Source organism: Mobula birostris, chromosome 10 (assembly GCF_030028105.1).
Source record: "Mobula birostris isolate sMobBir1 chromosome 10, sMobBir1.hap1, whole genome shotgun sequence".
Classification (NCBI taxonomy): Eukaryota; Metazoa; Chordata; class Chondrichthyes; order Myliobatiformes; family Myliobatidae; genus Mobula; species Mobula birostris.
The window spans coordinates 14,640,288-14,909,848 of record NC_092379.1 but is presented as its reverse complement, the minus strand read 5'-3'; the positions used below and the strand labels follow the sequence as shown (position 1 = coordinate 14,909,848).

General features: G+C 48.1%; 1 protein-coding gene and 1 long non-coding RNA gene across 2 annotated transcripts; one reads left to right on the top strand and one right to left on the bottom strand.

The window, feature by feature from the left end:
* Positions 1-43,991: 43,991 nt before the first annotated feature.
* On the bottom strand, positions 43,992-180,049 carry LOC140204411 (sprouty-related, EVH1 domain-containing protein 2-like). Its single transcript, XM_072271132.1, has 12 exons — positions 180,008-180,049; positions 178,757-179,040; positions 169,441-169,518; positions 165,624-165,662; positions 143,036-143,209; positions 127,238-127,406; positions 121,790-121,863; positions 83,774-83,945; positions 72,250-72,418; positions 60,703-60,764; positions 54,339-54,500; positions 43,992-44,651 (listed from the first exon to the last, which is right to left on the bottom strand). The coding sequence occupies exons 1-12, from the start codon at positions 180,047-180,049 to the stop codon at positions 43,992-43,994; spliced, it is 2,085 nt and encodes a 694-aa protein (XP_072127233.1).
* LOC140204444 (uncharacterized) lies at positions 46,024-51,881 on the top strand. Its single transcript, XR_011887615.1, has 3 exons — positions 46,024-46,099; positions 47,118-47,306; positions 51,546-51,881. It is a non-coding gene; the product is annotated as an uncharacterized lncRNA (long non-coding RNA).
* Positions 180,050-269,561: the final 89,512 nt, after the last annotated feature.

Below are 269,561 nucleotides of genomic sequence, written 5' to 3'. Positions count from 1 at the left end.
CAGGACCGGGGGCACCTTCAGTGGAAAGGGAACGGGGCATAGACAGTTGCCACCCCCACAATCAACGCTGGCCTCTCTCATAACCCCCACCAGAGTGCCGACCTGAACCTTTCCATTACATGGGGTTTATAACCAAAGCGGGCTGCCCTGAACCTTGTTTCTTAAAGTCATCGCTGGTCCCTGATAGCATCCTGCACCTGGAGATGTCAGGAGGGACATTTTTTCCTCCCTACCCACATCTGGGGCACCATCAGCAGAACATAGAAATTTACAGCACATTACAGGCCTTTCGGCCCACAATGTTGTGTCAACCATGTAACCTACTCTAGAGACTGCCTAGAATTTCCCTAGCGCAGAGCCCTCTACATTTCTAAGCTCCACGTACCTGTCTAAAAAGCTCTTAAAAGACGCTATTGTATCCGCTTCCACCACCGCAGAGTCCAAGGCTTTCTCGCTTGGTTGCAGGCTGTGATTCTGCCCCAGCTTTGACCGGCTCCTACCACTGGAAGCATGGCCGTAAGAGAGGCCGAGGAATCTTCCCTGCCTTGGACTCTGCAATTTGGCCAATAGCTCTGTACGAGGCCCAGAGGGAGATGCCCATGTCTGGTGGGCCTCCATCCCCAAATCCCTGAAAGGTGGTGGAAAGTAACCGACCGAAATACAACAAGGCATCAAGAGAATGAACACAGCGCAGAATAGCGGCATTACTTACGCCAAACCTACGGGCAACTTGGAATAATCAGAATCGGGTTTAATACCATCAGCATATGTCGTGAAATTTGTTAAATTAGCAGCAGCAGTATGATGCAATACATGATAAAATAGAAAAAAAATAAATGTAAATGTACATTAAATAGTTAAATTAAGGATAGTAGTGCAAAAACAAGTAATAAAAAAATGAGGTAGTGTTCATGGGTTCAATGTCCATTGAGTAATCGGATGGCAGAGGGGAAGAAGCTGTTCCTGAATCATTGAGTGTGTGCCTTCAGGCTCCTGTACCTCCACTGATGGTAACAATGAGAAGAGGGCATGTCCTGGGTGGTGGGGATCCTTAATGATGGACACCATCTTTCTAAGGCAAGGCTCCTTGAAGATGTCTTGGATACTAGAGGAGATGACTAACATTGCAACTTTCCATAGCTTATTTCAATCCTATACAGTTGCCCCATTCCCATATTAGATGGCGATGCAGCCTGTTAGAATGTCCTCCACAGTACATCTTTAGAAGTTTTCGAGTGTTTTAGGTGGCAAACCCAATCTCCTTAAACTCCTGAGGAAATGTAGCTGAAGTTGACCCCAAGTTCTCTGACATCAGTAGCAAACTGTAGTAACAACTTGCAATTTAAGAGAGAGAAGCTTAAGTCACATGTATCAGGATCGCAATGGGATAAAGGGAATTACAGAGGCACGAGAGAGGAGCTTGCCCAGGTGGATTGGAGGAGGATACTGGCAGAGATGATGGCAGAGCAGAGGTGGCTGAAGTTTCTGGGCATAGTTCACACAAGATCCCACAGAAGAAGCAGTTCTGAAATGGCAGGGGTAGGCAACTGTGGCTGACAGGGCAAGTTGAGGACTGCATATAAGCCAAGGAAAGGGCAATATAAGGTAGCAAAAGTGAGTGGGAAGATAGATGATTGGGAAGCTTTTAAAATCCAAAAAAAGACAACTAAAAAAGTTATAAGGGAAAACTAGCCAATAATATAAAGCAGGATACTAATTTTTTTTCAGTTAAAGAGTAAAAGGGAGGTGACAATTGATATTGGACCACTGGAAAATGATGCTGGTGACGTAGTTATGGGGAACAAAGAAACTTAAATACTTTGCATCAGTGTTCACTCTGGCAGACACTAGCAGTGTGCCAGAGGTCTGTGAGTGTCAGGGAGCAGGAGTGAGTGCCATTGTCATTACAAAGGAAAAAGTGCAAGGCAAACTCAAAGGTCTTAAGGTGGATAAGTCACCTGGACCAGATGGACTACATCCCAGAGTCCTGAGAGAGGTTACTGAAGACATAATAGGTCTTTCAAGAATCACTTGATTCTGGCATGGTCCCAGAAGACTGAAAGATTGCAAATGTCACTCCACTCTTTAAGAAGGGAGGAAGGCAAAAGAAAGGAAATTGTAGGCCTGTTAGCCTGATCTCAGAGGCTGGGAAAGTGTTGGAGTCTATTATTAAGGATGAGGTTTCAGAGTACTTGGAGACTAACGATAAAATAAGTCAAAGTCAGCATGGTTTCTGTCAAGGGAAATCTTGTCTGACAAATCTGCGAGAGTTCTTCGAAAAAGTAACAAGCAGACTGGACAAAGGAGAGGCAGTGGATGTCATTTGCTTGAACTTTCAGAAGGTATTTGATAAAGTGCCACGCATGAGGCTGCTTAACAAGATAAAATTCCATGGCATTACAGGAAAGATACTGGCGTGGATAGAGGAATGGCTGACAGGCAGGGGACAGTGAGTGGGAATAAGGGAGGCCTTTCCTGGTTGGCTACCAGTGACTAGTGATGTTCCTCAGGGGTCAGTATAGGGACCACTACTTTTCACATTGTTTGTCAATGATTTAGCTAGTGGAATTAAAGGCTTTATGACAAAGTTTGCGGATGATACAAAGATAGGTGGAGGGGTAGGTAGTGCTGAGGAAGCAATGTGATTGTAGCAGGACTTGGACAAATTGGAAGAATGGGCAAAAAAGTGGCAGATGGAATACAATGTTGGGAAATGTACGATAATGCATTTTGATAAAAGGAACAATAGTGCAGACTATTACCTAAAAGAGGAGAAAGTTCAAACATCAGAGGTGCAAAGGGATTTAGGAGTCCTTGTGCAAGACTCCCAGAAGTTTACTTAACAGTTTGTGTCTGTGGTAAAGAAGTCAAATGCAATGTTGGCATTTTCCCAAGGGGAATAGAATGTTAAAAACAAGGAGATAATCCTGAAGCTTTTAAAGACACTAGTCAGACCGCTGTTGTATTGTCAACAGTTTTGGGCCCCACATCTCAGAAAGGATGTGTTGTCATTGGAGAGAGTCCAGAGGAGGTTCACGAAGATGATTCTGGGAATGAAGGGGTATGAGGAGCGTTTGGCAGCTTTGGGCCCGTACGCACTGGAAGTTAGAAGAATGCGTGGGGATCTCATTGAAACCTACTGAATGTAGAAAGGACTAGATAGGGTGGATATGGAGAGGATGTTCCCTCTGGTGGGGTGGATATCCAGAACTAGAGGGCACAGCCTCAAAATTGAGGGGCGACCTTTTAGAACAGAGGTAAGGAGGAATCTTTTAGCCGAGGAGTGTTGAATCTGTGGAATGCTGTGTCACAAACTGTGGCGGAGGCCATGACCGTGGGTATATTCAAAGTGGAAGTTGATAAGATTCCTGACGGGTCGGGGCATCAAAGGATATGGTGATAAGGCAGGTGTATCGTGTTGAATGGGATCCAGGAACAACCATGATGGAATGGCAGAGCAGATTTGATGGGCTGAATGGCCATGGTCTTGTGGTCTTACCATCAGGAAGGAGGTACAGGAGCCTGAAGGCACACACTCTATTCAAGAATAGCTTCTTCCCCTCTGCCATCAGATTTCTGAATGAACATTGAACTCATGAACACCACCTCACTACATTTTTTATTTCTGTTTTTGCACTACTTAATTGAACTATTTAATACTTACTGTAATTCAGGTTTTTTTCTTTATTATCATGTATTGCATTGTACTGCTGCTGCAAAGTTTAATCTCATGACATATGCCGGTGAATGCTAACCATGTTAGCATTTGTTTCAAGAGGACGAGAAATCTGATTCTGTTTTAAAATTTAAATCAGATAATGTTTGAACACTCAGCAGGCAGCATCTGTGGTGAGAGAAGCAATTGTCAAAACTCTTGTCAAAACCGGGAAAGCAGAAACAGGAGAAAAAGGAAGGGGAAGTGAAGACAGTACACCTATTAAATGCTCCCGATGGTGTGCGCCACAAATAGGCTCTGATAACCAAGGCCAGCTCCTGGCCTTCACGTGTGGCTTAGCTACTAAGCCCGGCGGAACCATTTCCACTGACAGGAGAAGGGGCAAAGGCGGGTTACTGGTGCCTTCAAACCAGTCGCTTCGGGTAATAGACAATAGGTGCAGGAGTAGGCCATTCAGCCCTTCGAGCCAGCACCGCCATTCACTGTGATCATGGCTGATCATCCACTATCAGTATCCAGTTCCTGCCTTATCCCCATAACCTTTGATTCCGTTATCTTTAAGAGCTCTATCCATCTCTTTTTTGAAAGTATCCAGAGACTTGGCCTCCACAGCCTTCTGGGGCAGAGCATTCCATATATCCACCACTCTCTGGGTGAAAAAGTTTTTCCTCAGCTCCATTCTAAATGGCCTACCCCTTATTCTTAAACTGTGGCCTCTGGTTCTGGACTCACCCATCAGCGAGAACATGCTTCCTGCCTCCAGCGTGTCCAATCCCTTAATAATCTTATATGTTTCAATAAGATCCCCTCTCGGCCTTCTAAATTCCAGTGTATACAAGCCCAGTCGCTCCAATCTTTCGACATATGACAGTCCCGCCATCCCGGGAATTAACCTTGTGAACCTACACTGCACTCCCTCATTAGCAAGAATGTCCTTCCTCAAATTTGGAGACCAAAACTGCACACAGTACTCCAGGTGTGGTCTCACCAGGGCCCTGTACAGCTGCAGAAGGACCTCTTTGCTCTTATACTCAATTCCCCTTGTTATGAAGGCCAGCATACCATTAGCTTTCTTCACTGCCTGCTGTACCTGCATGCTTGCTTTCAGTGACTGATGTACAAGAACACCTAGATCTCGTTCTGCTTCCCCTTTTCCTAACTTGACTCCATTTAGATAATAACCTGCCTTCCTGTTCTTACCACCAAAGTGGATAACCCCACATTTATCCACATTAAACTGCATCTGCCATGCATCTGCCCACTCACCCAACCTGTCCAAGTTACCCTGCATTCTCATAACATCCTCCTCACATCTCACACTGCCACCCAGCTTTGTGTCATCGGCAAGTTTACTAATGTTACTTTTAATTCCCTCATCTAAATCATTAATATATATGGTAAACAGCTGCAGTCCCAGCACTGAACCCTGCAGGTAGATGGGTGTCGTCAGCCGTGGTTGGCAGCTCGTCTAGGGGAAGGAAAGCTCTGATCTCAAACCTCCGCTGCCTTGCAGCTCTACCCACTCACGAGACCCTGAGGCAGTCCTACGTTGAGTTCAATGCTGACTGTGAACTCCTGCGACGCTGCTGGTCCCAAACTGTATCGGTCTCCACTGTTCCTTTGGGTTCATCGGATGTGTGGAGAGGGGGAGCTTGCTACATGGGCAACACCTTGCTCTCCATTTCATACTGTCCAGGCTTGCGTATCTAGGCAGCCTGGACACAATATCCAAGGTCAACCCTGACCAACGGAAGCCCTCAAATAAATGCACTTTGACTTTAACTTTGAAGATAGAGTTGACGTGGATAGGCTTTTTCCATTGAGAGTGGGGGAGATTCAAACACGAGGACATGAGTTGAGAGTTAAAGGGCAAAAGTTTAGGGGTACCATGAGGGGGAACTTCTTTACTCAGAGAGTGGTAGCTGTGTGGAACGAGCTTCCAGCAGAAGTGGTTGAGGCAGGTTCGATGTTGTCATTTAAAGTTAAATTGGACAGCTGTATGGACAGGAAAGGAATGGAGGGTTATGTGCTGAGTGCAGGTCGGTGAGACTAGGTGAGAGTAAGCGTTCAGCACGGATTAGAAGGGCTGAGATGGCCTGTTTCCATGCTGTAATTGTTATATGGTTATAAGATGGTGAGGGGAGAGAGAGGAGGGATCTTTAACCTGCACCATTGGCTTTGTTCCTCTCTTCACAGCTGCTGCCTGACCTGCCGAGTGTTTCCAGCATTTCACGTTTTTGTTTCGGATTTCCGGCACCTTGCAGATTTTGCTTTGATTTGGTTCCCATTTGGAGACTGGAAGTCTGGGCAGTCTGTGGGCGGAAGCTCTGTCCAGCCGTTGGGAGTGCAAAGCCCCATGATCCAGGGGAACTTACACAAAAGCTGACACACCGAGCCGCGGGCTTCGGTGAGGACGCATTGGTGCCACAGGTGATGGCGCGCACGAGTACGGGATCGTTTGTGAGCTTCACCCCCTCCACACCCACTTCCCCCCCCCCAACCCTCCATCCACTCACCAGCCATTGACGGAGCCTTGTTCTTCCCGATGTCGGCAATAACACTTCCTGGTACAGGTCATGTCCACCTGGAACGGCGTCCAGCGGCCAGCCGGCCTCTGCGGCGCATCTGATTCCGCCTCGGCCTGGACCTGGACCTGGGCCGGTTCCTGCTGCTGGGCCGGAGGGACCTTCTTCCCGCTGGCCTGGGTCGGCGGCTGGGCCTTGGCTGTGGCCTTTTGTGCAGGCTGCTGCTGCTTCGGAGGCCTGGTGGCCGCTGGCTTGAAAGAGGCCTGGGTCGGAGCTGGGGCCAGGGGAGCGGGGTTCACATTGGTCTCCGGCCGGGGCTGGGCCTGGCCAGGGGTCAGAGCAGGGTCGAGCTGCCCCTGCTGCAGCTGCTGGATGCTGCAGGTAATCGGTGGGTGTGGTGGCGTTGGTGCGGAGGCCTTGGGGAACTGCCGGGCTACCGTGCCAGGCTTGGTCTGCCCTTGGCTCTGGCTTTGAACTGCAGGCCGGATTGGCAGGGGTCCTGGTGCCACACTGTCAGGCCCAGGTTGGGGGTACGGAGTGGATGCCAAGGCCCCACGCTCAAGGCGGTGCTGGGCCTGGGCTGGGGCCTCACAGGACGAGCTCAGCTGCGGCTTGGGCCTAAGCCCAGTTGTAGCTTTGGGTATGGGCAGTGGCAGGGGCAGCCACGCGGAGCCAGGAGGAGGACCCTGTGATGTGGAGGAGAGGCTGCAGGAGGCCCGAGGACTCTGGACCTGAAAGACGGGTTGGATTGAGGGGACTTGCTTGCCCTCAGCCTTGGCCACTAGCTCCTGGGGTCGGAGCTGGGCCTCGAACTGGACAGAGGGCAGTGACGACAGCAGAGGGGGCGGCGGTGTGGGCTTCAGCTCGGCCTGAGGCTTGGGGATGGAAAGGGGCTCCTGCACAGCCTCAGCCTTGATCGTGGCAGGCTGGCACTGGCTCGGACCCTCCTGGCCCAAGGTTGGCTTCTGCAGCTTGGCACTCTTCTGCCGCTGGGCCTGGCTCTTCAGGCTGGCAATAAACTGTTCATAGAAGGGCAGCTTCTTCTTGGAGGCTACGTCCTGGGCCTGCGGCACCTCTCCAGCCTCCCTGGGCATCTCGGCCTCGCCCGCTGGGCATCTGGCCACTGGCAGCCCCCACTTTAAAGCCTGACTGTAGGAGAGGCCGGCCGGAAATGGCGACTGATTGGCCCAGGGTGGAGCGAGGCCAAGCACTGGGTCTACGTGGGCCACTCGCTTGCTGAGGAACGAGTGGGGTTTGAGGCGGCCCATCCGGGGAGTGGCCTCGTGCCCCGGGCCCTGGACTCGCTTAGTACAGCTTAGTGTTTCTGTCCTGACCGGGGGCTGAGCCTCGGGCCCTGTGGGTGTGGGGTCGGGCTTCCTGTCCTGTCCAGTTGGCGGACCATCCTCCTTGTGCCTCCTGCTGCTCTGAGCTCCCCCTGCGGGCACAGGACCAGCAGAGTTCGGGATGACACCCACCATGATCAGCTTGCAGGGTGACTCCTTCCCAGCGGCAGAGGCCTGGATGCTCTGGGGCTTGGGTGCCCCTGCCTCAACCTGGGAGGCCTGAGACACTGGGGCCCTTTTGCCTGCTTGGCCCTGGCCAGCTGGGGGGTGGATTTGAGATGGGACGCCAGTGGGTTCTCCCCGGCCCCTTCGCTCCAGGCCTCGGCAAGCCTTAAGACCCGAACTGTCAGAGGGCTCCTGAACCCCAATCTCTGGGCCCCCACCGAGGTAGTCAGTCGGCGATGCCACTTCCGGCTGGAGGGATCCAGGAGGTGCCCTGCCCTGGTCTGCTGTGCCCATCGGATGCAGCTTCTCACTCGCCAGCTTGCCCTCCACCGTTGTCACTGGCTCCTGGCCCGAGGCCCACTTCCGGGCCTTGACGATCTTCCTCTTCTTGCTCTGGCACAGCTTGGCCTTGGTGTCGGCAAAGGAGCCACTGCCCGGCACCTGGAGGTCACCCAAGCCCACCTGGGGATTGGCATCGCCCTCCTCAGCCTGGGGGCCCGGATCGCGCTCCAGGCTGCCGGCCAGGGGCGGCATTGCCTTTGGCTGCTCATTCTTGCTGAAGTTTGTGCCCTGGCCGGCTTTCTCATTCTCCCTGTCCTTCAACGGCACCTCGGCGGCCTGCGGTGGGACTTCTTGTTCCCGCGGGGGGATGGGAGTCTCTGAGTGTGTGTTACCCATTCTCGGCGCTAGTCGGGGCCCACTTGGTCATCTGGAAACAGAAGCATTTCACTGGGTTACAGAGGATTGTCACTGAGGCCTAGGAGGCCTAGGGAGGGCTTGGATAGGTTGGGAATGTTTTCCCTAAAGCGTAGGAGGCTGAGGCCTGGCATTAAAGAGATTCATAAAACCACGAGGGGGCATAGATAAACGAAATGGTCACATAGGATTTTTTTTTAAATTTAGGCCATTTGGCCCTTCGAGCCAGCACCACCATTCACTGTGATCATGGATGATCATCCACAATCAGTACCCCGTTCCCGCCTTCTCCCCATATCCCTTGACTCCACTGTCTTTAAGAGCTCTATCTAACTCTTTCTTGAAAGCATCCAGAGAATTGGCCTCCACTGCCTTCTGAGGCAGAGCATTCCACAGATCCACAACTCTCTGGGTGAAAAAGTTTTACCTCAACTCCGTTTTAAATGGTCTACCCCTTATTCTTAAACTGTGGCCTCTGGTTCTGGACTCCCCCAACATCGGGAACATGTTTCCTGCCTCTAGCGTGTCCAATCCCTTAATAATCTTATATATTTCAATCAGATCCCCTCTCATCCTTCTAAATTCCAGTGTATACAAGCCCAGTCGCTCCAATCTTTCGACATATGACAGTCCCGCCATCCCAGGAATTAACCTCGTGAACCTACGCTGCACTCCCTCAATAGCAAGGATGTCCTTCTTCAAATTTGGAGACCAAAACTGCACACAATTCAAATTTAGAGACCAAAACTGCAACTGATGTTTCCCAAGGTGGGGGTGGAGAGCGCAGAATCGAAGACCAGAGGACACAGCCTCAGAATAGAGGGACGTCCAATTAGAATGGAGATGAGGAGATATTTATTTAGCCTGAGAGTGGTATATCTGTGGATATCTTTGCCACAGGTGGCTGTGGAGGCCAAGTCTTTGGGTATATTGAAGGCAGAGGTTGATAGATTCTTGAATGGTCAGGAGATGAAGGGATACGGGGAGAAGGCAGGAGATTGAGGCTGAGAGGGAAAAAGGATCAGCCATGATGGAACAGTGGAGCAGATTCGATGGCCAAAATGGCCTAATTCTGCTCCTGTATCTTACAGGTCTATTTTATCCGCCCTCCCCCCAGGGTAGGCGAGTATAAAATGAGAGGGTGGGTGGGGGGGAGATTTAAGAGAAGCCCGAGGAGCAACGTTTTCATGCAGACAATGGTGTGTGTATGGAGTTTGTGTGTTCTGCCTGTGACTGCACAAGAGTTCCTCCAGGTACTGCGGTTTCCTCCTACATTCCGAAGACCTAAATAAAATTCTCAATGAATTTCTGTGACGTAGCCTTCGTCACGATGCAGGAAGCGGGGTTAATCGGCCCGGCCAAGGCAACATTCCAGGGCAGAGTAATCTTCCGCTAGCACGCACAAAACACCAGAGGAACTCAGCAGGCCAGGCAGCATCTGTGGAAAAGAGTCAACAGTCGACGTTTCGGGCCGAGGCCCTTTGTCAGGACTGGCGAGGAAGAGGAAAGGTCAGAGTAAGAAGGTGGGGGTGGGGAGGGAAGAAGTACAAGGTGGAAGGTGATAGGTGAAACTGGGAGAGGGGAGGGGTGAAGTAAAGAGCTGGGAAGTCGATTGGTGACAAAGATAAAGGGCTGGAGAAGGGGGGATCGAATAGGAGAGGACAGAAAGCCATGGAAGAAAGGGAAGCGGAAGGTGACGGGCAAGGTCGTAAGTGAAGGTGTGAGAGGGAAACAGGAATGGGGAACAGCGAAGGGGGAACAATTACTGGCAATTACCCCCTGCCCTTCCCTCACACACCTATGTCAGGATGCTGTTCATGACCTGGATCTGGGCCGTACCCTCCAAATATCCGGACCTGCCTCTCAGTTTTTTTGCACTACCTTATTTTCCCTTTTCTATTTTCTATTTACGATTTATAGTTTAAATTTTTAATATTTACTATCGATTTGTACTCCAGGGAGCACGAAGCGCAGAATCAAATATCGCTGTGATGATTGTACGTTCTAGTATCAATTGTTTGGCGACAATAAAATATAAAGTATAGGTCAGCATTTAATACCATCATTCCCACAATCCTGATTGAGAAGTTGCAGAACCTGGGCCTCTGTACCTCCCTCTGCAATTGGATCCTCCACTTCCTAACCGGAAGACCACAGTCTGTGCGGATTGGTGATAACATCTCCTCCTTGCCGACGATCAACACTGGCGCACCTCAGGGGTGTGTGCTTAGCCCACTGCTCTACTCTCTATATACACATGACTGTGTGGCTAGGTATAGCTCAAATACCATCTATAAATTTGCTGATGATACAACCATTGTTGGTAGAATCTCAGGTGGTGATGGGAGGGCGTATAGGAGTGAGATATGCCAACTAGTGGAGTGGTGCCACAGCAACAACCTGGCACTCAATGTCAGTAAGACGAAAGAGCTGATTGTGGACTTCAGGAAGGGTAAGATGAAGGAGCACATACCAATCCTCATAGAGGGATCAGAAATGGAGAGAGTGAGCAGTTTCAAGTTCCTGGGTGTCAAGATCTCGGAGGATCTAACCTGGTCCCGACATATCAATGTAGTTATAAAGAAGGCAAGACAGTGACTATACCTTATTAGGAGTTTGAAGAGATTTAGCATGTCAACAAATACACCCAAAAGCTTCTATAGTTGTACCGTGCAGAGCATTCTGACAGGCTGCATCACTGTCTGGTATGGAGGGGCTACTGCACAGGACTGAAAGAAGCTGCAGAAGGTTGTAAATCTAGTCAGCTCCATCTTGGGCACTAGCCTACAAAGTACCCAGGACATCTTCAAGGAGCAGTGTCTCAGAAAGGCAGCATCCATTATTAAGGACATCCAGCACCCGGGGCATGCCCTTTTCTCACTGTTACCATCAGGAAGGAGGTACAGGAGCCTGAAGGCACACACTCAGTGATTCAAGAACAGCTTCTTCCCCTCTGCCATCTGATTCCTAAATGGACATTGAATCTTTGGACACTACCTCTTTTTTTAAATATACAGTATTTATGCATTTGCACATTTAAAAAAATCTATTCAATGTACATATACTGTAATTGATTCATTTGTTTATTTATTATTATTATTTATTATTTTTCTCTCTCTCTGCTAGATTATGTATTGCATTGAACTGCTGCTGCTAAGTTAACAAATTTCACCTCACATGCCGGTGATAATAAACCTGATTCTGATTCCTTCACGCTGCCTGGCCTGCTGAGTTCCTGCACCATTCTGTGAGTGAGCGCGTTGCTTTGGGTTTGCAGCATCTGCAGATCTCCTCATGTTTGTGACCTCTCAGTATTGCTGGAGAGAGACCAACTTTGTTCGGGACCCGGGGTGGGGGGAACTCCTGAGGCCACTTTGACACGACTGCCCGTACAGCCTGGAGCCTGCGTGTCCCTGGTGAACATACTCGTCGGCACATGATCCCCAAATCCAGTAACAGCAGCATCGGCAGTGTGGTCTGCTACCCGGGACCCGAGCTCTGGAAACCCTCAAAACACCTCCCTGTCTTTCTTCCAAAGTTCAAAGAAAATTTATTATCATCATATTTTTTAAGGCATCCGTTAGTCTTGCGAGACCATGGATCTGCGCCTGGAAAGTCTTCACTCTCCAGGTCGCAGGCCTGGGCAAGGTTGTATGGAAGACCAGCAGTTGCCCATGCTGTAAGTCTCCACTCTCCACGACACCGATGTTGTCCAAGGGAAGGGCATTAGGACCCATACAGCTTAGCACCAGTGTCGTTGCAGAGCGATGTGTGATTAAGTGCCTTGCTCAAGGACCCACACGCTGCCTCGGCTGGGGCTCGAACTCACGACCTTCAGGTCACTAGTCCAATGCCTTAACCACTTGGCCACGTGCCCACTATCACCATATACTACTTTGAGATTCAGGTTTTTGCAGCCATTCACAGTAGAATAAAAAAATAAGATAGATTAAGCCCATAAGTTATGGGAGTAGAATTAGGCCATTTGGCCCATCAACTCTGCTCCACCATTTCATCATGGCTGATCCATTTTCCCTCTCAGCCCCAATCTACCAACTTCTTGTTAGGTTCAAATATAGCGTCACAGAATCACTACACACAAAGACTGACAAACAACCAATGTGCGAAAGACAGTGTGTGAATACCAAAAAAAAATAGTACACATATGTCACCATATACAACCCCCTACTTCTGTAAAACCCACCTTTTCAACCAATCCTTTGAGCAGATCCAATTCTCTGTCTACGCCCTGTGGACTTGCTGAGGCAATGTGGTTTGTTTTACCAAGGTAGGGGGTGGATGAGTTCATTACCCGAGAGCTATTGTTCAGCCTGGTGATGTCATAGCTGGAGTTGTGATGTCATGGGGGCAATGCCACACAGGCTCGCCGTTGAGGGACACCCGCCACAACTTTTTATATGGTCGTGCCTCCAATAACATATCCATAGCAGCTCCCCCCACCTTATCTCCACTCACCATGTGGCTTTCTTCATCCCCCTGTTCCTCTTTGTCTCCTTCCACCAGAGACCCCCGTCCCAAGGAATGCTCTCTGTCCAGGAACCCCACTCTGGGGCCCTCCCACCCCTCTCCCAATCAACAGTCCTTGTCTTTAAGGGGCAGGTTTCACACTCTGAGGGCTTTACTTTCATAGAAATGTTCCCACTGCCAATGGACTCACGTTCAAGGACTCTTCATCTCACGTTCCTGATGTTTACTGCTTATTCATTGATATCATTGTCTCTTCTTTTTGCACCTGCTCTGTTTGCCGTCTTCTGCACTCTGGTTGAAGGCCCTAGTTCGCTGATTCTGCTATAGCTACTAATCTATAGATTTACTGAGTATGCCCACAGGAAAATCAACCTCAGGGTTGTATATGGTGACATATATGTACTTTGATAATAAATTTGCAGCAGGAGAGGAGAAGATGGTGGCGCGACCCAGCGCGCACAGCCGCTCCAAATGATATCGTATCTGTGAAGTAGGATGCTGTGCACAATCCTGATTTGGTGGAGACAGCCGTAAGAGAACGGAGGAACATCTGGAGAAACTTCTGAAATGCCTGCTTCGCTGCCGCTGCTACTGTGCGATCAAGAATCTCCGGAGGGAAGGCCCCAAATCCTCGGCTTTGCCTGTTGCCTGTTGCCGGGGCCGGGGTCAAAGCGCTCGGCAGAGATGGTGCTCGGTGCTAGGTGTCGGAGAGCTGGTCGGAGGCTCGAAGTTTTCGGATGGACTCAAGAGTCAGCTGTGGTCGGGTGCTTCCAGGATGCTGCATCGGCAAGTTTGCGGCGCTGGAGGTTCATGGCAGGGAGAGTTTTCTTCCTTCTACCATCTGCATGAGATGATGGGACTTCTGAGAGACTTTGAGACCTTTTTTTTTACGTGCCCATAGTCTGTTCTTCATCAAATTACTGTATTGCTTTGCACTGTTGTAACTATATGTTAAAATTATGTGGTTTTTGTCAGTTTTTTTAGTCTTGGTTTGTCTTGTGTTTCTATGATATCATTCTGGAGGAATATTGTATCATTTCTTAATACATGCATTTCTAAATGACAATAAAAGAGGACTGCGTGTCCTCATAATCTAAAAAAAATCTAAACTTAAAACTTAGAGATATAGCACAGTAACTGGCCATTCCGTCCGTCCCACAAGCCTGCACTGCCCAATTACACCCATGTAACTAGCTAACCCATAATCCTTTGGGATGTGGGAGGAAACCAGAGCACCCGGAGGAAACCCATGCATTTATTGGGAGATCACACAAACTCTGTACAGACAGTGGCGCTATCGAACCCGGGTCGCTGGCGGTGAAATAGCGTTACACTACCGTGCCGCCCAAAGCATTGTTCTAAAGCATGCCGCGGCCACTGGAGCCCATTTGCAATGTGGATGCTGTTGTACTGTAGGAAGCCTGAGACTGATTTGCGCATCACAAACTCCTTTCAACAGGGAGGTTACAATGTTCAGAAAATTCGGATCTTCTACTTCAGAATCAGAATCAGGTTGATTATCACCGGCGTGTGTCGTGAAATTTGTTAACTTAGCAGCAGCAGGACAATGCAATACTTAATATAGAAGGAAAACAAAACAGTAAATCAATTACAGTATACATATATTGAATAGATTAAAAACCGTGCAAAAATAGGACTAATATATATTTTTAAAAGTGAGGTAGTGTTCACGGGTACAATGTCCGTTTAGGAATCAGATGGCAGAGGGGAAGAAGCTGTTCCTGAATCGCTGAGTGTGTGCCTTCAGGCTTCTGTACCTCCTACCTGATGGTAACAGTGAGAAAAGGGCATGCCCTGGGTGCTGGAGGTCCTTAATAATGGACGCTGCCTTTCTGAGACACCGCTCCTTGAAGATGCCCTGGGTACTTTGTAGGCTGGTACCCAAGATGGAGCCAACAAGATTTACGACCCTCTGCAGCTCCTTTCTGTCCTGTGCAGTAGCCCCTCCATACCAGACAGTGATGCAGCCTGTCAGAATTGAAAAGAGATTAAATTTATCCGGAAAAAAACGGAGAGGAGCCACCCTCTTCATGGACTGAGATGGTGCATTCACAGCAACTTGGAGCGGAGTGCCCTCAAAACCGCAGAGATGCACATCGGCTTCAGGAGAAAAGCGCATCTCCGTCTGCACTGTGAGGCCTGGTGATGAGTAGCAGGCTTTACAGTAGGGGTTCAGTTCCCGCTGGTACTTGTAAGGAATTTTAACATTTTCTCTCCCGTGACCGGGTGGGTTTCCTCCGGGTGCTCCGGTTTCCTCCCACAGTCCAAAGAGGCACTTGTTGGTAGGTTAATTGGTCATTGTAAGTTGTCACATGATCAGGCTAGATCGGGAGGTTGCTGGGCTGTGCAGCTCAAGAGCCAGAAGGACCTATTCTACGCCGTAACTCAATAAAGATTAAGTAATGAATAAATAAGGAGGATGAGAAAATGGCAGCGCGACGCAGCGCGCAGCGGCCACTCCGGTGAATGATATCTGTCATCTGTCAAGTAGGGTGCCGTGCACAATCCTGATTTGATGGAGACAGATGTGAGAGCACGGAGGAACATCTGGTGAAACTTCTGAAATGCCTCCTTCGCTGCCGCTGCTACTGTGTGATCCAGAATCTCCGGAGGGAAGGCCCCGAGTCCTCGGCTTTGCTTGTTGCTCAGTGGCCGGGGCGGGGTCGAAGCGCTCGGCAGAGATGGTGCTTGGTGTCAGAGGGGCTGGTCGGAGGCTCGAAGTTTTCGGACGGACTCAGAGTCGGCTGTGGTCGGGTGCTTCCAATGCATCGGCAGTTGTCGGCGCCTGGAGGTTTATGGCAGAGAGAGTTTCTCCCTTTTGCCGCCTGCTATCGGGAGTCGATCGGAACTTTGAGACTTTTTTTTACCGTGCCTATGGTCTGCTCTTTATCAAATTACGGTATTGCTTTGCACTGCAGTAACTATATGTTATAATTATGTGGTCTTGTCAGTGTTAGTCTTTGGTTTGTCTGGTTTTTTTGTGATATCACTCTGGAGGAACATTGTATCATTTCTTAATGCATGCATTTCTAAATGACAATAAACGAGGACTGAGTGTCCTCGTAATCTAATCTAATAACGTATCTCCTCTGCAACCACTCAGCATCAATAACCCTACATTCAGCAGCATTCCAACATTCAGGTCCCTGGCCATCATGACTTTGCAGGGCCTCATGTGGAAGAACCGTATCTCCTTGGTTAACAAGAAGGCTCGGCAGAGGACGTACTTCCTGCAGCAGGGAGTAAAATTCCATCTTGGCCAGAACATGCTGGTGCAATTCTACACTGCCATTCAAGGAGAGTGTCCTCGCATCGGCCATTCAGCCATCACACATTGGAGCATGTAGTGAAATGTCAGGTCAGCATAAAGTCCTCATACAGGGACCAGGAGAGGAGAGAGTGAGCAATTTCAAGTTCCTGGGTGTCAATTTCTCTCAGGACCTAACCTGGACCCGACATATTGACGCAGCAATAAAGAAGGCAAGACATTTACATTTCATTAGGGGTTTGAGAAGATTTGGTATGTCACCAAATATACTCACTGATTTCTACAGATGATTCGAACCAGCTGCATCACCGTCTGGTATGGGGCTGGGGGGGGGGGGGTTGGCTGTTGTACAGGATTAGAGTAAGCTTCAGAGAGTTTGTAAGCTTAGTCAGCTCCATCGCGGGCACTAGCCTCCATAGTATTTTGACCGTGGAATGATTGTTGGTGCCAGACAGGGTGGCTTGAGTATCTCAAAACCTGCTGATCTCCTGGGATTTTCATGCACAACAGTCTCTAGTTTCGCAGAGAATGATGTGAAAAACAACAAAAAAAAACAATTCAGTGTTCTGTGGGTGAAAACACCTTGTTAATGAGAGAGACGGGAGGAGAATGGCCAGACTGGTTCAAGCTGACCGGAAGGCGTCAGTAACTCAGATAACCACACGTTACAACACTGGTCCTCCAAGAGGGCCACAATCTTTTCGTAGTTCGGAGGCTTGCGTGCCTCAATGACCCGGAGAGCTACGTTGGCGGGAGTCAGGGCTTTATGCGTTGGCTCTTGGGAGGGTCACCCTTGCCAAACAGGTCAAAGGGCAGAGGTCAGATAAAGAGGTTCAGGGGTTCAGCTAACATCCGGTGAAACAGAATTGTTATGGAAACAGCAATGAAGAATCCTTCTACATCTGAGTGTGATGGTATTCCTGAGTCTCCACCCGGGACTTGAATGACTGAACAGTAGTGAAAACTGAGAGGCAGCGACTGTTATGATGAAGGAAGCCCTGAGGTAAAGGACCATTATGACTGCTCTAAACACCAGCGATGTAACGGGCTGTAGTAATTACAACAGGACAGCATCTCTGAACACACCATGTGTGGAAAGGTGGCAGAAGACTGCACACATACGCTCAGTGGCTGTTTTATTAGGTACAGGAGGCAGCTAAAAAGTGGCCACCGAGAGTCTATGGGAAGAAAGCTGATGCTTGATCTTTGATGAGAAGAGACCTGTTTAAGCGGGGGGGCGGGGGCCTGAAGGAGATCAGGCACCAAATAAATAAATTCAGGACTGAGACTGGTGGGTTTTTTTTTGAGCTAAAGCAATCGGAGTGGGCCAGGAAATGGACAGAATTAATCCCAATCCAACTGTCAGAGCGGGGTTGAGGCTCCCTCTGCCTGCTCTACTTGAGGTATTCTGATCATCAATGGGAACCAAGCTGCATCTTCAATCCCACTCTATATCTAGATGAATACAGAATTGCCCTAGATATCAGATGTATTTTATAGACTATTTCCAATTACAATATATAAACATTGCCACTATATCAAATTATCAGAGGGGGATAACTATCGGGGGTGGGTGGATGATAACCATTGGGGGTGGGGGAATAACATAGAAACATAGAAAATAAGTGCAGGAGTAGGCCATTCGGCCCTTCGAGCCTGCACCGCCATTTATTATGATCATGGCTGATCATCCAACTCAGAACCCCGCCCCAGCCTTCCCTCCATACCCCCTGATCCCCGTAGCCACAAGGGCCATATCTAACTCCCTCTTAAATATAGCCAATGAACTGGCCTCAACTGTTTCCTGTGGCAGAGAATTCCACAGATTCACCACCCTCTGTGTGAAGAAGTTTTTCCTAATCTCGGTCCTAAAAGGCTTCCCCTTTATCCTCAAACTGTGACCCCTTGTTCTGGACTTCCCCAACATCGGGAACAATCTTCCTGCATCTAGCCTGTCCAATCCCTTTAGGATTTTATACGTTTCAATCAGATCCCCCCTCAATTTTCTAAATTCCAATGAGTACAAGCCCAGTTCATCCAGTCTTTCTTCATATGAAAGTTCTGCCATCCCAGGAATCAATCTGGTGAACCTTCTTTGTACTCCCTCTATGGCAAGGATGTCTTTCCTCAGATTAGGGGACCAAAACTGCACACAATACTCCAGGTGTGGTCTCACCAAGGCCTTGTACAACTGCAGTAGTACCTCCCTGCTCCTGTACTCAAATCCTCTCGCTATAAATGCCAGCATACCATTCGCCTTTTTCACCGCCTGCTGTACTTGCATGCCCACTTTCAATGACTGGTGTATAATGACACCCAGGTCTCGTTGCACCTCCCCTTTTCCTAATCGGCCAAATCGGCCACCATTCAGATAATAATCTGTTTTCCTATTTTTGCTACCAAAGTGGATAACTTCACATTTATCCACATTAAATTGCATCTGCCATGAATTTGCCCACTCACCCAACCTATCCAAGTCACTCTGCATCCTCTTAGCATCCTCCTCACAGCTAACACTGCCACCCAGCTTCGTGTCATCCGCAAACTTGGAGATGCTGCATTTAATTCCCTCATCCAAGTCATTAATATATATTGTAAACAACTGGGGTCCCAGCACTGAGCCTTGCGGTACCCCACTAGTCACCGCCTGCCATTCTGAAAAGGTCCCGTTTATTCCCACTCTTTGCTTCCTGTCTGCTAACCAATTCTCCACCAACATCAATACCTTACCCCCAATACCATGTGCTTTAAGTTTGCACACTAATCTCCTGTGTGGGACCTTGTCAAAAGCCTTTTGAAAATCCAAATATACCACATCCACTGGTTCTCCCCTATCCACTCTACTAGTTACATCCTCAAAAAATTCAATGAGATTCGTCAGACATGATTTTCCCTTCACAAATCCATGCTGACTTTGTCCGATGATTTCATCGCTTTCCAAATGTGCTGTTATCACATCTTTGATAACTGACTCCAGCAGTTTCCCCACCACCGACGTTAGGCTAACCGGTCTATAATTCCCCAGTTTCTCTCTCCCTCCTTTTTTAAAAAGTGGGGTTACATTAGCCACCCTCCAATCCTCAGGAACTAGTCCAGAATCTAACTAGTTTTGAAAAATTATCACTAATGCATCCACTATTTCTTGGGCTACTTCCTTAAGCACTCTAGGATGCAGACCATCTGGCCCTGGGGGTTTATCTGCCTTCAATCCCTTCAATTTACCTAACACCACTTCCCTACTAACATGTATTTCGCTCAGTTCCTCCATCTCACTGGACCCTCTGTCCCCTACTATTTCTGGAAGATTATTTATGTCCTCCTTAGTGAAGACGGAACCAAAGTAATTATTCAATTGGTCTGCCATGTCCTTGCTCCCCATAATCAATTCACCTGTTTCTGTCTGTAGGGGACCTATAACCAATGGGGGGGGGGGGGATAAACATCGGGGGGGGGGGTTGATGCTTTTCCCTACCACTGTGTAAAAAAAAGCTACCTCCTATATCCCCCCTCCTATATTAAGCTGGAGAGTGTTCTTTGGACGGGGGGTGGGGGTAACATCAGGAAGGATACAGGGAGCAAACGCACATAGAAAACATACAGCTCAATACAGGCCCTTCGGCCCACAAAGCTATGTTGAACATGTCCTTACCTTAGAAATTACCTAGGGTTACCCATAGCTCTTTATTTTTCTAAGCTCCATGTACCTGTCCAGGGGTCTCTTAAAAGACCCTATCGTATCCGCCTCCACCACCGTCGCTGGCAGCCCATTCCACGCACTCACCACTCTCTGCGTTAAAAAACTTACCCCTGACATCTCCTCTGTACCTACTCCCCAACACCTTAAAACTGTGCCCTCTCGTGTTAGCCATTTTAGCCCTGGGAAAAAGCCTCTGACTATCCACACGATCAATGCCTCTCACTATCTTATACACCTCTATCAGGTCACCTCTCATCCTCCGTCGCTCCAAGGAAAACAGGCCGAGTTCACTGCACGTAACTTGGGGTTTTTATTCTCGGGAGCGCCGGAGGCTAAAGGGGAGATTTGATAGAGCTTTACAAGATTATGGGGCGCAGATAGAGTAGACAGGGAGTATCTGCTTCCCAGGGTCGAAACCTCTAATACCCGAGGGCACGCATTGAAGGTGAGACGGGGCAGTTAAGGGGTGAGTGATGGATGCCTGGAATCCGCTGCCTGGTATGGTGATAGAGGCTTTTAAGAGACGTTTGGATAGGCAGGTGGGGTGGGGACATGGAAGATACTGTAAACTGACAGGACTCAGAAGGAGTTAACCTGTAGAGGGTAGGGAAATGAATTGCAGAGGGCCGGTACGGACAAAATGGGCCAATCGGTCGTCACTCCGTACCCTTACCATTTCGTGATTCGTGCAAGGTCCAAAACCCCCTCCAGTCCAGGGACACCCCTTTCTCTCCCCCTCCCCCGACCCCCTCCACGGGACCCCTGTCCCAGGACGCTGTTCTCCCGTTCCCTGGGATCTCCTCACCTGCTCGGGTACGCTCGCCTCGCTTCGCCGCCGCTCGTTCGGCCGCTCCGAGGGGACTTGTTTAACAGCAACTGTGCGTTCTCTCCGCCCGTTCTGGAACGCGGCCCCCGCTCAGAAAACAACATCGCCGGCGCTGAGCCCGGCAGGGCGCTGGAACCAGGCAGGAACCTAGACACACGGACCAACGGCACAGGCTGGAACTCCCAGTACCGGCCCCTCGTTCCCCCACCCCCGAATACCCTATCTTCAGACTGCTGGTGGAGCCCCACCGTTCACCGCGACCACCGCAGATGCTGCCTGGCCCACTAAGTTCTTCCAATTTTTTACCCCCTTGTTTCTGTAAAGTCCCGCAACTTGTAACCGAACCTCGCGCTACCGAAGCCTGACTGTAAACATCCACATTTGTAGAAGCCCCTTGCGGTACGGACATCATTACCCCCCCCCCCCCCATCTCTGCCCTCTCGTAATCACACCACACTCATATGCATTTACATGTTCGGACACCCCCTGTACACCCACACTCCGTGGCGTTGCTGTAAGTAACCTCAATCGTGGCCGGTCCCTCAGCGGACAACTCACCCACCAACCCCGCACATCTTTGTCACGGGGGAGGAGACTGGAACAAGAGTGTGGTGGAGGTGTGGGGGGTCAGGTCACTCGCCTGAGTGCTACCAGTACCATGTAACCCAGTACTACCTGTCGCATGGTCGGGTGGTTGGCGACTAAACTGGCTCCCCCACCAGGCTTGCCTGGTGAGGAGGGTGGCTAGGCACCCTGCAGGATGAAAAACAAGACCTGTCAAAGGGCAGATGAACCCTCTCGTACGGTCAACGGCCATCTAGAAAACACGTGCCGTGAAGTGCGGAAAGGGCATCCCTTGCATCGAAGTTTGGTCTGGCCATTTGCTGCAAAATAACTTCCCCCAGCCGTCTTGGACCCCACCATGCCGCTGGATCCGGGAGGGGATGTCGAGAGGGTGGGTCCGGACCTGTGCAACCCCCTACTCACCTAAAATCCACTCACGCACACGCTGTTCCTTTCTGAGGAGTGGGGTATCCTAAACCCCACTAACTGACTGAAAGGAACCATCATCGTCCAATGGGGAAGGAATCACATGGCCACAAGGAGAAGTTGCAAACTTCTGTAGTTGCACAGGGGAGAGTATCCTGACTGGATGCGTCACAGCCTGGCATGGAAACGCCGATGTCCAGGAACGGTAAAGTCTGTAGAAAGTGGCGGCTACAGCCCAGTCCATCACAGGCAAAGCCTTCTCCACCACTGAGTACAGTTAGGTATGGAACTGCCAGAAGAAAGCAGCATCCTCCACCAAGGACCCTGGCTGTCCAGACCATGCTCTCTTCTCCCTACTACCAATGAGCAGGAGGTACAGGAGCCTTGGGTCCCACTCTGCCAGGTTCAGGAACAGTTATTACCCTTTGAGCATCAGGCTCTTGAACAGGATAACTTAACTCACCCCAACTCTGAACTGATTCCACAACCCACAACCCCATTTTAAAGGACTCTACAACTCATGTTCTCAGTATTACTTTTTCTTCTTTTGCACCCTGCTTGCTTGCTTATGTATAGTTTTTCATAAATTCTTTATTTTCCTATCTATGTCTGCAAGAAAATGAAGCTCAAGGTACAGCCTGCATATGGGAACAAATACATTGCCTAGGAAAGCCCACCACCGCTTCCGGGACATAGGCGGCCCAGAGCAGCTCGCCAGAGTTCTCTACCCTGGGCCAGACTTTCAAGTTGTCCCCCAGGTATAGCCCATCTTCATGGTGTGTCCTTCCTGTCCCAAGGTCTTTGGAGCTTCTGTTGGTGATTTGGCATGTCAACAAATACACTCAAAACTTCTATAGTTGTACTGTGGAGAGCATTCTGACAGGCTGCATCACTGTCTGGTATGGAGGGAGGGGCTACTGCACAGGACTGAAAGAAGCTGCAGAGGGTTGTAAATCTAGTCAGCTCCATCTTGGGTACTAGCCTCCAAAGTACCCAGGACATCTTTAGGGAGCGGTGTCTCAGAAAGGCAGCGTCCATTATTAAAGACCTCCAGCACCCAGGGCATGCCCTTTTCTCACTGTTACCATCAGGTAGGAGGTACAGAAGCCTGAAGGCACACATTCAGCGATTCAGGAACAGCTTCTTCCCCTCTGCCATCCGATTCCTGAATGGACATTGAACCCATGAACACTACCTCACTTTTTTAATATATATTATTTCTGTTTTTCCGCATGATTTTTAATCTATTCAATATAGGTATACAGTAATTTATTTATTTATTTATTTTTTCTCTTCTATATTATGTATTGCATTGAACTGCTGCTGCTAAGTTAACAAATTTCACGACATGTGCCAGTGATAATCAGCCTGATTCTGATTCTGCAGCACTGGGTTTTTACAAGATGGAGTTGCCAGCCCTATGCTCAATCCAGCTGGGCTTGAGACTATCTGTGGTGGAGGTTAACATAGAGTCACAAAGAAGAACAGCACGGAAACAGGCCCTTCGGCCCATCTATTCCATGCCAAACTATTCAGACTGTCTACTCCCAGCAACCTGCACCGAGTCCATTGCCTTCCAAACACCTCCCAACAACATTCCGTAAGACCTTTAGGATATAGGAACGGAATTAGGTCATTTGGCCTCCACAGCTGTCTGTGGTACATAATTCCACACAGTCACTACTCTCTGGCTAAAGAAATTCCTCCTCATCTCTGTTCTAAAAGGATGTCCCTCTATTCTGAGGCTGTGTCCTCTGGTCTTAGGCTTCCCCACCATAGGAATCACCTTCTCCACGTCCACTCTATCATGGCCTTTCATCAGTCGATAGGTGTCGATGAGGTCGCCCCTCATTCTTCAGAACTCTACTGAATACAGGCTCAGAACCATCAAACACTCTTCATATGACAAGTCTTTCAATCCTGGAATCATTTTCATGAGATCTCCCTAGAATTCTCTCCAGTTTCAACACATCCTTTTAAAGATAAGTGGCCCAAAGTGAGGCTTCACCAGTGCTTTATAAAGTCTCAACATTACATCCTTCCTTTTATATTCTCGTCCTCTTGAAATGAATGCTAACATTGCATTTGCCTTCCTCACCTCAGACTCAACCTGCAAATTAACCTTCAGGGAATCCTGCACAAGGACTCCCAAGTCCATTTTGCTTCAGTTTTTGTATTTTCTCTCAATTTAGAAAATAGTCAACCTTTTCACTTCTTCTACCAAAGTGCATGACCGTACACTTCCCAACAATGTATTCCATCTGCCATTTCTTTGCCCATTTCCCTAATCTGTCCAATTCCTTCTGCAGCCTCTCTACTTCATCAAAGCTACCTGCTCCTCAAACTATCTTCATACTGTCTGCAAACTTTGCAACAAAGCCATCAATTCCATCATCCAAATCATTGACATATAACATAGGAAGAATCTATCCCAACATAGACCCCTAGTCACTGGCAGCTAATCAGAAAAGGCTCCTTTTATTCCCACTCTTTGCCTCCTGCCAATCAGCCACTGCTTTATCCATGCTAGAATCTTTCCTGTAATACCATGGGCTCATAGCTTGTTAAGCAGCCTCATGTGTGGCACCTGGTCAAAGGCCTTCTGAAAATCTAAGTACACAACATCAACTGGTTCTCCCTTGTCTATCCTGCTTGTTATTACCTCACAGAATTCCAGCAGATTTGTTGGGCAAGATTTTCCCTTGAGGAAACCGTGCTGACCATGGCCTATTTTATTATGTTCCTCCAAGTACCCTGAAACCTCATCCTTAACAATCGACTCCTAATCTTCCCCACCACAGAGGTCAGACTAACTGGCCTATATTTTCCTTTCTTCTGCCTCGCTCCCTTCTTGAAGAATGGAATGACATTTCCAGTCTTCCAGAACCATTCCAGAATCTAGTGATTCTTGAAAGGTCATCATGATCGCTTCAGCCACCTCTTTCAGAAACGTTGGGAGTACACCAACTGGTCCAAGTGACTTATCTGCCTTCAGCCCTTTCAGTTTCCCAGGAACTTTATCTCTAGTTATGGTAACTTCACACACTTCATGACCCCTGACACCTGTAACATCCACATGGGTTGTTGACGTACCTATACAAACTTCTCTTAAACTCTAAAATTGAGCTTGCATGCACCACTTGCACTGGTAGCCTGATGGCTGACGAGTAAAAACTAAGGCTCCTGTGCCTCCTTCTTGATGGCAGCAGCGAGAAAAGGGTATGGCCTGGGCAGCGGGCATCCTTGATGATGGATGCTGCTTTCCTGTGGCAGCGACTCATGTCGATGTGCTCAATGGTGGGGAGGGCTCTACCCGTGATGGACTGGGCCATATCCACTACTTTTTGTAGGACTTTCCATTCAAGGGCATTGGTGTTTCCATACTAGACTGTGATGCAACTGGTCAATTTACTCTGTACCTCACATCTATAAAGGTTTTAGATGACATGCTGGATCTCTGCAAAATTCTAAGAAAGTTGTGGTGCTGCCATGCTTTCTTGATGATGGCACTTATGTGTGGGACCGATCCTCTGAAATGATAAAGTAAAGGCATCCGTTAGTCTTGCGAGACCATGGATCTGTGCCTGGAAAGTCTTCACTCTCCAGGGTGCAGGCCTGGGCAAGGTTGTATGGAAGACCAGCAGTTGCCCATGCTGCAAGTCTCCCCTCTCCACGACACCATTGTTGTCCAAGGGAAGGGCATTAGGACCCATACAGCTTGGCACCAGTGTCGTCGCAGAGCAATGTGTGATTAAGTGCCTTGCTCAAGGACACAACACGTTGCCTCAGCTGGGGCTCGAACTCATGACTTTCAGGTCACTAGTCCAATGCCTTCACCACTTGGCCACGTGCTCACATGATAACAGGGAATTTAAGGTTTCTGACCCTCACCACCTCTGATGCCCCAATAAAGTATGGCTCGTGGACCTCTGGTTTCCTCTGCCTGAATTCAGTAATCAGCTCCTTGGTCTTGCTGACATGGACTGAGAGGTTGTCGACGTGGTGCTCTGCTGCCCTCGCTGTGCACGTGTACAAAGCTGGGCAGGGAGTTAAAGCTTTCTTCAGGGTTTCTAGCGCAGAAAGTTAAATTTGCATTAAGTTCAGTACGGGTTTGTCACACGTCTGAATATTCTCATACTGATTATTCTCGTGATCAGTGTTAACTAAGTTAAGGCTTAGAGCCCAGGAGAGGCATTTCTCAGCTAGATTTTCAATCATCAGGAAGGAGGTACAGAAGCCTGAAGCCACACACTCAGTGATTCAGGAACAGCTTCTTCCCCTCTGCCTTCCAGTTTCTGATTGGACATTGAACCCATGAACCCTACCTGACTACTTTTTTTATTTCTGTTATTTTGTACTACTTATTTTAACTAATTAATAGACATATATGTGGGCACGTGGCCAAGTGGTTAAGGCATTGGACTAGCGATCTGAATGTCGCTAGTTCGAGCCCCAGCCGAGGCAACGTGTTGTGTCCTTGAGCAAGGCACTTAATCACGCATTGCTCTGCGGTGACACTGGTGCCAAGCTGTATGGGTCCTAGTGCCCTTCCCTTGGACAACATTGGTGTCGTGGAGAGTGGAGACTTGCAGCATGGGCAACTGCTGGTCTTTCATACAACCTTGCCCAGGCCTGAGACCTGGAGAGTGAAGACTTTCCAGGCGCAGGTTCATGGTCTCACAAAACTAACGGATGCCTGTATTATTATTACTTACTGTAATTTAGTTTTTTTCTCTATATTTATTTATCATGTATTTCTTTGAACTGCTGCCATAAAGTTAACAAATTTCACGACATATGCTGATGATATTAAACCTGATTAATTCCCTCTGTTGTGCCGATGCATCCTCATCTTTGAGTCGGCTGACGGCAGTGCTGTTGTTAGCAAACTTAAATATGGCATTGGAGCCACACTTAGACCCACAGTTGTAAGTATAAAGTGGGTAGAGCAGGGGCTAAGCACACAGCCTTGTGGTCCACCTGTGCTGATGGAGATTGTGGAGGAGATGAGTTTGAAGAGAAGATGGTGGCGCGATGCAGCGCGCAGTGGCCACTCCGGAATGAATATCTATTATTTGTTAAGTAGGATGCCATACAGAATCCTAATTTGATGGAGACGGACGTGAGAAGCACAGAGGAACATCTGATGAAACTTCTGAAATGCCCGGTTCACTGCCGTTGCTACTGTGCGATCCAGAATCTCCGGAGGGGAAAGGCCCCGAATCCTTGGCTTTGCCCGTTGCCTGTTGCCAGGGCCGGGGTCGAAGCGCTCGGCAGAGATGGTGCTCAGTGCTTGGTGTCAGAGGGCTGGTCGGAGGCTCAAAGTTTTCAGACGGACTCAGGGTCGGCTGTGGTCGGGTGCTTCCAGGATGCTGCATTGGCAAGTTTGCAGCACTGGAGGTTCACAGCAGGGAGAGTTTTTCTTCTTTCTACCGTCTGCGTGAGATGATAGGACTATCGGGACTTTGAGACTTTTTCTTTACCGTGCCCATGGTCTGCTCTTTATCAAATTACGGTACTGCTTTGCACTGTTGTAACTATATGTTATAATTATGTGGTTTTTGTCAGTTTTAGTCTAGGTCTGTCTTGTGTTTCTGTGATATCATACTGGAGGAACACTATCATTTTTTAATGCATGCCTTTCTAAATGACAATAAACGAGGACTGAGTGTCCTCATAATCTAATCTAATCTAAGATGTTGTTGCCAATCCCAACTGACTGGGATCTGAAGTCAGGGATCTGGTTAATGGGGGGGCGGGGCTGCGGCGGTATTGAGACCTAGGACTTGAAGCTTATTGAGTAGTTTTGAGGGGATGATGGTGTTGAATGCTGAGCTGCAGTCAATGAAGAGCATCCCATTGTGTGCACCTTCGCTGTCCAGATATTCTGGGGCTGAATGAAAAGCCAGTGAGGTGGCGTCTGCTGTGGACCCGTTGTGGCAGCAGGCAAACTGGAGTGGGTCCAGGTCACTTCTCAGATGGGAGTTGATGTGCTTCATCACCAAACTCTCGAAACACTTTGTCGCTGTCAAGTGCTACTGGACGATCATCAATGAGGCAGGCTTCCACGTTCTTCTTGTGCACCGGTGTAATTGAAGGCTGCTTGAAGCAGATGGGTAGCTCAGAGTGCCAAAGTGAGAGGTTAAAGGTCTCAGTGAACACTCCAGCTAGTTGATCAGCACAGGTCTTTAGTACTCAGCCAGGTATCCTCACCGGGACAGATGTTCTGTGGGTTCACCCTCCTGAAGGATGATCTCATGTTGGCGTCGGAGACTGAAATCACAGTTCTCTAATAACATGGCCACTGAGTGAACTTCCTAATTGTTTTTCCAAATGTATTGTCCCTTCTTAACCTTTAGCCCAGACAACCCACTATATTTATGCGGCCATTTCTGCCATAACACTAAGTCAGATCTTCACTCTGCACAGAGATGACTTGACCTGCTGGCCACCTCCAGCACTCTCCCCGTGGTTTCAACCCCTGACCTGCATTTTCACAGTTCTTCACGTCCCAGTTGCCAAAGCCAAGCTCTAGAGAACATAGCTGGATGGAGTGAGGGGGAAATGTTAAAGGAGATTAACGAGGCAAGACTTATTTACACAGAGACATGATTCATTTATTGCAACACACACAGAATGCTGGAGGAACTCAGCAGGTCGGGCAGCACCTGTGGAGCGGAATAACCATATAACAATTACAGCACGGAAACAGGCCATTTTGGCCCTTCTAGTCCGTGCCGAACTCTTACTCTCACCTAGTCCCACTGACTTGCAATCAGCCCATAACCCTCCATTCCTTTCCTGTCCGTATATCTATCCAACTTAACTTTAAACAACAACATCGAACTTTCCTCAACCACTTCTGCTGGAAGCTCGTTCCACACAGCTACCACTCTCTGAGTAAAGAAGTTCCCCCTCATGTTACCCCTAAACTTTTGCCCTTTAACTCTCAACTGATGTCCTCTTGTTTGAATCTCCCCCAGTCTCAATAGAAAAAGCCTATCCACGTCAACTCCGTCCAATTTTATCCCTCACTATCCTTTTGCTATTAATATAATGGCAGAAACCCTTGGGATTTATTTTCACCTTATATGCCAAAGCAACATCATATCTTCTTTTAGCTTTTCTAATTTCTTTCTTGAGATTCTTTTTTACATTTTTTACATTCCTCCAGCACCTCATTTACTACAAGCTGCCTATATTCATTGTAGATATCTCACTTTTTCCGAACAAGTTTCCAATATCCCCTGAAAACCATGGCTCTCTCAAACTTTTAACCTTTTCTTTCATCCTAATGGGAACATAAAGAATAAACAAGTGAAGTTTGTCATCTACTAGATTTCATTAGGAGCTTGAGGAGAATTGGTACCAAAGATACTCGCAAATTTCTACCGGTGCCCCCTGGAGAGCATTCTAGCTGGTCGCATGGAGGGGCCGCTGCACAGGATCAGAAAAAGCTGCAGAAAGTTGTAAACTCAGCCAGCTCCATCACGAGCACTAGCCGCCCCAGCATCCAGGCCGCTTTCAAAAGGCGGTGCCTCAAAAGAAAATGGCGTCCACCTCTAAGGACCCCAATCACGCAGGACATGCCCTCTTCTCATTGCTATCATCAAGGAGCCTAAAGTTACGCACGCAATGATTCAGGAACAGCCTCTTCTCCTCTGCCATCCGGTTTCTGAATGGACATTGAACCTCAGCCTCAGTATTTTTTCTTCTCTTAACTTTATATATTAAAATAAATAAGTTATATTTTATTGTAATTTATAGTTTTTATTATTAGGTAGTGCATTGTGCTGCTGCAAAACAACAAGTCCCTTGACAAATTCCAGTGATGTTAAACCTGATTCTGAATTCTGAAATTCTGAGCAACCAACACAGCCCAAGGGTTTTGTCACACATCCCCACAGTGCTCAGCAGAACAATCAGTGTTCGTCCATCGTCAATGTCGATGAGGACCTCGACACCATTATGGTGGTGTCGAGACTAGCGTGTGACTTGGATTTAAGTGAGGGAGAGTTGCGCAGCGTCAGCCTCACTCTCTCTTCCCAATTCCCATCTGGATCCAGTGGCAAGACAGAGTCTAGACGGCTGGAGATGGGACTAGGCGCAGTGGATGACCAGGACGTCTTCTGTGTCTTGTCCTGCTCTACACGTTTCACGACACTTGCAGAGACCGCCTTCTTGACCGTTGGACCTTCCATTGGTCTCGTCCGCTCAATCCGCCGGAGTCTGTCTTCACATGCTGGGATAGACAACTCCCTATCTCACCGAGGGTTTGAGACCTGTCAGCTACCCTCACCTGGTTTAGCCGGCTTGTCGAAGCCGTTGCCCGGGGTGTGGCCGCTGTCGCATGCAAACAGCTACGGGGGAGCCACAGGTGAGAGCTGAGCGCCAGGTGGGGACCAAAGATGGACTAACCGCCTTGAAAAGGACGCGACATATTCCCCCACCAGAGGTGCTACCTCCTCCCTGACACCCCATACACCCATTGTGCCTGCAGACTGGAGACAGTCTGTTTTCAACTCGATATACGTCCTCCCTCATCCGGGCGGGAAGGCCTCACAGAAATTGTTTACTCTGAAGTTTGCGTGGCACGGCCTCAGAAAGGACTGTAGACTGGGTGGAGTGGAGTGCCAGAAAGTAAAAACTAACCATCATATCCAGGCGCCATTGGCACCTGTTGAGGTCCCTGAGCGACGGTTTTGACCATGCCAATGTGGACCTTGTTGGTCCTCGTCCTCCCGCGGTTTCACGCACCTGCTAACCATGGTGGACCGCATCACCAGGCGGCCGGAGGTCGTCCCTTTAGCATCGTCGATGGCCGCAGACGTGGCTTACGCATTCACCAGCACTGGGGTCGCATGGTTTGGCACCCCATCAGATATTTCCTCTGAGCACGGTCCCCGAATCACGTCAGACCTCTTGGCTGCGATGGCCCAGAGCCTCGGCTTCAGGCTACACAGCAACACGGCGTATCACCCGCAGTCCAGTGGCCTATGCGAGTGGTTTCACCGCTCCTTAAAGGCTGCTGTGATGGACGAGTGTTGGCATGATCGTCTCCCGTGGGCTCTGCTGGGGCTCAGAACAGCTCCAAAGCAGGACCTGCCGTTGACCGTGGCTGGGTTGGTATACGGGAAGCCAGGTGATTTCATTCCTGACGCCTGGTCAGCCTCTTAACAGCGTTCCACCCTCCTCAGTAAATTCAATTCCTTCTCGCCTATCCTTACCTCCCATCATGGCGTACAGCACTCTTGGGCTCCTGTTGACCAACATTCTGCCTCCCTTGATTTTGTCCGCCATGACGCACTCCAACATCCCCTCTTGACGGCTCATTCTGCGTTTTGAAACGGGGAGAACAGAATTTTAATTTTAGATAAGAGGGGGTAAACCTGGATGTATTTCAGCAGATCACCTTGAAGCGGCCCACCAAGATTTGGAAGATTGCGCTCCCATGACCCCCGGCATCACAACATGACCAGGAGCGTGTCAACGCACCTCTGGATAAGCCAGAGGCGCCTGCAGTTCCTCCACCCATGGAACACAGGACCTGAGCCGGGCGGCTTATCCGAGCTCTGCCGGCTCGCAGTGCCGGTTTTAGTGAATTCTGAGGGGCGGGGGTCTGTTGAGTAGGGTAACGCAATGGAGAGAAGTGTACATTATTCACAACCACCGATATTCATTTGGGGTTTCGCTTTAAGAGGCTGGTCTGACGTGATGACATTGTTAAAGGTTTTTAGCGTGCTTTTGGAGTTCAATAAAATGTGTTATGGGTTTCATTAAACACAAAATGCCTCACATCGTTTTATTTGTGAAAATCTACATTAGACGCTAAGATAGGCACGTGAATATGAGGAAGATGGGGGGATATGTATATTGTGCAGATGGGAGGGATAAGTGTTTGTGAGTTTTTGATTTGCTTTTTAGCGGGTTAGACACAACGTAGTGGGCCGAATGGCCTGTTCCTATGCTGTACTTTTCTATGTCTCTATCAGCTTATCATCTAAACTCTTCCACTCTGGTGGAATGTCCTCCCTTGACCCCGTCCTTGAACACTTCCGATCCCTAGCGTCTCCAGCGCTCGCCTTCCTTTGGCAAACTCTCTCTTTCTCTCACGCAATCCCCACTGGAGTTTACAGCCATGCTTTCCTTCATGAACTGCAGCCGTTCAGTGGGGGGGGGGGCGGCCAGAGTCATCCAGGCCCTTCTGCCCCACCCACACTGACTATCCAACGCTTACACTGTGGTGTACGTCCACTCGAACAACGAGGCCAAAAACTGACAAGTGCAAAATGTGTTTTATTTAGAAAAACTTTTTTTAAATACATTTTTTTTCATTTGCCACAAACCCATCATCTTCCTCACTCACGTTTTTAAATAACACTTTTTGATTTTTTTTTAAAAAATGGACTCATAACACAGTGTCAGGGGACGTGCCTCCTGTTCAAACCTGCTCAACGAAGCGGGGGTCGGTAGAGGTGCCCGAAGTCGTCCCCCACCCCCCCTCACTCCACCGAGGTCCTCATCCAGACACAAGACAAGGCTTTACGATACAGAGTGTACAAAGCAGCAGATATGGGACAATAAAATTATATTGCAACCCACAAAAGGTTCATCGTATCTCGTAAAAACACTGGTTGAACACCTTCAATACATGAGACACCCTTCAAATTTTTGAAGGTCCTGGACTGACATGGTGCAGGGTTGAATCAGTACAATTATATGCAAGTTTCAGATATATGCGAATCACGTATACAAAATCCAGATACCTCTTTATCCATACATATAATTATTATCTTATAAAGTGTTTTCTTGCCACACCTCCTGCCCCCATCACAGGGATCCCCACGGGTTAAGTAATAACGTGTTCCCCAGTTCACCTTTCCAGTACCGGGACACGTGTGAGACACATTCTGTACATTGTTACCCACAGTGTCTGGCTGGGCTGCTCTTGGCCTGTGTTGAATCGTCCCCCTTTCCCCCAGTTCAGCGCGCAGGTCACAGGCCCGTACCTCCCTCGAGCAGCAAACGATGGAGCTGCCTCCGATCGCGGCGCGATTAGTGCGTTGCGGTCTGGGTTAAACTTTCACCCCCTTGGAGTTGCAGATTGGTGCACTGCCCTGTCCCTCCCTCCCTGACCCCTCCTGTCAATGATGTATACCAGGCAGAGGGGTCTGGGAATATAACCGTCTCTAACAGTGTAATCTACAGTACTGTGCAAAAGTCTAAGGCCATTGTGTAAAAAAAATCTGGAAAGCCAAGGTGCTTTCAAAAATAATGAAAAATCTTGAAACGTCGGAAAATTGACTATAAAGAGCAGTAAACAGTAAAAAGCTAAATCAAATCGATATTTGGTGCGACCATCCTTTGCCTTTAAAACAGCATCAATTCTCTTCGGTACCCTGTCGTGCAGTTTTATATGAAAATCGGCTGGTAGGTTGTTCCAAACATCTTGGAGAACTTGCCACAGTTCTGCGGACGTTGCCTGTCTCACTTCTGTCTCTCCAGGTAATCCCAGACAGCCTCGATGATGTCGAGATCACCTTCTGAAACCATATACAAAACCTAGCATGCCTCAGACGTTTTCACAGTACTGTATGCGCATTTAAGCGTTCTGCTGCTGATAAAGTCAAAAATCTATAAAGTATACGAGGATTTTTAGTACATTGGAGACTGGCAGAGGTAATTTTTTTGTTAACGAAATGCCTTAAGAGGTTGAAAGTGATAAAAGTGCCATTTTGACTGCCACCCAGTTTCAGATTACAACGCACTGAGGATAACTAATAGTATCAAAAGGATCTTCTGTGACATCACGCAGATGATATCCAATGGCATTTAAATCTATCCCATGACATCACACTAAGGGTAACCAATCACATCAAGGATATCCCTTGGCACCAGGGCAACAGTCTGCAAATATCCAGACGTGGTGGACTCCATGGCATCTTGCTGCAATATGACGTCACACTGCGAGTACGCGCCAATACTCGGTGAACTGATGACATCAGGATGGGGGTGAGCAAGAAGTTGTGAGAAAGGGACGACAGAGACAGAAAGAACAGAAGAGATTCAAGTATGAGGAATGTGTCGAAGGGATAGTGAGCTGTGGACACAGATCCAGGCCCTTCGGCCCATCTGCTCCATTCTGAACAAGATATCCATCTAAGCGAGTCTCATTTGCCTGCTTTTGGCCCACATCCCTCTAAAGCAGGGGTTCCCCAAACTTATTTTATGCCATGGACCAATACCATTAAGCAAGGGATCTGTGGACCCCAGGGTGGGAATGTGTGCGCTAAATCTTTCCTATCCGTGTACCTGCTCAAGTACTTTCTAGCCGTTGTTAATGTATTAACTGTTGGTAGTGTAACGTAGGGGTTGGAGGCTTGCATGCCTCAGCGGTTTTCTCTGGTAACACATCCCACATACTGAGCACCCTTTGGGAGAACAGGTTGCCCCTCGCGTTCCTTTTAAATCTCTCAAACCAGTGCCGTCCAGCTCTTGATTTCACTGACTGCTCACACTGACCCTACCTATGCCCTTTGGAATTTTATACAGCTCTGTGCGGTCATCCCTCCTCCTATGCCCCAACGTAAAAAGTCCCAACTTTCTCAACTTCTCTCTGTAACTCAGTCCCTCGAGTCCCAGCAAGAGTGTGACTCTCTCCTATCTATGCCCCTTGGAGTTTTATACACCCCAGTAGAGTCATCCCTCCTCCTACGCCCCAACGTAAAAAGTCCCAACCTTCTGAACTTCTCTCTGTAACTCAGTCCCTCGAGTCCCAGAACCTCCTTTGCCATTTTTCCATCTTAATGGTATGGCAGAAAAAAACAGCTGGACTTCAGGGGGTGCAGGAGGTGGTAGAAGAGAAGAGTCAGAACAAGGGAGAGACGGATGTAGAGAACTTAAAAGCTTGAGCTAAGGACAAGAAATGAGACAAAGGAATGGCTGTAGGAATCGAATAAACAAGTGGGATAGGAAAATGCAAAGGAGGTATATGGTAGGGTGGAGAGAGGGAGAGAGATATAGACACAGGGAGCAACGTGGGAGTAGAATGGCAGAAGGAATAAAGTGAATGGATAGCACCTTTTTCCCAGGGTAGAAACATCTAATCCTCCAAGAGGACCACAATCTTGTCATGAGGGTTGGAGGCTTCCATGCCTCAATGACCTGGAGACCTATGTTGGCTGGAGTCAGGGCCTTGTGCCTGTTAGAAGGGTCACCCACGCTAAACAGGTCAAAGGGTAGAGGCCAGACCAAGAGTAGTCCACCGGTCCTCCAGGTTCTGACTAGTAAAACAAAACTGTTATGGAAACAGCAATGAAGAATCCTTCTACATCTGAATGTGATGGTATTCCTGAGTCTCCACCCGGGATTTGCATGACTGACAGTAGTGAAAACCGAGGGGAAGATACTGACACGATGAAGGAAGCCCTGAACACCGCCAGAGATTGCTGTCCTAAACGCCAGGGACGTAACGGGCAAAAAGTAAAAAATGTCTAATACAAGAGGATGTGCATTGAAAGTGAGAGGAGATAGGTTCAAAGGGGATGTGAGGGGTAGGTTTATTTCACTCAGAGAGTGGTGGATGCCTGGAATGGTGGTAGAGTCAAAAAAATTATAGATGTTTAGATAGGCACATGAATATGAGGAAGATGGAGGGATATGGGCATAGGCATGATTAGTTTCTGAGTTATTTAAAATTTACTTTTTAGATGGTTTGGCGCAACATCGTGGGCATGTTCCTGTGCTGTTCGATGTTGACAGAGAAGATAAATTAGTACTAAAAAGAGAGAATGAAAGATGAATAAGGGAGACGTGGGTTAGAAAGAGAGAGGCAGATAGAGGTGAGAGGGAAGCAAAGAAAGAAGGGTTCCTAGGACTAGTGTTGAGATAACCATTGGGGAGAGCGAGATCGAGAGAGAGAGTAAGGGAGATGGACACCAAAGGAGGCCGAATGAGGCAGAGGGGATGAAAGGGAGAGCGAGGGAGGGATGTTGAGGTGAGTGGAGTGATAGGTTGAAGGGGGGAAAGGATGGCGTGAAATTTGTGAAGAGTTGTTAGGAGGGAATGAGCAAGAGGAGGGGAGATGGTGGGAGGTGATTATCATGGGTGACAGTGTTGGTGAGGAGGGAGGGGGAGAGTTGGAGGGTGGCTTGCAGAGATCAAGTGAGGGGAGAGATGAGGAAAGAGATTGGTATGGATTGGAGTATAGGTGTTCTGGAGTAAATGGGGGGAGTTGGAAGGAGGGAAAGATGAAAGAGGGGAGCAGAGACTAGGGGAATGAGGAATGAAGATATGATCTCAGGCAGGAGGATGAAGAAGATTTGCAAGGGAAGACAATTAGAGAGAAAATGGGAAAGTACAGTTTGATATGGGTAGGGGGAAGTTATGACAGAAAGAAACAAAAGGAGGGCATTAAGGGGGCAGGAGAACAAATGTGAGAAGAAGGAGGGACAGGGAGAAGGGATGGCACTAAGCAAAGTTAGTATGGACATCAAAGATCAAAGGAAGAAGGGTGGTCGACATTGTACAGGAGAAGCTCATGGGAGGGAGGGAGAGCCGAACAAAACAGTTATGGAAACAGCAATGAAAAATCCTTCAACATCTGTGTGGGACAATATTCCTGAGTCTGCACCGGGGACTTGCATGACTGACGGTAGCGAAGATCAAGCTACTGACGTGATGAAGGAAGGCGCTGAAAACTACCAGAGATGGATGACCGTCGTTGCTGCCCTAATCACCAGCGGCGTAACGGTGAGTGAGGAGGTAAATACCAGGGGACACAGCTGGATGTAAGAGGGTAGTGGTCGATGCCAATGCCATGGGGCTACCATTTGTACATGGTGAGTTCTATGACATCAACTGCTTCCGGTTCCTGTTGAGAACCCCAACTCACAATTAGACTCCATTAGACAAACAAGGACTTCATTCACCAGCTGAGCTACAGGTTTGACTGTTGAATGCAACACAAAGGCCCTAACATCAGAATTTAGCCACTATTCCCTGCTTTTCTTTCAATATCCTTCCCGATCTCTTGCCTCCTCTCGGGATTGGGCTCATGGCCTCTTCTGCAAAGTGCGTAATGGATGTCATAAGTGTTTAGTTGTTACTGTGTTAGTGCACGACAGGATTGCAGGTTAGGGTTTTCTTGCGGCCAGGGTGGTGCTGGTTTGCTGGTTGAGGAATGGATGCTGGTCGGGCCGGTTTCTTGCCCTCACATAAAACTAGCCCTTTCCCACTGCTGGTAGCAAGAAGCTAATTGGCTGACATAGAGCTTTACTGCTGGTCTCTCAGTCGACACCATCAGAAGAGCAAGGGCATGTCAGTTATTTCTATAGAAAGACTAATTGTGATGCACGGTGCAGGGTGTGTGAGGTGGGACAACATCAGCTCACATTCTGGCCGTCATTTCTGACGTGGCCAGAGTCAGAAGGGAGATCAGTTGGGAGTCCTGCCTACCTGTGTCCATGGCAACCAGAATATTGCCAGGGATCTTAGATTAATCGCCAGGACCCTGCCATAATCAATAAGCAGCCGGGAAGGAGAAGGAGGTCAAAAAATTGCACTTTGTAATTCTTGGGAGCTTTCCAAGTGTTATTTGTGGAAAGTTTGAGAACGTAGAAGTTTTTCAGAGAAAACATCCAGCTGGAGAAGAAAATGGAGGAAGTGGTGGAAGCTGAGTTTCTGACAGCACTTCAGAAGTGTTCTAGACAAATACTTCAGATCACCTTCGCACTGAGGCTGCAGACCAAGTGCTGGAAGATTTGATGAATATAGAGAGGTGCCCATTGGTTGGTGTGGACCTGGTGGGTCAAATGGCCTGACCTGATGCTGTATTCCTCTCCCTACGAGCCTGTTGCTTTCCCTATTGGCCGTGTTTGGGTGACGATTGGGAAGTTGGTAGAGATGTGTTGGTCATGGCACTTCTGGTAGGTAAGTTGGTGAGGATGGGCCAGTTAGTGTTAACAGGTCATTTGGCAGTGGGACTGGCTGATGAAGATGGGCCAACAGGAGGGGATGGAGATCAGTGATAGTTTGTCTGGGTGGTGATAATCAATCAGTGATGAAGGGTTGGTGATTGGACACGTTGATATTAATATGACAGTGATGGTCCAACCAATAGATTTTTTTGGTGATGTTGATCTGATGCTGTCGATGTATGTGATGGGAGATGTAAGAGATTGATGGAGATGATGGAACCGGTCAGTGTTGGGACGGTGTTGGTCAGTTGATGACAATGTGCCAGATCAGTAAAGGGGGAGTACTGAGGGGGGAGTCAGGAATGGTGAGTAGGTGATGGTGGGAAGAGTTAGTGTGTTGACATTGGTAGGGTAGGTCAGTGACTGGAGGACAGTGATGATGGAGAATTGGTGAAGAATATTGATGGAGTGATGGTGATGGGGATGGTAACAGTGGAGTGGTGATGGTGATGATGACGATGACAGTGTTGGTTATGGTGACAGTGATGGAGACTGACAGTTTGGTGATGGTGTTGGTGATGTTGATGATGACCGTGATCATGTGATGACAGTGATGGTGATGATGATGGTAATGGTGATGGTGATGATGACGATGGCTGTGATGTTGATGGTGATGGCAACAGTGATGCTGAACTGATGGAGATGGTGATAATGACAGAGATGGGGATGGTGACTAATGATGGCAGTGATGATGATGATGACAATGACGGTGATGGTGATGATGAAGACAGTGATGTTGAAGGTGATGACGACAGTGAGGAAGATGGTGATGGTGACAGTGATGGGGTGATGACGGTGATGGTGATTGTGACGGTGATGTTGACGGTGCTGGTGATGTTAATGGTGATGGTAATGATGACAGTGATGGTGATGATGTTGGTGATGGTGACAGATATGGTGACAAAGATGATGTTGGTGGTAACGGTGACAGATATGGTGATGGTGTTGATAATGGTGATGGTGACAGTGATATTGGTGGTGACAATGACAGTGATGGTATCGATACTGGTGATGGTGACCATGATGACGGATATGGTGACAGTGACAGTGATGGGATGATGATGGTGACTGTGACGGTGATGTTGATGATGATGAAAGTGGTGATGCTGACCATAAGGGTGATGTTGACAGTGATGGTGATGATGTCGGTGACGTTGACAGATATGGTGACAAAGATGCTGATGATGACAGTGACAGATATGGTGACGAAGACGTTGATGGTAACGTTGATTGTGATGAAGATGGTGATGATGACAGTGACAGATATGGTGACGAAGACGTTGATGGTAACGTTGATCGTGATGAAGATGGTGATGATGACAGTGACAGATATGGTGATATTGATAGTGACCATGATGGAGATGGTGACAATGACGGTGATGGTGACGGTGACTGTGACAGTGATGATGACAGTGGCAGTGACGGTGCTGATAACAATGATGTTGATGGTGCCAGTGATGGTCATGATGATGGTGATGGTGACTGTGATGGTGATTGTGACAGTGACGGTGACCATGACAGCGACGTAGATGGTGATGATGACAGTGCAGGTGACGGTGATGTTGAAGGTGATGGTGATAGTAAGGGTAACAGTGACATTGACGATAATGGTAACTGTAATGGTGATGTTGATGTTGACTGTGATGATCATGATGGCGTTGATGGTGAAGGAGATGGTGATGACGGTGATGGAGATGGTGATGAAGATGATGATGATGGTGATGATGACTGATAGTGACAAAGATGGTGATGATGACGGTGACAGTGATGATGTTGATAATGGTGGCGGTGACCGTAATGGTGATGGTGATGTTGATGGTGACAATGATGGTGATGTTGATGATAGTGACGTTGACAAAGATGATGATGACGGTGATGGTGATGATGGTGAAGGTGACTGTGATGCTGAAGGTGATGGTGACAATGATGATGGTGGTGATGGTGACGATGGTGATAGTGACAGTGAGAGTGATGTTGATTGTGACAATGATGATGGTAATGGTGGTGGTGATGGTGATGCTAACAATGACGGTGATGGTGACAGTGATGGTGATGTTGACGAAGATGATGATGATGATGGTGTCAATGACTGTGATGGTGACTGTGACGCTAACTGTGATGGTGACGATAATGATGACGGTGACAGTGAGGTGATGTTGATGGTGACAATGATGATGATAATGGTGATGGTGATGCTGATAATGACGGTGATGGTGACAGCGAGGGTTACTGATGATGGTGACAGTGATGGTGATGTTGACGAAGATGATGATGATGGTGTCAATGACGGTGATGGTGACTGTGATGCTGATGGTGATGGTGACGATAATGATGATGGTGATAGTAATGGTGACCGTGATGATGATGGTGAGAGTGATGTTGATGGTGAGAGTGAGAGTGAGAGTGATGTTGATGGTGACAGTGACGGTCTGCCAGTCAGTAATGGATGTGTGGAGATGTCTGTTCTGGTGTTGATGGAGATCTCTGCTGGACAGTTGTGGCAGGACAGGACAGTGATGTTGATCAGAGATGGGGTGGACCCCTGTGCCAGTGATGAGCAGATTAGTGGTACAAGGGTCACTGCTGATGGGACAGTTTGATAGCGATGGTACCAATGGGCTCTGGTCCTTTATTTTTGTCTGGGTCAATGTCGAGGGTCAGTCAGTGATGGTGGGCCAGGTCCATGAACACGGGCTGTGCGCGCGGAGTGGGTCAAAGGAGAGGGGCTGGAGTGAGCCGGAGGTGTTGGGGGAGTCAGAGTGACGATGTGTCATGGAATGGCCAAATCTCAATAGTGAGTGTGTGTGTGTGTATGCGTGTGCAATGTGTATGTGTGTATGAGAGGGTGTTTTGAATGATGTGTGCGTAGGTGTGTGGACAAGCGTGTCAGTGTCAGTATGGGTGTGTGTGTGTGGGCAAAGGCATGTATGAGGTTTGCGTGGGGTATGGATGATGTGTACATGACAGGGTGTTTGGTGGGTGACGAGTGGGGGATGGATCTTGGGTGGGTGATGAGTTGGATGGGGGATGGGTGGGTGATGGGGTGTTGGGTGGCTGATGGGGTGGTTGGGGGAGGGATAATGGGAGGTGGAGATTGGATATTGGGTGGGTGGGCCATGGGTGTTGTGTGGGGGTTGAGGTGGTTGGGTTATGGGTGACCAGGTGGATGGTGATCAGTGTGTGTGTGTGTGTGTGTGTGTGTGTGTGTGTGTGTGTGTGTGTGTGTGTGTGTGTGTGTGTGTGTGTGTGTGTACGCGCGCGCAGCACAAACCCATCACCTTAGTAGCCAACAGCACCCTGACCTGGTCTCCTAGGAGACAAGCAGAGGCCTCTGGACACGTGTATTAGTCCCACCCCTCAGTGGGCGATTCCCAAACTCTCAGCTGAAGACCAACTCTAAGAATGGCTGTTGGTGCTCTGGCACCTGAAACATCTATCGCTGCCACTAGGAGCAATACAACCCCGTCCCTCCCGTAACCACTACCCAACTAATCCAGCGGGGATACTATCCGTCTGGGGCCCATCACCTCACAGGAGCCTCGGCCATCAGCACTGGGGGTCTTTGGTCTCCATCCATGGAGGGAAGCCATCACAACTAAGCTGGCATCTCGTCTCTGCGGTCTGGCTCTCATTCTGGAAGCTTCTAGGGGATTCTGGGTTAACTTCTATTCACATAAGAGAGAGGGAAAGCACAATTTCAGTTTAGTAGTGTTCCTCGGTGAGAAATTCTGAACTTCTCCCGTGGGGAAGGACAGCCAGCCCCGGAGTACTCAAACCGAGTATTAAAATTGATTTAGTACAGAATATTGCAGTCAAATATTAATATAAAAGCTCTATTAAATATTAGTGAATTCCAAATATTATTCTATTTTGGAAGTGAGAAGTATCTTTGACATACTCTCAGTTACTTGGCCCCACTTTGAAAACAAGCATTAATACTGAAAACTGTTATGCAGACTGCTATTATGAAATATTATTTGTAAGATTAGTAAGATTATCAAAGATTCATACTGAATATTATTAGTGTTACTATCAAATACTGAGTGTTATTAACAACACTGAGCAGTGGAGGGGTGAGGAGGAATTTCTTTAGCCAGAGAGTGGTGAATCTGTGGAATTCGTTGCCACAGGCAGCTGCGGAGGTCAAGTCATCGGGTATATTTAAGGCAGAGGCTGATAGACACTTGATTAGTCAGGGCAGGAAGGGATACAGGGAAAGGGCAGGAGATTGGGGCTGAGAGGGGAAAATGGATCAGCCATGATGAAATGGTGGAGCAGACTCGATGGGCCAAATGGCCTAATTCTGCTCCTAGATCTTATGGTCTTTTAAGAACACAAATGAAATATTAATATAAATATTAACTGAATATTAACTTAGGTGTGAGAATGCTCAGTCTAACTGTTAGAAATCAGGATAAAGGGAAGCAAATTGAAAAAGAGAATTTTGACTATTGTTTGGCCCAAATGTGATGGAGTTAAGTGACAGGCGATTAGTACAAATCCTCACATCTACAGTATGTGTGCAACACTACAGATATTACTTCATTACAGATGCTAAAAAACAACTGTGGGGAGAGTCGGTTGAGAAAAAGCGGTCCATTTCCCCAGGATTGTCCAAGCAATCACAAGTAACTATGGATTGCTGCCCCACACTGCCTGCCCGGTCAGTAGAGCAGAGTTTCCCAGCCTTTCTTATGCCATGGACCGACGCCACTACGCAATGGGTCCATGGACCCAGGTTGGGACCTCCTACTCGAGTGGGGTCCCCAGACCCCTTGGTTAATGTTAGGGGTCCATGCCATATAACAAAAGCTGGGAAGCCCTGTAGTGGAGGTACAGGTGCAGACCAGGATCAATACAAGCAACCACCAGTCACCAACCTCACCGGGAAACCACCAGTTTCGTCTTAACCAACCCGCAAAGACAAATCAAAAAGATCCCGTTCCCAGTCTCACAAACTATCTCCAAATGTCCCACACCTGGATCACGCTGCCTCTGAACAGATTTTTTTGGAACTGACTGCAACTGGGGAAGGCATCACCCAACCCTGAGCGCCCCCCTGGAGGCCATTCAGTCCATCTCAGTTTGCACCCAACTTTCACACAGCAGTCCTAGCGATCCCAAATCCACCCCTCCCTCCCCACCTCTCTTCTCCCCACAGCCCATGGTGGCCAGGCAGTGGAGAGGATCTTTCGAAAATCCAAAATCCATGCATACTACCTCACAAAGAAGGGGTCGAGTTATATCCCAATGTACGTTACCTCACAAGGAATGGGTGAAGGTTGAATCCCGCTAGTTTTTCTCTCTCTTTGCATTACTTATTTAATTTCATATATACATATTTATTATTGTAACTTATATATTTTACTGCTGCCCCAAAACAACAAATCCTGCAGTGATATTAAATTTGATTCTGGGCGTGGGCGAGGAGCAAGAAGGGTACATTCACCACCCCCATCGTCACTTCCAGTGGAAGTTGAACCGTTCGAAAATCCCCCACGCAGGCTACGGTGTAAAGCGGGTGAGACGAGGTGGGGGGGGGCGGGGAAACTACCGAGCAGGTTGCTTGCACGCCGGTCTTCAATCGCAGCTGCGTGCCAGGGCGGGACGAGGGGTCAGACCGTAGGGCCACGCGTGAAGGGGGTGGTGGGAAGTCGGAGAGGTAGGCGTGCGTGTCGGAGGGAGGGAGAGCGAAGATGAAGCACCTTCACGCAAGAGGCGGGCCAGGTGGCGCGTATATACAACGGGAGAGAGCCCGTGTTCCTGGAGCGAAACCCAAACCACTGGACAAGGGAACACCGACGCCCACACTGATCTGCTGTACAAAGGTAGTTCGGAAGATGAACCGCAAGTATATAAACGAGGGAAAGAATTCCGCAGAACTCTTCCCCGAGCTCAGGGGCAACCACGTTACTGTAGCAGTGGAGGAAACCTGGACCTCCCATTAGAACAAATTTCACCAGGTACAAATCGAGGGTAATAGATTCTGATGCTGGCCCATCCGTTGGTCCCTGGGTAGGTAGGGGTCAGTTTGTGAGGGGGAACTGACTTCTAATGACAAGGTACCACCTTATTTAAGTGCATCACACAAGACAGACTGACTTCTAAAGTTAGCCCCCAGTGTCCCATGGACGAGGGGTGCAGTCAAACCAACGCTGCCCTCTCCGGTGCCCGGGTCAGTAAAGACTGGCTAAGGTGAGACAGACGCACAGCCTCAGACTCCGCCACACAGCCGTCCAGACGTCGCCGCGGGATGGCCGCCGCCGTCAAAGCACCCGTTTGCTTTGCCTTGTTGGAGCCGCTCTCCCCGGGCGGCCGCTCAGCGCACGGCCTTGTGTTTGCCCCCGCAGCAGCCCCAGCGCTCGCCGCAGCGGTGGCAGGCCTGCAGCGGGAGGTAGCAGCACATGCAGGGGGCGAGGAGGGAGAGGGCGGCCAGCGCCAGCCAGCGGGCGCAGAAGTGGCGGCTGCTGGTGTCGCAGGAGCAGGGGTCCGAGTAGTCGCCCTCCGAGTCGGCCATGCAGTGGTAGAGCAGGCTCTCGGCGCACCACATGCAGCTCAGCTGGTGCACGCAGCGCTGCCCGGGGTCGGGCGCATCCTGGCAGCGGCCCCGCCCGTTCTCGCGGTCGCGGAACACGCCGCGGCAGTACACGCAGCGTGACGGGGCGGCGTCCTCCTCGGCGGCGGCGGCGACAGCGGCCGCCTTCTTCAGGCAGGGCGAGGAGGCGGCGGCGCCGCGGACCCGGCAGGCGGGCGAGCCCCGCGGTTCCCGCGGCGGGCACTCAGACAGGCCACCGGCGCCCTCCCCCGCCTCGCCCTTGGCGAAGTGCACGCTCAGCTCCGGCTTGTCCTGCTCGCCTGGATGGCCGTGCAGGGCGGCCCTGCGGTAGTCCTCATAGCCCTTGGCCACCCACGGCTCCTTGCAGGGGTTGATGGCCTCCAGCTCCTCCTCCTCGTCTGGCCGGGACGTCCTGCCGGGGACCTGGGGGCACAGAGCACAGCGGCAGCTCCTGACCCACTTCAACTGGCCGAGGGGTGGGGGTGATGGGGTGGGGTGAGGGTGGGGGTGACGGGGTGGGGTGAGGATGACGGGGTGAGGGTGGGGGTGAGGGTGACGGGGTGAAGGTGGGGGTGACCGGGTGGGGGTGAAGGGGTGAGGATGATGTGGGGTGGGGGTGAAGGGGTGGGGTGTGGGTGAAGGGGTGGGGTGATGGGTTGAGGGTGACAGGGTGGGGGTGAAGGGGTGGGGTGGGGTTGACGGGGTGAGGGTGGGGGTGAGGTGGGGTGACGGGGTGGGGGTGACGGGGAGAGGATGATGTGGGGTGAGGGTGGGGGTGACGGGGTGAGGGTGGGGGTGACGGAGTGGGGTGAGGGTGACGGGGTGAGGGTGACGGGGTGGGGTGGGGGTGAAGGGGTGAGGATGATGTGGGGTGGGGGTGGGGGTGAAGGGGTGGGGTGATGGGTTGAGGGTGACAGGGTGGGGGTGATGGGATGGGGTGGGGTGGAGGTGAGGGTGACGGGGTGGGGTGAGGTGAGGGGGCGGGGGTGGTGGGGTAAGTGTCGTCACCCACTGCACCCCCTCCCCACCCAGAAAGCAGTCCAGCTCATCCAGTCTACGCCTGCCCCTCGAAAAGTGATCCCACCCATTCCGTTCAGCAAACGAGGGGGTCTGCAGTTGCTGGATAGATACATGGATGGGAGAGGTCTGGAGGGTTATGGACTGGGTGCAGGTCGATGGGACTAACGGAATAAAGTTTCGGCACAGACTAGAAGGGCCGAATGGCCTGTTTCCTGTGCTGTAGTGTTCTATGGTTCTATGGAAAAACGAGCATCACACGCACTCAAAATGCTGGGGGAGCTCAGCAGGCCAGGCGGCATCTCTGGAAAAAAGTACCGTCGACGTTTCAGGCCGAAAACCTTCAGCAGGACTCATCCAGCATTGATCCCAATCAACTCTCCACTCCAGCCCACCTATCTTCACCCCACAGCACCCTGGGTGCCCCAGCTAGTGGCCAGGTCCAAGAGGGTAGCACGATTGAATGTCGCTGACTGGCTTGCCCCATCATGAGCTAGCACAGTCTCACTCGACAGAGTGGCCCAGTTTTTGAACTTCAACGGCTCTTCCTGTTCTACAGTGCCAGATCACCAGTAGAGAAAGGCGGTTTGGCAAGCCGGCAGACAGGCAGAAGCTAACAGAGCTGCCTCCTGCGGTCAGCTCTCACCAGCAAGCATTGATGCCTGTGGTAATCCACCCCACGCATTTGGGAGAGGGGCCAAACGCAATGTAACCACTCTGATATCTAAAAGACTTTAGATACTAAATGGAGATATATTTTAAAAAACTGAAAGCTTGGATCAAGAATAACGTGTGATAAAAACACTCAGGAGGTCATGCAGTACCTGTGGAGACAAAAACTGTTAAAGTGCCAGGTAGGAAAGAGCGTTAGTTTAAAGCTGCACAGAAATTGTTGGGAGTGGATAGGACAAAGGGAATATCTGTGAGAGGGTGAGGGACGGGTTGCCGTGAGGGTAGGTCGTCTCTTCAAATGGGTTAAGGAGGGCAGCTGAAGGATAAGCACCCCGCACAAAATGCTGGAGGAGCTCAGCAGGTCAGGCAGCATCCATGGAATTGAACAGGCAGTTGATGTTTCGGGCCGAGACCCTTCCTAAGGATTGGCGTTTCTCCGCCTTCTGTGTTACCCGTAGACGGGTTAGAGTGGGACATGCTTAGCAGGGCAGTCTGTGATATTTTCTCCCATGTTTAATGTTTCCTGTGAGAGAATTTAAATACCAGCCCTTGATGGAACCCCCTGAAAGATTCCCCAGAAGGGACGGACCGGGCGTGATCCTTCACAGCTCACACACAACCCACACGGTTCAGGCCTCAGTTTACCCCCTCTCTCCTTGCACACTGCATCTTGAAGGGAGGGCCAAGCTCCCAGGCCCACAATCCCCCTCAGCTCCACCAGGTAGGGGTCTGGCCTTTCTGCCCCTCACTGCCGGATGGCCCTAGCCCAGTGGGGCCATCCCCTCCGTCCACCGTGGAACACATTGCCCTGCCTGTAGGGAAACCGGAGCAGCAGACATCTCGGTGGACCACAGGCTTGGTGGTTTAAGGGAACACAGAGGAAAAATGCCACTATTACACGGTAAATTCTCAGTTTCTCTCACCATATAGGAGGCCATTTGGCCCATTAAGTCAACACCAGCTCTCAAGAGCATTCAAGGCAGAGATAAATAGGTTTTTGATTAGCCAGCACATCAAGAGTGAAAGCGGGGGAGTGGGGATGACTGGAAGAATTGGATCAGCCCATGATTGAATGGCGGAGCAGGCTCGATGGGCTGAATGGCCTACTTCTGCTCCCATGTCTTAAGGTCTCTTAATATCATTCCCCAATTATTTCCCTGTAACCTTATCTCTCACCCCTCCCTCCAATTCACACACCAGGAGCAATTTACAGTGACCAATTAACCCATCAGACCTGCACATTCTTGGGACGTAGTTGGAAACCAGAGCTCACGGAAGAAACCCAGGGAGGACGTGCGGACTCCAAGTTGAGGAGGCACTGGAGAAGCTGCTGAGGAGGTTCTCCAGGGACGGAGCAGAAACGCTGCACCCGCTCTATCTGGGGCACAGGTGAGTGAGGGGCGATGTGATTGAGGTAGGTCAGACTATGAGGCATACAGACAGGCAGGGCAGACTGTACCCCTGACAGAGGCAATAAAAACAGAGGCGACTGATTTGGGGCAAGGTGGAAGACATTTAGAGGGGATCTGTGAGAGTCCCTTTTCAACCAGAGTGTGCTAAGTACCCGAAACACATTGCCAGAGGTACTGAGAGCAGGACCCCCATCACCCAGGCCATGCCTTGTTCACATCGCTACCATCAGGGAGGAGGTACAGAAGCCTGAAGGCACACACTCAGCGATTCAGGAACAGCTTCTTCCCCTCTTCCATCAGATTTCTGGATGGACATTGATCCCATGAACACTACCTCAACACTTTTTAAAAACAAAATTCCTATTTTTTGCATTACCTATTTAATTTAAGTAATCTACACATATAGTAATTCACAGTTTTCTTTCCCATGAACCATCTTGCTCTCTTTTTGCATGACTTTTTATTATATACAGTACTGTAATTTGTAGTATTTCTCATGTTTGCTACGCACTGCCGCCACAAAACAACAAATTTCACAAGATATGTCAGTATCAAAACCTGATACTCATTCTGTTTCTGAGCAGGGAGGGAATGACGAATCTGTGGAATTCGTTGCCACAGGCAGCTGTGGAAGCCAAGTCATTGGGTCTATTTAAGGCAGAAGTTTATAGATTCTTGACTGGTCAGGGCATGAAGGGATATGGGGAGAAGGCAGGAGACTGGGGTTGAGAGGGGAAACGGATCAGCCACGATGAAATGGTGGAACGGACTCGATGGTCCGGTTGGCCTAATTCTGCTCTTATGGTCTTATGGTCTAAGTGGGCACTTGAATTGCCTAGATACAGAAAGCTACTAGTCAAGTGCTGGAAAACTGGACTATTACAGATGGTTCCCCCATGGGTTGGTGTGGTCATGATGGGCCAAATGGCCTGCTTCTGAGACTCAAGACACTGGGGGTCAGATTGTCCCGCGGTCACTGTGGGACAGCAGTACTACCTGCTGAACCATTAACTGCCCAAAATAGTAAGGAGCAGGGAAAATGAATAACAATTTAAAGTAGATACAGAGTTTGCAGATTGCACTAAGAGTGTCTGAGACAGGTTAGGTCCTGAAGGGCAACTGTCCACTGAACTCCTCCAGCCCTGTGTGTGATCCGTGTTCCATCATCTGCAGTCATGTGTCTGCCTTCTGTTGCTATTTAATTCCATGACTCTTAATAATTTTTTTCAAGACCGTCTATGACGCAGTTTTATCATTGCAAACCATGCCAGGTCTGACTCCTGGCCTCGCGTTCAATGTTCAGTCTGGGTTTAGACCCTGCGTGCGTCACTGCCTGGTATGGAAACACCGATGCCTTTGAATGGAAAATCCTACAAAACATAGCGGATTCGGCCCAGCCCATTGCGGGTAAAGCCCTCCCCACCATTGAGCTGTCTACGTGAAACGTTGTCGCAGAAAAGCAGCAGCCATCAACAGGAATCCTCACCACCCAGGCCGTGCTCTTTTCTCACTGCTGCCGTCAGGTAGAAGGTACAAGAGCCTCAGGATTTGCACCACCAGGTTCAAGAACAGTTACTACCCCTCAACCATCAGGCTCTTGAATAGAAGTGAGTAACTATACTCACTTTCTCATCCATTGAGATGTTCCCACAACTAATGATCTCACTTTTAGGACTCTTTATCTTGTTATCTCATGTTCTCGTTACTTATTGCTATTTATTTATATTTGCATTTGCACAGTTTGTTGTCTTCTTCCCTCTGGTTGATCTTTCACTGATCCTGTTATAGTTACTATTCTACAGATTTGCTGACTATGCCCACAAGAAATTGAATCTCAGGGTTGTATGTGGTGACATAGATGTACTCTGATTATAAAATTGACTTGGAACGTTGATGTCTGCAGTACTAACAAATACCAGCAGGTGGCAATGGTGAGCCATTACTGACCCTCCCAACAGCGCCACCGGCAGGCGGACCATCATACTACAACCTGAAGCCATTTGATCCTCTATCACTTCCCCTCTTCCCCTCTTGTTGAGTGCTAGAACAGGCCAAAGGGACTGAATGGCTGGCTTCTATTTTTTACACGACAGATAGTTGGGCGGGGGAAAAGAACTTTGGTAATGAATAAAACTGCAGATACTGGAAATTTGACAACCAGGAAAAAAACACAACAGGTCAGAGGAGGGATGAACAGGTGTATAGGTTGCTGAGTATTTAAAAAAAAACAGACTCACTTTTATTGTAATTCTTTAAAAGTAGTTCCTTAGTGTTTTATGTCTAATAAGAGCACTTGAAGTGTAGCACAACAGAAATTGTGCCAGAGGAACTCGGGAATGAACAGAGACTGTGGGAAGTAAAGGATTGGGTCGAAACCCTGCAGGAGACTTTGAGGAGGTGGTCTCCAGAAATTACCCAGCCTCTGACCTGTGAAATTTAAGGAGGCTTTAGTGGTGATCCCCAGTTGCTGATGGTGTGAAGGGCAGGTATGTAGACTCTCTTGGAGGCCAGTAAATACACAAGGTGTGACAGGCCAGGGCCAGAGAGGAGGCAGGTGGAATATAAGGGTGTCAGACGACAGAAGCTAACTGTGCCAGGGCCGAGAGGGAGTCAAATTCAGTGTGAGTCAGGAAGTTTGTAACATGTCGAGTCAAAATGTGACGTTTTAGCTCACTTTGGTCCACACTGGAATAGTGCAGGACAGGTGAGCCAGATTAGGAATGGGTTGGAGAACTAAAGAGGTTGGAAACTCAGAGTCACGCTTGTGACTGAGGCGACGCGGGAGATCGAATCATCAAGATGGCTGTCGGAGGCCTCTCCACTCTCTCTCTCTTTCAATGGTGAGTGGGAGTTTGCTGATTCTCGAGTCAGGGGAACTTGAATAAGGGACGGTGCAGATTGTAACATTGAAACAGCGTTGTCCCCCCCCCTTGCTGCAGAAGGAGCGATATCTCTCCTTAGAGAGAGAGAGAGCACCTGTTGGGATGGACAGTAGTTTTTGATGGACTCTAGTTCATGGTCTCTAGGAGCTTGCTATTGTTTGCCTGGTGAGCGGTGGTGGTGGTGGGGGAACTGATGCTTTTTGCTGGAACAAGTAGGGTAGGGGGTGGATTGTTGCTTTGCTGCTGCTTGTGTGTGGGAAGAATGAGGTGGGCTGTGGGGTTCTAACGCTTTTCTGTAATTTATTCTTTGGGATTTTTTTCCCTCTGTTTCGAGGATGTCTGTGAAGAGTAAGAATTTCAGGTTGTATACTGTACACGTTCTCTAACATTGAATTGAACCATGGACCATTGAATGGAGGTGTTCTGCGAGGAGCTCCCAGTACAGGAAACAGCCTCTCCTCTATGAACTCTGCCTGTACTTCTCACTGACTCGGTGAAGCAGCTGACATAATCAAAGGCATTCTCTCTTCTCCCATCCTACCTTTGGGCAGAAGATACAGGGCAACACACACAAAATGCTGGAGGAACTCAGCAGGTCAGGCAGCGTCCATGGAAATGAACAAGCAGTTGACATTTTGAGCTGTGACCCTGCTTCAGGACTGGAAAGGAAGGGTGGGTGGGGGGGGGGTGGGGAGAGACGCCAGAATAAAATAGTGGGGGGAGGGGAAGGAGGCTAGCTGGAAGGTGATAGGTGAAGCCAGGTGGGTGGGAAAGGTCAAGGGCTGGAGAGGAAGGAATCTGATAGGAGAGGAGAGTGGACCCTAGGAGAAAGGGAAGGAGGAGAGGCACCAGGTAGAGTTGATAGTCAGGTGAGAAGAGTGGGGTATAGAAGAGGAGACGGGGAAGGGAATTTTTTTTTACTAGAAGGAGAAATCGATATTCATGCCATCAGGTTGGAGGCTACCCAGATGGAATATAAGGTGTTGCTCCTCCACCTCGAGAGTGGCCTCATTGTGCACAAGATGCAAGAAGATATTAAAGCCTGAATGCACATACTACCAGGGTGAAGGACAGCTTCTATTCCACCGTTACCAGACTCTTGTACAATCAGATGGACTCTTGACCTCACAATCTACCTTGATACGGTCTTGCACTTTATTGTTCTGCACTGCACTTTTTCGGTAGAGTTTACACTTTATTTTGCATTGTTATTGTTTTATCTTGGTCTAACCTCAATGCATGGTATAATGATCTGATCTGTGTGCAAGGCAAGCTTTTCACTGTGACAATATTAAACCAGTTCCAATACCCTCATCTGTGTTTCATTTTGCCAGAGTGGAGGAGAGAAGCATTGCGAGCAAGACGCTGAACCATACCATGAGGAGCAGAACTGATGCAACAATATGTGTGTCCCAGTGATTGTGTGAGGTCGTCGTGTTGTCAGGGCATATCCTGGACTTGGGGTATGGAGCAAGATATTAACTTCACCAACCGATCTTTAGAGCTGAGCGTGGACTGTAGGTTAAATTTAAAATGCAACTCTGGACAAGAGGGTCCTAGAGTTGTGATACCACAGTTGATTGAAAACCAGACTGTGCTGATTAACATTAACCTTGGGTGTCTGGACTGTGTGTGTGAAGAAGGGGGTGTGAAGGTTGTACGTAATTCAAAGGAAGCATTGCAAATATAGAATTGTCCTTTGATCTTTAGCATATAAAATATCGTGTCATTTCTTCCTCTGATAGGGTCGCAATGTGATGCCTGCTGCTCATTTTTGTTGAATAAAACAGTTAGTATCCTCTCTGGTGACTTTGTTTCTGTTTCTGTGTGTGTGTGTGTGTGTGTGTGTGTGTGTGTGTGTGTGTGTGTGTATGAGAGAGAGAGAGAGAGAGAGAGAGAGAATGAGAGAGAAAGAGAACAGGCCCTTCAGCCCGACTGGTCTGTGCTGACCCAGACGACCCATCCAAGCCATTCTCATTTGCTAGTGGTTGGCCCATAACCTTTTAAACCAGGGGTTCCCAACCTGGGGTCCATGAACCCCTTGTTTAATGGTGTTGCTCTGTGGCCCAAAAAAAAGGTTGGGAACCCTTGTATTAAACCTTTCCTATCCAGGTACAATAACAACTTCTAAAACAATCATGGTAATGGGACCATGATTGCCTACGTCACACAACATGGCTCACAATGATGATAAGATCTCCTCCCAGTCTCCTACACTCTGAGGAATAAAATCCTAGCCTGTCCAACTCAGTCCCTCAGGTACTGGCTAAATCATTGTCAATCTTCCCTGCACTTTTTCCAGCTTAATGTCACCTTTCCTATGGCAGGGTGCCACCAGGAGGACCACAACCTTGTCGTAGGGTTTGGAGGCTTGCGAGCCTCACTGACCTGGAAAGCTACGTTGGCTGGAGTCAGGACTTGGTGCTTTGGCTCTTGGTAGTGTCGCCAGTGCCAAAAAGGTGCAACAGCCCGGGAGCCACAATCGAGTGGTGGAGTGAAATCGACGGGCTGAATGGCCTAGTCCTGTTCCTATAACTTATTAACTTACGGTCTTCGTATAGCGGGAGTTCAGCGAAATGTCACCACTCTGTTTCCCGGATCGGAGGGCTGACATGGTGAGGTGGGCTTGGTTGAAACCTGGAGTTCAGAAGAATGAGGTGGGGCAGGAAGGATCAGATACAGAAGTTCTGGTGATGGTGGTGTCGTGGACCAGAGATCACTATGGCAAGAAGCAACGGGAGGCCATTTGGCACTGGGATAAGGAGACATTTCCCTGGGATGAGGAGAACCCGGGGCATTCTCTATCACGGGGGGGGGGCATCTGAGGTTGAATCACCACATGTGGTTAAATAGGCCACAGTTATCAGCTGAAGTTTGAATGAAGAAGCTGTCTGATCATTAAAATCCCACAATTCCGGGCGACTTGAGGATTTTGACAGGCCGAGGGACTGTAAGGCCATGGGGGGAGGGGTCTCTGGGGATCTAATGTTTTTTTTCTGTCAATCATTCTTTGGGTTCTTTTTCGTGGATGTCTGTGGAGAGTAAGAATTTCTGGGTGTATACTGTATACATTCTCTGATACCAAACTGAACCATTGTTCTCATTGGATCATCAGAGGCTAAGGGGAGACCTGGCAAAAGTTTAAAAATTATGGGAGGCAGGGATAGAGTAGACAGTCCGAGCCTTTTTCTGGGGGGAATGTCAACCTTTGGAAGACATGCCTCAAAGTGTGGAGGAAATCACCTTACATTCCGACTGGGAAACCTCCAACCTGATGGCATGATTATCTATTTCTCTTTCCGGTAAAAAGAAAATTCCCTCCTCCTCTCCACTTCCTCTATTCCCCACTCTGGCCTCTCGCTTCTTCTCACCTCCAACTCCCTCCTCCTTCCTCATTCTCCCATGGTCCACTCTCCTTTCCTATCAGAATCCTTCTCCTCCAGCCCTTCACCTTTCCCAGACACTGGCTTCACCCATCACCTTCCAGCTTTCCCTCTCCCCCCACCGGGCACCTTCCCCCCCCGCCACCCCGATCCCCACTTCTCAGACCCAAAGAAGGGCCTCGGCCCTGAAACACCGACTGTTTGTTCGTTTCTGCCGACGCTGCCTGGCCTGCTGGGTCCCTCCAGCGTTTCGTGTGGCGTTGCTAGAAGGCGCGAGGCGGGAAGTTGAAGGGAGACGCGCAGGGCGGTTTTGGCAGCTGCCGGGGTGTGGCGGTGGAGGCCGCTCCGACGGAGGCGGGGAAGGTGGAGACAGGGACCGTGTACAGGCGGAAGGGATTAACTTTAATTCAGCATCATGTTACGGCACACACATTATGGGCCTGAGCCTGTTCTCTGCTGTGTGTTAAAAGGTAATTCAAGGAGCTAGCCGTGGATTGATGGACTGAATGGCCTCCTGCTCCTTGTCACTACTACAGAACGCTCTCCCACCGGGTCACCTGGGCCTTACAGCATCATCCTCCCTGAGCCTCAATCCAATGTAGTATGAAGGGGCCTGGAGATTCAGACTCGCCCCACCACGCCTCGGGCCTACTGAGGTGGGAAGGTCACACTGTGCTAGAGAGGTGGTGGGGAAGAGGCGGAGGAAAGGCGGCAGGTACGGGTGGGACGCCGGTGACCGGTTACCTGGCCGTGTGGCGTGTCTGCCTCGGTGTGGCTAAGCCAGAATTCGTCGGAGACGGGAGACCGGATGTAGCAGCTACAGGATGATTCGCTGGTTACTATGGTGATGTGTTTCGGGAGCATCTCCTTCCTGCTGTTGGACGATGACTCGCTGTCCGTGCGCGTCTAAAAGGCAAATGAAGACTGTCGGAGAGGCGGGTACAGGGCCCGGGCCACCGGCTCCAACGCCTGGACGTGGGCCCCATGTTTCCACTGGATCCTCCCTCTCTGCTTTTGGCATCAGCGTCTCCGATCACCCTCCTTCACTCCTGGCACTCCGTCCTCCTTCCACCGGCCTCCCTCATTCCCTAGTGTCCACCCTCTCATTCTCCAAGGGCCCCTCCTCTGCATGCCTCTATTGCCCCCTCTCTTTACCCTCATCCCCTGCCCCCTCCCAAACACCTCATTCCACAGTTTCCTCTCCCTCCCTCTATTTCTGTTTCCCCCTCTCCATCCGCTCTAATCTCTCCGTTCCCATCCCCTTCCTCCCTTCCAGCACCCCTTTCCCCTTCATTGGGACTGTGAGGGATATTAATTCAGTCTCGATTGAATGGCGGGGCAGACTCGATGGGCAGGATGGCCCAAGTCTGCTGCCATGTCTTATGGTCATGATCTTGTACCTTCCCTCCACGACCTCTCAACCCCCTTCCCTCCACGACCTCTCAACTCCCTTCCCTCCACGACCTCTCAACCCCCTTCCCTCCATGACCTCTCAACTCCCTTCCCTCCACAACCTCTCAACTCCCTTCCCTCCACGACCTCTCAACTCCCTTCCCTCCACGACCTCTCAAGCCCCTTCCCTCCACGACCTCTCAACCCCCTTCCCTCCATGACCTCTCAACTCCCTTCCCTCCATGACCTCTCAACTCCCTTCCCTCCACGACCTCTCAACTCCCTTCCCTCCATGACCTCTCAACCCCCTTCCCGCCACAACCTCTCAATTCTCTTCCTTCCACTCCTCCGCTCGCCTGCCCCTCTATATTTTTTCTCATTCCCCACTCCCCCTTTTACTTCCAACTTTCTTACACCCTGCTCTCCCCGTCTTAATTTCTCACACTTACCCTCACCTTTTATCCTCTCTCTCGACATGCCTATCTTTCCATTGTCTCCCTGTCCTTCCCAATCCCTTATGGTCCCTCCCTTCCCTCCCTGTCTTTCCCATTCTCCTCCCTGTCTCTCCCGGTCCACTCCCTGTCTCTTCCTGTCTCTCCCGGTCCACTCCCTGTCTCTCCCGGTCCACTCCCTGTCTCTTCCTGTCTCTCCCAGGCCCCACCCGGTCTATCTCGGTCTCGCCCATTCTCTTCCCTGACCTTCCCAGTCCCCTCCCTGCCCCATTCACCATTCTTTATCTTCCCCAGTTCCCAGTGGCCGACGTTCCACCTCGTAATCGCACACCCACATCCCACCCTCCTGCACTCCCTCCCTTCACGTTAACCCTTCGCACTCGCTCCTCCTCACTCTAAATATTGATACTCCCTCCTCATGCTCGTCCACCCTCCCTTCACTTTCATTCTTCCTCCCCCATTCCCTGTCCCAAACATTCCCACCCATCACTGTGAACTCCAGCTCACAATCACTAACCTCTCCCCTCACACTCCATTCCCCCTCTCCCCTCACACTTCCTCCCCTCCCCTCACACTCCCCTCTCCCCTCACACACCCTCCCCCACCCCTCACACTCCCTCCCCCTCCCCTCACACTCTCTCCCCTCACTTTCATTCTCCCTCCCCATTCCCTGTCCCAAACATTCCCACCACTCACCATGATCTCCAGCTCACACTCCCCCTCCCCCTCTTCCCTCACACTCCCTCCCCTCTCCCCTCACACTCCCTCGCCTTCTCCACTCACACTCCCTCCCCTCCCCCTCCCCCTCACACTCCTCTCCCCCTCTCCCCTGACACTCCCTCCCCCTCCCCCTCACACTCCCCTCTCCCCTCACACTCCCTCCCCCTCTCCCCCACACACCCTCCCCCTCTCCCCTCACACACCCTCCCCCTCCCCTCACACTCTGTCCCTTCACTTTCATTCTCCCTCCCCCATTCCCTGTCCCAAACATTCCCACCACTCACCGTGATCTCCAGCTCACACTCCCTCCCTCTTCCCTCACACTCCCTCTCACACTCCCCCTCCCCTCACACTCCTCTCCCCCTCTCCCCTCACACTCCCTCCCCTCTCTCCTCACACTCCCTCGCCTTCTCCACTCACACTCCTCTCCCCCTCCCCTCACACTCCCTCCCCTCCTCCTCCCCTCACACTCCTCTCCCCCTCCTCCTCCCCTCACACTCCTCTCCCCCTCCTCCTCCCCTCACACTCCTCTCCCCCTCTCCCCTCACACTCCCTCCCCCTCCCCCTCACACTCCCTCCCCCTCCCCTCACACTCTCTCCCCTCACTTTCATTCTCCTTCCCCATTCACTGTCCCAAACATTCCCACCACTCACCGTGATCTCCAGCTCACACTCCCCCTCCCCCTCTTCCCTCACACTCCCTCGCCTTCTCCAGTCACACTCCTCTCCCCCTCTCCCCTCACACTCCCTCCCCCTCCCCCTCACACTCCCTCCCCCTCTCCCCTCACACTCCCTCCCCCTCTCCCCTCACACTCCTCTCCCCCTCACACTCCCCTCTCCCCTCACACTCTCTCCCCCCTCCCTCACACTCCCTCACCTCCACTCACACTCCTCTACCCCCTCCCCTCACACTCCCTCCCCTCTCCCCTCACACTCCCTCCCCCTCCCCCTCACACTCCCTCCCCCTCTCCCCTCACACTCCCTTGCCTTCTCCACTCACACTCCTCTCCCCCTCTCCCCTCACACTCTCTTGCCTTCTCCACTCACACTCCTCTCCCCCTCCCCCTCACACTCCCCTCCACCTCCCCCTCACACTCCCTCCCCCCTCTCCCCTCACACTCCCTCGCCTTCTCCACTCACACTCCCTCCCCCTCCCTCTCCCTCCCCCTCTCCCCTCACACTCCCTCCCCCTCCCCTCACACTCCCTCCCCCTCTCCCCTCACACTCCCTCCCCTCTCCCCTCACACTCCTGTCCCCCTCTCCCCTCACACTCCCTCCCCTCTCCCCTCACAATCCCTCGCCTTCTCCACTCACACTCCTCTCCCCCTCCCCTCACACTCCCTTGCCTTCTCCACTCACACTCCTCTAACCCCTCTCCTCACACTCCCTCGCCTTCTCCACACACTCCCCCTCCCCCTCTTCCCTCACATTCCCTCAACCCTCCCCTCACAAACCCTCCCCTCTCCCCTCACTCCCTCCCCTCTTCCCTCATATTCCATTCCCCCCACCTATCACACCACCTCTCCCCTCACACTCATCCACTCTCCCCTCACACCCCTCTCCCCCACACTCCCTCCCCTCTCCCCGCACACTCCATCCACCTCTCCCCTCACACTCCACCTCTCCCCTCACACTCCATCTCCCTCTCCCCTCACACTACCTCCCCCCTTTCTCCTCACACTCCCTCCCCCTCCCCAACACTCCTTCCCCCTTTCCCCCCCCACACTCCCCCTCCCACTCCCTTCCCTCTCCCCTCACTCCCACCCCCACTCCCCTCACACTCTCTCCCCTCTCCCCTCACACTCCCTCGCCCTTCTCCACTCACACTCCTCTACCCCCTCCCCTCACACTACCTCCCCTCTCCCCTCACACTCCATCCCCCTCTCCCCTCACACTCCCTCCCCTCTCCCCTCACACTCCATCCCCCCTCCCCTCACACTCCCTCCCCCCTTTCTCCTCACACTCCCTACCCCCCTCCCCTCACACTCCCTCCCCCTCCCCAACACTCCTTCCCACTTTCCCCCCCACACTCCCTTCCCTCTCCCCTCACACTCCCTCCCCTCCCCCAACACTCCTTCCCCCTTTCCCCCCACATTCCCCCTCCCCCTCTCCCCTCACTTCCTCCCCTCTTCCCTCATACTCCATTCCCCCCACCCCTCACACTCCCTCTACCTTTCCCCTCACACTCACCCACTCTCCCCTCACACCCCCCTCCTCTCCCCTCACAATCCAGCCACCTCTCCCCTCACACTCCCTCCCCCTCTCTCCTCACACTCTCTCCCCTCTCCCCTCACACTCCCTCCCCCTCCCCCAACACTCCTTCCCCCTTTCCCCCCACATTCCCCCTCCCCCTCTCCCCTCACTCCCTCCCCTCTTCCCTCATACTCCATTCCCCCCACCCCTCACACTCCCTCTACCTTTCCCCTCACACTCACCCACTCTCCCCTCACACCCCCCTCCTCTCCCCTCACAATCCAGCCACCTCTCCCCTCACACTCCCTCCCCCTCTCTCCTCACACTCCCTCCCCTCTCCCCTCACACTCCCTCCCACTCTCCCCTCACACTCCATTCCCTCTCCCCTCACACTCCATTCCCTCTCCCCTCCCCCCACACTCCCCCCCTCTCCCCCCACACTACCCCTACCCCTCTCCCCTCACACTCCCTCCCCTCTCCCTTCACACCCTCCCCCCTCCCATTTGGAGGAACACGATGTTGAAAGAGAATTTGCCTCCTCGCCCAGCGTCGCTGGGGCTACGTGGCAGCCTGGCAACACGGGAGCACGACGGTTGCTGTGACGCAACTACAGCTCGGGAGTTCGGAGTTCAATTCCAGCGAAAGTTTGTACTTTCTCCCTGTGACCGTGTAGGTTTCCTCCAGGTGCTCCAGTTTCCTCCCACAGTCCAAAGACGTACCGGTTGGTAGGTTAATTGGTCATTGTAACTTGTCCCGTGATCAAGCTAGGGTTAAATTGGGGGTTGCTGGGCAGTGGGGCTCAGTGGGTCAGAAGTGCCTATTTTTGCACCGTATCTCAATTAAATAAACTTAACGTACCCAATCACATGCAGCGCAGGTCACGTGACCCATTGCTCCAGACGGCTGAGGTGAGTTGGGGATTAGGAGGTGCATCCTGGGATTGAATTGCCCCTCACTCTGGTGGTCCACGGCTCATTCAGTGAGCAGATACTGACCTGTGACCTCAGTCCACCTCCTGCCACCCACCACGCCCCCCCCCCGAAACTTTGCTTCATAGAAGTGTCTCAGATTTAAAATTAACTATTGATTACCATTCATCAAAGAGCTTCTCTATGTATGGAAATTTTTTTTAAGCCAAATTCTCAGCCATCTTCCCCAACACTTGGAGAACTTTCACCACGTTCCCTCTAATTCCAGTACTTTGTCTTTGAGAGCATTTTGCTCTAAAGCAACTCTTTCCATGTCCATATTTCCACGTGGTCTTAGGATTATAGGCCATTCAGCCCATCTAGATCATGCTGGCCCACAGAGTATTCCCACACCACCCCCCACTAATTTTCCCTGTAACTGCCCTCCCCAAACTCCCATCAACCCACCCCAGAGTCTACCACTTAGCTACACACTGGGGAGCAATTTACAGTATCCAATTAGGCCACCGTCCCGCAAGTCTTTGGGATGTGGGGGGGTGAGTGGGGAACTGGAGCAACTGGTCACAGGGAGTGCATGCAAACTCCACACAGCCAGCACCAGAGATCAGGATTAAACCCGGGTCTCTGGATCAGTGATATCTCTCTATCTTTGGCTACATGGAAGGAATCCTCATTGCTATTTCCATAACAATTTTCTTTTCCCAGTCAGGGTTGTTTTCCCAATCTGGAGGACCAGTGGACCACACTTAGTCTGGCCTCTGCCCTTTGACCTGTTTGTCATGGGTGACCCTGCCAAGAGCCAAAGCACAAGGCCCTGACTCCACCCAACATAGCTCTCCGGGTCATTGAGGCACGCAAGCCTCCAAACCCTACGACAAGGTTGTGGTCGTCTTGGAGCTGTGCCCTGCAGGAAGTAAATCAAACGCACCAGCTCTGAAAGGTCTCTGACCTTGGTTTCTGCCTCCACAGATGCCGCCTGTTCCTAACATTGTTTTTATCCCTTGCTGCAGGAGGTGGACGTGATGCTCCAAGTGTGGCCTACCCAGGGCTTAACAGACTGCAACGTTAACTCGCGGGTCTTGAACTCAATCCCCTGACTAGTGAAGGCCAACACGCCATACACCTTCTTAACCATCCCCTCAACTTAAGGGGTCTACGGAGATTTTGCAGCTGGTCTTACCTGCACTGGGACCACGGGCGGATCCAGGCTCACACCAATGCATTTAATGCTTTAGCTGCACCCTAAGATGCATTGGCGTGTCACTTGCTGGGCTTCAAGCTGTTCAGGGAGACTAGCGCCAGCTTCTTGGGGGAACCCGAGGACGGGCAGAGGCTGGGTGTGCCAGCGGTGCCCACATGCTGAAGGAGCGCAGCAAAACACCAGAGCAGAGGCCACCCCAGCGATCGGCGGCCGTTACTTACGGCAGTCACGTCCTCGGCGGCGTCAGCTCCTCCCTGACTCGGTGAGGAAGAGGTTAGAGACCCTGCGGGGAGGATGGAGAGGTGAGTGAGCGGGGGGGGGGGGGAACGAGGCTGTCACAGCACGTCAGACGCATCGTTACCCCACACTGAGTGCCCGGGGTCCACGCCACAGCTACAGCGAGCTGGGCGCAGGTTACAGATTGGATAATGGGCACCAATGGGAGGTAAAAGTTACAGTCTCGAACCCCAGAGGTGGGGTATACAGAGCTGCTGATCTCCAGGAAGGATTTATAGCTGGAAATAATTCGAAGATTTGGAGGAATTGCCAATTCCCTGCAAATGATTGCCAAATCTGCTGAGAGGACCTTAAGACCATAAGATATAGGACAAGAATTCAGCCAATGGACTCATCGAGTCTACTCCACCATTCTACCATGTCTGATTTATTATCCCTCTCAACCCCATTCTCCTGCCTTCTTCCCATAACCTTTGACTCCCTGATTAACCGAGAGCCTATCAACCTCATCCTTAAATGCACCCAAAGACCTGGCCTGCACAGCTGCTTGTGGCAATGAATTCCATAGACTCACAACCCTCTGGCTAAAGAAATTTTTCCTCATCTCTGTGCTAAATGGGCATCCCTCTACCCTGAGGCTGTGTCCTCTGGTCCTGGCCTCCCCCACTAAAGGAAACATCTTCTCCACACCCACCCCATCTAGGCTGTTCAATATTTAACAGGTTTCACTGAGATCTCCTGCACCACCCTGCTCATTCTTCTAAACTCCAGCGAGTACAGACCCAGAGCCATCAGATGTTCCTCATACGTTAACCGTTTCATTCCTGTGAACCTCCTCTGGACTGTCTCCAATGTCCGCACATCTTTTCTTAGATAAGTGGCCCAAAACTGCTCACAATACTCCAAGTGTGGTCTGACCAATGCCTTATAAGGCCTCAGCGTTATGTCCTTGCTTTTGCATTCCAGTTCTCTTGAAGTGAATGCTAGCTTTCCATCTGCCTTCCTTAACTCATTCTGCATGTTAACCTTTAGTGAATCTTGCACGAGGACTCCCAAGTCACTTTGAACCTCTGATTTTTGAATTTTCTCCCCATTTAGAAAACAGTCTATGCCTGTGTTCCTTCTGCCAAAGTGCTTGACAATGATCTTCCCCACACCATATTCCATCTGCTCCTTCTTCACCCATTCCCCCAATCTGTCTAAATCATTCCATAGACACCTTGCTTTCTCAACACTGTTTGCCCTCCCCACCTATCTTCATATCATTCTCAAACTTGACTACAAGGCCATCAATTCCTTCACCCAAGTTGTTGACACATAATGTGAAAAGAAGGTGGTCCCAGCATTGACCCCTGAGGCACACTTCCACTCACCGGCAGCCAACTGCAAGGGGGCCCCTTTATTCCCACTCTTTGCCTCCTACCAGTCAGCCAATCTTCTGTCCATGATACTTTCCCTGTAATACCATGGGCTCTTATCTTGTTAAGCAGTTTCATGTGTGGTACCCTGTCAAAGGCCTTCTGAAAATCCAAATACCAACACCCACTGACTCATCTTTGTCTATCCTGCATATTATTTCCTCAAAGAATTCAAGTAGCTTTGTCAGGCAAAATTTCCCCTTAAGGAAACCATGCTGACTTTGGCTTACTTTATCATGTGCCTGCAATCACCCTGAAACCCCATCCTTTAAAATGGATTCTAAAATCTTTTCAACCACTGAAGTCAGGCTAACTGGCCTATAATTTCATTTCTTTTGCCTCCCTCACTTCTTAATGAGTAGAGTGACATTTGCAATTTTCCAGTCCTCTGGAACCATTCCAGAATCTAGTGATTCTTGAAAGATTATTACTAATGCCTCCACAATCTCTCCAGCTGCCTCTTTCAGAACCGTAGGGTGTAGTCTAGCTGGTCCAGGTGACCTATCTACATTCAGAGTTTTCAGCTTCCCAAGCACCTTCTCCTCAGTTATGGCAAAGACACCCACTTCTGCCTCCCGACAGTTTCACACCTCTGGCGTACTGCTAGTGTCTTCCACAGTGAAGACCGATGCAAACTACTTATTCAGCTTGTCTGCCATTTGTTTATTTCCTCTTACCACCTTTCCTGCATACACTGTAAATCTAGTCAGCTCCATCTTGGGCACTAGCCTACAAAGTACCCAGGACATCTCAGGGAGCGGTGTCTCAGAAAGGCAGCGTCCATTATTAAGGACCTCCAGCACCCAGGACATGCCCTTTTCTCACTGTTACCATCAGGTAGGAGATACAGAAGCCTGAAGGCACACACTCAGCGATTCAGGAACAGCTTCTTCCCCTCTGCCATCCGATCCTGAATGGACATTGAATCTTTGGACACTACCTCACTCTTTTTTTAATATACAGTATTTCTGTTTTTGCGGTTTTTAAAATCTATTCAATATATGTAATTGATTTACTTGTTTATTTATTATTATTATTATTTATTTTTTTTCTCTGCTAGATTATGTATTGCATTGAACTGCTACTGCTAAGTTAACAAATTTCACGTCACATGCCGGTGATAATAAACCTGATTCTGATTCTTTCCAGCAGTCCAATATTACTAGAGTCTCTCTTCCACCCATTAGAGATATTCATGCAGAGCACTGTGAACGCAGGGCCCTTAGCATGGTCAATGACCCCTCCAATTGCCCAATGATCTCTTTGATCCCCTACCATCAGGCAGAAGGTATCATAGCATTAGGATGAGAAACAGCTTCTTCCCCAAGTCTGTAGGACTACTGAACTCCCTGACACCACCCAGGTCTCGTCATGAACGAAGCGCCAGTAGCGTGATTTAGCGGCCAGTAGTTTGGAAATCGATCGAATAACCTTGCGCTCTGCTGGATCCGGACAGGACCGAGAACATGAGCTACCTCGAGGAAAAGGCCAGAGACGGGGTGTGGGGCCGTGAACGACTCCATTCACATTTTTACCTGGTGCGGCATTCGCTCTTCACAGGACTGAGACTGTGTGACCGTTCTCCTCGAAAGCTGACGGAAGGATGTTATCGATATTCTGAGATTCATGTCACTATTGGATTGTATTTTCTACTGGTCTCCTTCAGTTTCCGGTGTTTTCCTTTCTTGTTGCCGATTGGCAGGTGGGCGATCTGTTACTTTTTATGTGAGGGAGGATTTGGGGTCTGACGTTCTTGTTGGTGGTCTTCTGTGTGGGGGGGTGTTGGGGGTTTTGACGCTATTGTCGCTTTTTTTTCTGCGAGGAGGTGGTCGGGGATTTGATGTTATCGTTGCTGATTTTTTTTGCGAGCAAAGGAGTTGGGGATTTGGTTTTTTTGGAGGTGTGGGCAATCCAATAGTTTTTTGTGTAAGGGAGGGGAGGGGTTTTGGGGGTTTGCGAGATATGTTTCTTTTTCCTTCTTGTGTTGGGGGGGGTAAGTGATGGCTTTTGTTTTCAACAACACCTGTGTTTTTTCTGTACTTCATGACTATCTGGAGAAGATGAATATCAGAGTTGTATTGTACATGCATACTTTGACAATAAAATGAACCTTTGTTTCCTTTTTAACTTGCATTGTATATGCACCTTATCATTTACTTGTGATATTACTTTATGTGTTATATGTCTGAGTTGTATGTATTGTATTGTGCACCTTGGTCTGGAGGAACATTATTTCATTTGGGGGTATACACGTTAACGGCTGAATAATAATAACCTTGAACTGGACCTTGAACTTGAGTTTATATATATGCACCAACTGAAATATTAACTCTGCTTCTCTCTCTACAGATACTGAATGACCTGTTGGGTTTTCCAGATTTCTTTGATTTAGCAATGGACATCTGGGAAGGAGCTACAGGCTGGAAAATGATAAAGAACTTTGAAAGGTTTATAATATGCTTGAAATCCTGAGTTTTTGGCTCCCTGTCTAAGAAAAGATCTGCTGGCATTGGGCAGGGTCCAGAGGAGGTTCACAAGAACAATCCCAGGAATGAAAGGGTTAATGTATGAGTTGCATTTGATGGCACTGGGTCTGTACTCGCAGGAGTTTAAAAGAATGAAAGTTCAAAGTTCAAGTTACTATCAAAGTACATTTATGTAACCATACACAACCCTGAGGTTCATTTTGTTGTGGGCATACTCAATAAATCCAAGAAAAACAATAGAATCAATGAAAGACCACACCCAACAGGACAGGCAAACAATCAGTATGCAAAAGACAACAAACTATGCAAATATAAAGAAAATAAAATAATAATAATAAAATAAGCAATACATCAGAATCAGATATCACCGGCAGGTGTCATGAAATTTGTTAACGCCAAATTTGCTTAATCTCCGGTGATATTAAACCTGATTCTGATACCTATTGAGAGCAGAAGATGAAGAGTCCTTGAAAGTGCGTCCGTAGGTTGTGGGAACAGTTCAGGGACGAGGGACCTCACTGAAACCTATCGAATATTGAAACGCCTAGATGGAGTGGATGTGGGGAATCCGAGGAAAGGCAGTGGATGTTCCCAGGCGTCTAGGACCAGAGGACACAACCTCAGGACCCATTAGAATGGAGATGAGGAGGAATTTCTTGGGCCAGAGGGTGGTAAATCGATGGAATTCATTGCCATAGATGGAGGCCAAGTCATGGGTATGTTTAAAGGGGAAGTTGATAGGATCTTGATTGATAAGAGTGTCAAAGATTATGGGGAGAAGACTAATGGGTTTGGGAGGGATTACAAATCAGCCATGATTGAATAGTGGAGCAGACTCGATTCTACTCCTACATTATCAAAGAACCTCACCAGCCAGGCCGTGCTCTTTTCTCGCTGGTGCCATCAGGTGGAAGGTACAAGAGCCTCAGGTCTCGCACCACCAGGTTCAAGAACAGTTACGACCCCTCAACCATCCGGCTCCTGCATAGAAGTGAATAACTACACTCACTTGCCCATCTACTGAGATGTTCCCAAAACCAATGATCTCACTTTAAGGACTCATTATCTTGTTGTTTCATGTTCTCGCTATTTCTATTTGCATTTGCACAGTTTGTTGTCTTCTGTACTCCGGTTGATCTTTCACTGATCCTGTTACAGTTACTATTCTAGAGATTTGCTGAGTATGTCCACAGGAAAATGAATCTCAGGGTTGTATATGGTGACATGTATGTACTTTGATAAAATTTACTTTGAACTTTACTTTGAATCGTGTGGTCTGCTCCAGTTTATTGTTTCTTATATTTGGCTGACTGCCCTGAATTATGGAGGACTGGTGTTGTGCCTCAGGCCAGTGTTGGGGACCCTACCCCACAGACACAGGGGAAATTTGCTTCATTGCTGAGGCAGTGAGACATCCGCAGGCAGCTGATGGTTCTTCTGCCCCTGCCTTCCCCACTTCTCCCTCTAGCCGTATGTTGTCAGGCTTTCTAATGGCATCTTGGTCACGTGGTAATGAGGGGAACAAGATCAGGTCCATCTCGATCACCCTTCTCTTTCTGATGGGACTGATTGTACTGATGCTGTCACAGTGAGAGTGATGTCAGAACGCAGAATAGTTCAACACAGGAAGAGTCCCTTTGACCCACAATGACTGTGGCAAATTCATTCAATCAGTAACGAAATGTTAACGAAACAAAACCACTCTGCCTACATAGGTCAACATTCCACCAACCTTCACACTCACATGCCTATCTAAGAGCTTCTTCAATGCCTCTAACATTTCTGCCTCCACCGCCACTCCGGCAGTGCAATCCAGACCCCCACTCAGTGTCCGTGTAAAAAAAATACTTAACCATACCTCTCTTTTAAACTTACCTTTCTCAACCTAAAGCGTAATACCCCTCTCTCCCTCGTTAGTGAGAGAGAGAGAGAGAGAGAGAGAGAGAGAGAGAGAGAGATAGCGTGCGCGCGCACGGGCGCCTGTGGGATGAACAGTTTGTTTTTGATGGACTCTAGACCATCAAAGTCTCTCTTTGGGGACTTTGCTGTTGCTGGCATGGTGGGTGGTGGTGGTGGTGGGGGGCTGATGCTTTTGCTGAGGTGGGTAAGATGCTTTGCTGCTGCTTGTGCGTGGGTGGGGGGGAGGGAAGCTTTGAGGTTCTAGCATTTTTCTTTCATTCGTTCTTTGGGTTTTTTCCGTCTGTTTTGTGGATGTCTGTGAAGAGTGAGAATTTCAGGTTGTACATTGTATATATTCTCCGATATTAAATGGAACCATTGGACCATTGAATTACTTGCCCTGTAGTATTCAGCATTTTGATCCAAGATACCAGCTGTTTACTCTGTCTAAGTCTCTCAATCACATCTATTAGATCTCTCTTCAGCCTCCACTACGCTGCAGAAAACATCCCAGGTTTGTCTGACTTCTGCTGATAGCATAGGTCCTCTCATCCAGGCAGCATCCTGGTGAACCTCTTCTGCACCCTCTCCAAAGCCTCCACATCCTTCCTGTAGTGGGGTACACTACACTCCAAGTGTGGTCTATCCAATGTTGAATACAACTGCACATGACTTCCTGACCCCTGCTCCTAATGATGAAGGCGAAGTTTCAAAGTTAACTTATTATCAAAGTAAGTCTACATTATACAACCTTGAGGTTTGTTTGCCTACAGGCAGCCAGGAAACAAGAAACCTGAAAGAACCCAATTTTAAAAAGAGACCAGCACCCAAAGAGGGGGGGGGGTGGAAGAAAGAGGGAGGGAGGGAGAGAGAGTGGGGGGGAGGGGAGAGGGGAGGAGGGGGGAGGGGGAGGGGAGAAGGGAGGAGAGGGGAGGGGAGGGGGAGAGGGGAGGAGGGGAGAGGGGAGGAGTGGAGGAGGGGAGAGGGGAGAGGAAAGAGGAAAGAGGAGAGAGGAGAGAGGAGAGAGGGGAGAGGGGAGAGGGGAGAGGGGAGAGGGGAGAGGGGAGAGGGGAGAGGGGAGAGGGGAGAGGGGAGGGGGGAGAGGGGAGAGGGGAGAGGGGAGAGGGGAGGGGGGAGGGGGGAGGGGGAGAGGGGGAGAGGGGAGGGAGGAGGGAGGAGGGAGGAGGGAGGAGAGGGAGACACAAATCGTGCAAACAGTAAAAGCAAGCAATAGGATTCTGAATGAAATTGAGTCCATAGACATGAAGCCGAGAGCAGCTGGAACAAGCTCGTCACACAGCGGGGCAAATCAGCGCAAAGCTCACAGGCACGAATTCGGCAGCAGCCTCATAGCCTCAGTGCCGCGGAGAGAGGGGTAACTGTCGCAGAGAGCGAGCAGAATCAGTCCAGCCCTCTCCTCCGGTCCCGGCACCCCTGTCTTATCAGTCTATCTGGGCCGGCATTAAACTGTCCAACACTGGGTCGCCCTCCGCGCTCTGGGCCTGGGCCCCGCCGCCCAGCCCCTGGCTGTACGCGACCTTCCCAAATCGGTTTGGTGCGTAGATTGATCCAACCTTGCTCCCGGTGTAGGTGGACGGGATCTGAAACGATTCCGCTCCATTTCCGATAAGAATACTATCCATCCTCTTTACCACCCTGTCAACCTACGTTGGCACTTTAGTGGATCGATGGACTTGGACCCAAAGATCCCAATGGACATCCACACTATTAAGGGTCTTACCATTAGCAGTGTACGTTCCCTTTTTATTTGATCTCCCAACGTGCAATACGACATATTTGGCCAGATTTAACCCCATCTGCCATTCCTCCACCCATATCTCCAACTATTCTATATCTTGCAGTATCCATTGGCAATCTTCTACACCGTCCACAATGTCATCTGTTGTTGTATCATCTGCAAACTTACTTATTCACCCATCTGCATCTTCATCCTTAATACCAGGAGTGGTAATGGGGACAAGCTCCCACTATCCATTAAACACTCCCAATGGCGTGCACTTCACGTAGCCTCAGACAACCAAGTCCAGCTCCTGGCCTTCACATGTGGCGTAGCTATTAAGCCCAGCAGAATCAGTTCTACAGACAGGAAAAGGGGCAAAGTCGGGTTACTGGCACCTTCAAACCAGTCGCTTCGGGCAGATGGGTCTCGTCAACCGTGGTTGGCAGCTCAGCTAAGAGAAGGAAAACTCTGATCTCAAACCTCTGCTGTCCTGTGGCCATACCCACTCATGGGGAAGGATTTGGGAGTGAACCCCGAGGGAAAAATTCGGAGCTGGGGTCCCTAAGGCTGTCCCACATTGAGTTCAATGCTGACTGGCAACTCCTGCGATGCTGTTGGTACCAAACTGTATCGGTTTCTGCCGTTCCTTTGGGTTCATCAGATGCATGGAGAGAGGGAGCTTGCTACATGGGTACAGCTTGCTCTCCATATCGTACTGCCCTGGCTTGTGTATCTAGGTAGCTTGGACAAAACATCCATGGGTGACCCTGACTGACGGAAGCCTCACATTTTCATCCCGATCACCTGCTAGGCATCTCACAAGCAACAGAGGTCTCAGTATGGATCCCTGCAACAGATCACCAGTCACGGACCTCGGGCCAAAATAAGTCCCAGCGACCACTTCCTTCTGTCTTCTGTCAATTCTAGATCCAAATGGGCACGTCACCGTGCATCCCTTGCATCTTAATCTTCTGGACGAGCTTCTTATGAGGGACTCTGTCCAATGTCTTACTAACATCCACAGCTCTACCTTCATCAATCATCGTCATAACCTCCTTGAAAAACTCCATCAAGTCAATGAGACACAACTTGCCCTCCAGAAAGCCATGCTGACTGTCCCCAATTAGGCCATGGTTTTCCAAATGCTCACAAACTCTATCCAGAGGACACGCACTGAAGGCGAGGTGGGGGTAGGTTCAAGGGGGGGGTGTGCGAGGGGTAAGTTTTTTACTCAGGGAATGGTGGATGCTTGGTATGGTGGTGGAGACAAATACATTACAGGCCTTTAAGAGATGTTCAGACGAATGTGATGAAGATGGAGGGACATAGAGATTGTGTGGGTAGGAGGGATTAGTTTTTGATTTACTTTATAGTTGGTTCGGCACAATATGATGGGCTGAAGGGCCTTTTCCTGTGCTGTACTGTCTAATGTTCTAACAATCCTCTCCAATGGCTTCCTTACTACTGACATGAGATTCACTGGCCTTTCGTTTCCATTCAGTATTTCCCTCCTCGAATAACGGAACAGCATTACCTACCTACCATTCCTCTGACATCTGGCCGGTAGCTATAGGGGGACAGAAAAATCAACACAAATAACATGACGATCTTGTCTGAGGCCCCAGCAATCTCACCCTTTGCCATTTTCAATAATCAGTGGTACATCCCATCAGGCTTCAGGGGCTTATTCACGTTAGTGTTGCTTGAGAGACCCGGTGCTACCTCCTTCTTTATGACAAAACATCCTCGCACAGCAGCATGCTCCTCTCTGATCTCACCATCCTCCACTCCTTCTCCTTGGGAAATACTGATGCAAGCTTCTCAGTTGGGACCTTGTCCACATCCTCCATTTCCAAGCACATATTCCTTTTGTTTTATCCTTGAGTGGTGGTACCTGCTCCCTAGTGATCCCCTTGCTCTTGATGTACTTACTGAATGCCCCAGGGTACTCTTTAATCCTACTTGCCAAGGAATTTTCTAAATCCCCTCGAGAGTTCTTTCCTAGCTTCTCTGTCATCCTCAAGGGCTCCATTTGATTTTAGCTTCCTGAACCTTACACATGACCTTCGGCCCATCTAATCCATGCCAAAACCATTTCAACTGCCTACTTCCACCCCGACCTTAGCCCTCTGTACCCCTACTATCCATCTACCTATCCAAACCTCTCTTAAACATTGAAATCGACTTCATGTGCACCACTTGCGCTGGCAGCTCATCCCCTAATGTTGTTTCCCTCATGTTCCCCTTAAACATTTCACCTTTTACCTTTAACCTCTGGTTATATTCCCACCCAACCTCAGTGGAAAAAGCCTGCTTGCATTTACCCTACCTAAACCCCTCATAATTGATGTAGTCATAAAGAAGGCAAGACAGCGGCTATACTTTATTAGGAGTTTGAAGCAATTTGGCATGTCAACAAATACACTCAAAAACTTCTATAGTTGTACGATGGAGAGCATTCTGACAGGCTGCATCACTGTCTAGTATGGAGGGGATACTGCACAGGACCGAAAGAAGCTGCAGAAGGTTGTAAATCTAGTCAGCTCCATCTTGGGCACTGGCCTACAATGTAACCAGGGCATCTTCAGGGAGCAGTGTCTCAGAAAGGCAGCATCCATTATTAAGGACCTCCAGCACCCAGGACATGCCCTTTTCTCACTATTACCATCAGGTAGGAGATACAGAAGCCTGAAGTCACACACTCAGCGATTCAGGAACAGCTTCTACCCCTCTGCCATCCGATTCCTAAATGGGCATTGAAGCTTTGGGCACCACCTCATGTTTTAAAAATATACAGTATTTCTGTTTTTGCACATTTTTTAATAATCTATTCAATATACATAATTGATTTACTTGTTTATTTATTATTATGTTTTATTTTATTTATTTACTTTGTTTTCTCTCTCTCTCTAGACTATGTATTGCATTGAACTGCTGCTGCTAAGTTAACAAATTTCACGTCACATGCCGGTGATAATAAACCTGATTCTGATTTTGTACAGCTCTATCAAATCTCCTCTCAATCTTATGTTCTAAGGAATAAAGTTCTAACCTATTCAATCTTTTCTCATAACTCAGGCCCTCAGTAACTTTTTCCTCTCTTTTGCACTACATATTTAACTTAAATTTCTTCTATACTTTTTAATGAAATTTATAGTTTTTACTATTATATTTTGCAATGCAGTTCTGCCGCAAAAGAAAAAACAATCACCACATGTGCCATATGGTAAAGGTCTCCCAAACATCGAGCACATCTACATGAAACACTGTCGCAGGAAAGCAGCATCTGTCATCAGAGATCTCCACCACCCAGGCCGTGCTCTCTTCTCGCTGCTGCCATCAGGTAGAAGGTACAGGAGCCTCAGGACTCGCACCAGCAGGTTCAAGAACAGTTACTCCTCCTCAACCAACAAGCTCTTGAACAAAAGAGGATAACTACACCCATCTATCGAGATGATCTCCCCCTTCCCCCCTCCCACTTTCAAATCTCTTACTAGCTCTTCTTTCAGTTAGTCCTGACGAAGGGTCTCGGCCTGAAACGTCGACTGTACCTCTTCCTCGAGATGCTGCCTGGCCTGCTGCGTTCACCAGCAACTTTTATGTGTATCTCACTTTAAGGATTCTATCTTGCTCTCGTTATTTATTGTTGTTTATTTATATCTGCCTTTGCACAGTCTGTTGTCCTCTGTTGCTCTCTCAATAATCCTGTTTACAGTTACTATTCTATAGGTTTGCCAAGTATGCCCACAGAAAAAGAACCTCGGGGTTTGTATGTGGTGACATGGTAATAAATTTTACTCTGAAATTTTTACTTTCTTGAACTTTGATTCTGATATTCTTGGATGGACTATTTTTTGTTGTTCATCAGATTAACCTGCAGGGCACCGAATTGCCGGAAGGCAGTGTCTACTCCTAAAGTCGTGGGGACATACAGCAGGAGACAGGCCCCTTGGCCCCCTGCGTACACACCCAGTGCCCAGTACCTACCTTCGGCCAGTTCCTCGATGGCGCTCTGAACGCTCCTCTCAAAGCTGACTGCGTCGGCGGGGCTCTGGAACGTGAGGCCGAATTTGTCCTCGTCCACTTTCCAGTGGTGGAAGATGGGGTTCACCTTGTTGTACACAAGGTCCCTCTTGAGACAGCACTCCAAGATCACCTGCACGGGAAGGAAACAGCGAGGAGAGGGGACCCGTCTCAGTCAGTCCTCTCAAGCTTCAGGAGAGCTGAAGCCGTGCCCGGGAATTGGGCGGGTGGGGGGGTGGTGGAGGGAGAGGAGGGAATTCCAAATCTATCCTCACCAAAATACGCACGCTGTTGGAAAAGCGTTCTGCCGTTGGGTTAATTTCTGGTCAATCTCATTCTCCGCCTCAAGAAATGGAGGAAGATGGAAAAGTGTGCGTGCAGGGAAGAGCTGGAGTTGGGGGGGACGGGACAAGGGTGTTGGAATTGTTTACTCAGGACACTTTTCTGTTCTTCTCCCCATCCTCCACACCTCTCCCATCACCTCCTTCCGGTGCCTGCCCCCACCCTTCCCTTTCTCCCATGGTTCACTCTCCTTTCCAATCAGACTCCTTCTTCTTCAGCCCTTTTCCACCAATCATCTCCCAGCTTCTTCATTGCCCCCCCCCCCCCCCAACTGGTTCCACCTATCATTTGCCAGCTTGTACTCCTCCCCTTCTCCCCGCCTCCTTATTCCGGCTTCTTCCCGCCCTTCCTTTCCAGTCCCGGCGAACTTCGACTGTTCATTCCTTCCCACAGATGCTGCCCAACCTGCCAAGTTCCTCCAGAATTTTTGCGTGCGTTTCTCCGGATTTCCAGCACCTGCAGAGTCTCTTGTGTTTGTGATTTTCATCTCCCCATTACGCTGATCAAACAGCTGATTTGCCTCTTAACCACCACTGCTTTATCATTTCCTGTCAGACTCACCTAATGTACAGACACTCCTGTGCCTAGTGTCACTTTATGGACATACAATCAATATATGTATATAAGCTATCTTATGTAGTTATATTTATTGTGTTCTTTATCTCACTGTGTTTTTTTTGTGCTGCATTTGATCCGGAGTAACAGTTATTTAATTCTCCTTTACACTTGTGTACTGGAAATGACATCAAACAATCTTGTGCCACGGTACGCACCGGACTGCGCCAGCCTCCGGGGCCTGGACGCTCCGAATCTCCGGAGTGCAGGTAGCTGGTGCAATCCCTTTAAAGATTCCGGCCCGCTCCGCTAATTGGCGGCCAGGTTTTGGATTTTTAAAGAGCAGCTGGACCCTGGTTCGGGGGCTCAGTCGTCAGCTCAACTTCGGTTCAGTTTGCGATCGCGTTTTGGATCTCTGTCTCATTTGGGTTCTCGTCTAGACTCATCAGGTTCTCATCTAGAGTCTAGTCAAGAACGCTGTTCTCGTCTCAGTCTCGAAATTGTGTCTCGATCTAGTCTCGGGTAGAAACATAGAACATAGAAACATGGAAAACCTACAGCAGACCACAGGGCCTTCGGCCCACAAAGCTGTGCCAAACATATACTTACTTTAGAAATTACTTCGGGTTACCCATAGCCCTCTATTATTCTAAGCTCCATGTACCTATCCAGGAGTCTCTTAAAAGACCTTATTGTATCTGCCACCACCACTGTCGCCGGCAGCCCATTCCACGCACTCACCACTCTCTGCTGAAAAAAACTTACCTCTGACATCTCCTCTGTACCTACTTCAGATCACCTTCAAAATATGCCCTCTTGTGCTAGCTATTTCAGCCCTGGGAAAAAGCCCCTGACTATCCACACGATCAATGCCTCTCATCATTTTATACACTTCTCTGAAGGTCACCTCTCATCCTCCGTCGTCAACCTATTCTCATAAGGCATGCTCCCCAATCCAGGCAACATCCTTGTAAATCTCCTCTGCACCCTTTCTATAGTTTCCACGTCCTTGGGTCCTCACCATCCTTGCCTAGGCCGCTGGTCACACCTCGAGTCGTGAATTTCAACTGGCACTTGTCCAACGGAGGGCTGTCAAACCCGGCTGTGAAACTCGGGACCCACGGGGACAGCATGGCATGGCGTCGGACGAAGGACGGATGAGGGAGAGACAATGGGGGACAGAGTGGTAACGGGATGGTGGAATAATATGGGTTCAGAGAGAAGGGGGAATGGTGACCTGGTAGGTGACGGGGATGAAGAGGGGCAATAAAGTCACTGCGTCACAGAGGACAGAAACAGGCCGCTCGGCCCAACTCATCCATGCTGACCCAAGGGGCCTTACTGGCTTAGTCCCATCTGCCTGTGTTTGGCCTTTATCCCTCTTAACGTTTCCCCTCCACAAACATGTCCCAATGCCTTTGAAATTTAGTAACTGTTCCCATCTCTCCTACTTTCTCTGTCAGCTTCTTCCATATACCCACACACACTCTAAATGAAATAGTTGCATCTCTTAGATGCTGAGATACATCCTAAGATGCACTGGGACACATCACCAGAGACATAACCTGGGGTCATTGGGTGTTTCGGGTCTTTCAACATCAGGCACTCTCTCCCAGGCGACCCAGCCAGGGTTGATCAGGCCCCGGCTTGTGTCCCAGCTACATTGGTCCACAGGTCACACCTCTTGATCCATAGCCATTTATAGGCTAGCTCAGCAGTCTCTGTGATGGTCCCGGTGGCTCTTTTCTTTGCAGCCCCCATAATGCCAAGGAGGGAGTAGGTTCTGCACGGCCAGTGAAACCTTTTCGCCCGACCTCTATAGGCTCGTATCGTGCCCTCCACCCGTCTCTGGCTCTGCTCTACCAACTCCTGGTATTTGTCCTTCTTACGCTCCAACGTCTCCTCAATCTGTTCTTCCCAAGGCACTGTCAGTTCGACCATGACCACCTGCTTTGAGGTTTCTGACAGAATGGCCATATCAGGCCTCAGTGATGAGGATGCAATGAAGACAGGGAACTTTAGTTACTTGCGAAGATCAATTGCCAGTCAGATGCCATGGCGAGCAAGCCAGCTGGTGGTTCAGGCTGAGGCTGCGGCTGGTCTCTAGCTTTGATAAAGGTTGTGGGCTTTCTGGGTTGGTGGATGTGCCTACTGTTGTTAACGGCCAAGCAGACACTTTCTGCCTCTGCCTTCAGTGCCAGTGGTGGCATCCTTCTCCCAGGGTTTTTGGGCAGCCCCAGGGTCCTTCTGCCAGGGCTAAGAGGTAAGGGCCTCACCTTTGCCCCAGTCAAAAGGGTTCACCCTTCAAATCTGTCCCCTCTCACCTTAAACCTGTGCCCTCTAGATTTAGACGGCTCTACTCTGGGAAAGCAACTTTATTTACGCCCCTCATAAGACAATAAGGCATAGGACCAGAATTAGGCCATTCAGCCCATCGATTCCACTCCGCCATTCCATCATAGCTGAATCGAGATCCCACTCAAGTCCATTCACCTGTCTTTTCGCCAAATCCTTTGATGCCCTGACCGATCAGGAAACAATCAGCTTCTGCCTTAAATATATGCACAGACTCAGGATTTTATAAACATCTAAAAGCCTCCTTCTCACGTGGCTTACCTAGTTTTGCAGGCCCTCCCGTCCCTGCAACACCCACATGAACATCTTCTGTACCTTCTCCGGCACAATGACATCCCCTACTAGAGCGTGGTGATCAGAACTGTACAAACACTCCAAATATGGTCTCACCAATGTCTTATTGGTGTAAAGCAATGTCCCAACTCTCAACCCCAGTTGGATGGTCTTTCATTGATCCTGTTATAGTTACTATTCTATTGATTTGTTGAGTATGCCCACAAGAAAATGTACTGGCTTTGGAGGTGGTGCAGAGGAGGTTCACCAGGTTGATTCCAGAGATGAGGGGGTTAGACTATGAGGAGAGATTGAATCGCCAGAGACTGTACTCGCTGGAATTCAGAAGGATGAGAGGAGACCTTATAGAAACATATAAAATTATGAAAGGGGTAGATAAGATAGAGGTAGGAATGTTGTTTCCACTGATTGGTGAGACTAGAACTAGGGGACATAGCCTCAAGATTCTGGCGAATAGATTTAGGATGGAGATGAGGAGGAGCTGCTTTTCCCAGAGAGTGGTGAATCTGTGGAATTCTCTGCCCAATAGAGCAGTGAAGGCTACCTCAGTAAACATATTGAAGACAAGGTTGGATAGATTTTTGCACAGTAGGGGAATTAAGGGTTTTGGAGAAAAGGCAGGTAGGTGGAGACGAGTCCATGATCTTATTGAACGGCGGTGCAGGCTCGACGGGCCAGATGGCCAACCCCTGCTCCTATTTCTGATGTGCTTATGTTTCTCAGGGTTGTATAAGGTACTTTGAACTATTCATTGTCCCGACTAATAAAGACAAGCTTACCTGTTGGCTTTCTTCACCTGAGTCACCAAAGTGGGATAAAAATAAAGATCTTTGTGAAGAGATATAGAAATTAGCGTTGAAAAATATTGTGAACTCTGTCGTTTTGCTACAATGGCAGGCACATACTGAGGATTGTGTTGTGGGCAAGTGTCGGCGGACTTCTGGCACCAATTCACGAGCCCTAGCCCGTTCGTCTTTGGGAAGTGCGAAGGAACCGGAGCATCTGGGGGAAGCCCACGCGTGTCACGGGGGAGAACGTGCAAACGCCTTATGGGGCAGCGGAGGGAATCGAACCCTGATCGGCGACGGCTGGCACTGTGCCGGATGGAGGGGCGCCGGGGCACGAAGAGCAATCGGGGCGGGGGGGGGGGAGGAGGGGAGGTGATTGGGATGGAGGAGGAGGAAGCGGAAAAGAGGCACAGAGGGCAATGGTGGATGGAGAGGCGGTGGGGGAGAAGGGAATGAGGAAGCGCCAAAAGACCAGTGGGCTCATTCAAATGCCAGACTGGTATTGATTGGTGCCTCTGTAGCTTCAAGCTGGTTGACCACAAGATCATGAGACATAGGAGCAAAATTAGGCAAATTGGCCCATCGAGCCTGCTGTGCCATTCTATCATGGCTGATTTATTATCCCGCTCAACTCCATTCTCCTGCCTTCTCCCTGTAACCTTTGATGCCCTGACTGATCAAGAACCTATCAACCTTTGCTTTGGATGACTTGGCTTGCACAACCATCTGCGGCAACAAATTCCACAGATTCACCAGCCGCTGGCTGTAAAGCCTGTCCTTGTATTCTGAGGCTTTTCCCTCTGGTGATATTGAACCCGATTCTGATTCTGAGCACCAAGGAACCGTGACAATATCAGGACTGGCTTTCCTTTAGCTCATAGAAGTGCCTGGCCTGGTGAGTTGGAGAGTGGGCGGCTGATGATGGGGTGGGCAGGCCGGGGATGTGAATCTATGTACCTCCCTCTCTGTGCTAACAGAGGCCCTGCCACACTGTGTCAATCCCACTAGTGCCCCATGTGGACCTTGTCTGGTAATGCTGACCCTTTGCTAACTAAGGAGACACCCAATGAACTGCACTTTGATGCCACGTGCAGCTCGGCTCTGGTAGAGCAAAGAGTCTGGGAATACAGGTCCATCATTTGTTGAAGGTGGCACCCAGGATTGTAAAGAAAGCTTCTGGCACATAGCCTTTCATAAATATTGAGGACGGAAGATAGGATGTTATGTCGGGAGTTGTGTAAGACGTTGATGAGGCCTAATTTGGAGCATTGTGTGCAGTTTTTGGTCGCCTACCTACAGGAAAGATGTAAACGAGGTTGAACGAGTGCAGAGAGAATTTACAAGATTGTTGCCGGGTCTGGAGGGCCTGAGTCAGAAGGGAAGATTGAACCATTTACGACTGTTTTCTTTAGAACGCAGAAGACTGAGGGGAGATTTGATAGAGGTGTACAGAATTATGAGGAGAAGACAGGGTAAATTCAAGCAGGCTTGTTCCACCGAGGTGGGTGGGACTACAACCGGAGGTCGTGGGTTAAGGGTGAAAGGTGAGAAGTTTAAGGGGAACATGAGGGGAGACTTCTTCACTCAGAGATTCAGGAGCGTGTGGAATGAGATGCCAGTGTAAGTGGTGCATTCGGGCCTGCTTTCAATGTTTAAGAGAAGTTTGGATAGGTTCATGGATAGTAGGGGTGTGGAGGACTACGGTCCTGGTGCAGGCTGATGAGTGTAGGCAGTTTAAATGGCTTTGGCATGGACTAGATGGGCTGAAGGGCCTGTTTCTGTACTGTACTTCTCCGTGGTGCTGTGAGTTATCTCAGAGTCATGGAATCACAGAGTCCAACAGCATGGGAACAGGCCATCAGCCCATCATGTTCATGCTAATCGTCAGTCACTCATTTACACTGATTCTCCCCTTAGTCCATTAACTCCTTCCACTCACTGGGGGCAATTTACGGCTGCCAATTATCCAACATCTTTGGGATGTGTGGCGGCGGGGGGCGGGGGGAGAGAACTGGAATGCCTGGAGGAAAGCCACGTGGAAACGGGGAGAGCATGCAAACGCCACATAGTCAGCACCCAAAAGGTCAAGCTCGAACTTGGGTCACCAGAGCTGTGAGGAAGCAGCTCCCCTCCCTGCGCCACCCTTATTCTCTCACGGGCACCTACCACCCCTAACCACTCGTTCCTTTCACAGCGTGAACCGTTTTCAAAAACGCAGCAGGCTACTCTGACGGCACCTCCCAAACCCACGACTTAACCCCCCCCCACTCCCCCGACCCCGAAAAACACATGGGCAGCAGGTATGGGGGAAGCACCACCACCTACGTGGCCCCCTCCTGGTCACGCATGTTCTTGGAAATGTATCACTGGTCCTTCAATGTCCCTGGGTCGAGATCCCCAACAGCACTCAACGTCAAACTCAGATTTGTTATCATATTACTTTCTGTGTTACCAGATACTACCTTGAGATTAATTTTCGTGCAGGCAAAATCAAGAAATACAACAGAACTCACACACACACACAAAATGCTGGAGGAACTCAGCAATCTGGGCAGTGCCTACGGAAAAAAGTAAACAGTCGATGTGTCGGGCCGACCTGGATCCGCCGATCACCTCCCAGCTAGCCTCTTCCCCCTCTCCCCACCTTCTTATTCCAGCGTCTTCCCCCTCGGTCTTGAAGAAGAGTCTCGGCCCGAAGCGTCGACTGTTTATTCATTTCCGTCGATGCCCCCCGGCCTCCTGAGCTCCTCCAGCATTTTGTGTGTGTTGCTCTGGATTTCCTGCGTTTGCTGACTTCCTCGTGTTTGTGGTTAAGAAATCCAGTAGAACTTATGAAAAACTATAAGTAAATAAAGGCTGATGACCAACGTGCAAAAAAAAAGCGCAAATTAAAAATAATAATACCACGATCATGAGTTGTTTAAGAGTTTACAGCTTACGATGATGTAGTAACGCTAACCTGGGTTCAGTTCTGCTGCTGCCTGTGAGTTAAAGTTAAAGTCTGTCCCGAGCCTGGTGGCCCAATCAGGCTTATGCCGGTTTCTGTGGCGTGAAGCGACTTGGAGTACAAGACTCCCCCCCCCGGATAGGACGCCAGTCTATCGCGAGGTTAACCCCCAGCATTTTGCCGGTACCCATTTTCAGCTGGGTGGACTGGAGCAGTGTGTGGTTAAGTGCCTTGCTCAAGGACACAACACGCTGCCTTGGCCGGGACTCGAACCCACGACCTTCAGAGCGTGAGCCCAACGCTCTAACCACTTGGCCACATGCCACACACTGTCTGTAAGGAGCCTGTACGTTTCCCGTGTGGGTTCTTCCAGGTGCTCTGGTTTCCTCCCACATACCAAACACATATACATTATGGTGGAGAAGTCTTAGGTACACATATATAGCTAGGGTGTCTAAAACTTTGCAACACACACAAAATGCTGGAGGAACGCAGCAGGCCAGACAGCATCTATGGAGAAACGTACACAGTCAACGTTTTGGCTGAGACCCTTCATCAGGACTGGAAAATTTCTTTCTTTTTTTTCAGGGTCTTGGCCCGAAATGTCGACTGTTTACTCTTTTCCATAGATGCTGCCTGACCTGCTGAGTTCCTCCAGCATTTTGTGTGTACTGCTTGGATTTCCAGTATATGCAGTTTTTCCCGTGCTTGTGCGTAAGACTTTTGCACAGTACTGTAGTAATTTTATGTGTTGCACTGTACTGCTACCACACAAAAAAAACAAATTCCATGACGTATGGAGTGATTCTTATACGGGTCTCTATTGTGGACTGAGAGTGGGAAGAGGGCAGGGAGAGGGGAATCGTGGTTGGGAAAAGGGGAAGGGAGAGGGAAGCACCAGAGAGACATTCTGTAATGATCAATAAACCAATTGTTTGGAATCAAATGATCTCGCCTGAGGTCTCAGGGCTGGGTTCGTCTGCACCCCTCCCACCACCGGCCCCCTGGCCCCTGACATTCCTTCTCTGCCACCCGTCCCACACCCCTCCCGCGGCGCTCCATCCTCGCCATTCCCAACCTCCTTTGCTCCCGCCAGATCTACAACCTCGCTCTCTGCTCCACGTTGGCCAATACAGTACTGTGCTAAAGGCTTAGGCACCTCAGCTACATAAATGTGGCTAAGACTTTTGCACAGTCCTGTAGGTTAGTAGGTGAATTGGTCAACATGTGTGCCATTGGGCAGCACAGACTTGTTAGGCTGGAAGGGTGTGTGACTGTATTGTGTCTCAAAGTAAATCAAATCAGAACAATCAGGCACTTGGTGGGGGGGGGGGGGGTCACCTTCTTACTCCAGTCAGTGCTGTCCATTAAATATTGACCTGCAAGTGATGGCCACACCACATGGTTGAGTAAAATAAAGAAACGATTCCTCATCCATATCTGCATCCCCCCCACCCTCTGCTGCACACTGACCCAGTCCAGCTCCATCTCCGCTGAAGGTGGAAGGAGGTAACTGTCCCACGCTCAGAGCCGAAGCTGGCCACCAACCAGCCTCCTGCCCTGGAGGAGCCCGTGGCTGGCTGGACGAGGTGCATGGCTCCCGGTCCAGAGGGTACTGTGTCAAGGGCAAAGGTCAGGAGGGCAGGAGAGCAACCCCTGTCCTATCAGAGGGGCGGAACAGAGGCGCTGACCTTCCATGATTCCGCCACCCTTCCGGAAGGTGGAGGGGCTGGAGCATCACGCTCCCCCCATCTCAACCACCCGCACCCCCGACCGGTCCTCGGAGTCTGGGTGCAAGCGTCTCCCTCTGCACCGGTAGATGCCGACGTGGGGGCTGAGGCGCTGTCCGTCAGCTGCGCCGCGCCTGTCCTAAGCACAGCTGTCACCCCGCTCGCACTCGGGACAGGCCGGTCCCCAGAGCTGGGGACGGACCCCCGGTGCTCGGCGCAGGCACGGAGATCCCGAGCCCTGGGAGCGTCCGGGAATTCCTGAAAAGTCCAGAGCCCCGGTACAAGCCTCCCCAATGTTGGGGATTCCTTCAAAAGGTTGTGCCTGAAGAAGCAGCATCCATCGTTGAGGACTACCACCAACCAGGATGTTATATCGTCTTGTTACTATCATGAAGGCAGAGGTAGAGGAGCTAAAGACCATCATTAGGAACAGCTTCTCCCCTTCCACCATCAAATACCTGAAAGGCCCATGAACTCATGAACACTACCTCACTATTCTTTTTAAACTATTCACTTATTTTGTAATTTTTATAAATTTTAATGTCTCTACACTGCACTGCTGCTGCAAAACCACAAATTTCACGTCATGAAAGTCAGTGATGATATACCCAATTCCGATTCCGATTGCCGAGGACTTCCTGGCAATGCTCCAGGTGCCTGGAACGCCCAGGAATCCTTGGGAGCATCCCAGATCATTTGTACGTACCTCCTTACCCTATCTGTTGTCCTATCTAAACCCCACCCCCCCCACCCCTACTGGTTCCTCCACACCAGAGCTCGGCTGTAAATTTGATCCGGGAGACACTGTGCCATCCCTTCCCTCAATCAACCCAGGAGCTCACCGCTCATCCTTCCTTCCCGCTGCCAACCTCGTTCCCGAGGAGCCAGAGGCTCCTGGGGTCAGCCAGAGTGACGGACTGCCCTCTTCTCCCCCACCCCTCCAGCCCACTTGCTCCCGCTGGTGCGAGAGGAGACAGGGTTACTGGAGGGGACTGCGGAGGGGGGGGGCGGGGTATGCTTACAACATCTTCAGCCGAAAGCCATCTGCTTGCACCGTTAACTATTTTTCTCCCCTTCAGACGCTGCCCAGCCTGTGGAGTGTTTCCGGTAGCGCCTGGACTTTCTCTCAGATTTGCGGCAGCTGCAGTATTGTACGAGGCGCAGCAAGGGGTTTCCTGTTTGGCGGGACCACTGCGCGGCCTTGGTCGTAGTGAGGACTGGGCCTCACACCGCGGGCTCGCCTGCTGCAGCCGTCCAGGAGGGGTGACGCCGGAGATAGTGTGGTGCACGTCCATGCTGGATTGGAGGTCGGCCCTCTCCCGACAGTGCTGCCCTCCAGTGTTCGCTTGGTGGAAGACAAGCTGGATTGCCTGCGCGTGTACGTGCATGCATCTATGGACTGCTGACAGGTTGTTCTTGCTGATAGCACCACTGCACCACCATTTTAGAGGATATGTCACTCAGGGACTTGGGCTATATATATATTTTTTGTGTGGCTGCATGTTTACTGCTATCCTACATGTGCTATACGTGCCTTGTGCTGTGGATGACCATTGGTTTTGTGTTTTGGACCTTGGCCCTGGAGGAACACTGTTTTGTCTGGCTGTATACAGGGATATTCAACTTGAACTTGAGATTCTGCAGATGCTGGCAATCTTGAGCAATCAACACAAAATAATGGAAGAACTCAGCAGGTCAGGCAGCGTCTATGGAGGGGAATAAACAGTCGATGTTTCCAACATTTCCTTCCGTAGATTCTGCCTGACCTGCTGAGTTCCTCCCACATTGTGTGTGTAGTAGTGCACCTCAGGAACTCTGTGGTGGCCACGCCAACGACGGTTAGCAACATCTCCTTCTGCCTAGCGCTCACATTTCTGTGCTCTGAGGGTTGGTCATGTCACGGAGCAGTAGTTTGTAGAGTGCGTGGACATTGTGAGGGTTCTCTGGCATTTCAGTAGTCCCCGGTGGGTTCGTGCACGATTGGAGTGGCAATGCGATGGTGGGGGGCGGGGGGGTGTGTATGGAGCATGGGTCAGTGTCTGGGGTGAATGATGCGCTTGTTGGGTCTCAAAGTGTCACCCACTGACCTCATCTGCCCTGCTAAGGTCCTGAAACAGTGACCTGAATGCAGGGGGCACCCAGAGAGAGCCGGTGAAGTGGCCCTTTCCCCACGGAAGCTGAAATCCGATGTTCCCGCCCCTCGCCATTGCCTCCGGCAACCTCCCAAAACAACTTCCTCCAGCGACTGCTCCCCTTTGAGAGGCAGAGGCGCGGCTTCGGCCAGTTGACCAATCACAACGCGACCTCCGCACGAGGCTGGCGCCGGGACGGTGCCGACAATCGTGGTGGCTTGTGATGTGGGGAGGTCAGTGGTCAGGCGCCTTGGTGTCGGACTGGCCGGAGTCGCCCTCCCCCACCCAGTGCGCAGGGACACTCAAGGGGGCGAGGTCAGGGCTGCCCACCGCGTGACCACTTACCGCCTGGTCACGGAGGCGCTCACCGCGGATCAGGAAGCCGCCCTGGCCGTTGGCGTCCGACCTCACCGCCCGGCCAATGGTGACGTGGCTGAGGCCTGCTCCGCCCAGGGGCACCCATCCTCCGCTGGAGTCGTCACGGGTCATCACTACTGCTCGCACTCGGACCACGTAACTGCAGAGAAACACAGCGTTGTCAGAGAGAGCCCCCTGCCCGGAAAACCCTCCCGCAGGTTCATCAGACCAGACACAGTGGATGGCCACTGCCTCTTCCCACAAGGGGGGAGTCTACAACTAGAGGTGAAAGGGTACTTGAGGGGCAACAGTTTGGGTATGTGGAACGAGCTGCCAGAACAATGGGTAAAGATGGACACATTTACAAGAAAATAAGACCATGAGGCATAGGAGCAGAATTAGGCCATTCGGCCCATTGAATGTTCCCCACCATTCCATCATGGCTGACATATTTTTCCTCTCAAGCCGATTCACCTGCAACCTTTGACACCCTTACTAATCAAGAACCTATCAACCTCAGCTTTAGATACGCCCAATGGCTTGTCCTCCACCACCCTCCGGCTATAGAAATTCCTCCTCAACGCAGTTCTAAAATTGGACAGGTACCACAGATATAGGCTGGAGGGTTGGAGATACGTCTCTACCGAAGGAGGTGTGAGGCACTCCTTCCCTCCGCGAGCCTCCAGGTCACCCTTGGGCGAGGTATAGCACCTGCTGAGCTCCCCGATCAGGGTCATGTGAGGCCACGGGAGCAGGTGGTGGACGGTCGTACGAGCAGACGGCGCAGATCACAAGTCCTGGTTGTGCGACCACTGACGCCAGGCAGACAGTCGCTGAAGGGTATTGATAATGGCTGGGGTCGCCCGCCTTGTAAAAGCACTGCCCGGGAGAAGAAAATGACTTGCTTGTGTAGAAAAGAAAATGTCAAGAACAACCTCGGTCACGAGACCACGATCATCTACTTCATACGACACGGCACATAATGATGATGATGACGATAATGACCACAGATAGAGAAGTTTAGATTGAGACGGATATGGAGCAAACTTGGGCGATTGAGACTAGCTCCAGAAGGCACCATGGACAGTACGGATTAGATGGGCTGAAGGGCTTGTTTCCATGCTGTATAACCCTATAACTATATGACCTCATGTATTCACGTTTCTTTCAAAGAACATCAAAAAATGTTTTTAGAGTCATAGAAAATTACAGCATAGAAACAAGCCCTTTGGCCCATCTAGTCCACGCTGGAGCCATTTAAGCTGCCTAGTCCCACCAACCTGCACCAGGACTATAGCCCTACCATCCACGTACCTGTTCAAACTTCTCTGAAATGTTGAAATCGAGCTGGCAGCTCGTTCCACACTCTCACCACCCTCTGAATGAAGAAGTTTCCCCACGTTTCCCTTAAACTTCCCACCTTTCACCCTTAACCCATGACCTCTGGTTGTATTCCCACCCAAACTCAGTAGGAAAAGCACGCTTGTATTTAACTTATCTATAACCCTCATAATTTTATATACTGCTATCAAATCTCCCCTCAATCTTCTACCTTCTAAAGAATACAGTCCTAACCTACTCAGTCTTTCCGTATAACACAGGTCTTCAAGACCCGGCAGCAATTCTTGATCAGTTTCCAAATGTCGAGTGGAGGCATTTGTCGAGGGAGGGGAGGAGGAGATGGCAGCGTGACGCAGCGTGCGCGGCTGCTCTGAAATGATACCGGTATTTGTTAAGTCGGTACCATGCACAATCCTGATTTGATGGAGACAGATGTGAGAAGCACAGAGGAACATCTGGAGAAACTTCTGAAATGCCCGCTTCGCTGCCGCTGCTACTGTGCGATCGAGAATCTCCAGAGGGGAAGGCCCCAAATCCTCGGCTTTGCCTATTGCCTGTTGAAAGGGCTGGGGTCGAAGCGCTCGGCAGAGATGGTGCTCAGTGTCGGAGGCTCGAAGTTTTCAGACGGACTCAAGAGTCGGCTGTGGTTGGGTGCTTCCAGGGTGCTGCATCGGCAAGTTTGCGGTGCTGAAGGTTCATGGCAGGGAGAATTTTTCTTCCTTCTACCGTCTGCATGAGATGATGAGACTTTTGAGAGACTTTGAGACTTTTTTTTACCGTGCCCATGGTCTGTTCTTTATCAAATTACGGTATTGCTTTGCGCTGTTGTAACTATATGTTATAATTATGTGGTTTTTGTCAGTTTTTTTAGTTTTGGTTTGTCTTGTGTTTCTGTGATATCATACTGGAGGAACATTATATCATTTCTTAATGCATGCATTACTAAATGACAATAAAAGAGGACTGTGTGTCCTCATAATCTAATCTAATCTTAAAAGCAGTTGACGGATACTGCAGCGCGAAATCTAGTGTAACGCCAGCGGTAGGATCAGGGTTTGATTCCCGCTGTTGCCTGCAAGGAATTTACACATCCTCTGTTACCGTGTAGGTTTCCTTTGAGTGCTCTGGTTTCCTCCCACATTCCAATGATGGACAGGTCAGGGTTAGAGAGTCGTGGCCAGCTACGTTGGGGCTGGAAAAGTGGGCTGCTCCCAGCACATCCTCACTAGAGTGACACGATGCAAATGGCGCATTTTACTGTATGCTTCTGTGTGTACATGTGACAAATAAAACTAAACTCTATCTTTAAAAATCTCGAAGGCCTTTGACTATGATAGCCTATCGGAAGGCCGTCAGGATGGCTGTGGTTGGGTGGGAGAGGGGTTGACATTCAATATGCCCAGTGCCACTCACAGCGGGCAATAAAACAAGATGGCCTGGCCTCGTGCAATGGGAGTGAGTGGCGAGGAGGGCAGTGGTTGAACAGGTAAGAAACCGGTGGGTCGCGCAGCATCTGCGGGAAGAAAGGCATCGTCGATGTTTCGAGAGGAAGCCCTACCTTGGACTGTACGGCGCAACTTTTTGCTGTTCCAGCGCATTGGTCCGATTAGGAAATGGGAAGGCTGCGGTGTTAGTGTGAGACGTGTGGGTTGCACACACGGTAAGGGTGGATTTGGTGGCGGGCGGGGAAGATCGGGGATGGAGGCCAGGATGAAGACGAGAGAGGGAAAGAAGAAGCTTCCAACGTTTGGATTGTTGCGGAATTATAGAGTCATAGAGCGCTACAGAACAGAAACAGGCCCTTCAGCCCATCTAGTCGGTGCCGAGCTATTTATCTGCTTAGTCCCATTGACCCGCACCCAGACCATAGTCCTCCATGCTCTTCCCATCCATGTACCTATCCAAACTTATCCTAAATGTTGAAATCGACCCCACATTCATCACTTCTGCTGGCAGCTCGTTCCACTCTCTCACCACCCTCTGAGTGATGAAGTTCCCCCTCATGTTCCCTTTGAACATTTCACCTTTAACCCTAACCCATGACCTCTAGTTCTAGTCCCACCCAACCTCAGTGGAAAAAGAGCCTGCTTGCATGTATGCTGTCTATGCCCATCATAATTCTGTACATTTCTATCAAATCCCCCCTCAATCTTCTACACTCTAAGGACAAAAGTCCTAACCTGTTCAACCTTTCCCTATAACTTGGGTCTTCAAGTCCTAGCAACATCCTTGTGAATTGTCTCTGCACTCTTTTAATCTGCGGGTAGGTGACCAAATTTGCACACAATACTCCAAATTAGGCCTCACCAACGTCTTACACAATTTCGGCATAACATTCCATCTCCTGCACTCGATACATTGAGTTATTAAGGCCAGAGTGCCAGAAGTTTTCTTTACGACCATATCTGCCTGTGATGCCGCTTTCAAGGAATTATGGATCTGTATCCCCAGATCCCTCTGTTCTACAGCGCTCCTCAGTGCCCTACCACTCACCATGTACGACCTACCCTGGCTGGTCCTCCTAAAGTGTAACATCTCATGTTTATCTGCATTAAATTCCATCTTCCATTTTTCAGCTCATTTCACCAGATGGTCCAGGTTCCAATACAAGCTTTGATAGTCTTCCTCCAAATGCCACATTATCATCCAGATCATTGATATGGATGACATACAACCAATCCAGCACTGATCGCTGCGGCACACCAGCAGTCAGAGAGGCAACCATCCATTACCACTCTCTGGCTTCTCCTTCAAAGCCAATGTCTAATCCAATTTACCACCTCATCTTGAATGCCAAGCGACTGAACCTTCTTGACCAATCCCCCTGCGTCCCACCTTGTCAAAGGCCTTGCAGAAGTCCAAATGGTCAACATCCACTGCTTTGCCTTCATTAACTTTCCTCGAAAAACTCTAAGATTGGTTAGACATGACCTACCATGAACAAAGACAGATTGAGTTTCCTTAATCAGTCTCTGTCTATCCAAATACTTACCTATCCAGTCCCTTAGAATACCTTCCATAACTTACCCACTGCTGATGTCAGGCTCACTGGGCCTGTAATTTCCTGGCTTATTATTGGAGCCTTTCTTAAACAGCAGAACATTAGCTATCCTCTAATCCTCCGGCACCTCACCCGTGGCTAAAGACATTTTAATTATCTTTGTTAGGGCCCCTGCATATTCTGCATGTGCCCTCCACAGGATCCAAGGGAACACTTTGTCAGGTCCTGGGGATTTAGCCACCTGAATTTTCCTCAACACAGCGAACACTCCTCTGTCATCTGTATATGGTACATGACTTCATTGCTGTTTTAACTATCTCCTATAGACTCTGTGTCTGCCTCCTAGGTACTGTAAACACGAGTGCAAATTTAAAATCTCCTCCATCTTTTTTGGTTCCAGCATAGACGACCACTCTGATTTTCCAGAGGACCAATTTTGTCCTTTGCTGTTCTTTTGCTCTTAATTTACCTGGAGAAGACCTTGGGATTCTCCTTCACCTTATCTGTTAGAGCAACTTCACATCGTCTTTCAGCGCTCTGGATTTCCTTCTTTGGTGTTTTCTTACCGGGGGGGGGGGGGGCGGCATGGGATAGCCTCAAGACTCGTGGGGAGTAGACTTAGAATGGAGATGAGGAGGAACTGCTTTTCCCAGAGAGTGGTGAATCTGTGGAATTCTCTGCCCAATGAAGCAGTGGAGGCTACCTCAGTAAATATATTTAAGACAAGGTTGGATAGATTGTTGCATGGTAAGGGAATTTAGAGTCATGGGGAAAAGGCAGGTAGGTGGAGGTGAGTCCATGGCCAGATCAGCCATGATCTGATTGAATGGCAGAGCAGGCTCGATGGGCCCAATGGCCTACTTCTACTCCTATTTCTTATGTTCTTTGCATTTCTTGTACTCCTCAAGTATCTCATTTGCTCCTTCCTGCCTATACCGCTGTACACCTCCTTGTTCTTAACCAGAGCCCGATTATCTCTTGGATGTTGTTTGGAAACATCTTTGGTCATCATTCAAAGGCCTCTGACTGTGAGGCAATGATCTGGGAAAGGGCGTTGGGGTCTCACTCCTGAGGTCGTACCAGCTAGGCTGATTCTCTGTAACCGTGATGGATTTGTGGAGAGGGAGATTTTGGGAAGGAGGCAGGATCCAGAAGTAATTATCTCTTGGTCTCATCTCCAGTTTATATGGATTAGTGTCAACATTGAGGAATGGTCCCGGGAATGATAGAATTGACGTCTGAGGAGCATTTGTTGGCTCTGGTCCTGTACTTGCTGGAGTTTTGAAGAGGTGGGGGGTGGGGGAGAAACTTTTCAAAACCTATCAAATATTGAAAGGCCTAGATAGAGTGGCGGTGGAGAGGATGTTTCCTGTAATGGGCGAGTCCAGGTCCAGAGGGACATCAATTTAAAACAGAGATGAGGAGAGGTTTCTTTAGCTAGAAGGTAGTGAATCTGTGGAATTCATTGCTACGGGTGCCTGTGGAGGCCAAACTGAGGTTAATAGGTCCTTGATTAATCAGGGCATCAAAGCTTACAGTGAGAAGGCAAGAGGATGGGGTTGAGACAGATAATGGATCAGCCATGATAGAATGGAGCAGGCCTCAATGGCAAATTCTGCTCCTACATCTTATGGTAAAGGACACTAGAAATGGAGGAGGTCCTTCAACGGAACAGGAGTGCGGTAAGGGTGGGAGATTTGGGGGGGGCACTGAAGAAAACAAATTAAGCGGACAAAGAGGGGCCCTGAAATATCACTGGCACTTAAGATCAAGGAAAATTCAAAGGCACTTCTTAAGATGTGGGGAAGTGTAGGGCCCTATTTGGGACTTAACGGACAATCTGCACGTAGAGGCAGAGAACAAGGTGGAGAACCAAAGCTTTTAGTCAAGGGGAAAGAGACTGAGGTTGGAGATCTCATATGGGATGGTGAAATTCTGGAACATATTAACACTCGAAAGGAGGAAGAGGAATTAAAGTGGAACAAGTCTCCGGCGCCTGATGAGCTGTAGCCCAGGTCGCTCTGGAAGGTAAGGGAGGAGGCCCACGGGCTGCCTGAGGGAGATCTTCGATCAGCGGACACAGGTGAGGTGCCAGATGACTGGAGACATCATTGAAGAGGAGGAGCAGGGAGAAGCCAGGTAAATGGAGGTCAGAGAGTTTAATAAAATATCCTGGAGGATAGATCAGAGATATTCCGCACAGATTTGTTGGTGGGAACTCCTGTCTGATGAAATTAATTGATTTTGTTTTTGAGGAGGATAATATGGTGGATATGATTACACCATGGACCATACGACAAGGTCCCACATAGATTAGAGCCAGTGGGTAAAGGGGGAACACGAGGAAATCTGCAGATGCTGGAAATTCAAGCAACACACATCAAAGTTGCTGGTGAACGCAGCAGGCCAGGCAGCATCTCTAGGAAGAGGTACAGTCGACGTTTCGGGCCGAGACCCTTCGTCAGGACTAAATGAGAGAAGAGCTTCAGTTAGTCCTGACGAAGGGTCTCGGTCCAAAACGTTGACTGTATCTCTTCCTAGAGATGCTGCGTTCACCAGCAACTTTGATGTGTGTTGGTAAAAGAGGATGGTCTTTTGTGACCAGCTGTGTGCCAGAGCGGATGGGGACTGGGAGCCTTGCTGTTCATCGCTCGCAATAACGTTTTACATCTGGATGCATAACAGCTTGGTGGGGCAACTGCTCTGCACGTGAGCACAAGAAGTAGCAGGAAGTCGTGGACACAGCTCAGCACATCACGGAAACCAGCCTCCCCTCTACGGACCCCGTCTACACTTCTCACTGTCTCAGTAAAGGAACCAGCATCATCAAAGACCCCACCCACCCCAGATAATCTCGCCTCTCCCCTCTCCCATCGGGCAGAAGATACAAAAGCCTAAAAGCACCTACCACCAGACTCAAGGACAGCTTCCATCTCGCTGTTATCATACTCTCGATCAGACATCGTGTATGATAAGATGGGCTCTTGACCTCACAATCCACCTCTTCGTGACCTTGCACTTTATTGTCTACCTGCACTGCTCTTTCCCGGAAGCTTTTGTGTTGCTATTGTTTTACCTTGTTCTACCTCAGGGCACAGCATGCAAGACAAACTTTTCACTGCATCTCAGTACATGCGACAAGAATAAACTTAACTTAAACCTCTATCTGAATGTAGGAGGTATAATTAGTAAAGCTGTAGATATGGGATTGGAATAGAAAGGTACTTGATGGTCAGCATGGACTCGATGGGCCGAAGGGCCTATTTAGACCACTAGATCGTTCAGCCCATTGTGTCTGCTCTGCCATTTTGTCATGGCTCTTAGCCCCAATCTCTTGCCTTCTCCCCGTATCCCTTCATACCCTGACTAGTCAATGATCTTTCTACCTCTGCTTTAAATACACCCAATGATGGCCTCCACAGCTGCCCGTGGCAATGAATGCCACAGATTTACCACTCACTGGCTGTAGATATTCCTCCTCATCTCCATTCTATTCTGAGGCTGTGCCCTCTAGTCCTAGACTCCCCCACCAGAGGAAACATCCTCCCCTCACCTACTCAATCGAGGCCTTTCAACATTCCATATGCTTCAATCAGGTCACCCCTCATTCTTCTGAATTCCAGAACCGTCAATCGCTCCCTATATGACAAGCCTTTCAATCCTGGAAACATTTTTGTGAACCTCCTCTGAACTCTCTCAAATGTCAGCACATCTTTTCTTAGATAAGGGGCCCAAAACTGCTCACAGTACTCCAAATGAGGCCTCACCAGAGCCTTATAAAGACTAAACATTATAGCCTTGCTTTTACATTCTAGTTCTCTCGAAATGAATGATAACATTCCATTTGCCTTCCTCACCACCAACAAACTTGACCTTCAAATTAACCCTTTAGGAAATCCTGCACCAGGACTCCGAAGTTCCTTTGCTCCTCGGATTTTGAATGTTCTCTTTATTTTTTTTAACCATTTCCATGCTCCGTGATGGCATGACTCCATTAGAATGAGAGGTGACCTCACTGAAGTCTACAAAGTTCTCAGAGTCCTCGACAAAAACGACACAGCGGGTGATTTTCCCTTAACTGGAGTGTTGAAAACCGGGGACAGTCTCACAATAAGGCGCCGGCCATTCAGAAGATTCTTTTTTCCACCAGTAGGGTATGAATCTTTGGAATTCTCCACCTGAGAGTGCTGTGGAGACTCAGTTACTGAGTGAAATCAAGAACTATCTTGGCCAACAGGGTCACGGTGTGACTCAGAGCCCAACCGACCTATTGCCTTAGCCACAGAATGATACAACATGTTTCAAGAGACTAGTTTGATCCAGAACTGATTGCGTGTCAGGGAAGGAGAATCCTCTCTCCTGCATCAGGCAATGGAATGGATATCTGAGGAAAAACAGGTTTGCTGGCCTCTGGGGGGAATAGGGAAATGGGACTGATAGTGGTCCGTCAAAGTTCCAAGAAAATTTATTATCGAAGTGCGTATATGTCACCACATACAACCCTGAGAATCTTTTTTTTTGTGGACATACACAGTAAATCTAAGAAACATAATAATGTCTGTTATGAAAGACTCCACCAAAAGGATGGACAAGCAACCAAAGGACAAAAGAGCAAACTGTGAAAACACAAAAGAGAATAAAAGAAATAATAATAATAAATAAATAAGCAATAAATATCGAGAACATGAGGTGAAGAGTCCTCGAAACCGTGTCCATAGGTTGTGGGAACAGTTGAGTGATGGGGGGGCGGGGGGGGGGCAGTGAAGTTCACTGAAGTTATCCTCACTGGCTCAGGAGCCTGGTGGTCGAGGGGGGGTAATAACTGTTCCTGAACCTGGTGGTGTGAGTCCGGAGACTCCTGTATCTTCTTCCTGATGGCAGCAGTGAGAAGAGAGCATGACCTGGGTGGTGGGGATCCTTCATGATGGGTGCTGCTTTCCTGCGACAGTGATCCATGTAAATGTGCTCAATGGTGGGGAGGGCCCGTGATGGACTGGGCCATATCCACCACCTTTTGTAGGATTTTCCATTCAAGGGCATTGGTGTTTCCAGACCGGGCTTTTTTTGCACCGCGGACCAGTTTAATATTGACAATATTCTTGTCGACCAGCCGACCGGAGGGCGGCGGGGGGTGGGGGGGGAGTGTTCCAGTAGGGTTAAACTCACCTCAACATCTCTTTTACAGTTAGGGTTGCCAACTTTCTCACTCCAAAATAAGGGACAAAAGTAGCAGTCAAAGCCCGGGACACTTTCCCGGAAAAGACTACCATGATCATGAAGCCTTGCGCATGCGTGATGTGCACATGCGCGTACGTTCCTTCATCTTCTGGACTATACTGTACATACATTATTTCTACTTTATATAGGCTGTGTATTTATCATATCATTAATACATTTACTATATGTTAGTTTTGTTTATTTTAGGTTTTATGTGTTATTTTGGGTCTGGGAACGCTCAAAAATTTTCCCATATAAATTAATGGTAATTGCTTCTTCGCTTCACACCACTTCGGCACGAAAGGTTTCATAGGAACGCTCTACCTTAGCGGGGGAAATACCGGACAAGGGCGGTCCCGTATGGGACAAACCAATTTAGCCCAATATACATAGAAAATATAGAAAATAGGTGCAGGAGTAGGCCATTCGGCCCTTCGAGCCTGCACCGCCATTCAGTATGATCATAGCTGATCATCCAACTGAGAACCCTGTACCAGCCTTCCCTCCATACCCCCGATCCCTTTAGCCACAAGAGCCATATCTAACTCCCGGGATGTCCCGGCAAATACAGGACAGTTGGCAACCCTATGTTCAGGTTCGACAGTGCGTGACGGGGAATGAGGAAAGGTGCAGCTGACTCATATCGTTTCCTCGCGGCCCGGTAGCGCATGCTCTGCGGCCCGGTGGTTGGGGACCGCTGTTTTAGATGCCATGAGGAATCTCTGCAAACTCTCCACCACATGTCTATAGAAGTTTGTCAAAGTTTTAGGCTTCAAGCCAAATCTAAGCAAACTTCTATGAAAATAGAGTTGCTGCGTGCTTTTTCACAACTGTGCTTTAGTGCTGGGCCCAGGATAAATCCTCAGAAATTATAACAGTGAGGAACTTAAAGTTGCCGAAACTCAGTCATCAATTACAGCCCACTTCGCCGGGTGTCAAAGAGATACTCAATCCAATCCTGGGTCCACGCAATGTGAGAATATCTGATCATAGTGCAGGTAGAATAAATAGAAATATGTCCCTCTGATTCACCAAAAACCCCTCATACAATATAACTTAATTTTACTATATATAGATCTCATAAGTCACCTCTCACTCTCTTTTATTCCAAAGAAAGCCACTATTTCCGAAGCTGTAACTCAATCACAGGTCCCAGCACTGGGTCGCTAACCCTGCAGGTGACCCCTGTTCCACGACGTTCACTTCACTCTCCGCGGCACTGTGGCCGAGGCTGTGTCCTGCTCCGGGCTTCGCGACGGTCCGCCCCCGCTGTGTGATGGACTGAGGCCGACGCTGTGTCGTGCTCCGGGCTTCGCGACGGTCCGCCCCCGCTGTGTGATGGACTGTGGCCGAGGCTGTGTCCTGCTCCGGGCTTCGCGACGGTCCGCCCCCGCTGTGTGATGGACTGAGGCCGAGGCTGTGTCCTGCTCCGGGCTTCGCGACCACGAACTAAGCCCGAGGCCGTGGGCCTACCCCGGCTACTCTGCGCTTCGTGTCCACGGACTCACTTACGTTCTGAATGCTGCTTGCTTGCTTTTAGTGTTTGCATGATTTGCATTTCTTTTTCTCTTTGTGCCTTGGCGTTGGTCTTTTTTCCCCAAATTGAGTTCTTTCGGGTTTCTTGCTTTGCGGCTGCCTGTAAGCAGATGAATCTCAAGGTTGTATAATGTATACATACTTTGGTAATAAATATACTGTGAACTTTGCACTGTGTAAAAGTTTTGAAGGTTCCCATCCACATCACCCTCTCACGCAGTGAAATCCACACCCCACTATTTCTGGGTAAAACAGTTTCCCTCTGTTCCCTTATACACTCTACCAATTACTTTTAATCTCTGCTGCTTGCTTTCTGCCCTCTCTGCTATGGGACATAGACCTTTTCTGGTTAAGTGTCTCAGTATTTGATATACCTCCTGTAAGTCTCACATAATAGAAGCAACAGAAGGTTGACATCAGCTTCAGCATCTTCTTTCCAAAGAAAACCACCTGACTGATCCAATCTTTCCTTAAGATACATTTTTCCAGGGAAAATCCTTCTGCACCTTCTCCAGTGCAATCACACCTTCCCTGTACCGTGGAAACCAGAACTGCACCTAGTGCTTGAGCTGTGGTCAGACGAATGCTGGACATGGCTCTTGCTTGTAGATTCCATGTCTTGACTGGTGAAGGCAAGCAACTTGCCTAACTTATCAATCAACTTCTAGATCTCTCCGGCTACACTTAAGGGTCGGCGGATACGCACCCTTTGTTTCTTTAAAAATTAAAAAAAGATCTGTCATATGTACATCGAAACATTGAAACCTATGGTGAAGTGGGTCGTTTGCGTCAAATCCGTGAGGTTTGTGCTGGCGGCAGCCCACAAGTGTCGCCACGCTTCCGTTGTCAGAACAGCATGCCCACGGCTCACTAACTCTAGCCGAACGTCTTTGGACTGTGGGAGGAAACCAGAGCACCCGGAGGAAACCCACGCAGCCAGGAGGAGAACGTACAAACTCATTACGGACAGCGGTAGGAATTGTCGTTTGGTATGGGGGCGAAGAGTCGGGGGGGGGGTGGGCTACTGCAGAGGATCGGAGTAAGCTGCAGAGGGTTGTAAACTCAGTCAGCTCCATCACGGCCACTAGCCTCTGTAGTCTCCAAGACATCTTCAAGGAGCGATGGCTCATAAAGGCAGCATCCATCACCCAGAACAAGCCCTCTCCTCATTGCCAGCATCAGGGAGGAGGTACAGAAGCCTGAAGGCACACACTCAATGATTCAGGAACAGCTTCTTCCCCTCTGCCATCAGATTTCTGAATGGACACTGAACCCATGAACACTACTTTTTATTTCCTATTTTTTTTAACCCTAGTTAATATATATATATTTACTGTAATTCAGTTTTTTCTCTCTGTTATAATGTACTGCATTGTACTGCTGCTGCAAGGTTAACAAATTTCATGACATAAGCCGATGACATTAAACCTGATTCTGATCTGCGATGCGCTAACCACGCCGCGCTATCCGCCTCCCATTCGCCTATACTTTTATTCCCACGCCCCATTGCAGATCTTCACTTTTTGTGGCCTGGAAACGACTTCTCACGCTTCTGTGTGAAACAGTCGGTCGATCTGCAGAGGGTCCTCGCAGCCTGTGGCAACCCTGGCCAGCTCACCCACCATCAACCCTCTGTGGAAAAACCCAACACACGCAAAATCGCTGGAGGAACTTGGCGTCTACAGAGGGAAACAAAAAGGCAAGGACCACAGAGCCGACCTTTCAGGCCAAGACCCTTCATCAGGACTAGAAAGGAAGGGGACGGAAGCCAGTTCCTTCAGCATTTTGTGTGCGTTGTTCAAGACTTCCAGCATCCGCAGAATCTCTTGTGTCAGCAGTTACATACAGTTATGGAGTACTACAGTACAGAAACAAGCCCTTCGGCCCATCTACTCTGTGTCAAACTATTAATCTGCTTAGTCCTGTCGTGGGTGGTGGGGTGGAGATATGAATCTACCAAAGGGGGTGTAAAGCGCTCCTTCCCTCCGCTAGCCTGCAGGTCACCCCTTGGGCAAGGTGGAGCACCTGCTTAGACCCCTGATCAGGGTCATGTGAAGCCATGGGAGCAGGTGGTGGATGGTCGTACGAGCAGCCAGTGCAGATCACAAGTCCTGGTTATGCGACCACTGACACCAGGCAGACAATCTCTGAAGAGGATTGATAATGGCTGGTGGTCACCCGTCTTGTAAAGACACTGCCCAGAAGAAGGCAATGGCAAACTGCTTCTGTAGAAAAATTTTGCCAAGAACAATCATGGTCATGAGACCATGATCACTCGCGTCTTAACACACAGCACATGATGATGATAATGAGTCCCTTCATCCTACACTTGGACCATTGGCTTCCATATCCCTCCCATCCCTATACCTATCCAATTTTCTTAAATGTTGAAATTGAACCCGCATCCACCACTTACGCTGGCCAATTGTTCCCCACTCTCACCACTCCCTGAGTGGAAAAGTTCCTCTTCATGTTCCCATTAAACAGCTCACCTCTCACCCCTAACCCATGACCTCTAGTTCTAGTCTCGCCCAATCTCAGTGGGAAAAAGCCAACCCCAGTTTTTATTCTCCCCACATTCCCGCCAACTTCTGGGGACAATTCTGTTGGCTATCTGACGCGCAGACTGATGCGTGGGAGGAAATCCACACGGTCACAGCGCACTCAAACTCCACGCAGAGAGCACCGGAGGTCAGGATTGAACCCTACGTCTCTGGCACCGTGAGGCAGCAGCACTACCCGCTGAGCTACAGCACCACCCGTTAACACGGTTGCTCTGAAGCGTGGCTTCTCCTGTCAGAACAGTCCCCATTCCCAAAGTACTCCCTTATTAAGTCTCTTCATCCAGGAAGTTAGCCCATTCTAAATTTCTAAAAAGAAAATAAAACCTTCGGATGCTGGAAATCTACAGGAAAAACAGGGAAAGACTGAAATGCTCAACTGGAGTATTGCATACAGTTCTGGTCACTTCACTGTAGGAAGGACGTTGAGGCTTTGGAGAGGGTGCAGAAGAGGTTTACCAGGGTGCTGCCTGGTTTAGAGGGCATGTGCTATCATGAGAGGCTGGACAAACTTGGGCTGATTTCTCTGGATCGTCGGAGGCTGGGAGGAGATCTGGTAGACGTTTACAAGGTTATGACAGACATAGACAGAGTGGACAGAGAGTATCTGTTTACTAGTGTAGAAATGTCTAATACCAGAGGTCATGCATTGAAGCTGAGAGGAGGTAGGTTCAGGGAGGATGTGAGGAATAAGTTTTTTTACTCAGAGAGCGGTAGATGCCTGAAATGTGCTGCCCAGTATGGTGGTAGAGGCAAATACATTAGAGGCTTTAAGAGACATTTGGATAGGCACCTGGATGTGAGGAAGATGGAGGGATATGGACATGGTGTAGGTAGGAGGGATTAGTATATGGTGTTTTTGATTTGTTTTTTAGCTGGTTCAGCACAACATTGTGGGCCAAATGGCCTGTTTCTATGCTGTATTGTTCCATGTTCTAATTTTATGTTAGGTCAGGCAGTAGCTGTGGAGAGAGATTATTTCAGGCCAAAGTTCCTTCATCAGAACCGGGAAAGAGAGGACATAACAAAATGAAGAAAACAAACTGATGGATAATCTTTGACCTGAAGCAATTACTCTTTTACTCTCTCCCACATTTGCTGCTTGACCGTTTGAATATTTCCTGCATTTTCTGTCTCCTTACAACTGGAATTAGCTCATTAATCCAACTGCGGTGAATTGGAGAGGGTTCAAAGGAAGCTGACGAAAATTATTCTGGGAATAAAAGGCTTGTCATATGAGGAACATCTGATGGTTCTGGGCCTGTACTCAATGGAATTCAGAACGAGGGGTGACCTCCATTGAAACCAAACAAGTGGCAAAAGGTCTCGATAGAGTGGATGTGGAGAGGACGTTTACGGTGGTGGGAGAGTCTAAGACCAGAGGGCACAGACTCAGAATAGAGGGACGTCCATTTAGAATAGAGATGAGGAGGAATTTCTTTAGCCAGAGAGTGGTGAATCTGTGGAATTCATTGCCACAGGTGACTGTGGAGGCCAAGTTATTAGGTATATTTAAGGCAGCGGTTGATAGTTTCGTGATTAGTCAGGATGTGAAGGGATATGGGGAGAAGACAGGAGATTGGGACTGAGAGGAAAAATGGATCAGCCATGATGAATTTGCGGAGCAGACTTAATGGGCCAAATGGCCTAATTCTGCTCCTATATCTTATGGTCCTTTGATTAAGGGCTTCACAACTATGTCTCCCAAGTGGCTTTAACTTAGAACACATTCCTCTATGCTTTCCCTGTTTAAGAGAACTTTTGAAACTTTGCACTTCAACTACACCCTTGTCAAATCAACAACTTGCTTATCTTAATAGCTCATGGTCCCCTACAGAAGAAATTGTCAAACAATATTTGCCCCGAGTGTCACAATGCAATGACCCAGACAAAAGAGATTCTGCAGAGTCAGTAATTTGGAGCAACGCACACAAAATGCTAGGGGATCTCGGCAGGTTGGGCAGCATCTACGAAGGGAAATGAACAGTTGACGTTTCAGACTGTGACCCTTGCTGCCTGACCTGCCCGGTTCCTCCAGGACAATGCGGTGACCAACAGATAGGTATAAGAGGCAAGTTTTGTCTGAAAGAAACTAGAAGGCTGTGGGACCGAGTGAGCCTTGGGGAGAGGATTCCAGGTCTTGGCAGATGAGGGAAAGATTGGATATGCTGGGTTTGTGTTTCCGGGGGCAAAGGAGGCTGAGGGAGGGTTTAATAGAATCATGGCCAGTTGGAATTTTCTTCCAATAGCGAGTTTAAAACACAAGGCTATGGGTACAAGGTGAAAGGTTTAGAAAGATCTGTGGGAGAAATCTTTCACCCAGAGGATAGGTGGAATCTGTAGTGCACTGTCTGAGGAGGTGGAGGAGGCAGAACCTCTTACAGGTAAGAAACATAAAGGCAATTAGCGTCATAGAAAAGTAACAGGACCTTCGGCCCATCTAGTTCATGCCAAACCATTTGAACTGCCCACTCCCATCAACCTCAGCCCTCCATCCATATACCTAAATGGATATAAGTATATAGGTATATACTACCATCCATATACCTATCCAAACTTCTCTTAAACATTGAAATCGAGCTTGCATGCACTACTTGTGCAGGCAGCTCATTCCACACTCTCACGACCCTCTGAATGAAGACATTTCCCTAATTACTTTACTTTTCACCCTTAACCCATGACCTCTGGTTGTAGCACCACCCAACCTCAGTGGAAAAAGCCTGCTTGCATCTCCCCTATCTATACCCCTCATAATTTTGTATGCCTTTATCAAATCTCCTCTCAATCTTCTTGAAATTCTGAGATTTATGGATTGGACTGTAGTTCAAACTAGCTGTAGTTCCTATTGGTCTCTTTCAGTGCTACGTTTTTTTTTCGTGTTCGCGCCCATTCTTTCTTGTTGCCGGGGGTTTGGGGTGTGATATTCTTGTTGCTGTTTCTCCTTGTGTGTGATCCGTTAGTTTTTGTGTGAGGGAGGGGTTGGGGATCACGACCTTTTGTTTCTTTTCCTTTTCTTGTGGGGGGGTGGATTGGTGTCTTTCTTTCAATTACTATGGTTTTCAGTATTTTATGACTATCTGGAGAAGACAAATCTCCGAGTTGTATTCTGCATACATAATTTGATCATAAAATGAACCTTTGAACCTTTATGTTCCAAGGAGTAAAATCCTACTTGAATCACCAAAGCATAACAGCCCAAAGTAAATTTCAAAGTACCCCGAGATTCATTTCCTTGTAGGCTTTCACAACAGAACAAATACAATAGAGTCAATGAAAAACTAACACAAGCAAAAACGGACCAACAACTAATGTGCAAAGGAGTTCAAACTGTGCAAATACATAAAACATATAATATTAACAATAAGCTATAAATAATACAGAAAATGAGTCGTAGGGTGCTTGAAAATGAGTCGCTAGCTTATAGAATCAGTTCAGAGCTGTGTTGAGTGAAGTTATCCATACTGGTTAAGGAACCTGATGGTTGAAGTTGTTCCAGGACCTAGTATGGGACCTAACGGTCCTGAGAAGAGATCATGCCCTAAATGGTGGTGGTGATAGGGGTAGGGGGGGTCTTTGATGTTGGACGCTACTTTCCTGTGGCAGTGCTCCTAGTAGATGTGCTGACCTGATCTGGATGAACAATTGGGCTAGTATAGATGGGACGATGGTCAGCGCGGGGTCTGTTTCGCTGCTGACCCATTCTCGGGCTCTAAAACCCCAGCTGTACGCCAAATGGCGGGCAAGAAGCCAGAAATGGGGCCTCGTCCAGATGTTCAGCCCTTTCACTCCCAAGCTGCCAGAAGCCTTTGTTGGCCCAAGCAGTCTTGAAGCCTCGCAAGAAAGAAAAGCAAGTTCTGGACCATGAGAAGGAGCCGAATTTTAGACTGGGCTCTGTTTAATGTTTATCCACCGGAAAACAGAAACCACTGGAAAAGATTGCTGAATGGAGGGGAAGCGTGGCCAATCTGGTTGCTATGTGCAGTGAGATAGTAACCGTGTGCAGAAGGTTTATGTTTGTACCGTTGCTAGACTGAAGTGTCAAGAACAGTTCCCACAGTCACAGAGCGCAGGAGTTCAGTCACTGATTAGCTCAGAGATGCCATGCGGCTGTTCTGATAACAGGATAAAAGACTGTGATTCTCTCTGCAGTCAAAAAGCTTTCTGACCAGGCATCAAACGATCAAAGTAAGTGGGTTCAACGTGCCTCCTGCAGGAGGCAAATACAGAAATTACCGGGGCCCTAGTGGAGATATTTAAGTCAACCTCAGCAACAGGTGAGGTACCAGAGGATTAGAGGATGGCCAATGTTGTTCTGCTGTTTAACCAAGGCTCTAAAACTAAACCAGGAAATTATAGGCCGGTGAGCCTGACATCAGTGGTGCGAAAGTTATTGGAAGGCATTCTAAATATTTGGTTAAACATAGGCTAATTAGGGATAGTCAGCATGGTTTCATGTGTGATACGTCATGTCTACCCAATCTTTTAGATTTTTTTGAGGAAATTTGGCCCATCCAGTCTGCTCCGCCATTTCATCATGGCTGATTTAATTTTCCTCTCAGCCCCAGTCTCCTGCCTTCTCCCCGTATCCCTTCATTCCTGACCCATCAAGAATCTATCAACCTCGGCCTTAAATATGCATAAAGACTCTACCTCAACAGCTGCCTGTGGCAAAGAATTCCACAGATTCCCCACTCACTGGCTAAAGAAATACCTCCTCATTTCCATTCTGAAAGGATGCCCCTCTGTTCTGAGGCTGTGTCCTCTGGTCATAAACACTCCCACCACAGGAAACATCCTCTCCACACCCACTCCATCAAGGCCATTCGATAAGTTTCAATGAAGTCACCCGTCATTCTTCAGAATTCCAGTGAATACAGGCCCAGAGCCATCAAACACTCTTCATATGACAATCAATTCAATCCTGAAATCATTCTTGTGAATCTCCTTTGAACCCTCTCCAGTTTCAGCACACCCTTTCTAAGATAAGGGGCCCAAAACTGCTCACAATACTCCAGTGAGGCCTCTCTTGTACTTCATAAGTTTCAACATTACATCCTTGCTTTTGTATTCTAGTCCTCTTAAAATGAACGCTAACATTGTATTTGCCTTCCTCCCCTTAGACTCAACCTACAAATTAACCGTCAGGGAATCCTGCACAAGGTCTCCCAAGTCCGTTTGCACCTCAGTTTTTTGTATTTTCTCTCTATTTAGAAAATAGTCGACCCTTTCATTTCTTCTGCCAAAATGCATGACCATACGCTTCCCAACACTGTGTTCCATTTGCCATTTCTTTGCCCACTCTCCTAATCTGTCTAAGTCCTTCTGTACCTTCTCTCCTTCCTCAAAACTACCTGCCCTTCCACCGATCTTCATATTGGCTGCAAACTTTCCAACAAAGATATCAATTTTCATCATCCAAATCACTTGACAAATAACTTTAAAGAATTGGTCCCAACACAGACCCCTGTGGAACACCACTAGTCACCGGCAGTCAGCCAGAAAAGGCTCCCTTTATTCTCATTCTTTGCCTCCTGCCAATCAGCCACTGCTTTATCCATGCTAGAATCTTTCCTGTAATACCCCAGGCCTGTAGCTTGTTAAGCAGCCTCATGAGTGGCACTTTGTCAAAGGCCTTCTGAAGATCCAAATACACAAAATCAACCGATTCTCCATTGTCTATCTTGCTTGTTATTTCTTCAAAGAATTCCAACAGATTTGACAGATATGATTTTCACTTGAGGAAACCATGCCGACTACAGCCCATTTTATCATGCGTCCCTAAGTGAAAAGCAGGAAGTTTTTTGATGGGAGTCTACGATTGGAGTACTGCATAGACGCAACAGAAGCATTCCCACACAGTTTCAGTGAAGAACTCTGAAAATTCAGTCTCTAGAAAAGACAGGTACCGCCTAGCAGTCATCGTCGGAATAGTCTGAGTCAGATTAGTAAGGCTTTAGTGAGAACAGGCAGAGGCAAGGTAAGTATGTAAAATTAATTCTTATTTCTTTTTTTCTGAATTAACTCTTGAGACAAGAGGAGGTATGTCTGCAGAGCCAGCGTTCTGTTCTGCGTGTCAGATGCGGGACTTCCAGGAGACTACCGGCCTCCCTGATGGCCACATCTGCACCAGGTGCATCCAGAGGCAGCTCCTTAGAGACCAACTTAGGGAACTGGAGCTGCAGCTCGATGACCTTCGGCCTGCTTGGGAAAGACAGGACCTGCAGGGAGGTAGTCACCCTGTGGTAAGCCATATATATATGTTGTAACTGGGTTAACTGCCTGGACACGCCCCTCTGCTGACTGCCCCAGTGGCTCCTCCCACAGACCCCTGAATAAAGGCGATTTTGCCCTGGTCCTCCCCCTCAGATCAGGGGCAGACACTCAGCATGGAGGTCATGTCTTACTGCGAATAAAAGCCTTTCAGTATTTACCCTACTTCAGTCTTTTGGAATTATTGAAGGTGCTTCACACCCCAAGGTTACGGGAGACAGATAAATGGGTAATTGTCAGGAGAGGGAAAAGAAAATGTCAGATAGCAGACAGTCCCCTCAACAGTAACTACTCCATTTAAGTACTGTTGGGGTGGGGGATGACTTACCTGGGGGAGGCAACAGTGACAGTGCCTCTGGCACTTGTTCTGGCCCAGTGGCTCAGAAGGGCAGGAAGCTGAAGAGGATGGCAGCAGTAATAGGGGACTCTGTAGTTAGGGGGATAGCTAGGCAATTCTGTGGAAGCGAAAAGGAAACATGGATGGTAGTTTTCTTCCCAGATGCCAGGGTCCACGATGTTTCTGAACGCGTCCACAATATCCTGAAAAGGGAGGGCGAGCAGCCGGGAGTCATGGTACATATCGGTACCAATGATATAGGTAGAAAATGGGAGGAGGTGCTGAAAACACAATACAGGGAGTTAGAAAGGAAGCTGGGAAGGAGGATTTCAAGGGTAGTAATCGTGGGATTGCTGCCTGTGCCATGTGAAAGTGAGGATAGGAATAGAATGAGGTTGTGGATAAATGCGTGACCGAAGGATTGGAGCAGTGGGCAGGGATTCAGATTAGTGGATCACTGGGACCTCTTCTGGGGCAGGTGTGACCTGTACAGAAGGGACAGGGTGCACTTGAATCTGCTGGGGGGCCGATATCCTTGCAGGCAGGTTTGCTAGAGCTGTTGGGAGTGGTTTAAACTAATATGACAGGGGCATGGGAACAAGTATGACAGAGCTGAGGATGAGCCAGCAGGTTTACAAGTAGACATTGGGTGTAATATGAACGTAAGGAAGGACAAGCCAATGATTGGGTACCACTGCAGAAAGAGCAAAGAATTAAGTTTTACCACAGAGGCAAAATTCAAAAGGACGAAGAATGCAGGACTGAATGCACTGTATTCAAATGCATGTAGTATTTGGAATAAGATGGACGAACTCGTGGCGCAATTAGAGATTGGTCGGTATGATGTTGTGGGCCTCACAGTCATGGCTGAACGAAGGTCATAGTTGGGAGTTTAACATCAAAGGCCAGGCAGGAAGGCGTAGGTGGTGCTGTGGCTCTGGTGGTAAGAGATGGAGTTACATCTTTAGAAAGAGGTGACATGGGGTCAGAGAATCTTTGTGGGTGGAGATAAGAAACTGCAAGGGTGAAAAAAAGCATTATGGGAATCATATATAGGCCTTCTAATAGTAGCCAAGATGTACAAAGGGAACTGGAAACGGTATGTAATAAGGGTAATGTCACAATTGTAATGGGGGACTTCAATGTGCAAAGTGATCGGGAAAAATCAGGTTGGTGTCGGGCTGCAAGAGATGGAATTTGTTGAATGCCTTCAAAATGGCTTTTTAGAACAACTTGTTCTTGAGCTTACTACGGGAATGGCTATCTTAGACTGGGTGTTGTGTAATAACCCAGATTTTATTAGTCAGCTTAATGTAAAGGAACCCTTAGGAAGCAGTGATCAAAATATGATTGAATTCATACTGCAATTTGAGAGGGAGAAGCATAACTCACACGTATCAGTATTGCAATGGAATAAAGGAAATTAGAGGCACGAGAGAGGAGCTTGCCCAGGTGGATTGGAGGAGGATACTGGCAGAGATGATGGCAGAGCAGAGGTGGCTGAAGTTTCTGGGAATAGTTCACAAGGTGCAGGAAAGATATGTCCCACAGAAGTTCTCAAATGGCAGGGATAGGTAACTGTGGCTGACAAGGGAAGTTAAGGACTGCATAAAAGGCAAGGAAAGGGTATATAAGGTAGCGAAAGTGAGTGGGAAGTTGGATGATTGCAAATTTTTAAAAATCCAACAAAAAGTAATTAAAAAGCTATAAGAAGGGAAAAGATGAAATTTGAGGGCAAACTAGCAAATAATATAAAACAGGAAACTAAATGTTTTTTCAGTTACATAAATAATAAAAGGGAGGTGAGAGTTGATATTGGACTACTGGAAAATGATGCTGGTGAGGTAGTAATGCGGGACAAAGAAATGGCAGATGAACTGAATGGGTACTTTACTTTTGTCTTTACTGTGAAAGACACTAGCTGTATGCCAGAGGTCCGTGAGTGTCAGGGAGCTACTACAAAGGAAAAATGCTCGGCAAACTGAAAGGTCTTAAGGTGGATAAATCACCTGGGCTAGATGGACTACATCCCAGAGTCCTGAGAGAGGTTGCTGTAGAGACAATGGATGCATTGGTCATAATCTTTCAAGAATCACTTGATACATGGTCCCAGAGGACAGGAAAATTGCAAATGTCACTCCACTTTTTAAGAAGGGAGGCAGACAAAAGAGAGGAAACTATAGGCCCGTTAGCCTAACCTCACTGGTTGGGAAAGTGTTGGAGTTCATTATTAAGGACGAGTTTTCGGGGTGCTTGGAGACTAATGATAAGATAAGTCAAAGTCAGCATGGTTTCTGCAAAGGAAAATCTTGCCTGACAAATCTGTTAAGATTTCTTTAGGAAGTAACAAGCAGGGTAGACAAAGGAGAGGTAGTGGATGTCATTTACTTGGATTTTCAGAAGACATTTGATAAGGTGCCACACATGAGGCTGCTAAACAAGATAAAATCCCATGGCATTACAGGAATGGTACTGGCATGGGTAGAGGAATGGCTGACAGGCAGGAGGCAGTGAGTAGGAATAAAGGAGGCCTTTTGTGGTTGGCTGCCAGTGACTAATAGCGTTCCTCAGGGGTCAGTATTGAGACCACTACCCTTCACATTGTTTGTCAGTGATTTAGATAATAGAATTGATGGCTTGTGGCAAAGTTTGTGGATGATATGAAGATAGGTGGAAGGGCAGGTAGTGCTGAGGAAGCAAAGCAATTGCAGCAGAATAGACAAATTGGAAGAAGGGGCAAAAAAGTGGCAGATGGAATATAGTATTGGGAAATGTATAATAATGAATTTTGGTAAAAGGAACAATAGTGCAGAGTATTATCTAAATAGGTAGAAAGTTCAAACATCAGAAGTGCAGGGGGACTTGGAAGTCCTCGTGCAAGACTCCCAGAAGATTAATTTACAGGTCGAGTCTGTGGTAAAGAAGGCAAATGCAATGTTGGCATTTATTTCGAGGGGAATAGAATATAAAAACAAGGAGATAATGCTGAAGCTTTGTAAGACACTGGTCAGGCCGCACTTGAAGTATCGTCAACAGTTTAGGGCCCCTTATCTCAGAAGGGATGTGCTGTCATTGGAGAGAGCCTAGGGGAGGTTCGAAGAGATTAACATATGAGGAGCATTTGGCAGCTTTGGGCCTGTACTCAATGGAATTTAGAAGAAAGTGTGGGGGATCTCATTGAAACCTACTGGATGTTGAAAGGACTAGATAGGGTAGATGTAGAGAGGATGCCTCCTCTGGTGCGGGTATCAAGAACTAGAGGGCACAGCCTCAGAATTGAGGGGTGACCCTTTATAACAGGGGTAAGGAGGAGTTTTTTTTAGCCAAAGAGAGGCGAATCTGTGGAACGCTCTGTCACAGACTGCAGTGGAGGCCAAGTCCATGGGTATATTCAACATCAAGGTTCATAGATTCCTGATTGGTCGGGGCATCAAGGGATATTGTGAGAGGGCAGGTGTATGGGGTTGAATGGGATCTGGGATCAGCCGTGATGAAATGGCAGAGCAGACGATGGGCTGAATGGGCTAATTCTGCTCCTATGACTGATGGTCTGATGGTCTTAAGTACCTTGAGCCCTCATCCTTAATAATCGACTCCCAACATCTTCCCAACCACTGAGGTTACCCTAACTAACCTTATTGTCTTCTTTCTTCTGCCCTCCTCCCTTCTTGAAGAGTGAAGTGACATTTCCAATTTTCTAGCGTTCTGGAATCATTCCAGAATCTAGAGATTCTTGAAAGATCATTAATAATATCACCACAATCTCTTCAGCCATCTCTTTCAGAACTCTGAGGTGTACACCACCTGGTCCAGGTGACTTATCTACCTTCAGACCTTTCAGTTTCCCAAGAAACTTTTCTCTTGTTATGGTAACTTCACACACTTCATGCAGCCTGACACCTGACACTAACCATTCTGCCCGTGTCTTCCACAGTGAATACTGATGCAAAGTAGTTATTCAGTTCATCCTCCATTTCTTTGTCTCCCATTACTTTTGTCCCCCATTATCCACTTTTGTCTCTCCTTTACACATTATGTAGCTGGAGAAATTTTTGGCATCCCGTTTAATATTATTGGCTACCTTACTTTCTTCTTCCATCTTTACCCTTTCAATGACTTTTTTAGTTGCCTTTAATAAGTTTTTAAAAGCTTTCCGATCCTCTAACTTCCACTAATTTTTGCTCTATTATATGCCCTCTATTTGGCTTTAATGTTGGCTTCAATTTCTCTTGCTAGCCATGGTTGTGTTATCTTGCCTTTAGAATCCTTCTTCCTCTTTGGAATGTACATGTCCCAATTGCTTCTGAATTCCTTCCAGAAATTCCAACCATTGCTGTTGCGCCATCATCCCTGCCAGTGTTCTTTTCCACTCAATTCTGGCTAACTCCTCTGTCAAGCCTCTGTAATTCCCTTTACTTCACTGTAATACTGATACATCAGACTTTAGCTTCTCCTTCTCAAATTTCAGGGTGAATTCAATCATATTATGATCGTACTCCTAAGGGTTCTTTTACCTTAAGCTCTCTAATCAATTTGGGTACATTGCACAACATCCAATCCAGAATATCTGATCCCCGAGCTGATATAAAATGAAATAAATAAAAATAATAATAAATAAGCAATAAATATCAAGAACATGAGATGCAAGTGAGTCCATAGGTTGAGGGAAAACTTCAATGATGGGGCAAGCGAAGTTATCCTCTTTGGTTAAAGAGCCTGATGGCTGAGAGGACCTTCAAGAAAAAACCCTCATATCTTTGTCACTGGGCACAAAACAGGATTGTGACAGAGGTTGAGGAGGAACAGGAGATGTAGGGAGAAGAGGTGGGTGAGTGGAGGAGGGCGGGCACTACCTGAACACTGATGGTGATGGATAATGCTAGGAGGCTCTTCTCGGCACCAAGGAATAAAAGCAAATTGCAAAAAGATAGGTCTGGTCTGCATGTTGAGCTTCTAAATTGGAGAAAAGCCAATTATGATGGCATCAAAAATGATATGGCAAGTGTGGATTGGGACAGGTTGTTTTCTGGCAAAAGTGGACTTGGAAAGTGGGAGGCCATCAGAAATAAAAGTTTGAGAGTACAAAGCTTGTAAGCGCCTGTCAGAATAAAAGGTTAAGATAACAAGTGTAGGGAACCTTGGCTTTCAAGAGATTTTGAGGCCCTGGTTAAGAGAAAAAAAGGAGGTGCATAGCAAGTATGGGTAAGTGAGTGTGGAATGAGGTGCCAGCACGTGGTCAATGATGATGATGATGATGATGATGAAGATGAATGAGATGATGATGATGATGATGAAGATGAATGAGATGATGATGATGAAGATGAAGATGAGGATAGAGATGAAGATGAGGATGATGATGAAGAGGAAGATGATGTTGATGAAGATAATGAAGATGATACACTAGGGGCAACTTAGATCGGCCAATTAACCTACCAACCCATTTCCCTGCACTGCCTTCATAATGGTTGATTGCCCTAGCATTGAGAAATGGGCACCAAGGTAACGAGGTCATTCACGTGACGCTATTACAGTTTGGGACATCGGAGTTCGGAGTTCAATTTCAATGTCATCTGTAAGGAGTTCTCCCCATGGACTGTGTGGGTTTCCCCCGGAAACTCCAGTTTCCACCCACAGTCCAAAGACATACTAGGTAGGCTAACTGGTCATTATAAATTGTCCCATCATTACGTCAGGGTTAAATTGGGGTTGCCGGGGTTTGCTAGGGCGTCGCAGCTTGAAGGGTCGGGATGGGCTTACTCCATGCTGCAATAAATAAATAAGCAAACTATGTTTCTCTGTTTGGAAAGGGCAGAGTCTGAGCCCCTTCAGCCCGGTAGCTGGAGAGACCCAAAGGTTCTCCATCTCCTGGAGAGGAAACTTCTCTTACATGGCTGAAACCTCATACTGTAACTCTGATTCTTCGTTCACAACTCCTCAGCTGAGGAAGCATCACCCCTGCTGAGCCCTGTCGGGGTCAAAGGTCAACTTCACTCATCACCCACAGCACATTTACATCCATTTGCTGCGGTGCATTGGCACAACATGGTACAAAAAACATTTTACAACTACAAAAATAAAAAATATATAAAGTTAAAGTACAGATATGGAATATAATGTGCATAAATACATGTTGAGCACTCCTTATCTGAAATGCTGAGGTTTCATATTTTGCTATATTTGCTATAATGAGATATCAGGGATGGGACCCAAGTCTAAACACAAAATCAATTTAAATTACGTATACAGCTTATACATATATGCTGAGGGTAGCTTTATATAATATTTTAATAAGTTTGTGCATGAAACAATAATGTATATATTGAACCATCAGAAAGGTAAGCTGTCACTACCTTGGCTGCCCTGGTGGACAGTCAGTGGCTGTGTGTGTGTGTATATATATATATATAGATATATATAGTGCCTAAGACTTTTGCACAATACTGTAGTGGGAAGGGGGCAGGGAGAGGGGAATCATGGTTGGGAAAAGGGGAAGGGCGAGCAGAGGGCACGGGAAGCACCAGAGAGACATTCTGTAATGATCAATAAACCAATTGTTTGGAATCAAATGACCTTGGCGTCTCAGGTCTGGGTGTGTCTGAACTTGCGTCAACCCTCGCGCCTGGCACTCCTCCTCTGCCACCTGTTCCACAACCCCTCCCGCGGCACTCCACCCTCACCATTCCCAACACCCTTTGCTCCCGCCAGATTTACAAACTTGCTCTCCGCTCCACGTTGACAAATACTGTACTGTGCAAAATTCCTAGGCACCCAAGCCGAATATATGTGCCTAAGGCTTTTGAAGAATTCTGTATGCACCCTACTTAACAGTAAAAATTATTACATAACAGTAATATAATGAAAGTATAATATGTGCATTACTCAGACCTGTCTGTGGTGCACAGGGACCTGCATATCCACCAGGAACCACCCCAGCGCCTTGTGGAATTTTCCATTTGTGGAGTCACAAATTATTTTCTGCTACTTATCTATTTAATACTGTTTTTCTATTACTGTCTTGCTTTTATCTACAGCTTTTTTTAATTGCCTGAGAGGAACCCAAACAGAGTTTCATTGTTCCGATGTATAATGACAATAAAGACCATTCGATTCAATTCAATTCAATTCAATTTACATCAGTGCTCAAAAAAATTTCAGATTTCAGAGGTTTTAGGATTTTAGATTTTTGGATAAGGGGTGTTCAACCCGTATTTACAATGCAAACAGCATTATAAAATGTGGCTTAAAGTGCTTACAGTGCAGTGACTGAGATTATAGATAGATGGGGGTGAGGAGGGCTAACTAGACTGGTTGATCAGATTAACTACTGGGGGGAAAGAAACTTTTAAGAAGTTTTGTTTTAAAAGCCCCAGCAGGGAGTTTTTGGAAAAGGCAGTGTACTGGGTGGGTAGCGTCCACAATGAAGCTTCCTGTCCGCTTCTTTGTCCTGGACACGCACAGCTCTTGCAGTGATGATAGACTGCAACCAATGATTTTTCCTGCTGACCTGACAGTTCACTGCATGAGTTTTGTAAATTTCAATGAGATAATCCCGGGAATGAAAGGGTTAATGTATGAGGCCCGTTTGATGGCTCTAGGCTGCATTCACTGGAGTTGTGAAGAACGGGTGGGGGCATCTCATTGAAAACTATCGAACTTAGAAAGCAACCTATCAAATATTGAACGGTCTAGATGGAGTAGATGTGGAGGTTTCCTATAGTTGGGGAGTCTAGGACCAGAGGGCACAGCCTCAGAATACATGGATGCTTTATACAATAGAGATGAGAAGGAACGTCTTTAGCCAGAGGATGGAGAATCTGTGGAATTCATAGCCATGGACACCAGTGGAGGCCAAGTCATTTCTGTATATTTGAAGAAGTTGACCGGTTCTTGACTAGTTGGGGTGTCAAAGTTTATGGGGAGAAGCCAGGAGAGTGGGGGTTGAGAGGGACCCATGATAGAATGGTGGAGGTGGGCTGAACGGCCTGATTCGGTTCCTATGTCACATGGTCTTATCTCCTCCCATGTCCCTAGTCAGCAGGGAACATTTGCCTGGTCAGCAGAGAACATGTGCCTGGTCACTCAGCCCCACCGTGCCTGTTCCCAGTGAACCCCCACTGCACTCCCTCTGTGACAGGTACAACCTCTGCTGATGTAGGAGATCCAAACTTTGCAGCAACCTCTGGGGGTTTGAGGTTGCCTCACTGTGTAGCAGCAAAAAAGGATACGGTGAGAGGCGCTAATTAAATGCAAGCCTTCCTTTCCTTTCTGCTACCTCCTCTTCACAGCTTGCTCTCACAGAGAATTGTTCCTGAGAAGCTACAGCTAGCAGCATTGTATAACGACAAAAATTGTTGGAGGAACTCAGTAGATCAGGCAGCATCGATGGAAATGAATAAACAGTTGATGCTTCGGGCCGAGACCCTCCTGAAGAAGGGTCTTGGCCCAAAATGTTGACTGTTTATTCATTTCCATCGATGCTGCCTGACCTGCTGAGTTCATAGTCATAGTCATACTTTATTGATCCCAGGGGGAAATTGGTTTTCATTACAGTTGCACCATAATAATAAACAGTAATTGAAGCATAAACAGTTAAATAGTAATATGTAAATTATGCCAGTAAATTATGAAATGTCCAGGACCAGCCTATTGGCTCAGGGTGTCTGACCCTCCAAGGGAGGAGTTGTAAAGTTTGATGGCCACAAGCAGGAACGACTTCCTATGACACTCTGTGCTGCATCTCGGTGGAATGAGTCTCTGGCTGAATGTACTCCTGTGCCCAACCAGTACATTATGTAGTGGATGGGAGACATTGTCCAAGATGGCATGCAACTTGGACAGCATCCTCTTTTCAGACACCACCGTGAGAGAGTCCAGTTCCATCCCCACAACATCACTGGCCTTACGAATGAGTTTGTTGATTCTGTTGGTGTCTGCTACCCTCAGCCTTCTGCCCCAGCACACAACAGCAAACATGATCGCACTGGCCACCACAGACTCGTAGAACATCCTCAGCATCGTCTGGCAGATGTTAAAGGACCTCAGTCTCCTCAGGAAATAGAGACGGCTCTGACCCTTCTTGTAGACAGCCTCAGTGTTCTTTGACCAGTCCAGTTTATTGTTAATTCGTATCCCCAGGTATTTGTAATCCTCCACCATGCCCACACTGACCCCCTGGATGGAAACAGGGGTTGCCAGTACCTTAGTTCTCCTCAGGTCTACCACCAGCTCCTTAGTTCCTCCATCATCTTGTGTGAGTTGCTATGGATTTCTGCTTCTCTCTTCCACCATTCTCCATTCTGGCTCCCCTCTTTCCCCTTTATCTCTCCTACCCACCTGGCCTCACCTATCAACTTCCAGCTATCCTCCTTTCCCCCCGCACCCCCACCTTTTTATTCTGGAGTCTTCCCTCTTTCTTTCTAGTCTTGACGTAGGGCTCCACCTGAGATGTCGACTGTTTATTCAGTTCCACAGTTGCTGCCTGGCCTGCTGAGTTCCTCCAGCATTTTGTGCCTGTTGCTTCGGATTTCCAGCATCTGCAGATTTTCTTGTGTTTGGCATCATATAATTGTGGGTTATTGTTGCCCTGGTGAGGCAAATTCCCCTTTTAGCTGTAGAGCCTGCAGGAGGCTGCAGGGCATCCCTCGCTGACCGCGGCCCGAGACCCGAGACCAGCCTCCTGGCCGGTCTTCTGCATTGCACTGATTGTGCCTCACCCACCCCCCATGGACCTCCGTGGAAAGGCACCGTGGAAACTGACGCCTGCCTTTCCCTCAACTGAACCTCCTTGTCACAAAAGATTCAGCAGATGATGCCAATTCTTGAGCAACACACACAGAATTCTGGAGGAACTCAGCATGCCAGTCAGCAACAATGGAGGGGAATAAGGCGCCGATATTTCAGGCTGAGATAGAAACCAGTGCAATACAGGCCCTTCGGCCCACAATGTTGTGCTGACCCTTTAAGCTACTCCAAAATTGATCTAACCATTCTCTCTCACATAACTCTCCATTTTTCATTTATCCATGTGCCTATTTAAGGGTCTCTAATATATCTGTCTCTAGCACCAACCCTGGCAGCGTGTCCATGCACCTACCAAGTCAGATCATAGGACCATAAGATATTGGAGCAGAATTAGACCATTTGGCCCATTGAGTCTGCTCTGCCATTTCATCATGGCTGATCCAATTTTCCTCTCAGCCCCAATCTCCTGCCGTCTCCCCTATATCCCGTCATGCCCTGACTAATCAAGAATCTATCTACCTATGCTTTAAATATACGGAAAGACTTGGCCTCCACAGCTGCCTGTGGCAAAGAATTCCACAGGTTTACCACTGTCTGGCTAAAGAAATTCCTCCTCATCTCTGTTCTAAAAGCAGACCTCTCTATTCTTAGATTCTCCCACCATAGGAAACATCCTCTCCACATCCACACTATTAAGGCCTTTCATCAGTCGACAGGTTTCAATTAGGGCACCCCTCATTCTTTCTGAATTTTAGTGAATACAGGCCCAGAGCCATAAAATGCTCTTCATATGACAAGCCATTCAATCCTGGAATCATTTTTGTGAATCCCCTTTGAACCGTCTCCAGATTTCAGCACACCCTTTCAGAGATAAGGGTCCCAAAACTGCTCAATACTCCAAGAGAGGCCTCACCCGTGCTTTATAAGGCCTCAGCATAACATCCTTAGCTTCTATATTCCAGTCCTCTTGAAATGAATGCTAACATTGCATTTGCCTTCCTCACCACAGACTCAACCTGCAAATTAACCTTCAGGGAACCCTGCACAAATTCCTGACAAAACCGTGTTCCACTGGGGCCAAGGTGCAAAACACAGTACCAACAGTCACACAGCAGCACACAGCATATATAATTACAGCAGAAAGACATACTGTCATAAAAAATTTAGGTAAAATTAAAAAATTGTCCAAGTCCCTGAGTGTTATAGTGTGTAGACCGATGGTGCATTGCTCTTCTCCTGCTGCCATGTTTCTGTACACACCCTCTACCTCTGATATCCCTCCCATACTTTCCTCCCATCACTTTAGAAGTATGTCTTGTAATATTAGCCATTGCCATTCTGGGATTAAGGCACTAGCTGTTCACTCTACCGCTGCCCCTGATCCACATGAAGGGTTTCACCCTGAAACGTTGACTGTCCATTTCTCTCCACAGGTGCCGTCTGATCTGCTGAGTTCCTCCAGCACTTTGTGTGTGCTTCCATGTCGTCCCGGGGCCTCCTCATCCCTCCTTCCCTCGCCCACCCACCTCTTCGAGCCCTACCTTCTCACTGTATCTCTAGGGGCATGTTGGAGGACTCTGCAGTAGACCCTTGAGGCCATCAGGTGGCAGTGTAGGAGGAGGACAGAGGGTGTAGAGCTGAATCTCAGCCATAGAGCCTGTTAGGCCTACATATCTACGCGGGGACGACCTCCCTCCAGCAACATTTTATTGTGACACACCCCCCCACGCCCGGATGGTCAGGCATCGTGGTCTTAGGGGCTAACAACTCTGATTGGTTGATTCCACTCCTTTGGCTGTTGTGTTTCCCACTGCCTTTTCATTGGTTGGAAGGACTTGGGACAGTGGCTAAACAGGGGACAGCACTCTCGGACTGTGTGACACTCTCCTCTTTGTGCTGTCAACCGCTTTGCCTGGGGGTAGGGGTGGGGTAAAGGCAACATATAAAGGCAGGTGCAGTCCACCGATTCCCGCTGGTGTCAGGAAGGGTTAACATGGGGGCTGCAGAAGGGAAAAGGCAGCGAGAACGTGGACTTCCCCAGACAGCCACCGCCGATCTCTCCACAACTCGCAGGCCCCTTTCCGATCCTCTATGAAGCCCCCATCCTCACCTCACTTAGAAAAGCCACAGCCCACCCTCTCCCAACCAACGGCTGAACACCCATCAGTAAAGCAGGAGCTTGGAACTGGCTTAGATTCTGCACACAAAGTTTCATGCAGAAAGCCTCAAGGCTTCTGGTTGCTTTGAATCCAAGAAGAGAATTTTGGGGTTGTGCTTACCATTGTAATGCAGCAGTGTTCCGAGGTGGAGATGTGTCTCCACCAAAGGAGGTGTAAGGCACTCCTTCCCTCTGCTGGTCTGCAGGTCACCCTTGGACAAAGTCTAGCACCTGCTTATCCCCCTCCCCCTTGCCCCGATCAGGGTCACGTGAATCCATGGGAGCAGGTGGTGGATAGTATAAGTAGCTGGTGCATATCAAAAAAGCCTTGGCTTAAAGCAACCACTGACACCAGGCAGGCAATCCCTGAAGAGTATTGGCAATGGTTGGGTGTCACCTGTCTTGTGAAGACACTGCCCAGAAGAAGGCAATGGCAAACCACTTCTGTAGAAAAATTTGCCAAGAACAATCATGGTGTGGAAAGACCATGATCGCCCATGTCGTAGGACACGGCACATGATGATGATGTCATACAACACGACACATAATGTTAATTGTAATACAGAGAATAATTTGCACAACAGTTGTGTAATAACAGTCGGATATTCATGTCATTTGGGATAAATATTAGATCATGGAACATATACTCAGTGGCCACTTTATCAGGTCCACCTGAACACCTATTCATTAATGTAAATATCTAATTAGCCGATCATGTGGCAGCAATTCAATGCATAAAAGAATGCAGACATGGTCAAGAGGTTCAGTTGCTGTTCAGTCCAAACATCAGAATGGGGAAGAAATGTGACTTTGGCAGTGGAATGATTGTTGGTGGTTTGAGTATCTCAGAAACTGCTGATCTCCTGGGATTTAGATTAGACCATTATAAGATACAGGAGCAGATTTAGGCCATTTGGCCCATCGAGTCTGCTCTGCCATTTCACCAGGGCTGATCCATTTCCTTCTCAGCCCCAATCTCCTGCCTTCTCCCTGCAACCCTTCATGCCCTGACCAATCATGAATCTATCAGCCTCTGCCTTAAATATACCCAATGACTTGGCCTCCACAGCCGCCTGAAGCAATGAATTCCACAGATTCACCACACTCTAGCTCAAGAATTTCCTCCTCATCTCCATCCTAAATGAGTGACCCTCTACTCTGAGACTGTCCCCTCAGGTCATAGATTCCCCCACCACAGGAAACATACTCTCTACATCCAGTCTTTGAATAAAATCATGTGCTCCTCATATGATAAACCATTCAATCCTGGAATCATTTTTGTGAGCCTCCTTTGAGCTCTCTCTGCAATGTCAGCACATCCTTTCATAGATAAGGGGCCCGAAACTGCTCACACTACTCTAAGTGAGGTGTACCAGAGCATTACATCCTTGCCTTTGCATTCCAGTCTTCTAAAAATGAATGCTAACATTGCATTTGCCTTCCTCACCACTGACTCAACCTGCAAGTTAAAATTTAACGAATCCTGCACAAGGGCTACCAAGTCTCTTTGCAGCTTGACTTCTTGAATTTTCTCTCCATAGTCTACCCTTTTATTTCTCCTACCAAAGTGCATGACCGAACACTTCCCGACACTGTATTCCATCTGCCATTTCTTTGCCCTTTCTCTTAACCTCTCTAAGTCCGTCTGTGGCCTTTCTGCTTCCTCAAAACTATCTGCCCTTCCACCTATCTTCATATCATAGAAACATAGATATATACAGCAAATTACAGGCCCTTCGGCCCACAATGTTGTACCATGCATGTAGGTGACTAGAAACTGCCTAGAATTTTTCTACTGCATAACCCTTTACTTTTCTAAGCTCCACGTACCCATCTAACAGCCTCTTTAAAGACCCTATTGTATCCGCCTCCACCACCTCCACTGGCAGTACATTTCATGCACCTACCGCTCTCTGCATGAAAAAATTACCTCTGACATCCCCCTGTACTTACTTCCAAGCACCTTAAAACTATGCCCTCTCATGTTAGCCATTTCAGCCCTGGGAAAAAGCCTCTGGCTATCCACATGATCAATGCCTCTCATCATCTTATACACCTCTTATCAGTTGCCTCTTATCCTCCGTCGCTCCAAGGAGAAAAGACCAGGTTCACGCAAACTATTTTCATAAGGCATTCACAAACTAGGCCACAAAGCCATCAATTCTGTCATCCAAGTCATTAACATATAATATAAAAGGAAACGATCCCAACACAGACCCCTGTGGGACACCACTAGTCACTGGTAGCCAACCAGAAAAGGTTATTTTATTCCCACTCTTTGCCTCCTGCCAATCAGCCACTGCTTTATCCATGCTAGAATCTTCCCTGTAATACCATGAGCCTCATGTGTGGCAACTTGTCAAAGGCCTTTTGAAAATACAAGTACACAATGTCAACTGAGTCTCCTTTGTCTCTCCTGCTTTTTATTTCCTCGAGGAGTTCCAACATACTTGTCTGGCAAGATTTTCCCTCGAGGAACCCATGCTGACTTTGGCCTATTTTATCACGTGCTTCCCAAGTACCCCGGAACCTCCTTCTCAACAATTCACTCCAACATCTTCCCAACCACTGAGGTCAGACTAACTGGCCTACAGTTTCCTTTCTTTTGCCTGTCTCCCTTCTTGAAGGGTGGAGTGACACTTGCAATTTTCCAGTCGTCCAGAAGCATGCCGGAATCTAGTGATTTTTGAATGATCATTACTAATAATTCCTCAATCTCCTCAGCTACCTCTTTCAGAATCCTAGGACGTAAATCATGTGGTCCAGGTTTTCACACACAACTGTCTCTAAAGTTTACAGAGAATTTTGTGAAAAACAGGAAAACATCCAGTGAGCAGCAGTTCTGAGGGCAAAAATGCCTTGTTAATGAGAGAGGTCAGAGGAGAATGGCCAGACTGGTCCAAGCTGACAGGAAGGTGACAGTAACTCCAACAACCACACATTACAACAGCAGTGTACAGAAGAGCATCTCTGAATGCACAACAGGTTGAACTTTGAAGTGGACGGGCTACATCAGCAGAAGACCATGGACATACACTCACATAGAAGGTGCCTAAGAAGGTGGCCGCTCAATACATAGTATACCTCCTAGACCACGGTCTTGTCGTGGTTTGGAGGCCTGCGTCAGGAGGGCTGGAGTCAGGGCTTTGTGCTTTGGCTCTTGGTAGGGTCACCCATGCCAAGCAGGTCAAAGGGTAGAGGCAAGACTAAGAGTGGTCCACCGATCCTCCAGGTTCGGGGGTTCAGCTCAGGGCTAACAACCTTCAATGATTAAAAAAAAAATCATTCTGGATACAGCAATAAAGAATTCTCTACATCTGAGTGCAACTGTATTCCTGACTCTCCACCTGGGACTTGCCTGACTGAGAGGAAGCTACTGGGCACAATGAAGGAAGCCCTGAACACTGCCAAGATCAAGACCAAAAATTGGGTTTTGGAACGTACAACCCTGGACTACACCTGTGGGTCGATGGCCAAGGGCAGACAGAAATGGAGGACCTTCACTGCTGCCCGAAAAGCCAGCGGCGTAACGGGCAGAGACTAACTAACGAAATTCTAGCCTGTCCTCCTTTCCCTCACCCACCTTTTTATTCTGGCTTCCTCCCCCTTCCTTTCCCATCCTTACGAAGGGTCTCGGCCTGAACACATCGACTGTTTATCCATTTCTATAGATGCTGCCTGACCCACTGAGTTGCTCCAGCATTGTGTGTGTGTGTGTGTGTGTGTGTGTGCGCGCGCGCCGGATTTCTGGCATCTGCAGAATCCCTTGTGTTAAAAAAAATCCACTGATTGTCTGGAGGTTCTCTGAAGGTCAGAGCCGAGACCAATCTTTCGACTCATTCCGATCAGGCTGGCCAAGTTGTCTAGTTGACCTAGTCCCATTTGGCCGTGTTTGGCCCACATCCCTCGAACAATTTGCTGAAACAAACCCGTCTAAGTGTATTTTAAACGTAATATTTGCATCTGCCTCTACCACTTCCTCTGGCAGCTTGTCTCTTAAACTCACAGCCCTGAGAAATCTGCTCTCAGGTTCCCTTTAAATAGACACAAAACGCCGGAAGAACTCAGCAGGTCAGGCAGCATCTACAGAAACAGTTGATGGTTTGGGCTGAGCCCCTTCTTCAGGACTGGAGAGGAACAGGGAAGGTGTCGGAATAAAAAGGTGGGAGGAGGGGAAAGAGGACAAGGTACAAGGTGATAGTTGAGGCCAGGTGGGTGGGAAAGGTCAAGGACAAGAGGAGGAGGAATCTGATAGGAGAGGAGAGTGGACGATGGGAGAAAGGGAAGGCGGAAGGGCACTGGGGGAAAGGTGAGGAGAAGAGGCAAGAGGCCAGAGTGTGGAATAGAAGAGGAGGGAAGGGGTAGCGATTACTTTTAACTGGAAGGCTACCTGGTCGGAATATGAGGTGTTGCTCCTCGACGCTGAGAGTGGCTTCAGTGTGCTAGAAAGAGAGGCCATGGACCGACAAATCGGAACGGGGACTGGGATAGCAATTAAAACGGCTGGCCACCGTGAAATTCGAAATTCTACTTTTGGCGGATGGGACGGAGTCTCTTTAAACAGCCCCTGCCCCCCTCACTTTTAACCTACTTTTACACTTCCTACCCCGGGGAAAGGTCCGTGAGCATCCACCTTGGACGCTCTGCGTCCGGGCCATGCTCTCTTTTCCCTGCTGCCGTCACACAGGAGGTGCAGGAGCCTCCGGTCCCACACTGTCGGGTTCAGGAACAGTTATCGCCCCACAACCATCAGCTCCTGAGCCAGCGCGGATAACTTCACCCACCTCAACGCTGAACCGACTCCACAGCCTGCGGACTCACTTTCAAACAGCCCTGAAACTCATGTCCTTGGTATTATTTATTTTACTTTTTTGAAATCCCTTGCACAATTTGTCTTCTTTCGCACGTTGGCTGCTTGTCAAATCTTTGAGCCCTGAAGAAGGTCTTGGCCTGAAATGTCGACTGTTTATTTTTTCCCATAGATGCTGCCTGACCTGTTGAGTTCCTGCAGTGTTTCGTGTCTGTTGCTTTGTTATTTACAGTTTACCATAACTTCTATTGTATTTCTTAATTTTCCTGTAAATGCCTGCGACAAAATAAATCTCAAGGTCGTATATACTGTTAGGGTATATTCTAGAGTTAGAACATAAACACAGAACATAGAAATTTACAGCACATTACAGGCCCTTCAGCCCACAATGTTGTGCTGACCATGTAACCTACTCTAGAGAGTTAGGCTATACAGCAAATTGTAACTTCAGCAACTAATCTTTAACCTGAATGTGGATTGTAGACTAAATTCAAAATGCAGCTTTGGACAAAGTTTCCTGTAGCTGCGGACACCAGTTAACTGAAAACCAGACAACGCTGATTAACGTTCATTTTGGGTGCCTGGAGTGTGGGTGTGAAGAAGGAGGTGTTTGAAAACTATATGTAATTCACAGGAAGCATTGTAGATACATTGTAACTATATTGTCCTGCTGTTACCTTTGATCTTTAGCATATAAAATATCATGTAATATTGGGTCAAGCAGGCTTCTTCCTCTGAGAGGGTGTCGTTTTGTTGAATAAAACATTTCTATATCTGCAAGAAACTTGTTCATGCCCCTCATGATTTTATACACTTCCATAAATACACCCCTCAGCCCCCTCACACTCCAGAGAAAACAGTCCTCGCCAAGGCCTTTGCTGAAGTGTTAAAATGCTAAAACACTTCCATGCAGGACTGCATCCAATTCAGATGGGCGTTCAACTCAGCGCATCCTGGCGGAGGAGCCGGTGAGCGGAGTCTCTCTCACTCACCCATGTTCATTCTCATTTTGTTCCACTCCCACAGCCTCACCCGTCCTGGTCTTCTGAAACCTTCGCTGGCCCGCCGAGATCTCTGCACTGGCCCAGTTCCGGATCCTCGAGGAACTGAATCGAAACACGCTACTCACTATAAGCACAAGAGATTCTGCAGACACTGGAAACCCAGAGCAACACACACAAAATGCCGGAGGAACTCAGCAGGTCAGGCAGCATCCATGGAAATGAATAAACCGTCGACGTTTCAGGCTGAGACCCTTCATCAGGACTGGAAAAGAAGCAGGGAAGATGCCAGAATAAAAAGGTAGGTGGGTGGGGGGGGGGAGGGAGAAAAAATAGAAGGTGATAGGTGAAGCCAGGTGGGTGGGAAAGGCACGGGGCTGGAGAGGAAGGAAGCTGATAGGAGAGGAGAGTGGACCATGGGAGAAAGGGAAGGAGGAGGGGACTCAGGGGGTGGTGATAGGCAGGTGACGAGAAGAGGAAAGAGGTGACAGTGAGGATTAGTAGTAGAGAGAATGGGGAGGGGAAAAGAAAACAAAACGAAAAAAAAATATCGGAAGATGAACTCAATGTTCATGCTGTCAGGTTGGCAGCTACCTAGACGGAATATGGGGTGCTGCTCCTCCAGACCGAGAGTAGTTTCATCGTGGCAAAGGAGGAGGCCACGGACCGACATGGCAGAACGTGAATGGGGATGGGAATTAAAATGGCTGGCCACCGGGGAATCCTGCTTTTGGCAGATGGAGTGGGAGGTGCTCGACAACGCAGTCCCTCAATCTATGTCGGGCCTTAGCAGTGAAGAGGAGGCTGCACCGGGAGCAGCAGGTGCACTGGACAACCCCAGCAGATTCGCAGGCGCAGGTGAAGTCCCCCACTCACTGTTCCAATCCAAGTCCTGCCATCCTCTTCCCACACCTCCTCCCATTTCCCCCTCAAACTTAGTTCCTTACACAGATTTTTCTCAGCTCTTCCAACCTAGCTATGTTATAGCTTATTTTTGCTGCCAGCAAAGAAAGCCATTCAACCCATCGAGCCTATGCCAGCTCTCAGAGCCATCCCGTCACGTCCCGAGTCCCAATGAAGTGGCTCATAGATGCTGCTGGCCCTTTGAGTTCCTCTGGCGTTGTGTGTGTGTGTGTGTGTGTGTGTGTGTGTGTGCCCGTTTCCAGTATCTGCTATCCCTCTTGTGTCTCCATCATTTCCTGAGTCTTGATGAGGGTCTCACCCCGAAACCCCGACTGTTCATTTCTCTCCAGAGATGCTGCTTGAGCTGCTGAATTAGAAACATAGAAAACCTACAGCACAACACAGGCCCTTCGGCCCACAAAGCGGTGCCGAACATGTCCTTGTCTTAGAAATTACCCAGGGTTACCCATAGCCCTCTATTTTTCTGAGATCCATGTACCTATCTAGGAGTCTCTTAAAAGACCCTATCGTATCCACCTCCACCACCATCGCCGGCAGCCCATTCCACACACTCGCCATTCGCTGCATAAAAAACTTACCCCTGACGTCTCCTCTGTACCTACTTCCAAGTACCTTAAAACTGTGCCCTCTCGTACTACCCATTTCAGCCCTGGGAAAAAGCCTCTGACTATCCACACGATCAATGCCTCTCATCATCTTATACACCTTTATCAGGTCTCCTCTCATCCTCCGCCGCTCCAAGGAAAAAAGGCTAAGTTCACTCAACCTGTTTTCATAAGGCATGCTCCCCAATCTGGGTAACGTCCTCGTAAATCTCCTCTGCACCCTTTCTATGGTTTCCACACCCTTCCTGTTGTGAGGTGACCAGAACTGAGCACAGTACTCCAAGCGGGGTCTGACCAAGGTCCTATATAACTGCAACATTACCTCTCGGCTCCTGAACTCAATCCCACGATTGATGAAGGCCAATGCACCGTATGCTTTCTTAACCACAGCAGCTTTGAGTGTCCTATGGACTCGGACCCCAAGATCCCTCTGATCCTCCACACTGCCAAGAGTCTTGCCATTAATACTATATTGTGCCATCATATTTGACCTACCAAAATGAACCACCTCACACTTATCTGGGTTGAACTCCATCTGCCATTTTATGAGGGTTTTCCAGTACTTACACTTGCATTGCCCACATAATTCCTAACAATTTACTCTCCCCATCAACACCCCCCAACCCATTTCCGTCCCCTTCACCACCCCGATGGCCCTCTACCCAACAACAGCAGGAATCAGTCACACGAGAGATCCTGCCATTGCTGGAAATCCAGAACAACACACACACAAAATGCTGGAGGAACTCGGCAGGTCAGGCAGCATCTATGGAGGGGAATGAACGGCCGAGGCCCTTACAGCAGACAGTTACCTACCAGCTGGGAGGATAGCGGAGTGTCAGGGGTATGCCCCACGCGGTCACAAGGAGGACACGTGAACACCTCAAACACAGCAGTGGAAGTCAATATCGAACCTGGGTCGCTGGAACCATGCCGCATCATAAGACCACAAGACATAGGAGCAGAACTAGGCCATCTGGCCCATTGAGTCTGCTCCACCATTCAATCATGGCTGATCCTTTTTTCCTTTCTCTTCCTCAATCCCAGTTCCCGGCCTTCTCCCTGTAATCTTTGATGCCATGTCCAATCAAGAACCTATCAATCTCTGCCTTAAATACACCCAACAACTTGGCCTCCACAGCTGCATGTGGCAACAAATTCCACAAATTCACCACCCTCTGGCTAAAGAAATTTCTCCGCATCTCCATTTTGAAAGGGAGCTCCTCTATCCTGAGGCTGTGCCCTCTTGTCCTAGACTCCCCCAGCACGGGAAACATCCTTTCCACACCTACTCTGTCTAGGCCTTTCAACATTTGAAAGGTTTCAATGAGATCCCCCCTCATCCTTCTGAATTCCAGCGAGTACAGACCCAGAGCCGGGAGACAGACTTAGCACGATGAAGTATGTGGGATTAATTCAGAGTGCGTTCCTCTGCTCCATCCTCCAAAAGTGGCCAAACATCCTAATTCCCATTCCGACACGTCAGAACCAACTTTCGCCTGACGCCACCTCCGACAAGCGCGGGGCGATGGGCGCGGAATGACAGGAGTTTTCCACTAACACCAGAAACCCTGGAAATACGGAGCGGCGCGCACACACACAGAGTGCTGGAGGAACTCAGCAGGTCAGGCAGCACCTGTGGAAAATGAATAGACTGTCGATGTTTCGGGCAGAGACCCTTCATCAAGAATGAAAAGGAAGGGGGAAGATGCCAGAATAAAAAGGTGGAGGGGGGAAGGGAAGGAGAATAACTCGAAGGTGCTGGGTGAAGTCATGTGGGTGGGAAAGATAGAGGGCTGGAGAGGAAGGAATCTGATAGGAGACCACAGAAGAAAGGGAAGGAGGAGGGGGAAATATACAGAAATGGTGGGGAGGTGGCAATGGGTAAAAAGCTGGAGTGGGGAACAGAGGAGGAGGGGAGGGGGAGGGAATTTTTTTTTAAACTGGAAGGAGAAATCGATATTCATGCCATCAGGTTGGAGGCTACCCAGACAGAATATAAGGTGTTGCTCCTCCATCCTGAGGGTGGCCTCGGCTTGGCACAAGAGGAAGCCGTGGACCGACATGTCGGAACGGGAACGGGAATGGGAATGGGAATTAAAATGTTTGGCCACCAGGAAGTTCCGAGCAACAGGCTTCAGATTAATCCTTCGAACCTCACAGTGTTCAGTCTGCAGCCCCACAGGTCACAGCAGTTCAGAACGCCACCCGCTTTCAACATGCTGACCACTTCTGTCTCCACTTTGCCCTCAGACCCTGAGCCTCAGATCTTCACAAGCCGGAGAGAAATCATTTTCCTTAACCCTTCTGTCAACTAACTTAAAGCCACCCACCTCCCACCCCAGTTACTGACAACTGCCCCAGGATTCCCTTTGCCCCCATTCACCCTGCCCTCCCCCGCCCGCCCTCACCACAACACGATTTATTTTTCTAAATCTCACTTTCCGAGCTCTGACAGATCATCTCTGACCCGGAGCATTTTCTCTCCACAGATGCTGCCTGAACTGCTGAGTGCTTCAATCACTAACAGGAGAAAATCTGCAAATGCTGGGAACCTGAACAACGCACACAAAATGCCGATGGAACTCAGCAGGCCAGGCAGCATCTACGGGAAAAAAAGTAGGGTCGACATTTCAGGCCCGGTCCTGGAGAAGGGTCTCGGCCTGAAACGTCAACTATTTTCTCGTTTCCATCGATGCTGCCTGGCCTGCTGAGTTCCTCCAGCATCTTGTGTGTGTGTGTGTGTGTGTTTTGCTGCTGAGTGTTTCCTGCATTTTGTTTCAGATTTCCAGCATCAGGCGTAATGGATTACTCTGTGACAACATATAGGACGGTCTGTAAGAAATAATTTTCCTGGGCTGGTCCTCTCTGCTAAAACTACACCAAATACCTTTTCAATTTAAAAAAAAATGTCTGACACACCTGACCTGGAAGGGTTCAACAAACTGGTGAAGTCATCCCCCTCTCCAAGGTGAAATATAAACACTGGCATTTCACCACAGAACACATTTAATATCACAAATGCCCCCTTTTGGAAAATAAAACAGATCTATGCACCGTATATATACATTTTAAAAACTCAACAGAAACATGAAAATCCTCTGGTTAGTCCTGTATTTAAGGTATTTGAGCAGGAGTTGAAGAAAGCTAACTCAAGAGCGGAACTGTGTGGTGCGTGGACTGTGGCCCGCAGGTCCTGGAGAACCAGAGCTGGATACATACAGTAATGTATAAATTTTTTTGTGAATGGAGGATCACGTGACCCACCCAGGGCTCTTTGTCCTCCGCCTAAAAACAACAGGTGAAGGGGACGAGAATGTAATGTAACAGAACCAAATGTAACAAACTAGAAACAAAGGGAGGGGCTGTTGAAACAATTCGCCCCCAACACTGGCTAGAGCACATTATTTTTTAAAAAAAACAACCCCGATATAAATGGATATTTTTTTTATGAATGGAACCTAAATGCAAATGAGACCGATTCAAAAAGGAATGGCCATTCGCCCCCTCCCCCCTTTAAAAACAACGATTAATTTCATTCACAAAAATAAAAAGTGTCAATTACAGTCGGGCTGAAATTGCAAGGGCTTTTTAAAAAAAAAATGGATGTTTCCAATCAGGGTATTACAGTAGTGTACGTATATATAAATATATTTTTGTTTTTTTTTCAATGGTCGTACAGTGCCGCCCTGGTCGTACTGGATTTTATATTTGTTTAATAATTATTATGGCAGGCCTGCCAATGATGTTGTTAAAGGCACAAGACTCACTCCTCATCCATGCTCGGTGGTTGCAAATTAGTGCATCATCCTTTCCCAGTCCAGCATCGTGTAGTCTCCATCAAACAGCAGCCATTTTCATCCAGGGTGTTATTTTTTTTTCTCTCTCCCCAAAAATAAAATTATATCATAAAGAAATCTCTCCCGCTCCCTCCGCCGCCGGGACCTGACAGATTCTCGCCCCGGGAGCAGAGAGTTCAAAGCCGGCTGCTCTCGCTGCCACAGCCCGCTGGAGCCCTGCGCCCTCCGCTGGGTCCTAGCGCCCGCCCGCTCCATTAGCACGTTGGCGTTCTCCGCGGTCCTAGAGCCCACCCCGCGGCTCTTTCGCGTCGGAGATAAACTAACGTAAAGGAGGGCAGGGGATGGTTAAATGCAGCCGAAACAGCCCGTGGCGGCCGAACGACACGGTCGCATTTACTGAGTAGTCCTTTCCCAGGCTTTTGGGCGGTAAGGAAGAAGGACTGCAGTTTCATGGCACCATTCAGGACCTCCAACAAATGTCAGCGACGTCCAGCAACATCTGCGGGAGGGAGACGACGTTCTCATTTGTAGTTTCCGCTATCACGGAGGTAATTTTGGCACAGCAAGATCACACAGTGGGGTGATGGACTGGTAATCGGCGTCGGTAGTATTGGTTGGTCAGCAAATATCTGGTGAGCGGCGCTGAAGGCAGCTTCCTTCAGATACAATGTCAAACCCAGGCACCAGCGCTCTGAGGTAGATGGCGGTGAGGGTACAGTTGTAGGGACATAGGTTCAGAAACAGACCCAGTTTATTACCACCGACAGACTGTACATCATGGAATTCGTTGTTTTGCTGTAGCAGTACAGAGCAACGGCTCAATAGTTCCTTTTAAATCAGAGGATGTTTACAGTATACACAGTATACAACCTGAAACTCTTACTCTTCACAGACGTCCATGAAACAGAAGAAAAAAAACATCAATGAATGACGGAAAAATGTTAGAACCCCCAAAGCCCCCACCCCCTCCCATGCATAAGCATCAACCCTCCCCTCCCCTTACCCCACTTGTTCCCGCAGAAAGCATCAGCAGCCCACCACCCACCGTGAAAAAGCAAAGTCCCCAAAGAGACCATAATCTAGAGTCCATCAAAAGCTCAACATGCCACAGGCTGGGTCTCTCCCTCTCTCACTAATGCGGGGAGAGAGGTATCCCTCCCGCCAAATGCATTAAAATTACTAAAAGTTACCATAAGATTATATAAAACTAAATAAATCACGAATGAAGAGAGAAAAAAATAGTAAGGTCATCTTTGTGGATTCATGAACCATTCTGAATTCTGAGGGTGGAGGGGAAGAATCTGTTCTGAAAATGTTGAGTGTGTGTCCTCAGCCTCGTGGACCTGATGGTAGTAATGAGAAGAGGGCATTCCTCGGTCGAGGGTCCTTTATGATGAGTGCCTCCTTCTTGAGGTATCTCCATTTGAAGATGTCCCTGATGGTGTGAGGCTAGTTCCCATGATCAATATGGCTGAGTCTACAAGCTCCTGACCCTGTGCATTGGAGCCTCCCGAGATGCAACCAGTCAGAATGTTCCCCGCGGTACATCTGTAGAAATTTGCAGGAGCATTTGGTGACATATACCAAATCTCCTCAAGCTCCTCAAGACAAATAGCCAAGGGTGCGCCTTCTTCATAATTGCCTGGGATAAATCTTCTCGAATGTTGGCACCCAGGAACTTGAAGCTGCTTGCTCTTTCCACTGCTGGTCCCTCGATAAGGACTATGTGTTCTCCCAACTCCTTGAGTCCACAATCAACTCCCTAGTCTTACTGACATTGAGCGCAATGTTGTTGTTGCGAGACCACTCAACCAGCTGATCAATCTCCCTCCTGTACACCTCCTCATCACACCTCCTATAGCTACCAGGGGAAGGGGACCTGTGGGTGGGGAAAGTCATGGAAAGAACAGTCCCAGAAAGGATGAGGGTAGTGGAGAAGATGTGATCAGTGGTGGGATCCCGTTGGAGCTGTCCAGAGTGGTAAACGATGATGTGACGGATGTGGTGGCTGGTGGGGAGAGAGGTGAGGATTAGGGGAACGGTCTGGGAAGGGGAGAGTGACACCAGACATGGGATGTGGAGGGAATGAGGTGGAGGGCTCCATCGATGGATGAAGATAGGGGACATTTCAGAGGTCCTCAAGTGGAAAACCTGAGAATGAATGACCTTCCATTCTGCAGGGACCACTCCCTCCATGGCTCCCTGACTCACTCAACTCAAGTGCCTTCCCCTGCAATCGTAGTAGGTGTAACCTCTGCTCCTACATCCCGTCTGTCACCTCACCTCCATCCAGGGACACAAACAGCCCTTCCAGGTGAGGCAGACATTTGCATGCACCTCCCCCGACCTTTCTACTGCATTCAGTGTTTGTGAAGTGGTCTCCTCTACATCCGTGTCGGTTCAGACTGGGTGACCATTTCACATTCTATCTGCAGTGACCATCCTGACTTCTCAATTACATCATTTCAACTCCCCGTCCCGCTCCCACACCACCACCATCATCAATGTTCACCCTAAGGTGTGTGTGCACGTACATATATTTGCCTACTAGCGCACAAAGGAATTTAAACTGCGCATAAAAGGTTTTCACCCTCTACCTCATCGGCATGTTCAGTATATTTCACAATCGTACACAGTCACATTTCCGTTTCCGGTTTCTGATGCTGACGGTGTTGACAACATGGAGTTTGCAATGATTTGCCTGCAGAATTTAGAATTGGCTTATTCATATGATTTATATTGAAGAAATCATTGATTCACTATGTCGAATTCCAAAGAATCAAAGGGTGTGAAGCGCAGAAGAACTGCGAGTGGCTTAATGAAACAGTGGAAACGGCTACACTGAAAGCCCATGAGGTCAGGAATGTGCGGGTTACAAGAAATATTTATGTACAATACAGAAATTGGTATTACCTGCGTGTATTGTCGCAGAATTTGCAAATGGGAAGAAGTGGGGTGATATTTGGAACTTGGGTTTTTAAAGTGTCATTAGCAAGCAAATCACATATGGACGGTGTGCAAAAGCTCTGGTGAGAAAATCCTTCATTACCCGCTGCAGGCCTGTTAGTATTTTTTGTGAGAGTGCAGGTGAGCGAAAGCGAAAACGATCAAATCCAGAGGAGATCAAAGTTCTTATTGACAGTGTTTTGCTGGCTGTTATAATGAGTACCTCTATATATAAAATTCAGAGTGCATATGTTGTTGTCACTGGGCAAAAAATTGCACAGCACTAGACTTTTGCACACACTGGTTATTACAAATTAGAGGGAACTGTGATCATCATCATCATCATCATAATGTGCCATGTCATATGACATCATCATTATGCATTGTGTCAAATGACATCATTATTATGAGCCGTGTTGTAGGACGAGGGCGATCATGGTCTTGACCATCATTGTTCTTAGCAAATTCTCCCACAGAAGTGGTTTGCCATTGCCTTCTTCTGGGCAGTGTCTTTACAAGATGGGTGACCCCAGCCATTATCGATACTCTTCAGAGATTGTCTGCCTGGCGTCAGTGGTTGCATAACCAGGACTTGTGATCTGCACCAGCTGTTCATACGACCAACCACCACCTTCTCCAATGGCTTCTCGTGACCCTGATCGGGGAAAAAGCAGGTGCTACACCTTGCCCAAGGGTGACCTGCAGGCTAGCAGAGGGAAGGAGCGCCTTAGACCTCCTTTGGTGGGGACATATCTCCACCCTGCCAACCTGACCACACCAACCTCTTCACCCTTGCCCTTCTCCACTGCCAGGGTGAGGTCAAAAGCAAACTAGAAGAACACTTCGTATTCCCATTGGGTAGCCTACAGCCAAATGGCGTGAACATTGAATTTTCCAGTTTTAGGTCACCCATTCCGCCTGTGTTCCTTTCCCACTCCCACCAGTTAACAAAGGCTCATCCCCCTTTTTGTTCACTATTTCAGCGGAGAATGGCCAGACTCATTCAAGCAGTCAAGAAGGTGACAGTGGTTCAAATAACCACACTTCACAACAGTGGTTTGCAGAAGAGCACCTCCGAACACACAACACATCCAACCTTGAAGTGGATGGGCTACAGCAGCAGAGAACCATGAACAGACACCCCGTGCCCACTTTATTAGGTACGGGAGACACCTAATAAAACACGTTGCTCTGCGAGGTGTACCTGCCGCTGCGCCGAACGGGCGACTGGATCAGCTGCAGAGATGACTGGCTTCGCAGCTGTGGACTCACTTTCTTGAACTTCAGTTCTGAATGTTGTTTGCTTACTTTTATTATGGAGGAGAAGATGGCGACGTGACGCAGCGCGCGCGGCCGCTCTGAAATGATATCCTATTTGTAAGTAGGATGCCGTGCACAATCCTGATTTGATGGAAACAGACGTGAGAAGTACGGAGGAACATCTGGAGAAACTTCTGAAATGCCCGCTTCGCTGCCGCTGCTACTGTGCGATCGAGAATCTCTGGAGGGGAAGGCCCCAAATCCTCGGCTTTGCCTATTGCCTGTTGCCGGGGCTGGGGTCGAAGCGCTCGGCAGAGATGGTGTTCGGTGCTCGGTGTCGGAGGGCTGGTCGGAGGCTCGAAGTTTTCGGACGGACTCAGAGTTGGACTGTGGTCAGGTGCTTCCAGGATGCTGCATCGGCAAGTTTGCGGCGCTGGAAGCTCATGGCAGGGAGAGTTTCTCCCCTCTATCGTCTGCATGAGATGATGGGACTTTCAAGAGACTTTGAGACTTTTTTTTTTACCATGCCCATGGTTGGTTCTTTATCAAATTACAGTATCGCTTTGCACTGTTGTAACTATATGTGGTTTTTGTCAGATTTTTTAGTCTTGGTCTGTCTTGTGTTTCTGTGATATCATTCTGGAGGAACATTGTATCATTTCTTAATGCATGCATTACTAAATGACAATAAAAGAGGACTGCGTGTCCTCATAACCTAATTATTATGACATGACTAATTTCCCCTGCACATTGGGTGTTTGACGGTCTTCTTTTTTTAATGGGTTCTATTGGGTTTCTTTGTTTTGCCTGTAGGGAGACAAATCTCAGTGTTGCATATAGTATAATAAATAATAAATGCTCTTTGTGTGTTCTATGCCTTACCAATTGTGCCACCTGCCTTCTTCCCCATTCGATCTACGTGTGCTGCCACATTCACGGACCTTGAAATCCGCTTGAATCCTCAAATCCGCTGTCCGTCCTTGGCGCCCAACCTTTTAAATTGGTAAGTTTGTTTATTATTGTCATGTGTACCGAGGTAGAGTGCAAAGCTTCCTTTGTGTGCCGTCCACACGGATGATTTCATCACACCGGCACTGAGATAGTACAAGGGAACACAGCAACAGACTCAGAATGAAGTGTTAGCTACAGGCAAAATCGGTGCAGGTAGACAATAAAGTGCAAAACCATTATCAGGTAGGAGTTCATCTGTGTAATTCTTACCCATGTCAGATTTCTTAATGTGATACCCTGGTTAATGTTTCGCACAGAGAGTGGTGAGTACGTGGAATTCACTGCCGGCGGCCGTGGTGGATACAATGGGGTCTTTTAGGAGCTTAGAAAGATAGGGGCTATGCACTAGGGAAATTCTCAGTAGTTCCCACATGCCCTCACACTTCCTCCCTCACCACCATTCAGGGCCCCAGACAGTCCTTCCAGGTGAGGCGACACTTCACCTGTGAGTCGGCTGGGGTAATGTACTGCGTCCGGTGCTCCCAATGCGGCCTTCTAATATATTGGCGAGACCCGACGCAGACTGGGAGATTGTTTTGCTGAGCACCTACGCTCTGTCCGCCAGAGAAAGCAGGATCTCCCAGTGGCCACACATTTTAATTCCACGTCCCATTCCCATTCTGACATGTCTATCCACGGCCTCCTCTACTGTAAAGATGAAGCCACACTCAGGTTGGAGGAACAACACCTTATATTCCATCTGGGCAGCCTCCAACCTGATGGCATGAACATTGACTTCTCAAACTTCCGCCAATGTCCCACATCCCCCTCGTACCCCATCCGTTATTTATTTATATACACACATTCTTTCTCTCACTCTCCTTTTTCTCCCTCTGTCCCTCTGACTATACCCCTTGGCCATCCTCTGGGCTTTTCCCCCTCCTCCCCCTTTTCTTTCTCCCTGGGCCTCCTGTCCCATGATCCTCTCATATCCCTTTTGCCAATCATCTGTCCAGCTCTTGGCTCCATCCCTCCCCCTCCTGTCTTCTCCTGTCATTTCGGATCTCCCTCTCCCCCTCCCACTTTCAAATCTCTTACTAGCTCTTCCTTCAGTTAGTCTTGACGAAGGGTCTCGGCCCGAAACGTCAACTGTACCTCTTCCTAGAGATGCTGCCTGGCCTGCTGCGTTCACCAGCAACTTTTATGTGTGTTGCTTGAAATTCCAGCATCTGCAGATTTCCTCGTGTTTGCGTTCTAGAGTAGGTTACATGGTTGTGGGCCGAAGGGCCTGTAGTGTGCTGTAGATTTCTATGTTCTAATGATCGTGCTTTATTTTACTAATACAGTTAATGTGTTGGTTATTTTATTGTTTTGCAGATTTTCTTTTCATTAAGTGTACCTTTAATTACATTATACAATCGAGTACTTCATTTTTTGCTGTTTAAAATAATAATTCAGTTGATTAATAAGTTAAAGTTGTCCTGTTAGCCAATAGGATTTGTCTCATTAACATGTTTTCTCGGGGGAGAGAGAGAGCGCGGGAAAGGAATGAGGGGAAGCCGTTTTCCTTCTTTCTCCTTCTCCGATCCCGCGCTCTCTTGGAAAAAGTCGCTCCGTATACCGCACTGTACGCCGTGAAATTCGTAGTTTTGCGGCAGCAATACAAAACAATAAAAGCTATAAATTACAATGAGAAATAAATATTAAAAAAAAGGAAATTGAATTCAGTAAGTTGTGCAAAAAGAGGAAAAACACTGAGGTAGAGTTCATGGGTTCACTGTTCATTCGTAAATCTGATGCAGGTGTGTTGAGCCATTGAGTAAGCACCTTCAGGCTCCTGTACCTTCTCCCTGATGGTAGCAATGAATAGAGGGCCTGTCCTGGGTGATGGGGTGCTTAATGATAGATGCCACCTTTAAAAGGTGCTCTGGATGCTGGGGAGGGCTAGTGCCCATTGTGACACCAAAGCAAATTATTGGGCGATTGATGCTAATGAGAGAGATAAGAGAGACAATGGAGAAACGTTCAAAATGTTAATGAGAGGGGAGAGAGAGATTAACAGAAAAGAAACACAATTCAGCTATTGACAGACCGGTTACTTTGAACCTGAACTGTTTGAAGTTTGATGGACAAGTGATACCCCAGCAGGGGGATAAAAAGAGCAGGTTCGCTAAGGCACGCGATACACCACGAGATCACGAGATAACGAGACCCTGGAAAGAGCAGTGTGCCCCCACAAGTTGGTGAGTGTTTGGAGGTCCAGTTCGCGGGAATCGACCATAGACTCACAGGGTGTAAAGGTACGATCGGTGGGAACCTGGTGTGTGTGTCCACCCTTGCCTGGGTGCTGGGTTCACTGCGGAAGAACGGTCGTATCCAGAGCGGAGGGGTCACAGTCGGTGACCACAGCGGGATAGAAGACATCAAAGGTCTGCCTGAAACAAACTGCATTTCCCCGCCCCCCCTCCAATGGCACAACAGCGATTACTGCGAACTGTACTAAGCTGAACTGAACTCTGCGACACTTGAGACTGATCATTTTACCCCTAGACTGCGACAGAGCTTGGTCTGATTCCTATTACCCTAGTTCTGTGTACATGTATGTATTATCATTGCTAATCCGTTGCATTTATATCCTTATGATTAGAGTACTGTGTTACTTATTTCTTTAATACAACTTTATTAGTTCCTAGTAATCCAGACTCCAAATAGTGGTCCATTTCTGCTGGTTTGGCAACCCAGTTACAGGGTACGTAACACCATGATGGAGCTGGCTGAGTTTACAACTGTCTGCAGCATTTTTCCAGTCCTGCGCAGTGGCCCCTCCGTATCAGACGGTGATGCAGCCAGTTAGAATGCTCTCCGTTCTACATCTGTAGAAATTTGTGAGTGTCAATTCTCTCCAAACTCCTAATGAAGTACAGCCACTGTCGTGCCTTCTTTGTAATTGTATCGATATGTTGGGCCCAGGTTAGATCCTCAGAGATGTTGACACCCAGGAACTTGGCACTTCTCGCTTCTTCCACGGCTCATCCCTCGATGAGGACTGGTGTGTGTTTCCTCAACTTCCCCTTCCTGAATCCCACCATCAGGTCTGTGGTCTTACTGATATTGAGTGCCAGGTTGTGGCTGGAACACCACTCCACCAACTGATCCGACTTACTCCTGTATCCCACATGCCATAACCTTCTGGACCAGCCTACCAAGTGGGACCTTGTCCGATGCTTTATTAAAGTCTATGTAGACAATGTCTGCTGCCCTGCTTTCCTCAGTCTTGGTTACTTTCTCAACTTCTCCGCGGATTGTCGCCTTGTCGCGGTGGAGAGGCTTGTGTGGCCCTGAGATCCCGAGAGTGATGCCGTCTGGAGCTATGCTCCTGGTAGGGTCACCCATGGCGGTAAGGTCGAGGGTGAGGTCCCTGACAAAGAACAATCCAACCAAGACCTCAACAGTGGAGCAGGCGGACGAAGTTACTTCAAACTCAATGGCTGTGAAGGCGGATGAAGGCTGCAACAAATCCATCAGCTCCAATCGCCGTGGTTTCCATGTCATTGGAATCAGTTGGTTGATTTGTGAAGTATCGTGTGCTTCTTGGAGTGCAACATCAAGTACACGTTAAACAAATACACGCACAGGCGTCTTCACTCTGTGGGCCACTTCTTCAGAACGAAGACCATCATCCTCGACCTCTAGGATAGCTACGACGACGGTGACTTTCTCAAGAAACACCTCAGTCTAATTACTGAGGCAGGGTTTCCCTTGCCGAACACATCTTGACCATTTCTGATCACCTTCTGCCTTTACAAGTATCTACACACTCCATTCCTCAGTATCTTCACTGATAATTGCCCTACCACTGACATCAGGCTCCCTGGCCTGCAGTACCCTGTCTTAGCTCTGCTGCCCTTTCTAAATAAAAGAGCAGCGTTAACATTTCCTAGTCTACTGGCACCAAGGATGTGTACGGTAATGTAAAGAATGACACAGATGACCTATATTGTCCATTATAGAAAGTGTTCTACGTAATTCACAAATACCCTTATTGAGCAAAGTTATCCCCTTTGGTTCAAGATCCTGATGGATGAATGGTAATAACTGTTCCTGAACCTGGTGGTGCGAGTCCTGAGGCTCCTGTACCTTCTTCCTGATGGCAGCAATGAGAAGAGAGCGTGTCCTGGGGGCTGGGGGTCCCTGATGATGGATGCTGCTTTCCAGAGATGACACTCCATGTAGATGTGCTCAGTGGTGGGGAAGACTTTACCTGTGTTGGATGGGACTGTATCCACAACTTTTTTTGGTAGGATTTTCCATTCAAGGGCATTTGGTGTTTCCACTGAAAACATCAATGACGTAAAGTAGAAATAAAAAGAATTGCCATTGCCAAAACCAAATTCCAAAAAATGAAACCCATCTTTACCAACAGACACATTTCTATGACAACAAGGCTTAGGCTACTAAAATGTTACATCTGGTCAATCTTGCTGTATGCTTCCGAAACGTGGACTATAACACCAGAACTCCAAAGAAAAACTGAGAAGTAACAGAAATGTAGCTTCTTAGAAGAATGCTGAAAATGTCATATAGAGATAGGGTAACTAATGAGACAGTACTCCAATGTGCCCACACAAAAAGATCTGTAATGAGAACATTAAATGAGAGGAAACTTGAATTCCTGGGCCATGTCATCAGAAAGGGAGAAATAGAATGCCTCACATTACAAGGTCGTATGCCTGGGAAACGTGGAAGAGGAAGGCAAAGAAGAAAATATATGGACACTGTGAAAGAACTAACAGATCTAAGTGTGCGAGGTATCATTGATGCTGTGTGGGATCGTTCGATGTGGAAAGACATGATCGCCCAAGCACGTAACATGCAAAGCACATGAAGAAGAAGGTGTTTCCATACCAGGCTGCGATGTAGCCAGTCAATACACTCTCCACTACACATCTATAGAAATTTGTCAAAGTTTTAGATGTCTCTGCAAACTCATAATAAAGTAGAGGACCTGTCGTGCTTTCATTATAATTGCACTTGCGTGCTGGGCCTGGGACAGGTCCTCTGGAACAATAACACTGTGGAATTTATAGTTGTCGGTCCTCTCCACATCTGATCTTCTGATGAGGCCTGGCTCATGGACCTCTGGCTTTCTCCTTCTGAATTCAATCATCAGCTCCGTGGTCTTGCTGACTTTGAGTGAGAGGTTGTTGTTGTGGCACCCCCCAGCCAGGTTTTCAATCTCCCCCCGACATGCTGATTCATCACCCCCATGATTCAGCCAACGACAGTGATGTCAGCAGCAAACTTAAATATGGTGTTGGAGCTGTGTTTAGCTACACAATTCTGATAATGGAGTTCAGATTGTCGGCTGGAAGTTCACCCTGGGCCGGCCCACGGAAGTCATTATATGGCGTGTAATCCAGTTGTCATTGGATACTGGTTGTGTTATCAAAGGCTGTGGTGGTTTGAGAAGGCAGCTCACCACCCTCTCCTTAGAGGCAATTCAGGAATAAGACCATAAGACATAGGAGCAGAATTAGGCCATTTGGCCCATCGAGTCTACTCTGCCATTCAATCATGGCTGGTCATTTCCCTCCTCATCCCCACTCTCTGGCCTTCTCCCAGCAACCTTTGATGCCATGTCCAGTCAAGACCCTATCACTCTCCACCTTAAATACACCCAGCGACCTGGCCCCCACAGCTGCCTGTGGTAATAAATCTCACAAATTCACCATCCTCTGGCTTAAGAAATTTCTCCGTGTCTCTGTTTTGAAAGGGCGCCCCTCTATCCTGAGCCTGTGCCCTCTTACCTGAGACTCCCCAACCATGGGAAACATCCTTTTCACATCTACGCTGTCTAGGCCTTTCAACATTCAAAATATTTCAATGAGATTCCCTCGTATCTTTCTAAATTCCAGCGAATACAGACCCAGAGCCATCAAACGTTCCTCGTATGATAACCCTTTCATTCCCGAAATCGTCATTGAGAACCTCCTCTGAACCTTCTCCAATGTCAGCACGTCTTCTTGAAGATGAGGAGCCCAAAACTGTTCACAGTACTCAAGGTGAGGTCTCGCCAGTGCCTTATAAAGCCTCAGGATCACATCCCTGCTCTTGCACTCTAGACCTCTTGAAATGGATTCTGACATTGCTTTTGCCTTTTGACAACTAATGACAAATTTTTAAGGACAATTAAATCTGGGGCAGCCACAGTGACACAGCAGTTTGTCTAACACTATTACAGTGTCATCGGCCTATGTTCACTTCTGCTCTCTGTCCATGAGAAGTTTCTACATTCTTTCCTTGACCACATGAGTCTCCTCTGCTCCACCGGCTTCTTGAACACCCCAAAGATGTACAGGCGGTTTATTGGTCACATGGGTGTACTTGGTCACATGGATATAATCGGTCACATGAGTGTACTTGGTCACTTGGGTGTAATTGGTCACATGGGTGTACTTGGTCACATGGGTGTAATTGGGCAGCACCGGCCTATTGGGTCAGACAAGTCTGTTGCCATGTTGCATCTCAAAATCAAGGGTTCCCAATCTTTTTTATGCCATGGAGCCTTACCATTTACCAAGGGGGTCCGTGAGCCCTAGATTGAGAACCCCTGCTGTCAATAGACAAAATAGTAAATGCCTGCGAGGAGAATATCCAGTGGAGTTGGAGGACAGTGGTTGTGTGTACCAGTGGACATTGAGAGAGTAGAATGGGGATAAGCACACTGTGCCTGTTTTGATGGTCAGCGGGAAAGGCCATCTACCACAGGTGATGTTTCAGATAGATAGATATACTTTATTGATCCCGAGGGAAATTTGGTTTCGTTACAGCCGCACCAACCAAGAATAGAGCGTAAATATAACAATACAAAAACCACAAACAATCAAACAACAAAATGCAAACTATGCCAGATGGAAAATAAGTCCAGGACCAGTCTATTGGCTCAGGGTGTCTGACCCTCCACGGGAGGAGCTGCATGTTCGATGGCCACAGGCAGGAATGACCTCCCGTGCCGCCAAGTGTTGTATCTCGGTGGAATGTGGCCGAAGTCCAACAGTAAAAAGTTCAATAACCAGGAAGGTGACATGCACCATCAGGGGCACACACGTCCGGGCCGTGCTCTCTTCTTGATGCTGGAGATACAGGAGTCCAAAACCCACTCCTCACAGTTCAACAGCAGCTTCTTTCCTGAACCAACTTGAAAAACACCAATACCAATTCAGACTATACGATACAGTGCAGAAGTCTTAGGGACGTAGGTATAGCTCAGGTACCTAAGATTTTTGCACGGTACTATGGGAATTTTATGTATTGCACTGTACAAATTTCATGATGTATGTGAGTGATGATAAACCTGATTCTGATCTGGGTCTCTGTTGTGGACTGAGGGTGGGAAGGGGGCAGGGAGAGGGGAATCATGGCTGGGAAAAGGAGAAGGGAAGCACCAGAGGGACATTCTGTAATGATCAATAAACCAATTGTTTGGAATTAAACGACTTTGCTTGGTGTCTCAGGACTGGGTATTTCTGCACCTGTGCCACTCCCTGCCTCTGCCCCCCGCGGCACTCCACCCTCGCCATTCCCAACATCCTTTGCTCCCGCCAGATTTACAGAGTCGCTCTCTGTTCCACGTTGACAAATACTGGACTGTGCAAAAGTCTTAGGCACCGTAGCCACGATTATATATGTGTGTGTGCCTCACACTTTGGCACAGTCCTTTATTTCCTTCAACTTGCCCTTGTATTGATTTGTCACTTCTGTTTATTTTGTTGTATATGTATAATTTAAGTTAATTTAAATTTATATGACTCATGTCTGTAATGTACAGCACTGCTACCACAGCAGGCTTATTTTCATGACATTTATAGCCTGGGTGTGTCTGCCCTTGACAATAAGCTTGAGCTTCACAGTATTATCCAATGGAGTTTAAGCATACTGATTACATTATCCAATGGGAGTTTGAAGATACTGATAGTGTTAACTAAAGATCAAAGCTCAAAGTAAATTTATTATTGAGGTACATATACGTCACCATGAACAACCCTGAGATTCATTTTCTTGCAGGCATTCACAGTAGAAGAAATACAATAGAAAAATTAAAAGCTACGTACAAAGATTGACAACCAATAGTCTAAAGAAGACATTCGATATGGGCCATATTGTATGACGTCATCATTATGTGCCATGTTGTACGACATCATCGTTATGTGCCATGTCATATGATGTGGACGGTCATGGTCTATCCATGACCATGATTACTGTTGGCAAATTTTTCTACAGAAGTGGTTTGCCATTGCCGTCTTCGGGGCAGTGCCTTTTAGAGGCACCCCAGCCAATATTAATACTCTTCAAAGGTTGTCTGCCTGGCGTCCGTGGTGGCATAACCAGGACTTGTGTTATGACCTGTTCCTGTGGCTTCATGTGACCCTGATCGGGCTAAGCAGGTGCTACACCTTGCCCGAGGGTGACCTGCAGGCTAGCGGAGGGAAGTTGCACCTTACACCTCCTTTGTTAGAGATGTAAATCTACCCCCAATAGTCACCAAAAGAAGAGAAGCTGTGCAAATCCACAAAGAGGATAAATAATACCGAGAACATGAGTTGTAGAGACCTTGAAAGTGAATCCACAGGATGTAGAATCAATAGAGTGTTAGGTAAGTGAAGTTATCCACGCTGATTCAGGTGATTCATAGGATGCTGACAACACTCCATTGTGCATCCAGTGACCTTCACCAAGCACAAATTTCTAAACTTGAATTTGAACTTGTGTTATCCAGTGTTTAAGGATACTGATTGTGTTATCCAGTGGAGTGTAACCATGCTGATCGTGTAATCCAACGGGAGGTTGAAGATACTTATTGTGGATAACAGTACATTGTGTGTTTACTGAGCTTCATCAAGCATGAATTTCTAAGTATGTGGGCCTGACACGATGTGCTCCTTTTTTTATTTGTTTGTTTTATTTATTTGTTTTGTGGGATGTAAGTCTCCAGAAGGTCAACATTTATTATGCATCTGTCAAGCAGAATAACATGGGTCAGCCACTAATACAAATTCTCCTTGTAACTCCCATTACGACGTGTCGGGACAGCAGATCAGAGGCTGTTTGTTGGGGATGTATTGAGCCTCATTGTAATGGTGCCAGATGGGTGAGTGGGAGCGGGAAGGAGTACTCATTTTGTTACTGGGCTACCAGTACCGTCCAGAGTGTCTTGGTGGTTGAAATGGGTCCTGTCATTGACCTCCCTGAACGGGGATAACTTCCTTGCTCTTCCTCAGGCAGGGGGAAGGAGGACAGTGAGAAGGGTTACCGCTCGATAGTTCAAGATAAACTGAAAGCAGACTGCTCATGTTCAACACCGCTCTGTCAGCTTTCGGGGATGTCATTAAGTGTACATTCCAGGGGATGTATAGGGCAGACTATACCAGACCCTTCTGCAACTCAGATTGAAATTCAAATTTACTTTTTTCATACGTACATCAAAATACACAGTGAAAAACACCATTTCCACTAACAGCCAACACATCCAAGGATGTGGCTGGGGGCTGCCTGCATTTCTCGACACATAGCATGCCCACAATGCCCGGTGGACTGACACAAAGATTCAAATTACATCTATTATCAAAGTACGTATGCAGTGAGCAACCCTGAAATCTGTCTTCCCCACAGACAGCCGTGAAAGAAATGCGAACCGCGGAATGAACCAGTTCAAAGAAGAACGCGAAACATCAAGCCCTTTGCCTCCCCGCGTGCAAAAAAATCACGCAAGTGGCAATGACAAAAAAAGAGAGCGAAATACACAGGATACAAAACACAAAAACGAAAGGCTTAATTCAGTGTTCGTTATTTGCGGGCCTCCCGGATTCAAAAATCGCCCAACTGGATTGGAAGATGGAACACATCATAAACCTGAATTAGTGTCCAATTCTATCATCTGCGCAGATTAAACCTGGCCTCGTGGAACACACTCTGAGACGGCAAAGTGCCCGGTCGCCCGACTGGCCTGAATGTAGATTACAGCCCTAGCAGCAGCAAAACTATATCTGAAATAAAAAGAAGGTATGGAAGAGGCGAAAAGAATTGCTTCATAAACCATCTTGAGGATGTCACTTTCAGTAGCGTTGCTCGCTGGCGCCATCTTGGAGGCCAATCAGCGCACAGCAAGTGATTTAACACCAGCAGCAGAGCAAGCCCCAGCCAGATGGGTGTGGATGTAATTCAGGGGAGTTCTTGCCAGTGCCAAGACCAATGACTATGCCTCACCCAACATCAATCCAATTTAAATTGTGTTCACGCGATCTTGCTGTGCAGAGACGCGATAGAGAGAGACAGGAGGCGGGTGCTGCAATTCCGGGTTAGTGCACAGAAAATTCTGGATGCTGGTGAGGGGCGCCGACCAGAAACACCCCCTCTTTAGATGCGGCCCGGCCTGCTGACTCACTCGCGCATTTTGTGCGCAACGTAAAGTCCAACCCCTGTCGCAAGAGGTGGAAACGGGTCAGGGCTTTGGCGAGGGTGTATAGGCCAACCCCCTGTATGGTGGATAACAGAAACATTGACGAACTCCAACCACGCCATTGACTTTGGACGATGGGGACGGGAGAGGTCATCGATGGGTTAAGCTCCCCGGGGAGCTAAGGGCCCAAGAAGAAGAAGAAGACGAAGGCCTCGTTGAGCCAGGCCCCGAGCAGTCAAGATCCGTAGGGTGAGCACCAATCACTGACGATCTTACTTTGGTGGCTGTATGACAGAGCAGCCAATCAGGTCGGGTGAGAAGCCACGGTGCAGTACCGTAGAGGGGGTAAGTTGCCACGGTAACCACCAGGGAGACAACAGCTGCACACCTTGGGCCCGCGTGCTCCCATCTGCGCCAACATCTGCCGCCACATCTGTGAGAGAGCAGCCACAATAGGGTTCTGGTTCGGAGAAGGCGGGAGCTGGCGACTCTCTTGCTGACAGCAATAACTGTAGGAGTGCGCAGAAGGGAGAGGTTCGGAAGACAAAAAGAGGAGACGAGAGGGATCTGGCGGGCAAGGCGGGGTAAAATCTGAAGAGATTCCACAGGTATATTAAGAGCTGTGGAGAGAATAGGTTCATAGATGTTTACATGACCATCCTCAGGGTGAAGGAGCAACACCTTTTATTCCGTTTGGGTTGTGCTGGCCAGAAGAAACTGCAGTCTGATCAAGGACAGAGGAAACAGACAAGCCAGTTGTCCATGTTTCCCCCCATTTTGTGGACTCCGAAGTGATTCTTGCTCTGGGATAATCTAATCAGAGCGACTAAATGTGGACACAGGACGCTTCAGGCAATGATCTGCTAAACCTGAGACCATTCTCAAACAAGTAACCATTTGTTATGTAAAGGGTATTTCCAGTTGGCTCCTTGGCCAGCACATTATTGCTCTCATGCACACTAAATGGATAAGACTGCACAACATGGAAATATATATACACACACACATATATATATGTATGTAATTGTGTGGAGCACACTGGCAAGTTTAGCATTAAAGGCAGATACATTAGGGACATTGAAGGATCTCACAAACAGGCACATGGATGAAAGAAGAACGGAGGGCTTTTTGGGAGGGAAGGGTTAGATTGATCCGGGAGCAGGTTAAAAGGATGCATTACATCAGAATTAGAATCAGATTTATTATCACCAAATGAAGTCAAATGTCCGAAATGCCGGTCCATGGCCTCCTTGTGGAAGGAAGCCACCCTCAGGGTGGAGAAGTAACACCTTATACTCCATCTGGGTAGCGTCCAAACTGATGGCATGAATATCGATTTCTCCCTCCGGTTAAAAAAAACTCCCCCTCCCTTCCCCTCTTCCTCTATTCCCCACTCTGACCTTTTATTTCTTCTCACCTGCCTATCACCTCCCCCTGGGTCCCCTCCTCCTTCTCTTTCTCCCATGGTCCACTCTCCTCTCCTATCAGATTCCTTCTTCTCCAGCCCTTTATCTTTCCAACCCACCTGGCTTCACCTATCACCTTCCAGCTAGTCCTCCTCCCCCTCCCCTTTTTATTTCTGGCATCTTCCCCCTTCCTTCTCAGTCCTGCTAAAGGTTGACGGTACCCTTTTCCATAAATGCTGCCTGGCCTGCCGAGTTCCTCCAGCAGTTTGTGTGTGTTACAACCACCTGCAGTGTTTTCAGATCCTGTGGGTGCAGTAGATCCCCCACCTCCTACCCCCCCTCCATACCAGATGGTGATGTAACCCTCCACACTAAATTTGAAATTTTAAAGAGACTTTGGTGACATACCAAATCTCCTCAAACTCCTGATCTAACACAGCCACTGGATTGCCTTCTTTGTAACTGCGTCAATATGCTGGGCCCGGGATAGATTTTCAGAGACGTTGACACCCAAAACTTCACTTTAAAATTTCGCTTAAAGTTGACACTTTAAAATTCAGAGATTTTGTAGATTTTAAAATAATACAAATTATGTATAAAGTAAAACATGGACAGCTACCACAAGTATCCAAAGGTTGTTTAAAATGAGAGAAAGTCAACATGATTTGAGAGGGATATGTATATTTCAAAAACAAAGGATAAGAACAAAAAATCATTGTATTTCAGTCAGAGGGGGGAATCTATGGAACAGTTGTAGTGAGAATTTAAAAACATGCACCACACTTAACAAGGTTAAACAATTATTTAAAAATAATTTAATAAACAAATATAAAATACATGATTTAAAATGAATGGGAGTAATGTAAATAAATGATACTTGGAATTGGATTTTGTGTTAAAAGATAATTAAATTTTTTGTTTTGATGTGATGATTGACGCCAAATATGTTGTTGTGTAAGAAAGAGGGGTAGGTGTAATAAGCTGTAGCTTCAGCCTACACCCTTTCGGTCTGTTTAAAAGAATTTAAAAAAAAAGTTTTAAAGAGTTTTAAAGAATGTTATTTCTTGTAATTTTATCCTATGAAATCACCGTTGAAAATGACGCTTTTCGTGATGTTTGTACTGACTAAAATAAATTTCATTCATTCATTCAAAAAAATGTTGAAGCTGCTCACCCCCTCAATGAGGACTGGACCGTACATTGGGCCCGAGGGTCCTGACCTGTGCTGTAGTGTTCTGTGGTCTTGCCAAATACACCACTTGATCACATTGGTAAGTTTGCCTCTGCCCCTGACGTTCCTCACGGGACCTGTGTGGTAGAAGTTTCAGACGGACCGCGCCTCCGAGACTTCCTCACACTGACCAGCAGAGGGCGACGATACTCAGCAGCCGGGTCAAAGGCAGCCCATGAAAATGGAGATCTGGCGCCTCCTGCTGTTAGTAACTGGTAAAGCAGCTTTCTCGACAAGTGGTGTGCGTGAAGCATAGGAACAGGCCCTTGGGCCTACAACATTGTGCTGAACCAATTAAATTAGTAATCAATTAACTAACTAAACTAATCTCTTCTGCCTACACCATGTTCAATCTTCTTCGCATTCTATGGCCTATTTAAAAAGTCTCTAATGTTTCTGACTCTGTGTAAGAAACTTGCCCCTCATACCTCTCACCTTAAATCCATTTCCTCTGGTATTAGTGACTCTTTGAAACCTGGGAAACAAAAGATATTGTCTGTCTACTCTATCTGTGCCTCTCATAATCTTATAAACCTCCACCAGATTTTTCTTCAGTCCCTGCTACTCCAGAGAAAACAACACAAATTTGTCCAGCCTCTTGTGATCGCACCTGCCCTCTAAGCCAGGCAGTGTCCTGGAAACCTCTTCTGCACCCTCTCCAAAGCCTCAACGTCCTTCCTATAATGGGGTGACCAGAACTCTGTGCAATACTCCAGAGGTGGCCTAACTAGAGTTTTATAAAGTTTGGAGTGTAGAAGGTTGAGGGGGGACTTGATAGAGGTATTTAAAATTATGAGGGGGATAGATAGAGTTGACATGGATAGGCTTTTTCCATTGAGAGTGGGGGAGATTCAAACAAGAGGACATGAGTTGAGAGTTAAAGGGCAAAAGTTTAGGGGTAACATGAGGGGGAACTTCTTTACTCAGAGAGTGGTAGCTGTGTGGAATGAGCTTCCAGCAGAAGTGGTTGAGGCAGGTTCGATGTTGTCATTTAAAGTTAAATTGGACAGCTATATGGACAGGAAGGAATGGAGGGTTATGGGCTGAGTGCAGGTCGGTGGGACTAGGTGAGAGTAAGCGTCCGGCACGGACTAGAAGGGCCGAGACTGCCTGTTTCCATGCTGTAATTGTTATATGGTTATATGATGATATAAGTTGCAATGTAACTTCCTGACGTTGGAATTTAATGTCTTGACTAATGAAGGCAGGCACACCATATGCTTTCTTAACCACCCTATCAACCTGCGTAGCCATTTTCAGGGAGCTATGAATATTGACCCTAAGATCCCTTGGCTCATCAGGTCTTGCCGTTAACAGCGTACTGCCCCTTTGCAATCGACCCAGCAAGGTGGAGCACCTCAAGTTCATCTGGGCCAAACCCCACCTTCCACTTCTCCGCCCATCTCTGCCATTGATTCATATCCCGCCGGTCATCCACGCCACCGACCTTAGCATCATCTGCAGACTTACTAACCCACCCAGAGACGGGGAGTGGCTGTCTTAGGAGGGTGGGAAGCCAGACGGGTGGACCGTGGGAGAAGGTGGACGAAGAACGAGGTGGACAGGTTAAGCTGACGGGTACAACACCGTCAGTTGGAAATGAAGGCATCGAGGCATCCTTTCTGCACACACCACGCCTTGGCATGGCCCGTGACTGCAAGAAACCACAGATCTGTGGACACAGCTCAGCACATCATGGAAACTAGCCTCTGTCTACACTCCTCACTGCCTCAGTAAAGCAGCCAGCATCATCAAAAATGAACTCAGATATTCTCTCTTCTTTGTCCCATTGGGCTGAAAATATAAAAAGCCTGAAAGCCTGTACCACCGGGCTCAAGGACACCTTCTATACGGCTGTTATAAGTCAACCTTGTACAGTGAGATGGACTCTTGACCTCACAATCTACCTTACTGTTTACCCACACTACACTTCCTCTGTAACTGTTGCACTTTATTCTGCACTCTTTTATAGTTTTACCTTGTTCTGCCTCAGCGCACCGTGTAATGATCTGATCTGTATGAAAGGTATGTAACACAGGCTGCCTCTCAGTAATAAACTGTCAGCCAGAGCGAACGACAATCAGTGAACAGGGATGGAGGTGGCCATTTTGTGAGATGGTCCTTGCAGCCGCCATTTTGTGAACAGTTTGAACCGACATCTTGCTCTGGGATAATTTAAACAGAGCAATGGAATGTGGACGCAGGGAGTTTTTCTACTGATGGCCTGCTAAACCTGAGACCATTTCAGATAAGTAGCTATTTATTATGTATTATATTATTATGCAGGAGGAGCAGTCTGTAATCTTGTTAGGCTCAGTGTCTGGGTTGCATGGCTTGAACCAGGCAGATTTGAGAAGAGCAAAAGCCATGAGCCTGAGGGCAAAGGTCAGAGTGGTGGTAGCCCTGGACCACAGCCAATAAGAAGGTGACCCAGGACAGTCAGGTGACCTTGAGCCAATGAGATTGAGGTGCAGCATTTGAACCGGAGAGGAAAGAGAACGAAGATGAGAGGTTTTGAATGTAGAGGAGTGACGACTCGTGGAGATTAGAGGAATATGAGGAAATCCTGGCCAGTGTTACCTTTTCTGATCTTTGGCTGTTCGTGGAGGGTCAGGGAAATGTGGTAGGTGTGCACACAGGAATTCGATTGTGCAAATTCACATGCTTGTGAGCTGAGCCAATAAAGGTACTTGTCAGTAAATGCAGAGTTCCCTCCGTGACTAACTGATCATTATTACTTAAAGGTAACACTTGTAGCTAAAACCGACACCAATTCCAGAGGCTGGAGAGAGGGGCCCAGGAGGTTTGTTAGCAGAGAAAGGTGGCTGAGAAGCTGAGGATGGACTTGACGCCAGGCCATGAGTGGAGATCCATTAAGGTGGGGCACAAGTGATCAGCTGGGGGCCGGGGCCAACGGGAGGTCAGAGGGGACAGTGACATGGGGTCGCCGAGGTCACAGAGCCGGAGTATCTGCCGGTAACCGGGGACTAATCAAACTGTTAATACTGGAACCTGGAGGAACTCAGTGGGCCAGGCGGCGTATGTGGAGGGAAATGGACAGTAGACGTTGTGGGACGAGACCCTTTGTCCGAGTCTCTAGGCACTGGCTGCCAAGGCAGGAAACAGGAGTGAGTAAGGGTGCTGGCTGTTGCCTGTCAAAAGCCCTCTATCATGGATCTCCTGCCCAGATATTCAGTGACAATGGGGTGAGTACAGAGAGAGGCGTGTACCTGTTGTATTTACCAAGAGATATCACACGTAAAGATCAAAGTTCAATGGAAATCTATTATCAAAATATACACAGTGCTGTGCAAATGTCTCAGTGCACACACACACACACACACTCACTCACACACTCACAGACGCACACACACACTCACACACACTCACACACACACACTCACACTCACACACACACTCACACACACACACTCACACACACACTCACACACACACACACACTCACACTCACACACACACTCACACACACACACACTCACACACACACTCACACTCACACACACTCACACACACACTCACACACACTCACACACACACACACACTCACACGCACACACTCACACACACACACACACTCACACACACTCACACACACACTCACACACACGCACACTCACACTCACACACACACTCACACTCACACACACACTCACACACACACACTCACACACACACACACTCACACTCACACACACACTCACACACACACTCACACACACACACTCACACTCACACACACACACTCACACACACACTCACTCACACACACACTCACAGACACACTCACAGACACACAGACACACTCACACAGACACATACTCCCAGTCACACAGACAGACAGACACACACACACACACACTCACTCACACTCACACACACACACACACTCACTCACACACTCACACACACACTCACACACACACTCACACACACACTCACAGACACACAGACACACTCACACAGACACATACTCCCAGTCACACAGACAGACAGACACACACACACACACACACACACACACTCACAGGCACACTCACACAGACAGACACACACACACACACCCACTCACTCTCAGCCACACAGACAGACAGACACACACACACACACACACACACACGTACGCACTCACACACACACACTCATACACACACACACACACACACTCACTCACACACTCACACTCACACACACTCACACACACACACACACTCACACAGACACACAGACACACACACACACACACACACACACACACACACGCACACTCACACAGACAGACACACACACACACACACACACACACACACACGCACTCACACATACACACACACTCACAGACACAGACACACTCACACAGGCAGACAGACAGACACACACACACACACATACACACACACACATCTAGGGTGCCTAAGACTTTTACTGTAGTAATTTTATGTACTGCACTGTACTGCAGCCACAAAAAAGACACGTGAGTGATGATAAACCTGATTCTGACCTGAGCCTCTATTGTGGACTGGGAGTGGGAAGGGGGCAGGGAGAGGGGAATCATGGTTGGGAAAAGGGGAAGGGAGAGGGGAGGGAGCGGGAAGCACCAGAGAGACATTCTGTAATGATCAATAAACTAATTGTTTGGAATCAAATGACCTTGCCTGGTGTCTCAGGGCTGGGTGTGTCTGCACTCCCTCCTCCACCCTGCCCCTGGCATTCTTTTTCTGCCACCCGTCCCACACCCCTCCCACGACGCTCCACCCTTGGCATTCCCAACATTCTTTGCTCCTCACATGAGGAATTCTGCAGATGCTGGAATTTCAGGCAATACACATCAAAGTTGCTGGTGAGCGCAGCAGGCCAGGCAGCATCTCTAGGAAGAGGTACAGTCCATGTTTCGGGCTGAGACCCTTTGTCAGGACTAACTGAAGGAAGAGTGAGTAAGAGATTTGAAAGTGGGAGGGGGAGGGGGAGATCCGAAATGATAGGAGAAGACAGGAGGAGGAGGGGTGGAGCCAAGAGCTGGACAGGTGATAGGCAAAAGGGGATATGAGAGGATCATGGGACAGGAGGCCTAGGTAGAAAGAAAAGGGGGGGAGAACCCATAGGATGGGCAAGGGGTATAGTCAGAGGGACAGAGGGAGAAAAAGGAGAGAGAGAGAAACAATGTGTGTATATAAATAAATAACGGATGGGGTACGAGGGGGAGGTGGGGCATTAGCAATGTTCATGCCATCGGGTTGGAGGCTACCCAGATGGAATATAAGTCTGCGTCGGGTCTCGCCAGTATATAAAAGGCCACATCGGGAACACCGGACGCAGTATATCACCCCAGCCGACTCACAGGTGAAGTGTTGCCTCACCTGGAAGGACTGTCTGGGACCCTGAACGGTGGTGAGGGAGGAAGTGTAAGGGCATGTGTAGCACTTGTTCCTCTTACAAGGATAAGTGCCAGGAGGGAGATCAGTGGGGAGGGATGGGCGGGACGAATGGACAAGGGAGTCGCGTAGGGAGCGATCCCTGCGGAATGCAGGGGGGGTGGGGAGGGAAAGATGTGCTTAGTGCTGGGATCCCGTTGGAGGTGGCGGAAGTTACGGAGAATAATATGTTGGACCCGGAGGCTGGTGGGGTGGTAGGTGAGGACCAGGGGAACCCTATTCCTAGTGGGGTGGCGGGAGGATGGAGTGAGAGCAGATGTACGTGAAATGGGGGAGATGCGTTTGAGAGCAGAGTTGATAGTGGAGGAAGGGAAGCCCCTTTCTTTAAAAAAGGAGGACATCTCCCTCGTCCTGCAATGAAAAGCCTCATCCTGAGAGCAGATGTGGCAGAAACGGAGGAATTGCGAGAAGGGGATGCCATTTTTGCAAGAGACGGAGTGAGAAGAGGAATAGTCCAGATGGCTGTGATTCTTTGCTCCTGCCATATTTACAAACTCGCTCCCTGCTCCATGTTGACAAACACAGTACTGTGCGACAGTCTCAGACACCCTGGCTATATGCATGTCACCAGATACAATCCTGAGATTTATTATCTTGCAGGCATTCACAGCAGAAGAGAGAAATGCAATAGAATCAGTGAAAAATCTACACACAAAGACAGCCAAGGTGGGAAAGAAGACAATCTGTGCAAATACAAAAAGAAACTAATAATAATAACTAGGTAAGTAACTAAACACTTCACCTGTGAGTCGGCTGGGGTGATATACTGCGTCCGGTGCTCCCGATGCGGCCTTCTATATATTGGCGAGACCCGACGCAGACTGGAAGACCACTTTGCTGAACACCTACGCTCTGTCCGCCAGAGAAAACAGGATCTCCCAGTGGCCACACATTTTAATTCCACATCCCATTCCCATTCTGACATGTCTATCCACGGCCTCCTCTACTGTAAAGATGAAGCCACACTCAGGTTGGAGGAACAACACCTTATATTCCGTCTGGGTAGCCTCCAACCTGATGGCATGAACATTGACTTCTCTAACTTCCACTAATGCCCCACCTCCCCCTCGTACCCCATCCGTTATTTATTTTTATACACACATTCTTTTTCTCTCTCGCCTTTTTCTCCCTCTGTCCCTCTCACTATACCCCTTGCCCATCCTCTGGGATCCCCCCCCCCCCTTTTCCTTCTCCCCGGACCTCCTGTCCCATGATCCTCTCATATCCCTTTTGCCAATCACCTGTCCAGCTCTTGGCTCCATCCCTCCCCCTCCTGTCTTCTCCTATCATTTTGGATCTCCCCCTCCCCCTCCCACTTTCAAATCTCTTACTCACTCTTCCTTCAGGTAGTCCTGACGAAGGGTCTCGGCCTGAAACGTCGACTGTATCTCTTCCTAGAGATGCTGCCTGGCCTGCTGCGTTCACCAGCAACTTTGACGTGTATTGCTTGAATTTCCAGCATCTGCAGAATTCCTCATGTTTGCGTTCAGAATATGGGTTGTAGAGCCCTTGAAGGTGATTCCATAGACTAACTTCTTATATTCTATATTTTAAATAAAGTATAGATTTTAAAGGAATATAAATCAGCAGAGGGAGGAGACACAAAAGACCGCACATGCTGGAATCTGGAGAAAAATGTCTGAACTGCAGGAGGAACTCAGCAGGTCAGGCAGCATCCGTGGTTTGGGATAAACAGTCGACGTTTTGGGTCGAGACCCTTCATCAGGACTGGAAAGGAAGGTGGCAGAAGCCAGACTTGTCTTTGTTTTTAACCTCTTTTAAATGCTCTAAATGCATTTTTGAATTTTAATTTGTTTGACTCAGTTGAGTCTTTTGAATGGCTTGTAGGTAATCTCCAACACATTCAAACAGTTGCAGTCTGGTGTTTAAAAGAAATCACTTAGTATCAGAGCCCCCAGGCTGAGAGATACATTACCTTGTTCTCTGGGGGCAGGTAAAGGGCGCTGGAGTCAGAGGGGGAAGAAAAGGATGAAAAGAAGAAAAAGGCCATTTGGCCCCTTGTCCCTGCACTAACCCCATGCTCAACAATCCCTTAATTTTGTGACCAGGGTTCAATTCCCGTCGCTGCCTGTAAGGAGTTTGTACGTTCTCCCCAGGACCGCATGGGTTTCCTCCGGGTGCTGTGACAGTCCAAAGACATTCGGGTTAGTTGGTTAATTGGTCGTTGTAAATTCTTCTCCGTGGATTGTCACCTTGTCACAGTGGAGAAGCTTGTCTGGTCCTGAGATCCCGAGAGCAATGCCGTCTGGAGCTATGCTCCTGGTAGGGTCACCCATGGCGGTAAGGTCGAGGGTGAGGTCCCTGACGAAGAACAATCCAACCAAAACCTCAACGGTGGAACAGGCGAACAAAGTTACTTCGGACTCAACGGCTGTGAAGGTGGATGAAGGCTGCAACAAATCCATCAGCTCCAATCGTCGTGGTTTCCATGCCACTGGAATCAGTTGGTTGATTTGTGAAGTATCGTGTGCTTCTTGCAGTGCAACATCAAGTACACGTTAAACAAATACACGCACAGGCGTCTTCGCTCTGTGGGCCACTTCTTCAGAACGGAGACCATCATCCTCGACCTTGAGGGATAGCCACGACAACGACGACATTGTTAATTGTCCTGTGGTTAGGCTAGGATTAAATCTGGGGGGGAGGGGGTTGCTGGGTGACGTGGCTCAAAGGGCAGGAGGGGGCTATTCCGCGCTGATTCTCAATAAATAAATATCCCAACATCTCCTGATCCTGTTCCCTCTGAGAATACTGAATGAGGTGAGGCTCGATGTGGTACCAATGGCCGGGAGCCCTGGGCTAGCAACAGGGAATTCTGGGAATGCTCACCAGTCACGTGCTGGAATCGGGGAGTTTCTACAGCAGGAGAGTCCACTTGGCCCTTTGAGTCCATGCCAGTTGACTCGAGCCCAGCCGAATGTCCCTCCCTGCCTGGATCCCCATAACCGTGCAGGCCCGCACCAGATACTGCTGCAGTGTGGGGAGGGTCCCCGCCTCCATGACCCCTCTCGGGTGGGGAGATCCGCGCCCCCGACCACCCTCCGGGGTGGGAGGCTTCCCTTTGGTCCTAAATCTCTGCCCTCTGGATTCGATTCCCCTGCTGAGGGAATTCAATCCTCTTACTAATTCCTTCCTGCCTCGTCTTAATCCAGAAGAGGGGAGGGGAGGCTTTGCTGAGTGAATGCCGAGGCGTGAGGGGTAGTGGGTCAATGAAGAGGCTTGGGAAGCAAGAAGGCTGGGATTTTGGATCGTCCGTGAAGATGTTTTAGTGGCAGAGAACGCCAGGAGACTGGTGGTAAGTCATTGGTCAGACCACACTAGGAGTATCATGATCAGTTCTTGGCCCCTCATCTGAGAAAGAATGTGCTGTCAATGGACAGGATCCAGAAGAGGTTCACGAGAATGATTCTGGGAATGAAAAGGTTAATGTATGAGGAGCATTTGATAGGCCTGAGCTGGCACACGTTGGAGTTTAAAAGAATTGGGGTGGATCTCATTGGAATCTGCCCAACATTGAAAGTCCAAGATAGAATGGATGTGAGAGAGGATGCTTTCTATAATGGGGGAGTCTAAGACCAGAGGACACAGCCTCAGAATAGAAGGGTGTCCCTTTAGAATGGAGATGAGGAGGAATTTCTTCAGCCAGAGAGTGGTGAATCTGTGGAATTCATTGCCACAGATGGCTGTGGAGGCCAAGAAACTGGGTAAATTTAAAATGGATGTTGATAGGTTCTTGATTAGTAAGGGTTAAAAGGTTACAGGGAGAAGGCAGGAGATTGAAGTTGAGAGGGAAAGTAAATACAGGTATGTAATTCGTTGAAAGTGGTATTGCAGGTAGATAAGTTGTAAAGAAAGTTTTTGGCACGTTGGCCTTCATCAATCCATGTATTGAGTATGTTGAAGTTGTATGAGACATTGGTGAGGCCTAATTTGGAGTACTGTGAACAGATTTTGGTCACCTACCTACAGGAAAGATGTAAACAAGGTTGAAAGAGTGCAGAGAAAATTTACAAGATTGTTGCCGGGTCTGGAGGGCCTGAGTTATAAGGAAAGACTGAATAGGTTTGGACTTTATTCCTTAGACTGTAGAAGATTGAGGGGAGATTTGATAGTGGTATACAAAATTATAAGGGTATAGATAGGGTAAATGCAAGCTGGCTTTTTCCATTGAGGGTGGGTGGGGCAACAACCAGAGGTCATAGGTTAAAGGTGAAAGGGGAAAAGTTTAAGAGGACCATGAGGGGAAACTTCTTCACTCAGAGGGTGGCAAGAGTGTGGAACAAGTGGTGCACGGCAGTTCGATTTCAACCATTAAGAGAAGTTTGGATAGGTACGTGGATGGTGGGGGTATGGAGGGCTATGGTCCCGGCGTAAGTTGATGAGAGTAGGCAGTTTAGATGGTTTCAGCACAGACTAGATGGGCTGAAGGGCCTGCTTCTGTGCCCTATTTTGCCATGACAAAACTCTAAATCAGCCATGATTGGATGGCAGGGAAGACTTAATGGACCGAATGGCCGAATTCTGCTCCTTTGCCGTACAGTCTTGTGGTAAAATACCAATGTCAGACAGACCTTGAGAATGACATCATCGCGGTGTACATTGTCCAGTGGAATTTAAAACTGAGAGATCCGAAAATTCAATCAGAATTTACCTATCGTACCTAATTATAATACTTCAAGATATGATGATAAAATATTAAAATATTATATTAATAAGTTATCACTTTAATAACATAATACATGAAGTACTTTATATTTCATATCTAATTATAATATTTGATAAGATGTACCTTAAAATCTAATTATAATATATAATTAAACTAGAGCCATACCTGGAAATAATACATTTACGATCCATATACCTTTAATATCTAAATATATTTATGAGCCATACTTTTAAAACTGAATTATATTAAGGGTTGTTACAACCTTTAATAACTAAAAATATTTATGAGTCATACATTTAGCATCTAATTACAATATACTAATGAGTCATAACTAATACACAATTCTAATATAGTAATGAGGGAGTTGTACCTTTAATATCTAATTATAATATATTAATGAGGAAGCATTAATATTTTAATCAAAGAGAGAGCCGGGCAGAGGGGAGATTGTGAAGGCGATGGAGATATCACCCGTCGAAGAGTTGGCCTTGTGATGTAGGTGTTCCAGGCGACGTGGGTCAGTCAGGTTTACCATCAAGTGTGATAATCTGAGATCTGGGACTTACAAACTTGAAGACAGCTTTAATAAGAAGTTATAAGTCTTTCCTTCAGTCGTGTCCACAGACCGGCAGTCGTTCAGAAACTGAGGGAGTCGTTGGAAGTGGGATTAGTGCGGGGACGTGGTCCTGAGGTGGAAGATCGTATCTGATCTTATTGAATGGCGAACCAAGTTTGAGGGGCCAATTAGCTTACTCCTGCTGCTACTTGGTATGTTGTAAAAAGCCCCGATACACGTGAACGTGGACGCAGACATGCAAAACACATTCACTTTCACACACATACATACAAACACACAACACACACACACACAGACATGCAGACACACATACATACATACTCTCACACACACACACACACACACACACACACACACACACACATACACAGTCTCATGCACACAGACCCACAAATACACATATACACGCACACACACACTCATTCATACAGTTCATATTTCAGACATACACAGTCTCACACACAGACAAACACGGACAGACAGACAGACAGACACACAGAGTTCGGAGCAAAGGCCCCCGATTGCCGGACTACGCAGTCTTTGCACTTCAGGAGCTGGGGTCTGGGTGTGAGGGGTGAACAGGGAGTGGGCGGAAAGGTTGCTCTCCTCCCAGCGCCCCCCCCCTTTGTCCACCGTCTGCCCCACTCCACTCCGGGCCACTGTGTCCATGGGGCTGTCAGAAGCCCAGGAGTGACCTGGTGTTCACAGGAGCGTGAGGAGAGAACCCTCACAGACATTGGGATCTGCACACGCGTGTGGGAGGAGTGGTGTCTTCATCAAAAATATCAAATTCTTTGGTGGTTTTATTAGTGTAGTGATCAGTGGGTGGGGGGGGGGGAGCGGACGGGAGCTGAACGGGGGAGTGGGTAGGTGGCACCTGTCGGAATTAATGTGGGGAGGATGTTTCCTATAGCGGGCGGGTCTGTGATCAGACAGCACAGCCACAAAATACAGAAACCCAGCAGAGGAGGAATTCCTTCAGCTGAATTGTGGTGGATCTGTGGAATCCATTGCCATGGACAGCTGTGGCGGCCGAGTTATTAAAGTGGCGATCGACGGACTCACGATCAGTCGGGTGTCAAAGGTGACGGGGAGAAGGCTGAGTGGGGCTGAGAGGGAGAATAAATCAGCCATGATGCAGGAGCATGGCAGAGCAGACTTGATGGGCTGAATGGACTAATTCTGCTCCCATGTGTTTAAGGTCCAAAGGCTGTCAGTTTCAATCTTTCAACAGGAGTTTTGGGTGCTCTGCCTGTCTCCCACTGCAGCACAGAGGGTCCCGTACAACGGGCATCCTTTTCTTTCAAACAGGTCCTGACGAAGGGTCTCGGCCCGAAACGTCGACTGTACCTCTTCCTAGAGATGCTGCCTGGCCTGCTGTGTTCACCAGCGTTTTTTATGTGTCTGGATCCTCATTTGCGCTATTTATGTTGGAGCAATCCCAATGATCCCATTTCTCGCAACACACATCAAAGTTACTGGTGAACGCAGCAGGCCAGGCAGCATCTCTAGGAAGAGGTACAGTCGACGTTTCGGGCCGAGACCGTTCGTCAGGACTAACTGAAAGAAGAGTTAGTAAGAGATTTGAAAGTGGGAGGGAGAGGGGGAGATCCAAAATGATAGGAGAAGACAGGAGGGGGAGGGATGGAGCCAAGAGCTGGACAGGTGATTGGCAAAGGGGATACGAGAGGATCATGGGACAGGAGGGCCAGGGAGAAGGAAAAGGGGGAGGGGAGGAAACCCAGAGGATGGGCAAGGGGTATAGTGAGAGGGACAGAGGGAGAAAAAGGAGAGAGAGAAAAAGAATATGTGTATATAAATAAATAATGGATCATTGTTGTCTATTCCTCGGACCACCAGCACCCTTCTCTACACGCGCAACCTGATTGCAAGGCTGACTCTCACCGTTCCCAGCAGCGACAAGAGCATGGAGACATTATGGCACAGAAAGACCCACTTGAGACATGTTAGTTCTCCATAAAGCAATCCAATCAGTTCCAGTCCCCTGCTCTGTACTTTCCTTTGCCCAATCCTGACCGAAATGGTGCAGACACAATCTAGACGGACTATTCCACCGAGCTATTATTTTAATGCAGATTTGTCATCTCACTTTTTATATTCGGATCCCGATCTCACCCTGTGGAGGGTCTGGTCTCTGGTGGTTCCCCCTCCCCTGGAGTCAGGCATGGCTGTGGGCTCCCCGTGGGAACTTGCCCCTGGCCCAGCCGGGGTTAACCAGCTGCCTGAGCAGCGGCTGGGAGCGAAGATTGGCACCGGCCCCCAAGGTGTTGGAAACACCCGGCCGGTCAGGCAGTGGCCCCGGTGAGAGAAACAGTCACCATTTCACATTGACCCCTCATCCATTATCGCTGGTCTTTCACATAAGTGTGATTGATTGGCATTTTAAAACGGACCAGTGGGTGGGTTAATTGGTCATTGTGAACTGTCCTGTGATTAGGCTGGGGTTAAATCGGGGGATTGCTGGCTTGAGGGGCTGGAAGGGCCTCTTCCACGTTGCATCCCAACCAATCAATTAAATGAAGAAATTGCTTAAGATTCAAGATTGTTTAATGTCTTTTCCAGTACACAAGTGTAAAGGAGAATGAAATAATCGTTATTCCAGATCCGATACAGCACAGAAAAAAACACGGTAAGATAAAGAACCCAATAATAAAAAAACACAACGCGAAATAATACATAGAATAGTTTGTATCCATAGATTGATTGTATGGCCATTTCACTGGCTCTTCACCCAACCCTGGACTATTTGGACAGCAAAGATGCATACTCCAAGATGCTCTTCATTGACTACAGCTCAGCATTCAAGACCATCACCCCCTCAAAACTGGTCAATAAGCTCCGAGACCTTGGCCTCAGTTCCTCCTTGTGCAACTGGGTCCTCGATTTCCTCACTTGCACGTCGGTTCAGATCAGGCGTATGTCATGCGTGAAATTTGTTAACTTTGCAGCAGCAGCACAATGCAATACATGATCGATACAGAAAAAAAGTAAATAGATTACAGTCAGTATATATAGTATACTAAAAAATTAAATTAAACATAGTGCAATATCAGAAATTTAAAAAAGTAGTGAGGTAGTGTTCATGAGTTCTACGTCCATTCAGAAACTGATGGCAGAGGGGAAGAAGCTGTTCCTGAATCGCTGAGTGTGTGCCTTCAGGCTCCTGTACCTCCTTCCTGATGGTAACAATGAGAAGAGGGCATCTCCTGGATGATTGGGGCCCTTAATGATGGACGCCGCCTTTCTGAGGCACTGCTCCTTGACAATGTCCTGGGTACTACGGAGGTTAGTGCCCAGGATGGCGCTGACTAATTTTACCACCCTCAGCAGCTTTGATCCAGTGCAGTAGCCCCCCCACCCCCCCCACTCCCCCCAATACCAGACGGTGATGCAGCCTGTGGGAATACCTTCCAGGGAACCTCTGTGAAGTTTTCAAATGTCTTCGGTGACAAACCAAAACACTCCTTTGTTCTACTGTGAATGCCCGAAAGAAAATTAATCTCGGGGTAGCACACTGCTTTGGCAGGCGGGCTGAACCAGGTTAGTGTGGCCGGCAGCTTGGCAGCCTGGTAAGACAGGGACATGCCTGCCCTAGCTCGCGGAGCCAACCCCAGTGGACTGGGCGGGTCAGATCTACAGTGAGATCCAACCGCCAGGACGGTGGGTGCTTGCCACGCTCGACGGAGAGCGAAGGATATGGCAAGGCACAGACGACATCACGGTCATCCACTGCCAGCAAGGAAGACCCCAGTTTGTGGCACTCGTTCGTACCACTGGACCTGCATTCTGAGGTCTGGAGAGTGGAACTGCCCCAGTCCTCTTTGAAAGCTCCCCTGCACAGGTCTCTTGTCATTGTTGGACATGATGGACAGCCATGGACTTCGATAATAAATTTACTTTGAGCTTTCAGCTTTGGCGGAGTTCCCTCGTGCCTGCTGTCTTGTTTTTCTATGGGGGTAAAGGACGGGCCTGGAGGGGGTCTGTTGCAGCAGACTGGGTCAGTAACTAGAGAGAATTTTGTAGCTGGTGCACACTACCGCCACAGTGCACGGAGAACTAGACCAGAGAAGGAAGGCATTGGTCGGTCCACTTTCGGGATGTAGTGAGCAGTTTTGGAACTATTGATGTGTGCTGACCCTCGGAGAAGGCCCAGAGGAGGCTCATAAGAATGATCTCGGGAATAAAAGGCTTAATGAAAGGCGGGAGGAGAAGATGGCAGCGCGCCTGCGCGTGCGCAGCTCTCCGGTGAAAAATGATATCGTATCTGTTAAATAGGGGCCGTGGACAATTCTGATTTGATGGAGAATGGACGTGAAATCACAGAGGAACAGCTGGAGAAATTTCTGAGATGCCCGTTCGCTGCTGTCATTACTGTGTGGTTGGGAATCTTCCGGAGGGTAGGCCTCAAAACCCCCGGCCTTTCCTGCTTTTGGCGACCGAGAAGGAGGTCGAACCGTTCGGACAGAGATGGCGCTCAGTACTCAGTGTCGGAGAGCTGATCAGAGCTCGAAGTTTTTGGATGACTCAGAGTTGCATTGTGGTCGGCATGGCAGGGAGAGTTTTTCTTCCTTCTCCTGTCTGCGTGAGATGTGGGACATTTGAGAGATTTTGAACTCTTACTGTGCTCATGGACTTCTTCATCAAGTTATGGTATTGTTGCACTGTTGTAACTATATGTATAATTATGTGGTTTTGTCAGTTTTTTCAGTCTTGGTCTGTCCTGTGTTTTGTGATATCACACCGGAGGAAACAATGTATCGTTTCTTAATGCATGCATTACTAAATGACAATAAAAGAGGACTGTGTGTCTTCATAATCTAATGTACGAGGAGCGTTTGACACCTCTGAGCCTGTGCTCGGTGGAGTTCAGAAAGATGAGGGGGCATCTCATTGGAAAGCACCGAAGGGCCTGGATAGAGTAGAAGTGGAGAGGATGCTTCCAGTAGTAGAAGAGTCTAGCATTTCAGATGCAGCCTCAGAATAAAGGGACCTCACTTTAAAACTGAGCCGAGGAGGAATTTCTTCAGCCAGAGGGTGTTGGACCTGTGGAATTCATGACCACAGACAGCTGCAGAAGCTGGGTCATTGGGTATATTTAAGGTAGAGGTTGATAGGTTCTTGATTGGGAAGGGGGTTAAGGGTTACGAGAAAAAGGTGAAAGAACAGGGTTGATAAAAAAGTCAGCTAATATTGAATAACCGAGCAGACTTGATGGGCTGAATAGCCTCATTCTGCTCCTGTTTGTTACGGTCTTAGAAATACACAAAAAGTGCAAAGTTCTGTCTCAGAGTTCAAAGTTCAATGTAAATATATTATCAAATCAAACTGTCACCCTTATACTACCTTAAGATTCATCTTTTCTGCGGGTATTTACAGAAAATCAAATTTATGAAAACCTATGCTTAAGAAAGACTGTCAAACAACTGGTGTGTGAAGGGAGACAAGTTATGCAAATAATCAAAAAGTAAGTAAATTATACAGGGAGCACGAGTTGTAGATTCACACATGGAAAGTGTGAGGTCCTGTTAAATATAGCCATAGTTCAAACTGCGCCTGATCACCAATACCGTACAAAAGTCTTAGGTACATATATAGCTAGCGAGCCTAAGACTTTTGCACAGTGCTGTAGTAATTTTATGTATTGCACTGTACTGTTGCTGCAAAACAAAACAAATCTCATGACACATGTGAGTGATGATAAACCTGATTCTGATATGGGTCTCTATCGTGGACTGAGAGTGGGAAGGGGGGCAGGGAGAGGGGAATCATGGTTGGGAAAGGGGAAGGGAGAGGGAAGCACCAGAGAGACATTTCCATAATGATCAATAAACCAATTGTCTGGAATCAAATGACCTTGCCTGGCGACTCAGGGCTGGGTGTGTCTGCACCCACACCACCCCTGGCATTCCTTCTCTGCCCCCTGTCCCACACCCCTCCCGCGGCGCTCCACCCTCGCCATTCCCAACATGCTTCGCTCCCGCCAGATTTACAGACTCGCTGTCCGCTCCACGTTGACAAATACAGAACTGTGCAAAAGTCTTAGGCACATGTGTCTATGAACTGTATGGAACTTCATGGCCCAGCATTGACCTCAGCCTACCATGACCACCAAGTCAGGGGTTAACCCAGATTCAGCATGGAGACCACGTACACATCCATTGATCAGTGACGGAGAGTTCAATGTAAGTATCAGTCCAGGGAGAGCGGAGCAACAAGGAAAGACCAAATGGTGCCTGGATTTCCTCTCTTGTATGTCTCCATCAAATTCCACCCCCCCCCCCACAGTCTTCTATGTTCCAAGAAATAAAGTCCTAACCTACTTAATCTTTCCCTATAGCCCAGGTTCTCCAGTCCAGGCAACATCCTTGTAAATTTTCTCTGTACTCTTTCAATCTTATTTACATCCTTCCTGTAGTTAGGTGACCAAAACTGCTCCAAATTAGGTCTCACCAATGTCTTATACAACGTCAACATTTATAGGAAAAATATAAATATAGTAGAATTTTACAAAAGGAAATGAATTTCAAGGTCGTATTTAGTAACATATAGAGTACGTCCTTTGGTGATAAATTTACTTTGAACTTTGAACAGAGGAGGTGCAAGTGTGGAACGAGCTGCCTGTAGAAGTAGTAGTTTTCAGTTTGATTGTAACATTTAAGAGAAGTTTGGATAGGTACATGGATGAGAGGGGCATGGAGGTCTACGGATCTATGGTCTGGGTGCTGAGGGAGAAGACCAGGTTGGCATGGACTCGATGGGCTGAAGGGCCAATTTCTATTACTCTATAGCCCAAAGTAACTTTAGCAAATTTGCAGATGACACAAAGCTGGGTGGCAGTGTGAAATGTGAGGAGGATGTTATGAGAATGCAGGGTGACTTGGACAGGTTGGGTGAGTGGGCAGATGCAGTTTAATGTGGATAAATGTGAGGTTATCCACTTTGGTGGCAAGAACAGGAAGGCAGATTACTATCCGAATGGTGCCAAGTTAGGAGAAGGGGAAGTACAATGAGATCTAGGTGTCCTTGTTCATCAGTCACTGAAAGTAAGCATGCAGGTACAGCAGGCAGTGAAGAAAGCTAATGGCATGTTGGCCTTCATAACAAGGGGAATTGAGTATAGGAGCAAAGAGGTCCTTCTGCAGTTGTACAGGGCCCTGGTGCGACCACACCTGGAATATTGTGTACAGTTTTGGTCTCCAAATTTGAGGAAGGACATTCTAGCTATTGAGAGAGTGCAGCGTAGGTTCACGAGGTTAATTCCCGGGATGGTGGGTCTGTCATGTGTTGAAAGATTGGAGCAACTGGGCTTGTATACACTGGAATTTAGAAGGATGAGAGGGGATCTGATTGAAACATATAAGATTATTAAGGGATTGGACACGCTAGAGGCAGGAAACATGTTCCCAATGTTGGGGAGTCCAGAACCAGAGGCCACAGTTTAAGAATAAGGGGTAGACAATTTAGAACGGAGTTGAGGAAAAACTTTTTCACCCAGAGGGTTGTAGTTCTGTGGAATGCTCTGCCTCAGAAGACAGTGGAGGCCAATTCTCTGGATTCTTTCAAAAAAGAGTTAGATAGAGCTCTTAAAGATAGTGGAGTGAAGGGATATGGGGAGAAGGCAGGAAAAGGGTACTGATTGTGGATGATCAGCCAGGATCACAGTGAATGGTGGTGCTGGCTTGAAGGGCTGAATGGCCTACTCCTGCACCTATTGTCTATTGTCTGTTGTCTAAAGTGTGAGGTCCTGGTTGATATGTACACAGAAACGTGAGTCCTGGCAGATATATGCAGAGAAACTGCGAGGTGCAGGCTGAAACATGCAGGGCTTCCGCTGATCTGAAAACCTACTGCAGTACTGGAGATGGCCAGCAGGTGGTAGTGTGAGGCTGATTGTGAAACTTTTCCTCTTCCCCTTTCAATCCTTCAGGCCAAGTGCACACTTGTTCCCAAACACAAAAATGCCTTACTGAGATTTCAATGGATCTCATGCTGCTGTCTGCTATGTAAGTAAACACAGCAAGACCACAAAACACCTCCACTTAAAAAAAAACACACACAAGAGATTCTGCAGATGAAGGAAATCTTGAGCAACACACACACAGAATACTGACGGAACTCAGCTGGTCAGGCAGCATCTATGGAGGGGAATAACCAGCTAACGTTTTGGGCTGAGATTCTTCAACAGGAAGGAGGAAGAAACCAGAATAAGAACTTGGGGAGGACTGCAGGAGATGGGCGAGACCATGTGAGGGGGACTGGTAGGTGGGGAAGGGGAGATGAAGTACGAGGGGTGATTGATACGTTCCTGGCCTAAGGTAGAAGGAGTCAATTTTTAGAAAACCTAGCACATTTATTTTTCAACATAGTCCCCTCCTACATATACACACTTAGTCCAGCGGTCGGGGAGCATACGGATCTTCGATCTTGAATAAAGATCTTAGATTAGAACGTTTGAAGTTAATAACTCATCGGGGTGATTGATTGGATTAGATTATGAGGACACTCAGTCCTCGTTTATTGTCATTTAGAAATGCATGCATTAAAAAATGATACAATGCTCCTCCAGAGAGACTAAAACTGAAAAAACCACATAATTATAACATATAGTTACAACAGTGCAAAGCAATACTGTAATTTGATAAAGAGCAGACCATGGTTAAGTTCGTGGCCAAAGGTAGAAGGAGATGAGTTATTAACTTCAAACTTTCTGCATAATCACTCAAAGAGTTGACCTGCACGTGCATGTAACGAGAGCTGTCTAACTCATCTCCTTCTACCTTAGGCCACAAACTTATCAATCACCCATCTGTGGACGCTTTCTGGAGGTCCAAGATCCGTACGCTCCACGACTGCTGGACTAAGTGTGTAAATGTAGGAGGGGACTATGTTGAAAAATAAATGTGCTAGGTTTTCTAAAATTGACTCCTTCTACCTTAGGCCACAAACATATCAATCCAACACTCACAACATGCTGGAGGAACTCAGCAGGTCGGGCAGCATCCGTGGAGAAGATTGGTCGACGTTTTGGGCTGGAACGAAACAAAGGGTTCTGGCCTGAAACGTCGGCCGATCTTCACCACGGTTGCTGCCCGACCTGCTGAGTTCCTCCAGTGTGTTGTGAGTGTTGCTTTGACCCCAGCATCTGCAGATCATTTTGTGTTTAAAACATACCAATCACCCCTCGTAAGAAGCTGGGAGGTGATAGGTGGAAGTGGTAAAGGGCTGAAGAAGAAGGAATCTGATAGGACAGCAGAGTGGACCATGGAATACAGGGAAGGAAGAGGGGAACCAGAGGGAGGTGGTGGGCAGGACATGATGGTGGGGGAGGAGAAGGGAAGGGGTGAGAGGATTACCAGAAAGGGGGTTTGAAAAAAGAGAGAAGGAGGGATTGGTGGTGGGGGGTGGGGAAGAAATTGCCGGGAGTTAGAGAAATCGATGTTTATGCTGTCAGGTGTTACGCATCCAGCCTGATTTTGGCCTCCTCGTGGTCTGACATGCCGGAAAGGAAATTAACTAACCCTGTTGGAAAATGGGAAATCACTGGGACTTACAAATGGTCTGCTGGAGGAACTCGGTCGGCTGGGCAGCACCTGCAGGGGGAAAGGAGGAGTCAGCAAGGTTCCGGGTCAAAACTCTGCACCGGTAACGTTCTTGTGCGGCGTTTTCCCTCCCGAAGCGTTGCCCATTCCTCTCAGCTCCACAGATGCCCCTCGACCCGCTGAGTTCCACCAGCAGTCTGCTTGTGGCTCCAGGTTCCAGCATCCGTGGAATCCCGTGCCTCAGTTGCCGGGATTACCCGGGACCTGTGCTGCGGCAGGTGCCCGCACGGACCTGCTGCTGCCTTGGGTTTCTCGGGCATTAGGTGACCGATGAATGCTGAACCAATGGCTCTCACACACCCTGTGCCAGGGAAATCTTACACCCACCGAACGGACAAGTCAGGAAAGGGAGCAACAAATCAGCAGTCAGCACAGTGCTCCCCCCCCCCCCCCAGTGCAGTTCTCGTCCCGCTCCAGGCTCTGGTACAGGTTCACAATGGTTATAGGATATAACATTTGTTTACAAACAAGAGAAGATCTGCAGATGCTGGAAATCCAGAGCAACGCACACAAAATGCCGGGGGAACACAGCAGGCCAGGCGGCATCTGAGGCAAAGAGTACACAGGCGACGTTTCGGGCCAAGACCCTTCTTTGGGACTGGGAAGGAAGATGAGGAGTCAGAGTAAGAAGCTGGGGGGGAGGGGAGGAAGAAGCACAAGGTGATGGGTGAAACCTGGAGGTGGGGTGGGGTGTAAGGGATGAAATAAAGAGCTGAGAAGTTGATTGGTGAAAGAGATACAGGGCAGGAGAAGGGGGAGTCTGATAGGGCAGGACGGGAGGTCGTGGAACAAAGAAAAGGGGCAGGAGCACCTGAGGAGGTGATGGGCAGGTAAGGAGGTAAGGTGAGAGAGGAAATGGTGAAGGGAGGGCACTTTACTGTAAGTGTGTGTTGCTATAAAAATCTATTGATCTATTTATTGGCGGGAGTCTTTGGGGTTCTAACTTTTTACTGTCAACCATTCTTTGGGGCACTCTTCTGTTTTCGTGGATGTCTGCGAAGAACAAGACTTTCAGGATGTATACTGCATACACTCTCCGATATTAAATGGAAATATTGAAACTATCGACTTACTGAGATACAGTACGGGATAGGCCCTTCGTGTCCTTCGAACCACACCGCACAGCAACCCCGAAATGAAAATTAGCCTAATCACAGCACAGTTTACAATGACCAATTCACCTACCCACTGGCACGTCTTTGGACTGTGGGAGGAAACCAGAGCACTGAGAGGAAACCCACACAGTCATGGGGAGAACGTACAAACTTTGCAAGCAGTGTTGGGAATTGAACCAGGTCGCCTGTACTATACAGGAACGCGCTAACCACAAAAGTTGTCATTTGTCATATATAAAATTCGCCACAATCTAGAAAATAGACAAAATAAGATCATAAGACATAGGAGCAGAATTAGGCCATTTGGCCCATCGAGTCTGCTCAATCATTCAATCATGGCTGATCCTCTTTTCCCCTCCTCAGCCCCACTTAATGAATAGTGCCAAAGAACAATGAACCCATGAAACCAACTCAGCATTTTTTCTTCTTTTGTGCTACTTATCTAATTTAATTTTCTTTTCTATCGCATTTAAATGTTTTTTATAATTATGCATGGCAATTTCTGGAATCGGCTCTGTTTTATGTTTTTAATAAGTTTTTAGCAAGACTGAATTTGTAGTTTTTCTAGCATATAATGCATTGTTCACAATATGTGGTGTTAAACACCACCTACTGGCGGCAAAGCAATATAACAGTTACATAACAGTTATCATTCATTTTTCATTGGCTAAGTGTTAAATATGCTCTACCCACATGTCTTCTAATTGTCCCTTTTTTGAGGATGTGACTGAACACGTTGATGAAGGTAGAGCCGTAGATGTAGTGTATATGGATTTCAGCAAGGCATTTGATAAGGTACCCCATGCAAGGCTTATTGAGAAAGTAAGGAGGCATGGGATCCAAGGGGACCTTGCTTTGTGAATCCGGAATTGGCTTGCCCACAGAAGGCAAAGGGTGGTTGTAGACGGGTTGTATCCTGCACGGAGGTCGGTGACCAGTGGTGTACCTCAGGGATCTGTTCTGGGACCCTTACTCTTTGTAATTTTTATAAATGACCTGATGAGGAAGTGAAGGGATGGGTTAGAAAATTTGCTGATGACACAAAGGTTGGGAGTGTTGTGGATAGTGTGGAGGGCTGTCAGAGGTTACAACAGGACATCGATAGGATGCAAAACTGGGCTGAGAAGTGGCAGATGGAGTTTAACCCAGATAAGTGTGAGGTTGTTCATTTTGGTAAGCCAAATGTGATGGCAGAATATAGTATTAATGGTGAGACTCTTGGCAGTGTGGAGGATCAGAGGGATCTTGGAGTCCGAGTCCATAAGACACTCAAAGCTGCTATGCAGGTTGACTCTGTGGTTAAGAAGGCATATAGTGCATTGGCCTTCATCAGCTCTGGGACTGAGTTCAAGAACCGAGAGGATATGTTACAGTTTTATAGGACCCTGGTCAGACCCCACTGGGAGTACTGTGCTCAGTTCTGGTCACCTCACTACAGGAAGGATGTGGAAACCATAGAAAGGGTGCAGAGGAGATTTACAAGGATGTTGCCTGGATTGGGGAGCATGCCTCATGAGAATAGGTTGAGTGAACTTGGCCTTTTCTTCTTGGAGTGTCGGAGGATGAGAGGTGACCTGATAGAGGTGTACAAGACGATGAGAAGCATTGATCGTGTGGATAGTCAGAGGCTTTTTACCAGGGGCTGAAATGGCTAACATGAGAGGGCACAGTTTTAAGATGCTTGGAAGTAGGTACAGGGGAGATGTCAGGGGTAAGTTTTTTACGCAGAGAGTGATGAGTGTGTGGAATGGGCTGCTGGCAATGGTGGTGGAGGCGGATATGATAGGGTCTTTTAAGAGACTCCTGGATAGGTACATGGAGCTTAGAAAATTAGAAGGCTATGGGTAACCCTATGTAATTTCTAAAGTAAGTACATGTTCAGCACAGCATTGTGGGCTGAAGGGCCTGTATTGTGCTGTAGGTTTTCTATGTTTCTATATATATCTCAGGAATTTGCCTTATCTCGGTATAAAAGTGTCTGTCGTTGCAAAAATCGACATCTTAGTTTCTTGTCTTTGTTCTTAGTTCTTTCCTTCATTTCATGTGCTCTGTGTCTGTTTCCTTTGTTTAAATGATGGCAAAGCAACAAGTTTTCAACTCTCTCTAGGGCTCCTGTGGATGGAAAATCACCAGATTCCAAAACAACCATTGCTGTCGCAACACAACAAAGTTCATGACGTAGGCCAGTGATATTACACCTGATTCTGATTTCTGTTGTGCCGAAACGGATTAGCGAGGCAGCGCCCATGGGTCCTAGGCCATTCAGTAACCAGATGGCGGTGGGGGGGGGGGGGGGTGGGAGAGAACCCATTCCTAACTCATTTTTTGTGGGTCTTCAGACTTCCATAGCTCCCATCTGTCCTTCCGATACTAAAATTTCTGGAGGTAACCGACGCAGAGGGGATGTTTCCATTAGCAGGGGAGTCTAGGATTTGAGCGCAAAGCTTTGGAATAAAGGGATGGCTCTTTTAAAACAGAAATGAGGAGAAATTTCGTCAGGCAGAGGGTGGTAATTCTGTGGAATTCGTTGCCACAGATGGCTGTGGAAGCCAAGTCATTGGGGTATATTTAAAGCGGAGGTTGATTCTACATCTACTCATCCACTGGGATGCGTCGTGTTGCGTTGGCTGGGGCTTCCTCCCGGTTTTACTTACCTGCACTGACACAGAAATGTCACGGTGAGTGCTGACAGATGACTGAACCTGGGCGCAGAGGAACGATAGAACTCCCACCTAGACACAGAAACAAGATCTTATTCTTAGGAATTCCGACAGAACATCAGTGGCTTGACCGAGTGACGCCGGAAGATGAATCATTCTCAAAAGGCAAAGACGCCCGTGCTAATGGGAGTTCACCTTAAATAATCACAGTACGTGGAAAACCCGTGACCAGTCAAGACAAACTTGAGGAGATTAAACAGATAGCTCAAGGCCTTAACGACTCGAGATAAAAACAACAGTGAACAAACACAGATGCACAGGCCCACAGGGCTCATGGTCCAGAAGGAGACCATTCAGCCCATTGTTTCCATGCCGGCTCCTAGGGATCAAGCCCATCAGTCTCATTCCCCCCGCACACTCCTTTTAGCCCCTGCACCTCCACAGCTTATTCCCTGTCCCAGTCCTACCGACTCCCTCTTTGACTTTTTTGCCACAAATCTGCATTTGCCTCCCAGCACCCGGGAGGGGAGCACAGCATGCAGGGCAAAACCCACACGGTGTTAGAGAGGGAACGTGCACACTCCACACGGACAGCGCCTGATGTCAGGATGGAACCTGGATCGGTGAAGCTGGGAGGCAGCAGCGAGGCCTGCTGGATCCACAGACTCACTTTCAAGGACTCTTTACGACTCATGTTCTTAATATTATTTTTCATTTGCGCAGTTTGCCCTCTTTTGCGCATTGTTTGTTTGTGATTCTTAGACCATAAGACATCAGAGCAGAATTAAGCCATTTGGCCCATCGAGCATGCTGCTCCCATTCCATCATGGTTGATTTCTTATCCTCCTCAATCCCGTTCTTCTGCCTACCCCCTGTAACCTTTCACATCCTTACGAATCAAGAACCTATCAACCTCTTCGGTCGGATATCATTGCATTTACATTGCTGTTGGCCCGTAGGAGAATTTTGCTGGTTTGGAAATCTGCCACTCCTCCAACTGCTGCTGCTTAGTGAGAAGATGTAATGTTTTTTCTGAAATTAGAAAAGATTAAATTCACTTTGAGGGGGTCTGTGAAGAAGTTCTATTCGAAATGAGGACCTTTCTTGTCATATTTTGGGAGTCTTAAGGGATTACCTACCAGTTGAGGGCATTTGATTGTACTTGGGAAGTTGCCTCCCATTGAACACACTTATAATTTACCTGACAGGGTGGTTGATGAATTGTAAATATGAGTGTATTTTGGATCATCTGACATGTTGTGGATGTGTGTGGGCCTTTGTCTTGAAGTAGTGTGGGGGTATGGTTGTGAAATGTCCGTATTTGTATTTGTGAATTGTTGTGTTGTAAATACATTAGCTGCTATGATATGTTCGGGGCGGGTGGGGGGAGGTTTGTTTGGGGGTACGATATAAAAGCAAAATGGAAGAAAATGTAATCCATTATATATTCTGTATTGTTCCATTCCTTCAATTTAAAAAAATATACCCAATAGCCTGATCTCCTCTGTTATCTGTGGCAATGAATTCCACAGATTCACCAGCATCTGGCTGAGAAATTCTTCCTCATCTCTGTTCTGAGGCTCTGCACTCTGGTCCAAGATCTCCTCACTCTAGGAAACATACTCTCCATGTTGACTCTATCCAGGGCTTTCAATATTCATTAGGCTTCAATGAGATCCCCCCTCCTCATTCTTCTAAACTGAAGTGAGTACAGGGCCAGAGTGATCAAACACTCCTCATACGTTAAACTTTTCATTCTTGTGAACCTCCTCTGCCGCCTTCCAATGCCAGCACATCTTTGCAACACACGAAAAATGCTGGAGGAACTCAGCAGGTCAGGCAGCGTCGAGGGAAATGTATGAACAGTTTCAGGCCGAGACCCTTCTTCCGGACTGAAGGGGAAGGGGAGAGGATACCGGGGAGGGAAGGAGGCTATCTGGAAGGTGATAGGTGAGGCCAAATGGGTGGGAATGGTAAAGGTCTGGAGAAGGAGTTTGATAGGAGAGGAGACCATGGGAGAAAGGGAAGGAGGAGGAGATCCGGGGGGAGGTGATAGGCAGGTGAGAAGAGGAAAGAGGCTAGAGTGGGCAATGGAAGAAGAGGGAAGGGGAAGGGATTTTTTTTAACCGGAAGAAGAAATCAATATTCATGCCATCAGGTTGGAGGCTACCGAAACAGTGTCACTCCTTTACCATGAGGGCGGCCTCACCTGGGCACAAGAGGAGACCATGGACCGGCACGTCGGAACGGGAATGGGAATGGGAATTAGAATGCATGGACTTTAAAAAGAGAGGTTGGACGGGCTGGGACATTTCCCCCAGGAGTGAAGGAGGCTGGGGTTTATAAAATTACAAGGGACACAGGGTGGGTAGTCTAAACTAGAGGGCGTAGGTTAAAGTTGGGAGGTGAAAGGTTTAAAGAGGTCCTAAGTGGAAACGTTTTCACACAGAGGATGGTGGGTTCATGGACGAGCTGCCTGAGGGAGTGATACAGCGCTGTGCAGAAGTCTGTGGCACCTGAGGTCTTTAATATGGTTTCAGATGGCCTCACAGCCCTGATCTCAGCATCACCGAGGCCGTCTGGGATTACCTGGAGAGACAGAAGCAAGCGAGACAGCCAAAGTCTGCAGAGAAACTGTGGCAAGTTCTCCAAGATGCTCGGAACAACCTACCAGCCGATTTTCTTACAAAACTGCACGACTGTGTACCTCAGAGAATTGATGCGGTTTTAAAGGCAAGGGGTGGTCACACCAAATATTGATGTGATTTAGCTTTTTTTTTTACTGTTTACTGCTCTTTATAGTCAATTTCCTGATGTTTAGAAAGTTTTCAATTCATTGCTTTTGAAAGCATCTTCGCTTTACAGGATTTTTTTTTTACGTGAGCTGAAGACTTCTGCACAGTGCTGTAGAGGTGGGTGCAATTGCAATATTCAACAGATACGACAGCTCGAGCCCGGGCCACGCAAGCGCGGATAAATACAGCGTCGTCACAGAGGATGTCTCGCGTGAGAGTTCTCCAAAGGTTTATTAAATCATAGGAGCCATAGCAGATGGTCAGAGGCCTTTCCCCAGGGTGGAAGAGTACAGGGCACAGGGATAAAGTGAGAGGGGAAAGATTTAAATAGGACCTTAAGGGCAAATATTTCCACACAGAGGGTGATGGATATATGGAATGAGCTTCCCAAGGAAGTGATAGACGTAGGGCCATTTACAATGCTTAATAGGCATTTGGACAGGCGTACGGATGGAAAGTGGGTGGCAGGGTGCTCCTTCCCTCCACTAGCCTGCAGGCCACCCTTGGGCAAGTGTATAACCTCCTTAACCCTCAAATCAGGGTCACGTGAACCCGTGGGAGAAGGTGGTGGATGGTTGTACGAGCAGCCGGTGCAGATCACAAGTCCTGATGATGTGACCACTGACGCCAGGCAGACAATCTCTGAAGACTGTTGATAATGGCCGGGGGTCACCCGTCTTGTAAAGACACTGCCCGGAAGAAGTCAATGTCAAACCACTTCTGCAGAAATATTTGGCCGAGAACAATCATGGCCTTTAGACCATGATCACCCACGTCTTCCTCTAACGAACGAATGGTTTGGAAAGAGTGGAGGGTCTTTTTTTCCGGAAAATCCAGACAGATGTGACCAGCTTCGATAGACACCTGTGCAGGCAGGGTCAGGTTTGGCCGAAGAGCCTGGTTCTGCGCTGTAGAACTCTGTGTCTCTAACCGGGAAGCGCCACGCCACAGGATCATTCAGCCGTGGGAACGAGGTGGCTCCTCATGGAATCTCATCCTTGCAGCAGCCCCTCTGAGAGCGAGACACTGCCCCCATCCTGCGGCCTGGAGCGAGGTTCGAACTTAGCACCTCCCGGGCCCTAGGCAGAGCCGCCAGGGCTTCTCAGGAAAGTGTGGAAGGCCCCCTCCATTCTTCATGGCACCATGCATAAAACCCAGCCCTCTGGCCCGGCTCTGTGCACCCTGATGCCAAGACTGTCGCTGGCTGAGAGACAGGCCTGGTGGATCGGCCTCCCGCATACACACAGCAGTAGAGTGCCCTCAAGCCTATAGATGGGCCCAACGTATTGATGCATTTCCAAAGAAGGCACCTTATTGGCTATATTTCATTAGAAGTTTGAGGAGATTTGGAGTGTCACCAAAAACTTGAGCCAGTTTCTACCGATATTCCATGGCGATATTCTGCCCGGTATGGAGGGCTCACAGTGCAGGATATCCTAAAGGTTAACCTCCAGGTTGAGTTGGTTATGAAGAAGGCGAATGCAATGTTGGTATTAATTTCTAGAGGTATAAAATATAAGAGCAGGGATGGGATGTTGAGGCTCTATAAAGCACTCGTGAGACCACACTTGGAGTATTGTGTGCAGTTTTGGGCTCCTTATTTTAGGAAGGATATACTAAAAGGCAACGTAACTTCATTGGACATGTGATTAGGAAAGAGGAGTTAGAATGCACGGTAATTATTGGAAAGATTGAAGGGAAGAAAGCAAGAAGAAGACAAAGACAAATGATGATGGAGACAGCAGCCAGAGAACTGGAAATGAACACCGATGAATTGATTCACTTGACCCGAAACAGGAGTGTGTGGGCCATGGCAGTCAAAGCTCAAACTGGGCACGGCACCTGATGATGATGATGATACTGACATTGGAGAGGGTTCAGAGAAGATCCACGAGAATGATTCCAGGAATGAGAGGATTACCGTATGAGGACCGTCTGGCAGCTCTTGGGCTGTATTCCCTGGAGTTCAGGAGAATGAGGGGGAGATCTCATGGAAACATTCCGAATGTTAAAAGGCCTGAACAGATTAGATATGGCACAGTTATTTCCCATGGTAGGGGATTCTAGGACAAGAGGGCATGACTTCAGGATTGAAGGATGTCCTTTTAGAACTGAGATGCGGAGAAATTACTTTAGTCAGATGGTGGTAAATCTATGGAATTTGTTGTCACGAGCAGCTGTGGAGGCCAAGTCATTGGGTGTATTTAAGGCAGAGATGGACAGGTTCTTGATTAGCCGGGGCATCAAAGGGTATGGGGAGGAAGGCATGGGAGTGGGGATGACTGGAAGAATTGGATCAGCCCATGACTGAATGGCGGACCAGACTCGATGGGCCGAATGGCCTACTTCTGCTCCTGTATCTTATGGTCTTATGGATTGGAAAAAAGTGTAGACTCAGCCAGCGCCATCATGGGTACAAGTCTCCTTCAACAGGCAATTCCTCGAGAAGCTGGCATTAAGGGCCCATCACCCAGGACATGCCCATTTCTCATTGCTACCACTAGGAAGGAGGTACAAGAGCCTGGACACACACTCAACAATTCAGGTTCACCTTCGATGAACCCATGAACACAACCTCCCTACTTTGCTTTCTTTCTGCACCACTTATTGATTTTTTTTTAATACTTAGATTACGAGAACACTCAGTCCTCTTTTATTGTCATTTAGAAATGCATTCATGCATTAAGAAATGATACAATATTCCTCCAGAGTGATATCACAGAAAACAGGACAAACCAAAGACTAACACTGACAAGACCACATAACTATAACATATAGTTACAACAGAGCAAAACAATACCATAATTTGATAACGAGCAGACCATGGGCACGGTAAAAAAAAAAGTCTCAAAGTCCCGATTGGTTCCTGAGTCCCCAATAGCAGGCGGCAAAAGGGAGAAACTCCCTGCCATAAACCTCCAGGCACTGACAACTTGCCGATGCCTTGGAAGCACCCAACCACAACCAACACTGAGTCCGTCTGTCCGAAAACTTCGAGCCTCCGACCAGCCCCTCCGATACAGCCTTCCGAGCGCCATCCTCTGCCGAGTGCCTTCAACCTCGCCCCGGCCGCTGAAACAAGCAAAGCCGAGGACTCGGGGCCTTCCCCTCCGGAGATTCCTGACCACACAGTAGCAGTGGCAGCGAAGCAGACATTTCAGAAGTTTCTCCAGATGTTCCTCCGTGCTCTCATGTGTGTCTCCATCGAATCAGAATTGTGCACGGTCCCCTACTTGACAGGTAACAGATATCATTCACCGGAGTGGCTGCGTGCGCTGCCGTCGCGTCGCCATCTTCTCCTCCTCCATGCGAAATTTCACAAACACAAGGAAGCCTGCTGAAGCTGGAAATCCAGAGCAAAACACACACACACACACACACACAAAATGATGGAGGAACTCAGCAGGCCAGGCAGCATCTATGGAGAAGAGGAAACAGTCGAGATCCTTCATCAGGACTGGTCTCGATGAAGGGCCTCAGCCCGAAGTATTGACTGTTTACTGTTTTCCATTGGTGCTGTCTGGCCTGCCGACTTCCTCCAACATGTTGTATTTTGTGAAATTTGTTGTTTTGCCACAGCAGTGCAGTGCAAGACATGGATTACTGCGACTTACGGTAAGAAATACACTCATAGTAATTTTTTAATGTTTTGGATTGTACTGCTGCAGCAGAACAACAAATTTCACAAAATGTCAGTAGTCCTGATGAAGGGTCTCGGCCCGAAACGTCGACTGTACCTCTTCCTATCGGTGCAGCCTGGCCCGCTGCGTTCACCAGCAATTTTTTTATGTGTGTTGTCTGAAAGGCAATAAGCATTCGAGTCAGAGGGGGTGAGGGCTGGAGGGGAAAAGCCTGAGGGTCATGTGGCCAGCTTCTCTGAGTGACAATGCGCAGGCCACTTCCCCTGACCCGGTTGACAGTGTGCCTTTAAGAAAGCTGAGGCCAATAAAACTCCAATCAATCAACTGTGGGAGGCAACCGCCAGCTCCTCGGTGAGGGTGGGTCAGTTCCTGAGGGAAGGGTGTGGGGGCTGGGGGGGGGGGGTGGAGATCCTTTCTATGGCGGTGTAGAATGTGACAGGTTTATATTAAGCCCTCTCTCCCTTCCCTGAATTGCTGGCAGTGTGGTTAATTAATGCACTTTCCTTGCTTGCTGGCCCTCCCAGCCACAGCCCCCTCCCCGGCCAGCTAGCTCGGTGGCTCTGTCCATTGTTGCCGGCTGACAGGTGTGTAAATGAGTGATTAATGTCTCCTCACCACCCTGCAACCGAACCGCTCGCTCTGAGACCAGCTCAAGGGGCTATTTCTCCCGGCCGTGGCCCTCCCTGTCGAGGAGACCACCACCACCCCCGCCCCACCCTCCGCTCCCCCGACAATAGGGAGAGCTCCAGCCCATCTGTGCACAAGTAACTTTGTGCCTCGGCTGTGTGGTGGTGGCGGGAGGAGCAGCCCCGACTGGCGGACCCCTCGATGCCAGGCTTATGGAGGAGGGAGGCGAGGCGGCAGTCTGCACGGGGCCGGGCTCTCTCCAGCTCTGAACCCGGCACCTGGGCTGCGTTGTCGACCCACACCCAGGCCCAACCCCGGCGGTGGGGAGTGGGGGGGGGGGAAGCTGTCGTTGTAGAATGAGTGGCGCAGGGGCTGCGGCGGGTAGTCCCGCTGCCTCATAGCGCCGGAGACCCTGGTTCGATCCTGGCCTTGGCCTCTGCCTGCCTGGAGTTTGCACGTTCACACTGTGACTGGGTGGCTCTCCCCTGGGTTCGCTCCGGTTTCCCCCTGATGTGTCCAACTGAATTTTATTTTGTGATAACGGAGAAGATAACATATAGGAGCAGAATAAGACCATTTGGCCCATCATCAAATCTGTCCCACCATTTCACTCTCCAGCTCCAATCTCCTGCCCGCTCCCAGTACCCCTTCATGTCCTGACCATCGAGAATCTGTCAACCTCTGGCTTAAATACGGCCGATGACTTGGCCTGGACAGCCGCCTGTGGCAACGAATTCCACAGATCCACCACTCTCTGGCTAAAGAAATTCCTGCTCATCTCCGTTCGAAATGGGCCTCCTTCTATTCTGAGACTGTGTCCTCTGGTCTTGGGAAACACCCTCTCCACATCCACTGTATGGAGGCCTTTGAACATTCGATAGGTTTCAATGCGATACCCCCACTCATTTTTCTGAGTTCCAGTGAGTAGAGGCCCAGAGCCATCAAACGTTCCTGGGATCACACTTGCCAACCGACTCTGAACGCTGTCCGGGTGGTGGTGCAGTGAGCGAATGAGCCACCAGGGGGCGCAGCATGAGGCAAGTGCAATAATACAAGACATTTGGAAAAAGTACATGTAGAGCGATAGGAGCAGTTTGGATGAACAATAGACAATAGGTGCAGGAGTAGGCCATTCGGCCCTTCAAGTTGGCACCGCCATTCACTGTGATCATGGCTGATCATCCACAATCAGTACCCTGTTCCTGCCTTCTCCCCATATCCCTTCACTCCGCTATCTTTAGGAGCTCCATCTAACTCTTTCTTGAAAGAATCCAGAGAATTCTGAAATACCTGCTTCGCTGCCGCCGCTACTGTGTAATCCAAAATCTCCGAAGGGGCAGGCCCCGAATCCTCGGCTTTGCCTGCTGCTTGGCGGCCAGGGCCGGGGTCGAAGCGTTCGGCAGAGATGGTGCTCGGTGCTCGGTGTCAGAGGGCTGGTCGGAGGCTCGAAGTTTTCGGACGGACTCTGAGTCGGACTGTGGTCGGGTGCTTCCAGGATGCTGCATCGGCAAGGTTGCGGTGCTGGAGGCTCATGGCAGGGAGAGTTTCTCCCTTCTACCATCTGCGTGAGATGTTGGGGCTATCGGGACTTTGAGACTTTTTTTTACCGTGCCCATGGTCTGCTCTTTATCAAATTACAGTATTGCTTTGCACTGTTGTAACTATATGTTATAATTATGTGGTCCTTGTCAGTTTTAGTCTTGGTCTGTCTTGTGTTTCTGTGATATCATACTGGACAAACATTGTATCATTTCTTAATGCATGCATTACTAAATGACAATAAACGAGGACTGAGTGTCCTCATAATCTAATCTAATCTAAAAAATTGGCCTCCACAGCCTTCTGAGGCAGAGCATTCCACAGATCCACAACTCTCCGGGTGAAAAAGTTTTTCCTCAACTCCGTTCTAAATTGTCTACCCCTTATTCTTAAACTGTGGCCTCTGGTTCTGGACTCCCCCAACATCGGGAACATGTTTCCTGCCTCCAGTGTGTCCAATCCCTTAATAATCTTATATGTTTCGATCAGATCCCCTCTCAGCCTTCTAAATTCCAGTGGGACAAACACCAGCAATTTGGGGTCGGTGCCATGGTCGGGTTGGGCTGATTGGCTGACGTCCAAGCTGTATTATTCTATCGAGGTGTATGGGGTGTCGAGGGAGGGGTAGCACCGCTGGTGAGGGGGTGGGGTGGGGGCTCGTTCTGTCCATTCCGGGGGTAGCTCGCTCTCCTTTGGTCTCCACCCGACCCTCGGCCCTCGCCTGTGGCTCCAGCTGCTTGCCACGCTCTCGTACACGGCTCCGACGGGCGGGCTAAACCGGGTGAGGGCAGCTGGCGGGCCTGGCGCCCCGGGAGGGTAGGGACGCGCCGGGACCAGCAGGCGAAGCCGGGTCCGGTGGACTGGGCGGAGGATATCCAACGGCCAGGGAGGCAGCACTGTAACGCGGTCCCACTGAAGAAGTCACTGCCGTCCACTGCAGCCCAGGGAGGCCCCGGCTTGTGATATTCGTCCGTTCCAATGGACGCCAACTTCTGAGGTCCAGAGAGTGGATCTGCCTCGGTTAAAGTCCACCTTAAAAACTCTCCTGCACAAGTTTCCTGTCACCGTCGGACAGGAGCCTGCACAGCTGTAAATTATAAGTTGTTTTTACGTGAGTAAATTCGATGGAGTATCCTTCACTCACGGACGCATTTCTCTGAGGAGAGCCTCTGCTTCAAACAATGATTTGGCATCCCTGTTACATCTCTTGATGTCTTTCTATCCTATCACCATCTCTTTTCAGCTTACTCTCCCAATCCTTTCATCAATTCTGCATTCACCCAATCAAAGTTCAAAGTTCAAAGTACATGTAGATCAGCATATACTACCCTGAGATTCATTTTCTTGTGGGCATTCACGGTAAATCCAAAAACCACAATAGAGTTGGTTGAAGACTACTCTCAGCAGGACACGCAAACAACTAATGTGCAAAAGATAACAAACAGTGCAAATACAAAAAAAAATAAATAAGCAATAAATATCAAGAACAGTGGTGAATATGTGGAATTCGTTGTCACAGGTGGCTGTGGAGGCCAAGTCTTTGTGCATATTTAAGGCAGAGGTTGTTAGATCCTTGATTGGTCAGGCAATGAAGGGATACGGGAGGAAAGGCAGGAGATTGGGGCCGAGAGGAAAAATGGATCAGTTATGATGAAGTGGTGGAGTAGACTTGATGGGCCAAATGGCCTGATTCTGCTCCTATATCTTATGGTCTATGACGGACAACCACCATTACTCTATGCCTCTGTCACCCTCCCTGCATTTCCCTTGTTCTCTTCCCTAACTTTCATATGTACACCCCCTGATACTCTTGCTTCTCTCCTTCCCCTGTCAGGCAGAAAGTACAGAAGCCCGTCAGCAACTCCCACCAGGCCCCAGGACAGCTCCTTTCACATGTTGTCAGACTTTTAAGTGGATCTCGCCTACTCTATGAGAAATGACCTCAGTCTGCCAACTTGCCCTGCCGTGGCCCCCGCACGTCCGCAGGCGCCTCCGTTTCATCCGGCGAGAGCAGCGAGATCTTTTAATTCTGATTCCCATTCCCGTTCTGAGGTCGGTCCCTGGCCTCCTCTTGTGCCAAGATGAGGACAACGTCAGGGTGGAGGAGCAGTTCATTCTGGGTAGCCCCCAAACTGATGGCATGAATGTCGATTTCCCCCTTCCAGTTTAAAAAAAGTCCCCCTCCTCCCCTCTTCTATTTCCCCTCTCCTCTTCTATTACCCACTCTGACCTCTTACCCATTCTCATCTGCCTATCACCAGCCCGATGCCCCTCCTCCTCCCCTTTCTCCTACAGTCACTCTCCTCTCCTATCAGATTCCTTCCTTTCCATCCCACCTATCGCCTTCTGGTTAGTCCTCTTTCCCCCTCCCTCACACTTCTATGCTGATACCTTCCCCCTTCCTTTCCCGTCCTGAAGAAGGGCCTCAGCCAGAAATGTCAATCGTTTGTTCATTTCCACCGAATCTGCCTGACATAGAACATAGAAATCTACAGCACGTTACAGGCCCTTCGGCCCACAATGTTGTGCCAACCATGTAACCCACTCTAGAAACCACCTAGAGTTTTGCTAGCGCACAGCCCTCTGTTTTTCTAAGCTCCATAGTGACCTGCCGAGTCCCTTCAGCATTTTGTGTGTGTTGCTCTTGCACTTTCTCTGTAACAGCAACACACCAACACCTTATATTCCGTCTGGGCAGCCTCCAACCTGATGGCATGAACATTGACTACCCTAACTTCCGTTAATGCCCCTCCTCCCCCTCATACCCCATCCATTATTTATGTACTTATTATTAATTTTTTTCTCTCTCCTTTTTCTCCCTCTGTCCCTCTCACTATACCCCTTGCCCATCCTCTGGGCTTCCCCCTCCCCCTTTTCCTTCCCCCTGGGTCTCCTGTCCCATGATCCTCTCGTATCCCCTTTGCCAATCACCTGTCCAGCTCTTGGCTCCATCCCTCCCCCTCCCGTCTTCTCCTATCATTTTGTATCTCCCCCTCCCCCTCCCACTTTCAAATCTCTTACTATCTCTTCCTTCAGCTAGTCCTGACGAAGGGTCTCGGCCCGAAACGTCGACTGTACCTCTTCCTAGAGATGCTGCCTGGCCTGCTGCGTTCACCAGCATTTTTATCCGTTTTGCCTGATTCTGAATTGAGTTCTCCTCTTTGCGACTTCAACACTTTGTATACGGAATGATCTATCTGAATGGCACGTGAACTGAGGCTTTACACAACATAATGTTACATACGGCAATAATTAGCCAATATCAATACGACTCGGCCGACGGGTGTTGTAGTGGCATCCGCACCGGACTTCGAGGCGAGTGGTCCCGGGTTCGAATCCGGCCGGCTCCTTGAACGCTTTCCATCCTTGCTGGGTTGAGCGTTGAGTTAGCAACTCGGCCTCGTAAAAAAAACAGTCAAAATGCTAAAGAAACGGCAAAGTTACTGCCTGATGCACCACAAATACAACATCAGGAATAGGTTCCCTCTCTCCACCCTGAGCTGCTCAGTGGGGAAGCAGATTAATAATAATCCAGCCCTTCGAGCTGTGTTGCCCAGCAACTCCCCCACCCCCCCAAATTTAACCCTAGCCTAATCATGGGACAATTTACAATGACCAATTAACCTACCAACCGGTACGTCTTTGGACTGTGGGAGGAAACCAGAGCACCAGGAGGAAACCCACGCAGTCACGGGGAGAACGTGCAAACTCCTTACAGGCAACTGCGGGAATTGAACCCCAGATCACTGGTACGGTAAACCACCCCATTTCAGGCCCAGCACTCTTCAACAGAGACTTTGACTGTTCCTGTCTCCTGACCTTCCGAGAGTAGCCAGCGGAGGGGTGGGTATACGGAATGAGCAGATGGGGCAGGCGCAATAACAATCTTTAAAAGGTATTTGGATAAGCATTGGACGATAAGTTGTTAACGAGACATAGGCCAAACAATGGTAGATAGGACTAGTCTGGTGACCATGATACCGACATGATAAAGCAAGCCGTGAACGCTGTCAGAGATGGAGGACCTTCATTGCTGTCCTGAATGCCAGAGGCATAATGGGTAAAAGCGATGGTTGGCATGGATGGGTTGGGTGAAGGACCTGTTTCTATTGTGTACAACACTATATCTCCTCAGCCTTTGTTTCTGCAACAGGACGACCCTAGCATCTGACGTCCCATGTAGAGTTCCTTATCATCGTCGTAAAACACCACACACCACGGTTACAGACCCCTCCTCCCCACCAGTCCATGCCCACCATGTTGTTCTTCCAGCTTGTCCCAATTTCCTGCCCATTTCCCTCTAAGCCCCATCACACTATGCACCTGTCCAGGTGTTTATTAAATGATACTGTTACACGTGCTTCAACCACTTCCTCTGAACCTGTTCCACACTCTGGGTGAAAAAGTTGCCCCTCTTTTCCATAGACGCTGCCAATCTGCTGAGCTCCTCCAGCATTTTGTGTGTGTTGCTCTGGACTTCAAACCTCTGCGGGTTTTCTCTTGTTTGAAGTTACCACTCAGCTCCCTTTGAGATGTTGCCCTCTTTCCCTACTGCCTCCTAATTTTAGACCGTCGGCCCTGTGGAAAAGACTGTTCCCATCACCTTATAATCCCAAAAGATACAGGAGCAGAATTAGGCCATTTGGCCCATCGAGTCTGCTCCACCATTTCATCATGGCAGATCCATTTCCCCTCTCAGCCCCAATCCCCTGCCCTCTCCCTGTAACCTGTCATGCCCTAACTAATCAAGAATCTATCAACCTGTGCCCTAAATATACCCAATGACTTGGCCTCCAGCAGCTGCCTTTGGCAATGAATTCCACAGATTCACAGCTCTCTGGCTAAAGAAGTTCTGATCTCCATTTTAAAAGAAGGGCGCCTCTCTATTGTGAGGCTGTCTTAGACTCCCCCCACCATAGGAAACAACCTCTCCACATCTACTCTATTGAGGTCTCTCAACATTTGATTGGTTTCAATAAGGTCACCTCCCGTTCTTCTGAATTCCAGAGCCATTCTTTCTTAGATAAAGGACCCAAAACTGCTCACAATACTCCAACGAGGCCTCACCAGTGCCTTATAAAGCCTTCTCTATGTGTCTGATTATTATAAACACTTTGATAAAGTTGCCCCTTGTTGTCCTACAGGTAAGGTCCTTGCCTGACCATCCCCTCCCTGAAATCCAGGCCCTCTAGTCTTGGTGCCATCCTTATCAATTTATTCTGTACTCTTTCCAGTTTAACCATGTCTTTTCTATAAAATGGTGATGGAGGAGGTACGATGGGAGATGTGGGAGAGAGGGTTATTGAGAGATGGAGGAGAGAGGTATGGTGAGAGATGGGGAGAGAGGGATGGTGGGAGATGGGGAGAGAGGGATGGGGATGGAGGGAGATGGGGAGAGAGGGATGGTGAGAGATGGGGAGAGAGGGATAGGGATGTCGGGGGATGGTGGGAGATGGGGATGGTGAGAGATGGGGAGAGGGATGGTGGGAGATGGGGAGAGAGGGATGGTGGGAATGGGGAGAGGGATGGTGGAAAATGGGGAGAGAGGGATGGTGAGAGATGGGGAGAGGGATGGTGGGAGATGGGGAGAGAGGGATGGTGAGAGTTGGGGAGAGAGGGATGGGGATGGTGGGAGATGGGGAGAGAGGGATGGTGAGAGATGGGGAGAGGGATGGTGGGAGATGGGGAGAGAGGGATGGTGGGAGATGGGGAGAGAAGGATGGTGAGAGATGGGGGAGAGAGGGATGGTGAGAGATGGGGGGGGATGGTGGGAGATGGGGAGAGAGGGATGGTGAGAGATGGGGGGGGATGGTGGGAGATGGGGAGAGAGGGATGGTGGGAGATGGGGAGAGGGATGGTGGGAGATGGGGAGAGAGGGATGGTGGGAATGGGGAGAGGGATGGTGGAAAATGGGGAGAGAGGGATGGTGCAAGATGGGGAGAGGGATGGTGGAAAATGGGGAGAGAGGGATGGTGGGAGATAGGGAGAGGGATGGTGGAAAATGGGGAGAGAGGGATGGTGGGAGATGGGGTATGGAGGGATGGTGAGAGATGGGGGACAGAGGGATGGTGGGAGATATGGGAGAAGGATGGAGGAGAGAGGGATGGTGGGAGATATGGGAGAAGGATGGGGGAGAGAGGGATGGTGGATGGAGGGATGGTGGGAGATGGGGGAAAGAGGGATGATGGGAGTTGGGGAGAGAGGGATGGTGGGAGATATGGGAGAAGGATGGGGGAGAGAGGGATGGTGGATGGAGGGATGGTGAGAGATGGGGAGAGGGGGATGGTGGGACATGGGGTATGGAGGGATGGTGGTAGATGGGGAGAGAGGGATGATGGGAGACAGGGGAAAGAGAGATGGTGGGAGACGGGGAAAGCGGGGTGATGGGAGACAGGAGAGAGAGGGGTGGTGAATAGAGGGATGGGAGTGATAGTGAGAGAGGGATGGTGGGAGTTGCGGGAAAGAGGGATGGTGGGAGTTGTGGGAAAGAGGGATGGTGGGAGACGGGAGAGAGAGGGGTGATGGGAGACAGGAGAGAGAGGGATGGTGAATAGAGGGATGGGAGTGATAGTGAGAGAGGGATGGTGGGAGTTGTGGGATGTGGGGATGGTGGGATGTGGGGATGGTGGGAGGTGGGGATGGTGGGAGGTGGGGGAAAGAGCAATGATAGTGATTGGTAATGTGGGATGAGTGGAGTTATCCCTGTGGATGAGCAGGAAGTTGCTATATTTTGTAACCTCAAAACATGAAAATAAATCAATTGAAGACACGAGAGCCGGAATAGGGGTTTAATTTAAGTTTCATATGAGCTGTTCACGTACCTAAGGGTAGCGTGAAGATGTATGGAATTAACATACTTTAGAAATATCTCATAATTAATTATTTAAATGAACAAGAGTGCTTCATCAGCCTTTACATGTATGACGGTAGATTGGTCAATCCCGCTTACTCTTATCCAGCACCTTTGTAATTTTAAGCTCCCCCATTACCTCTCCCCTCAGCCTCTTTGTCACAGAAAACCGACTCAGCCTCTCCAGTCTCGCTTCTGTCTTTGTTAGCAAGGGCTTAAAGATTACAGAGAGAAGCAAAGAGAATGGGGATGTGATGGATGAAAAATCAGCCATGATGGAATGGCAGAGCAGTTTTGATGGGCCAAATGGCCTCATTCTGGGTCTCCTATGTTTTACGGTCTTAATTTTCAATATCCCAATCCGCGTAAATCTCCTCTGCAGTGTGATTATAGAAGAAGAAGAGAACTTGCCTTTAAACTCACGAGAAAGCATAGGCCTTCAACTTTTTGCTGTTGATGTTTCTGTAGCAGGCAATTTCTTTTTTACAAGGTCAAGTCGCTAGCTCGACGCTCAACCCAGCACGGATGGGAGCTGGCTGGATTTGAACTCTGGACCTTCCGCCCCAAAGTCCAGCGTTGACACCACTACGCCACCAGCCGGCTAAATGTGATTAGACCTCTCCTGTAATGCAGTGGCCAGGTCCACACACAATACTCATCACCATGGTCTAGCCAGTGCTGTACTCACACAGAAACGTCGACTGTTTACTCTTTACCATTGACGCTGCCTGACCTGCTGAGTTCCTCCAGCATTTTCCACGTCTTGCTCTGGATTTCCAGCATCTGCAGACTTTCCTCATCTTTGAGGTGCACGTTCCTGATCTTATCAAAGATTCAAAGTACGTTTATCATCAATGTACGTATACAGAATACCACTCTGAGATTGGTCCTCCCACAGGCAGCCACGAAGCAACGGAACAGCATGGAACTCGGTCAAGAAAACATCAAACAGCCAATACATGAGAAAAGGACAAATTGCACAAATGGCAAAAAGCAAGCAGCAACGCGTAGAATATCAAAGGTCAGACCAAGGGTCAAGTAATATTGGGTTTAGCTCAGATCAGTGTTCCACCGCTAGCCCACAGCAGGCCGCAGGGCAAAGTATTCCTCACTGAAACATCCCAGACCACAACTTTTGCCCCAATAAAGCCACTCAGTAAAACAGCCCTGACCACCAGCATGGACTCAATGGGCTGAACAGCCTCCATCCATAAGAAGATGTGGGTTTAGGGACAAGGGCGGTCCTGTATGGGACAAACCAATTTAGCCTAATACGGGACAGTTGGTAACCCTAACCTTTACATACAAAAGAACATAAGAAATAGGAGCAGGAGTCGGCCATCTGGCCCGTCGAGTCTGCTCCGCCATTCAATAAGATTGTGGCTGATCTGACCATGGACTCATCTCCACCTACCTGCCTTTTCCCCATAACCCTTAATTCCCCTACTATGCAAAAATCTATCCAACCTTGTCTTAAATATATTTACTGAGGCAGTCTCCACTGCTTCATTGGGCAGAGAATTCCACAGATTCACCACTCTCTGGGAAAAACAGTTCCTCCTCATCTCCGTCCTGACTTTACTCCCCTGGATCTTGAGGCTGTGTCCTCTAGTTCTAGTCCCACTCACCAGTGGAAACAACTTTCCTGCCTCTATCGTTTCTATCCCTTTCATAATTTTATATCTCTCTATAAAATCTCATCTCATTCTTCTGATTGACATTTCAGGCTGAGGCCCCTTATCAGGTCTAGTCGACATTTCAGGCCGAGACCCTTCATCAGGTCTAGTCGATGTTTCAGGCCGAGACCCTTCATCAGATCTAGTCGACATTTCAGGCCCTGATGAAAGGTCTCAGCCTGAAACGTCAACTGTTTATTCCCCTCCATGTCTGCAGGCTGCTGGATGAACACAGATATATTTCATTGGCATTGTTCGGGGAACAGCCTCCGGGGTAGACGTGCCATTTGTACAGCTTTCATTTGGAGGGGTGGGTCGGGCACTAGCTGATGCCCCCGCTCCCCCTGTCACTTCACACCCCCATTGCAGGACCACAGGCTTGAGGAAGCAGGGCCTGCGTCCCCGCCAGTGGAGAAGTCGCTGGCCCTCTCCACTCACCGGAGAGGGTGGGGACGGAGAGGGAAGAACCAGGAGCGTTGCCCTTGTCAGCCTCCCAACACAGGGCCAAGAAATGGGGGAAACAAATACCCCATGGGGAGGGGGGTGCGAGGGGGTTAACGAAACCAGTTTGTTGGGGCATTTCCCCAGACCTATGGACGTTTCCCCTTTAAGCAGACCCTCACAGTCAGAAATCTTTGCTGAATGCTTAACCTTCGCCTTTATCAATCGCTCCCTCATTGAAATTGATCTGAATGAAGCACTCATTTGCCACAGACCGAGGAAGAAAAAAAATTATCTAAAAAAAAATCAATAAAAGAATAAGATTGCTTTTCGGTTCCACGGGTCCTCCTAGGGCCAGACAGCCAATCAGGTGACAGCTGAAGTTACGATAATTGGGGGTGGGGTGGGGAGTGGAGTGAACATAGTGGATTGAAAGTGCATGGCAAGATCCCACCAGTAATGGTGACGTCAAGTCGCATGACCTTCCTGTAAGTGAAGAGCCTGAGGTGTTGATTGGAGGCAGGAGTGGGGAGGGAATACAGGCTGTTACATCGCTGGAGGTGTTTCGAGAACAATGCCTCACCCAAAAGAACTTGCTCCTTCCGAATAGACTCTTTGGTCTTTCACGGCTCTGAAGGGGGGGGGGGCATTCAGCCCGTCCAGTCTATTCTGGTGCACCTTTTCGCGCATCAGATGGGAAGCGTGCAAGGAGCCGGCCGGACTCGAACCCGGGACCCCTCGACTCGTAGTCCAGTGCTGATGCCACTATGCCACCGGCCGGCGCAGAGTAATTGCATTCCCGCTAATTTTCAGTGCAACCTATTTACCACACGTTCCCATTAATTCCCCCCTGGTTCTTCCACTCACCCACACACTCGGGGCCAGTGAACCTATCCGCCCACGTGTCTTTGGGCTGTGGGAGGGAACCACAGCACCCGGGGGAAACAAATGCGATCACGGGGTGGGGGGGGGGGAGAAACACGTGAACTCCACAGAGGCAGCGGCCGAGATCAGTACTGAGCCGTGAGGCAGCATGATATAGAAACTACAGCACAAAAACAGGCCCTTTGGCCCTTCTTGGCTGTGCCGAATCATTTTCTGCCTAGTCCCACTGACCTGCACACGGACCATATCCCTCCATACACCTCCCATCCATGAATCTGTCCAATTTATTCTTAAATGTTAAAAAAGAACCCGTATTTACCACCTCGTCTGGCAGCTCATTCCATACTCCCACCACCCTCTGTGTGAAGAAGCCCCCCCTAATATTCCCTTTAAACTTTTCCCTCCTCACCCTTAACCCATGTCTTCTGGTTTTTTTCTCCCCTTGCCTCAGTGGAAAAAGCCTGCTTGCATTCACTCTATCTATACCCATCATAATTTTATATACCTCTATCAAATCTCCCCTCATTCTTCTACGCTCCAGGGAATAAAGTCCTAACCTATTCAACCTTTCTCTGTAACTGAGTTTCTCAAGTCCCGGCAACATCCTTGTAAACCTTCTCTGAACTCTTTCAACCTTATTTATATCCTTCCTGTAATTTGGTGACCAAAACTGAACACAATACTCCAGATTCGGCCTCACCAATGCCTTATACAACCTCATCATAACATTCCAGCTCTTATACTCAATACTTCGATTAATAAAGGCCAATGTACCAAAAGCTCTCTTTACGACCCTATCTACCTGTGACGACACTTTTAGGGAATTTTGTATCTGTATTCCCAGATCCCTCTGTTCCACTGCACTCCTCAGTGCCTTACCATTAACCCTGTATGTTCTACCTTGGTTTGTCCTTCCAAAGTGCAATACCTTACACTTGTCAGTATTAAATTCCATCTGCCATTTTTCAGCCCATTTTTCCAGCTGGTCCAAGTCCCTCTGCAGGCTCTGGAAACCTTCCTCACTGTCTACTACACCTCCAATCTTTGTATCATCAGCAAACTTGCTGATCCAATTTACCACATTATCATCCAGATCATTGATATAGATGACAAATAACAATGGACCCAGCACTGATCCCTGTGGCACACCACTAGTCACAGGCCTCCACTCAGAGAAGCAATTCTCTACCACCACTCTCTGGCTTCTTCCATCGAGCCAATGTCTAATCCAATTTACCACCTCTCCATGTATGCCTAGCGACTGAATTTTCCTAACTAACCTCCCATGCGGGACCTTGTCAAAGGCCTTACCGAAGTCCATGTAGACAATATCCACTGCCTTTCCTTCATCCACTTTCCTGGTAACCTCCTCGAAAAACTCCAACAGATTGGTCAAACATGACTTACCACGCACAAAGCCATGTTGACTCTCCCTAATAAGCCCCTGTCTATCCAAATGCTTGTAGATTCTGTCTCTTAGTACTCCCTCCAATAACTTACCTACTACCGACGTTAAACTCACCGGCCTATAATTTCCCGGATTACTTTTCGATCCTTTTTTAAACAACGGAACAACATGAGCCACTCTCCAATCCTCCGGCACCTCATCTGTAGACAGCGACATTTTAAATATTTCTGCCAGGGCCCCCGCAATTTCAACACTCTTCTCCTTCAAGGTCCGAGGGAACACTCTGTCAGGTCCCGGGGATCCATAATAATTTCATAAATCTGCCCTTGATTATGAAATTATTATGGAATAATCATTCCAAAATCCTGTCTGGAACTTGCACTGGAATCCCAGTGGTAGACACACTCGTGTCGTGTGTGGGCGAGTTGGGGGAGGGGGTTGAGGTTGGCTTATTTGCTGCTCGAAAGCTGCTTCCGCTGTGTCAGTCGTAGGTCGGCCTGGTCAGAGGATGCAGCGGCTCTTTCCCATCGGTTTCCGGTTCTGGGTCCCTCAAGGGGTATAAGAATAGAACGCACGGGAGGTTTACTCCATCTGCCCTCCCCGGGGCCCGTTTCAGGCTGAAGGACCATTGAGAAAGTCCTGTTGCAGGTATAGAGGCGCCCCATCACCCCGCTGCGTTTGTTTATTTAAGTACTCATCCGCAGCGCGCTTAGTTCTTCGGTTCATATCCTGGTCATATTACGATCAAGGAACGTGTGGTAGCCCGGATATTGAACTTTTTGCTGTTGGACTCCAGCCATATTATTTGCGCATGGGTCAAGGGAAATCTCACATGCAATTGTGATTGTTGTGTACATCCCTCCCTCTGCCAACCCGATGTCGGTGAGTAACATTATTTACATGGTTGGGCACAGGAGTACATTCAGCCAGAGACTCATTACACTGAGATGCAGCACAGAGCGTCATAGGAAGTCATTCCTGCCTGTGGCCATCAAACCTTACAACTCTTCCCTTGGAGGGTCAGACACCCTTGGTCAATGGGCTGGTCCTGGACTTATTTCCGTCTGGCATGGTTTACATATTATTATTGATTGTTTGTGGTTTTGTATTGCTATGTTTGTACTCTGTTCTTGGTTGGTGCAACTGTAACGAAATCTAATTTCCCTCGGGATCAATAAAGTATGTCTATCTATCCACCTATCTATTTTGCAGCTTAATGGCATTCAGTTAAGCACAAGTGTCACAGGTTCAATTCCCACCGCTGCTTGTAAGGAGCTTGTACGTTCTTCTCGTGATCGCGTGGGTTTCCTCCGGGTGCTCCGGTTTCCTCCCACAGTCCAAAGACGTACCGGTTGGTAGGTTAATCGGGCATTGTAAATTGACCTGTGATTAGGCTAGGATTACATCAGGGGTTGCTGGGTTGTGTGGCTCAAAGAGCGGCAGGACCTATTCCACGCCGTATCTCAATAAATAAAAAATAAAGGGTCTCTGAATGTCTATTGTTGTGGTTTTGGGTCGTCTAGACGAATGCTTGTTTAGCTAGATAGCCGGTTTAATGTTTTACTGTTCACTTTTAAGTGAATAGCTAACATACCCATTTCAAATCTGTGCAGTCTATTTCTCTCCTCGGATCCTTGAACTGTCCCCCCCCCCCCCCCTCCACCCACGTTAAACCCACTAATCAAAAATGAACAAGAACCGAAGAGATAAATTTGGATTTTGTGCATTTTGCACCTCCCCCCCCCCCCACAAACAACTCCTTAACAATTCTTAAACCGAGTCAGTATATGGACGCAGGGTGTAATGGGAGGCCAGTTCCTCACAGCCCGGTGATGCTGGAGCAAGGCTGATCACTGTCCCGACAAGAGCAATTTGGCTGAGGTGAGTGTCTCTTCCACCACCGCCCCCCCGCCATCACCAGCCCCCGTCATCCGCCCCAGCGCAACGCGCGAGGTCGTTTACACCTGTCAGGGCCAGTGATGCCGGTGATCGATGACCTAGGCTGGGGTGGCAGAAGGCACGAGAGATGGGAACGTGGGCCCATTAATCACGGGCTGACAGGTGCCACTCAAGCGGCCTGGCCTCTGCTGAATTAGCGGCAGGCAATTTTCTCTTCCTCAAATGAGTGATTTTTAATCGGGGCTGCCTGCCGCGGCCTCTCTGCCCCCCACCCCCTCCCCCCCTGCTGATGAACAGGGTTAAAAAAAAAGAACAGGCTTGTGAGATTACAGGCAAAGACCCCCACCCCTTCTCTCCTGGGGAGAACATCTGGCAGTAGTAAACTCCCCATCTAACACGCCGTAACCTTAATTAGATTTGTCCTGAGATTGCCAGCCGCATGTGAGGCATTTGAAACGGCTTCTCTGCTGAGAGACGTGGTCTAATTTCCCAAGGGTTGCCGGCTCCTTTTATCTAGTTTTCCCTTCTCCTGCTTGCTGCTGCTCTGGGCTCAGGCCGGGGCCTTCGTTTTGTGACCGTGGTGCCAAACCCCTTGGCTTCGACCGCCTTGCACCCCACCCCTCCCCTTCCGCGCCCGCGGCAGCTCTGAGGCGGAGCCATTTTGTCTCGGGGCGGGACGTCCCCGCTTGCCCCGGTGGGTGACAGAGACCAGGGGGAGGCGAGGAGCTGCCCCTCGACTCTCACAAACACATCTGGTAAGCGGGAGCTTGCTGTGCACAAAGGTGCTGGGTATTACCATGAACCCAGGAATGAAGGGGTTAATGTATGAGGAGCATTTGGTGGCGCTGGGCCTGTACTCGCTAGAGTTTGGAAGAATGAGGGTATTTCTCATTGAAAGTGATCAAATATTTTTTTAAAAAGTGTTGGATACAATGGATGTGGAGAGGATGTTTCCTATAGGACAAGAGGACACAGCCTCAGAATAGAAGGGTATCTCTTTAGAACGTAGATGAGGAATTTATTTAGCCAGAGGGTGGAGGATCTGGAATTCATTGCCAAGATGGTTGTGGAGGCCAAGTCATTGGGTATATCGAAGGTGGAGGTTGACAGGCTCTTGATTAGTAACGGTATCAAAGGGTACGGGGAGAAGGCAGGAGAATGGGGTTGAGAGGGATAATAAATTAGCCATGATGGAATGGTAGATTAGTCTTGACAGGCCAAATAGCTTAATTCTGCTCCAGAGTCTTATGGTCTTGTGGTGGGAGGCTTCAAAGTAAAGGCTCAGAGTCACCCGGAGGTCATGAAGTGTCTTATGAAGTTCTATACACAATGTCCCGTGAGGGTATTAACTCCCTGTACTTCCATCAGGGTGGCAGGGTGGATAGCTGTCTCTATTAAAGGAGGTGTGAGGCACTCCTTCCCTCCGCCAGCCTGCAGGTCACCCTTGGGCAAGGTGTAGCACCTGCTTAGCCCCCTGATCAAGGTCATGTGAAGCCAGGGGAGCAGGTGGTGGATGGTCGAAAGAGCAGCCGGTGCAGATCACAAGTCCTGGTTATGCGACCACTGACGCCAGGCAGACAATCTCTGAAGAGTATTGATAATGCCTGGGGTTCAACTGTCTTGTAAAGACACTGCCCAGAAGAAGGCAATGACAAACCACTTCTATAGAAAAATTTGCTAAGAACAATCATGGTTATGGAAAAATCATGATTGCCCATGTCATACGACACAGCACTTCACAAATGAATGATTTAAAGTTTTTACCCTCTGCTTCAGAATCAGAATTAAAATCTGATTTATTATCGCTGACTTATTTGGTGAAATTTGTCATTTTGCAGCAACAATGAGCGTAAAGTTATAAAATTACTATAAATGATAAAAATTTTTAAAAGTGCTGATGGGTTCATCGACCATTCCTGAACCTGATGGCAGAGGGCAAGAAGCTGAAAGATTTTAAAGCTTTACTTGTCACATGTACATCGAAACACGCAGTGAAAGGCGTTGTTTACGTCGAGGACCAACGCAAGATGTGCGGGAGGAAGCCCGCAAGTGTCAACACGTTTCCAGTGCCAACATAGCATGCCCACGGCTTACTAATCCATACGTCTTTGGACTGTGGGAGGAACCCTGAGCACCCAGAGGAAACCCACACGATCTCGGAGAGAACATACAAGCTCCTTATTGACAGCGGTGGGATTTGAACTCTGATGGGTGGGCTGTAAAGTTGACCTTGAATTGTTGAGTGTGCATCTTCATGCTCCTGTTCCTCCCCTCTGATGTTAGTCATGAGAACAGGGCATGTCCCAGATGGTAGTAATGTAGCATGTGGGGGCATTGCCTTCAGCATAAGGACTGGAGGGCATCTATGGATGAGATGAGGGAAATGCATACTGTACACACTGTGCCATCTGTAGCACTGACCCTCGCTAGGCACTGCCCATGTCCCCGTGGTGCTCGCTGCCAGTCCCTTTGGAAAACGAATGAGAATCAGAATTGAGTTCATTATCACTGATATATATTGTGATTTTTGCAATACACGGTACTATAAATTATAATAACATTATATCTCAAAAAAGGTAAGTAAGGGGAGCGAAAAAGAACTTAAAAAGGTGGTAGTGTTCATGGGCTCAATGTCCATAAGGCCATAAGACAAGGGAGCAGAAGTCGGCCCTTCGGCCCATCAAGTCTGCTCCACCATTCTATCATGAGCTGATCCAATCTCCCATTTAGTCCCACTCCCCCGCCTTCTCACCATAACCCTTGATGCCCTGGCTACTCAGATACCTATCAATCTCTGCCTTAAATACACCCAATGACTTGGCTTCCATTGCTGCCCGTGGCAACAAACTCCATAGATTCACCCACCCTCTGGCTAAAAAAAATTCTTCGCATCTCTGTTCTGAATGGGCGCCCTTCAATCCTTAAGTCATGCCCTCTCGTACTAGACTCCCCCATCATGGGAAACAACTTTGCCACATCCACTCTGTCCATGCCTTTCAACATTCGAAATGTTTCTATGAGGTCTCCCCTCATTCTTCTAAACTCCAAGGAATACAGTCCAAGAGCGGACAAACGTTCCTCATATGTTAACCCTCTCATTCCCAGAATCATTCTAGTGAATCTTCTCTGTACCCTCTCCAACGTCAGCACATCCTTTCTTAAATAAGGAGACCAAAACTGCCCACAGTACTCCAAGTGAGGTCTCACCAGCACCTTATAGAGCCTCAACAGCACATCCCTGCTCCTATACTCTATTCCTCTAGAAATGAATGCCAACATTGCATTCGCCTTCTTCACTACTGACTCAACCTGGAGGTTAATCTTAAGGGTATCCTGTACGAGGACTCCCAAGTCCCGTTGCATCTCAGAACTTTGAATTCTCTCCCCATTTAAGTAATAGTCTGCTCGTTTATTTCTTCTGCCAAAGTGCATAACCATACACTTTCCAACATTGTATTTCACTTGCCACTTCTTTGCCCATTCTTCCAATCTATCCAAGTCTCTCTGCAGACTCTCTGTTTCCTCAGCACTACCGGCCCCTCCACCTGTCTTCGTATCGTCAGCAAACTTACCCACAAAGCCATCTATTCCATAATCCAAATCATTGATGTACAATGTAAAAAGAAGCGGCCCCAACACGGACCCCTGTGGAACATTCAGAAATCGACTGGCTGCAGGGAAGAGGCCACTCCTGAATCGTTGAGTGTGTACCTTTGGGCTTCTGTACCTCCTTCCTGATGGCAACAATGAGAAGAGGGCACGTTCCTGGGTGACGAAGGTCCTTCATGGCGGATGCGCCTTTTTGAGGCATCACTTTTTGAAGGCATCCTCGATGGTGGGAAGGCTAGTGGCCATGGTGGAGCAGGTTGAGTTTACATCCCTCTGCAGCCTTTCCTGCCCCTCTGTCGAGGTCTCTCCATACCAGACGGTGATGAAACCAGTCGGAATGCTCTCTACGGTACACCTGTAAAAAATTGCTAGAGCCTTTGGTGACACTAAATTTCCTCAAACTCCAAAAGTAATAGAGCTGCTGGTGTGCCTTCTTTGTAAATAGATCAGCATGTTGGGCCCAGGACAGATCCTCTGAGATGTTGAGATATTGATGGGAAGTTACTAAAACCCAAAATTCAAATGAAGATAACTGGAATATATTCCAGAAATGGAATCGTTTTCCCATTTCCTTCTCCCAGACTCACTGGTGACTCCTGTAGCATCTCCATCCTCTGGTGGACTTGCAGCAACCTCTGAATACAGATGTGAGATCCAGATGTTCCTCAGGAATCATGCCCATATCACTAGAGGCACTGATAGATCAGGTCACCTCAAAAAACAGTTCAGGCCTTGGAAGCTGACAGACACTAAGGAAGCCACTCAGTCCCACAACATTTTTGCACCATTCAAAGAGCCACCCACCTGCCCTAGTTCAATAGCTCCTTCCCCAACAAACATATGTTTTGATCAGTTTTAACTTTACGCTGGTCAGACTGGCATGAGTGGCCTTGGGGGAGGGGATGGTATGTGTGAGAAGCGCCAAGGTTGATGGAGTGAGGAATGGTGGTTGGCGGAGGAGATTGTGGTTGGCGGAGGAGATCATGGTTGGCAGAGGAGGTCATGGTTGGTAGAGGAGATCGTGGTTGGGGAAGGAGTCCAAGCTGATGGAGTGGGGAATGAGAGAGGGATGTTGGTTGGGGGAGGAGATCATGGTTGGTGGAAGAGCCCAGGTTGATGGAGTGGGGAATGGGAGAGGAGATGGTGGATGGAGGAAGAGCCCAGGTTGATGGAGTGGAGAATAGTCATAGTCATAGTCATACTTTATTGATCCCGGGGGAAATTGGTTTTTGTTACAGTTGCACCATAAATAATTAAAAACCATAAATAATTAAATAGTAATTTGTAAATTATACCAGGAAATAAGTCCAGGACCAGCCTATTGGTTCAGGGTGTCTGACCCTCCAAGGGAGGAGTTGTAAAGTTTGATGGCCACAGGCAGGAATGACTTCCTATGACGCTCTGTGTTGCATCTCGGTGGAATGAGTCTCTGGCTGAATGTACTCCCGTGCCCACCCAGTACTTTATGTAGTGGATGGGAGACATTGTCCAAGATGGCATGCAACTTAGACAGCATCCTCTTTTCAGACACCACCGTCAGAGAATGGGGGAGAGATGGTGGGTGGGGAAAGAGCCCAGGTTGATGGAATAGGGAATGGGGGAGAGGCGGTGGGTGGGGAAAGAGCAGACAAATCTCAAGGCTGTATAATTTGCACATACTTTGATAATAAATTTACCTTGTTCTTTTTGAACTTTGGAATCGAGAAAGAATTACTTCATGTCGAGCGGACGGGGGTAATGTTTCCACACAGGTGGTATTAAATGATCTAACTTCACTGCCTGTATGGGAGGTGCCTTCCGAAAGAGATTCAGACAATGCCTGAAGTGAAGAGGGGATGGGAGGGAGGCAGGGGATGAGGTTAGCAGATTGTGGTAGGCCAGGTGTGTTATAACAATCCTCCAGGTTCCTGCCTCCAGGAGACTCCGTGGGTTCATTCTGTGGCTGGACACTAGAGGGAGCTCCAGCGCCAGTATTGGGCACAGCAGGAACCAGTGACACCGGGGGTGGCATCTCCGGGAATCCGTAGTACCCCCCCCCCCCACCAACTCCGTGCCTGGCATCTCCTTGTGCCTCCAGTCCCCCTGTGCCTGGCAACTCCCTTCAGGTTCAGATCCACTTACTTATCGAATGCACACAGAGTGAAATGCTCCATTTGCACTAACAGTCAAACGTAACCCGAGGATGTGCCGGGGGCTGCCCGCCAGTGTCACCACACATTCCGGCGCCAACATGAACAACGTTCAGCAGAACAACAACAACAGCAAAACAAGTCCCTATTCCTCCCCTCACTCACACTCACACACACCCAGACAAGCCTCCAACCACTGGGCAAGCCGCCACTGGGCCTCCAGCCTCCAGAGGACTCACAGACCCAGGGCGTCAGCCATCGGGCCTTGACTTCCAGGCTCGTTGACTTTGGTCTTTGACCTTTGAGCTTTGATCCTCAACCCGAGGACGCAGGATCAGGTTTAATATCACCGGCACATGTGGTGAAATTTTTCATCTTTGTGGCAGTGGTACAATGCAATACATAATAACAGAAAAAAAACATAAATCACAGTAAACATATCTTCATTCAGACACACATCTTCTGAACAGCACTCAACCTCCCCATGGCCAAGCATTTTTAATTCTGATTCTCATTCCTGATCCAACATGTCTGTAGGCTCCTCTTGTGCCAAGATTAGGGTGGAGGAGCAACACTTTGCATTCCCTCTGGGTAGCCTCCAACTTGATGGCATCAATATCGGTTTCTCCTTCCGGTAAACAAATTTCTCCCCCGCCCACCATTCCCCACTCTGACCTTCTACCTCTTCTCCCCTGCCAATTACTTCCTTCTGGGTCCCCCCACCCCTTCCCTTTCTCCTGTGGTCCACTCTCCTCTCCTATCAGCTCCCTTCCTCTCCAGTCCTTTAGCTTTCCCACCCACCTGGCTTTACCTATCACCTACCAACTGTCCTCTTTCTCTCCCCCCAGCTTTTTATTCTGCCATCTTCTCTCTTCCTTCTCAGTCTTGATGATGGGTCTTGGCCTAAACATTGACTATCTGTTCACTTCCATAGATACCTCCAGACCTGCTGAGTTCCTCCGGCACTTTGTATGTGTTTCTTCTGACCTTCCTCTCCAAGAGGACCACACCCTTGTCGTAGGGTTTGGAGGCTTGCGTGCCTCAATGACCCGGAGAGCTACGTTGGCTGGAGTCAGGTCTTTATATACTTTGACGCTTGGTGGGGTCACTCATTCCACACAGGTCAAAGGGCAGAGGCCAGACTAAAAGTGGTCCACCAGTCCTCCAGGTTGAGGGGCTCAGCTTAGGTTTGACCCTGACTGGTCAGGCAAAACTGTTACGGAAACAGCAATGAAGAATCCTCCTACATCTGAGTGTGACGGTATTCCTCAGTCTCCACCTGGGACTGGCATGACTGAGAGATGTGGAAACCAAGAGAAAGTCACTGACACAGTGAAGAGAGCCCAGAACACCTCCGGAGATGGAGGATCTTCGTTGCTGCCCGAAACGCCAGCGGGGTAACGGGCAGTGAGTAATTGCTAAAGCTTTGGATTTCCAGCACAACACTGGACTTTCTCGTCTTTATTCAATGTCGGGAAAACGGATCATTTTGCTGAGCTTAATTTTGTCTTCTCTTAGGAGAGGGCGACCCGGCACCGTGGCAGGTGCGTGCATTCAGCTAACAGTTTGTATTTTTCAGCCTCTCAGGGCACACTGTGGGATGCTTCCCTCACAGGCGTCCGGGAGATTTCCGCAGGCAGTTCCAAAACCTTCCGGGAGCATCCCTGTAAGTCCTGCTGCCCTCCCGGGGATCCCATCACTACTGACGTGCACCCGTACACCCACCATAAGTACAGGGAGTCTCCACGCCCACGCTGTGATTGTTGCTCGCTGCCACTTGCGCGCGGGAGGGAGGGGAGCTGGGTGGGGGGGACTTTGGAGTTCTTACGTTTATCTGTCCTTCATTCTTTGGGGCACTTCTCTGTTTTTGTGGATGCTTGTGAAGAAAAAGCATTTCAGGATGTATATTGTATACATTTCTCTGACATTAAATTGGAGCTCTGAACCTTCGAAACTTTGAACCTTTTGTCCGGACACTTACTGGAAACCTTAGCACAGATTTACAGGCCGCTTGTATGCACACCGGCGCACTCCAGGCGGAAAAAATCCCCCAAAATGTGGACACGCAACTGGAGATTCATTTTAAATAGTGACGCACAACTCCCTGTCTGCATATGGCGGTGTAGTGGCATCTACACCGGGCTTCGGAGTGAGAGGTCCCGGGTTCGAATCCGGCCTATAGCGAGCAGTCCCAGAAATGTCAACAGGTTCCAGAGATAACCTCCTTTCCAACCTGCACATCTCCCCAGCAAACTCCTTGTAAATACCATCACACTTCTGGGGTCCCCTCCAGCAGATGCTAACACACACCCAGGAAATCCCTGCCATTGCTGACACACTCCCCAGATCATCTGAAAATACTGGCTCCCCAGGACCCCTGCAAATACTGATACATTCTCTGACGGCCTCTGTTAATTACTGACGCACACCCAGTGTCCCCACGTAAATACTGTCACACTCCCCGGGACCCCTGCAAATACTGACCCATTTTCAGAGCCCTTCTATAAATTTTAAATACATTCCCCAAGACCCCTGCAAGTAATGACACACTTCACAGGAACCCCTGAAAATTCTGGCACACTCCCAGGGAATCCTGTAAACTCTGATACGCTCCCCAGGACCCCGTGTAAATCCTGACACACTCTCGGAGAACCTTGTAAATACTGACACACTCTAGGAGTCCCTTGTTAATTCACACACTCACTCAGTATTCCCTGGCAAGTGCAGTCTTGGCAGGATTTTGCCAAGGATGGAATGCTTCAGTCATGAAGAGAGACCTTTGAGTGGGCAGTGCTGAGGGGTGGGGAGGAGAGAACACACACACACACACACACACACACACACACACACACACACACACACACACACACACACACACACACACACACACACATACACACACCCCCGACCCAAACCCAGACTCAGAGATTCCTTATAATCTCTGACACAAGACCCCCTGTAAACACTGACACACTCCCAGAGACCTCCTGTCAGTACTGGCACAGTCCCAAAGAACTCCTATAAATCCTGTAACACAGCCAGGAACCCCCTGACAGACTCCCTGAACACCTTGAATGCTGATACCACGGCCCTTCCTGTAAAAAACTAACATAATCCGCAGAATCCCTTAAAACCAGTGACATGCTCCCAGCTTTTCTCTGCACCTATCTTCCTGCACTCATCTGATCGCCTTGTTGTCGGCTGTAGCATACAGGTGACCCCTGTGAATCAGGCATCAAGTTGCTGCCAAAATGAAAGTTTTTTTTCCCTTCGCTGAACTTCAGATGGAAACACGATCCATCTGCAGGCAAGCAGCAGTACTACTTACGGCAGACCTCGTCTGTAACACTTCGGTAAGAATTCGGTAAACATCTGTGTCCATTGCTGGACGGGGCAAAGTCTGTTGCTGCCCAGTGTCCCAAGCTTCTGCCCCACCCCACGTCCAACCTTTAACGAAGGCAAGGGGCAGCCTGTTCTTCTTTCACCTAGGACAAGAATGCTCAAGCCTTGATTTTACACCTTTTAAGAACTTACTTACTGCCTGCTACACTGCTGGCGTTTAGGAGATCAATGATGCTCTTCCATCTCTGGCAGTGTTCAGGGCTTCCTTCATCGTGTCAGAAGCTTCCTCTCGGTGTTCACTACTGTCAGTCATGCAAGTCCCAGGTGGAGACTCAGGAATACCATCACACTCAGATGTAGAAGGATTCTTCATTGTTGTTTCCGTAACAGTTTTGTTTTAACTGTTAGGGTTATTAGCCCTGAGCTGAACCCCTGAACCTGGAGGACTGGTGGACCACTCTTAGTCTGACCTCTACCCTTTGACCTATTTGCCATTGTTGACCCTACCAAGAGACAAAGCACAAGGCTCTGATTACGGCCAACATAGCTTACTGGGTCATTGAGGCATGCAAGTCTCCAAACCCTATGACAAGGCTGAGGTCCTCTTGGAGGCCTTTGAAGAAGGAAGGTGTAAACTGAAACAAATAGCAAAGATAACTCGGTGGCAAATGTAGAAAACGCACAGATGAAAGTTAGCTTGCTCATTTATGGAAACACCAATTCCCTTGAATGGAAAATCCTTCAAAAAGTTGTGGATACGGTCCAGTCCGTCACGGGTCAAGCCATCCCCACACATGAAACATTGTCACTGGACAACAGCATCCATCATCTGGGACCCCACCAACCAGGCCATGCTCTCTTCTCACTGCTGCCATCAGGAAGAAGGTACAGGAGCCTCAGGGCTCACACCACCAGGTTTGGGAACAGTTATTACCCCTCAACCATCAGGCTCTTGAACTGAAGGGGATAACTTCACTCAACTTCAATTGCCCCGTCACTGAAATGTTCCCACAACCAGTGGACTCACTTTCAAGGACTCTTCCTTCATCCCAAGTTCTTGATACTTACTGCTTGCTTATCTATCTATCTATCTATTTATTTATTATTTATTTCCTCTTGTATTTGCACAGTTTGTTGTCTTCTGCACTCTGGTTGAACGCCCAAGTTGTGAATCTTTCATTGATTCTGTTATAATTATTATTCTATAAATTTATTGAGTATGGCCGCAAGTAAATGAATCTCAGGTATGTGTACTTTGATAATAAATTTACTTTGAACTTTGAACTTCTTGAGTGACAATTGAGTTAGCACAGGTTCTGTCTGGCCTTTCTTTTGGAATTTGACAAAGGCTCTTAGGCAGACTCATGAACGGAAAGATATGGATCATGTGAAGGCAGATAGGATGAGTTTACTGGCATCGTGGTCAGCACAGACTTGATGGGCTGAAGGGTCTGCTGCTGTTCTGTGCTGTTGTATGTTGTAAGCAATTGACTGATCATTGTATATTTGGTTTTGTTCATTTAGATCCAGCATTTTGGCATGACCTGATAAGGGGAAATCATTTGTACCAGTCAACTGCCAGGCATTGATCATTTTCTGACTGGAAGGCATGCACTTAAGGTGAGAGGGGGGAAATGTTTAAGGCATGTTTTTTCACACCGAGTGGAAGGCACCTGGAATGCGGAAGTGGATTCTACAGCGGGCTTAAGAGGCACAGGGGTATACAATGAACGGAGGGACGCGGCTTATGTGCACGTCATGGTGAGCGCTGACAGATGACTGGACCCAGGTGCGGGGGAACGACAGACCCAATGTAGAGACAGAACAAGAGATTATTTATTGAACATTGGTGCCTGAAGCGAGCAACAGTGTGAGATGAATCATTCTTGAAACTTGAGGACCCCGCCCCCACAACCCCGGCTATAAGCCCTAATGTGGAGTCTGCTTTAAGTAATTACAGTATGTGGAAAACCCGTGCCAGTCAAAATGAAGCTGACAAGGTTAAGCAGAAAGCACAAGAGTTGATGACTCTAGACAAGACAACAATGATCAAATACAGGTACTCGGACCTGCTGGGCTGACGACAATGCAGGCAGAAGATGCATAATGCCACAGAGCACTACAGTATAGAAACTAGCCCTTCGGCCCATCTAATCCGTTCCAAACTACTATTCTGTCTAGTCCCATCCTAGCTCCACCACGACTAGAGCCCTCCATGCCCCTACTTATCCATGTACTTATCCAAATATCTCTTAAGTGGTGCAATCAAATCTGCATCCACCACTTCAGCTGGCAGCTCGGCCACACTCACACTCTGAGTGAAGAAGTCCCCCTTAAATACTTCACCTTTCAACCTTGACCTCTGACCTCTGGTTGTAGTCCTACCCAACCTCAGTGGAAAAAGGTCTGCCTGTGTTTAACCTATCGCTTCCCCTCATATTTAAATATTTCCACATTCTCCTACACTCTAGGGAATAAAGACCTCACTTATTCAATCTTTCCCTATAACTCAAATCCTCAAGTCCCGACAACATCCTTGTAAATGTTCCCTGTACTCTTTCAATCTTATCGATATCTTTCCTGTAGGTAGGCGACCAGAACTGTACACAACACTCCAAATTAGGCCTCACCAATGTCTTACACAACTTCAACACAACATTCCAAACCCTGTACTTAATATTTTGATTTATGAAGTCTAGTGTGCTAGAAACTCTCTTTATGACTCTACCTACCTATGACACCACTTTCAAGGAATTATCGATCTGTATTCCCAGAGCATACACTCTTCAGAGCCCCAGCATTCACTGTGTAGATCCTACCCTGATTCATCTGTCCAAAGTGCAACACCTCACACTTGCCTGCATTAGATGCCGTCTGCCATTTTTCAGCCCATTTTTCCAGTTGGTCCAGATCCTGCTGTAGGCTTTGATCATCTTCCTCGCTGTCAACGGATTCTCCCCAGATTTAGTTTAATTTGAATTACTGTATCAGATTAGATTCAACTTTATTGTCATTGTGCCGAGTGCAGATACAAAGCCAATGAAGTGCAATTAGCATCTGACCAGAAATGCAAAGAATAGTGTTATTTACAAAAAAACTACAAATGAAAATTAAGTGCTACAGCACACAAATATAAAAGTACTGAGACAGTACAATATGGGTGCAGTACTGCTTAGCGCTGTGATGTGAGGCTCAGCAGGGTCACAGCCTCAGGGAAGAAGCTGTTCCTGTGCCTGCTGGTGCGGGAGCGGAGGCTCCTGTAGCACCTACCGGATGGGAGGAGAGTAAAAAGTCCATGGTTAGGGTGAGATGCATCTTTGATATCTCAGATTATCGTTTGTAGGGCCTTTTGCTGTGTTGTATTGTTCTAAGTTCTATATTCTAAGGAAGAGTCACATCAACTGCACATGATATCCAGTGGATTACCACTCCTATCATCGATAGCCAGTGGAATACCACTCTTACTATCAATAGCAGTAGATTACCACTCCTACCATCGATAGCCAGTGGGTCCCCATGACTAGAAACCCAACTGGACTGACCACATCAACACCATGTCCGCAAGAGCAGGTCAGAACCTGGTATCCTGTGGTCAGTTGTTCACCTTTGGAAACCACGAGGGATTCCACCGTCTGCAAGGCAGGGTGAAGACTGCAACGAGACACGCTCCGCTTGCCTGGATGAGTGCACAGTCGGGAAGTTGGGCCCAATCCCGGAAGGAGCAGCTCATGTGATTTGCACCACCTCACCTGGTGGTTGTCCGTCCTGTTGGACAATGACAGGAACACCATGCGGGAGAGCTTGTAAAGCGGGAGAGCCGCTGCACTGGGGCAGTTCCACTCTCTCGACCTCAGAAATCCGAGTCTGGTGGTACGACTAGGGATCTTCCTTGGTTGCAGTGGATAACCGTGACGTCTTCTGTGTCTCGCCATGCCCTTCACTCTCCACCTCACTCTACAGATACACAGTAGTGAGCATCCTAAAATCTGCATCACAGTGTGGTACGGAAAGTGCATGTGGTGGACTGGAAGGGTCTACAACAGGTAGTCAGAAGAGCCCAAAGAACCACTTTCACCAGCCTACCCAACACCAAGAGCGTACATACAGAAAGCTGTTGGAAAGGGACAAGTATCCCACACGCCCTGCTCATAGACTGTTTGTCCCACTCCCATCACAGAGGAGGCTACCTAGTGTCCACTCCAGGACCACCAGACTCGTAAACAGTTACTTTCCCCAAGCAGTCAGCCTGGTCAGCACCTCCACCCCCTAACTCCACCACCACTTTATTATTTCCCGTCGCTCCTCTGTTTTCGTGGATGTTTGTGAAGAAAAAGAATTTCAGGATGTATATTGTATATATATCTCTGAGCTATTGAAACCAATTGAGCAGCCGGAGTAAGAAAGGAGGATGAGGATGAGGAGGAGGATGATGAGGAGGAGGATGATGATGAGGAGGAGGTGGAGGAGGATGAGGAGGAGATGAGGTGGAGGAGTATCAGGAGGATGATGAGGAGGAGGATGATGATGATGATGATGAGGAGGAGGAGGAGGATGAGGTGATGGAAGAGGATGAGGATGAGGAGGAGGAGGAACAGGAGGAGTACAAGCTGCCAGGTGACAGGTGAGACCAGGTGAGGAGGGAGGTGAGTTGGGTGGGGAAGGGGCGGATGAAGTGAGGTGATAGATGGAAGAGCTGAAGAAGAGAGGATCTGACAGGAAAGGGCGGTGGATCACGGGAGACAAGAGAAAGGGCACCAGAGGCGGGTGAGGAAAAGAGAAAGGGTAAGAGGGGAACCAGAATAGATAATGAAAAGACGAGAAGGGGGAGGAGGGAGAAAGCAATGTTCACGCCACCAAGTTGGAGGCTGGCCAGATGGAATGTGAGGTGTTTCTCCTCCAGCCCGAGTGTGATGTCATTCAGACTCTCCATCCTATCCGAGCTATGAATGAAATGCTCCAATCCAGGCAACGTCCTGGTGGATCTCCTCTGCGTCCTCTCCAGCCGAGCCACATCCCTCCAGTGTGATGCCTTCAGCTGCGTGGTGCTCCTTCAGTCATAGTCGCAACTGGGCCAAAGCTAGGCCTACATCCCTCTAAACCAGCGGTTCCCGACCTGGTGTCCACGGACCCCTCGGTTAACTGTAGGGGGTCAGTGGCATTAAAAAAAGATGGGGAACCCCTGCTCTAACCCATTCCTGTCTATGCTCCCACCCATTCGAATCTGCTCCGCCGACACACTCTCGATTGGACCATGTTCCTCAACTAACTCAAAGCCGAGGCGGTCCAATCTTCCACCGCAGGGACACTCTGCACCGGGAGGGGGAGTGAGCCCGCAGAGTTTTCTTCGGCTTTTCTCCTTCCACGTCTCCGGCAATCTTCTCCTGGAGGACGCGCGCCGCTTGGCGATCTGAGTGCCCCTCGCGGAAGGGCAGATGTCGTCCTCTGGGGGAGGACGAGGAGAGCGGAGTGAGGTAAATGATTATGTTACAGCAGAGGGAAAAGCTCACAAATTAATTTGCACTCGGGGAGAAAATGATTTTTCTCCCTGTGTCAACCGCTTGATTAAAACTGGTAGTTAAGTGAGCTCTGGGGATAGAAGATTTATGAGTAATATTGCAAGTGATATTTAAGAGAAGTCCTGAAGAGCTAGGTAATGGGTCCCTTGGCTGGCCATTTCATTGCCTGCAAATTTGTCAACAGCTTTATATTTGCCCAGCCTCGTGCAAACAGTCATTATCGCTATCCATCTTGCGTGCAGCATTTCACTTTTGCGCTGCCCCCCTCTTTCCCCAACAGTCCAGCCATGGCAGGAGCAAGCCCGCCCATTAACGCAGGCAGAAAAGAATGCAAATTTGCTCATTATTGCATTATAACAAACAGAATTTATTGCCCACTTTCTGCTTCATTTTGGCCATCAATTATTTATAACAGCCTGCGACAGGAAGAGAAAAAAACACATCCATCAGAGTGACCCAATCTGGTTTCGAGGTATTATTGAATCTTGTGGGGCTGTTGCTGGCGTGTTTTGCAAATGTGGTTTATTGGGCTGCCGAATTACTGAAATTATCCTCCTCCTGGTTTGGGCTGCTCCTTGACCCTCTCGTGCCTGTGATGCCCGCTCTTTCCCTCCAGAAACCCGGCAGAACTTCTGTCCTTTGACATACAGCCATAGAGTCACGCAGCACAGAGACCAGACTGAGCAAGATGCATCCAAGCTGGTCGCATTTGCCGCATTCCTGTTAACCAGAGGTCCCCGAACAAGGGGTGGGGGGGGGGGGTCTGTGGACCCCAAGCTGGGAAACCCTGTATCTAAACCTTTCCTATACCATTACCAAGTGGCTTTCAAATGTTCGCAAACACAAGAAAATCTGCAGGTGCTGGAAATGCAATGTAACACACACACAAAATGCCGGAGGAACTCAGCAGGCCAGGCAGCATCTATAGAAAAGAGTAAACAGTCAACGTTCCGGGACAAGACCCTTCAGGGCCTGATGAAGGGTCTCAGCCCAAAACGAAGACTGATTACTCATTCCTATAGATGCTACCTGGCCTGCTGAGTTCCTCCAGCATTTTGTGTCTTTCAAATGTTATTGTTCAAAGGAGTTCAAAGTATATTTATTATCAAGGTGTGTACACATTATACAATCTTGAGATTCGTCACCTAACAGGCAGCCACAGAACAAAGAAACCCAAAAGAGCCCATTAAAAAAATGGAGACCGTCGAACACCCAATATTCAGAGAGAGAGAGAGAGAGAGAAAAAAAACAAATCTGCAAACAATAACCATATGCAAATAGCGTTCTGAGAACTGAAGTCCACAGGCCCTTAGTTCAGCCCAGAGTGGAGCAGTGAGCTGAACCGGCCCGGCCCCCAATCTGGCCCGGCACCTAACATCGGGTTCAGCCGCCACGATACGGTCAACCATATCTGCCTTCCTCTGGTAGCTCGTTCCATATATGTGCCAACCTCTGTGTTAAAAGCTGACCCTCAAATTTTCTACTATATCTCTCCTCTCTCACCTTGAACCTAGTTCTTAATTCCCCAGCCCTGGGAAGTAGATTGAGTGCACTAGTGAAAGGTCTTTGATCAGTTTCTCCCTCCATAGATGCAGCCTGACCTGCTGAGTGTTCTCAGCCTTTTATAGGTTATTTTAGATTGCCAGTGTCTGCCTTTCTCTTTATTTTCCTGCAATTTACCGTTTAATGTGTTGGTCTGATCCTCGTCCACTCTTGTAATGGGATATCCATGTTACTCATGTCACACTCTCGAATATTAAAATAATAAACTTGTCTTCCTCACACATCTCAGGTGTCACATGATAGGACATAGGAGCAGAATCAGGCCATTCAGCCCATCGAATCTGCTCTATCATTCCATCATGGCTGATTTATTATCCCTCTCAACACCATTCTCCTGCCTTCTCCCTATAACCTTTAACTCCCTTACCAATTAAAAGCCTAGCAACCTCCACTTTAAATATACCCAATGACTGGGTCTCCTGTGGCACTGAATTCCACAGATTCCCCACCTTCTGCCTAAAGCAATTCCTCCTTAAATCTGTCTTAAAGGGACATCCTTCTACTCTGCGGCTGTGTGCTGTGGTCCCAGACTCCCCGACTCTAGGAAACTTCCTCTGCAAATCTAATCTATCTTTTAATAGTCATTGAGTTTTAATGAGGCATCAACTCCTCCCCCCCCTCATTTTTATAAACTCCAGCAACTCTATTTAACATATACTTAAGGTAGAGGTTGACAAATTCTTGATTGGGTCATGAAGGGATACGAGAAGAAGGTAGGAGATTAGGGCTGAGAAAAAAATTGGATCACCTATGAAGAAATGGTGGAGCAGACTCGATGGGCCAAATGGCCTAATTGTGCTCCTGTATCTTATGGTCTAACTACAGAGCCGTCAAACTCTCCTCATACGTGAACCCTGCAGATGCAGGTTCGATCCTGACCTCCGGTGCTGTCTGTGTGGAGTTTGCATGTTCTCCCTGCAGCCTGGAGGCTCCAGATTCCTCCCACATCCCCAAAGCATGCTGGTTGTTTAATTGGCTGCCCGAGTGTGGGCTAATAGCAGACGGATCCACAGGAGAGACGGTAGGCATGTGTGAGCAGCTATTGGCGGCCTTTTCCCCAGTAAAGGGGTAATGGGAAGAAGATGCACGACGGGCTGAATGGCCTGTCCCTGCATCATGGACACAATATACCACCCATGTCCATCTGTGGGACGTCACTAGTTCTCGCTGACTGGGTCGCGCTAGTCTTTGCGCCCAACATATTGAGTCCGATGTATCCACTGAAGCATTTTGTTCTTCAGCTTTGACAGAAGCACCAACATTTTCCTTTCACTGACAAAAGTGGTGCTGGTCACAACAGCTCTACTGTGCCTGTTCATAGAGTAGGAGAAATGGTGGGGAATGCAGGCAGGAACGATGTAGAGAGCCTAGTGACTGCCCTGCGTAGACTGCAAACTGACAACTGCTAGGTTCTTTGCGTGAGAGTTAATGGCATTCCTAATGGGGGCAAACTGAGGCCCAATTAGTCAGAACTGGGTTTATCATCACCAACATATGCTGTAAAATTTGTTGTTTTGTGGCAGCAATACACAGCAATGCCCAAAAATATACTATAAATTATAATAAAAATATACAAGTGTATATTTAGGAATGAAATGGTTACCATATGAGGAACGTCTGGAAGCTCTTGGGCTGTATTCCCTGGAGTTCAGGAGAATGAGGGGGGATCTCATAGAAACATTCCGAATGTTAAAAGGCCAGAACAGATTAGATATGGCAAAGTTATTTCCCATGGTAGGGGATTCTAACACAGGAGGGCACGACTTTAGAATTGAAGGACGTCCATTCAGAACTGAGATGCAGAGAAATTACTTTAGTCAGAGGGTGGTAAATCTGTGGAATTTTTTGCCATGAGAGGCTGTGGAGGCCAAATCATTGGGTGTATTTAAGGCAGAGGTAGATAGGTTATTGATTAGCCATGGCATCAATAGGAACGGAGTGAAGGCAGGGGAATGGGGATGGCTGGAAGAATTGGATCAGCCCATGATTGAATAGCAGAGCAGACTCGATGGGCTGAATGGCCTACTTCTGCTCCTATATCTAATGGTCTTATGTAAAAAAGATAAATAAGTAGTGACAAAAGAGAGCAAGAATAGCTGAGGTAGTATTTATGGGTTCATTATCTGTTCAGAAGAAGTTGTTCCTGAAGTGTAGAGTGTGCGTCTTCAGGCTCCTGCACCTCCTCTTGAAGGTAGTAATGAGAAGGTGCTTGGGAAGTTGTGAGGTCCAAAGGTAGGCAAGTCTCCTGGACCAGATGGACTAGGGCAGCATGGTAGCGTAGTGGTTAGCACAGCGCTCTACAGCACAGGAGACCCGGGTTCAATTTCCGCTGTTGCCTGTTCGTTTCTCCCGTGACTGCATGAGTTTCCTCCGGGTGCTCCGGTTTCCTCCCACAGTCCGAAGATCTACCGGCTGGTGGGTTAATAGATCATTGTAAATTGTCCCGTGACTAGACTAGGATTAAATTCAAAGGTTGCTAAGTGGTGTGGTTCAAAGTTCCACACTGTATCTCAATAAACAAATAAACACCCTAGGCTTCTGAAAGAGGTAGCTAAAGAGGTTGTGGAGGTATTAGTAATGATAGAAACAAAGAAACATAGAAAACCTACAGCACAATACAGGCCCTCCGGCCCACAAAGCTGTGCTGAACATGTCCTTACCTGAGAAATTACCTAGGGTTACCCATAACCCTCTATTTTTCTAAACTCCATGTACCTCTCCAGGAGTCTCTTAAAAGACCCTAATGTATCCGCCTCCACCACTGTCGCCGGCAGCCCATTCCACGCACTCACCACTCTCTGCGTAAAAAAACTTACCCCTGACATCTCCTCTGTACCTATTTCCAAGCATCCTAAAACTGTGCCCTCTCCTGCTAGCCATTTCAGCCCTGGGAAAAAGCCTCTGACTATCCACACGATGCCTCTCATCATCTTACACACCTCTATCAGGTCACCCCTCATCCTCTGACACTCCAAGGAGAAAAGGCCGAGCTCACTCAACCTATTCTCATAAGGCATGCTCCCCAATCCAGGCAACATCCTTGTAAATCTCCTCTGCATCCTTCCTATAGTGAGGCAACCAGAATTGAGCACAGTACTCCAAGCTGGCTCTGACCAGCGTCTTATATAGCTGCAACATTACCTCTCGGCTCTTAAACTCAGTCCCACGATTGATGAAGGCCAATGCACCGTATGCTTTCTTAACCACAGAGTCAACCTGTGCAGCAGCTTTGAGTGTCCTATGGACTCGGACCCCAAGATCCCTCTGATCCTCCACTCTGCCAGGAGACTCGCCATGAATACTATATTCTGTCATCATATTTGACCTTCCAAAACGAACCACCTCACACTTATCTGGGTTGAACTCCATCTGCCACTTCTCAGCCCAGTTTTGCATGCTGTCAATGTCCCACTGTAACCCCTGACAGCCCTCCACACTATCCACAACAACTCCAACCTTTGTGTCATGAATCTTTCAAGAATCAGTAGATTCTGGAATGGTTCTGGAGGACTGGAAAATTGCATACGTTACTCCATTTCTTTAAGAAGGGAGGGAGGTAAAAGACAGGAAATTATAGGCCAGTGAGCCTGACCTCAGTGGCTGAGAAGATGTTGGAGATTAAGGATGAGGTTTCATGCAGGATTCCCTGAAGTTTAACTTGTAGGTTGAGTCAGTGGTACAGAAAGCAAATGCAATGTTAGCATTAATTTCAGGAAACCTAGAATATAAAAGCAATGATGTAGTGCTTTATAAAGACTTATAAGGCATTGGTCAGGGCACACTTGGAGTATTTTGAGCTGTCTCCACACAACAGATGTTGTGACATCATTTTAATTGTGATGTCATCATAGTAGCAGGTAGGTTAACATGATATCATAGATGTGATTTAACAAAAGAAGATTGATTCGATATTCTTTTTTATTAAATATCATTCCTACAGTTCTGATCATAATCTTGTGTAACGCATCTTGCTGCCTCACTTCTACCATCAGGAAGGAGGTACAGGAGCCTTAGGAACAGGAACAGTTATTACCCTACAGCCATCAGGCTCCTGAACCAATGTGGATAACTGCACTCACCACAATGAGCCTTGGGTCTCATACCACCAGGTTCAGGAACAGTTATTACCCTACAGCTGAACCAATGTGGCTAAGTTCACCCATCTCAACACTAAACTGATTCCACAACCTACAGACTCACTTTCAAGAGGCGGGAGAAGAAGATGGCAGCGCGACGCAGTGCGCGCAGCTCTCCGGTGAAATGATATCGTATTTGTAAGTAGGATGCCGTGCACAATTCTGATTTGATGGAGACAGACGTGAGAAGGAACAGAGGAACATCTGGAGGAATTTCTGAAATGCCCGGTTCACTGCCGCTGCTACTGTGCAATCGAGAATCTCTGGAGGGAAGGCCCCAAAATCCTCGGCTTTGCCTGCTGCTGGCGACCGAGGCTGGGGTCGAAGCGTTCGGCAGAGGTGGTGCTCAGTACTCAGTGTCGGATGGCTGAGCGGAGCCCGAAGTTTTCGGACAACTGTGTGAGATGTGGGACTTTCGAGAGACTGAACTTTTTTACTGTGCCCATGGCCTGTTCTTCATCAAGTTATGGTATTGTTGCACTGTTGTAACTATGTGTTATAATTATGTGGTTTTTGTTAGTTTTTCAGTCTTGGTCTGTCCTGTGTTTCTGTGATATCACACCGGAGGAATATTGTATCATTTCTTAATGCATGCATTACTAAATGGCAATAAAAGAGGACTGCCTGTCCTCATAATCTAATCTAATAATCTAATCTAAGAACTGGCCAACACTTGTTCCCTGTATTATCTTTCTATTTGCCCACTTTACTTTTGCTCATTAGTTGTTTGTCAGTCTTTGTTTATACATGGTTTTTCTTAGATTCTATTATATTTCTTTATTTTCCCCATAAATGCCTGCAAGATAATGAATCTCAGGGTGGTATATGTGACTTTTTGATGAGTGATTTGATCAAACCAGATTTGATTAGGGAGCTTAAGGTAAAGGAACCTTTAGGAGACAGTGGTCATAATATGGTAGAATACACCCTGCTGTGGAAGCCAAGAAGGAGAAGCTAAAATCAGATGATCAGTGGAGCAAAAGGAACTACAAAGGAGCTGGCCGAAGTTCGGAAATCAACGAACTTTAGAACAGAAGCAAGGGGGAATTTCTTTAATCATAGGGTGGTGAATTTGTGGAATTCATTGCCACAGGCAACTGCGGAGGTTAGATATTTGAAGTGGTGTTTGGTAGGTTCTTGATTAGTAAGGGCGTCGATAGTTATGGGCAGGAGAATGAGGTTGAGAAGAATAATAAATCAGCCGTGATGGAATGGTGGAGTGGATTTGATGGGCTGGATGGCCTCATTCTGCTCCTATGTCTTATGGCTTTATGGCCTTATCATATGGCACCAGTTTTATCCTGGTGAACTCTGGGCAGATGGGTGTGGAGTTGCGCTGTCATCTGGCGCAAGGAAGTTACAAGTTACCATTGGTCTGACCTAATATCAACAAGGTATTAACTGAGGTTCTGTGGTTCTGCCTGAATGCTGCACCATGTCTAATAATCTAGGTCTGACCCAGAAGGAAGCATACTAGCTCGTCCTGCTGAATCATTTCTACAGTTATTGATTCTGATTTATATCCCAGTAATCGTTCCAACTCTCAGATGACCCAGTTAGCCCGAAGAAGCACTCGGCATTTTGGGCCGATATCCTGGAAAAGAGAGGGGAAGACAGCAGAATAAAAAGGTGGGGGGAAGGGGAGGAAGACAAGCAGGAAGATGATAGGTGAAGCCAGATAGTAGGAAAGGTAAAGGGCAGGAGACAAAGGAATCTGATAAGATCATAAGACATAGGTGCAGAATTAGGCCATTTTGCCCATCTAGCCTGCTCCATTTCATCATGCCTGATCCAATTTTTGTCTCAGCCTTAATCTCCCGTCTTCTCCCTGCATCCCTTCATGCCCTGACCAATCAAGAATCTATCAGCCTCTGCCTTAAATACACATAAAAACTTGGCCTCCACAGCTGCCTGTGGTAAAGAATTCCATGAATTCACCACCCTCTGGCTAAAGAAATTCCTCCTTATCTCCATTCTAAAAGGATGAACCTCTCTTCTGAGGCTGTGTCCTCTGGTCTTAGACTGTCCCACCAAAGGAAACATCCTCTCCACATCACACTTTCAAGACCTTTCACCATTCGATAGGTTTCAATGAGGTCACCCCACATTCTTCTGAATTCTAGTGAATACAGGACCAGAGCCATCAAATGCTCTTCCTATGACAAACCATTCAATACTGGAATCATTTTCATGAACCTCCTATGAACCCTCTCCAGTTTCAGCACATCCTTTCTAAAATAAGGGGCCCAAACCTGCTCACAATACTCTAAGTGAGGCCTCACCAGTGCTTTATGAAGTTCCAACATTTTATCCTTGCTTTGAAATTCTAGTCCTCTTGAAATGAATGCTAAATTGCATTTGCCTTCCTCACCACAGACTCAACCTGTAAATTAACCTTCAGGGAATCCTACACAAGGACTCCCAAGTCCCCTTGCACCTCAGATTTTTTGTATTTTCTCTCCATTTAGAAAATAGTCAGTCCTTTCATTTCTTCTACCAAAGTGCATGACCATAAACTTCCCGACACTGTATTCCATCTGCCATTTCTTTGCCCATTTCCCTAATCTGTCCAAGTCCTTCTGTAGCCTCTCTAATTCCTCAAAAATACCTGCCCCTCCATGCTTCATATAGTCTGCAAACTATGGAATGAAGCCATCAATTCCAACATCCAAATCATTGACATATAACGTAAAAAGCATCTGTCCCAGCACAGACCCCTGTGGAACACCATTAGTCACCGGCAGTCAGCCAGAAAAGGCTGCCTTTATTCCCACTCTTTGCCTCCTGCCAATCAGCCACAGCTTTATCCATGCTAGAATCTTTCCTGTAATACCATGGGCTCGTAGCTTGTTAAGCAGCTTCATGTTTGGCACTTTGTCAAAGGCATTCAGAAAATCCAAGCACACAACATTAACCAATTCTCCTTTGTCTATTCTGCTCGTTGTTACCTAGGCATCCGTTAGTCTCATGAGACCATGGATTTGCACCTTGGAATGTTTCCAGGGCGCAGGCCTGGGCAAGGTTGTATGGAAGACCAGCAGTTGCCCATGCTGCAAGTCTCCCCTCTCCACGCCACCGATGTTGTCCAAGGAAAGGGCATTAGGACCGATACAGCTTGGCACCGGTGTCGTCGCAGAGCAATGTGTGGTTAAGTGCCTTGCTCAAGGACACACACGCTGCCTCAGCCAAGGCTTGAACTAGCAACCTTCAGATCAATAGACGAACGCCTTAATCACTTGGCCACACGCCAACTTGTTTGTTATTCCTTCAAAGAATTCCAACAAATGTCAGGCAAGATTTCCTCTTGAGGAAACCATGCTGACTAAGGCCTATTTTATCATGTGCCTCTAAGTACCCTGAGACCTCATCCTTAATAATCAACTCCAACATCTTCCCTTCCTGATAGGAGAGGAGAGTGGACCAGGGGAGAAAGGAAAGGAGGAGGGGAAACAGTGAAGGTGACAGGCAGGCAAGAAGAGATAAGAGGCCAGAATGGGAAATAGAAAAAGTGGGGAAGGGGAGGGAAAAATAGAAATCCATATTCATTAGGTTGAGGGCTTCCCAAACAGTTGCCTCTCCACCCTGAGAGTGTCGCCTCATCATGGAACAAGAGGAGGCCATGGGCTGACACGTCGGAACACTTATGGGAGTCGGAGTTAAAATGTTAGGCCACCGGAAAATTCTGCTTTTGGCAGATGGAATGAAGGTGCTGAACGAAGCGGTCCCCCAGTGTACGACAGGTACAAGGTCTTTCCACGTTCTTCGCCCCAGCTGATGATAGAGTATTAGAAACAGACACTTTGGCCCAGTGAGGCTGTGCCGACTATCAAGCACACACTCACACCTGTCCAGTGTTAACTCCACGTTATTGTCCCATTCCCATCAGCTCTTCCCAGATCCAAACCGATCCTTCCCCTTCCCTCCTGCAGTCAAGCCAAAGCTTCTTCCTTCACAAGCAAGGTGCAGAAGTCTTCACCTCCTACAGTTCACGGTCACTACATCAGAGGGTTAACCTGGCTGCAGAAGCCCACGTCCGAGTCAGCGTCCAGGTCCTCTGGAGGCTGAAGAAGTTGGGGATAAGGGGCGTTTATGTGTCAGGGTGGGAGGGAGGCTTTCTTTTGCCACTGTTGTTTCATTGCTTTTTGTGTTCTGTGTTGTTCTGTGGGTAAGATATGTTGGCACCAGGATGTAGAAACATAGAAAATCTACAGCACAATACAGGCCCTTCAGCCCACAATGCTGTGCCGAAAATGTACTTTATTTTAGAAATTACTTAGGGTTACCCATAGCCCTCTTTTTTTTAAGCTCCATGCACCTATCCAGGAATCTCTTAAAAGATCCTATCGTTTCCACCTCCACCACCGTCGCCGGCAGCCCATTCCACGCACTCACCACTCTCTGCGTAGAAAAACTTACCTCTGACATCTCCTCTGTACCTACTTCCAAGCACCTTAAAACTGCGCTCTCCCGTGCTAGCCATTTCAGCCCTGGGAAAAAGCCTCTGACTATCCACATGATCAATGCCTCTCATCATCTTGTACACCTCTATCAGGTCACCTCTCATCCTCTGACGCTCCAAGGAAAAAATGCCGAGTTCCCTCAACCTATTCTCATAAGGCGTGTTCCCCAATCCAGGCAACATCCTTGTAAATCTCCTCTGCATCCTTTCTATGGTTTCCACATCCTTCCTGTAGTGAGGTGACAGAACTGAGCACAATACTCCAAGTGGGGTCTGACCAGGGTCCTATGTAGCTGCAACATTACCTCTCATCTCTTAAACTCAATCCCGTGATTGATGAAGGCCAATGCACCGTATGCCTTCTCAACCACAGAGTCAACCTGCACAGCTGCTTTGAGTGTCCTATGGACTCGGACCCCAAGGTCCCTCTGATCCTCCACACTGCCAAGAAAGAGTCTTACCATTAATACTATGTGCTGCCATCATATTTGACTTACCAAAAGGAACTGCTTCACACTCACGTGTGTGGCGACACTTGCTGGCTACCCCCCCCCCCAGCGCATCGTGTGCGTTGGTCGTTAGCGCAAACGGCGTATTTCACTCTATGTTGCGACGCACCCGCGGGAAATAAAGTTGAAACTTAACCTTCTCCTATTCTCCGCAGCCCCTCTGGTATCTGGGGCGCCCTGATGAAATAGCATATGCCGGGCCAGGGAGAACTCAGGCTGTCATGTAGGGGTGGGGTGACGTATGAGTTAAACAGTGGTGAGGCATGGGGGCAGGGATTTACACTCAGGCGGTCGAAAACGGAGGTGCTGTTTAATCGGGACATCAATGGGAGCATGAACAAAGGGTGACCAATAAAAACCAGTCTGTGTGAAGCAGAGAATGGAACGGATAATTGCATGCTGAATACGCAATCGATACTACTTATTTATTTTATTTAGAGGTACCTCACGGAATGGGCTCTTCCGGCCCAACTTGCAGACTCCCCGCAGGGCAATTTCAAAGATTCGAAGTGCATTTATTATCAAAGAATAAGTTATACAACCTTGAGATGTGTCTGCTTACAGGCCGTCGCAAAGCAAAGTATCCAAAAGAACCCGATTAAGAATAAAGACCAACCCCCACAGAGAAAGAGGGAAAAAAACAGATCATGCAAACAACAGAAGAGAGTAACAACAGCATTCTGAACCAAATTGAGTCCTTAGATCCAAATACCCTGGAGCAGCCCGGACTAGGCCCAAAGCCTCAGTATTCAGTTCGTCATTTTAGCGGGGTAAATCACTGTAAATTTCGCCCTTCGAGCCGCGGCACCCAGAAACCTCCTGATTTAATCCTAGGCTAATCATGGGACAACTTACAATGAGCGATTAACCTATCAACTGGCAGGATTTGGACTCTGGGAGGAAACTTGAGCACCCGGAGGAAACCCCTGCGGTCACGGGGAGAACGTAGAAACCCCTTACAGGCAGCGGTGCAGTTAAGGCAAGTAAAATTCTGGCCTTAACCAGTTGGGGTGCTGAATACAGGGAGATTAACCTTTGGCCTTGTCCAGGCCTCAGCTCGAGTCCTGTGTGCAATTTTGGCCCCTAAATATCAGTAGGATTTGATAGCCTGGAGAGGGTGCAGAGGAGATTCACCAAGACGATGCCTGGGATGGAGCAGTTCAGTTATGCTTAATGGTTTCAATAGGTACATTTAATGTCAAAGGAATGTCTACAATATACATTCTGAAATTCTTCTTCTTTGCAAACGTCCACAAAAACAGAGGAGTGCCCCAAAGAATGAATGACAGTTAAAACGTTAGAACCCCAAAGCCCCCTTCCAACTCCCCCCTCCCACGCATAAGCAGCAGCAAAACAATGACCCCCCCGTCCCCCACCAACAAAAGAGCAATGGCATTCTCCCCCCCCACGAACACTCAAGCATGCAGCAAAGCATCGATAAAGATGCAGACTTGCAGTATCCCAAAGACTTCTCGTTCACCCAGTAATTCGACATACCACAGGCTGTCTTTCTCCCGAATAAGGGAAAAAGGGGTGTCCCCATTTCACAGCGAGAGGGGAGACATAACAAAGCAACTCTCTGATTTATGGTGTTAAAAGTCTGTTGTGTCGGGAAGTAGCCCAAGAAATAGTGGATGCATTAGTGATAATTTTTCAAAACTCGTTAGATTCTGGACTAGTTCCTGAGGATTGGAGGGTGGCTAATGTAACTCCACTTTTTAAAAAAGGAGGGAGAGAGAAACCGGGGAATTATAGACCGGTTAGCCTAACGTCGGTGGTGGGGAAACTGCTGGAGTCAGTTATCAAGGATGTGATAACAGCACATTTGGAAAGTGGTGAAATGATCGGACAAAGTCAGCATGGATTTGTGAAAGGAAAATCATGTCTGACGAATCTCATAGAATTTTTTGAGGATGTAACTAGTAGAGTGGATAGGGGAGAACCAGTGGATGTGGTATATTTGGATTTTCAGAAGGCTTTTGACAAGGTCCCACACAGGAGATTAGTGTGCAAACTTAAAGCACACGGTATTGGGGGTAAGGTATTGGTGTGGGTGGAGAGTTGGTTAGCAGACAGGAAGCAAAGAGTGGGAATAAACGGGACCTTTTCAGAATGGCAGGCGGTGACTAGTAGGGTACCGCAAGGCTCAGTGCTGGGACCCCAGTTGTTTACAATATATATTAATGACTTGGATGAGGGAATTAAATGCAGCATCTCCAAGTTTGCAGATGACACGAAGCTGGGTGGCAGTGTTAGCTGTGAGGAGGATGCTAAGAGGATGCAGGGTGACTTGGATAGGTTGGGTGAGTGGGCAAATTCATAGCAGATGCAATTTAATGTGGATAAATGTGAAGTTATCCACTTTGGTGGCAAAAATAGGAAAACAGATTATTATCTGAATGGTGGCCGATTAGGAAAAGGGGAGGTGCAATGTGACCTGGGTGTCATTATACACCAGTCATTGAAAGTGGGCATGCAGGTACAGCAGGCGGTGAAAAAGGCGAATGGTATGCTGGCATTTATAGCGAGAGGATTTGAGTACAGGAGCAGGGAGGTACTACTGCAGTTGTACAAGGCCTTGGTGAGACCGCACCTGGAGTATTGTGTGCAGTTTTGGTCCCCTAATCTGAGGAAAGACATCCTTGCCATAGAGAGAGTACAGAGAAGGTTCACCAGATTGATTCCTGGGATGGCAGGACTTTCATATGAAGAAAGAATGGATGAACTGGGCTTGTACTCGTTGGAATTTAGAATATTGAGGGGGGATCTGATTGAAACGTATAAGATCCTAAAGCGATTGGACAGGCTAGATGCAGGAAGATTGTTCCCAATGTTGGGGAAGTCCAGAACGAGGGGTCACAGTTTGAGGATAGAGGGGAAGCCTTTTAGGACTGAGATTAGGAAAAACTTCTTCACACAGAGAGTGGTGAATCTGTGGAATTCTCTGCCACAGGAAACAGTTGAGGCCAGTTCATTGGCTATATTTAAGAGGGAGTTAGATATGGCCCTTGTGGCTACGGGGGTCAGGGGGTATGGAGGGAAGGCTGGGGCGGTGTTCTGAGTTGGATGATCAGCCATGATCATAATAAATGGCGGTGCAGGCTCGAAGGGCCGAATGGCCTACTCCTGCACCTATTTTCTATGTTTCTATGTTTCTATGTTTCCGGGCTCTGTGCCCAAAGAACTCGGGTCTCTGGGTATATAGCCAGCAGCTAGGTCGCTGCTTACGGATCTCTATCTCCCATGATGCACCAGGCGGCGGCACCAGCCTCAAATCCGCCCGCCTCCAGAGCCATGAAAATCCGGCACCCTGAAGGCACGCTGGTCTTCCAGGCTGCGTCCTTGGCGTATCGAAAAGCGGCCAGTCGTGGGGCCCCGAGAGTGGGTATCCATTTCCGCAAAGAACTGAAGTCAGCGTGTAACTCCAGGTCAGGGTCTTCAAAAGAACCTTGAAAGGGGTAAAAAAGGAGATATCAAGGATAGAAATAGAGCTGTTTCTGACGTTGCAAGCAAAGGAATCACCGTTAGGCACCATCCTGCTCTTAAGCTCTGCCTCCTGTGAAGAGACCAGAAAGACTGGGTCTGCTGTCTTTGAGTGGAGAAAATTAAAACGTACGTAAGTGAGATATTATATAATATTATGAAATGTGTATTTAAGGTAGACTATGAAACATCTCCCCTTATCAGAGGTGAATAAAACTGGCAAATACAGGGTAAAAATTTGAGTGGGGATTGGAGGGAGTTCTGATCTGTCCAGCGAGGGAGGAGCGTACCTGGGGTGTACTGAATGAGAGTGGGGGAAGCAGAGTCGCTGATACAGGAAATATCCAGATGAGCATGTGGGTCACCTGGATTCCAAAGGCTGTGGGACAAGTGCTGGAAGACAGGGTTAATATGAATGGTGCTCATTGGCCAGCAGTGTCTGAATGGCCTACTTCCATGCCATGAGGCTCTGGATGGCGGAGCAGACTCGATGGGCTGAATGGCCTCCTATTGTATCTCTTTATGGTTACGTAATAGATATCACTCACAGAGGACTAACGGTGATGAAGAAGGGAGTTGGAATAATATAATGTTGGGCGTTCAATATCGCAATAACCTTTATTGCATATTGTAATAAGTGAGTTATTAAATGTTTTTTTTAAACAAAGGCAGAAAATGCTAGAGATTCTGAGTGGGTCAAGAAACTTCAGTGGAGAGATGCTGACAATATTTCAGGACAATCACCCTTTTTATAGAGACATAGAGTTATGGAAAGGTAGAGCACAGAAACAGGCCGTTCGGGTCAACTCGACCACGCCAAACCATTTAAGCTGACTTCTCCCATTGACTTGGGTTTGGGTATGTGATCCTCCACAGTATCCCACGTGGGAACTTAAACTGGAGGTGGCAGTATTTTTTTTTAACGAGGTCGAGTTGTGAGCTCGACATCAACCCGGCACGGATGGAGAGCGCGCTCGGGAGCGGTCTGTCAGTGGATCGAACTCGGGAACCTCTGTTCTCGAGCGCGGCGCTGATCTCCAGCTGACTGGAACCATAGGCCTACTATCTATGTACCTACCCAAACTTGTCTTAAATGTTGAAATCGAACTCGCATTCACGGGCAGCTCGCTTCGCACTCTCAGCCTCCTCTGAGTGAAGAACTTTCTCCTCATGTTCCCCTCAAACTTTTCACCTTTCACCCTTAACCTATGACCTCTGGTTGTTGTCCCACCCAACCTCAGTGGAAAAAGCTCTCATAATTTTGTACCCCTCATGATTTTGTATACCTCAATCAAATCTCCTCTCAATCTTCTACATTCCAAGGATTAAGTCCTAACCGATTCAATCTTTCCCTAGAACTCAAGTTTACTGCATTGTCAGTACTCTTCCCTTTTTGATTACAGTTTTGCATCCTGATTAGATCACCATGACTCTGAATGGCACCCGTTGTGACAGGAGCCAATGAGAAACTTTTTTACTGGAAACAAGAGGCAAGGTGGTGTGTCAATGTGACAGGGTAATGGACTTTACGGTTTGCGGCTAATAGTGTTGCTTGTACCTGGCATTCTCCCAATCACCACCAGGACATCTGGGTGAGGGCAGTGGAGGGGAAGTCCAGTCGAGGGTGAATTTCAGCACACAGGAAGTTTGGAAGTGAGGTTCAAAGATTCAAAGTAAAAGTACATTTATTGTCAAAGAATGTATAAATTATACAACCTTGAGGTTTGTTTGCCTATAGGCAGCCGCAAAGCAAGGAACCCGAAAGAACCCAATAAAAAAATACCAACCTCCTTTGCACACAGAGAAAGAGAGAAAAAAAAACAAATCATGCAAACAATTTTCCCATCTTGTTCCCCAACAATGTCCAAGGAAGCGATTTGGAATGTGGCAGTTTCAGAGGCGTGGCAGCAAATACCGAGACTCAGCCTAACACCCCACAGCTTTCAATTTCTCTTTCGAATGAGGAAGACTCCAGGAAGCGGAACACCTCTGGGTTGCCTTTCCAGCTGATGACGCGATTTCCTTGAGGAACAAGTCGGACACTCCGAATTGGATCACGTGGAAGGTCAATCCCTTCCGGGAGTAAAATGCAACCCATGCTGGTCTCTCAGTCTGGTTCGGCTTGGGATTGGGGAAGGAAATTTGTAAACCAATGGTGTGACTGGAACTGTTGTGCATTTAATATTTAAATAATGTGAGTATTTTCTAAATATGTCATTGATTAAGCATTCTTGTATATTTAAATAATTCATTAATTTATATGTATAAACGTATGAATTACTTACATCAACACGTTACTACGTGATACAAGCGCACCTCACTTAAAATAAGATCAAAGTTACACCCTCATTTCAGACTCCTGTGTCATTCTTTGAATTAGTTTAATATTTTGATGTTACAAAACATGACTGGAACCGCTACTCTTTTGAGGCTGCACGTGAGGGGGGGGTTTGTGGGGAGCATACAGGTGATGGGAAAAGTCAGGAAGTGTCGGGGACACAAGAGATTTTGCAGATGCTGGAAATCTTGAGTAACACACACAAAGTGCTGGAGGAACTCAGCAGGTCAGACAGCTTCTATGGAGGGAAATAAACAGTAGGTTTTGAGTTGGACATCAATGAGGGAGGAGCTAAGAGGGTGACTTCTGTGAGTTTATCTGTGAAACAGCTGAAGTTCCTCTCTTTAATGTCCCTTTTCTCGTTTTCAAGGTGGCTGGGTTCTGTTGGAGTCTGTGATCTACAGCTGCACTCAAACTGTGGTTTTACACGACGGTGGAGATGTTCACCTTCTGGGTGAGGTGCTGTGGAGGACCGATTCCTCGCCCGTGTCACCGCTGGAATGTAGCGGGAGATGGGAACTTCGAGGCTGTCGGAGACCTCTGCACTCGGTCGACCACTCTCTCCCTCTCGAGATGGAGATGGGAGGAAGGGTCTGCTGGTTCTCCAGTCAGGTGAGATCGAATAAGCATTGCTGAAGGCTGTAACGTCGAAACATCTGTGGAAGGGGTGACACTTCTCTCTCCCTTGTTAGTGGGAGAGAGAGCCTATGGCATGTTAGAGTGCTGGGTTATGGACTGTAGTTTTTGATGGACCTAGATTCATGGTCTCCTTGGAGGCTTTTCTACTGCTTGCACGATGGTTGGCGGTCACTGGTGTAGAGCACGTGCAGAGAGTGGGGGGGGGTGGAAGGGTTGATGCTTTGTTGCTACTTGTGCATGGGAGGAGGGAGGGGGGCTTAGGGGCTCTGACATTTTTCTGTCATTCATTATTTGGGGCTGGCTGGTGGCGTAGTGGCATCAGCGCCGGACTTCGGAGCGAAGGCTCCCGAGTTCGAATCCAGCAGGCTCCCCTGCACGCTTTCCATCCGTGTTGGGTTGAGCGTCGAGCTAGCAACTCGGCCTCATGAAAGTAAGAAAGCCTGCTAAAAAAAATGCTGTCATGACGGCGTCCTGATGACTCCACTCCACTTCATTATTTGGGGTTTTCTTTCTATTTCGTGGATGTCTGTGAAGAGTAAGAATTTCAGGTTGTACATTGTATACATTCTCTGATATTAAACAGAACCATTGAACCGTGATCCATTCCTGCTTCTTCCCTGTTATTTATCGGCTGATTTCCTTCAAGGTCTCATGGAATGCAGACAAGGGTTGCCTCATTTGTCTGGGGTCGCTGAGCTCCAGGTTCAGGAAGTTGGGGAGACCTTGATGGAGAAGTTTATCCACTTGCCATTTGCAGTTACTCCAACATGCACAGAGCTTAAAGAATGTAACTGACTTTTAGGTAAATCTGCAAAGCCTTTTCTTTTGTCATTGTGTTTGAGGGGGGAGGGTGGCAGGGGGAATTAACACAACCATCTTCAGTGCAAAGTCTCATCCAATGGCTTGCCTTTAAATCAACTGCACACATCCTAAGACGAGACTTATCGTGCTGCAAGCGGGCAGGTGATTTATAGCGCAATGTCACCGAAATTTACTTCAACAAATATTTTCCTTCTTGCTCCGGGTTGGGCTTTCACTGGTGCGGAGTCAATTGGATGGTCGTGCCTGTCTCCTGGACACGGAGCCAACTGCTACCGAGTTAATATATTACATCCAAATCCTATTAGAGCTGAATCTTACAGAGCCTTCAAAATGTTCTGCCGTGGCATTTTGTGAAGTAATTACACAATGCCTCTGTCACGTGGCGCTGATTTAATCAGGAAAGACATTACAGAAACCGAGTATTTTCAGATTCTGTTTAGCTTGGCCATTAATCACTGTCAGTGGAGTGATTGCTTTGGACTTTGCTGTCCAAAGTAGTAAATGGACTTTCTTAACCACTTCCCTCCTTGTGCCATTACAATTTCTTTCAATATTCATTAATTCCTTCAAAAAAACTTTTCCTTTTACTGCTCTTATTTTTAACCCTGTGGCCGCTGGCTGTTTTGGGGGAGGGTGGGGGAATGAAATTTTACCTCCTCCCTTCCCCTGCTCTGGAAAGTGGCTCCTTGACTGATCAGTGATGGGAAAAAGGTGGGGGGGGAGGGAGACATCAAGTGCAGACACCCCTTTGTTGCCTGGGGGATCTGGGGTGGAAAGTGTGGCACCGTATATTCCCATCTAATAGACGGCAATTTCAGCCGGTGCTGCAGAGCTGTGTGGTTCGTGAGACTTGGCAGCTCCTCTCAGAGTCTCTGGAGGGCCTGCTTCTCATATTCTGGCTGCATTTCAGCCCAGTGTCCCCAGATCAAAGCGTTATTAGATGTGGAACATGCTGCCCAATAAGATAGTGGAGGCAGGTACTCTCACCACCTACAAACCATTGTAGGTGCTCACTTGACTTGCCCAGGAACACAAGGCTGTGGCCCTAGCGGGACGTATGATGAAAGACGACGCAGAAGGATCAGAAGTGGTGAGAATGAGCAAGTTTCAAATTCCTGGGTGTCAATATCTCCGCGGACGCAACATACCGGTGCAGCTGTAAAGAAGGCGAGACGGCGGCTATATTTCATTAGGAGTTTGGTTTGTTACCGAAAATATTTAAAAACTTCTACAAATGTACTGTGGAGAGCATTCTGACTGGCTGCTTCACCATCTGGTGTGGCGGGGGAGGGGTGCTACTGCACAAGATCAAAGCAAGTTGCAGAAACTTTTAAAATTAGTCTGCTCCATCATGGGTACTAGCTTCCAAGGTATCGCCAAGGAGCAATGCCTCAGAAAGGCAGCGTCCATCACTAAGGATCTCCACCACCCAGGACATGCCCTCTTCTCACTGTTACCATCAGGTAGGAGGTACAGAAGCCTAAAGGCACACACTCAACGATTCAGAAACAGCTTCTTCCCCTCTGCCATCCGATTCCTAAATGGACATTGAACGCATGAACACTACCTCACTAGTTTTTTTAAAATTTCTGGCTTATTTTGAACTTAACTATTTAATAGAGATATATATACACTTGATGTAATTTAGTATTTTTTTCTCTATTTATCATGCATTTCATTGTGCTGCTTCCATAAAGCTAATGAATTTCACGACATAAGCTGGTAGCATTATTCTGATCTGATTCTGGTTCTGAAAGAGGTTTGCTGAAGACTGCCTGTGTTCGATCGATTCTGGAGAAGGTCCATGTTAGTCAGCACAACTGCAAGGATCCCTAGGGAACCCAAGAGCAGGAGTTGCACGGACTTTGACAATTCAAACAAAAGAAAGATTTATTACAGAAATTAACCATCAAAACTAACATGAACTCATGGAAACTGGACAGGATCTTGACTCACTTTGCACAAAAGAACTGGAGCTGAGCTTCAGCAGACAGGGATCTCCAATGAACGAGCAAAGAGGGATTGTCATGCTCCCTTGAAATACACCCTGGAGCACACAGGAATTCAGGACTAATCAGACAACATAGGTGTCCAGACAAAGCAACAATCCCCAAAGACAACAGCTACAATACAGGACATTAAAATCCCGCGCTAATTAAATTACCCCAAATTGAATAAAAGTGATAAATACAAAGAGTTTAATAATCCCCACGATCCAAAATGAGACAGCTGCAACACAAAGTGAAAATCCAGAGCTGATCCAAAGACAAACAATTCGACATAAAAGGTAAACAGTCCCAGGGACACTGCAAACCCACAAGGTGACACCGAGAAAGTACAATATAAAAGAATCTTTTTTGCTTCATTTAAAAAGGACCCCCGGTTGTGACAACACCACCTCGGGCTGAAGGGCCCATACTGTGATGTGCTGGCAATGAGGGGACGCGCGTGGGCTGGTTGAGTTGTGTCACAACAAGAGAAAGGCGTTGATTGTGCACTCCAGGTAAGGGACGACGGGAGAACACGCATCAGTCCGCAGTGAGGGATCAGCCGGGGAAAGGGTCAGCGGCTCAGAGGATCTGCCCTGGGCTCGACGTGTCGACGCAATCACAAAGAAGACATGCCAGCTGCTATACCTCATTAGGCGTCTGAGGAGATTTGGTACGAAACTGGAGATTCTTGCAAATTTCTGCAGGCGAACAGCATTCCGACCGGTTGCATCGCTGCCCGATAAGGAGGCGCTGGTGCAGCGGGAAAGAAAGGGGCCGAAGAGCATTGTAGAATTCGACAACTGCATCGTGGTCTCAACTGGCTGCATCACAGCCCGACATGCTGCTCGAGGTCACAAGAGGCTGCAGCGGGTTGTAGACTTAGCAAGCTCCGTCACGGGCGCAAGCCTCCACACAGTCAGAATCCGTTCAAGGGACAGTGCCTCAAAAAGGTGGCATCCATCATTAAGGACTAGCACAATCCGGGACATGCCTCTTCTCATTATTACCAGAATCAGAATCAGGTTTAATATCACTGGCATATGCCGTGAAATTTGTCAACTTTGCGGCAGCAGTAGAACGAAATACATGATAAATAGAGGAAAAACTGTCTATTACAGTACTATATATATAGATGTATATAGCATGACATGGGCCTCCGTGGTCAGAGTTAACCACGGATGTTGCGTCCTAGCTGTCTAGATACGCAAGCCAGGGCAGTACGATATGGAGAGCAAGCTGTTGCCCGTGTGGCAAACTCCCTCTCTCCATGCATCTGATGAACCCAAAGGAACGGCAGAGCCCGACGCAGTTCGGTACCAACAGCATCGTAGGAGTTGCCAGTCAGCGTTGAACTCAACGTAGAACTGTCTTGGGGATTCCAGCTCCGGATTTTTCCCTCTGGTGTGGTAGTGCAGTGAGTAGTGCTTGTTGCTCTCACCTTCAGCTTCCACCGCTGGCGAGCAGTCTCGCGTAAAGGAGAGCTGAATGTGTGAGTCTCTTCCTGAAGGTGCACAGCCTCTGCAGCAGCTAGCCTCACGTAGCGCCTCCTCACCGGCGACGCACAGAAACTGAACTCCTCTCGGGCTCAGGTGGAACCACAGAGGATGAGGACGGGAGGAGGTCTGGTCCCTGCACACGTAGTAGTGTGGACATGCCCTGGTGCTCGTGAACCAGATCCCCAGCTGCGGGTAAATAGCTCCACTTCCTTGTGGGCAGCCTCAACGCTACGGGAGCAAACCCAGAGAGTAAATCCGGAGTGGAGCCCCTAAGGCGGCTAGATGTCATTGAACATCCTTCCGGCAACTCCTGTGGCCAAGCTGGTGCCAAACGTATCGTTTCATCAGCTTTCCTTTGGACCACACTGGTGAGGCCAAGAAGGGGATCTTGATGACTGGACATCTCAGGATCTCCATACCTTCTGCCCAGGCTTGTGATGATGATCATGACCCATTGTCCTTCAAGACAGACGGATGCCAACCACCAGTAAATTTTATGTCTTCACACTGTACTGTTGCTGTAAAACAGCAAATTTATTGACATATGTCAGTGACAATTGAACCCGCTTAACTTTCTGGAATACTCAGCAACACACTTACCCGCTTGGCCCATCCAAGGGGCAATCCACCCAGGTCATAGAGCATAGAAGAACATAGTGCAGCACAGTACAGGCCCTTTGGCCCACATTGTTGTGCCGACCCTCAAACCCTGCCTCCCATATAACCCCCCGCCTTAAATTCCTACATATACCTGTCTAGTAGTCTCTTAAACTTCATGAGTGTATCTACCTCCACCACTGACTCAGGCAGTGCATTCCACACACCAACCACTCTCTGAGTAAAAAACCTTCCTCTAATATCCCCCTTGAACTTCCCACCCCTTACCTTAAAGCCATGTCCTCTTGTATTGAGCAGTGGTGCCCTGGGGAAGAGGTGCTGGCTATCCACTCTATCTATTCCTCTTAATATCTTGTACACCTCTATCATGTCTCCTCTCATCCTCCTTCTCTCCAAAGAGTAAAGACCTAGCTCCCTTAATCTCTGATCATAATCCATACTCTCTAAAGCAGGCAGCATCCTGGTAAATCTCCTCTGTACCCTTTTCAATGCTTCCATATCCTTCCTATAGTGAGGCTTCCTATAGTCATGCTCTCTTCTTGCTGCTGCCATCTGGAAGAAGATACAGGAGCCTCAAGACTCACAACATCAGGTTGGGGAACAGTTATTGGCCATCAACCATCACGCTCCTGAACCAGAGGGGATAAATTCACTCAATTTCACTTGCCCCATCATTGGACTGTTCCCACAACCAATAGACTCACTTTCAAGGACTATTCATGTTCTTGATATTTATTGCTTATTTATTTATCATTATTAGTTCTTTTGTATTTGCACAGTTTGATGTCTTTTACACGTCGATTGTCTGCCCTGTTGTGTGTGGCCTTTCGCTGATTCTGTTACGGCTCTAGGATTGCTGAGTATGCCCGCAAGAAAATGAATCTCAGGTTTGTATATGGAGACATATACTACTTTGATAACAAATTTACTTTGAACTTTGAATACCGAAAGTGGAATTGGTGAAGCACAGACACCTGCGTTGAGGGTGGAGAGAACAGAGCCTCGCCCCACTTCTTAGTGGTTGTCACTATGGAGACCCTAGTCAAGGTTAATGCACCCTGCCAGATCGATGACCAAGCTGATCCATAAAATGACAGCTACTACTCCTCAACCATCAGGCTCTTGAAGAAAAGGGGTAACTATACTCATTCCATTTCTGCTGAAAAGAACTGTAAAATACTTGAGCAGCCTTCCCTGCGCTTAGCCTCCCTAATACGTTGTGGTCCCTAAAAGAAATAAAAGCATAAGGTGTATCCTTATTATATTGTCTTATGTAATACTTAGCCAGCTAGTTTAAATAACGTTAGCTATGCTAATGAACAAATGACACCTGTTAAACTCACCTCAACATGTCTTTTACAGTCTTAATCCACCATGGGCAATAGAAAAGTCACTGTTGCAAACAGTGCAGTGAGCAACACTGTCATTATTTTTGACTCCTATTAGGCAGGGGTACACTTTGGTGTAGTCTGGGGTGACATACGTTTTATATTTTCTTTTTTTGGAACACTCTGCCATGGCTCTGCAGGACTCCAAACTGAACTGATGGACAATGAAAGAGAGAAAAAAGGTCAACTAAGACCCGCCCACAGGGAAAACTGATGGGTCTATTAGCAGAAAAAGAGACCATTCAGGATGCTCTTTCTGTCACTCTCTCGCTACGTCTGTCACTCACGCTCTCTGTCTGTCTGTCTCTCTCTATCTCTCCCTCTCTCCCTTTCACTCACTCGCTCTCAAAAATATCGATTTCCAGGATATTGTATATAATTTGCGGGTGTCAGGGAGCCACTATCAATATGCAGGAGACTCCCGGAACTTCCGGGAGAGTTGGGATGTCTGGTACAGTGCAATACAAATAAATTACTAATCTTAAGCACCCTAGCTATATATAGAAATGTCTACAACTTTTGCACAATGCTGTATGTTCATTATAAATGTACTTTGAACTTTGAGAGAAGATTAAAAAAAACGCAATCAACACGAGGCTAGTCATGCTAGGCTGTCCTCCTTGGAACAGAGGAGGCTGAGGGTTCATCTCATCGAGGTGTGTAAAATCACAGGGTGATAGCACTCAGTCTTTTTCCCAGGGTTCGGTAACCAAGAATTGGAGGGCATAGGTTTAAGGCGAGGGAGACATACTTGATAGAAACTTGAGGGATGGCCTCTTTGCATAAAAGGATGCTTAGTACTGTATATGGAATGAGCTGCCGGGAGAAGTGGCTCAGACAGGTACATTAACAACATTTCGTCGTCGTCGTCGTGGCTATCCCTCGAGGTCGAGGATGATGGTCTTCATTCTGTTGATCTATGTAGCCCACAGAGCGAAGACGCCTGTGCGTGTATTTGTTTAACGTGTACTTGATGTTGCACTCCAAGAAGCACACGGTACTTCACAAATCAACCAACTGACTCCAATGGCATGGAAACCACGACGATTGGAGCTGATGGATTTGTTGTAGCCTTCATCCGCCTTCACAGCCGTTGAGTTTGAAGTAACTCCGTTCACCTGTTCCACCGTTGAGGTCTTGGTTGGATTGTTCTTTGTCAGGGACCTCACCCTCGACCTTACCGCCATGGGTGACCCTACCAGGAGCATAGCTCCAGACGGCATCGCTCTCGGGGTCACAGGACCACACAAGCTTCTCCACCGCGACAAGGTGACAATCCACGGAGAAGAAAACATTTAAGAGTCACGTGGATAGGAAACATTTAGGGAGATACGGGCCAAACATGGGGAACTGGGTCTGGCTTAGAAGGGAAACTTGGTTGGCATGAGGTAGATAAGCTGACGGGCCTGTTCTCATGCTCTATGACTCTATGAAAGATGCAATCAAATTCAGGTAATCTGGTACCTCCAGGATTTTAGTGGTGTTGGACTGTCAGATTTCCTGGGCTACTGGATGCTCCTCCGGCAGCCGTGTGCTTCGTGTTTGTGAACTTGGCGGCGATTTGCCCCGCAATATGATGAACTGAGACCAAGGCTTTGGGCCTCCCCTGGCTGCCCCTGGATTCGGGTCTGTGGTCCCAGTTCAATTCGGAATGCAGTTGCTTGCTTTTACTGCTCGCGTGAGTTTTTCTTTTTCTCTCTGTCTCTGTTCATTGGGTGTTGGTCCTTTTTGAAATTCGAGTTTCTTGCTTTGTGGCTGCCTGTTAGCAGACAGATCTCAAGGTTGTAAAATTTCGACATAATTTGATAATAACTGTACTTTGAATCCTTGAACAAATTTGTTGTCACAAATTACGCGGACTTTTCCTGCGAACCCGGAGAGTTTACAGGGCACGAACCATAGGCAAGCACCCTAAAAGCTGGCACCAGCTGCAAAGTTGCAAACTGGGAGAGGAGAAGATGGTGGCGCGATGCAACGCGCGCGGCCTCTCCGGTGAATGATATCTGTAATCTGTCAAGTAGGGGACCGTGCACAATCCTGATTTGATGAAGACAGATGTGAGAGTACGGAGGAACATCTGGAGAAACTTCTGAAATGCCCGCTTCGCTGCCGCTGCCACTGTGTGGTAACCGGAATCTCTGGAGCAGAAGGCCCCGAAATCCTCAGCTTTGCGTGTTTCAGCGGCCGGGGAGAGGTCGAAAGCGCTCGGCAGAGGATGGCGCTCAGGAGGCTGTATCGGAGAGGCTGGTCGGAAGCTCGAAGTTTTCGGACGGGCGGACTCAGTGTCGGCTGTGGTCGGCTGCTTCCAAGGCATCGGCAAGTTGACAGTGCCTGGAGGTTTACGGCAGAGAGTTTCTCCCTTTTGCCGCCGCTATCAGGGACTCGGGAGTCGATCGGGACTTGAGACTTTTTTTTTACCGTGCCCACGGTCTGCTATTTATCAAATTATGGCATTGTTTTGCTCTGCTGTAACTATATGTTATAATTATGTGGTTCTGTCAGTGTTAGTCTTTGGTCTCTCCTGTTTTCTGTGATATCACTCCGGAGAAACATTGTATCATTTCTTAATGCATGTATGCATCTCTAAATGACAATAAAAGAGGACTGAGTGTTCTCACAACCTATAAAAAAACCCATCCACTTTCCTGACTGCAGATATTCCAACACTGAACCTGGCTCCATCTACATCCCCAGCACAAAATGTGGGCCCCAACACTCCACAGTCCTTGTTTCTCTGGCCGTTTGCCCCAACTTATGCTTCGGACCCCTGACTCACATTCCAGTGAGCCTCATGACGGAAAGTCAGGATTTCTAAACAGCCGGATCCAAGGTTATCTGCCGTGCGTGAGTTTGATAAAGATGGCCTCCACGGGTGGCGGGATTAAGACCAGGGACATGTCAGAGGCCAGGTCAGAGGAAGGGCGGAGATTCACTCGAACCAAAAGATGTCAACGCCCCATTGGGAATGAGAGGAAGATCAGTGAATGTTGACTTTTGCTTTTGGGATAAAAATAAATCAGGAATGGGTCTGAATTGCAAAATTAACCCTTAAGGATTGCAAAATTAACCCTTAAGGATGCCAAGTGACATTGAAGCAATGCCTTGCTCTGCAGAACTGAATGATCCTTGGGATTTTAAATAGTCCCTGTCAGCAGCACCCAGGAACATCAAGGAAATAGTAGAAGCTTTATATGACCTTTTTAAAAGGTTAATAACAATCCTAAAAATACAGCGGGATCCAGTCAGAGGACATGATGATAATTATAAGCAATTACTTTCCATCCTGTAGGATTCACACATTCTGTGAAAGGCAAAGTATTTCAGCTCTGCTTATTTTACATTTGAGTCACATCTTGTTCTGGTGATCTGTAGAAATGTTAAACACAGGAATGAAAATTATATTAAAAAAAACTGCAGATGCTGAAAACATGAGGTAAAAGTGGAAAGTGGTGGAAACACTCAGCGGGTCGGGCAGCACCTGTAGGGAAAGAGTCAGGGTTCTTGATTCAGTTCCTTCCACATGCTGGCGATGTGCAGGGTAGGTGGCTGCCGTGAATTGGCACTGATGACAAAATGGGATTAGTGTAGGTGGGAGGTTGATGATGTGCAAGGATGGAGGGACTGAAGGGCCTGTTAACAAGCTCTATCGCAATCACTGGAACTAGCAAAGACAAAGAAACAGGTTGGCTTTAACTTGCTACAGTGGTGATGAAAGATGGATACAATAATGGCAATGTCTAACGTAGGGTTTTGTCAGTTCTGAGGTATGAACCAATTCTCTGTCACTACAGGACCGTGTACCAATACCCCGTCAATACAGGACTGTGAAACCAACTGACCATCTCTACGGGGGTGTGTACAGACTCCTTGTCAGTACTGGACAGTGTACAAATCTCCTGTCACTACAGGACTGTGTACAATCTCCCTGTCACTATAAGACTCTCTACAAATTCCTCATCACTACAGGGAGGTGTATAAATTTCCCTTCACTACAGGACTGTATCAAACTCCCACTTGTCACAGGACTGTGTACACACTTCCCATTACTGCAGGACTGTGTATGAATCCCTGCCACTACAGGACTGTGTACAAATTGACAGTCACAACAGGACAGTGCACAAACTCCCTGTCTGTATAGACTAGTGTACAAATTCCCTGTCACAATATGACTGTGCACAAACCCCCAAACTCCACAGGACAGTGTGAAAACTCCATTTTGCTACAAGATGGTATACAAACTCTCCATCACTACGGGACAGTGTGTACACTCCTCATCATTGCAGGACTGTGTACAACCTTTCTGTCACTACAGGACTGTGTACAAACACCCTGTCACGACAGGACTGTGTACCAACACCCTGTCACTACAGGACTGTGTACAACCTCCTTGTCATAATAGGACTGTGTACAAACTCACTGTCACTACAGTACTGTGTACAAACTCACTGTCACTACAGGACTGTGCACAAGCTCCCCACCACTACAGGACTGTGTACAAACTTCCCATCAGTACAGGACTGTGTACAAACACTCTGTCACTACAGGACTGTGCACAAACTACCCATCCCCACTGTGTGTGCAATTGATTCCATAATCCTTACCCCAGGCTGAACTTCGGGTCCTCCTGAACACTAGCAATCCCTCTGAGCCAGCTCCCTTCTGCTGCCCTGTGCACAGCCCGCTTCCTTCCGTGTCCCGTCCAACCAGCCGCTACTTCCAGTGCAAAGCTCCCTGCGAGCGTCCCCAGCGCAATAAAACTCAGTAAAAGGCCAAAACACGTTATACCCCCAGGCAGGTCAGGATGCCATTTGTAAACTGCTGCAACATAACAAGACGCTCGACACCACTGGCCAATCAGCAGGGTGAGAACAGCGTTGCCGGCCAATCAGAAGTGAGGAGGGCCGGCCTCGAGCCCGCGGCGAACAATAGTGAGGGAACCTGGAGGTTTGGTCCTGGTCACAGTCAAGGCAGGGCTGGGGTCGGTGGGTTGGGAGAGATGAGCAAAGAATTGTACACTTACAATGTCACCTGCTGGTCTGCAGAACTGTAACGGCCCCTGCACATGTGTAGCAGTGTCGACACCACAGTAGTGTTTCTATGAGGTTCAATGCGCAACTCGAGAAAGTTATGTGCTCTAAGGAGGTGGAGATGACTGTCCCATCCTAAACCACATGCCAGAGGCAGAAGAAATAAAACCTCTCCCCCCACAATGTCCACACTGGTTTATAAATAGGATTGAGGTCTGCATGTCTGTTTACAGAATCATTTGTAGAAGACCACGCTTCCCACCCGCTGCCTCCTACCAATCAGCCAATGCTCTAACCACGTTAGTGGCTTTACTGTAATACCACGGGCTCCTAACTTGGTAAGCAGTCTCATGTGTGTCAAAGGCCTCTTGAAAGTCCAAATATACAACATCCACTGCATCCCCTTTATCTACCCTACTTGGAATCTCCTCAAAGAATTCCAACAGGTTCATCAGGCAGGATTTTCCCTGAAGGAAACCATGCTGACTTTGTACCATCTTGCCCTGTGGCACCAAGTACTCCATCACCTCATCCTTAACAACTGACTCTAACATCTTCCCAACCACTGAGGTCAGGCTAACTGGTCTATAATTTCCTTTCTGCTGCCTTCCTCCTTTCTTAAAGAGTGGAGTGACATTTACAATTTTCCAGTCCTCTGGCACCATGTCAGATTCCAACGATTTTACTTTACTTTATTGTCACCAAACAATTGATACTAGAACGTACAATCATCACAGCGATTCTGCACTTCATGCTCCCTGGAGTACAAATCGATAGTAAATATTAAAAATGTAAATTATAAATCATAAACAGAAAAAGAAAAGCGAAAGTAAGGTAGTGCAAAAAAACTAAGGGGCAGGTCCGGATATTTGGAGGGTATGGCCCAGATCCGGGTCAGGATCCGTTCAGCAGTCTTATCACAGTTGGAAAGAAGCTGTTCCCAAGTCTAGCCGTACGAGTCTTCAAGCTCCTGAGCCTTCTCCCGGAGGGAAGAGGGATGAAAAGTGTGTTGGCTGGGTGGGTCGTGTCCTTGATTATTCTGGCAGCGCTGCTCCGACAGCGTGCGGTGTAAAGTGAGTCCACGGACGGAAGATTGGTTTGAAAGATCATTTCTAATGCCGCCACAATCTCTAACACTACCTCTTTCAGAACCCTAGGGTGCATTTCATCTGGTCTGGGTGACTTATATACCCTTAGGTCTTTCAGCTTTTTGGCGCCTTCTCTCTTGTAACAGTAACTGCACTCACTTCTCTTCCTTCACACACTACAACATCAGCCATACTGCTCGTGTCTTCCACAGTGAAGACTGATGCAAAATACTCATTTAGTTTATCAGCCATCTCCTTGTCCCCCATTATTACTTCTCCTGCCTCATTTTCTAGTGGTCCTATATCCACTCTCATTTCTCTTTTATTTTTAACTACTTGAAAAAACTTTTACTATCCACCTGGATGGTGTGTTTTTGCGCGAATGAGCGATCTGGCACTTTGCTCCCTCTGAGGGAGCTCGGTGTGATTGGGAACGAAGTGCGCAGCCTGGAGGCTGGGCACAAGCCCACGACTGACTCCATTGCCTCTCTCCGATTGAGGCATCGAGCGAGCTCGAAGACGACGTGGACGGGAGTGGCGAGCAGGCGGGTGGCTTGGCGCCGCTTGCCTGCATTTGACTGAACTCCCTCTCCCTCCCGCGAGCTGTTGTTGGGGGAAAGCGCTGGAGTCTTGTGTTCCTCACTGCCAGGGTTGATTGGTGAGGTTCGTGGCTGCGGTCTCATTTTGGCGGACTTTGAGGTTCACATCGCATATGTCCCTGAAGTCCGGTTGCTCCCCTCTTTCTGTTGTTTCTGAACAGTTTGTTAGGACGATTCATACGGACTGGGGTGCTCTTTGGTGAAGACTGGATCTGCGGTCTGCAGTCAGCTAACAGTTTTTTTTTCCAGACACCATAAGAGCTCCCTGAATGAAACAAGGGGGTCTGTGGCACCCACTGACACCCCATGAGATGGGGTAGTGAACGGTGACCCATGGCGCTGGGTGCTTGATCGGCCAGGTCAATGATGGAAACCCCACCATTTTGTGTGTGTGTGTGTGTGTGTGTGTGTGTGTGTGTGTGTGTATCTGTGTGTGTCTGTGGGTTCTAGGTGTGCAGATTTATGTATCTCCACATACGCGTCTGTGTGCATGTGTGTCCACGTGTCGGTACGACATGCAACTAAAACAAAAAACATGAAACAATCATGCAGAATGAAGAATTATATAAAGATTAAACTTAGAAGGTTGTGGTGTAGATATTGTACCATAAACACATAAATATAGTCGCGTATTCAAAATGCAAACAGCGTTGTAAAAAAGTGGTTGAAAGTTTTTCAGTGCAGTGACTGAGGGGGGTGTGGGGGTAGGCTAACTAGGATGGTTGATCAGATTAACTGACCAGCGGAAAGAAACTTCTAAAATGGCGTGAAGTTTTTGTTTTAATAGCCCTATAGTATTTTCCAGAAGGGAGCTTTTGGGAAAGGCAGTTTGCTGTGTGGATAGTGCTCGTACTGATATTTAGATTATTAGATTAGATTATGAGGACACGCAGTCCTCTTCTATTGTCATTTAGTAATGCATGCATTAAGAAATGATACAATTTGTTCCTCCAGAATGATATCACAGAAACACAAGACAAACCAAGACTAAAAAGACTGACAAAAACCACATAATTTCCTGACTGCTTCATCGTCCTGGACACATACAAGTCTTGCAGCGATGATAGATTGCAGGCCAGTGACCTTTTTTTGCTGACTGGACACTTGGTTGCTGTTTTTTGCACTTTCCGACAGGATGCTGCAACAAGACGGTAATGGATTGTGAGGGTGCTCTCTAAGATGGCAGTTTAGAATTGCACCAGTATGTTCTGGGGCAGATAGAATTTTACCAACTGCCCCAAGAAATCGAAGATGACCTGGGAGTCCACGTGCAGGATTCCCCAAAGGTTAACTTCAGGATGAGTCGCTGGTAAGGAAGATAAACGCAATGTTAGCATTTCTTTCGGGAGGACTAGTTGTGTACATACATTTACTGATGCTTCTGGACACATCTTTAGTGATGTTCCTGGAATCATCGGGTGTTTCAGGTCTTTCAGCATCGTACAACCTCTTCCAGGTGACCCAGCCGGGGCTGATCAGACCGCAACTTGTGTCCGGATGGCTAGCTACTTATGACTCCACGGCTCCCCTCTTTTGAGCCATAGCCATCTTGAGGTCCTCTCTGCCGCATCGGTGGTACTGCGGATGGCTCTCCTCTTCCTCTCTCCCTCGATGCCCAAAATGCTGAAGGCTCTAACTAAAGAATGGGCTACGAATCCCCTACAACCAACCTCCACTGGGAGACACCTTGCTAATAATTGTTGTCACGGCTTGCAGCTTCCTATCAATCCCGCCCTTCGCCGTTGCCTCCAGAATTTGGTTAACATCTTCATCAAACTGCCTCCACAGTGAAGTCATGTTAGCTGCAGGCCATTTGATCCGCCTTCTGTTAGACTTCGTGTTCGAGGGATTAGTTTGCAACATTTGGAGGTTCCGGGCACTATGGGGTGACCCTGGAATATAAAAGCAAGGATGTAACACTGAGACTTCATAAGGCATTGGTCAGACTGCACTTGGAGTTTTGGAATCCTTAGCAAAGAAAAGAAGTACTGGCTTTGGGAGGGTGCCAGAGGCGGTGCACAAGAATGATCCTGGGAATGAAAGGGTTAATGTATGTGGAGTGTTTGATGGCTCTGGGCCTGTACTCGCTGGAGTTTAGGAGAACGGGGAAGGGGGGGATCTCATTGGAACCTATCAAATATTGAAAGGTCTAGAGAGAGTGAATGTGGAGAGGATGCTTCCTATAGTGGGGGGAGTCTAGCACCAGAGGGCACAGCCTCAGAATGCGAGGAATTTAGAATAGAAATGAGGAGGAATTCTTTAGCCAGAAGGTGGTGAATTTGTGAAATTCATAGCCACAGATGGCTGTGGAGGCCAAGTCATTGGGTATATTTAAAGCAACACACATAAAAGTTGCTGGTGAACGCAGCAGGCCAGGCAGCATCTCCAGGAGGAGGTGCAGTCGACACTCCAGGCCGAGACCCCTCGCCAGGACCAACCGAAGGAAAAGTGAGTAAGGGATTTGAAAGTTGGAGGGGGAGGGACAGATCCAAAATGATAGGAGAAGACAGGAGGGAGAGGGATGGAGCCAAGAGCTGGACAGGCGATAGGCAAAAGGGATACGAGAGGATCATGGGACAGGAGGTCCGGGAAGAAAGACAAGGTGGGGGGGGGGGACCCAGAGGATGGGCAAGAGGTATATTCAGAGGGACAGAGGGAGAAAAAGGAGAGCGAGAGAAAGAATGCGCATATAAAAATAAGTAACAGATGGGGTACGAGGGGGAGGTGGGGCATTAGCGGAAGTTAGAGAAGTCGATCTTCACGCCATCAGGTTGGAGGCTACCCAGACGGAATATAAGGTGTTGTTCCTCCAACCTGAGTGTGGCTTCATCTTCACAGTAGAGGAGGCCGTGGATAAACATATAAGAATGGGAATGGGATGTGGAACCAAAATGTGTGGCCACTGGGAGATCCTGCTTTCTCTGGCGGACAGAGCGTAGGTGTTCAGCAAAGCGGTCTCCCAGTCTGCGTCGGGTCTCACCAATATATAAAAGGTCACATCGGGAGCACTGGACGCAGTATATCACCCCAGCCGACTGTGTCCGGTTCTCCCGATGTGGCCTTTTATATATTGGCGAGACCCGACACAGACTGGGAGACCGCTTTGCTGAACACCTACGCTCTGTCCGCCAGAGAAAGCAGGATCTCCCAGTGGCCACACATTTTAATTCCACATCCCATTCCCATTCTGACATGTCTATCCACGGCTTCCTCTACTGTAAAGATGAAGCCACACTCAGGTTGGAGGAACAACACCTTATATTCCGTCTGGGTAGCCTCCAACCTGATGGTGTGAACATCGACTTCTCTAACTTCCGCTAATGACCCACCTCCCCCTCGTACCCCATCTGTTACTTATTTTTATACACACATTCTTTCTTTTTCTCCCTCTGTCCCTCTGAATATGCCTCTTGCCCATCCTCTGGGTCCCCCCCCCCCCTCCCGTCTTTCTTCCCGGACCTCCTGTCCCATGATCCTCTCGTATCCCTTTTGCCTATCGCCTGTCCAGCTCTTGGCTCCATCCCTCCCCCTCCTGTCTTCTCCTATCATTTTGGATCTCCCCCTCTCCCTCCAACTTTCAAATCCCTTACTCACTCTTCCTTCGGTTGGTCCTGGCGAGGGGTCTCGGCCAGGAGCGTCGACTGCACCTCTTCCTGGAGATGCTGCCTGGCCTGCTGCGTTCACCAGCAACTTTTATGTGTGTTGCTTGAATTTCCAGCATCTGCAGAATTCCTGTTGTTTGGGTATATTTAAAGCAGAGGTTGATAGATTCATGATTAGTATTGGCATTAAAGGTTATGGGGAGAAGGGAGGAGAATAGGATTGAGAAGGATAATAAATCAGCCACGATGGAATGGTAGAGCTGACTTGATGGACTGAATGGCCTAATTCTGCTCCTGTGTCATATGGTCTTGTAGGCTAAGAAGTAGACCCTCTGGAAGCAAAACTCTTATATTCAGGATCCACAGGCGTGGATGGATATTTGCAGATCACAGGAAAGGAAGGGGTTACTTGGACAACCTTGGAGCTGTCATTGCGCCTTGTGTTTGTTTGACCTGCTCGCGTCAGGGGAAGGCAACAGTCTCGTAAATCAGCCGAGCGCCTACTCCAACCCTTCTCAGTGTCATCCGTCAGGCCCCACACACAGGGCCAGCAGTGACGGGCCATATCCTGCAGTCCTTGAAACAGCCGGGGAAACTGAGTGCAAATTGTGGGATCTTCAGCAGCTCCCATGGAGAGGGTGATCGGGCTTAACCCTTGCTGGTCTGGGTTGGGGGATGGGTGTCTGGATGGGTCTGGCTTCCAGGGGGGAGCGGACGGACTCACTACACAGGACTTCAGTTCAACAGCTTTGTCCGATCCCAGCTCACAGCCAGTGCGAAAGACATCTTCTGGTCTTTGATCATTTATCAATCTGCAAACTTGAATTTAGTTTCATCTTGAGAAAGGCAGGCATTTATATAGCACTTCTCACAACCACAGAATGTCTCACAAAGCCCCAAAGGGAGGAGAAGATGGCCGTGCAATGCAGCGCGCGCGGCCGTTCCGGATGAATATCGATATGTGTAACTAGGGGCCGCGCATCTATCCGGATGGAGACAGACGTGAAGAAACACAGAGGAACATCTGGAGAAACTTCTGAAATGCCTGCTTCGCTGCCGCTGCTACTGTGCGATCGAGAATCTCCGGAAGGGAAGGCCCCAAATCCTCGGCTTTGCCTATTGCCTGTTGCTGGGGCCGGGGTCGAAGCGCTCGGCAGAGATGGTGCTCGGTGCTCGGTGTCGGAGAGCTGGTTGGAGGCTCGGAGTTTTTGGACGGACTTGGAGTCGGACTGTGGTCGGAAGCTTCCAGGATGCTGCATCGACAAGTTTGCGGCGCTGGAGGTTCACCGTCTGCGTGAGATGATGGGACTTTCGAGAGAGTTTGAGACTTTTACCGTGCCATGGTCTGTTCTTATCAAATTACGGTATTGTTGTAACTATATGTTATAACTATGTGGTTTTTGTCAGTTTTTCAGTCTTGATTTGTCTTGTGTTTCTGTGATATCACACCGGAGGAACATTGTATCATTTCTTAATGCATGCATTACTAAAATAAAAATAAAAGAGGACTGCGTGTCCTCATAATCTAATCTAAATCTAATCTAAATTGAATTTATTTTCACCTCGAGAAAGACGGGCATTTATATAGCACTTCTCACAACCACGGAATGTCTCACAAAGCCCCAAATCCAATGAGGCACCACATCGAAGTGAGAGCAGGCAGTTTCAAGTTCCTGGGCGGAGACATCTCGGATCAGCTGTCCTGGACCCAGCACGTAGATGTAATCATGAACAAAGCATATCATTGCCTCTGCTTTGCACAAAGCTTAAGGAATCCTTAAGGAGATTTGGCACAACATTTCTACAGTGGCACTGCTGAAGCATCATGGTCTGGCACAGTAATTCCGATGCATGGGAATGAACAGTTCATATTTTGGGCCGAGACCCTTCACCGGGACTTCAGGGGGTGGGGAGGGATGGGGAAGAAGTCAGAGTAAGTAAGTTGCGGGGGGGAGGAAGAGGTACAGTTCTGCCGAAGGGCCTCGGCCTGAAATGTCGACCGTACTCCTTACCATAGATGCCAAGAGCTGAGAGGTTGATTGGTGAAAGAGACAAAGGGCTGGAGAAGGGGAAATCTGACAGGAGAGGGCAGAAGACCACGGAAGAACAGGAAGGGGGAGGAGCACTGGCAGGAGGTGGTGGGTGGGTAAGAATAGAAGGTGTGAGAGGGAAACAAGAATGGGGAGCGGTGAAGGGGAGGAGGGGGGGCAATTTAGATTTAGATTAGATTATGAGGACACTCAGTCCTCGTTTATTGTCATTTAGAAATGCATGCATTAAAAAATGATACAATGTTCCTCTGGTATGGTATCACAGAAACACAAGACAGACCAAGACTAAAACTGACAAAAACCACATAATTATAACATACAGTTACAACAGTGCAAAGCAATACTGTAATTTGATAAAGAGCAGACCATGGGCACGGTAAAAAAAAGTCTCAAAGTCCCGATAGCCCCAACATCTCACGCAGACAGTAGAAGGAAGAAACTCTTCCTGCCGTGAGCTTCCAGCACCGCAAACTTGCTGATGCAGCATCCTGGAAGCACCCGACCACAGTCCGACTCCGAGTCCGTCCGAAAACTTCGAGCCTCCGACCAGCCCTCCGACACCGAGCACCGAACACCATCTCTGCCGAACGCTTCGACCCCAGCCCTGGCCGCCAAGCAACAGGCAAAGCCGAGGATTCGGGGCCTTCTCCTCCGGAGATTTCGGATCACACAGTAGCAGTGGCAGCAAAACAGGCATTTCAGAAGTTTCACCGGATGTTCCTCCGTGCTCTTACGTCTGCCTCCATCAAATCAGAATTGTGCACGGCCCCCTACTTGACAGATTACAGCTACTCATCACTGGAGAGGCCGCGCGCACTGCGTCACGCCACCATCTTCTCCTCCTCCTGGAAGTTCAAGAAATCGATGTTCATGCCATCAGGTTGGAAGCTACCCAGGTGGAATATAAGGTGTTGCTCCTCCACCTTGAGTGGGGCCTCATCGTGGCAGTAGAAGAGGCCGTGCACTGAGAGAGAGTAGTGGACACAGGCTGGTCCGTCATGGGCACAGCTCTCCCCACAGCTGACCGCATCTACAGGAGGAGCTGCCTCATTGAAGGTGACATCTACCATCATGGATCTCCGCCATCTGGGCTATGCTCTCTTTTTGCTACCATCAGGTAGGAGATCCAAAAGCTTGGGGTTCACACCACCAAACTCAGGAGCAGTTCAATTCAATTTCAATTTGTCGTTTAGCCATATATGTATATTCATGAATACAGGGAAACAAGACAGCATTACTACGGAGTCAAGGTGCAAAGACACATTAGCAACAGTCACACACAGTAAGCACATACAGGATCACAATCACGTAATAAGAGTCCGGACGCTCGCTTCCCCCCACCATGACACTGCGGCCTGATGCATACAAGTCAACAAACCCATGTAGAATTTGCATGTATATGAATAGTCCAGAACCCCTCCAGCCCACCGAAAGCTTCTGTCAATTGGACCCCATGCCCACTAGGTGACACCGTGACTTTGAGGCCTAGTGCTTGCCCTACGCCTGACTCCCATTAGGTGAATCCGTGGCTTTGAGGTCCAGCCCTCGAGTGTACAAGCACATAAAGAATATTAGTAAAAACACAACCAGGCAAATATACCTATCTATAGTCCAGACCTCTTAGTCCATTTAAAATCTTCAGTCACCACAATTGCTCTACGCTGACCCCTGTAGAGCGCGATGGCTCAGAGGCCTCTCCCCCAGCGGCTGAAAAGCAAGCGGCCTTGCAGCTTGAGGCCTGAGTGCATTGAGCACTGCTATAAAATCCAGAGGTGGCCACAATGGAGCTTGTCTTCTGTCGAGCAAAACCCTGGGAGGGCAGCTCCAACTCTGTTCTGGGACACCGCGCCACACCCGCCCCTGGTGAAGTGTAACGGTTTCCTCCCCTTACTCCGGATGGCTGAAAACAGGCGACACCGTGGCTTCGGGCCTAGTCCTCGCAACAACTGAGGCCTAGGCCCCCCCTCCATCCGCCCCTGCTCTAAACTTCCTCTAACCATCCCATCCAATAAGTGATTTGGACAACCCTAATCCTACCTTAACAACAGAATATTATCGACCACCTCCTGATATACCATGGACCCTTTTCTGTACAAGACATGAGAATGCAAAATAAAAGACTTTTTTCCCCTATTCACTTCTTTGTATGATGTATGTTTAATTTACATTCTGATTTGTCTCTGATGCTGTTGAAAGCAAATTTCTCATCGTACCAGTATCTTACCAACAATTATCTTGATTTGACCTAACAGGAGGCGATATAGGCCAACCAACATGGTGAGTTGAGTGAAATGGAGGGCCCATCAAAGGACTGGATTCTACTTGTACTTTAAGACCTATTCCGTTCACCTTTCTCCTCTGAGTGCCCACACCAAGTCATCCCAGGCCATTTTCCACCTTGAAGCATCTGGAGGCCTATGTCCTGAGTTTTCATAGCCTACAGAGGTGGGCTCGAGAGGTTTTCCTGGCTGCTCGTTCTGGCAGAACCTACTCTCTCCTTGGCATTACGGGGGCTGCAAAGAGAAGAGCCCTCGGGACCGTCACAGAGGCCGCTGAGTGAGCCTCCAGACGGCTATGGATCAAAGAGGTGCGACCCGTGGACCAGTACTGCTGGGACACAAGCCGGGGCCTGAGCAACCCTGGCCGGGTCACCTAGGAGAGAGCGTCTGGTGCCGAAAGACCCGGTGAGCTGAGGTTGCATCACTGATAATGTGTCTCAGGGCATCCTGGGATGTGTCACAGCTTCGAAAGTTCAACCAATAAATGATAGGGGGATTCAGAATGAGTGATAGGAAAGAACTGTTACCTTTGACAGGTAAATCCCAACCAACAGGGAGCAATCCCGGTGTCCGAGCCACAGCTGGGGATTTCTCTGTGGCCAGTTTACTAGTTACCTCCTGCACTTAATAAAGTGACCGCTGAATGCGCATTTGTGTCTTCTGCTGCTGAAACCCGTCCACTTCAAGTTTTGACGTATTGCACATTCAGAGATGCTCTGTTATAATGCGCGGTTATTTGAGTTACTGTCGGCTCGAATCCGTCTGGGCACTTCTCCTCTGACCTCTCTCATTAACCAGGCATTTTTGCCCACAGGAGTGCTGCTCACTGGATGTTTTTTTGTTTTTTTTATTTTTGTACCACTCTCTGTAAACCCCAGAGAATGCTGCGCGTGAAAGTCCCAAGAATTCAGCAGTTTCTGCGAAACTCAGACCACCCCATCTGGCACCAATAGTCAAAGTCACTTAGATAAGACGCCTTCCTCATCCTGAGGTTTGGTCTGAACAACAGCTGAGCCTCTTGACCGTGTCAGCATGCTTTTATAAATTGAGTTGCTGCCACACGATTGGCTGCTGAGACATTTTGCATTAACGAGCAGGTGTATGGGTGTGCTTAATAAAGTGGTCACTCAGCGTATATCGCTGATGGGCGCGGGGAGCTTCGGGGCAGATGTGAATGACCGTGATTCTGCCTCAACAGTGATCCTTTCCTGTTCTGGTGAAGGGTTATCAACACGAAGCATAAGGGGGCAGCAGAGTAGCGTAGCAGTTAGGAAAATACCAGTGACTTGGGTTCAATTCCCGCCGTTGACTGTAAGGAGTTTGTACGTTCTCCCCGTGACCGCGTGGATTTCCTCCGGGTGCTCTGGTTTACTCCCACAGTCCAAGGGCGTACTGGTTAGTATCTTAAGTGGTCGTTGTTAACTTGCCCCGTGATTAGGCTAGGGTTAAGTTGGGGTGACTGCTGGGTGAGGCAGAATGAATGGCTGGAAAGGCCTTCTCCGCACTTGCAACTTGGAAGCACTGTCACAGGTCTGGTAAGTGAGACAGAGGACACTGGCTATGAATAAACATGTTAATTATTTATTTACAAACAGCAAAAGATTCAACCAATCATCTAAGCCCCCTCCCCCGCACCAAGTCACACAAACTACAAAACTAAATATTCAGCAGACAGCTACTAAGAGTGCGGGCAGGCCGTCCTATATCTGGAGCACACTTTCTCAGCACTGGTCAGGACCCCTGTGTGAGGAGCCCCTGGAGACAAGAGGAGACACACCCAGAGGTGCCTGAAACCGGGCCCTGCTGCCGCGGCCCACAAGGCAACCAATGGGAAAGAGCTGCAAACGGGCCAATCGACAACGGGCATGGTAGAAGCGGCTCTCGACCGACAATTAAGCTAACCCTCCACTATACAGCAATGCGCCTCAATGAAATAAATGATTCTCCTTCTCCCTCCGCAGACGCCGCCTGACCTGCTGAACGTTTCCAACCCTTCCTGGTCTTAGGACTTGTGATGTGGAAGCAGGTTTGTGGGTTCGGTGAGTGAGACACAAGCCACAGACTATGAATGAGCACGTGAATAATCTTTCAAAGGTCTGAAACTTTATCTAAATGGTAAAAAAATTGCAGCATGCTGCTGTGCAGAGGGATTTGGAAGTGCTTGTGCATGAATCACAAAAGGTTGGTTTGCAGGTGCAGCAGACTGTCAAGAAGGAAAATGGAATGCTGGCCTTCGTTGCTAGAGGGATTGAATTTAAGAGCAGGAAAGTTATGCTGCAACTGTACAGGGTACTGGCGAGGCTGCACCTGGAGTACTACCAGAGGTTCTGGTCTCCTTACTTGAGGAAGGATATATTGGCTTTGGAGGTGGTACAGAGGGGGCTCACTAGATTGATTCCAGAGATGAGGGGGTTAGACTACGAGGAGTGATTGAGTCACCTGGGACTGTACTCGCTGGAATTCAGAAGGATGAGAGGAGATCTTATAGAAACATATAAAATTATGAAAGGGATAGATAAGATAGAGGCAGGAAAGTTGCTTCCATTGGTAGGTGAGACTAGAACTAGGGGACACAGCCTCAAGATTCAGGAGAGTAGATTTAGGACGGAGATGAGGAGGAACTGCTTTTCCCAGAGAGTGGTGACTCTGGGGAATTCTCTGCCCAATGAAGCAGTGGAGGCTAGCTCAGTAAATATATTTCAGACAAAGTTGAATAGATTTTTGCATAGCAAGGGAATTAAGGGTTACTTTATTGTCGCCAAACAATTGATACTAGAACGTACAATCATCACAGCGATATTTGATTCTGCGCTTTGCACTCCCTGGATTACAAATCGATAGTAAATATTAAAAATTTAAATTATAAATCATAAATAGAAAATAGAAAATGGAAAGTAAGGTAGTGCAAAAAAAACCGAGAGGCAGGTCCGGATATTTGGAGGGTACGGCCCAGATCCGGGTCAGGATCCGTTCAGCAGTCTTATCACAGTTCGAAAGAAGCTGTTTCCAAATCTGGCCATACGAGTCTTCAAGCTCCTGAGCCTTCTCCCGGAGGGAAGAGGGACGAAAAGTGTGTTGGCTGGGTGGGTCGTGTCCTTGATTATCCTGGCAGCACTGCTCCGACAGTGTGCGGTGTAAAGTGAGTCCAAGGACGGAAGATTGGTTTGTGTGATGTGCTGGGCCATGTTCACGACCTTCTGCAGCTTCTTCCGGTCTTGGACAGGACAACTTCCGTACCAGGTTGTGATGCACCCTAGAATGCTTTCTACGGTGCATCTATAAAAATTAGTGAGGGTTTTAGGGGAAAAGGCAGGAAGGTGGAAATGAGTCCATGGCCAGATCAGTCACGGTCTTACTGAATGACGGGATGGATGGTCCTCTCCTGCACCAGTTTCTTACGTTCTTTTTGGGCTTCAAATGGAAGTCTTCATTTTTATGGAATACAGAATAAAAGCAATTCAATTAGATGTAAGGGAGGCCAAGAGGTCTCCTCCTGTCTAACTTCTTCAGTTAAGATTTCCAGCTTCTGCATTTTAGTCTATTTTATCTCCCTGTTAGACGTTTGCTGCTTCATGTATTTACAGTAATTGGACAACTTAATGACATGTAGAATGGCTAGAGTCCAGTAGTTGGTGAATAATGATGTGTTAAAACTGATCTGTTTAGATGACTGGTTGACAGATTATCGTTTGCAAAGGTAGGAGTTGTGGGTCATTAATCTGCTGGGTAACTATGCAACCAGGAGCCTCAAAACAAGGTACAGGGAGAGAGAAAGAGAGAAAGAAAAGAATTACTTTGATTATAGACTTAATAGAATGAGGTTCTGAGGAAATTAATGAACAGAAATCTGGACATTTTTTAAGCATAATGGTGACAGAAGGGCAAGGACCATGTCCATGGAGAAGGAACTCTGTTCGTTACCCTTCCCCATCTGTTTCCATCTGCCCTTCAACTCTCTCTTATCGGGTACCATTCAAGATGAAGTTCAAGTTTAATTGTCATTCAACCATACATGGAAGTCCAGTCGTGACATTCTTGGTGAAAGACTGGAAAGGCATGATGCCGGGGATAGTCTGTTGTGTTCTGGTGGGAACAGGCTGGAAAAGTTGTGAACTGGGGTGGGAATTGGGATGCAGCTGTAAGAAGAGGAATGCAATTCTTTCACAGGACTGTCCCAGGCTATTTGTGTCACTGAGTTTGCAGTCCACAACCCAACTGTGTTGTCGTTGTTCCTCCGCACGCCTGGCGGAATCTTCGCCGTTTCTTTAGCGTTTTTGTCCGTTGTTTACGAGGCTGAGTTTCTAGCTCGGTGTTCAAGCCGGCATGGATGGAAAGTGTGGAAGGAGCCAGCTGGATTCGAACCCAGGACCACTCGTTCTGAAATCTGGTGCTGGTGACACTACACCACCGGCCGACTAACCCGGTGGCATGAAGGTGGAATTTTCCATCTCCAGGTTAACACCACCTCAGCATTTAGAAACATAGAAACATAGAAAACCTACAGCACAATACAGGCCCTTTGGCCCACAATGCTATGCCGAACATGTACTTACTTTAGAAATTACCTAGGGTTACCCATAGCCCTCTATTTTCCTAAACTCCAATTTCTACACCTTTCTCACTCCCACCGGTCCATCTAGGGTTTTTGTGTGATGAGACCATGGCAAGGACCCAGATGCTGGGCTATCCGAGACTAGAACCAAGACGCGATTTCGGGACTGAGACGAGAACAGGGTTCTTGACTAGATCACAAACAAGGGAAAATTTGCAGATGCTGGAAATGCAAAGCGACACACGCAAAATGCTGGAGGAACTCAGCAGGCCAGGCAACATCTATGGAAAAGAGTAAACAGTCGACGTTTCCGGCCAAGACCCTTCGTCAGGGCTGGAAAAAAAAGATGAGAACTCAGAGTAAGAAGTTGGGGGGAGGAGAGCAAGAAGTACAAGGTGGTTGGTGATAAGTGAAACCAGGAGAGAGGAGGGGTGAAGTAAGGAGCTGGGAAGTCAACTGGTGAAAAAGGTAAATGGCTGGAGAAGGAGGAATCTGATAGGAGAGGACAGAAGACCATGGAAGAAAGGGAAAAAGGAGCACATAATTCTCCGTAAGTTCTGTCATCTCCAACATGATCCCCCCACCAAGCACCTTTCCCTGACTCCCACATTCTGCTTTGTGCAGGGATTACGCCCTACACAACTCCCTTGCCCATTCATCCCTCCCCACTGATCTCCCTCCTGGCACTTACCCTTGCAAAAGGAACAAGTTCCACACCTGCCCCTACACCTCCTCCCTCACTACCTTTGAGGGTCCCACACAGTGCTTCTAGGTGAGTCGACACTTCACCTGTGAGTCTACTGAGGTCATCTACTGTAGCTGGTGCTCCCAGTGTGGCCTCCTGTACATCGGTGAGACCTGACGCAGATTGGGAGACTGCTTTACCAATCACCTGGACTCCCTGTGTCAGGAAAAGCGGGATCTCCCGGCGGACACCCGTTTCAATTCTACTTCCCATTCCCATATCGACATGTCAGTCGATGGTCACCACTACTGCCTTGATGAGGCCACACTCAGGTTGGAGGAGCAACACCTTGTATTCCATCGGGGTAGCCTCCAACCTGATGACATGAGCGTTGATTTCCCGAACTTTCGGTAATTTCCCACCCCACTGCCCTTCACCATTCCCCATTCCCATTTCCCACTCTTATCGTATCTCCTTACCTGCCCATCAACATTCACTGGTGCTCCTCCCCTTTCCTTTTCTTCCATGGTATTCTACCCTCTCCTATCAGATTCCCTCTTCTCTATCCCTTTATCTCTTTCACCAATCACCTTCTAGTTCTTTACCCCTCTCCTGGTCTCACCTATCACCTGCCACCTTGTACTTCTTTCTCCACTCCCCCCGACTTCTTACTCTGACTTCTCATCTTTTTTTTCTCTAGCCTTGATGATGGGTCTCGGCCCAAGACACCAACTGTTTACACTTTTCCATAGACGCTGCCTGGCCTCCAGCATTTTTTGTGTGTTTCTTGACTAGAAGCTAGAGGAGAACCTGCCGAGACTAGATGAGAATCCAAATGAGACGAAACTCCTAAACGCAATTGCAAACTGAACTGAAGTTGGATTCATGATTAAACACTGAAACTGAGTTCAGGTGCTTTTTAAATACTCAAATCTTGGCGCCAAAATATGGCTGCGAATTAGTGGAGTGGGTGAGAAACTTTTATGGAACTGCGCCAGTTATCCATATTCTGGAGAATTGGAGTATCTAATCCATGGAGGCTGGCACGGCTGGATGCATAGCATAACATTCTGTTCCCTTGCTCATCTCCTCTGATCCCATTTATCCCCACCTGCCTTTCACCTCTCCCTTATCTGGCTCCGTTCAAGTTCAAGTTGGAAATTAATTGACGTTCAATCACACGTGAATGCAGCCAAACGAAACATCGTTACTCCGGGGCCAAGGTACAAAACGCAACACCAACGATCACACACAGAACAAGCACATATATCACTTACAATGTGGCAAGCATATATAAGCCATACACCTCCTTTGGCAGAGATGTATCTCCACTCTGCCACCCTAGGACTGCATGTAGGGATTTAGTCATAGTCGTAGTCATAGTCATACTTTATTGATCCTGGGGGAAAATGGTTTTCGTTACAGTTGCACCATAAATAATTAAATAGTAATAAAACCATAAATAGTTAAATAGTAATATGTAAATTGTGCCAGGAAATAAGTCCAGGACCAGCCTATTGGCTCAGGGTGTCTGACCCTCCAAGGGAGGAGTTGTAAAGTTTGATGGCCACAGGCAGGAATGACTTCCTATGACGCCCTGTGTTGCATCTCGGTGGAATGAGTCTTTGGCTGAATGTACTCCTGTGCCCACCCAGTACATTATGTAGTGGATGGGAGACATTGTCCAAGATGGCATGCAACTTGGACAGCATCCTCTTTTCAGACACCACCGTCAGAGAGTCCAGTTCCATCCCCACAACATCACTGGCCTTACGAATGAGTTTGTTGATTCCGTTGGTATCTGCTACCCTCAGCCTGCTGCCCCAGCACACAACAGCAAACATGATCGCACTGGACACCACAGACCCGTAGAACATCCTCAGCATCATCCGGCAGACGTTAAAGGACCTCAGTCTCCTCAGGAAATAGAGACGGCTCTGACTCTTCTTGTAGACAGCCTCAGTGTTTTTTGACCAGTCCAGTTTATTGTCAATTCGTATCCCCAGGTATTTGTAATCCTCCACCATGTCCACACTGACCCTCTGGATGGAAACAGGGGTCACTGGTACCTTAGCTCTCCTCAGGTCTACCACCAGCTCCTTAGTCTTGTATTAGTCTGAAACATCCTGTATCACTGAGGAATGATCTTTCTATCCACAGGTTAGATTAATGACCTACGAATATGATCTTGCATTCTACTGTGGCATTGGAAAGTATAGGTTAAATAAAGCTGGAGATAAATTGCGGAGATAGGAATGAATGCTACATTCACCGTTATGAGGTGGGGAGGGAAGGAAAAGATACATAAACATATCGCGATAAGAACAAATTAACAGATAGGAAGATGGAAACGGATGGAGATATGGATAGATAAGTTGATAGCTAGATAGGAGAGAATTGAATCAAGAAGCTAAATAATGCAAGACATAGAGAAAGGAAGTCACAAAGATTTAGATAAATAACTAGAGAGAGAGATGGAGAGAGAAAATGAAGGAGAGAGATGGATAGACAGAGATACTCAGGTGGGCAAATTGAAATATATTGTGAGAGATAGATATTTAAATCGAGTTCCAGACACCAACTTCAAATCAAAACATTTTCATTTCTCTTCAAGGAAGTTACAAAGCAAAACGGTAAGTCCACAGAGTCCTGAGTTCATTGTCGGCTGGGGGAGTTTGATCTTGAAACGCTTCACTCTCCATCGAGTTCACTGTCACAGCAACAGGCCCTTCGGCCCATTGAGTCCGTGATAGGCAGCAACCGCCCATTGGCACCAATCCTACGCTGACCTCATTTAACTCTTCCCACTTTCGCAGTAGCATGAGACAGGGGCAGAGGTGATGTGGAGGTCTTCTGTGATGCACTTCGAACTGGCTTCATTCACATTGTTCTGTCTGGAGTGTCAAAGGCTGAGGGGAGATCTGATAGAGGTTTATAAGATTATGAGAGCCAGAGATAGAGTGGACAGAGAGTATATTTTTCCTGGGATAGGGAGTATCTTTTTCCCATGTACTGAGGGTAGGTTCAAAGGGGATGAGGGATGAGGGAGGTAAGTTTTTTTACTCAGAAAGTGGTGGATGCCTGGAATACACTGCCAAGTATGGTTGTAGAAGCAAATACATTGGAAACTTTTAAGAGACATTTAGATAGGCACATGGATTGAGGAGGATGAAGGGACATGGATATTATGTAGGTAGGAGGGATCAGTTTTGTTTTAGATGATAACACTCAGTCCTCGTTTATTGTCATTTAGAAATGCATGCATGCATTAAGAAATGATACAATGTTCCTCCAGAGTGATACCACAGAAAAACAGGACAAACCAAAGACTGACACTGACAGAACCACATAATTATAACATATAGTTACAGAAGTGCAAAGCAATACCATAATTTGATGAAGAGCAGACCATGGGCACGGTAAAAAAAAAGTCTCAAGTCCTGATCGACTCCTGAGTCCCCGATAGCAGGTGGCAAAAGGGAGAAACTCCCTGCCATAAACCTCCAGGCACTGACAACTGCCGATGCCTTGGAAGCACCCGACCACAGCCGACACCGAGTCCACCCGTCCGAAAACTTCGAGCTTCCGACCAGCCTCTCCGATACAGCCTCCCGAGCGCCTTCCTCTGCCGAGCGCCTTCGACCTCACCCCGGCCGCCAAAACAAGCAAAGCCGAGGATTTCGGGGCCTTCTGCTCCGGAGATTCCGGTTACCACACAGTAGCAGTGGCAGCGAAGCGGGCATTTCAGAAGTTTTCCAGATATTCCTCCGTGCTCTCACGTCCGTCTCCATCAAATCAGAATTGTGCACGGTCCCCTACTTGACAGATTACAGATATCATTCACCAGAGTGGTCGCCATCCTCTCCTCCTCCAGTTTTGGGGTCTTTAGATTTAACTTTTAGCTGGCTCAGCACAGCATTGTGGGTCGAAGGGCCTTTTCCTGTGCTGTACTCTTCAATATTTCAACCAGCTCTTTTACCACCCCCCCCCGCAGCCCCCCGATCCTGTCAGTGGGAGATATTTACTTCGACAGCCGTTGCTTTGAGATTCTGCCGTGGGTTTTTGAAGGATGGATGTATCAAATACCACTGCCCCCCTATTCCTGCACAAACCCCGCAGCAGGGTCTGTGCATGTTACACTGTCTCCCCGACAGCGAGTCCAGCCCCGCCCGCCGAAGAGCAAAACAAGACCGAGACCGGAAACGTGAAATAAAAAGCAGGAAATGCTGGGAGCGTGCACAGCAGGTCAGGCAGCAGCCATGGAGAGAGAAAGAGAGTTAACGGTCTTGAAACTGGGAAAAATGTTACGGCCTCTGCTACAGCTCGGGCGTCGGAGTTCGGAGTTGTATCTCAATAAACAGTAAAATAAACGCTTTAATTTCAGGGGTTTGGGGGCGAGGAGTGAACGGCAAGGAAAATAATTTGCAGATGTGGGAAGGGAGGAGTGGTGGTGAGGACAGAGAGGATGCCAGATAACAAGAGAAGATCCCCAGGTGCCAGAAATCCAAGCAACACATACAAATGCTGGCGAAGGGCCTCGGCCCGTCACGTCGACTATACTCTTCTCCATAGATGCTGCCCGGCCAGGAAGCCAGATGCCAAGGTTGCCCCGGTTACACGGTTGGTCTTGGAGGGTGGAAGATGAGTCAGAGGTGATGTGTATACAAGTGCTTTCGAAGAAGGAAGGAGCATTGAAGTTCTGGAGCAACGAGAAGCTGAAGACAGTGGTTGCAGGAAGCCTCCTTTCTGAGTCATGCACCACCTTGCTTAATACTGGTCCTCCAACATCACTGGGTCTAGGTTCTGGAATTCCCTCTCTGAAACCATGTGTGCACCTTCACCAGAAGGACTGCAGTAGTTCGAGAAGACAGCCCCACTCCTGCCTTCTCAAGGACACTTAGGGATGGGCAATAAACCCATCTCTTGGCAATGATGCTCAGATCTCTGATTTATCATCCTGTCTCTGGTCTTCCCACCCCCCGCCCCTTACTATTGATCATCAGAGACATAGATCCATCTGACCACGGCACAGAAGGTGGCACCACAACCCGTTTCCTTGAGCATGTTCTACCTGTTGCTTAGATGGAGTTATAGGAAAATACAGCACAGAAGACGGCCCATCGGCCCATCTACTCCATGCCGAACTTTTTAAACCACTTACTTCCATCGATTTGCACCCTGACCATCGCCCTCCATACCCCTACCTGCCATGTACCTACCCAAACTTCTCTCAAGCTTTGAGATCAGGCCTGAACATTGTTAACATCGCTGCCGTGCCGCTATACCCTCTGAGAATGATTGGGCTGAGATCTCTGCTGCCTTAGGATGAGTTCCTCCGAAAGGTCAATGGCCTCGTTGTAGGGTTTGGAGGCTTGCGTGCCTCAATGACCCAGAGAGCTATGTTGGCTGGAATCAGGGATTTATGCTTTAGCTCTTGGTAGGGTCAGCCATGGCAAACAGGTCAAAGGGTAGAGGCCAGACTAAGAGTGGTCCACTAGTCCTCCAGGTTCAGGGGTTCAGCTCAGGGCTAACAACCCTGACTGGTCAAACAAAATTGTTACGGAAACAGCAATGAAGATTCCTTCTACATCTGAGTGTGTGGGTTTCCTGAGTCTCCACCCGGGACTTGCATGACTGACAGTAGTGAAAACCGAGAGGATGCTGCTGACATGGTGAAGGAAGCCCTGAACACCGCCAGAGATGGAGGAACTTCATTGCTGCCCGAAACGCCAGTGGCATAATGGGCAGTAAGTAACGAAGGATGAACGAGAGAAAGTCAGAGCGCTAAAGGACGGTTTTGAGATTGTTTGCAAAACCTAGCAGTAAAAGTATAATGTTAAATTTAAGATGTTTACAGTTAATCTTTACCTTCCAATTTCAAACCATGATTCCACTCTCCCAGCTTCTTCTTCCCTTGCCCCTGACCCTGCCCTATACCTTCTCCTGCAGTCTGTTCCTATCCTTCCCCTGTGATGCCCCTCTCCTGCACCCATCCTGCACTCCTGACAGTAACAGAGTATGGACCAGGCCCTTCATCCGTCAAGTCCATGCTGACCATCAGCCACCCATTTACACCCGTTCATCTGTTATGTGCCATGTCGTATGAGGCGGGCAATCACGGTCTTTCCATGACCATGATGGCTCTTGGCAAATTGTTCTACCAAAGTGGTTAGACATTGCCTTCTTCTGGGCAGCGTCTTTACAAGACGGGTGACCCCAGCCATTATCAGTACTCTTCAGAGATTGTCTGCCTGGCGTCAGTGGTCGCATAACCAGGACTTGTGATCTGCACCGGCTGCTCGTACGACCAACCACCACCTGGTCCCACGGCTTCACCTGACCCTGATCTGCGGTGGGGTGGGGTGGTGGTAAGTGGGTGCTACACCTTTCCCAATGAAGACCTACAGGCTAGTGCAGGGAAGGAGAGCCTTACACCTCCTTTGGTGGAGATGTATCTCCACCCTGTCACCCATGAACACTAATCCTACTTAATTCCAATCAACTTCCCCAGATTCTACCCCTTGTCTACACAGTAGGGGAAGCCAAACCCCCTAATTAACCCTCCAACCCACGTGTGTCACAGGACACTTCCACACAGAAAGCACGGGAGATCAGTATGGACCCCAGGCTGCCGGCACAGTGAGGCCATGGCTTGACTATAAACGGCCGTTCTAATTAGCCCCTCACGTGTCGGTGAGTGTAGAACATGGTGGAGTTGGTGGGATATGGGGGGCTGCAACGGGATTACTGTAGGTTTTGTGTAGATTCACCGCTGTGTCACCCTTTGCCTTGTTCTGCCACCCAGCATGCCCTGCCGACCTCCTCTCCCTCCCCTGCCCTGCCTCTTCCTCCTCAGCCTCTGCCAGCTTTTGACAGAAGATGGTGGGGATCCTTGTCCTTGAATCTGATGAGAGGGAGAAGGTGTTGGGGAAGTGCCTTCTCTAGGGGCAGGAGATACCTCAGGGAGGCAGTTCGGCAAAAGCCCGAGCCGCGTTCGACAGGACAGCTTTACAATTGTCAATGCCTGGGTCTCCCTCCAAATTTGCTCTAAATTTTAGCCAATCTCTCATCTGAAACCATCCTCACAAATTAATCAGCTTCCTTGGGCTCTCAGCCCCTTTCTCCCCTGCTCTCTGCGTCGGCCGGTGTTGGAGGACGACAATTAATTTCTCTCTCTTCCTCCCCCCCTACCACCTCCTGCGTCCAACCCCCTTTAAGTTAGGCCGTCTCCGAGCAGTTTCTGCGGTGCGGTGAGCCAGGTGCATGACGGGGAGCGGAGCGAGCCTGGGTTTGTCTTGAGCTGTAAATCTCCTTGACTGATATTTGCATATAGTCATTTGGATTCATGGTTGACTAATTGAGTCATCCATCTGAGCCAGTGTTAGCATCACACAAACAAGCCTTCCTCAGCCTGCTAAATATTAAATATATGTTAATGAGTGTTAGGAGCAGGGCAGCAGTGCATGTAAATGATACTCACTTAGCCTGAATCAATCTTAACATTGCTTTTCCGTCATCTGAAAACAGTGATGAATTCTATTTGTAACTGGGAGATGTATGTGAGATACTCAAACCTCATCATTCATGGAGAGGTTTTGCTGCAGTTTTCCTGATCCAGGCCTATTCTTCTTTGATAATAAATGATCTTCATCTTGGCTGCTGTGATCTAACTGTAAAGATGCGACCTCACACCGAAGAATAATCAAACTCCCCTGCTCGCTGCCTGAAGCATCCAGTTCCTGATTAGCGAGGGGAGGTTAGAGGAGGGGAGGGGTGGTGCTGATCTCCTGGTGATGGGACAGATGGCACCCTCCCGTGCCGCCAATAACTCTAAGATTCTGCCACCATCCCGGTTTAATTGTGGTGTTGATTTAACTTAATACTTTTCCGTTGGTTACCCGGATTTCAAAACCTGTGCTGCCTTCTTGGGTGATAATTTTTACAGCGGGACACAAAAAGTGCACACACAAAATGCTGGAGGAGCTCAGCAGGTCCCTGAAGGTGAAAACATCTTAATTACAACTTTGTCTTTGTAAGGGCAGTTTAAAGTTGTTCCTTAAAAGGAAATGGTGGCGGAGGAAGTTCTAAGAGGCCTTCGTAACTCAGTTTTAGTGAGTACAGGAGTCGGGATGTTATGTAGAAGTTGTATGTGTTGGTTAGGATTCTCCACAGTCACGCTCGAACAGAAATAATTCTGCAGATGATACAAATCTGAAACAAAATCATTAAGCGCTGGAAACACCCAGGGGTTCAGGCAGCATATGTGGGGAGAGGAAGTGAATTTGTACTTCAGATCAAAGAGCCTTCATCCAAACTAAAGAGACAGAAGACCGTCATCGGTGGGTCCGGGTTTAGAGGCCGAATGCCTAGTGCTGAAACTGATGCCGAGGATCAAGGCTTGAACGTTGAATCTGAAGTCCAGAAGTCAAAACCTGTTGCCAGGAGCTGAGTCTGCGAATTTCTGCGAGCCCACTGGGGTATTTGAAGCCCAATGTCTGCAAATCTGAGTTGGCTGGAGAGTGGAGACTAGACGCCTGCCCTATGGTTAAAGGACTGTGTATGTGCATGAGTGGCAGGGAGGAACAGGGCCTGCTTAGCTGTGGTTTTGTGCTGTTGTTCGTGTTGTTCGGCTGAGCATATGGGCACACTAGTTTGGCACCAGAATATTTTTGTTTATTTATTCATTTACGGGACGTGGGCATTGCCAGCTAAGCCAGCATTTATCGCCGACCCCTAGTTGCCCCTGAGAAGGTGGTGACGAGCTGCCTTCTTGAACACGGAGGTGCAGGTACACCCACAGTGCTGTTAGGGAGGGAATTCCATGATTTTCGACCCAGCGACAATGAAGGAACGGCGATACGTTTCCAAGTCAGGATGGTGAGCGGCTTGGGGGGTGGGGGGGAGGTGGAATTTCCAAGTGGTGGTGTTCCCAGGTATCTGCCGTTCTCGTCCTTCTGGATGCTAGCAGTCGTGGGTCTGGAAGAACGTGGGGCAACAGTTGTGGGCTGCCCCCAGTAAACCTTCAGGGCTGTTGGTCGTTCGTGCCAATGACACATTTCACCGCACGTTTCAATGTTCACGTAATAAATAAACTTGAATCTTGAACCTTGAGATGTTTGGGAGACTGGTACAGTAGGCCAGGACGACGCAGAGGCTCCAAAACTGCAGCTCGCTGCTTTTCCAAATGATTACAGATATATTAGGGCTATTATTGTGGTTCCTAATTTTGGAGTGGGCCTGAGACAGCAAATCAATGTAACACCCTGGGAAAGGTTTCACTGCTAGTGTAATGGTCTTTCTGTGGAAGCAGTGTTTGGCTTATGGTTAGAGATAGCGGGTGCTTTGGAATGTGAGCTGGGTCCTTTGTTCGGCGTGTGATGAAGAGAGAAGACGCTGGAGAGATCTGGTCGTAGGACACGACCCAGTCGGGCGATCGTGATCTGACGGAGTCAGGCACGATCGCCTGAGGATCGGTGAATTGAGCTCCAACTGGTGCACATTGGACTGTTTAGTTACAATGGGCCCCTTTTTGTTTTTTTCTCTCTTTTCTTTTCCTAACCCTTTAGTTAAGATTCAAAAATACAATTCCTTTAATCGTATGCAGTGTGCAGTCCGTTGTTACTGAGTTGTGCAAATTACACAGCATCCATACAAACCAGGGTTTGAGGTGGGAGAGCTGCTTCAATCTCACGGGTTTGGTGGGACTGGAGTGTGTCTACCCTAGACTTACGCAGTGGGGTTTCATTAATTTGGAACTTCAGATGCCGGAAATCTGAAACAAAATCGGAAAACGCAGGAAACATGCAGCGGGTCAGGCAGCGTCTGTCGGGAGAGAATCAGGGCGACTGTCTCAGGTTAAGAACACAAGCTCTTTCTGTGGCCCACTCCTGAAATGATGGTCCCCCCAAGTTCCTCCAACCTCTAAGAATAATTTGTCTTCCTACCATTATACTTGTCTGGATCCAATTTTGAGAGTGTTTATCCCCAAGTAACCCAAGTGTGTCTCTCAAGCCAAAAAGTCTGGGGAGGAAAGGGAGCTGAATACCCGAAACTTCACCAATATACTTATGTATCAAAATCCAAAATTCTTGAATTCTGGGACGGGACCAGAGCGCATGTACTAAGTCCCCTTTATCTGCCTCTCAGCGCCAGCATTCAGGGGTATTTTTCAACCCAAATCTATGTAACCTTGCTGGAGTCCAATAAAAACGGTGCAGAATCTTAAACTGAATAAGGCAAACCCTCACGTCTCTTGACATTGTTTTGACAGTTTTGCAAATTTTGTCCCACTCCTTTGTCTCAAAAGTCACACTCAGGTCTTTTGAGTGCATGTCTTACAAACAGTTTGATAGATTGGACATCTATACACAAAAACGGGGCAAATATTTAGGTTTCCTGGGGGGGAAATAGTGGTGCATGTGTGGTGAAGCATATTACTGAATGGCAGTCCTTTATGTTGTTAGAGGTCTAAATAGACACACATGGTTATTATACTGATACTTATTTCTGCCATGTTTGTTTTTTATTTTTTGGATAATTTAATTTTATGATTTACATAATTTCAACACTGACTCAAGGGTTCGGGGAAAAATTTGTAAAAGAATTCGATGAAATTTAAATCATTAAAAAACACACACACAAGCTCTGCCCATCTCCCCTCAGATGGGAATGAGCTACTGAGTGCCACCGGCATTTTCTGTTTCCATCCCAGACATACACTCAGTGGCCACTTAATTAGGTACAGGACTGGAACTGGTGTGGTCTTCTGCTGCTGTAGCCCATCCACTTCAAGGTTTGACGCGTTGTGCGTTCAGAGATGCTCTTCTGCACACCACTGTGGTAACAGGTGGTTATCTGAGTTACTGTTGCCTTCCTGTCAGCCTGAGCCACATCAGCCACTCCCCTCCGACAAGGTGCCCACAGAACTGCCGCTCACTGGATGTTTTTTCAAATTGTTTTTTGTGCCATCCTCACAACGCTAGAGACTGTTGTGTGTGAAAATCCCAGGAGATCAACGGTTTCTGAGATACTCGAACCACCCCGTCTGGCACCAACAATCATTCCATGGTCAAAGTCTCTTCGATCACATTTTTTACCCACTCTGCTGTTTAGCCTGAACAACAGCTGAACCTCTTGACCATGTCAGCATGCTTTGATGCATTGAGTTGCTGCCACCTGATTGGCCAATTAGATAATTGCATCAATGAGCAGATTTACAGAGGTCCCTAATGAAGTGGTCATTGTGTGTACATCTATCCCTTGAACTCATAATTGTTGAGGTCTTCATTCAGCTCACACCTCACCCACCCAAGGGAAGATGTCTCCAGTACCTGTCACCTTTCCTGCTGGTCGTATTTCCAACTCCTAAGTCAGCAGAATGATTTCAGGATTTGGGTAGATTCTGAGGACAGGTTGGCCAGTGCTGCCTTGGTGTGATCTACTCAGTGTATTGCTATGGAGGGAAGTTTCTTCCGATGGAGAATATGAACCTGGGTCGCTGTGAGACGGCAGTGGAACTGCTGTGCCATTTGCTGCTTTAAACCCCTCTTTAACTACCTTTGTGATCCCACCTCCACAGCCCTTTGGAGTGGAAGATTCCTGATTCGACCTTCTGTGAGAAGAAAGAGAAAGCATTTTAGCCCGCCACAGCCAGTATGGATGATGGTAGCGTGCAGCCCTTTGGAAAATGCACCTAACATCCTTTGGTTCTTTGTGGGAATGGGTTTCTGCTCTCAGGGCCTCGTGACTGGCCACTTTTTGATATCCCAAGGACGCGGCCTGGAAGGCGAGCATGCCATCGGGGTGCTGGATTTTTGTGGTTCTGGAGACGTGCCGATTCTAGGTTGTTGCTCCTGACTGAAGCGTGGCGGGAGAACACGGAACATTGGGAGCAGTGGGTTACCTGCCGGGGGGGTTGTGTGGCTGGAGAGATGTGTCTTTCTGGTGCCAACTCTCTGGGCACAGAGCTTGGAAAAAGCGACGCAATAGACTTTTAACATCGTAAATCAACGAGTTGTTTGTTATGTCTATCCTCTGGCTGAGAAACGGGGACACCTCTTTTTCCCTTATTAGGGAGAGAGAGAGAGAGCGTGTGGTATGTTGAATTATTGGGTGAATGAGTAGTCTTTGGGGTATTGCAACTACTTGCTGCACGCTTGAGTGCTCGGTGTGAAGAGCACTGATGCTTCTTGCTGGCGGGGTTGGGTGGAGGTTTGTTGCCTTGCTGTTGCTTGTGCGTGGGAGGGAGGGAGCTGGGGAGAGCACTTTGGGGTTCTAATGTTTTAACTGTCATTCATTCTTTGGGGCACTCTGTTTTTGTGGATGTTTGCAAAGAAAAAGAATTTCAGGATGTATATTGTATGCATTTCACCGACATTAAGTGTATCTACTGAACATCCTTGAGGGACCTCCTGCCAGCAGGCCCTGCCTCTATCCCTGTAGGGTCTTTCTGTGAGCATACCTCCCCACAGACACTGTTCAGCCCGCTGCCCCCTTGGGAGTACTCTCCCATCCTCATTCCATGACTACGGCTTCCATCCGTCATCAACACTCCCCAGTGGCTGGAAGAGTGTAGTTCATATTGAGGTTCACCCTTGCACGAGCTGTGCAGGTTGCATTTGCTCCACTGGATGCTGATAGTAGGAAGAAACTGAGTCACGTCACTGGGGCTCCTGTAGTACGATGGGCACGACATTGCACTTGGAAGACTGACTATATTGTCCCTTGAACCTGGCACATGAACGTTGTGCTTTACACATGACTTTGGCAGTGACCTGCATTGTTAATTTAGTCCCTAATCTTTTTTACGCCATGGACCCTTACCATTAACCAAGGCATCCGTGAACCCCAGGTTGGGAACCCCTGCTTTAGTGTTAATAAAATATATTAATGTAGTACCTAGTCCAAAGTAGTCTGGTAGTAACCTGGACTACTCTTTACAAGGAAGACATGATCATATTGGCGCCACAGTAGCGTAGTGGTTAGCACAACGCTATTACAGCTTGGGGCGTTCTGGACTTTGGAGTTCAATTCCGTTAAGGAATCTCTGTGTGCCCTCCCCTGTCTAATGCATTGGTTTTCTCTAGGTCCTACGATTTCCTCCCACAAGCTAAAGACACACTGGGTAGATGAATTGTAAATTGTCCCAACATTAGGTTAGGATTAGTTGGGTTTGTCGGGGGTTTGCTGGGCGGCGTGGTTCGAAAGTCTGGAAGGTCCCACTTCACGTTGCATTGCCAAATAAAAATAAGTAATTATGAAAAAGGAGCAGGAGGAGGCCACACTGTCACTCAAGCCTACTGCTCCATTCCTGCCTTGCACAGTAAACTCTCACCTATCCCTTCTGCCTGAAGAATATTCTTCCACTGGCTTCCAAAATCTTTGAGGAAGAGGGCCCCAGGAGAAATCTTCACCTCATCTCTCTATTTTTGTTACCATTTATATGCTTCATCGTTAACCAGTCAGTCCCAGTTGTAGATTCTCCCACAAGACAGGACCTCCTCTCAAGACCCCTTTTGATCCTATATTTCGGTTACACTCCAATGAGTCCTGTCGATTCTGGGTCAACTGATTGGTTATTGCTGGGTACAAGCAATTCAGAGCAGAAGTTGAGAAGTTGGTTTCAAGCACGGATAATTGAACAGCACGAATATCTGAGGGGCTGAATGGCCCCTCCCAGTCCAAAGATCTTAAGGAGGACAATCTAGATCGATCAGTCTTGATTATGCTCCTTGGTACAAGGGTCAAGATCCTTTTGATGATTAAACCAATAATTCTCTTTGCTGATCAGATAGCTACTAATAGCTAATCAATACATTCCAATACAGGTGATTAGCAATTAGTGAAAAGACGGGAGTTAAAGTTCAAGTCAACCCGAGCAGCGTTTGATTGATTGCACTGGGCCACAGCTGAATTTGGATGGCAGTAACTTGGCTTTGCTAATTAACTAATTTAACTTAATTAAGACGAAATCTCATAGGATTTGGTTCCTTCTCTGGTTATCACATTGATGACAGTGAGTTGCATCAAGTGCCCGTCCGTGGGATAGGCTCCTCAATCACTGAGAAGTTAGCGGTATTTAACGTCGGGAGCACCAGTGTCCCTGAGCGCTTCACAGCCGCAGCCCGTGTTTGGCAGAGAGGTGACAATCCATTGAGATAAAGACTCTCCTGTGATTAGCAGACTCACCGTTGCCCAGTCACCTACCACTTAAATGCTCAGTTCACATCAGCCAACTGTTAGGTGCCTCCCATCCTCATACCATGCGTGTTTCAAATCCCTCTATAGACTTGGCCCTCTCCTGACCTCTACCAGGAGGTATGCATCTAAGGTAAGAGGGATAATAAGTTCGAAGGAGATGTGAGGGGCATGTTTTTTAGATAGAGGGTGGTGGGTGCCTATGGTAGTGGTAGAGGCAGGTAATTTCATCATCATGGGTTGCGTTGTATGACATCATCATTATGTGCCGTGTCGTATGACATCATCATTATGTGTCGTGCCGTATGACATCATTGTGTGCTGTGTTTTACGACATGAGCAATCATGGTCTTGACCATGACTGTTTTTGGCAAATTTTTCTACATAAGTACTTTTCCATTGCCTTCTTCTGGGCAGTGTCTTTTACAAGATGGGTGACCCCAGCTGTTATCAATACTCTTCAAAGAATGCCTTGCTGGCATCAGAGTTGCATAACCAGGACTTGTGATATACGAATAACCGCCATCTGCTCCCATGGCTTCACGTGACCCTGATCGGGGGCTAAGCAGGTGCCACACCTTGCCCAAGGGTGACCCGCAGGCTAGCAGAGGGAAGGCAGGAAAGAGTGCCTTACACCTCCTTTGGTAGAGACATATCTCCACCCCGTCACCCATATATATTAGGGTAGAGATATTGGGGATTTTTAGGAGATGTTTAGATTGGCACATGAACGAGAGGGAAATGGAAGGATTGGGACATTGCATAGGCAGAAAGAATTAATTTGTTGGCTATTTAGTTACTAAATTACTTGTTTCAGTTGTTGTCATCGTGGCTATCCCTCGAGGTCGAGGATGATGGTCTCCGTTCTGTTGATCTACTTATGGGCTCTCAAGTGGCTTATGAGTCCAATCTTGGCTTTGAAAGTTCTTCCGCATTCAGGACAGGTAGTTCCAGATGGCAGATCGAGCTATGGTTGTTGCTGCCTCTCTTTCCATTTTCTTCTCCTTTCCTCTAATTCTGCACATCTGTTGGCTTCGAAAGTTGCTGTTCCTTCTTGGATGACGGCTTGCCAGAGTTTCCTGTCCTTGGCATTGGTTTCCCAATTGTTGATGTCGATGTTACATTTCTTCATGTTGGCTTTTAAGACGTCTTTGAATCTCTTCTGTTGCTTGCCTCTTTTACGTTTGCCTTCTTTAAGCTGGGAGTAGAAGATTTGTTTCGGCAGACGTTCGTCTTTCATCCGAACAACATGACCGCTCCATCTTAGTTGGTTCTTGATGATGTAGACTTCAATGTTTGTTTTTTTGCTTCATTTAGCACACTGATGTTGGTTCTTCTATCATCCCAGCTGATATTTACGATGTTTCGAAGACAGCGTTGATGGAACTTTTCAAGTGCTTTCAGATATCGTCGGTGTGTTGTCCAGGTTTCTGATGCATACAGGAGTGTTGGGATCACCACTGTTTTGTACACTAACATTTTGGTGTCTGTTCGGATGTCACAATCATGAAAGACTCTTGTCCGGAGACGTTCAAAAGCTGTTCCAGTGCATTTAAGACGATGTTGGATCTTGTCATTAAGGTCGACATTGGAGGAGAGGTGACTTCCAAGATACGGAAAGTGGTCCACGTTTTCCAGGGTTGTTTCGCCAAGTTGAATTGATGGTTCTATCCGATTTGTCTCAATTGGTGACAGTTGATAGATAAGTTTCGTGTATGCATGGTTGAAGGCAGTCAGAATCTGTTGCTGGTGGTTTTCTGAAAGAGCTGCAACACTGTTGTCATCTGCGTATTGGAACTCGATGAGGGAACTTGTGAATGTCTTCGTTTTGGATTTGAGATGGGCAAGATTGAAAAGTCTGCCATCTGTTCTGTAGACAATTTCAATTGCTGGGGGTAGGTTGTCCTTGATAATGTGGATGATTGTTGCACTGAAGATGGTGAACAAAGTTGTGGCATTCATACATCCCTGTTTTACTCCTGATCTAACTTGAAAAGACTCACAGTTACTGTTGTTGACCATGACTGTGGCAAGCATGCCATCGTGGAGGACTGTTAGGATTCGAATGTACTTTTCAGGGCATCCATAGGTGGATAGGACATCGTTGATACTGAGTCAAAGGCTTTGGTGAGGTCAATGAATGCCATGTACAAAGGTTGAAGTTGTTCACGACATTTTTCTTGTAGTTGTCGCATTGTGAAGGTCATGTTGATTGCTCCACATGATGGTCTAAAACCGGCTTGTGTCTCCAGAAGGATCTTCTCAGCCAAAGGCTTGAGCTGGTTGTTCATGATGCGGGTGAGGATCTTTCCTGCTGTTCCTAACAGGGAAATTCCATGATAGTTTCTATGTTCGGATCGATCACCTTTCCTTTTGTAGATGGTAACGATTGTTGAGTCTCTAAAGTCTGCTGGTACGTCTTCACTTATCCAGATCTTGATGAGAAGTTGATGCAGTTGATAATGAAACGGGTTACCTCCAATTTTGTAGACCTCGGCTGGTATTCCATTGAGTCCAACAGCCTTGTTGTTTTTCAAGATTTTGATGGCTTACTTGCTTACTTGTTTCAGTACACCATTTTGGATCGAAGGGCCTGTTCCTCTGTTGTATTGTTCTATGCTCAGCATAATCCAACTCTGCTCTCCTTTCCCTGATCTCTATGCTCTCTGCTAATAATAGTCCCTGAACACTTCTGTGCTTCTCTCCTCCTCGAGGGCACATTTTACCCCTCAACCGAGCCTTCAGTCACTTGTCCTCTTGAGAGTCGGAGTCCAAGTCTTCCATGGAGTGGTTAAGGTACTGCTATAGGATGCAGTCACTCTGGAGGGGGTGCAGAGGAGATGCACCAGAACGTTGCCTGGATTGGAGTCCTTTATGGGTGAGCGGAGATTGGAAAGGCAGTGCTTGTTTTCTCTGGAGTGAAAGAGTCCGAGGGGAGACCTGATAGATTATGAGAGGCCGAGGTATGGTGGATATTGTGTAAAAGTCTTAGGCACATAAGTACAACTAGGGTACCTAAACTGTTTGCACAGTACTGTGTTTGTCAACGTGGAGCAGAGAGCGAGTTTGTAAATCTGGCAGGAGCAAAGGGTGTTGGGAATGGTGAAGGTGGAGTGCCACGGGAGGGGTGTGGGGCAGATGGCAGAGAAGGTGGCGCTTTTCAGCCAGTAATTGTAAGGGAGAGAGTCTACCCTCATTACCGAGCACCAGCCACTAGTGTCCATTTTCAATCCATAGAACAGATCCATAGATCCATAAACCAAACGTATGGTAATATAAAAACAGCAGGATACTCCCAACTGCCAATTGTACATCGGTAACCAAGAGATTGAACAAAAGACCAGCTTTAATTACCTTGGTAGCTTTATATCACAAGATGTTAGAAGTAAAGTAGAAATAAAAAGAAGAATTGCCATTGCCAAAACCAACTTCCAAAAAATGAAACCCATTTTTACCAACGGACATATGTCTACAACAACAAGGCTTAGGCTACTAAAATGTTACGTCTGGTCAATCTTGCTGTACACTTCCAAATCATGGACTATAACACCAGAACTTCAAAGAAATTTCAAAGCAACAGGAATGTGGTTTCTTAGAAGAATGCTGAAAATATCATATAGAGATAGGGTAACTAATGAGACAGTACTCCAACGTGCCCATACAAAAAAGATCTTTAATGAGAACACTAAATGAGAAGAAACTTAAATTCCTGGGCCATGTCATCAGAAAGGGAGAAATAGAATGCCATACATTACAAGGCCGTATGCCTGGGAAACGTGGAAGAGGAAGGCAAAGAAGAAAATATATGGACACTGTGAAAGAACTAACAGATCTAAGTGTGTGAGATATCATTGACGCTGCATGGGATCATTCGATGTGGAAAGCCATGATCGCCCAAGCGTGTAACACGCAAGGTACATGAAGAAGAAGAAGGATGGTGCTTCACTAACAGGGTGGAGGACACAACTACGAGATCAAATTCCAGAGGACAACTCTTCACGAAAATTCTGTTGGATTGTCCCGTTTACCGCTGGAAAAGGAAATACCTGAAAAGTCTACAGAAGAGGACTCTCCTCTTGAGGTATTCTCCCCAGTGCAAATCAAAAGTTTTGTTACTATGGCAGAGTTGATCTGAAGGAAACCAGAAAAGACCCCACACTGTCTCAGGTCTACATGGCAACCTATAATGGCTGGAATGTGCAGCAGAAATTCTAATTCCCTCATTTTTACCGGTGCTGGGATAATCTTACCCTTGATGGGGTTGCCTTATGTAGGGGTTGGGAGTTGTTGCACCATCCCAGCTGAGAGCTGAAGAGTTGGAGGAGCTACATGCTGGTCATCTAGGCGTGGTCAAAACGAAAGCACTGGCTCGAAGCTTTGTCCGCTGCCCTGGGATTTATCAGTGGATCGAGCAGCTTGCCATGCACAGTTTGGGATGCTAAAACGCCCAGAAGATGCCCCAGCAGCACCACTCCATCCCTGCGAATGTCCTGTGTTGCCCTAGCAGAAGATTCATGTGGACTTTACTGGACCATTCATGGGCACATATTTCTTGGTAGTAGCGGATGCAGCTACAAAGTGGCCAGAAGGGTTTCCAACAGCCTCCACTACGGCCACGCACACTGTTGATGTGTTGAGAAGCCTCTTCTCAAGGACTGGTGTCCCAGAACACTTAGTCAGTGACAAAGGACCACAGATTGTTGTGGAACAGTTTCAGCTGAAAATGAAAGGAATAAGGCATGTTACATCTGCGCCTTACCACCCAGGTACAATTGGCTTTGTGGAAAGGTTTTGTTCAGAGTCTAAAGAACGCACTTCGAGCAATGTCAGAACACACCACACTGATGCTAAATCAGAAGCTTGTCTACTTCCTCCTTGCGTATCGCAATGCAGCGCACCCCACAACCAACAAATCACCAGCCATGCCGTTCCTGTGTCACCTCTTGTGCTTCCACTTGGATCTCCTCAAAACCAGTCTCAGAAGGAGTGTGCAGGACAAACAGCTGAGACATATTGAGGGCTCCTCAAACAAGGAGGTTCCATGTTCCACTCCTAGACAAGCAATTCTGGCGAGGGACTGCAGAGGTAATCAGAAGTGGGGACTTGGAAAGATTCAGGGCAGGATTGGACCACTCTCCCGTGCAGAGGAGATTGCATCCGATGTCATCTGGAGTTGCCACGTCGATTAGCTGAGGAGAGCAGAGACAATTGTTGGAGAAGAAAGGGGTCCAGAGCTGTCAGAGCTACTTCCTGCAGTCCCAGAGTCAATTCCTACAACCACCATGGAGGAGGTCCCAGAACCTGAGATAGTTTCACTGCCAAAAGTCTCACTGTCCAAGCAGAGTGACCACCCCCCACACCGCTTATCACCTTGTCAAGTGTCAAGAAAAACATTATCCCACAAGAGTAGGAAATCCTCCACATTGATTAAATCTTTAGGCATGAATGGGACAATATAAAATTTTCTATGTGCATAGCATATATTTAAATAAATAAATATATAATGACTAGAGAGCAATATATTACATATTTGAGTTGAAATGCATTCTCTATTGAGTTGGAGTTTACAGCTAAGCAGAGAGGAGTGTTGTGTGTTTAATATCTGGGTAATATTTGACCGGGTGTCAAAGTGGTTGCTGTGATGCACCTGCTGAAAGAAGCTGTCCCGGAGCCTGTCTGGTCCGGGCCTTAATGCTGTGGTACCGTTTGCCAGCCGGTAGCAGCTGAAACAATTTGTGTTTGGGGTGGCTGGAGTCCCTGATGAGCCTCCGGGCCCTTTTTACGTCCTGAACAGAGGGAAGTTCACATCCACAGACGGGCTGGGCTGTCCGCACCACTCTCTGCAGTGCCCTGTGACTGAAGGAAGTACAGTTCCAGTACCAGGTGACACAGACAGTCAGGATGCTCTCGATGGTGCCCCTGTAGAAAGTCCTGAGGATCTGGGGATTCGTGCCAAACTTCTCCAGCCATCTGAGGTGAAAGAGGTGCTTTTTCCACCACACAGCTGGTATGTACAGTCCAGGTGAGATCCTCAGTGACGTGTATACCGAAGCTACTCACCCTCTCCACTTGATGCTAATAGGGACTAGCCTGTCTCCATTCCTTCTGTAATCCATAATCAACTCCTTCTGTTCTTGAAAGTTGAGGAGAGGTTGTTTTCTCCACACCACTGGGCCAGGGCATTGACCTCTCCTCTGTGGGCTGTCTCATCATTGTTGAAAATAAAGCCAGTCAATG

Excerpts from the sequence above, each read along its gene's own strand:
- LOC140204411 (XM_072271132.1), bottom strand. The coding sequence starts at position 180,049 with ATGAAACGGAGGCGCCTGCGGACGTGCGGGGGCCACGGCAGG. Across the intron at positions 143,210-165,623 it reads GTTCCTCCAGCAGACCATTT|TTATTGCTGTCAGCAAGAGA; the intron begins GTAAGTCCCAGT and ends GCACTCCTACAG. Across the intron at positions 54,501-60,702 it reads CCGCCGAGGACGTGACTGCC|ACGCGCACGGACAGCGAGTC; the intron begins GTAAGTAACGGC and ends TTTGCCTTTTAG.